Source organism: Podarcis filfolensis (assembly GCF_964270895.1).
Source record: "Podarcis filfolensis genome assembly, chromosome: 14".
Classification (NCBI taxonomy): domain Eukaryota; kingdom Metazoa; phylum Chordata; class Lepidosauria; order Squamata; family Lacertidae; genus Podarcis; species Podarcis filfolensis.
Window position 1 is genome coordinate 43,710,767 of NC_139616.1, and position 285,976 is coordinate 43,996,742.

Below are 285,976 nucleotides of genomic sequence, written 5' to 3' on the forward strand. Positions count from 1 at the left end.
ACCATAGGGCACCAGGACTGTTAAAATTGTATAATTGTGTGTTGTGTTTGTGATCTGCCACCGGGTACCTGAGGGTGTTGCTCAAACCCTATCCTGACCAGAACCTTCAAATGGATTGATTCAAACTAGTGGAATAACCATCCCAGCTCACAGTTTAAAAGGGCATTCAAATTCTGTCCTCTTTTGCAGATCTGCCACACTATTATGGGATGTCCGGCTCTCTGGCAGGGCCGTATCCCGGATCTTAGGCAGCCAGTGGGTGTCCTCACTCTGCTATAAGGCTTTCAGACATGTGTCCTTTGATGAAAGCAGCTCGCCTGACAAATTGCTGCAGATGAATGAGATTTTGTAGCTTTTCATTTCCCAGTTTTGTGGGCTTCATTGCTGTGCAACAACGCAGCTCCCTCTTTCAATTAAGTGATAATTTGGTAAGCGCTCTTCTTTCGGATTTCCAGGCCTTTTCACCTTCTCTGCAACAGAAGAGAGAGTTGTTGTGTTGCGTTTTTAAAGGGAAAATGCAGAACCAAGCTGAGCACACCTCCTTTGGGTCAGCCGGCAAGTCCTCTCCCTTTCCCAGCGGCTGAACAAGTTTAACATCATCGCCGTCGTCACACTGCCAGCCTCCAGTTAGCCTTCTCTGAACAGGCTCCGCTGACTAAGTCGATCAACATGGTTCACTGCCCAAGGAGCCAGAGTCACATCGGCCTTGAACGAGCTTCGGGCAAACTGTGCATAGGACGTGTGTCATTATTGCTCAGCCAGCTTCTGTGTTGCAGACCACCCTCCTCCATATCTCTGTTGTAGCTCCAATAAAAGTAGAGAGAATGAGGCATCATAGAATTTTAAAACCGTAGAGCTCGGTCCCGAGGGTCATCTAGTCCAACCCCCTGGCAATGCTAGAATCTCAGCTAAAGCATCGATGACAGATGGCTAACCTCTGCTTAAAAACCTCCGAGGAAGGAGAGCCTTCCGGGGGAGGCCGTTCCCCTCTCAAACAGCTCTTACTGCCAGAAAGTTCTTCCTGCCATTTTGTTGGAATCTTCTTTATTGTAACTTGAAGCCATGGGTTCGAGTCCCACCCTCCAGGGCAGGAGGAAACAAGCTTGCTCCATCTTCCATGTGACAGCCCTTCAGATATCTGACTATGTCTCTCATATCTCCTGCTTTCCAAGCCAAACTTACCCAGCTCCTTCAACCTTTCCTCATAAGGCTTCATTTCCAGATCAAGGAGATCAAAGAACATGCCTCAGTCCACGTCACGTCATCCTTGAGATGTTTCTCCAGCAGCTGGTTATGCCCTCTGCCTTGTTTATTTTATTTTATTTATGGAATTTATGTACAAATATTTTATTAATTTTTTTATAGGATTTTATTCACTGTAACTTCACTTCTCGCAGTGAGGGAACCGCCAGAAGGCCCTCGGAGCTGGACCTCAGTGTCTGGGCTGAACGATGGGGGTGGAGACGCTCCTTCAGGTATACAGGACCGAGGCTGTTTAGGACTTTATATATTATGTACAAATAAATACCGATAAGGAATGTTAATTTTGCACCTTTAACAAACTACAGTTCCCAGGCTTCTTTGGGGAAAGCAATGGCTGTAATATAATATAATATAATAATAATATAATATAATATAATATAATATAATATAATATAATATAATATAATATAACATAGCATAATATAATATAATAAGCTTGTAATGATAGCATAACATAACATAACATAACATAACATAACATAACATAACATAACATAACATAACATAACATAAAACATAACATAACATAACATAATATAACATAACATAACATCTGTCTAAATACAGCTTTAAATATAAAGTGCCTTAAAGAGAGGGAAATAAATACCCCCCCTTTCTCCTTTCACATCAAAAGGCAACAAGTTAATATATTTTCAGGAAACCAATTATGGGAGACATAGCTCCAAAGATGATCATCATGCAGATCCTTGATTGCTTCTGCATAAAGGAGAGGCCAGCACAATAACAAATCAGGGACAAAATTGTACTTAACAAGGGTAATTAGCAGGCTGGTGCTTGCATTCCCCCCAGGAACAGATGCCAGAGGGAAATAGAGAGGAGTCCGTGCCCACAATCCATAAACAAAGGCAGATTTATTCGCTCTCCCCCAAAACAGCCCATGACCAATAACCACACAGCTGAATGTTTAAGGAGGGTTTGTTTGTTTCTATGCAAATTTGCATTATGAAAAAACAACCTACTCAGGTGGTTAGGGGACGTGGGTGGCACTGTGGTCTAAACCACTAAGCCTCTTGGGCTTGCCAATCAGAAGGTCGGCAGTTCATATCCCCACGACAGAGTGAGCTCCCGTTGCTCGGTCCCTGCTCCTGCCAACCTAGCAGTTCAAAAGCATACCAGTGCAAGTAGATAAAAAGGTACCGCTCCAGCAGGAAGGTAAACGCCGTTTCCATGCGCTGCTCTGGTTTTGGTGTTCCGTTGCGGCAGAAGTGGCTTAGTCATGCTGGCCACATGACCCGGAAAAACTGTCTGCGGAGCGGACAAACGCCGGCTCTGCAACCCCAGAGTCGTTCACGACTGGACTTAACTGCCAGGGGTCCTTTACCTTACTCACATGGTTAACAACAGACCCCGATGCAACAGGCAATGCAAAAAGAGCTAAATCGCAATAGATGTTGACAACCCCCTTCCAACTGGCCTCCTTTTAAGGTACGAAAACCAGGTCCAAATTAAAAAGGGTTGCAATGCATTTTGAAAGAGTGAGGCTGGATTTGAAAGGTGGTGAATAGGAGAAGGGCAGGGGTGGCTGGTCCCGGTAGGGCAGAAGCCAGGGAGCCCGACAGTAGGTGGTGCCAGAGCCCACGGCAGGCAGAATGAACTCATTCTGGCTTTGTCTCCCTGCTGAGTTCTACAAGGGCAACACTGAGATTGAGGAGGAAGCTGGCAGGCGTGTTAAGTACAATTGTTTAATTCACACTGAAATGGAGAATGCCTGTGTGTATTGCTGAAAGGGTTTAAAGGGAGGATTCCACTGCAGCTAAAGAGAATCAGGTAGAGCTCTCTGAGCTGCTTGTTGAGTGGAACCATCAATAATTAGCTGTTATTGTTGTCTGTCAGCTCTGATGTGGTGCTTTAACCTTAGATCACATGAAAGGTATTGGATTGCAAATGCGCCATCTTGGAAGGGTGGTGGCTGCAGTCTTTGTTCCTGGGCACTGTAGAAGTACAGATGTGTAAATGAGTCTCCTGAAGAGAGAGAAAACAGTTTCAGGGAAGAAAAAGGATGCTATAAGGAGAAGGGCCTTTGCTTATAGGTCTGTTTGGAATTATATTTTATTTCGAAGAAGGCAAACCTGTGCTGGACTTGCATGAGATATTCTATGGAATGTATTTTTTATGTTTTTCTTCTGTGTTGAGGAAAGCTCTGCAAATAATCTTTTGAATGATATCCAATGGATCTGGACAATGTTTCATTCCAAAAGGAGTCAGTTTTTCAGCATCCAGTCACTTCAAGCTGTGCAATATTAATATATTCAATAAGGCATGGCAACCCCCTCAACTGGTTGGAAGTAAGGCTGCAGGAAGGTGAGGGCTGACCGAGGTTGGTGGGGCAGTGCCTCATTTGGCCTAATTGACCGGCCTCCACTGGGGAGGGGCCTCTTTATTACAGCTAATGGGGAGAGGGAGGAAGCTCAACAGGTGCAGACATGCCAGGAAAGCCCAATGACAGTGGTACTATTACTTCCTTTGATCTGGACACTATGGTGGGATCTAGACACATATTTTTAAAAATTGTGAAAATGCTTTTTTTGGGGGGAAAAACTTTTTGAAAAATATATTGAATTTGTCATAGCTCACCATCGCCACCCAGTGTCACATTTGTATAATGCACTTTTTGTTGTTGTTTGTTGTTTAGTCGTTTAGTTGTGTCCGACTCTTCATGACCCCAGGGACCAGAGCATGCCAGGCACTCCAGTCTTCCACTGCCTCCTGCAGTTTGGTCAAACTCATGCTGGTAGCCTCAAGAACACTGTCCAACCATCTCGTCCTCTGTCGTCCCCTTCTCCTTGTGCCCTCCATCTTTCCCAACATCAGGGTCTTTTCCAGGGAGTCTTCCCTTCTCATGAGGTGGCCAAAGTATTGGAGTCTCAGCTTCAGGATCTGTCCTTCCAGTGAGCACTCAGGGCTGATTTCCTTCAGAATGGATATGTTTGATCTTCTTGCAGTCCATGGGACTCTCAAGAGTCTCCTCCAGCACCATAATTCCAAAGCATCAATTCTTCGGTGATCAGCCTTCTTTATGGTCCAGCTCTCACTTCCATACATCACTACTGGGAAAACCATAGCTTTTACTATATGGACCTTTGTAAGCACACTTCACAGTACACTTAAAACGTTTTATTTGCAGCTGAGTCCTAAATTTCTTCTACAACCTAGTGTAGCATTCTTTAGTTGCCGCTGTGTCACATTATTGACTCGTTTTAAGCTTTTGGGCCACTAAGAACCTCTAGATTCTGCTGAGACCCTTAGAGTCTCCTGTTCAGATTGTGTAGGAGAAAATTCAAGGCAGAGGCCGCTGCAAAATTTGTCCAGGTTTTTTAAAATTTTATGTTGTTGAGGGCGATTCCGAGATTCAAAGCAGCCCCCCACCGCGGGCAATAATGCAGGTGCTCCCCCCTATCACTCCAGAGAGCTGTGAAGTAGCGAGAGATTTTCTCCCCTTGAGCCTCCGGGCGATAAGCAGGCAAAGTGAACTTTGTGTCACAAAGCAGCATCTCCCCGGTAACAAACTGTGACAGGTTCATAAAGACCTTTTAATATCTCCGGCTTGATGGGAGAAGTGCGCTTGCTCTTCCTGCAACGACAGCGGGGAAGGAAAATAAGCCTCTTTCCACTGCTGACAGAGGCTCCGTCTCTGGAAATCCAGATTTTGCTACGTCTCTTCATCTCCTCTGTGCTAGAAAAAGTGATGTCACTCACAGGGTTTTCAAATTGCCGAGTCTCTCAGGTTTTCCCCGCTCCCATGACACACCTTAACCTTGTGAGGTAAAGCTAGGCAAAGAGAGAGGGATTGGCGGAGAATGAGGCGGCTGAACAACTACAACTCCCATCATCACCCCTGGCCATTGGCCACGCTGGCTGGGACAGACGAGAGTCAGAGCCAATTGGCAATCTCCGTATACCCACCACATCCCTCCCTCCCATAGGAGCCAACTCGTAGGGACCATGGGGTGCTTTGGCCCCCACTATAACATATTTGAGGGGGCCGGGCTCCCACAAAGTTGATGGGCCACTATCTGTGTATTGAGAGCCAGTGTGGTGTAGTGGTTAAGAGCGGTGGACTTGTAATCTGGGGAACCGGGTTCGCTTCCCCGCTCCTCCACATGCAGCTGCTGGGTGACCTTGGGCTAGTCACACTTCTCTGAAGTCTCTCAGCCCCACTCACCTCACAGTGTGTTTGTTGTGGGGGAGGAAGGGAAAGGAGAATGTTAGCCGCTTTGAGACTCCTTCGGGTAGTGATAAAGCGGGATATCAAATCTAAACTCTTCTTCTTCTTCTTGGACGATTCCAGTTTTTTGACATGATTTTTGAGTCAAAAAACCTCGTCTAATACACGGAAGAATAAGGTGTTTTATTCAAGTTGGGACCCCTGCTCCCTCTGCTCAATTCTCATTAAAACACCTCAGTGTCAAGCGTTACCTCCCAGTTAGGTTGGTTTCTGTATGTGGAATGGGGAAGCGGGTGGGCGCCATTTTGTTCTTTGCCTCAGGCGGCAACGTGTCGAGAGACCAGCCTTCCATCCAGCCCTCAACCTTATGCCTTCCCGATGGGGTTGTATTCCCATCATCTCTGACCTTTGACCATGCTGGCTTGGGCTCACGGGAGTTGGGGTCCAACACCAGGAGCGGATCGGGGGATCTAGTCTGGCCTCCTATCACAGCATGGCCTGTCAGACGCCACCAGGAAGACCACAGGCAGAGTCTCCTTCGGACCACAGGCCTCCCTTCCTCTTAGTCCCTTAGCAACACGTATTTGGAGAGAGGCTGCCTTTGAACCTGGAGTTTGACGTCTGTTGCTCATCCGTGGAGTTTTCTAATAATTTTCCTCCCTTCTGAATTGCCATGAGTCATCCTGGGGATTAGTTAACTGAACAGTTGCATATACACAAATAATTTTCTTTTAAAAAGGCAGCCTCCAGGCACCTCCAGCCTGTCGGCATTTTGCAGACGGTTTCAAGCCCATCCTTGGAAATTTAGGTTTCTGCAATTAGAGTGCATTGAATGTTACACCTGTGCAACGAATTCACTTCAAACCAAATCTTTCTTGTTATGGTCCATGATACAATAGGAAGCTCATAAAACACATTACAATAGAGAAAAAGAGAATAAAGTAAGTTAGATACATTGCAGCGTAGAGTAAAATAAGACAGGCACCAGCAAGTCAAAGGATGCAATCCTGTCACAAACTCTGAAGAGGAAAACAGGACCGAGTGTCTGGGATCAGGGCCTGGTGGGTTTTGCTTGCTGCAGGACAGCATTTGGCCACACTGAGCAGACATTTTGCAATTAGGAATGTGATAGAAAAACGCACTGCGGTTTGAAATTCACAAACAATTAACAAGAAGATATGTATTCGCCCTGCAAGCGAGTCAGGATTATTGCTCCTTGTCATAGAACCACCCTGCTAACAAATCAGAATAAATGTCAGTTGTATATGTTGGCATTCGTCTGTCTCGGGAGACAATGGAGGAGTGAGCCTTTGTGGGTAAAGTCGAATCGTTGGAGAGTTGCAGCACTTGCTGTGGCTGTAGAGACCGATACGGGAGAGACATGTTTTGTTGCAGCTGGGGCAGATGAAGGCGTCCAGTTTCACTGTTACAGATGCACCATGACATTTCTTCCCTCTGCTCTCTGCCACCAGATCCTGTTTGATAACATTGTATTTTGCAGCATATTGTATAACCTTTTTTTTTTTGGGAAAATTAATAAAAACGATTAAAAAAAAAAAAAGAAAACAGCAACCAAACAAATGCTTCAAAAAGGCAGGACATTGTTCTAGTTCAGCAGCATCTAGAGGGTCAAAGGTTATGCACTCCTGCCCCAGGGCAACAAATCCACTTTAAAAATTAAAGAAACAACTTGTTGCAGTTTGGAAAGTGATGGGGAAATGCCTTGAAAAGTGCAGGATGAACAAATGACTCCTGGGAAGATGTGGAAACACCCACAAGCCAATCGGGATGAGTGTTCATTGTCACAAAACTGTCCCACTAACAAATCAGAACAAAATCTGGTTATAGTGGAAAATCTCAGGAAAAGCGCAGGAAAATCTGGTTATGGTGTCATCCCTATACTGTATAAGTTTTTTTGTGAGCAAACTGGTAGGAATGTTTTCTACACAGGTCAGCTGGGGAGGCCCTGCCTTAGTATTATGAGGCAGCTTCCTGTTTTCTCAGGACACTGTAAATTCTCCGCCACCTGGAATCCTTTGAAATGGAAATCATTTTAAGAAGAGAATTATGCTTCCAACGCAAGTTTCTGAGTATCTGCTTACAGAGTAGAGATGAGTAATTTCACCCAGAGCCAGAAACAGTGGTGTTAAGTGAGAAGCAGAGGAGGCCCGGCTGAATTTCAACAGCTCGCTCCTGAGCCTATGCAAGGAGTACAATTCTTATTAGTCTTCCTTCTGTATGGATACCTCAGTCTCTGGTTTTGGAGAAGCCCTCCATTCCATAGCTGTCAACTTTTCCCTTTTCTTGTGAGGAATCCTATTCGGAATAAGGGAATTTCCCTTAAAGAAAGGGAAACGTTAACAGCTATGCTCCAGTCCAGAGCTACAGGCAAGCTCAGAAACCCAGGCATGCTTCAAAACCTGTCCGTGCTGGATCCAGATTTAAGTTAAAATTGCACCGTGATCTCACTGAAATCGATGGTACTGAAGCCATTGGTTGAAAACCACTGCCATACGGGGATCGAACCTGCAACCTTGGCATTGTCAGCACAAGGCTCCAACCAATTGAGCTATCCAGCTGGTCCTCACTTGCAAGCAGGTGACGCTGATTTAAGGCTCACCCACGCCACACCTGAAAACCCATGTTCACTGTTTTCCATTTGTCCTCAGCCGACCTCTGCAGGTCCGTACCTGACTGCTTTGTACATGAATTGCAAACTATACGAAACCTGGAGTTAGGGCTTCACGCACCACAGGTGTTGTTCTCTTCACTCACTTTTTTCCTTCCCTCCAACCCTCCATCTGCCCTTGGACCCCATGCTTCTTTCTTCAGCAGTGCATACGACCTGAAGTGGGTTTTTCTTCCCCGCCAAATGTTGCACAAAATGGAAATAAAGAAGATTTCCACCAGGATATAAAAAGACTGCTTTCAGGCACCGGGTTCCGAAACTCCCACTTCTGCTGTAGGGAAAGTGATAAAGAATTTATTTCTGGTGCTTTGCACAGTGAAAATAGATGCTTAGGAACACGGCTGGCTTCCTTTTCTGCCTCGCACAGGTGTGTATATGATGCTTTCTCCCTCTCTTCTTCATCCCTGATGAAGAATCTACTCCTGAGTTTTCTTCCTTTCTCCTGTCCTCACCCCTAGCAATCTTTGAGGAAGGTCAGGGAGAACTCAAGTACTCCCGGGAGAACATTTTTGTACAGTTTTCATCCCGCTGCCAGTGTTGTTGTTGTTTAGTTGTTTAGTCGTGTCTGACTCTTCGTGACCCCATGGACCAGAGCACGCCAGGCACTCCTGTCTTCCACTGCCTCCCGCAGTTTGGTCAAACTCATGCTGGTAGCTTTGAGAACACTGTCCAACCATCTCGTCCTCTGTCATCCCCTTCTCCTTGTGCCCTCCATCTTTCCCAATATCAGGGTCTTTTCCAGGGAGTCTTCTCTTCTCATGAGGTGGCCAAAGTATTGGAGTCTCAGCTTCAGGATCTGTCCTTCCAGTGAGCACTCAGGGCTGATTTCCTTCAGAATGGAGAGGTTTGATCTTCTTGCAGTCCATGGGACTCTCAAGAGTCTCCTCCAGCACCATAATTCAAAAGCATCAATTCTTCGGCGATCAGCCTTCTTTATGGTCCAGCTCTCACTTCCATACATCACTACTGGAAAACCATAGCTTTAACTATACGGACCTTTGTTCTAGAGCTGTATAAAACTGCCTCTTGAATAGATTTTGCATATGGCAAAATTCCTGTTTACCTTACTAGACAATGCTTTCAAGGATGCAAACGATTTCTCTCTTTGCATGTTCCCGGTAAGTGGGCTGCTCCCCCTTTCCCTGCATAACCGCAGAATGGAAGGAGGGCGAAATAAAGAAAAGTCTGGGATAGAGATGGAAATTGCAAAGACTTGCATTTCTCACCAGGTGTAGGCGACTTACGTTTCAAAAACAAATATTTTTGCTTTGTGTGCTGAGATGGCGCTTTCCATCTGGGTGGGGGGAATTAATTGGTTACAGAAATGCAAAGATGTGGCCCGAGAAAGTTAGTATTGCGTGCCTTGCAAGCTGGGATGATGTATGACATCGGTCAGCAAACTTTTTCAGCAGGGGGCCGGTCCACTGTCCCTCAGACCTTGTGGGGGGCCGGACTATATTTTGAGGGGGGGAAATGAATGCATTCCTATACCCCGCAAATAACCCAGGGATGCATTTTAAATAAAAGGACACATTCTACTTGTTAAGTTGTGGGTGAACATATCAGACGACACAGTGATTCTTCAAACAGCTCTTGTTTATTCACAGGCCAGAACAGAACTGAACTGAAGGGTTCAGCCAGCCTGCTTATATAGAGCTGCAGTACAACGTAACTGTAACAAGTTTCTAAAACTATCCAATCACTGAACGTCACTTTCGATCCCTTATTTGCATAACTATCTACAGTATCCCCCTGCTGGTTCAGGGTGAGAACTTCAGTACATAACACCACTCATGTAAAAACACCAGGCAGGCCCCCAAAATAACCCAGAGATGCATTTGAAATAAAAGGACACATTCTACACTGATTCCCAGACCGTCTGCAGGCCAGAATTAGAGGTGATTGGGCCGCATCCGGCCCCTGGGCCTTAGTTTGCCTACCCATGACGTATGAGGTCCCAGACCTGCCTCTTCGCAAGCTGATGCCCCCCATATGCTGGAATTGGAATCCAGCAACATCTGGAGAGAACCAGGTTGCAAAAGGCAGCCTGAAGTTGAAATTGTCTTGAGCTCAGCATCTTAGGGATCTGGCATTAGTTCCTTCAAAGAGATCAGATCCTACAAAAGGACACAGCGGAAGAATCCTTCTCCTTGTAGGGCGCTGGGGAAGGGCGTATTTCATATGATTACCAGCAGTCAAATTCAAAGGAAAATTGAAATTTGCCAACAGCATCAGGGGTGGTAAATGTGCAGCCCAGAAAATGACTGGTCCAAGTTCACCCAGGGACTTTCATCACTGAGCAGAGATTTCATACGTTCATTCATTTAACATCGGCAAAAGAAATACTGTATTTTTTGCTCTATAAGACTCACTTTTTCCCTCCTAAAAAGTAAGGGGAAATGTGTGTGCGTCTTATGGAGCGAATGCAGGCTGCGCAGCTCTCCCAGAAGCCAGAACAGCAAGAGGGATCGCTGCTTTCACTGTGCAGTGATCCCTCTTGCTGTTCTGGCTTCTGGGATTCAGAATATTTTTTTCTTGTTTTCCTCCTCCAAAAACTAGGTGCGTCTTATGGTCTGGTGCATCTTATAGATTGAAAAATACGGTACATCTCAAACTCTGCATTTGAAACCATACCAAAACACGACTACTTCTACTGCTACTAATCCCACATTTTGGGTAATTAAATAAATCTCTCTAAGCCATGGGTAGGCAAACTAAGGCCCAGGGGCTGGATCCGGCCCAATTGCCTTCTAAATCCGGCCCGCAGACGGTCCGGCAATCAGCATGTTTTTACATGAGTAGAATGTGTGCTTTTATTTAAAATGCACCTCTGGGTTATTTGTGGGGCATAGGAATTCATTCATTTTTTTCCTCTTCAAAATATAGCCCGGCCCCCACAAGGTCTGAGGGACAGTGGACTGGCCCCCTGCTGAAAAAGTTTGCTGACTCCTGCTCTAAGCAGTTGACGTTGGCAGAACAACTAAATCAGGAAAACAAATCAGGGGCAAAACATAAAAATATATCAACATACATCAAAAAGCATCGTAATTACAATAGATCAGAACACTTTCATTCATATAATTCTCCACCCAAAAAGACATAATACAATCATAAAAATCAGGTGTGGGGAACATATTGCCCTCCAGATGTGATTGAACTAGAACTCCCATTAACCCCGGTCATCGAGGAAAATGGCATATAAAAAATGTGGCATTTTAGGGAAAGTTGTTTGCAAAAATGTGCTTATGAGGCAAAACTTAATTCGTACATGCATTTATTAGGAAAAGGTGAGGTGTTTTTTTTAATGCACACTGATACAGAAAATGTAGGAAAGCGAACTTAAAGTGGAAACTATGAGAAAATAAAGAAATCAAAGTGCAAATATTGGTGAGTCCCTGGTTGTGACACAACGAATTATTGAATGGGCAAAGAGTTGGATGGAAGAAACCATGGATGAATTTCACCATAGGAAATGGTGTAAATTTTGGGAACTGATGGAAATCCCGATTCCTCTTCCTGTGTGTAACTTCACAAACTTTGTTGTGCCACAACGTACCGTGCCACAAACACACCCACCCTCATCTTATTTCGTTCTGCATTTCCATTATCTCTGGACAGAAGCAAGTCCTTCAGCGAAGAGAAGCTGTATTAATAATCTACCAAGTGTAAAGGCGTTGGGCTGGAAGTAATTATTGGATCTGCAGGGGTATTTATTAACTGTAGGCTTGCTAATAGCAGCAGTAGTTAAGCCACGCTGCTAGAATTACAACTTTTAATAATGTTGACATCCGTCTATTATAGATTGCTTTATTGTCCCTAATTCTGGACATGAACTATATTTCAAACTCTGACTCTCATGGCCGAGGGAAAACTGGCTCCGCCTAAAGCCACTCTGGATTTAGAAAAAGCCCTGTGGGGAACTAGCAGAATGACAAGAGAAGAGAACCGCTGTCCTCTTTAGTAGTTCTCTGTGTCTATTGGTAAATCTCTGAGTGATTTGCAGCAAACTGAGATAGGCTTCTGACCATAGCTGTCAACCGTCCCTTATTTGGTGGGAAAGTCCCTTATCCCAGCGCTGTGTCCCACTGCTGTCCCTTATTGATGATGTCCCTTAAATTTCCCGGGTTTCAAAGGAAGCAGCTCCTTTCCCTCCCTCCCTGCCAGCCAGGGAGGAGGGAGGCTCCAACTGTGCTGCTTGGCTGCATTGCTCACCCAATAAGGAGTCTAAGAATGACTGGGGGGTGGAGCTTGCATGCCTTGTGCCGATCAAATCGGCCGCGTTGCCTGGGGACTTGCTTTTGCTCAGCGCTTCTGAGCAGAGAGGTGACGGTGGTTTTCCTTGCTGCATCCCCTTTGCCGGGTTGCTGCGCTGTGGGAACCACCACTTGAGGCTTCGTTTGGCTGCTGGCTGGGCTTTCTGCCTTTGGCTTGGAGGGGCTCAGAAGTTGAACATACCTGTGCTTGGAAAATCCCTTATTTTGGCTGCTGATCCCTTATTTTCGAGGCTGCTGGTCCCTTATTTTCAAATCTGTAAGTTGACAGCTATGCTTCTGACTCCGAATTATCTACCAATGGCTGTGTATGCACAAGACATTTAAACAGTGCTTCTTTTTCCTTAAAAAAATTTTAGACTCATTTTGACTCAAGAAAATCACCATTTTATAGTTCAAATCAGGGAAAATAAATACATTAAATGGACAAACGTACAAAGATTCACAAAATGTTTAGGAGTATGCATACCCCTGCATCCCCCCAGAAAAAAAGCACTGCATTTAAGGCATCTGGAAACTGCAGTTTCCTCTTCATAGAGCTGTAATTCCCAGCACCCTACAGGTCCCAGGTTTATTGTGGGCAAAGCCATGTGCTTTAAAGATGGTTTTAATAGAATGGATGGGCATCACAGCGTATTTAAAACATCTGACACCCCCTCAAAGAATTCTGGGAACTGTAGTTCCCCCCTCATAGAGCTACAATTCCCAGCACCCTGAGCAAACTATGGATCCCAGAATTATTTGGAAAAAGAACTAAATGTGCAGTGCATATGCAATCAATGACAACAGCTGACAAGCTTTCCCTCTGTGAGTTAGATTGTAGGGGAAATAAAGCTTATGGGGAAAACCAGGAGTGGATTTTTGCAGGAACAGACTTGTGAGGCTGGCTCTGGAACTGAGCATGTGTTCAGAGGCACCCTGGCCCTTAATCACGAGCCATGATTTTGCACCTGGCTCTGGTTGGTGGATCGAAAGGTTCTGCTGTTGATTTGGGCATTTATTTGGCTCGCCAACCTTTTTGGGCCGGAGGGTGCATAAGGTATTTTGAGAAAATGCTAAAATAGCAGGAAAAGGGAGACGTGTTTGCTGTTTGGATGTATGAATACCTTTTCTGTGTAGGGCTCTCTCTGAATGGGAGCCGAGCTGTTCTGAAGTTGTGCCTGTTTTGCTGCCTGCTCTTTGCTTTCTCCTCCGGCAATGGAAGCACCAACACCAGACACGACTGTGCTCTACCAGCAGGGCCGGCCCACCTATGAGGCAAGCATCTCAGGCGGCAGAATAATAATAATAATAATAATAATAATAATAATAATAATAATAATTTATTTATACCCCGCCCATCTGGCTGGGTTTCCCCAGCCACTCTGGGAGGCTTCCAGCAGAATATTAAAATACAATAGTCTATTAAATATTAAAAGCTTCCCTAAACGCTTGTCTCAGCAGGAGGAGGAGACACCCATGCCTTTTCACCAGCCTGACTCATCTCTGCCTCTCCTGCTTCTGTTTCTGGACTTCGTCTCTCTGCCACAGACTCTCCCAGCTCACTAAACCCTGTTACATCTTCAGTTTCCAACACCTCCTCTTCCCAATCTTAGAATAGAATAGAATAGAATTTATTATTTATACCCTGCCCATCTGGCTGGGTCTCCCCAGCCACCCTGGGCGGCTTCCAACAAAGTATTAAAATACAGTGGTCTGTTAAACATTAAAAGCTTCCCTAAAGAGGGCTGCCTTCAGATGTCTTCTAAAAGTCTGGTAGTTCTTCTTCTCATAGAATCATAGAATCATAGAGTTGGAAGAGACCACAAGGGCCATCGAGTCCAACCCCCTGCCAAGCAGGAAACACCATCAGAGCACTCCTGACATATGGTTGTCAAGCCTCTGCTTAAAGACCTCCAAAGAAGGAGACTCCACCACACTCCTTGGCAGCAAATTCCACTGTCGAACAGCTCTTACTGTCAGGAAGTTCTTCCTAATGTTTAGGTGGAATCTTCTTTCTTGTAGTTTGGATCCATTGCTCCGTGTCCGCTTCTCTGGAGCAGCAGAAAACAACCTTTCTCCCTCCTCTATGTGACATCCTTTTATATATTTGAACATGGCTATCATATCACCCCTTAACCTCCTCTTCTCCAGGCTAAACATGCCCAGCTCCCTTAGCCGTTCCTCATAAGGCATCGTTTCCAGGCCTTTGACCATTTTGGTTGCCCTCCTCTGGACACGTTCCAGTTTGTCAGTGTCCTTCTTGAACTGTGGTGCCCAGAACTGGACACAGTACTCCAGGTGAGGTCTGACCAGAGCAGAATACAGTGTCACTATTACTTCCCTTGATCTAGATGCTATACTCCTATTGATGCAGCCCAGAACTGCATTGGCTTTTTTAGCTGCCGCGTCACACTGTTGGCTCATGTCAAGTTTGTGGTCAACCAAGACTCCTAGATCCTTTTCACATGTACTGCCCTCAAGCCAGGTGTCACCCATCTTGTATTTGTGCCTCTCTTTTTTTTTGCCCAAGTGCAATACTTTACACTTCTCCCTGTTAAAATTCATCTTGTTTGTTTTGGCCCAGTTCTCTAATCTGTCTTTGACATCTGGTGGGAGGGCGTTTCACAGGGCAGGTGCCACTACCGAGAAGGCCCTCTGCCTGGTTCCCAGTAACTTGGCTTCTCGCAGCGAGGGAACTGCCAGAAGGCCCTTGGCGCTGGACCTCAGCGTCCGGGTAGAATGATGGGGGTGGAGACGCTCCTTCAGGTATACTGAATCCACAGGGGCAGCAGATCTGGCCTCCAAGGAATGTGTTGCCCACTGCTGCTGCCTCCTCAGCAGCCTCTACAGTCAGGACTCTCAGCGAATAGGAGGCAGTTCCCACCCTTGTTCCTTCTGTAAATCTTAGTGCAGATGTTAATATCGCACAGCCTGAAGCAATAGGATGAATGAAAACTGACTCCTCTTGGAATAAACATTGTCCAGACCAGGTTCCAAAGCTTTACCAACAGACCTTTCTTCAAACAGACTTTAAACAACAAATGCTACACCCAAATAGTGGCTCACGATCGTATGCTTGTCCGAACATAGGTTCAGCTTCTTACAAATATAAATATATAATAATAATAATAATAATAATAATAATAATAATAATAATTTATTATTTATACCCCGCCCACCTGGCCTTGGTTTTCCCAGCCACTCTGCACGGCTTCCACCGAATATTAAAAACAATACAGCATCAGACATTAAAAACTTCCCTAAACCTTCAGTTGTCTTTTAAAAGTAAAATAGTTGTTTATTGCCTTGACATCTGACGGGAGGGCGCTCCACAGGGAGGGTGCCACTACCAAGAAGGCCCTCTGCCTGGTTCCCTGCAACTTGGCTTCTCGCAAAGGCCCTTAGTGCTGGACCTCAGTCTCTGGGCTGAACGATGGGGGTGGAGACGCTCCTTCAGGTATACTGGACCGAGGCTGTTTAGGGCTTTAAAGGTCAGCACCAACACTTTGAATTGTGCTTGGGAACGTAATTCTTGCTGGCTGTGGAAGCATTGAAATGGAAGAATTGGATTGGTGATGGTTTCATTCAAAAGTACAGGAAGGGCTTTGTATGCCAGCTTCCTTCATTTGGTGCGGGGATTTTATTTTCAGGATAAACAGGACTCTGTTTTTGCACCTCTACACACACGCAAACATCACTTTATATATATATATAGATTTTATTGCATTAGCCGTGTGGCCATAGCACAACATACATAGAAATAACAGCATAACATAAAATGGGGGTGGGGAGGCAAAGGCAGACATCGTCCTGGGCAAATACCCAAAGGGGGGGGAAAGGAGATAACAGAAACAACAGGGGATCCAAAACACCGAATGACCGATAGTTCAAGAACAAAAAGACAAAAAACTGCCGAGGCTGGAGGAGGATCATCAAAGGGGTCCTTCAGCTCCCCGGATCCGTCCCAGCTCCACCGTCCTTGCACTACAAAGCTACCTGGAACCTCATCCGACTGTGCAGAGTATCGACTACAGCTGTGGTGCCGAAAAAGAAGCCAGTGCAGCCTTCCTCCTCATCACACTGAGCAGGAAGTTAGCTGTCATCTCGGTGATCCAACAATCAGAATCTTGCAAAAAGAGGGACACTATCCAGGGCTGGATTGGGAGATGAAGCTTGTTCATGAGAGGAGTTAAAAACCGAGATCTTTCATCTGTCCAGTTGGGACAGAAGAGCATTACATGTTCCATAGTCTCCAGGGCCGAGTCATTACAGTTGCATGTTCTGTTTGCGATGGGGACTCTGGAATAACGACCCGACAGAACTGCTGTAGGAAAACAGTTGAGACGGGCACAGGTAAAGGCCCTTCGCTTAGCCTCCGAAGAAATTGTGAAGCAGTATAGAGGGATTCCTTCAGGGGGAGGAATAGCTAGGGCTAGGCCTGAACACGGCCCTCTTGCGTCGGCAGCTGTGTTAGAGAAGTCAAGTAGCTGTAACTTCTTTTTAATTGAAGGTAGGGCCGCCGGACTGATACACTCTAATTTAAGAACAGTTTTGCAATTCAGATTAAAAAGAGAGTGGAGTTTGAGGTTGATTGTAGTTTTCCAAGGGGAATTATGAATATCTCTTAGGATCAGGTTGGAAAAACCACCTCTAATTCGAGCATCCGATGCTAGTAGGTGGGAGCTATAGGAAATGGCTCGACACCATGCTCGTTTTACAATTGAGGGCTGGGCGAACTCAAGTCGTAGGGCTGCACCTGAGACGCATCTCGGGACACCGGAAAGAGATCTCAGAAACATATGAAGTGGGCGATCCAAGTTACCTGATATTGCTGTAGTCCATACTTCACAGCCATATAATAGTTTAGGAACAACTTTGGCATTAAATATTTGAATTGCTGCTGGAAGGTGTTTGCCGCCCTTCTGGTGGTAAAATCGGACAATGGCATTGGAGGTCGTGGTTGCGGCGAAAAAGGCAGATTGTAGATGGGTAGTCCAGGAGAGATTATAAGTGAATATTAAGCCTAGATATTTAAAGGCTTTTACCTTTTCTAAGTAGCCACCTGTGATCTTAAGCGGCTCCAGCTTGAGTTTGCGAGAACGAGTGAAGTGAAGGACTTTTGATTTTTTATAATTAATATTAAGAGCTTCCGCCTTACAATAGGCGATAAATGCATTAACTGCATTTGCTAGGTCCGCAGCTGTTCTGGATAAGATGACAGCATCATCTGCATAGAAAAGGGAAGCAACGGGGTGACCTGCTAAGTGAGGTGGATACTTAGTTGCTAGCTTCAAAGGGGAAATTGCATCATGAAGATAGAGATTAAACAGTAAAGGGGCCAAGAGACAACCTTGTCGGACGCCCTTGGCCGTTGGGAATGGGGTGGTAAGGGAGCCGTTGGGACCACTTCGGACGCAAGCTGTGGTGTTTGAATAAAGGGAAATAATTAGGGAGAGGAGGTGTGGATCAATTCCCAGACGGGCAAGTTTGGACCATAATCTCTGCCTAGGAATGGAATCAAAGGCGGCCTCCAGGTCCATGAAAGCGGCAAATAAGTGGCCTTGCCTTGGTGCAGTGTATTTACTGGCAAGGTGATAAAGAGTTAGACAGTGGTCCATGGTTGATGCTGACTTTCGGAAGCCAATCTGTTCTAGCGGTAGAATATTCCTCTCCTGGACCCATGAAAGAAGTTCTTCCAGTAAAACAGCGGCAAATATTTTTCCCGGAATAGATAATAAACTAATGGGGCGATAGTTCCTAGGGATGTTTGGCTGGCCGCCTTTGAAGATCGGAACTATTATAGCTTCTCTCCAGGAGTCGGGGATGTCTAGGGCGGAGGAGATAGCGGAGAATACAGGAGTCAGCTGTTCGCTCCACCAAATAGGATCAGTCAGGAAAAGGTCCAACGGGACCATGTCTGGGCCGGGGGCCTTATTCCTTCGCATGGACATTATGATGTTGAAGATGCGAGTTGAGGTAAAGTTTATTGAAGAAGTGGGACTAAGAGAACTGGAACAGAAGTCCGACGGGGGGTGAAGGAGATCTACGAGATGATTTGGAGAGGCGAAACTGGTTGAATAATAGGCAATCCATTCGTCAGCGGAAATCTGGGTAGCTGAATTGAGTGGTGCCGAAGGTCTAACTAAGCGCCAAAAGGAGCGGGAGTCATGCCTCTCTACAGCCGAACGAAGAGTGGACCAAGCCTCTAAGATGTGCTGCTGTTTCTTGCAATGAATCATGTTTCTGTATGTCCTTTTAATATCTATGAGCTTTACACGGGTTTGGGGGTCGTTGGAAAATTTGATGATTCTGACCATTTTCCTAATTCGCCTTCTGAGGGCTTTACATTCCTTGTCAAACCAAGGTGATTCAGAGAAGAGGCGTTGGTGGATAGGCGAGGTGGTGGTTGTGAAAGTTGTTGAGAAAGCATCAATTAATTTCCGATATTGGTCAGCGGGCAGAATTGGGTCAGAAAGAACAGCAGACATATCAAATGATTTTTGTATGTCCAGGGCTAGAGAGGAACTGAGGCTTGTCCATTTCTTTGTTTTGTATACTGGGTGACTTTGTGCCGTGGAACTATAGTTTGAGGGGGCTGAAAATGGCTCTATTAGGTTTGACAATAGAGTCAATGGGAGGTGGTCACCACCAAAGTATTCAGCCACTTCCATTTTTGTAGAAATTGAGAATAGCTCCGGCGACAATAAAATATAGTCGACCACACTGGTTCCCCGGGAAGTGATGCACGTTAACTGCTGCGAGGACAAGGGAGTGATGTTACCATTCGCAATGCAAAGATCATTTTCCATGGCCAATTGGGCCATCAGCCTCCCCGACGCATTTGTTACAGGATCAAGAGAGCATCTGTTTCCCCAGGGGGGCTGCAGGGGATTGTCCAAGAGTGCTGCGGGAGATAATATATCATCGTCGTTAGGACCTATTCTTGCATTAAAGTCACCTAAGAGGATTTGGGGAAGTCCTGGGTTAGTTATTTGGAGGTCATGGAGCCAAGACGAAAGTTCAGACCACCTTTCATTGCGGTCGAAATCATTGATTACTGGGGGCAGATATACTGTAGTTATCAACCATGGGCTTTTGGTCTTTGGAAGATGGATCTTTATAGTGAGAAAGTAAGGGGAAGATTTAATTTCCTCGCAAATAGTGAGGGATAAGTTGGTTGAAATAAGACAGGCGAGGCCAACTTGGGGGCGACCCCTGTTGGTTAGTTTACGAGCACAGGAGCTAAAGGAGCAATAATTAGGGAGAGCGATACTTTGTTGGGACCAGGTCTCTTGAAGGCACACAATATCAAAAGAAGAGATGAAGTTTATTGCCTCAGGATCCATTCGCTTTGTCGCCCAGCCGTTAACATTCCAGGAGACAATTTTGAGGCTCTGGGAAGGATTGGATGCATCTTTAAAGGAAGGAACTGCTTTTTCTTGATTTGTGGGTAAGGATTGAGTCTGTTTATACCTAATGATGTCGAATTTCCGCGGAGATAGAGAGCCGGCTGGTGTTTGCCTCTGGTCTGATCTTTGTCAATTATTTCCCAAGGTGCTTTTAGGGATTACTCTTATACGAGCCGGCCCATTACTCTCCATACATGGCAAACTAGCCAAGTGTTCTATAGTTTCGGCTGTTAAGTGTTGAATACTGACATTAGAGGTCACCGGGCCTTTGAAGTGTGTTATCTCTTTCCGTAAGTATTCTTCCGGTACCTGATTATGGCCTAATTCTGCCTCGTCTAGGTACCTCAGCTTGTCCCAAGAGCCTGGTGAGTTCACCTTGGGGATGGTTCTCCTTGTTGGAGGTGGTGTAGTGTTCTCTTCAGTGTGCTGGGCTTCCTTGATTGGAGGTAGGTTAATCTCAGCCATTGTCTGAAGGTAACGTGGCCGACAGGCCGCTGGGTTTTGTTCTTGTATATGGTTCAAATTATAGGAAGTCTGGTCCTTATTGTGGGCGTCCACATTAATTTCCTTATTTATATCTCTCCCAGCCAGCTTAACTCTTAGCAAATCTAGTCTTTCTAATATTTCAGTTTGTATTGGAGATGGAAAATGGCAAAATTGCCTAATTAAGGTATTTTCTTCCACGGAAAAAAAGTCCTCATCTTCATTCTCTTGAAATCGCAGATCTTGCAGGTGAGCATCTTTCCTTTTTAGTTTTTGAGGCTCTTGTTTCTGGAGACCGGGCCAGGTTCTGGGAGGTTGTTTCTCCTTACTATGGTTTGCATGTTTAGTTTCCAGAAGGGGATTCGGTGGAGCCTTGTTTTCAAAAAATCTGAGAATTTTTATCTGGGCCTTTAAGAATATATATCTTGATCTGTAGATAAACCTGGCCAGGTTCTGATCTCTAAATGTAATCATTGCTCTCATTGAGCAACCATCGTGATGCAAATAATCTACAGAAGTAATGTCATAAGGCTTTACTGCTCCTGGCAATATATCATTCAGAATGTTCAAGGAGCTCATTCTTCGATCTTTCCCTGAAAGGAAGCCCTTTGATTTTGGGAAGTTTGTAAATACCAATTTTTGGGGATTTAAAGTCAAGTTCCAACATCTTGCCTGAGTAAAGGCTTGCCCATCTTGTATAATGTTGTCATTGCGATTGGGCATTGCATCGTCCCCATTTCTCTGTTTGCTAAGCGGTTTGCTGCCTTCATTGTTAGGGACCACTTCTCTCCCAGATTCTAGCTCACTGAGTGAACTGTTACCAGAGCTGTGGGACGTTGCTTCCATCCTCCCATTTAGTTCTGAACTATGGCTCGGAGATGCCATCTTGGCCATTAGCTGTGGCGATGACTTCTTTTTCCCCTTCCTGCCTTTCTCTTTTTTATCTCGTGCAGCAGATTTGTTTGAGTCCGATGGGAGTAGATTAAATAATTTCTGCCATTGTTTATGTCGGCTTATCTTTACTTTCCTTGATGCTTTAATATTCTTAGTTTTCTTTTCCCTGGCTTTTGGTCTATTTTTTTGCAATTTCTTGGTTGTTACTGCTTGTCTCATCTTCACAGGTTCATCTGGGTTGTTCACAAGCTCATCTGGTTTATGCACTTGGGGTGCATCAGTTGCTGTTGTCTCTTTTGGTTGGGGAATAAAATTTTCCACAAGGGTCAGCAATAACCCATTTGTTATTGACAAGTAATTTTTTATGTTGAAAAGGTCTATATTTATATCTTGGAGGTGGGCCTGAAAATGGCCATCACTCGGTTCAGTTTGAGTATATTTAGAAGTGGGCGCCTGGTCTTGGTGGCGTGTTGTTAATTCTGCCAGGGGCCGCTGATTACAGGTGACAGAAATATTTTCCTCAAGTTTCTCCGCTAGAGCTAGCTCTTGCGCCAAGCTTCTTGGGGAATTTGTATTTCCAGAGTTTTGTTGAAGCTCTTTGAGGTAATGCGACCGTTCGAGATAAGTAGGGGGGGGAGGAGTGACTTCGTCAATAATTAGTTCAATTTGTTCGCTCAAGCATTCCTCTCTCTTAGGGAAATAGTTTATAATTTTACTTTGTCTCTTTCCGGGTCCCGGGGGGCTAAGTGGCATATCTGGCAAGATACCCAACTCCTTACATATCTTTCTGGTGAGAGCCATGTTGGGTAGTTGTCTTCCAATTAGAAAGCCAGTTGTCCCCAAGTGTTTCTACCTAATTTATAGGACCGATGGATGAATGTGGGAATATCTGCAGCTTTCTCCTGCTTACCTCATCAGCAAGCACTGATTCTCAATATGTTTCTTTGGTGGAGCAGGAAAAGGGAGGAAGGGAGGAAGGTTTGAGAGGTCTTCCGTCAGCTTCCAGTGTCCTTTTGCTGATAGAAGCTGATAGAAGCTGGGGGTTAATTGATATAAGGTGAAGGATGGTAATTATTTTCCAAGCCGAGCCTCTTTATCAGCCTGCTTTGCTGAAGACGGTCTTACTCGCACAGGCGGGACTCGAAGGGGACTTGCTTCAACCCTTTTTCGGTGTTTCAGATCACCCACCTTGAGTTTTCCTTTCCAGTGACGGGGGAATCCCTTCACGGCAGGGGAGTCAGGCCAGACCTCTTCCCTTCCCCACTCATTCGTTTCAGGAGATTACTCAGCTCCACAGCACCAGATGCACAGCGGGGGGTGCGGCAAGGCAGCAAGGCTAAAGCTCGAGTCAGGAGGTAAAACAATAAAGCAATAAAAGCCCAGAGGGGTTTAAAAAACTACTTAAAACTGCTTGAAACCTATTCTAAAACAATAAAACAATAAAAGCCAGAGGGGGTTAAAGAAAAAACTACTTAAAAACTACTTAAAACTACTTAAAACTTAATCTAAAAGCGGACGAAGTTAACTAAGCTACTACCTTCGTCGCCATCACTTTTAATTGTTCTCCGAGACGTGGACAGGAGGAAAAAGGGACATTCTGGGATCAAATCAGAAACTGGGGTGGCTTCTGTAAATCCAGGACTGTCCCTGGGAAATAGGGACACTTGGAAGGTATGGACATATGGCAATGGCCACAAGCTATGAACATAAATGCAAATGCTGAATGGAAAAAATATAGGCACTTGCTGGTGCTTGCTCATGTCCAGAGAATGTGCAGCCTTTGTTGTTGTTGTTGAGTTGTTTACTTGTGTCTGACTCCTCATGACCCCATGGACCAGAGCACACCAGGCACTCCTGTCTTCCACTGCCTCCCGCAGTTTGGTCAAACTCATGTTCGTAGCTTCGAGAACACTATCCAACCATCTCATCCTTTGTTGTCCCCTTCTCCTTGTGCCCTCCATCTTTCCCAACATCAGGGTCTTTTCCGGGGAGTCTTCTCTTCTCATGAGATGGCCAAAGTATTGGAGCCTCAGCTTCACGATCTGTCCTTCCAGTGAGCACTCAGGGCTGATTTCCTTCAGAGTGGATCGGTTGGATCTTCTTGCAGTCCATGGGACTCTCATGAGTCTCCTCCAGCACCATAATTCAAAAGCATCAATTCTTCGACGACCAGCCTTCTTTACAGTCCAGCTCTCACTGGACTCTCTTCCAGCTGCAGGAGGTAGGGGGTGGCAAAAGGCATTGCACGTACCTTGTGCCATCAGGGCTGCCACCTGATAGCTGCAAAAAATGACCTGTTTTTCTTTTTCATTTGCTTGCAGCCTTCAAAAGCTGCCTGCAACGCTTGGCCACCTTTTCCATGAGCTCAGCTGTTAATTACAGCAGTGACCCTAATTCTCAGAGCGCTGGTTCTGTGCTCTGGGAAAGAAAAAGGCTGTGGTTCTGCTTACACAGCAGTTAATTGGGCTCGGAGTGGGAGGAAGGCAGTGGCTGGCAAGTTGCCCTCTTTGGGGAAGATGGAGCGACAGTAACTGAATTGTTTATGGCCTAAGCCTATAATCCCTTAAAAGCAAAGAAGAATTAAATCTCCAGGGCCTGATTCATCTCAATTGTTGCACTAGTGGAAGACTCTTCCTCCCCATGTTATAACCCCCCCCCCAAAAAAAAACCTGTGGTGGAGTTGTCAGAAGAATGCCCTAAGAACACAGTGGAGGGAGAGGAAGATTGTTCCATCTGGCAAGGAGAAATGCTTCCACTGATGGGATAATTGCCTTAACCTAGTGAGAGCTGGACCATAAAGAAGGCTGATCGCCAGAGAATTGATGCTTTTGAATTCTGGTGCTGGAGGAGACTCTTGAGAGTCCCATGGACTGCAAGAAGATCAAACCGATCCATTCTGAAGGAAATCAGCCCTGAGTGCTCACTGGAAGGACAGAGCCTGAAGCTGAGGCTCCAATACTTTGGCCACCTCATGAGAAGAGAAGACTCCCTGGAAAAGACCCTGATGTTAGGAAAGATGGAGGGCACAAGGAGAAGGGGACGACAGAGGACGAGATGGTTGGACAGTGTTCTCAAAGCTACCAGCATGAGTTTGACCAAACTGCGGGAGGCAGTGGAAGACAGGAGTGCCTGGCGTGCTCTGGTCCATGGGGTCACGAAGAGTCGGACACAACTAAACAACAACAAAGAGCTGAATCCACCGCTATTCAACAAAACTAGGTGTGGGGACTTCCTTAAAACAGGGACAGAGGACCCACAGCCCTCTGCATTTGGCTGCTGCCACAGGAGTGATCACACTGTTCAGAGTTGGAGTTAACGCTTTATTAGCAAAAGCACGATCTCCACAGACTTGAAGCAGACTAAGGAGCAAAGCAGGGACGCGGGTGGCGCTGTGGGTTAAACCTCAGCACCTAGGACTTGCCAATCGCATGGTAGGCGGTTCGAATCCCCGCGGCGGGGTGAGCTCCCGTCGTTTGGTCCCAGCGCCTGCCAACCTAGCAGTTCGAAAGCACCTCCGGGTGCAAGTAGATAAATAGGGACCGCTTACCAGCGGGAAGGTAAACGGCGTTCACACTGGCCACGTGACCTGGAAGTGTCTGCGGACAGCGCTGGCTCCCGGCCTATAGAGTGAGATGAGCGCACAACCCTAGAGTCTGGAAAGACTGGCCCGTACGGGCAGGGGTACCTTTACCTTTACCTTTAAGGAGCAAAGCAGCTCATTCCTTGCGGTCTTGCTCCATTAAAAGTCAATTGCCGAGACTGAAAGTCCCCACCTCCTCGCAGCCGCCTCTCCAAGGCTTTCCCCCAAGCAATCTGAGACTGTTTCTGTGTGCAGCCAACTTCTTCTCTGCTCTTTTCACTCCTCTTCTGGTTCTGGGAGACCGGGCAGAGGGGCGCTTGTCTCAGCAGGAGGGGGAGACACCCAGGCCTTTTCACCAGCCTGACTCATCTCTGCCTCTTGGCCTCCCTCTCCTGCTTCTGTTTCTGGACTTCTTCTCTCTGCCACAGACTCTCCCAGCTCACTAAGCCCTGTTACATCTTTAGTTTCCAACACCTCCTCTTCCCAATCTTAGAATAGAATAGAATAGAATTTATTATTTATACCCCACCCATCTGGCTGGGTTTCCTCAGCCACTCTGGGCGGCTTCCAACAAAGTACAGTGGTACCTCGGGTTAAGTACTTAATTCGTTCCAGAGGTCCGTTCTTAACCTGAAACTGTTCTTAACCTGGAGCACCACTTTAGTTAATGGGGCCTCCTGCTGCCGCCGCGCCGCCGGAACCCGATTTCTGTTCTTATCCTGAAGCAAAGTTCTTAACCTGAAGCACTATTTCTGGGTTAGTGGAGTGTGTAACTTGAAGCGTATGTAACCTGAAGCGTATGTAACCTGAGGTACCACTGTATTAAAATTCAGTGGTCTGTTAAACATTAAAAGCTTCCCTAAAGAGGGCTGCCTTCAGATGTCTTCTAAAAGTCTGGTAGTTGTTTATTTCCTTAGCATCTGATGGGAGGGCGTTCCACAGGGCAGGCACCACTACCGAGGAGGCCCTCTGCCTGGTTCCCTGTAACTTTGCTTCTCACAGCGAGGCAACCGCCAGAAAGCCCCTGGAGCTGGACATCAGTGTCCGGGCAGAACAATGGGGGTGGAGACGCTCCTTCAGGTATCTTCTCCCTCTTCTCCCTCTGACCAGTCACCATCATCCCACCACCACACCCAGGGCTCTGAGCCTTCTTCCCTTGTGGATTCCCCAGCCAGTTCCTCTCACTGTTCCTCTGCGTCCAACCAGTTCATGTACTCCAGCGACTACAGATCCCATTATTCCTGATCCTCGGCCATGTTGGATGCAGGTGATGGGAACCGGAATCCAAAGTGTTTACCAAAATTCAATTGGAGAGCCACAGGTTCCCCCAACCCCTGCTTTAAAAGTGTGAGAGAGATGATGATGGACTATATGGAACTTGCCGAACTGACTGGGAGACTCCGGGACCAGAGAGAAGAGACGGTGGAAGAAGATTGGAAGAAGTTTAAAGAATATTTGAAAAAATATGTTAATATTTAAATCTTAGAATAGCTTTGGAAGTGGATATAGGCTGTAAGAAGTAGAAGATAGTGTATTTTAAAATAGTATTATATGTGAGAGATAAAACGTGAAGATTTTTATGGTAAAAGTAAGTGTGTTAAAAAAATGGTTAAAAATTATGATATATGAAAACTGCTAAAGATGAGGTAAAATGAAAATCAGATAGGGGGACTTGGGGAAGCTCACCTAACAACGTTTAGAAAAAATAAGGATAAGACAAGAATTTGTTTGTGTTGTTTGTTTTTTCTGTTTGTGTTGTTTATTTGTGTTATAAAATGAATAAAAAAATGGGGGGAAGTGTGTGAGAGAGGTGGAATCACAGTGAGGTTTTCTTGGCAAACGTTTTCAAAGTGGTATGCTGGTGTCATCATGTTGAAGAACACACACACACACGGCATCTCATCAACCAGCCTTCTCTGGGATCGATAACATCGATGTGTTTATTTTATTTTTCTCTTTATGCCTTCCACTGTTTTGATATGCCTTTTTTTATTAATGTGATGTTTCTAAGGTGACACAATAGCTGTCCTATTAAAAAAAGAAAATCAATTCGCATTCTGAATTTCACCGCCTGAGGAATCAAGGCTATTCAGAAAAGTTCAGGATGTGTTTTTAGTTAGTTTTTTTCTCAGCTGGACAGACCAGAATAAGGCAGCAAATCATGGATGGAGGAGAAATTTGATTCTATTTTCATTTAAAGGCAAACATGTCTACTGGCACTTTCTGAATCATCATGGAAACTAAAACAGAGCTATCCTTTGAAATTCACACTTCTCTGAATTTTGCAATGAATATCTCCAGCCACATAATTTGACACAATGTGCATACACTAGGGTAGTCTGTGCCTAAGAGCACATATAATAGTGAAAAACGATGCACAAAAATACCATTATATTTGGGGGAATGTGTACAATAGGCAAAACTGCATACGAAAATGTGTCTATTGGGAGAAAATTGCACTAAAATGTTGATAAACCTTTGTGAGGACATAAAAAAAAAAGATAAGAATTCACAAACTGTTGCAGAGATGTAGCAGACTGAACTTTATGGTGGGAAAATGAGAAATGAAAAGAAACCAACTGTCCCCCCCCCCCATTCCTAAAAACAGATCTCTTTTATTCTGAGCCTCAAAGCTTTCTTGGAAGAGAACACTCACATCATGCCAAGCAGCATTTTGTAGCTTTAAAAAACCTGTCGTCTGCTTTTGGCCCTTAGAGATGCAACCTCTGGTGGTTTTCTGTGGCTGCTGGAATGGAGATGAAAAATCAAGAATGGGAGCAGGAGGGGGAGGGAGAGAAGATGCTACCACGTTGCCCTCTCACTGGAGCGTTCACAATGTTTACCTTGGGGCTTGAAGACACATTTAGAAGTAGGTCGCACCTCTCCATTCTCATTTGCTAAAGTCATGTGGTCTCCTGCAGGCCAATCAAAGGCCTGGAGCTCACTCATGGAAGAGTATTGCTTACAAACAGAACAGGATTGATGGATTTCTGCTCCTCTGCGAAATGGATGCATGCAGATACGCTTTGGAAAACCTCGGCTGAAGGCAACTGTCCTCACAATCTGATCTGATGGCGCTGGCTTGGGGGCTGGGCCCGGGACGAGAGGCTTTGCCACTGAGCTGGCCCACTTGCACTGCAGGAATCTGGAGGCGCATGCGCTCTCTTGCCTGACCTTCCAACAACCACATGCGCGTGTTTGAATTTGCAGCATGGGATGTAGTGCATGTCATTGTACATCAGTGCGATCACACAGTCGCCTGCAGAGGTCTTCCGTGGGTTGTGTGTGTGTGCTGGCTCAATACATGAGCCAAGCACTGTGTAATTTAACTCATTGTTCACATTACACCAACATGCAGCACATGGAAGTATGGAGCTGCAGAGAGCCTTGAACTCAGTCCTTCTGGAACCTTCCTCTGAGGAAAAGCATCCTTGTGCCTGACTCAGGCTGAATACTAAACGTGAGCAGAGTGTTGACGTTGCTTCAGCAACAGTCTCCTTCCTTCCTTCCTTCCTCTGTCCCAATTGCAAGCTCCTCCTTCACTGAAGGGACGCAGGTCGCACTGTGGGTTAAACCACAGAGCCTAGGACTTGCCGGTCAGAAGGTCTGTGGTTCGAATCCCTGCGATGGGGTGAGCTCCCGTTGCTCGGTCCCTGCTCCTGCCAGCCTAGCAGTTCAAAAGCACATCAAAGTGCAAGTAGATAAATAGGTACCGCTCCGGCAGGAAGGTAAACGGTGTTTCCGTGCGCTGCTCTGGTTCGCCAGAAGCAGCTTAGTCATGCTGGCCACATGACCCGGAAGCTGTACGCCGGCTCCCTCGGCCAATAAAGCAAGATGAGCGCCGCAACCCCAGAGTTGGTCACGACTGGACCTAATGGTCAGGGGTTCCTTTACCTTTACCTTCACTGAAAGGTACCTTTTCAGTCAAAGGGCTCCAGCCATCTTTTACTCCAATGGAGTGTGGGAGAGACTCTGGTTGTTGTGTGGCTTCTGCCATGGAGTCCTTAGAGTCAGAACATGGCAGTTCGGCACCTTCAGGTTGAAGGGGTGCTGCTACCGTGGACTTGGCCTGCGGAAGTGCATCCAGAGCTGGCATTGAGTTCAATTCTCCTTCTGACTCTGAATCCTTGATCTGATCCTATGAAGAAGACTGTGAGGGGAAACCTCACAGAGAAAGGGAATGAATGAAGGTCGAAGACACCATTTAAAACTCCTGCGGGAGGAAAAGGCGTCGCTCTCCCACCAGAAAAAGCGGCGCCACTAAAAAAAGCATGATTGTGTTCTAGAAACTTGGGAGGGCTTTTGTTACGATGAACTCCCTCTGCACTTTATAAATTAACAGGCAAAGACGGCTGGAGAGAGAACAGAAGAGGATGACTGTGGCAGAGAGCAATTTCCAAAAGAATCCGGTTCCTTGCTCAAAGGCTGTTGTTCAGTTGCCCACAGTTGCTCAGAGGAGCTTTTGTTTTGAGAGAGGGGTCACTTCAGGTTCCCGAGCTCGGCTGCTTTGGGTGAGTTAGCAGAAAAAGAGCTGCAGGAGGGACGTCCTCAGAATCCATAATAAGGAACGAAGATGCTGCCTGGGCTCAGGGAAAACTTCCACAGTGGATGAAGTTGAGGGAGAACTTCTGTGAGAAGGTCATGCCAGAGGTTTCAGGCTCCCGGCACAGAACCCAAATGGAACCCACCTGCTCCCATGGGATCATAAGTGGCTCGCCAAATAGGTTGGGGCCCCTAGGCTAGCTTCCCAGCAGGTGGCTGTGCTGGTCCCGGGAGGGGGGAGGTTACCGTGAGGCATGGTCAGAGTCCGGTCCTGGGTCGAGGGTCTGGAGACTGTCCACCAAGGGGGAAGCGGGGTCCAAAGCGAGGAGCCAGGCAAGGTTGGGAACTCTGGAAGAACAGGTCTGGGTGCTGGCAGAAACAGGTTTCCAACGACGCTGCTCCTGCAACCTGGGACCTGGCTGACTGGCCTTTATCTCCTCTGAGGCCAGGGGTGGTCCCGGCCCCCAGGTGACCCGCCTCTCCTGGCTTTAAGGCCAGCACTCCTCCTGAGAGAACCCAGTTCCCTCCGCCTCTCTGCCCTGAGCCTCTGCCACTCAGGAGAGGCTGGAGGGTTACTGGACCCAGGGGGAGGCTCACCTTCCCCTGACAGGGCTGGGAGAGGCGCACCTGTAGGCAATGGGTCCTCAATCACCTCCGGAGCCAGAGTGGATTCATCTGGTGTCTGCTCCTGAGGATCCAGCACAGGTGCAGGCGCTTCAGATTCAAGGCCCTGCCCCGGCTCAGCCGGCCCTGGAGGCGGGGACTCCTGTGCAGGCTGGGATTCCTCCGGTTCAGCCTCTGAATCGGATTCCCAGGCCATCACAGTGGGCTACTGGGAAAGGAGAAGAGGTAAGGCAGAAGGAGGTCAGATGTTTCTACTAATCTGCTCCACAGGGACATGACCTGTTGGAGAGTGTTGCTGAGTTCTACGCTGTTTCCTTTAACAGGGACGCGGGTGGCGCTGTGGTCTAAACCACTAAGCCTCTTGGGCTTGCTGATCGGAAGGTCAGCGGTTCGAATCCCCACCACGGGGTGAGCTCCCGTTGCTCGGTCCTGGCTCCTGCCAACCTAGCAGTTTCAAAGCATACCAGCGCGAGTAGATAAACAGGTACCGCTGCAGCGGGAAGGTAAACAGCGTTTCCGTGCACTCTGGTCTCCGTCATGGTGTCCCGTTGTGCCAGAAACGGTTTAGACAAGCTGGCAACATCGGCCGCGAGAGTCTTAGTAGCACAAAGATGGAAGATTGAGGAAATCCCGACTAAAGAACTATGGCAAGATAAACTGATGGACTATGCAGAACTGGCAAAATTTACACATAAGCTACGGGACAAGGATAACTGTGACTTTAAAGATGAATGGGAACCTTTTACAAAGTATTTAAAGACGCAACAAAGTGAATTGGACAGCATTTTCTTTCTTTTTTTCTTTCTTTTCCTTTTCTTTTTCTTCTTTTTCTCTTTTCATTTCTTCTTACTTTTTATGTTTGGCAAATATCTAAATAATTGTGTTTTTGCAGATATGTCTGGAAATTTGATGGTATTATTCAATAAAGTTATATTTTAAATTTAAAAAGAAAATTTTTTAAAAAAACATAACAAAGTGAATTAGACTCCTTGGCACTCAAAAACTTTTTATTTATAATAACCAGTTAGACAAATTAAGGATTTATACAATTTTGTAACACACAGAAAACAGTATTTATAGAGAAACCAGAGATTGGAACTGAGGGAAGTCGGGGGCGGGGAGGGTGGGTTGTTTTATGGGAGGGAGAAAAATGGGGGGGATTAAGGATGATATGTTTTAAGATAATATGTTTTTTTAAAAAATTTCCTAATAAAAAATTATAAAAAATAAATAAATAGACAAGCTGGCCACATGACCCGGAAAGCTGTCTGCAGACAAATGCCGGCTCCCTTGGCCTGAAAGTGGAGATGAGTGCCGCAACCCCATAGACAACTGGACTTAACCGCCACAGGGTCCTTTACCTTTACTTTTACCTTCCTTGAAGGTAAAAGCACTAACTTCACTGACAACAGAGTCCTGCGTCTTTCGTACTGACCTGCGTCTGACTCCAACCCTGACACCTGCGTTGCATAAAAAGGGACCAAGGGCTGCGTTTTGTTCACAGGACTGAGGATTCTCTCCCCTCTTTTATTGAAATAACTGGGTATGCCCTTTGCCACTCCCACAGCTTGCCACCAACAGCCAGCTCAATTTCGATGTCTCAAGGAGTCCCACCTGCACAGAGCCCTTATCCGCCTGATCCTAGGCACAGGGAAGAGAGCTAATAATTAAACCAATGTCCCTTACAGCGACATGTCCTACATGTCCTCTTTTGAACATGGTAAAAATCCATCGCCTCCTTCCACAAAGGCGTCTGCTGACTTTTGCTTCGCAGTCACATAACAGCCTTCAGTCCCTCCAGGCCTCTAACGTTGCAAAATCAATCGCTTTCCAATACTCTGGCAGATGCGCGACTCGCTGACAGCCAAAAGCAGTGACGTTAATCGGTCCCCATTGAGTTACAGATTTCTGTTGCAGGGTGACTCAGTGAGAAGCATCTTCCATACTTAGGTGTGCAGACGTTTTTATTTTTAAAACTGAGGAATTTTTCTCTCTCTCCCCGAAAGCAAATACAGTGGTACCTCAGGTTAAGTACTTAATTCGTTCCGGAGGTCCGTTCTTAACCTGAAACTGTTCTTAACCTGAAGCACCACTTTAGCTAATGGGGCCTCCCGCTGCTGCCGCGCCGCCAGAGCACGATTTCTGTTCTCACCCTGAAGCAAAGTTCTTAACCCGAGGTAATATTTCTGGGTCAGCGGAGTCTGTAACCTGAAGCATATGTAACCTGAAGTGTATGTAACCTGAGGTACCACTGTAAGTAACTTAGGGAAGTCTGAGGATTCTCCTGCTGTCTGTCCAGCGCTTGCGAGACATAGGAATGCGGGGAGCTGCATTATACAGAGTCAAAGTTTTCAGACACAGGTTTTCCCCATCCTGCCTAGAGACACTGCCACATACGGAACTAGAGACCTTCTGCATTCAAGACAGATGCTCTGCCCTCGGAGCAGCATGGAGTGCGTTTCGATCTCGGAACCAAGTTTCAGGAAGGATGTCGTTGGCAACCTGAGAACACCAAAGACGAAAAAAGGTTTTCATATTTCCCTGTGTCTGGTTCAGAAAGGCAAATTATCGACTGTGGAAACTGAGAGCATTTCAGGTACGTGATTTGCACTCGCAGCACTTTCTGGTGTACACGGTGACCCTAATACACAATAGACAACTTGTCAACATCCATCACACCTGCACCACATGCTGAAAGCACATGGTTTCCCCCAAGGAATTCTGGGAGCTGTAGCTTTCCCCTTATAGACCTACAATTCCCAGCACTCTTAACAAACTGCTGTTCCCAGGATGCTTTGGGGGAAGTCAAGAGTGTGTAGCCTAAGTTAGAGTAGATCCCCTGAAAGCCCTGTTGTTAGGTAAACAGAGACATGTCATGGATCCTTCCAGACATCCTTTTTACGGTGTATTTAGGATAACTTGTGTTCATGATGTTAATGGGGCATTTATATGCTCTTCCGCTTTTAATACTAATCGCACCGGCAAAAATTCTGGGGAGACCATTCTGTTTCATTTCAAGTTAGTACATGCTCTGTACTTTCCTGCTGAAGTACTGTAACTTTTCGTACCACAGATCTTCCAGTATACAGTGGTACCTCTGGTTACGTACTTAATTCGTTCTGGAGGTCCGTTCTTAACCTGAAACTGTTCTTAACCTGAAGCACCACTTTAGCTAATGGGGCCTCCCGCTGCTGCCACACGATTTCTGTTCTCATCCTGAAGCAAAGTTCTTAACCCGAGGTACTATTTCTGGGTTAGCAGAATCTGTAACCTGAAGTGTATGTAACCTGAAGCGTATGTAACCCGAGGTACCACTGTGTGTGTGTGTGTGTGTGTGTGTGTGTGTGTATATACACACACACACATATATCCCTCCTCTTTTGCTGTGCTATAGCGCAAAGGTGCCCCTCCAGGTTACAATAAGATGGTAACCTTGGGGAAGAATGACAGAAAAACTAATAAAGAGGAAGAGTATGCGGATGGACAATACTAATGCATCATTATTGTGTAAGTGACATGTGGCAGAGTACCTGCAAATAAACACCAGCCTGAAGGGACTCAGTAAGACTATACTAGGAGTGGGGGAGAAACTCAAGTAAGTTTGTTCTTGAAGGCAAACCTGCCCTTTCAAAAACAAGGGATGAGCTGAAACGTAGCCATCCTTCAAAACTCACGCTTCTCCAAATGTTGCAATCCAGTTCTCCAGCCGTGTACTGTGCACTAAAGTTCCTTAAGGCGTGCATCTAGGGAACTGCATCTCTTAGCGATGAATCAATTTCAAAATGCACATCAGGGGGAAATGGCGTGCCAAAAACATGTTTCTTAGGAGACATTCGCACCAAAACGGTGGTGGATTTTCACGGGGGGCTTTTTAGCAAAACAAATTTGCAAGTTTGGAGAACCAAACTTAAGATTGGGGAAATGAGCCAGGGAGAGAAAACCGAAATGGACCAATTCTCCCAGGCTTGGTCTACTACGCAAACGCTTGCCCAAGAAACCAAGGCAGCTTCTTTCCAGCTCCCAGACCAGGCCAAGGCATGTAAGAAAGCCACTGCCTCCTTTAGACTTTTTCCACATCAAAAGGAAATGAAAAGCTCTGCTTTGCAGAAGCTCAGACAGGTTGTCTAGGCTGGGAGAGTCATTACATATTAATAGGCTCTAAAAATATTCCGAATCCCCATTTCTGTGCATGAAATCTGCTCTCGGCAGATGGATTTTGCCCTCGCAAGCGAATCTGGGAATCAGCTCCGAAGAAGCTGATTAAGGAGCCGTTCAAACTTCTGTGATCTTTCCCCCCCTGAAACCCCATGAGCTTTCCTGCTTATCGGTTTCCCAGACAAAAGATTCCCCCTGCAACTCTCTCTATACCTTACATCGCCAGCAGCGAGAAGCAGATGGACTCAGAGGGGGAGCAAAACCCAGCCTGGCTTGCCAAGGGAGGGAAAGATAAATAATTTAAACTTCCATTAAAGAAGAATCTCTGGATGCCATGAAAGTTTAACGGCGTGAGTCTACGTGCGCATGAAGGCAGTGCGCACAAATGTTGTTTCTCTGCTGCCGCCGTGTGCAAAGGTGAATTTGTCATGTGTGCAATAGTCGATGGTTGAAACGCAGGGTGCATCTACAACAGGTGTGGTGAACCTGTGGCCCTCCAGTGGTGGCTGAACTACAACTCCCATCATCCCTGGGCGTTGGCCATGCTTGCTGGGGCTGATGGGAGTTGTAGTTTGGTGACATCTGGAGCCCCTCAGGTTCCCCAGCCCTGCTGTAACAGCACCATCCAAACCACGACTGCTGAGAAGTAGGAATGAGGGTGCAGAGAGAAATCCAACCTGTTTGCATTTAAATCTGTACTTTCAGAAACAAGACACAACTGAAATAAAGCCTTCCTTTGAAATTCACACTTCTCTGAATTTTTGGAATACGGTTTCCCAGCCATGTCATTTTTGCCTCTGGATTAATGTTTCCGTTTGAATGGTTTCTGCATGTGCCATAGAGGGGAGTGAGGGGCAGATGGGGCTCATCAACCTGGGAAGGTAGCCCATCTAGGAGAAGGAAAATATTGACCCTAAACCTCTGCTGCCTCCTGGGATATCTTTGGGAGAAGAAAAGGCTCAGGAGTAAACTACCCAATCCAGAACAGAGTCCCTAAGATGGTTGGATGGTGCTTTGTAAGCCTCCTTCCTGCAACCTCTGCAGCCAAGCTCTCAAGAGTCTCCTCCAGCACCATAATTCAAAAGCATCAATTCTTCGGTGATCAGCCTTCTTTATGGTCCAGCTCTCACTTCCATACATCACTACTGGGAAAACCATAGCTTTAACTATACAGACCTTTGTTGGCAAGGTGATGTCTCTGCTTTTTAAGATGCTGTCTAGGTTTGTCATTGCTTTTCTCCCAAGAAGCAGGCGTCTTTTAATTTCGTGACTGCTGTCACCATCTGCAGTGATCATGGAGCCCAAGAAAGTAAAATCTCTCACTGCCTCCATTTCTTCCCTATTTCCATTTCTTCCCTATTTCCATTTCTTCTCTATTTGCCAGGAGGTGATGGGCCCAGTGGCCATGATCTTAGTTTTTTGATGTTGAGCTTCAGACCATATTTTGTGCTCTCCTCTTTCACCCTCATTAAAAGGTTCTTTAATTCCTCCTCATTTTCTGCCATCAAGGTTGTGTCATCTGCATATCTGAGGTTGTTGATATTTCTTCTGGCAATCTTAATTCCAGCTAGCGATTCATCCAGCCCTGGGTGGTAGGGAACCTTTTTCAGCTTGGAGTCCACACTGCCTTCCAGGCCGACTTCCAGAGGGCCGCAGGACCAGCAGTGTACTTTTGCTAGAAGCAAAAGCAGCCAGGAAAACGGGAGCCCAGTCTCCCCATTTGGCACAGTGTGGCCTCTTCTACGCGAAAGCAGTCGGCACCGTGCCAAATCGGATCACGGCAATTCGGAATATCTGGGGACTCTAATAATTGCGGCAAGCGAAAACACGGAAACAGATTGGATGCCTGTCCCCATCTCGTTATTAGCTTTGTTCCCGAAGCATGACAGATGCTAAACTCATCAGCTTTGCCCAGAGGTATTCCTTTGTCATGAGCATCTCAGAGCTTATACCCTCATTAAGTTAAACTTGCATGATGAATATTGAGTGTGGCATTTCGACAGCGCTTATGTGGGAAGCCTGCTCCATTGAATTCCCACATTTGAGGGAGGAAAGCTTTTGCAGGTTGGTTGTTGTTGTTTTTAACATTGCTGAGAGTTCGCTGGGCACTCATACCACACTTACGGGACCACCTCTATGGGAAATTGCAATATATATGCAGCCGCGTGTGGACTAAGGCATCATTCACCATCCTGGAGCCCTCCATCTGTTTCCATCTACAACTCCCCATCAGCCTCAGCCAGCAGGGAGTTGTGAGTCGAGGACCCGCCACCCGCTTGAGGTTAAGAAAGACACAAGGACACAGAATACAGTGGTACCTCGGGTTACAGACGCTTCAGGTTACAGACTCTGCTAACCCAGAAATAGTACCTAAGGCCTGGGGGCCAGACCTAGCCCAATCGCCTTCTAAATCTGGCCTGCGGATGGTCCGGGAATCAGCATGTTTTGACATGAGTAGAATGTGTCCTTTTATTTAAAATGCATCTCTGGGTTATTTGTGGGGCATAGGAATTCGTTTATTTTTATTTCTTTTTTCAAAATATAGTCCAGCCCTCCACAAGGTCTGAGGGACAGTGGACCGGCCCCCTGCTGAAAAAGTTTGCTGACCCCTGGCCTGGGGGGTCGCAATGGTCTGACTCAGGACAAGGTAGAATTCCTCAGGACAAGGCAGTATTTTAATGCTGTATTGTAATCTTGTTTTTAAGTTGTATTTTAATCAATTGTTTTTATACTTAGTGTTAGCCACCCTGAGCCCAGTCTCGGCTGAGGAGGGCGAGTATTAATAAAATTATTATTATTATTATTATTATTATTATTATTATTATTATTATTTATAAGGAATGCCTGGCCAAAGACCTGACTTCCCCAGCATTCAGTCTCCAACGCAGAGCAGCCGGAAGATTCCCATCTCTTTCCACCAAGTAGTCGAAACTGTCCTTGCAGGGCGAGATGAAAAAAGAGAAAAAAATGGGTCAGAAAATGCCGGCTGCCGAGGGAGTGATGCTGGAGCCAAACCAGCAAGCTTTAATTAGAAGGGTGCTCTTTTTTTGGATGCCGCACTCAGCAAACTCAGGCGGCGTGAAAGGAACAGGGGAGGAGAGCCTGGAAGAGCTCAGAATGGCAGCCCTGCGCGAGAAAGGATGGGGGTGCTGATATAACTGGGTGTTCTTGCAAAAAGAGGAGATCTGAGGCAGGGAAAGAGCTTCAGAGCCTCCCGAGGGACACAGGCCAAGCCAGGGGTGGGTGCAGCCGGGGGACGAAACTGAGCGGGGCACCAGGTGTACAATTCACCTCTCCCAGAGCTACAATTCCCAGCATCCTTAAAGGTAAAGGGACCCCTGACCATTAGGTCCAGTCGTGGCCGACTCTGGGGTTGCAGCGCTCATCTCGCTTTATTGGCCAAGGGAGCCGGCGTACAGCTTCCAGGTCATGTGGCCAGCATGACTAAGCCGCTTCTGGCGAACCAGAGCAGCGCACGGAAATGCCGTTTACCTTCCCGCTGGAGCGGTACCTATTTATCTACTTGCACTTGACGTGCTTTTGAACTGCTAGGTTGGCAGGAGCAGGGACCGAGCAACGGGAGCTCACCCCGTCGCGGGGATTCGAACCGCCAACCTTCTGATCGGCAAGTCCTAGGCTCTGTGGTTTAACCCACAGCGCCACTCATGTCCCTCCAGCATCCTTAACAAACTTCATTTCCCAGGATTCTCGGGGGAGGAGAGCCATGTGCTTTCCAAGTGCGTTGGATGTGCTCTGAATGTCTGGTTTGGATCTGCTCCTCTGCTGAGATGGCAAAGCAAGACCAGCCTTCTTCTCCTGCGGGCCTTCTGTCAGGCGACAGATCGGGTCTGATGGCAGGCGCATGGCTTCCAAGCTAATGAGGGGATTAAGGATGGCCTAATCCAGTCCTCAGAGACCAAGCCATGTTTGCCTTCCATTTGCTGCGACATGAGCTGGTGTGCGGCTTCCGAATTCCTCGCTCGCCACCCCTCCGCCGTCTTGCACAGCGAGCCCAATTTTCCTTGTTCATCTCACCACCTGACAAACACACCCACACCACTCACAAAAACCCTGTTGCAGAGACACCAGGACTCCCAGGCAGGGACACAGCACGTAAAAGGCACAGACCTAAGGCACAAAGGCTGTGTACATACCTATAAAGCCCATAACTTCTCCCAGGGCCAGATTAAGACCTTTAGAGCCTCTAAACCCTTAAAAGATTTTGGTGCACCCATATATATCTAATTCAAAATACAGGTGATAAAAAAACTGTGAAATGAAATTTATTCCCTGGTGTGGTTTATGGTCCACCTTAAGGGCCAAAATGTCTTGGGCTGGCCCTGCCCTGTTCCCTGTTCCATGTGCAGAGCGCTTCTCTGGCTACATGTCTGCATAAATCAGTTAAGGACACCGAGCAAGATCAGTTAAAAGAAGCAGCTGCACCTCCAGCATTCAGTATACCACAGGACACAGCTTCCTGCTCTTTATGGGATCAAAAGAGATGCTGCTGCTTTGACCCTGAAGTTTGGAGGCACAGGGAGCTGTTTCTATTATTATTCTTATATTTATTGGCATTTTCATTTTCAAAAAACACCGTGTGATTTTACATAACTTTACATTACCTATACAGTGGTACCTCGGGTTAAGAACTTAATTCATTCTGGAGGTCCGTTCTTAACCTGAAACTGTTCTTAATCTGAGGTACCACTTTAGCTAATGGGGCCTCCTGCTGCCGCCGTGCAATTTCTGTTCTCATCCTGAAGCAAAGGTACTATTTCTGGGTTAGCGGAGTCTGTAACCTGAAGCGTATGTAACCCGAGGTACCACTGTATTCTGACTCTCTCAAGTCAACGACTTCCCCCATCCATCCCAATTGACTTTCCAACTTCCAATTATAATTTCACCCGCATTTCTCATCTAACTTTCCTTTTCCTTTGAAATTCCTTAGCATTGTAAATAAGTTTCTGATTTTAACCGACAAACCTTTAAGCCAGTCCTGTTAGTGTTGTCAAGTGTTTACAATGTTCTTTCAAATAAATAATAAATTTACTCCAGTCTTTGTCAAACGGTTGGTCTCACTGGTCTCAGATTTTTCCCAGACAGTCTTGCCAGCTCTGTATACAGAGGAGGCACAGGGAGCTGTTTCAATGGCTCTGGGGTGATGGCTGGCTGAGAATGGAAGGAATCTTTTCCGGGTCAGCGGCAAACCCTTCACGTCAGGGCATGCATGTGGCCTCATTTTCCCAGAGTGGAGGTTGCAGCTTGAATGTTTTAGCATGTAAGACATCTCAAATCCTAGCCAAATCACGACGCTACCACTGTCATATTAAAGCAGCCAAAAACCTGCGCATGGATGACACTAACATACCTAAGCTGTAAATAGGGTTTTCATTTTTAATTTTAATTGCCTGATGCAGCTGCTGCTGAGGCGTGCCTGGAGGAGAGAAGCAAAACCGGCGTTTCTTAAGGCTGCGACGGAAGAGTTGTAAGTGTGATCCCAACATGACCCTTGCGTGTGCGCATGCTTCCGGGGGATGGGAGCTTTCTCCCAAGCAATTTAGGATGGGATATTTTAATGGATATTTTAGGATGGGATATTTTTAATGTTCTTGAAGCTACCAGCATGCGTTTGATCAAACTGTGGGAGGCAGTGGAAGACAGAAGTGCCTGGCGTGCTCTGGTCCATGGGGTCACAAAGAGTCGGACACGACTAAACGACTAAACAACAAACATTTTAATGGAAAACTACCTAGCTTGTGGGACGCGGGTGGCGCTGTGGGTTAAACCACAGAGCCTAGGACTTGCCGATCAGAAGGTCCGCAGTTCGAATCCCCGCGATGGTGTGAGCTCCCGTTGTTCGGTCCCTGCTCCTGCCAACCTAGCAGTTCAAAAGCACGTCAAAGTGCAAGTAGATAAATAGGTACTGCTCTGGCGGGAAGGTAAATGGCGTTTCCGTGCGCTGCTCTGGTTTGCCAGAAGCGGCTTAGTCATGCTGGCCACATGACTCAGAAGCTGTACGCCGTCTCCATCGGCCACTAAAGCGAGATGAGCGCCACAACCCCAGAGTCGGCCACAACTGGACCTAATGGTCAGGGGTCCGTTTACCTTTACCTTACCTAACTTGTACTTCTTGAACCAATATGTGAATAGAAGCATAACTATGTTTTCAGATTTGCAGTTCTCTGAATTTTGCGATGCAGTTCTCCAACCAAGCGATGCAGAATCAGGGCCATTGTGAACTCTTTTTTATGCAGTCTTATTAGAATAATAGAATTTTGGAGTTGGAAGGGACAAGGAGGATCATCTAGTCCAACCTCCTGCAATGCAGGAATGTGTAGTTGTCCCATCATTCAGCCCAGACACTGAAGTCCAGCTCCGAGGGCCTTCTGGCAGTTCTCTCACTGTGAGAAGTGAGGCTACAGGGAACCAGGCAGAGGGCCTTCTCGGTAGTGGTGCCTGCCCTGTGGAACGCCCTCCCATCAGATGTCAAAGAAATAAACAACTATATGACTTTTAGAAGACATCTGAAGGCAGCCCTATTTAGGGAAGTTTTCAATGTTTGAAGTTTTATTTTGTTTTTAGTGTTCTGTTGGGAGCCGCCCAGAGTGGCTGGAGAAACCCAGCCGGATGGGCGTGGTATAAATATTATTATTATTATTAGGATCGAACCTGCAACCTTGGCTTTATCAGCACCACCCTCTAACCCAGGCATAGGCAAACTCGGCCCTCCAGATGTTTTTGTCCTACAACTCCCATGATCCCTAGCTAGCAGGACCAGTGGTCAGGGATGATGGGAATTGTATTCTCAAAACATCTGCAGGGCCGAGGTTGAGGAAGCCTGAGTTAAATCATGTCACGACAGTTGATATTATTTACCCAACACCCTCCAAACTCACAGATTCCAAGAAATCAGCTACGGCACTTAGATTAATCAAGGTAATTATATTCATAGCAATCATTTGGATTCCACGAGCATCGCAGAGGATAAATCAAATTTCTTCCACAGAATATTTTATGCGACTGAATGCCTGGGGATTACTTCAGCCTCTTCATTCTGTTTGTCCTCCTCTTTGCATGAATCGGAATTGAAAGTCGTGTTGAGGAAGATTAACACTCCTCAAATGCGCACCACTGCTGCGTCACTGACTGTTTCCCTGGGGGAAATTCTGCTCTAGGCCAAGACGAGCCCAGCAATGGCTTTTGCAAAGCATGGCGATTTTGTTACTTGAGGCTGGCTGGCCTCTTGGACGAGTGAGATACTTGTCCACAGCTCTGAATCATTGCTTCTCGGCATCCTTTGCCGTGCAAGATGAATGAATTAGGAAGAGAGTTCAAGGACACATCCCCAGCCAGACAAAAACACCCAAGAAGGGTGTGGATCTGGGCTGCTGACAGGAGTGAGCCAGCAGTAAATCACACCAAGCAAGTTGGAATTAACTCTTTATTAGCAAAAACAGGATCTGCATAGGAGTGCCAGGCCTAATGAGCAGAGCAACTCAACTCTGGCAGTTCTTGCCCCCATGAAGTACCATATTTTTCTGTGTATAAGACTCCCCCATGTATAAGACACCCCCTATTTTGGGGTACTCAAATTTAAGGAAATGGGGGGGGGAGATGGCTCAGAGTTGTTGAGTTTTTTGGGGGGGGATTGCACAGGGCTGTTGAGCTTTTTTACAGGGGATTGTTGAAAATTGCTCGCCCACCCATGGCACAAAATCTGCCTCTCGTCTGTCCTCTCACCTGCAGAAGAAGCCAATCAGCCGCCCAATTCCCACAGCACCAGCCAATCAACAACAGCCCTTGACGCAGCAACCAATAACACGCCCAATCGCTGCTGACAGACACAGCAGCAACCAATCAAACGTCCACCCTATGCACTATCCATGTATAAGACAACCCGCACATTTAAGCATAATTTTTAAAGAAAAAAACCTGGTCTTATACATGGAAAAGTACAGTAGATGCCAAGACTGAAGGTTCCTTGCTACCTACAGCTGCCTAGGTTCCCTCCTCTCTCCCACTTAGCTATGAAGCTCACTGGGTCAAATCTTGGGCCAGTCACTGTCTCTCAGACTAACCTACCTCACAGGGTTGTTGTGGGGACAAAATGAGGGGAGGGAGAACCATGCACAGTGGACGCTCGGGTTGCGAACGTGATCCGTGCGGGAGGCATGTTCACAACCCGCAGTGTAGGGATGATCGCAGAGTGGGGAGTGGGGTCCAGAGGGAACACACTCCCCACCCGCAGGCAGCCACAGTCTGCCTGCACACTTGACTTTGGGGTGCGGGGCACACTCCCCCTCACAGATAAGGCCACAGCTGTCTGAACATCTTGCCCTCTGTCTAACCTTTTGCGGTCTCAGTAGTGCCCTGTCTGTAACCTTTGTCTCTGAGACCTTTTGTCTCCTTCGTCAAGGGGAAAACGACGCGGTGGAAACAGGTGCCAAAATAGCCTTGTACCACCCCACTATCTCGGGACCGGAAGATGTGTAAAGGTCACAGCCCAAAATGTCTCTGCCTGGTTTGCATATTTGTCTCAATAAAAGGAGGCTCCACAGGGCTGGCCGGCAGCTTGCTTGCAGCTCACCTGTGTGCAGCTCACCTGCATTATCAGCTCCTGCTTCAATGTCCATCACTTCAACGCAGCATTCGCAACCCATAGCGCCTCGTCTGTGCACGCGCGGGTCGCGATTCGGTGCTTCTGCGCATGCACAAAGCGCAATTTAGTGTTCCTGCACATGCGCGAGCTCCGAAACCTGGAAGTAATCCATTCTGGTACTTCCGGGTTCGATGCGGTGCGCAACCCAAAAACACACAACCTGAAGCGTCTGTAACCTGAGGTATGACTGTATGCCACTTTGGGCCCCTTAGAGGCAAAAATGGCATATAAATGCAATAAATACCGTATTTTTTGCTCTATAAGACTCACTTTTTCCCTCCCAAAAAGTAAGGGGAAATGCGTGTGCATCTTATGGAGTGAATACAGGCTGCACAGCTATCCCAGAAGCCAGAACAGCAAGAGGGATCGCTGCACAGTGATCCCTCTTGCTGTTCTGGCTTCTGAGATTCAGAATATTATTTTTTCTTGTTTTCCTCCTCCAAAAACTAGGTGCGTCTTATGGTCTGGTGCGTCTTATAGAGCAAAAAATACGGTACATAACAAATAAATAAACTACCGCAAGCAAACAAAAGAGCAAACAAAAAACCCTGTGTCACCTGGGGGGATGGGTCCTGAAGGGATGGCAAAGAGACCTGGACATCTCTGACCCTGTTTTCATTCATAAAAATCCAAGATCCATTGACATACAGACCTCCATTTTTGCTGTAAGTCAGATGTCCATTAAGCCTCACAATGAGATTTTCGGCTGCAACCTCTTCCACTTAGAGGAAAACGTGCCATGTATTGGGCTGGGGGTGGGGGAGGCGTGGAGCACAAACACATCTTCTTTATCCCTCCAACATGCCATTTGCGTCAATCAGCAATAACAAACGAAATTGCTGTTGGCCCCCTGGGCTACTAAGTGAATGAACTGCGAGGGAGGTGGGCGTGGAAGGTTGTTTTAGTGCGCGGTGAAATCTTCTCTCTTTCAAAGACAGGCATCTCCTCTCCACTTAACAGTTTGTGCAGGTAACAGAGGCGCCAGAAAGAGGGGAGAGGGCAGGGTGACTTCATGTTGTCACAGGGCCAAAAAGAGACAAAGAGCTGTGAAACCAGCTCAGGATCAGGGCCGGATTGAGGTTTGATGAGGCCCTAAGCTACTGAAGGTAATGGGGGCCCTTTATATATCCAGCTGTCCTTTGTCAACAACAAATTGTCCCTTTTTTGTGTTGAATATATGCCCTATGGTAATTGATGGACCTAACAGGTATCTAAAGCCATTTGCACATAACAAAATATGTATTTTATCATACAGAAATGAGCAAACCAGTGATATTTGAGGGAGAAGGCTAGCAGGTGGGGCCCATTACTTACATCATAGGAGCCTACACAACACAAAACACTGTTGCTGTATGTAGGTTTTTGTTTTTTAATCTTATATTTTGGAAATGTACATCCAGTTTTTTCCCTTTGATTTTTTGGGGGGCCCCCAAGAAAGTGGGGCCCTAAGCTATAGCTTATTTAGCTTATATGTGAATCTGGCACTGCTCAGGATACTGGCTTTGCTGCACAGGAAAGAAAGACGCACAGGTTTTCCCAAACCTCCCTAGCAACCTACGAAGCTGCGTTATACGCAGCCAATCCTTTGGCCTTTTGAGCTTAGTGTTGTCTACACTGACTGGCAGCTGCTCTCCAGGTTTTAGGCAAGGAGTCTTTCCGACCCCCATTGCGGTTGTTAACGGAGAAATCTGAGGGCTCCCTTGGACAAAAAAAAAACAAGGACACCAGCCAGGAATACCAGAGCAAAATGGCAGCCAGTAGGCTTGGTTTTTATTGAAGACTGTCGCGACAGGACTCCCACCTGCCACAAGGTGGAACAAGATGGAAGCCCTGAACGAAAGAAGACCCCAACTTTTATTAGCTACTAATTCCCCATGCTACACCCCTAAGACTACATCACAACTACATCACTTACACATCACAAAGAGGAGGGGTTCAGGGAGGAGTTGTGGTGGTAACCTGAGTGTCTTGTCACCTGTTCCTCCTTTCCCCCTCCCCATGATTACATTCCTGAGGACAAAGAGGAGTTCACTGTTTCCTGCCCCCAGAGGGAAGGGCTGGTCACTGTCCTTTGTTTCAGTCCATACTGAATCCACTTCCATAGGCAGGTCCTTTGTGAGTGTAATGATCTTTTGTCTAGGACCATCAAGGTTGGCATGCAAACTGGGTAGGGCTGGCTGCGGACGTGTTGGTACGCTTGGGGGATTTGGGCTGTGTTCTGTTAAGTCTTCCCCCTTTGGATAGTCCTTCCTTCATGGTGTAAAATAAAAGAGTGGAACGGTACAGATCCGATGTATGGCTGATTTGTGTGTGTGTGTGTGTGTGTGTGTCATGTTTGTACAAACTGAATTATGATGGGGGGGGTTTCCTGCAACAGGGTTTGAACCTGGGACATTCTGCATGCAGAGCAGATGTTCTGCCACTGATCCTTCCTGTAAAAACAGAAATATAGGAAACTGACTTAGATGGTCACTTTGCTGGTTCATCTTTCTCCCACACTGACTGGCAGCAGTTTCCAGGATTTCAGACTAGTGACGTTCCCAGGCTCACCTGGAAACACCACTGTGGGTTGTTGAACCTAGAACCTTCCACGTACAAAGCATAGATTCCTTTGTTCAGCTAGGCTGATGGCACCTGTCTGTCTTGGGAGACAGAGTGGGCCTTTGGGGATGAAGTCAACTGTTGGAGAGTCACAGCGCCTGCTGTGGCTGTAGAGACCAATACAGGAGAGACATGTTTTGTTGCAGCTGGGGAAGATGAAGGCGTCTGGTGGTTGTGCTGCTGCAGAGGCACCAGGGCGTTTCTTCTCTGTGCGCTCCTCCCAGTGATCATTTGTCCTCTGGTCACTGCTATGGATGCCCAATCTGTCTGTCTCCATGTACTATTGGCATCTTCCATTGGCAAGGGATTCCCACACGACAGGGTTGAGCTTACCTGGAAAAACCATTGTGGGTTGTTGAACCTGGAACCTTGGGTTGAGCCTTCATGTCATGTTTGCAGACATCTTTGTAACACATAGACTTGGTCTGGCAATGGGTCCAAGTTATGAGGACAACCAATTGTTCCATGTGGGACCTCTCCTGCTCTAAGGAACAGGGGAGCACTTGTTCAGCCAGGGAATTTCGTGACCCGTACCATGATAAAAAGCCACTCCTGGCTTCTGTCCCCCGCCAAGTGTTCTTTTTCAGCAACCTAATCTAAGATAAGATGAGGGACGCGGGTGGCGCTGTGAGGATCATAGTGAGGCTCAGAGGAAGAAATGAACATTGCAACAAATAAACAAATAAAAATGCATGTGCAGAGCATTCCTAACCATGTCTCCTCACTGGGATTTACTCCCAGGTAAATAAGGTTACGATTAGAGCTGAAATGAAGCAGGCCTTTTGCTAGATCCACAAAGGATGAGGGCTGGGCTTCAGCCAGCTCACCAAAGCAGGTCCTCCTCTGCCTCATCTCTGGAGCTGAACTGACCTCTACTGGTCTCTGAAAGTATTAAAAGAATCCCAGCCCCACGACCGACACCTATGCAAATCTTCTTTTCAATCCACTTTGCAGCCCAGGTTTTTCTGCAGAGGTTGGGTCATGCATCTGTCTTGAAAGCTTCAGTTGAGATTCCTGCATTTTAGGGGGCTGGACTGGATGACCCTTGGGGTCCCTTTCAAATTCTGTTCCCATAGAAACCTAGGAAGTCAGACCAATGTGGTCCACCCTCCTGAGTGTCATCTATAGTGACCAGCAGTGGTTCTCTGTGGTTTCTGCCAGAGGTCTCTAACCTGGATTTGCCACTGGGGAATGAACCTGGGACCGTCTGCATGCAGAGCAGGTCTCCACTGCTGAGCTATGGCCCATCCCCATTTAAGCCCCACTGGGCTCAACGGGGCTTGGACTACTGCAATGCGCTCTACGTGGGGCTACCTTTGAAGGTGACTCGGAAACTGCAATTAATCCAGAATGCAGCAGCTAGACTGGTGACTGGGAGTGATCGCCGGGACCACATAACACCAGTCTTGAAAGACCTACATTGGCTCCCAGTACGTTTCCAAGCACAATTCAAAGTGTTGGCGCTGACCTTGAAAGCCCTAAATGGCCTCGGCCCAGTAGACCTGAAGGAGCGTCTCCACCCCCATCATCCAGCCTGGACACTGAGGTCCAGCTCTGAGGGCCTTCTGGAGGTTCCCTCACTAATTAACATCTATTTTACTTTTAAAAGACAACTGAAGGCGGCCCTGTTTAGGTAAGTTTTTAATGTCTGATGCTGTATTGTTTTTAATATTTTGTTGGAAGCCTCCCAGAGTGGCTGGGGAAACCCAGCCAGATGGGCGGGGTATAAATAATAAAATATTATTATTATTATTATTATTATTATTATTATTATTATTAAGGCAGGGGTGCCAACTTGAATTAAATATTGGGTGGGGGTAAGCAGTGCCCTGCAAAATCAATAGTAATCACACACACCATTTGAATGGCAATGCCCATCAACTTGGGGGGGTATGTGGCCCCCTCAATATTTTAAGGGGGGGGAGAAGGGACCTTGGCCCCTTGGAGTTGGCTCCTATAAGTGGAAGGGGAGAAGGGGGGGCGGAAATCCCATCCAAAGAGGCTGGAGCAAGACTGAAACCAGGGGGTGGGGAGGACTAGGGGTGTACTGGATTACATATATCCTGGCTCTCCCCTCCCCTAATTTTCAGTCATGCCTTCATTTCAGAGCACCGTGGCTAGAGAATGTTGATCTGTGACTGGGGGAAATCCGAATTACGTGCCTTTCGGGGGTATTCTTTAAGAAATGTATGTGCTCTACTGTAATTTGATGTTGCATTTTGATGTATCTTGATACGTTTTGCAATTTTACCCAGGATCTCTGTTTCCTTGCGGCTCCTACACGTTTTGCTTATGTAGCATTGTTTAGCTATGTGTAATTATGGTACTTAAAATGTGGCAATATGTTGGAACGGTAGTGGCAGTGTTGCTGGATTTTGAATGTGGGATTTTGTATTGGGTTCTTCTTTTTCTTATATTGATTCCTTTTTGTTGCGATTTGCAAACACCTTAGAGATTCCTCTCGAAGTATAAAGTGGCATGTAAAGTAACTGACTAAAATCACACCGTCACACTGGGTGTTCTTGGGTTGAACCACTTATCTCTTTGCCTCTCCTACCTCACAGGGTTGTTGTGAGGTTTAAAAAGTGGGGCGCTTGGACTGTCCTGAGCAACTTGAGAGGAAGGGCAAGAGAAAAATGTAACGATAAGATTATAGAGAGAGAAGCCAGGGCGACCTTGAGCCAGTCACTGCCTCTCAGCCTAAGCTCCTCAAATAATTCTGGACCCTGTAGTTTACTCCTCAGAATTACAAACCCCAGCAGCCTTTAAAGTACCAAAGTGTCTAGGATTCCTTGAGGGAGAAATCATATGCTTTAAAGGTTTGGTGTGTAGGCTCCTTGCAGGCAGAGACCTGTGTTCTCGAAGCACACACTGCATATACACAATGCTGGTGCTTGGCGATTTTGTTTTGTTTCTTATAACGTTTATTAAATTTTCCATTTTACAATTTAAACTATTCATTGAAACAACCTTAAAATATCAGAAACTTCCCTTCTTCTCTTTCCATGATTCATTTTGCATAACATAAATCCCTGCATATTTTATTTAACTTAACCATTCAGTATTCAATTACAGTATTACATCCACCAAAACTTATTTACACTGTTGAATTTATCTTAATGCTGCCAGCATTTTCACGTGTACACAATCCCCCCCATATATCCAATAAACATTTCCCAATCTTCTTTAAACATATGTTCTTGTTCTCTTATTCTGTATGTTAGTTCCAGTTCCACAAGCTGCACATATTCCAACAGTTTAAGTTACCATTCTTCTGTAGTTGGGACCTCGCTCGTTTCTCGTTTTTGGGCTAACAAAACGCGGGCTGCAGTAGTGGCATACATAAATAACCTTTTTGACACCTGTCAATTTGCATTTAAACATTTCCCCCTGCAATTCATTAGTGATTTTGTACCCTAGACAAGGCTAACCACTGACACATCCACACCCAATTGCTAACGAGACTCAATCTCAGGGTCACGGGTTCAAGCAATTGAAGGGGGTTGGACTAGATGCTCTCATGCTCCCTTCCAACTCTACAGTTCTGTGATTATATCTGTCAGGGAATCAGGAGCAGGAGCACTGGGGAGAGAGGATTGGGAGAGCGAAGGGGAAGAATCCGAGGGCAGCGTAGGGGAGTATGACAGTGGCCCGAGAGATTCCATGAGCTTCTCCAGCGAATCAGAAGATTCCCAGAAGGGGGCGCCGATGGTCAGGGCAAGGGGGGTCCCAGGGGGGACGCACCAGAAACAAGGAGCCAGAGGGGAACCCCAAAGCAGCAGTGGAGGATCGGGACCAGTTTCCCCACCAGAGCATAGTGGGGGGGAGGAGTCACATGTGTCAGGGCCAGCGTCTCCTCCAGAGAGGGAGTCAGGGCTGACCACGCCTCCATCGGAGAGTGGGGGAACGGAAGGGAGGTCAGTTGCAGCTAGCCCCCCCGAAGGGGGAAGCAGTGGCAGCAGCAGTGAAACGGTCAGGAGGAAAGCTGCTGGCTGGGCGCGCGCGCCAAGTTCAAATGTGCAGGCGCGCGGAACAGCAGGAGACCCGGATGGGGAACCAGCTCCTAAAGCGCGCCGGAGGGAGGGAGAAGGCTCAGGGGAATCAGCGGGAGAAGAGGCTAGAAAGGGCGGAACCCCGGCGGGCAGGCGGACCCAGAGGAGGAAGGAGCAGCGGAGAAGGTGGAGCAAGGCTAGAATCTTAAATTGGTGTCAAGGGGGAGGAGACTCAGACGGAGCATCAGCGGTCTGACACTTGAGACGTGGAGCTGCGCGCTGCGGCTCTGGAAGTGAAACTGAACTTCAATAAAGACTTTTATACTTAACAACGAAGCAGCGTTGGTCCTTTGTGAGCTGGGACCTCGGGCAGCTCTGACAATATCAGTGCTGGATTCAACCCTGGGGAGGCCCCTAGGCTGTCAAAATCTTGGGGGGTGGGTCTCACAAATTATCTCCTAAGACGTTTTTTATTTTACCAACCAACAATTGCAATAAATCAATTTAGATCCATTGTTGCAGGGCTGCTGAAAGGTGTGGGGCCCATAGGCCAGGGCCTACTTTGCCTACTCAGTAATCCGGCACTGGATTCTATGGAAAACGGCAAGCACAAAAGTAAAAATCTCTTGGCTTATTTTCAATGACCAGCATAAGAAATACAACAAACACATGTGGAATCTAGACACATATTTTTTTTAAAAAGCGCTGTGAAAATGCTTTTTTTAAAAAAGCGTTTTGAAAAATATGTTGAATTTGCCATAAGCTCACCATCGCCATCTAGTGTCACATTTGTATAATGCACTTAAAACGTTATATTCGCTGCAGCTAGAAACAGAAGTGTAGATACCTGTCTCAAAAGCCAATTCAAAGTGTTGGTGCTCACCTTTAAAGCCCTAAACGGCCTCGGTCCAGTATATCTGAAGGAGGGTCTCCACCCCCATCGTTCAGCCCGGACACTGAGGGCCAGCGCCGAGGGCCTTCTGGCGGTTCCCTCCCTGCGAGAAGCCAAGTTACAGGGAACCAGGCAGAGGGCCTTCTCGGTAGTGGCACCCGCCCTGTGGAACGCCTTTCCCATCAGATGTCAAAGAGGAGAACAACTATCTGACTTTTAGAAGACATCTGAAGGCAGCCCTGTTTAGGGAAGCTTTTAATGTTTGATGCATTACCGTATTTTAATATTTTGTTGGAAGCCGCCCAGCCAGATGGGCGGGGTATAAATAATAAATTATTATTATTATTATTATTATTATTATTATTATTATTATTATTATTACAGTGGTACCTTGGGTTACCTACGCTTCAGGTTACAGACTCCGCTAACCTAGAAATAGTACCTTGGGTTAAGAACTTTGCTTCAGGATAAGAACAGAAATCGGGCTCTGGCGGTGTGGCGGCAGCAGGAGGCCCCATTAGCTAAAATGGTGCTTCAGGTTAAGAACAGCTTCAGGTTAAGAATGGACCTCCGGAACGAATTAAGTACCGGTACTTAACCCGAGGTACCACTGTGGTGGTGGTGGTGTTATAGCAAGTTTTCCAGCACACAAATCATCGGGGGCTGATCCCGCGGTTGTGTTCTTAAAATTTAAGTCTCTTAACAGTTCCAGCGGCGCGGGCATCTCACTTTGCGCGCCCTTCCTTTCGCAAGAGCAGATGCTTGGATATATTTTCAGCTAATCCACAGCGGGCACAAGGAGGAGAGGATGACAGAGGACGAGATGGTTGGACAGTGTTCTCGAAGCTACCAGCATGAGTTTGACCAAACTGCGGGAGGCAGTGGAAGACAGGAGTGCCTGGCGTGCTCTGGTCCAGGGGGTCACGAGGAGTCGGACACAACTAAACAACTCAACAACAACAACAATCCAGAATTCCTTTTTTTTAAAATATTTTTATTCGAGAATTTTTCCATATAAACATAACATACATAAACATACAAAGACAAAAACAAAACAAAAAACATGTACCATTTCATATCCTAATTTCTTGTACCTTACTTCCCCGACTTCCTCATGCCTCCCTTTTCTGTATTCCAAATTCTTATCGATTACTCAGCAAATCTTCCCTTATTTTAATTTAGATTTAAACTAATCTTCCTTATTCTCCTTATCTTAACCATTGCTAATAGTAACCGTTTACTTTCCAGTCCAACATCATTCTAACTTTCATTAACTTTGTAATATTTCTTTAAATAGTCCTTAAATTTTTTCCATTCTTCTTGCGCTGCTTCTCTTCCCTGGTTTCGGATTCTGCTCGTCATTTCTGCCAAGCCCATGTAGTCTATCACCTTCATCTGCCATTCTTCCAGTGTGGGTAGCTCTTGCGTCTTCCACAACAATCCAGAATTCCGAGGCAACGCGCCCTGGTCCGAAGCGCGCGCCAGGCTCCAAAGTGAGCCCCGGGGGGACGGCGCCTCCACCGGGCCAACAGACTGCGCGAGGACCCCGCCAGCTCCAATCCGAGAAAGAAGCAAGCTCTCCCCGGGCCTGACTCCCGAGTAGAAAGCTTTGCAGGTGCGCCCGCGCGGAGCCTAGCAAGCGGTAAGCCGTCGGTGGAAAGGCTGCGCTTTTCCTTCTCCACCGACGAAGGGGCGGGCCGGGGCGGGCCGGGGGCGGTCTCAACACCGGGTGTGGCTGGGCGTCGCCCCCCCCCCCCGAAGACTACCAAAACCTTCGGGCGCTTCCTCGACGGCCCAACAAGCCCAGCGGACACAGCAGAGCAGCTCCACCCAACTAGGGCAGGTAAGTTCAGACGTGGCGGCCGCCAACGCAGCTCTGCGTCTCTCTCTCTCCGCTCCCTAACGAAACTGCAGACTCTTCCTGGGCTCGCTTTCTGCCAAGTTCTGTCCCTGGGGGGTCCCGTGGGTTTGGGGCAGGTGGGTCGGAGCAGCCTCAGCGACAAAGCCCCCTAGACGGGAGTGGCTGCAAAAAGCTGCGTCAGGGAGGCTTCTTCGCCGAAGCCTCAAGGCGCGTCGAGGAGTCCCAGGCTTGGGGGTGAGGAGGACGCGGAGGAGAAGAGGCTTGCAGAGATGAAATTGATGGAGGGGGATGTTGGGGGGTGAGGGGGTCTCTAAATGTGGAAAACAAGACAAGTCCACGCACCCGGACCAGGGCGGGGTTGCACTCCGCGTTTGGGTACTTCGAGGCAGCATCCCCCGTCGGGTTTTTCAGAGCTGGGGCAGAGAAACTCGATCCTTTCCTAGCTTTCTGCGGAATGGGACCCACCTGGAAGTTTAAGGGGCCCCTTTGCCAAACTGAGTCCGCTGGGAGTTTTAGCCCAAAAGACATGCAGGGACCCAAACTGGCAAAGGCAGCTCGAGGTGATTGGGGTTTTTTTCTGTTTTGTTTCCCAACTTAGGAGGGCGTTTGGGGGCGACTTTGGGGGCTCCTTCCAAGCCCGGCAGTGGCAGATGGGGTCCTGTGTGTGTGTGTGTGTGTGTGTGTGTGTGTAGGTTGCTAGCCTCTTCTCCAATTTTGCATCTGGTCATAGATGCCAGATGGCTAGGCGGTTTGCGCGTAGCTTCTGGGGGCAGCGAGGAGTTCATTAAGGGGAATAATGAGAGCCTGACCTCAACCTTTCAGTGGCTGTCCTTCGGACAGGCTCTGGGATCCTCAGCAGGGGTTGGAGCGGGGAGTGAAACGAAGATTGGCAGGTGAACTCATCTCTCTCTCTCTCTCTCTTTTGGAAGACGCTCTTCTTGCTCTCCAGCAACAAGGGGGAGATTGTGAAACTAAGCTCTGATACGCAATAGCTCTGGGGCTCTGCTGGATTTGGCAGCCCTTGCCCCATGTGGCATTGCAATATGTGGTGCATAGAGTGCACTTGGCTTCTTCTCAAAGGGTGACTCTCCTCTTGGCTAACGTTCGTCATGTTTCCGAGCAAAGGAAGCTGCCTGTTTAGAAACCAAGGTTGCCCACGCACCGGAAACCAAGGCTGCCCACGCACCAGTGGCGTAGCGTGGGGGGGCAGGGGGGGCAGCCGCACCGGGCGCAACATCTGGGGGCGCGCACGCTCGCACTCGCAGCTCTCTGCCCCCTGCTAAAATCCACGGGTTAGGGGGCGCAAATTACTTGCCTTGCCCCGGGTGCTGACAACCCACGCTACGCCACTGCCACGCACCACGTCTTTAAAGCACACACACACCCAAGAAAAGAACCATGGGAACTGTAGTTTGTTCAGGGTGCTGGGAGTTGTAGTTCTAGGAGGGGTAGGCTACAGTTCCCAGGATTTGGGGGTAGGGAGTTGCTTTAAATGTATGAAATGTACGCGTTGTCCCATCTAATTGGACCGTTGATCCATCTGACTCCATACTGTCAATTGATAGTGGCTCTCTGGTGTTTTCAAGGCAATTCGTGGGCAGAGTTAACCTGTGGAACTCCCTCCCACAGGAGGCAGTGACCTTGATGGCTTTGAAAAGAGACAAATTCATAGAAGAGAGGGCTGTTGGTGGCTACTAGCCAGGATGCCCGACCCGCTGGGAGCCTGAGGGCCCCATTCCTGCCTCTCTCTCCACCTGGTCCAGGGTGGGGCCTGGGAGGCTTCATAAGAACTGCTGCTGCTGCTGCCCAGCAAGGACTGGAGTGTTTTGGGGGAAAGTTTTGCCGGGAGTTTTTGCTGTTATTGATATTAGTTTTTTGTATCTTTATGTGGAAATTGTTCAGATTGGTTATGTAGTTTTTTGACATGTTCCGCCTGGCTTTCAACTTGAACTTAGCCTGACCTTTTATTCCCCTTCCTTCCCTCCCCCTCCCCTTTTTATGAAGATTACCCACTCTGGGATCCCACAGCTAATTCTCCCCTGGTCTCCTCACTGGCCCAAATAGGACTAACATAGCCAGCTAGCCCTGGAGATCATCTAATGTTTATTGGATGGATTTCCCCCCCTAAATTGATTTTTGAATTCTGAGTTTATTGATGTTCAAATTTTATACTGTATTTTATGCTTTTTGTTGTTGCATCAATTAAGTGTTTTGAATTTGTTGTTAGCTGCCCTGAGCCCGGTTTTCTGAACCGGGAAGAGCGGGGTATAAATAAAAATTTATTGTTATTTATTTTTATGACTACTTTGCTATGTTTGTAACTATGAAAATCTTTTTGTATTGTAAGCTGCCTTGGGCACTGGTTTAACTGTGGAAAGGCGGCATACAAATAAAATGATGATGATGATGATGCCTGTGCTTCCTCCCCTGTTGGAGACAGCAATGTTTCTGAATCCCAGCTGCTGGAAACCACAGGAGGGGGGAGAGTTGCTCTTGCGGTCAGATCCTGCCTTGGGTTTCCCACAGGCATCTGGTTGGCCACTGTGAGAACAGGATGCTGGGCTAGATGGGCCATTGGCCTGATCCAGCAGCCTCTTCTTCCATAGGTGTCCAGTGATCACACCTGGGAGCTTCTGTGTGCAAACCTACCTATGTGCTACGCAGTGTTAGAAACTCGGATATATAACCTAGGTGCCAAATGGCTCCTGAAACCAGGGTTACAGTCGCCAAAACTGAATGTCTGGATGCCATTTTGGGGCCAAGGGGACTTTTTGATTCCTGAAATTCATTCTGATTGTGCAGATAAAACAGAACTTACAGAATTCTACAGGATGAGGTATGAAAATGGTCTAGATTCGAGGATCCCCAGGCATGTACCTCCAGATGGTGGAGAGGTCAGGCACTATCCTTGCACTCAGGCATCCCCACTTGGTTGCAAGCGTCTGATAGCCAGGTGCAAAATGTGCCTGGCAAATTTCAAACGCTGCTGCTCTGGCCTTTAGCCAGAGGTTGAGCCTTAGAAATTCACATTGATGAGCAGAAGCTGAGCAACGAAGGAACCCGTTTTCTTGAAGCACAGCCTCCTCCCCATTGTAATTCTTGTCGGTTTCCCCCCGTTTGTGGGCTGAGGGAAAGGACCTGCTGCTTGGAAAACCAACCCCCAAATAAGTATGTGCAGAGGGAAGCTGAGTCATATGTGATTTCCGAAGGAGCCTTGTGCAACAGAAACCTTTTCTCCTGAGCTGCCTTTTGTAATCTCTTCCAAGCATTCGCGGTTGTGCTGCTGTGAATCGTTCCAGTTCCGTCCACCCTGTTTTTGTAACCAAGGTAGGCAGCAGGTGCCTTGTGTTCTGAAAGACAGTTTTGTCCAGCCCTGGCTTGACTTGAGAAATGTCCATATTCCGCAGGTCATCAGTTCAAGGGTGAAACAAAATCTGAATGCCTCTGGTTACCAAACAGGCTGAACAGCTTAGGGCAGCGGCTCCCAAATGTTTTCATGCCGCCACCCCCTTGGTACCGTAAACTCACCCCCAGTGCCCCTTACCCTATAACAAGCAGTATTGAAATTAGCAGTTTGCACGACCCATTAAGGAAGGTGATGTTATGGACTGGTTGGATGCAGGAGAAGGGTGGGAGGCACCAGCTGGGGACCCCCCCCAAGGGAAGAAGGCTCAGAGCCCGGGGAGTGTTGGTGGGACAACAATGTCATAAGAGGAAGAAGAGGAAGCTGACTTGTGGGGGGAGGAAGTGTTGGAAGCTGAAAGGGTAACAGGGCTTAGTGAGCAGGAGGAGGCTGTGACAGAGAGCAGTCAAGGACCAGAGGCAGAAGTCGAAGCTGGAGAGGAGGGAGGCCAAAAGGCTGAGAAGATTCAGGCTGCTGAAGAAGCCATGGGGTCCCACCCACTGCTGTGGCCAGCTCTCCCAGTACCATCAGAGGTATGAAGAGGGAGAAGCAAAGACAGACATGCTAGCATAGTCTCAGATTGCTTGGGGGAAACCCTGGAGAAGGAGGAGCTTTAGGGAGCAATGGAAAGGCAGAGACCTTCAGTGGTCACAACTGTTTCATTAGACTGAGATTTACTGGGAAGAGTTGCTGTGTTTCCTAGGCCTGAGCTGTTTTATTTCCTTGAATAAAGAACGAAGTTCACTGACGCTTTGTGAGTTACCGTTGACCTGCTTCCGACACCCACCCTGACAGATAACAACACGATAAAATTTAAGAAGAAGAAGAAGAAGAGTTTGGATTTGATATCCCGCCTTTCACTCCCTTTAAGGAGTCTCAAAGCGGCTAACATTCTCCTTTCCCTTCCTCTCCCACAACAAACACTCTGTGAGGTGAGTGGGGCTGAGAGACTTCAGAGAAGTGTGACTGGCCAAGGTCACCCAGCAGCTGCATGTGGAGGAGCGGGGAAGCGAACCCGGTTCTCCAGATTACGAGACTACCACTCTTAACCACTACACCACACTGGCTCTTTACTTTTAAAGAAGTAAAAAAAATTGCACGTTTATTCAAAATCCAAACTATTTATTGTAATTAATTCAATGAAATTAATGAACTTGATCCAGTGACACCAGCTATTCAGAGTCTAGTAGTCATTTGCACATCCAGTGCCCCCCCTTGCCTCTTAGTCTGCCCCCCCAAGTATTCCCGCTGCCCCCCAAGGGGTGGTACTACCCAGTTTGGAAACCACTGGCTTAGAAGAAGGAAGGAAGGAATTGATGGGGTCTCCATGCAAAATTGGGATGCCTCCACCAAAATTAGCAGCTTGGAAGTCGTTCCATGGAGGGTTTTTGAAAAATGAATTGGTTGCTAGTGAGTAGCGGTCATGAAAGTTGTTTGTTCTCAATAGCTTTTTTATTTTTAAAGGACATTCAAATCTTCCTGTTGCATATTCAAGGATGTGGCAATTTTTTGTGTCGCAAATCACAGAACAGTTTGAGAAAGTTTAGACGTCAGTACCCAGATTGTATTTGTTAGCAAAGGATTCCTTCTCTGAACTTTATTTTTGGGTGGAACTTTTCCAGTACAGTGGTACCTCGGGTTACATACGCTTCATGTTACATACGCTTCAGGTTACAGACTCCGCTAACCCAGAAATAGTACCTTGGGTTAAGAACTTTGCTTCAGGATGAGAACAGAAATCGTGCTCCAGCAGCACGGCAGCAGCAGGAGGTGGTGCTTCAGGTTAAGAACAGTTTCAGGTTAAGAACGGACCTCTGGAATGAATTAAGTACCTAACCAGAGGTACCACTTTACAGTAAGTGTGGACTGAACACAGCCTATGAAAAGCTACAACAATTAAAAATGCAGCCAATTTAGCTTGGATACGGTAGAGCACTGAACTGCAAAACCTTCAAGCTGTAATTATTTTTGTTAGCCATAATTCTGTAATGCTCTTGGTGAAAGCGGGGGGGGGGGGGCAGGAGCTTGGGACTGAGAGAGAGAGAGATAAAACTTTATTTGCATTAGCCAATGGCCACAGCAACAGTAAAACATTACAGTATATGCGGGAAAGGAAATTTGATATAAGAGCACAAATTAAAGTCCCGAATCAGCAGTCAGTTAGTGGCCCTTATTCTGATTGCCCCTGCTATGCACCTAGCAACCTTTGCTGTTATCTGCTCATTTTGATCTGATAGAAGAAAGGACATTGTGGCAGTGGTTGAGCGCCCTGGGATGGCTAGTACGAGTGGGGTGAAGATCTCATTCCACAGGTCTTTGTAGAGCGTACAGGACAGGAGGGCGTGTGCCGCTGTTTCGGTGCTACCGTCTCCACAAGGGCAAAGACGTTTCTCAGGCGGGATCTTTTGGAACCGACCCTCAAGTACCGCAGATGGCAAAGCATCCAGCCTTGCAAGTGCAAAAGCACGTCTGTATTTTGGGATAATACGTTTGTGCAGATATGGGGTTGGGACTGAGATGTAAGGTTGGCATACCTCATCTGTGGGTAGGAACACAGAGGGTGCTGCTTGAAATTGAGTCATGCCGTTGGCCCATCTGTCTTAGTATTACCCACACCGACTGGCAGCAGCTGTGCAGAGATTTTGGCTGGGGCCTCTTCCAAGCCCTTCCCAGAGATGTCAGGGATTAAACCCAGGACTTTCTGCCATGGGTGCTTGAGTTGAGATTCCTGCATTGCAGCGGGTTGGACTAGATGACCCTCGGGTACCCCTTCCAACTCTACAGTTCTATGCTTCTTCATCGGAAACAGATGCTCTGCAGACCCAAAGCTGGACACAACCAGCACTGGAGTCCTGTTCCTTTTCCTCCTTGGGCTTGTCTTTTTGCTGCTGAGCTGTGATTGGCATAGCTAGTTGAAGGCAAGCTCTGTCTGTGCCCAGCTTGGCCCCGAGTGGATCTGCTGTCATCTGAGACTCGGAGGCTATCCTGGCACATGTGCCAGTTCTGCTTTCGCTGATAGGCCTGCATTCATGCTGCTCTGAAAGCTCCTTTTGTGTCTTGGGTGCCTGGGATATGAATGCTGTGTTTTAAAAACAAGAATGATTCCCAACCCCCGCTGCCGCCGCTCATCCCGAAAATGAGCTTTCCCAGAAATGCGGGTGATGGGGAGCATGTTTGTGAGGGACGCAGTTAGGAGGGCATTGCCACTAATCAGTAGGGGCTGCGGTCCACATCCACAGCCGTGATCCCTTTTGGGGCATCTCAGGCAGTGTTAGAAATTAGCCAGGCGCCAGGTGCATTTTGAGACTGGCAGGGGTCCAATTGCGACCGTGCGGAGATCTCCGAATGCCAAGTTGGCAGTGGACATCTCCATTTGGCTGGCTCCTCCAGCTTTCTTTCTTTTTTTTATAAAATATTTTTTATTGATCAATTTCCACATAACAAATTATCAAACCATACATTGTTTCCCCCCCTCTTCCCTCCCCCCCCAAGGACTTCCCTCAGCTCCTCTCCCTGATTTCTTTTCACATATTTCCTCTGCATCTTATAAAATTGTACATATCCTTACCTATCTATTCATCATGTTATCAACCAATAAATTTATGGATTTATTTAACCAGTGTGGTGTAGTGGTTAAGAGCGGTGGACTTGTAATCTGGTGAACTGGGTTCGCTTCCCCACTCCTCCACCTGCAGCTGCTGGGTGACCTTGGGCTAGTCACACTTCTTTAAGTCTCTCAGCCCCACTCCCCTCACAGAGTGTTTGTTGTGGGGGAGGAAGGGAAAGGAGATTGTTAGCCGCTTTGAGACTCCTTAGGGTAGTGATAAAGCGGGATATCAAATCCAAATCCAAAACTCTGGATGCTTATTCAAAACCTGCCAAGGAGTCCAATTCATTTTGTTGTCTTTTTAGATAGTTTGTAAAAAGCTCCCATTCCTCCTTAAAGTCACAGTTGTCCTTGTCTCGCAACTTCTAAGTCAGCTTGACCAGTTCTGCATAATTCATCCATTTCTCTTGCCACTGATCTTTCGTAGGGGTTTCCTCATTCTTCCATCCTTGTGCTATCAAGACTCTTGCCACTGTTGTAGCATACATAAATAAATTCTTTGTTTGTTTAAAGAAGTCCTCCAGCTTTCTTAAGCAGGTCACCACAGTGGCGTAGCGTGGGTTGTCAGCACCCGGGGCAAGGCAAGTAATTTGCGCCCCCTAACCTGTGGATTTGCGCCCCCTAACCCATGGATTTGCGCCCCCTAACCCGTGGATTTGCCCTAACCCCAGATGTTGCGCCCGGTGCGGCCGGCCCCCCCTGCACCCCCCACGCTACGCCACTGGGTCACCAGAAGAGCTTACAGCTTCCTTGACTGTCGGACCCGCTATGGGTCTTGCCTGCTCAATCTGCTGGAGCCTGTCTTCACATACAGAGGAGTCCCTAACTCAGTTAGGGTTTGAGACCCATCAGCTCCCCTCACCAGGTTTAGCCAGCTAGTTGAAGAAATGTGCAGTGGGGGGGAGGGGGGCAAGGGTAGACAAACTACCCCAGAAGGAGCACAATGTGTCCCCTGCCAGAGGTACTACCTCTCCCTTAACACCCCATAAGAGCTTTAGTAAAGGTAAAGGGACCCCTGACCATTAGGTCCAGTCATGGCCGACTCTGGGGTTGCGGCGCTCATCTCGCTTTATTGGCCGAGGGAGCCGGCGTACAGCTTCTGGGTCATGTGGCCAGCATGACTAAGCCGCTTCTGGCGAACCAGAGCAGCGCACGGAAACGCCGTTTACCTTCCTGCCGGAGCGGTACCTATTTATCTACTTGCACTTTGACATTCTTTCGAACTGCTAGGTTGGCAGGAGCAGGGACCGAGCAATGGGAGCTCACCCTGTCGTGGGGATTCGAACCGCCAACCTTCTGATCGGCAAGCCATAGGCTCTGTGGTTTAACCCACAGTGCCACCTGCGTCCCTTCCATAAGAGCTTTACACTGATTTAAATGTAAAAAAAGCAGCCTTTGCCAATGTGCTGGCTGGGGCTGATGAGAACTTTAGTCGTATTATTATTATTATTATTATTATTATTAGGGTTTTTCGAAACCTGGAACTCACCAGAACTCAGTTCCGGCACTTCTGAGGTGGGTACCATTGCCATTAAAAGAGAACAAGGGAAGTGTTCATGGTGAGTTCTGGCACCTCTTTTTCTAGAAAAATAGCTATTATTGTTAAATTTGTATACCGCCCTTCATCTAAAGATCACAGGGCGGTTCACAACATAAAAAAAACAAAATGAGAACACGAAATACATAATAAAACACAAGCAAACCAATAACCCCCATTCCCACAAACACATTTAAAAGGGCGGAGGATGTTAGTCATCTCAAGCTTGGATTATAAAGAAACATTTTTGCCTGGCCCTTAAAGATAAAGGTATCTAAGCAGCTCTGGGAGATGAACCTTTGCTCTCCTTTAACTGCCTCTTTCGCAGCTGTGAAGGCTGGGGCAAGGCTGCATGGGTTAATGATCAATCACGTTATCAGTGGGGCAGATCCTGCATCTTGCTACTGGCCTGGGTGTGGCTCACCTTGGCCAAAGTTATCATATGACGTCCTCATGACTTTTGCTCATGACGAGGGCGAAGGAACAGCTCTGCGTCAAAAGAGTTTCCCCGTATCTCAGGGGTGGGGAATATTTTTGGCCCACCGGGGCAGATCTTTAGCTTTCCCCCACCCACAGGCCAACTTTGACAGGTGGGATGAGTCACCTACCGGCCAGTCACTGGTTGTCATGACGATGTCAGGTGACTGATAGGTGAGCGATCCCGCCCACCTGTTAGAAGTTGATCCATGGGGGGTAGCACTCTGCTCACAACCTGAGGAAGGGGAGCTTCAGCCCTGATCCCTGAAGTGATTTGCGTTGCTAGCAGATTCCACACACGGAACATGCTGGCAGAACAGTACCCAGCAGGATTAAACCTTCTCCATTGGCTGATGGGCAGGTGGGTGTGTTATCACTTCCCCCAAACGTTCAGCTGCTTCTTTCCAAGTCTTCCTCTGAGCGAGTCTTTCAGAGATGAGTTGCGTGTTGAGCACAGGGGCTTTTTAGTGGTGGCCCCTCAATTCTCACTTGGTCTCGAATTCTCTTTCAAAGTCCCTCTCCCCATATCCTCTGATACTTAAGGTGTTTATATACTCAGTGTTTCTAAGTGGCCTATATGCCAATAAACCATGCTGGGAACAAAGCAATTAAAAAAACCTCCATAAAACCCAACGGAAGCCTGAACGCTGCCTTTAAAACACCTGGAGGAAAGTCCATCCGGGAGGGGGTTTATCTAATCTCAGTTGGGAAGAAATTATTTTACTTACAAACTGCACCTTTTGCCTTATTCTTCTAGGCCTGTTGGCACTTGGGCTGCTTCAGTCTGGTTCTGTAATTTTATTTTAACCCCCCCTCCATATAACTGTACAATAAACTAGACATTGTAACATTTCCAGTTACAAGGAAGGGCAGGATATCTTAATATGATTATTCTGGAAGCTGCCTTCGCTACGTCAGGCACTCTATCCATTTATCTCAGCTCCTTCTATGCCGACTTGCTGGCGGCTTTCCAGGGGTTTAGATAAGGGCATCTCTGAGCCCCACCTCGTGGCTGCTGTGGGCCTTGAACCCGGGACCTTCTGGGCGCAGGGCGGTTGCTCTGCCCGTGAGCTACAGGCTATTCCCTTGTGTTTTCACTCCTGCGTTTGCTAGGGTTTGAAGGATTGGATTTTAAAATCGATTACATTTCCCCCCCAAAATAATTTTTATTAAGTTTTCCATCTTTGTCATATTCACATTTTGTACATAAATCTATAACTTAATACATTGCTCTAACAGAGCATCGACCTCCTTCCCTCCCTCTTTCTGACTTCCAAACATCATTCTGAGTTCTTAGAATTTCTATAATTACTTTTCTACCATCAGCGCGACGAACTGTTTCAAAAGGACTGGAACAGGTTTCTATTTTATATGAAAGAAAACTGCAAACATCTGCAAACATTTGTAGGTTTGAAATGAAATGTTTTGTAATGTAAATATAAGGAATCTGATTTACCAATAATAAAATCTATTACATTTTAACAGATTTGTGAGATCCCAGAGAGGACTTGCTTAATTAAGAGGTACCTAATCGATACAGCAAATAAATGATAAGTAACTTGGTTTGGAACCATGGTTTTTTTAAAAAGGATGGTTGTCTCTTCCATGTGAGGGGCTTTCCTGTTGAGGTCTTTGGTCAAGTTTGTTCGGCAGGATGGAGAAGAGGCACGTCTGCTTTGCATACCCGTCTAGCCCCCAGAGTACCATTTTCCTATGTTATTGTTTGCTTATGAACCACAGAATCATCCAGTTGGAAGGGACCCTAAGGGTCATCTAGCCCAACCCCCCCTGCGACGCAGGAATATTTTGGCCCAAGGCTCAAACCCAGGACTCTGCGATTTAGTCTCATGCTCTCTCTCAGCTGAGCTATTCCAGCTGGCTCTCCTTTATATCCCACCTTTCCGCCTCTCTCCAATAAGAAATGGTGGTGGTCACCAACTTGGGTGGCTTCAAAAGAGGATTGGGCAGTTTCATGGAGGAGAAAACTATTGATGGCTACTACCCAGGATGTCTGGGATGCGGGTGGCGCTGTGGGTTAAACCACAGAGCCTAGGACTTGCCGATCAGAAGGTCGGCGGTTCGAATCCCCGCGACAGGGTGAGCTCCCGTTGCTCAGTCCCTTCTCCTGCTAACATAGCAGTTCGAAAGCACATTGAAGTGCAAGTAGATAAATAGGTACCACTCCGGCGGGAAGGTAAACGGCATTTCCGTGCCCTGCTCTGGTTCGCCAGAAGCGGCTTAGTCATGCTGGCCACATGACCCGGAAGCTGTACGCCGTCTCCCTCAGCCAGTAAAGTGAGATGAGCACTGCAACCCCAGAGTCGGTCACGACTGGACCTAATGGTCAGGGGTCCCTTTACCTTTACCTATACCCAGGATGTCTAAGCTCTGCCTCCATAGCTGGAGGAAGCGATACTTCTGAATAACAATTGCAGGAAACCACAGGAGGCGAGAGAACTCTTGTGCTTTGGGTTCTGCTTCTGGGCTTCCCATTGAGGCATCTGATTGGCCGCATCAAGAGGATGCTGAGCTAAAGTAGCCATTGGGTGGATCCAACAGGCTCTTCTTATGTTCTTAAGTTAGTGAGGACAGGTATAGAGACTTTCCACTGTAAGCAGGCAGATGGAGCAGCAGAAACTGCAAGTAGCAATGTGTGAACTGTACGAATATTTTTTTGAAGCGTTCAGGCTTCCGTTGGGTTTTATGGTGATTTTTTTAATTGCTTTGTTCCCAGCATGGTTTATTGTCATGTAGGCCACTTAGAAACACTGAGTATATAAACGCCTTAAGTATCGGAGGTTATGGGGAGAGGGACTTTGTACAGCATTGAAAGAGAATTCGACACCAAGCAAGAATTGAGGAGCCACCACTAAAAAGCCCCCGTGCTCAACACGCAACGCATCTCTGAAAATAGTTTTCGCCCTTGCAGTTACTGTGGGGGGTGACCGGCCCCTGCCTGAATGAAATGATTGTCTTGGTGAGAGCCCGATTTGGAGGAAACATATGTCCAACAGCAAAAACGAAACCCACGATTTTCACTTTGAGGAACAGGCGGCGAGGAGAGGCTGGGGCAGTTTTTTTATTTCTGGGGTGGCTTGCTCATTTGGACATTGGTTTGTTTCTTTGGCCCATTCTTTAAAACTTCGCTTCGGGGAATTCCAGCTTCCTTTTCGAATCTTCTGCCTTGTAACTTACTGGGAGAAGTGATTCTTTTATAGCTGCTCGATAAATTGCTTCAGAGAGGCAAGAGCGTGTGATGTCTGAGCATTTGGGTTCCTGTCAATCATGGCTGGATTTGCATGCCAAATGGATGGCATCCTTGAGGCATCCGCCAATATCTAGTTGCCAATTCCCTCTCTGTTTTCCTTGTTGGGACACACTGCCTCTGGGAGGCTCCTTTAGCTACCTGGGAACCTGGAAACAATTGTGCCTGACTCTGGATTGATCTCCGGCAGAAATGTTTCTCCTTTTAAGATAACCATGCAAATGCCCACCACTTTATGAATGACGCTTTTCTCTTCGGCTTCCTTCTTGTTCTGTAACAATTGATAACCAAACTGCATTCCATGCATCCAGGTGTGGCCTGTGATACCTTTCCACCCGAGCCACACCTGCTTGCCAAACACCTGATGTCACAGTCGATGCCAGGCTGAAAACCTGGCTCAGACAAAGAAAGGTGTGTAGGCATTTTGGATCGGCCAAGACAGCGAAATCCTACGCCAAGTGCTTTCTTGAGGGCTTAACACGGCACTTTAACCACAAAGGTCTTGCAAAGAAATTTCGCCTGATGTCAGGTGACTGACAGCTCTCTTTGCCTGTCAGATTCGATTCACAAGCTGAGGGGAGGGCAGTAACCAATTTGGCTCAATCCTGTTCCCCACCCCTGCATGAGAATTTTCACAAGGCTGTCCTGGTGTGAGCTCTGTTCTCATGCTTTGCAAAGTTTGGCGAAGGTGCAATGAACCATGCATTTCTGCTACTTCCTCTTCAGGTCTGAGTCATGGCGGCTATTGCGGATACCTGCAGTTAGCACTTCCTGATTCAGGGACTTGTGATGAGATAGGACTGCTTTTTGTTGGGGACTGCGGGAGGGAGAGAAGGAGAGAGTCAAAAACAGATGCTTTTGACATTACAAAAAAAAACCAGGAACTAATTGAAGTGTAGGTGGGTTCCTACTAGGCAAGACACAGCGATAACAGCAAGAACCTTTATTGAACTACATAACTGGGAAACGGGCAAAGCAACTGCTTATACACATTCCTGAAAGCCTTGGCCACTCTCACTCCCCCCGTGATTGACTGTCTAAACTTCCAAGCTGCGAATCACAACTCCGAGTTCAAGGGCCAATGGCAGAGGCCCAAATCTGAAATATTCTGTGATTGGACACCACGTATCGAATCAGAACACATGAGCTCAGAATTCTTAGTCCAGACTCAAGCTCAGGCAGACACACTGAATACATAACACCTAGGTAAAGGTAAAGGTAAAGGTAAAGGGGCCCCTGACCATTAGGTCCAGTCGTGGCCGACTCTGGGGTTGCAGCGCTGATCTCGCTTTATTGGCCGAGGGAGCCGGCGTCCAGCTTCCGGGTCATGTGGCCAGCATGACTAAGCCGCTTCTGGTGAACCAGAGCAGCGCACGGAAATGCCGTTTACCTTCCCGCTGGAGTGTTACCTATTTATCTACTTGCACTTTGACGTGCTTTCGAACTGCTAGGTTGACAGGAGCAGGGAGCGAGCAACGGGAGCTCACCCCGTCGCGGGGATTTGAACCGCCGACCTTCTGATCGGCAAGTCCTAGGCTCTGTGGTTTAACCCACAGCACCACCCGCGTCCCATACATAACACCTAGTTTTTACTAAAGATTTTCTTGTGTTGCTTGCAATTGCTCCTGGGTGTTATTTGGCCTGTGCATGCTTGAGAATCCTCCAGCAGCCTTTGCAGATGTTTTGGACTACAACTCCCATCAGGCTGGTGGGATTTGTCGTCTGAAATGTCTAGTGTGCACCACGTTGGCATAGGCTATTCTACAGGCTATTGGTCATCCGTTGCAAGTCGAGCAAAAATGTGTTTCATTCCAGTTCAGCTGGAACATGGAATTCCCTCTCCTCTCGATTGCCGGAAATGTTGTCCAGCCACTATGCTGGGCTTCTGACACTTCCATGACAGCTAGCAACTTAATGAAAGGTGAGGTTTTCAGGAATCCGGGTGCTCCAGGATTGCATCATACACTACCAACCTCGTCTAAGAGTTCTGCCCTTATTTCCTTGAAAGGACAGTTTCCTAGGCGGAGGCTGGTTTCATGCTAATAAAAGCCTCAGAAACATGACTGTAGGAAACTTGCCTTCTCAAATGTTCCATGAGGTCTGGCTGGTGTAGGTATGACCGACTTGACTTTTAATTCCAGAATGTGACATCACCAGAAAGCTGTAAAGGTAGGTCAAGTTGTACAAAAATGCCCTGGGCTAAGCTAGCTTTTCATTTACTTCTCTCTCTCTCTCTCTCTCTCTCTCTCTCTCTCTCTCTCTGCAAATTTGAGGAAAGAAAGAAAGAAAGAAAGAAAGAAAGAAAGACAAAACATCAGAGTACAATAAATCTGCATCCATCTTAATTTACACATACAGATTAATCTGCGCATTCCAAATCAGTATCCAAACAAAGTTGGTGTTTATAGAAAATGTGTTCAAATATAACAAGGGCATTATTGTACAGTGGTACCTCGGGTTACATATGCTTCAGGTTACATACGCTTCAGGTTACAGACTCCGCTAACCCAGAAATAGTAACTCAGGTTAAGAACTTTGCTTCAGGATGAGAACAGAAATCGTGCTCCGGCGGCGCAGCGGCAGCAGGAGGGCCCATTAGCTAAAGTGGTGCTTCCGGTTAAGAACAGTTTCAGGTTAAGAATGGACCTCCAGAACGAATTAAGTACTTAACCTGAGGCACCACTGTATTTTCAGCTGATGAAGACTATCACGAAACAGTAGTATCATTTCGGAAACACTGTCCTTGAGACTTTTGGGGCGTTTTCCGTTGGAACTTTTGAAAAACATTTGAGAAAACCTTACTTTTTAGAATTTTGAGACATCTCTTGTTGAAACCTTTGAATAACCATTGTGAGACTGACCTTTGACGCCTATTTTCAGCGCACGTCTTGACGTTCTGCGCCACTAGTCTGTTACTTTATATATATGAACTCCAGTAGATTTATTTCTACCTTTTGAATGATATCATTATTCTATTACATATGATTTAACAGTTATTAGCCTACGTGTTGTGTCTATATTTCTGTGATCGGCCGTGGACTCAGCAGGATTGTGAATGGCTGCCTGTCCCCAAAGAGGAACCGCTAGCCAGAAACTGATGGAGAGGAACTTGAAAACGTGATGCTTCAGCTTTCTCCTTCTTCCCATGTTCACTTTCTAGTCCAATGACATTGTCAAAGTGGAAGGAACTCTTTTCAGTTCCTCTCTTGCACCTTCCTTGTGTTATAAGAAAGAACTGCCCCCTTTCCCTTATGGGGTATCTAAGAGCCCTTATAGAGTCCTTAAGTGGGTTCCCTATTGGTAGGAGAAAATAACAGAGGCCAACCAGAGAATATTGAGAAGCAAAGCAGCTAGTAAGCCTGATCTTTATTAAACTTTTGCAACAGGGTCCTCACTCACCACATGCAGGAGGTAGGAGCGAACCCAGAACAATGGTGCGCAAGCCTTTATATAGACTTTGGAAACAAAATAATAAAAAATCCTTCCAGTAGCACCTTAGAGACCAAGTAAGTTTGTTATTGGTATGAGCTTTCGTGTGCATGCACACTTCTTCAGATACCACAAAATACCACCAATAATTATTTCCTAATAGAGTCGTAGCTTGGTTTTCGAACAGCTTAGTTCTCAAACATTTTGGCTCCCGAACGCCACAAACCCAGAAGTGAATGTTCCAGTTTGTGAACTATTTTTGGAAGCCGAACGTCCGACGGGGCTTCCGTGGCTTTTGATTGGCTGGAGGAGCTTCCGGCAGCCAATCAAAAGCTGCACTTTGGTTTCCGAACGTTTTGGAAGTCGAATGGACTTCCGGAACAGATTCCATTCGACTTCCAAGGTACAACTGTACTGAAGATATTGCTTGGTCACAGTTATAGCTAACACTTTTCTTTTTATTGAGCTATACATCTTACTACTTTTTGCACCTGCATTTTCAAAAAAATCTGTAAACATATCCTTAAAAAATAATTGAGCATCAGATCGCATGTGAGGATGTCAAGTTGCTTAACACTGGGGGGGGGGGGGTTGGTTTGTGGCCTTGTTTCTTCTTGCCTAATTTTTGGCACATGAAGTCCCAGAACCACTGAGAAAGATCCCAAGTGTGTTTGTGTTAATATTTCCAGTAACACTTCCAAGAATTATGGGAAACAAAGAAAGAGAGGGGGGAAGGAAGCAGCGTAGATAACCGTAAAATCTGACACAGGCGGAGTCATTAGAGTGGAGAGTTCTCTGGCTTCCATCAGTTCTAAGAATAAAACCGCAAGTAAATCATTGCATGCACATCTGCCACGGCTGGCTAGATGCTAATCACTTATCTGGCCTCTCCTGGCAAAACATCTCTATTCAGTGGTTGCATTTGAGGGCTGCCCTATGAAATTCTACGGGCTCGTTTTAGAGCTTTGGGTTCAGAATCCCTGACAAGTGAGGCTGACAAAAAACATTTCAGTTTGCACTGCTCCTGGTCAGCGCTAGAAACTCAGATCCAGTGGTACCTTGGTTTTTGAACATCTCGGAAGTCAAACGTTTCGGTTTTCGAAGGCCGAAAACCCAGAAGTAACTGTTTCCGTTTCTGAACGCTTATTGGAAGTCGAACATACCATGCGGCTTCCGTATTGAGTTTTCCGGAAGTAAATGCTCTGGTTTTCAAATGTTTCAGAAGTTGAACGGTCTTCCGGAGCAGATTACTTTTGAAAACCGAGGTACCACTGTATAGGCCAGGCACCAAATGGCTTTTTAAACCAGGGTTGCAGTCGCCAAAATGCAGGGGCGACTTGCCCATAGAGGCAAGTGGTGTGGGGCGCCGGGGTGCCAAGTTCTGGAGGGCGCCAGGGAAGAGGCGGAGGCTGGGCCTCCTGGTATCAACTCGCCACCCTCACCCACCTCTGCCATGCTGTGCCGAAGCAGTGCCGCGCCTGAGGCCTCTGCCTGCCATGGCCATCACGGCACAGGCGCCAGGGAAGAGGCAGACACTGGGCGCAGCACCTCCCAGCACCAGCTCACCGCCCTTGCCCACCTCGCTGAAGCAGCACCGCGCCCAGAGCCTTCACATTTTCCCCACCGGAGCAGCCACCCTCCAGCTGCTTCCCGCATCCTCCAGCCCCGCAAAGCTGCCGGCAGTGCCGTAAAAAGGTCAGCAACTCTGGGAAATGGGGCAGGGGCACGCCAGAGGGATCTTTGCACCACGGCACCGGATATACGTAATACGGCCCTGCCAAAATGGAATGTCTAGTTGCCGTTTTTGGGCAGGACGGCTCTCAAGTCTTATTGTCCAGATGATGGACTGGCTGTGATGGATGATCAGTTAAATATCTGGCTGGTTCATATGACAACCTCGGGCTTGGTTAAGAACTCTGAGAACTTAAAGAACCAAAGTCACTTGGTCCAGGGGTAGTCCACATATACATGGGCCTGTCCCTAACGCTTTTTCTTAATGGCGACATGGCCTTTTTACTGGAGGTGTTGCCAAGGTTGAACTGGGACCCACTGCATGCAAAAGAGGATGATTTATGACTTACAGAGCGCGCTATAGATCTGCATTCATAAACACTTGAGTTAGCTATTCTTTCCTCCGTGTGGGAAAAAAGCTGTTTATTTTCTGCTCATGCTTTGAGGTTAAGGAATTTTCTGTGACTGTAAAGGTCCGAATAATAACACTACTAATAATTTTATTATTTATACCCCACCCATGTGCTCTGAAGTTTTGCACTCTTGCCAGGTTGGAAAGCTACACCAGGTCCTTGGTGACAGGTTCTGAGGGTTTCTCTTTTTCTCTCCCTTCTGTTACTTTACAATATTACAAGGCGGGGCCTGGACCAGGTAAATTCAGCCCGGTTAGTCTGGGTGAGAGCAAGTTCCGATTGGCTGGGGGTTCCGCTCAGTTAGGAGTTAACTGTCATTGTGGCAGGAAGTTATGTTTTGGCTGTAGGCTCTTACTCAGAAGACCTTTAGGCAGACTGGGCAGCAGCATAGCAGGGCCCAGGAGTCACGACTCAGGAATTAGGAGCAGAATAAGGAGTTCTGCAGTGGCGAGGATGTCCCAACGAGTCCCCCTGCTTGTCCCGCCAAGCTTTTTAAGACAAGAGCTCGCTTGCAAAACACTCTTGCCTTGCAGGAATGTCGAGACAGCAGGGTTGGTCGCGGTGAGTTCTGTGCTCCTATCTGCAAAGGCAGTGCCTTTGGCTGGATGGAAAGGTTACAGCTTTCTGTTCAGGGTGCTGCTCAGTCGCTGCTGCCTCTTATATCTTTCCGCAGGGCCGGCAAGACAGAGTTGTTCCGCCTGGCCTTTGGTTTGGACTCATTCTGACCCTTATGTTTCCCTCCCCTTACGGTTTTGACCTATGGGCTAATTTTAAAACGAGGCTGCATTATACCCTGTATTTTAAATTGCTTTATTTTTTTTTCTATTATGTTTTTATTGTAATTTTATTGGTGTTAGCTGCCCTGAGCCCGGCTTTGGCCGGGGAGCGCGGGGTATAAATAAAATTTATTATTATTATTTTTTATTATTATTAGCCTTCTCCCCACACAAGCTGATTAAAGCCCTCCCCAGCCCACATCAAGGTTCTCCGCTGCATAGGAAGGTTAGAGAGGAGACTTGGTATCCCACTTCCCTTTCCACAGTGGCTGAAATTTGGGATGGAAAGGTGAGGCCGAGCTCCCAGGTCCCTATTCCAGTGGTTCTCAAAGGGTGAGGCAGGAGAGGATGGCAAGTGTGGCAGGAAGATTCAAGGACAGCCAAAGAAACATTTAAACATTTCAGTGTATATTGTAGTATAGTATCAATCTTTTTTATTTTATTTGCAGAATGGGGGTAGACATATTTTCAAGATAAGAGCAAAAGCATCAGAAAAAAAAGGACTGGTGATATCCTTTTGATAAACCAATAAGCTATTTTGAAGTTCATCCTGCGTCTCTTAACATTGGTGTCCATTTCACTCCAGGGCCCTCCTAACGGTGCTAGTTTTGAAAGTATTCTGAGTGAATTGGTGACGGGAGAAAAATAAAGAATATAAAGAAATATAAAGAAATAAAGAAAATAAAGAAGAGTTACCTTTTAACATCTGCCAAATCAAACTCAGTATCAAAGGTCACCTTTTCTGATATCCCTGACATGAAAGGTGTAAAACAAGGGTGCATTCTTGCCCCTTTTCTCTTTTATTTCCCCCCCCCATCAGATCTTCCAGAGCACATCCACAAAATAGAACCACATGCCCCCAAAATCAACCAAAACCCGGTCCCCCTTTAACTGTATGATTTAGCCTGTCCTTGGGCTCCCAAATTCAATCAAGTATGAGACAATGTGTACAGAATGAGGTATACACATGATGAGCGTGGACTAGCACTATAAAATACTGACTTCATTGCCATTTCCGTTCCCAACCGTCGAGTCTGCTTTCTGACTTACTTAGGGCCTCCTATAAATCCAGATGGCTCCAACTCATACACAGCAAAATTCAATTTATTGGTGTTGACTTGGAATTATTGTGTAATTCTAGTGAGCAGTACATTTATTGCAATATCCAAATTAGATAAGGGATATTGAAAAACAGAACATTGAGTCAGCTGTAAATCAAATCTGCTCCCCCAAGTTCTATGGTTTTAATACAACCAATAACAGGATGACTCAAAGTTAATAACGTATTTTTCCATGTACAAGACGCCCCCACGTATAAGATGCCCCCTATTTTGGGGGGACTCCAAATTGAGAAAATGGGGGGAGATTGTATCCGTGTATAAGATGACCCACAATTTTGAACATAATTTTTAAATAAAAAAAAACCTAGTCTTATACACGGAAAAGTATGGAAATTCCAGTCCAACGCAGGGCATTTATGTTAGCTGAACGTTTCTCCCTCAGCTTTTGTTAAGGGCAGATATTGAAACATCCCTAGAAATGATAGACATTGTGGAAGTTATTTGAATGTGCTGGACACTGTGGAACATATTCTTTTCTACTGTCCATTGTACAACCAGCTACGTAAACACGTGTTATCCCCCTTTTTGGGTAGTTTAACATCATGGCACAATGAAGATATCAAATTCTACCTATCTGATATTAAACTGGAGGTGGCTGAGTTTCTGTCAATATTGGCACCATTTAGCCGGGAAGACACTCCCATGACAATTTCTGTTACTATATGTCTTATATGGCTGCTTCTTTGTATATATATATATATATTTTAAAATGTTGCATATGGATGTTTTAAGATGGTCTACATCTGTAGTGCCTAATAAAGGTTTGGAGGAAGAAAAGAAAATTTAAAAAAACATAGAGAAGTGAGGCTGGTATCTCTGACATATGCTTTTTAATAAGATGCATTTGTGCCATCAAAGCAGCTTGAATATACTGGCAATTTCTTAGAGAGATGCTAAATGCGTACTGTAAAAAAAAAGGGGGGGGAGCCTTTTCAGCCTGCATGTATAAATTATATATATGCAATGTCTACAACACGGAAGTTTATGCTTCACTGCAGGCCAGGTAGGTGGAAGAGTATCTTTGGAAAGATAATAGAGCTGTTCCCTGAGCAAACACACCAGCTTGGACAGGAAGCCTGCATCCTCTTATCATACTGTGTACTTTGGGCTGCTGAAAGCATCTGGGTGCCATCTGCATTATTTATTCCTCGCTCCGCCTGGCTGTGCTCTGCAAACCCCCTTTTCACATTTGGAAGCCGGAACGGCCGAGGACTTAAACCACCTGCAGGCGCCTTGCCAGGCCAAGCGGTGAGACTTGTTCTTTTCGTTCCACCTCCCGGAAACGGCTGAGCCTACTTCCCAGATAAAGAAACACCGGGTGTTTATTTGGTTACATGTGGTTCTGAAGGGAATGGCGCCCTTTACATTTAAGTACAGTGGTACCTTGGGTTAAGTACCTAATTCGTTCCGGAGGTCTGTTCTTAACCTGAAACTGTTCTTAACCTGAAGCCCCCCTTTAGCTAATGGGGCCTCCCACTGCCACCGCGCCGCCGTGTTCTCATCCTGAAGCAAAGTTCTTAACCTGAAGCACTATTTCTGGGTTAGTGGAGTCTGTAACCTGAAGCGTATGTAACCTGAGGTACCATTGTATTTTAAAGATTCAATGGTTAAAAATAAACCTGCCGCTTCATTTGATTGTGGGGTCCTTCGGTTGGTGGGAAGAAATCCATTTGGTTTACTAATACAGCCGGTTAAACATTACAGCTTTTAAGATCATTTGTTTGTATGTAGATTTACAGTGGACGCTCGAGTTGCGAACGTGATCCATGCAGGAGACACGTTCGCAACCTACAGTGTTCGCAACCCGCAGGGTAGCATCTGCGCATGCGCGGGTTGTGATTTGGCGCATCTGCGCATGCGCAAAGCACTGAAACCCAGAAGTGACCCATTCCGGTACTTCCAGGTTCGGCACGGTGTGCAACCCAAAAACGCACAACCTGAAGCATCTGTAACCCGAGGTATGACTGTATTATATCAGAGATGGCCAACTCCCAAGAGACTGTGTGATCTACTCAGAGTTAAAAACTGACAGTGATCAACCCGCTTTTTGGGGGTTCAGGTCAAAGTTGTTTTTTAGGAACAAAGGCGGCCTGTTTTTTAGGGGAGCCAAAGTTGTTGAGCCAGTGAGCTACCAGTGTTCAACCACAGATGTTCAGTGATCTACTGGTAGGCCACAATCTACCTGTTGGACATGCCTGTACAGTGGTACCTCGGGTTACATACACTTCAGGTTACATACACTTCAGGTTACAGACTCCGCTAACCCAGAAATAGTACCTCGGGTTAAGAACTTTGCTTCAGGATGAGAACAGAAATCGTGCTCCAGCGGCGCAGTGGCAGCAGGAGGCCCCATTAACTAAAGTGGTACCTCAGGTTAAGAACAGTTTCAGGTAAAGAACGGACCTCCGGAACGAATTAAGCACTTAACCCGAGGTACCACTGTATTATATAATCAGCGAGGCGGGGGGAGGGTGTCTTGTCATCAGGGTAGCCCAGGACCTCCATACGCATTGCCCAGGTTTGTGCCCCATGAAAGTCACTCTGGTGCTGCTGACACAAGGTTTTCCCATAAAGAGATCCATATTCTCTCTCCCAGTTCTTCCCACAACACATTTTCACTCTGCTTATGGCACCATGGGGTCTTCTGGCCTGCATGTGTGATCTGATCTCTTGAAGGCTTGTGGCTCCAACCTGCTCCATCTTGCAGCTTGTGGTTTCTTTTCTACGTGGGTTTTGTGGGTAGTATTGCACATGTAGCTGTTGGGTAGTGATGGTAAGATATACTTGCAGATAAAATACCAGTGAACCGATGAGCAGTAAAAGAACCCGCTGATCCCAAAGACAGCTCTATGCTTTGCGCAACTGGATGGGGAAATCTGTTGCCGCAAGTTTGCTTACGCAGCCATTTGGTCTTTCTGGAGAAAGATTGGCTTAATGCAGGATGCGGCCATGCAAAGGTTGTGGTTGGCTATTAGCTGGAAGTGGAAAGTCATATTTTTCTCTGGGTTAACCACTGGATGTTGAAGTTCTGAATCTCCCATAGACAGCTAGACAGCTGTTCAACATCTCAAGAGCGAGTGTCTGTTGTTAATTGCATTTCGACCCCACCTTTCCCTCCAAGCAGTACAGGGCTTTCCCCCCTCCTACAACAACCCTGTGAGGTAGGTTAAGAGGCTGTGACTGGCCCAAGGTCACCCAGTCAGCTTCAGGACTGAGTTGGGATTTGAACCCTGATCTCCCAAGTCCTGGTCCGACACTCTAACCACTAAACCACACTGGCTCCCTAGAGTCCTTCTACTGTGGGGCTGCTCTATAAATTAAGGAGGCAAATAGGGAAAGCCAAATGTCACTCAGAGAAGGATCTGAAACATTTTCCTGAAAGCTTGAATTTGTTTTATTTTGGATGGTTTCCTTTGATGTTTAAATGTGTTGTAAAGTGCTCTGAGATTTTTTCTTTAAAATATAAAATGGTATAGAAATGAAATCAACAGCAACAAAACCACTGGAGGAAAACATGGCGCCTTCCGTTGTGGTGACCACAACCTAGGTTTAAGATGGCATCTAGCGATTAGCTTATACAAACGACCAGGCGCCCCCAAACTCAGCCCTCCAGCTGTTTTGGGACTACAATTCCCATCATCCCTGACCACTGGTCCTGTTGGCTAGGGATGATGGGAGTTGTAGTCCCAGAACATCTGGAGGGCCGAGTTTGGGGATGCCTGCGTATGACTTTCTAGCCCTGGTTGTGTCCCTCCAGATGTTGTTGGACTCCCATCAGCCCCAGTCAGCATGGCCAGTGGCCAGAGATGATGGGGCAACATCTGGAGAGCCACAGGTTCCCTTTCCTGGGTCTAATAGGCCAGGAATGCATTCACTTTTAGAGTCTTGTCAGAACAGGAGAAATCTCTTCTATTCCTTTTGGGATACTTGTCACTATGATTAGTAGTACATTCACACATTGCCTCTCCAGCAGGCAGATCAAAGTGGTTCTCTGCCCCTCCCTTCCCCCCCTTTTATCCTCAAAACAACCCTGTGCATAGATTAGGCTAGGAGACTGTGTCACCCAGGAGTCCGTCTCCTTCCTTTAAATTGGCACCCACAGTTTCTAGGCTTTTTGAAAGTGGTTAAAAAAAATTAACCTTTTGTTTATGGCTTTTTCTGCAGAGCTACTGTACAAAGTACCACTCTGTTTAGTTTATCAGAATTAACAAAGGCAGCAGCATTAACAATGATGTCAAAAGCCAGTTAAGAACATGACTATTTTTAGCTGGCCTTAAAATTAATGCTGCTGCCTTTGTTCCTTTGGATTATTCAGAGCCTTGCTGGAGGCCTCTGAACAGCTTCTGGGACTCGCTATTGGGGAGACTGTGGTTGTGCTAAGCTCCTGCTTGCAGGTTTCCCATCTTTTTGGTCATTCTGACAGCAGGTAGGCCTTTGGCCTGGTCCAGCATGGCTTGTCTGATTTTATTTTTATTTATTTTATTTCTATACCGCCCTATACCTGAAGGTCTCACGGCGGTTCACATGTTCTTCAGACCACCTTCTTCCTCTATCCGTATCTCCCTTTAATTCTGAAGCTCCTTCTTTCAATTAAGACAACCAGTGGAGGATAAGACAAATGGCTACTAAGCACGACACCTACATTCTATGCCCACCTCGCTGGTGGTGTCACCACTAAGGGCTGCCTAGTTGGTGCTGATGCACAACAGGGCCTTTTGGGTGGTGGCTCCCCCTTTGTGGAGCATATCTGTGATTGTATCTGAATGGATTGAGGAAATGTGGTCCATGGTAACTATGACTGAGCTAAAAGAATACATATAAACCAGCCCAAGATTTATGGAAAAATGGACATTTTTTGTAATGTTTTGGAACAAGAAGATCAGTGATAACTTTACCAATGTCCAACAATTTTGGAGCGATTGTGGTTTTTAAGCAATCCTTGGTTTTATCTGCATGCTGCCTTGAATCCCATCAGGGGAAAAGGTGGAGAATGGATGAACGAATAAATGAACGAATACTTTCTGCTGCTTTCAACCTGCTGTAAAAACAATTCTTTATGCTCTTCATTTAATAATATATCTAAATATGAAAGATAAGCTTTTAACACTAGCTTACGTTTAGAATACTTTTTTTAAAAAAATGTGTGTTTTTGATGCATTTGCATCCTTTGGGACGAAGGGCGAGATATTGAGGAAATAATAACATGCATGCCTTTTCATTTTCTGTCTCCCAGAAAAATGGATCCATCCGCTCCTGGCTTTCAGGGGGCCCAGCCTCCTCCTTACACTGAGACAACTGGCATCCATTCTGCTCCGTACCCCCAGCCCTATCCCGTCCCGGGGCCTGGGCCTGCACCAAATATGAAAGGCCAACAGGCACCGCCATATGGCATGCAACCTGGAGCCATAGGAGGTCCCCAACCAGGTAAGCCTTCAATTGCACCATTTTGGCCCACTTACACTCCACTTTCCTTCCGTCTGGAAGATTGAAGGCTATAAATATAAGGTCCCCTGGTACCCTCTGAGCAGAACTGGAGCCCCCTCTAAATCTACAGCACTACGATACCTCTTTAAACAGCCACGACTCCCCCCAAGGAATCCTGGGAAGTGTAGTTTGTTGAGGGTGCTGGGAGTTGCTCAGAGGCCCTTGTTCCCCTCACAGAGCTAAGCTTCCCTGGGAATTGGGATTGGTGTTTAAAGCACTCTGGGAACTGTAGCTCCGTGAGAGGAGCAAGGGCCTCCGAACAACTCCCAGCACCCTCAACAAACTACACTTCCCAGGATTCCTTGGGGGGAGTCGTGGCTGTTCAAAGAAGTAGCTGGACTGAGGAGGAATGGTGGAGACCGCCCTCCACTCCTGAACCTTCCCAAGAAGAGGACAGTATAGATTCAGAACAGTGGTTTGCAGAAGGGCATCGTTCAGAGGCTACGGAGGGGAGAAGCTGGGAAATATTGGGAGAGGGGCAGGAGGAAGAAGAAGCACAAGGGGAGAGGCAGCTGACAGACTCAGTGTCTTTGGAGAGCACTCCTGACCCCTCACTCTCCCAGGACCCGGCGGGCATTGAGAGTAGGAAAACAGAAAACTCAGAGGCAGAAAGCACAGATCAGCCAGCACAGGGGTGATGTAGAATAGGAGAGATGGAGGGGGTGGGACTTTACTTGGAGCAACGCCATTGTCTAAGGGAGATGACATTTCTATGCCTCTCTCTGTGAATATTGAATACAGTGGTACCTTGGTTCTCTAACTTAATCCATTCGACTCCCGAAACCATCCGAAAACCATGGTGCGGCTTCCGATTGGCTGCAGGAGCTTCCTGCACTCAAGCAGAAGCCGCGTCAGATGTTTGGCTTCCGAAAAACGTTCGAAAATCAGAACACACACTTCCGAGTTTGCGGCGTTCGGGACCCAATTTGTTTGGGAGCCAAGCCGTTTTGAGTACCAAGGTACCACTGTAAAAGACTCGGTAAGAACTCTTCTCGTTTCTCTACTTGGCTGCCACCGTGGGAGGGACAGGATTCCTTGAAGCGACAGTAGCGTAGTGCTTTAAATGCACAGTGCAAACCGGACCCCAGGCCTTTATAGCATCAGTATGTGCCCCTCACTGAGCCCCATAACCCTCCAGACACGGTTGGGCTGCAGCTCCCATCATGGTCTCTGACCCTCGCCCAGGCTGAGCTGCAGCTCAGCAACATCCCCTGTTCCCTTCTCGGGGATTCAGCCGTGTCGGCATCTGAAAGCCAGCAGCCGAGACAGAAGAGGAAGCCTCTTGCATCTTCCTTGAGATGGTTCGTTTTGATTTCCCATTGGGGTGGCTTTTCTCCCGGCGGATCTGAGCTTCTGGCGAGCCAGACAGCAATTTGTAAGGCACTTTCGCCCGGGTGTTGAGGAGGAAGAGGGAGTCCGAGGTTGAGCAGGCAAGGAGTGCGACCCTCTCACCCTTGTCTCTTTGCCTCCTCTGCAGCCCCAGTTACTGTTCAGGCGGTTTACGTCCAGGCACCGCTGGTCTTCCACGACCGTCCCGTCCAGATGAACTGCCCTGCGTGTCAAAAAACCATTTTGACGCGCCTCTCGCACACCTCTGGGGCGCTGACCTGGCTGGCTTGTGGCGGCCTCTTCCTGGTGGGGTAAGTAGGTCCTTGTCAGCTGCCTTTCTTTGCTGATCTATTGTATGCATTAAGCCGGGGGCTGCTGAGCTGTGACCATTGGGCATGCTGGCTGCAGCAGATGGGAGATAGGAGCCTCACAGTTTCTTGGAGGGCCGCAGGTTGGCTGCTCCCACATTACATCGGGGGAACGTTCACAACCAACATTATTATTATTATGCATATATCAACCACCTTCTCCAAGGAGCTCCAAGTGGCGTATGTGGGCTCTCCCACTCCTCATGTAACGTCCACAACAACCCTGTAAAGTAGGTTAGGCCCAGAGGGAGTTACTCGCTCAGGGTCACCCAGTGAGCTTCACAGAATCTTGGGAGTTGTTGGGGTAGAAGGGGTCCCATTTGAGGGGATGCCAGGAAACAGGGAATTAAGTTCACATGTGGTGGGGGTGTAAATATGTACAATTTTTTTGGCAAAGGGTGTTTAAGGAGAATACAGAAATCACTGGGTTAAAGCTGACCAAAAGTCCAGAGGTAGTACTATTATCAATTTACAATGGGGTGTAAGGTTCGCAGGCTATGAAGGCCTCGCTCACAGATTCATTGACAGCTGCACGAATTATAATAGCTAGGAAGTGGAAGGGGAAAGCAGAATATAAAATGGAAGAATGGTATAAAGAGGTGTGGGATATACAGTGGTACCTCGGGCTACAGACACTTCAGGTTACAGACGCTTCAGGTTACAGACTCCGCTAACCCAGAAATAGTACCTCGGGTTAAGAACTTTGCTTCAGGATGAGAACAGAAATCGTGCTCCGGCGGCGCGGCAGCAGCAGGAGGTCCCATTAGCTAAAGACCAGGGATGCTTGTACGCACAGAAGTTTGCATAGATGCTCCATCCACAGAACAGGAGTAAGATGTGATGGTGCTGTATTGCACTAGGAAACTGCCTTGAGCTGAGCCGGAAGGTCCTTTCCCCCTTGCTCAGTATTGGTAACACCTGTAGCCGTGTTACTGATCTTATCCGGAAACGGCAGTCACGGAGTACCTGGGGCAAGAGTCTGTGTTCTGAAGGCTGCCTGCTTTCTCTCGACAGGTGTGTCTTCGGCTGCTGCCTCATCCCCTTCTGCGTGGATTCGCTTCAAGATGTTGACCACTACTGTCCCAGCTGCAACGCTCTTGTTGGCACCTACAGGCGTCTCTGAGCAACATTAGGCACATGCTTTTTTAAATATATGCTTTTTTTCCTTTTCTGGAGTTCATGGAAATAATTTTTTCCGCTGTGCCTTTTTTTGCCTCTGAAGATTTGGGTGCAAGAAGAACCTCTGGCCAAGAAGTGGGATGTTTATCCAGCCTCACGTCCAACAAGTGCATGTTCTTTCCTGCAAAAAGCATGCCTGCACCGTCCACGGAAAAGTGTTGAACTGGTGCAGCGTCTTAATTCATCTTTGTGCTTTGGCACTGTCCCACATTCTCCTCCTTTTTTGGCACTGAGAGGAAGCGTTGCAATTGGAAACCTCAATGATATTTCTCTCTCTGTGTGTGTAAATTGCTAAGGCCTTTTATGCAGCCTCAAGAGACACTTGGTTCCAAAATTCTCTCTCCCTGGGGAATGTTGATGAGATCCCTGTGAAAAAATAAATCCCGTTTTTTTAAAGGTAGCTTCTAACAAAATGAGGCACTTCAGGGCTTCTGTAGCAACTGATTTCAAGTTGGTGGCCAGGTTTTTTAAATTTTATTTTGCAGGGGCCCTCAGAAACTCAGGTTGCCTCTTCAACTTCAGAGACCGCCTGGTAGGTCCCTTGTTTGCTACCCGAACTTGGGTGCTCCAAAATCTGTTTTTGTATTCATTTGGAGCTTTCCGAAGCATTTTAAAATTACTGCTGAGAAGTAAATGTGAGGAAATAGGTTCCAGGCCTAGAATTTTGTCTTTCTGACCCAAATGATCATCTTTCTGCTAAGAGTCAAAGATCTCAGTGCCTCAGTCCAGTGCCTCAGATCCTTCCCTCCTCTTTACATGTTTGGCTAGAGCAGGACCAGCTTCTGATGTGTCCATAGAGTGCAGAGCAAATCCTAGGGAAAATAATGTCCAGATAGGTGATCTAGATAAACCAATGCTGTGAATGTTGAGGCTAGATTCTCTGTTGGGGCGGCTATTGGAAATTTCCTGCCCCAGTGACCCGATAGGAGAAAACCTCTGCTTTTCTTTCGTCCCCACGGGCAAGTTGCAGGCCAGGCGAGCAGCTGCCAAACGAGTTCATCGCAAGCAGATGCAACAATGATGGAGATACTTGAAACCTACTTCTATTCTGAACTAAAAGTACAACGCAGTAGAGAGCTGAAGACTTGCCAGCAGGAATTGTGGGTAGTAGCATTGGATATGTGCTTTTATTTCTCTTTTAACAAGCAGGATGCAGCTTGCAAAAGACTCTTAGCTCTGCCGCTGCAAATACACCAGATTTGCCCCACCTAAGCCTGGAAGGAAAGCAGACCGCTGGAGATTTTTAAATACATTGTTTTTTGGTGTGTGTTTTATTTTGCATAGGCTATACACACGTGATCTAGTTTGAATTAAACAACCGTTTCGTCCTCTAAATAAAAAGGTGCATCTTGTAAATTGGCTGTTAATGCTGGTTCTGTGCAGGATGAAGCCATCAGTGGCTTCTAACTCGGATGGCTGTGTTGCAGGGGCGGCATGCTTTGGAGGATGAGCTGCTGCAACTTGCAGAAAGGGAGAGAGCGCTGTTGCACTGCAGTCCTCTTTGCAGGCTCCCACTTGGCTGCTGGGAAAACAGGATGCTGCAGGAGATGGGCATTGGCCTGATCCAGCAGCCTTCTGTTATTGTGTTCTGGCATTATTGCAGCTCTAGAGAGGAGGGTTCGTGGCCTTCCAGAGCCTCAAGACCTCAATAAATCAGCCTGGAAAGCTACTCCTGACCTGAGGTCTCCCATCCACCCACCCTGAAGTGGAAACATTTCACAGATGCCTGACTGATTTCCTCATCCAGCACGCTCTTCCTACTTTAGATTTCGCTTTCTGAATTGGGGGAATGGTGTGCTTTTGAGATCTGCAGGTGGCAAACTTTTTCTCCCATCTCCTTTTAAGTAAGGCAAGCTCTACAGCAATATCTCTCACAGCCGTAGCCAAGCAGCTCTGTTTTTGGGGGGCAGATATCTGCTATGAGATGGACTTTGCCCTCAAGCAGCTGGTGCTTGCAAAATGCAGGCTCCCCCCCCCCCACCATCGCACTGGGGGGGGGGAGGGATTTTGGCAGGCAGGACAACCCACCTGCCAGACATGTGGTTTTATTGTGATGTCATGTGACTGGCAGGTGTGCTGCCCCACCCACCTGTCGAAGCTGGACCTGGGCTGGGACCAGGATAAAGATATGATCGCCGGAGCCAAAAAGGTTCCCCACCCCTGTCCTAGAGGAACTGGCATGGAAAGGATGGGTGTGTGTGTGTGTGATGCTGGAACAGATGGTCCTTTGGTCTGATGCAACAAGGCAGGTCTCCTGTGCTGCTGCTGAAAATAAGCTATTTTGTCACATTCGTAGAGAGGATGGGGAAGGCTCTCCTCTCCATCTGCCCACCTCCCCTCCCCCTTTATCATCTCTTAATGCAGTAATAATAATTTATTATTTACACCCCGCCCATCTGGCTGGGTTTCCCCAGCCACTCTGGGCGGCTTCCAACAAAATATTAAAAATACAGTAAAACATCGAACATTAAAAACTTCCCTAAACATGGTTGCCTTCAGATGTCTTCTAAAAGTCAGATAGTTGTTTATTTCCTTGACATCTGATAGGAGGGTGCCACCACCGAGAAGGCCCTCTGCCTGGTTCCCTGTAACCTCGCTTCTCACAGGGAGGGAACCACCAGAAGGCCCTCTGGGCTGGACCTCCGTGTCCAACGATGGGGGTGGAGACGCTCCTTCAGGTATACTGGCCCGAGGCCGTTTAGGGCTTCAAAGGTCAGCACCAACACTTTGAATTGTGCTCGGAAAGGTACTGGCAGCCTTCAACCTGGAACAATGGAGGTAACAGAGGAGCATTCTCCTTGCCACACCACCTGAAACCAGTCACTCATGCGCCCTTTCACTTGGGATGCTGCAATTTGCATCCCTGTGTCTCCAGGCTTGGCCTTAAGTTTCACACAGGCCCAAATGGGAAAAAACAGGTTTGGATGACCAGCTGAGTTAGGGCCCCTTCCAACAGCTTCCCTTTTAAGAATGGGTTTCCCCTTTGATTAGAATCTCCCATGCTGATCACATGCTCTTGAAATCATGTGACTTTGACCTCAGGGTTGCCACAGAAGGGGATTTCCTAGCTTGCTTTCTTTGTTTGTTCCAGCTATCATAGGACTGTTCCTCGCATGACACTAAAAAGTTCAGAGCTTTGGTTCAAAACAAATTATCTTTGCTACCTTTGTCAGAAGACCATAGAAAAAGCTATCTAATCTACAGCCCCATGTCCACTTACCATTATTAAAGCACAGAGTTACCTAAGCCTATTCATAAACACAGAAGTGCAACTTACAATTGTCCACAAAACCCACATATTTCACCTTGCAAAACCCAAATTAAACCACACACCCAAGGAGTTACAACAAGTCCAGTATTCCCATGTTGGGGAGACAAAACCTTCCACCTCTGTATACAGCAACCCTACTGTTATTTTCTGCAGGTTTACAAAGAACGAGGACAGTTCTCCAAACAAAAGGGTTTTTACTGAAAGCTCTTTCCATGAGTCATTACAAAAATACCAAAGTAAATTTCGATCTATTTAACTTTAGAGAATTGTATTTACAAAAAAAATAAATAACTTTATTCTAAGAAAAGACGTGTCTTTTAAAAAAAAAAAAAAAAGTCAGCAACATAATTCAAAGTCTGCTGTTCCAAGCTCCTGGAGTGAGCATTTAGATGCACTGATAAGTTTGATTTTCCTTCCAGCTTCGCTTTGGTAAAATGACTGTGGAGAACACAAGAATTGTGGGTTTTTGTTGCAGATCCTTTCCAATTAAAAGAACACAACGGCTGGGGGCGGGGGGGAGAGGAGAAAGGACCTTAGACAGAAACGATTAGGCTGAATTTTCCTTTTTGGAACCACAACAAAAAAGCATTTCGCCTACAACTGGGAGTGATTCTTTCATCCACAGGGTTAAATATATATGTATCTTATGGTATAGGGTAAAGGTCTTGGGAATAATAAAACAAATCCCCATCTTCAAAGAACAAAAATCACCTGGTCTTCCATTTTCATTTTTTCCCTCCATCCTCAAAACAAGCCAGAATTGCTCTAGATAAATGTTTGCAATAAGCATGTTTTATCAGAATAGAAGGGAAATCCCTCGCTCCTCCCCACCCCGTGCCAGCATGTGGCAATTCTGCTCATCTGTCAAAGTTTCGGATTGTGCTATTCCTATCCTCTCTAAAGGTTTCTCCCATTGAGATGCTGGGTTTTCAAAGGGAAATTATCCCGTCTCTCCAAGAGCTCCTTGCCACAAAAACCAGGATGGCTGAGCAATGTTTTAGGCACAAATTCAACCAAGCCTCCTCCAAGGACTCAATTTGGTCGTGGCCAACGGGGTCAGAGGGGACTCAGACCAGCAGCATTCGAAGGGCCAAAATATAGCCACCCCTGCTCTAGGTAAATAGATGGGATTGGGGCTCAAAGAAACAACCTGTCCATTGCTATGCTTGAAAACTAACCCTTTAAAAGGTCAGGAAAGTGTAGAGGAGAGAAGTAGATTTTGTGCCTGTTGTGTCTCCATTACGTTGCAAGGAGTGGAATTGTTTGGCTGGAGTTTCTTGGGCAATGGATTTTGGCAGATGCTGCCGTCTTCGTCCGTGTTTGGTTCGCCAGTCCTCTTCTGAGCTGCACCCCCAGCGAGAGACGCCGCGAACCAGGCATTAAACCAAGCCAGAGTCTTTGGCCATGCTGTAGAAAATGCCTCTCTTCTGGATTAGGCTGGAAGGGGAGCCATATTCCGCAATTTCACCCTTGTCAAGGACAATCACCCTAAAACAAAACAGAAATGTAGTCAGCACACTTGCGGTTCCAGGGGGGCGGGTCAGAATTCAGAGGTGCAGGGTCTGTTTTGATTCTCTGCTGGAAGTCAGTGGGAGCCAAGGGCAAAATAGGGGGCAGAGAAGAAGAGGAGGAGGAGTTTGGATTTGATATCCCACTTTATCACTACCCTAAGGAGTCTCAAAGCGGCTAACATTCTCCTTTCCCTTCCTCCCCCACAACAAACACTCTGTGAGGTGAGTGGGGCTGAGAGACTTCGAGAAGTGTGACTGGCCCAAGGTCACCCAGCAGCTGCAGGTGGAGGAGCGGGGAAGCGAACCCGGTTCCCCAGATTATGAGACTACCGCTCTTAACCACTACACCACACTGGCTAATCCCTGACTCAACACCGCTGGCCATGCACAGGGATAACCTGCAAATACAAGTACAAATCACAGAGGGTAAGGCTATCCATGGCTGTGTTCTCCCTTCACTGTCAGAGGCAGTATGTTGGGAATCACAACTGGGGAGCCCTCTGGTCCCTCTTGCAGGGCTTCCCACAGGCATTTGGTTGGCCGCTGCAAGGGCACCATGCCGGACTAGATGGGCCACAGGCTCCATTCTGCAGAGCTGTGCCCCTGATCACTCCACACACCGACTTCCCTGCTGTTTCCCCTCCTCACATTAACCCTGCAGAGCTTTTGCTGCCCGCCCTATGCAACTATGGAGCTCACTTTTCACCTTCCCCAGGCCGTTTCTTAAGCCGCCACTTCTGTTCTGCAGCCCCGTTTGCCTCAGTTTTCACCTCCACCCCATCCACTGTGAGAAGTGAGGTTACAGGGAACCAGGCAGAGGGCCTTCTCGGTGGTGGCACCCACCCTGTGGAACGCCCTCCCATCAGATGTCAAGAAAATAAACAACTACAGTGGTACCTCGGGTTACAGACGCTTCAAGTTACATACCCTTCAAGTTACAGACTCCGCTAACCCAGAAATAACCTCGGGTTAAGAACTTTGCTTCAGGATGAGAACAGAATCGTGCTCCGGCGGCATGGCGGCAGCGGGAGGCCCCATTAGCTAAAGTGGTGCTTCAGGTTAAGAACAGTTTCAGGTTAAGTACAGACCTCCGGAATGAATTAAGTACTTAACCCGAGGTACCACTGTACTTTTTTTTGTGTTTGTGTCTGACTTTTAGAAGACATCTGAAGGCAGCCCTGTTTAGGGAAGTTTTTAATGTTTGATGGTTTATTGTGCTTTTAATATTCTGTTGGAAGCTGCCCAGAGTAGCTGGGGAAACTTAGCCAGAGGGATGGAGTATAAATAAATAAATATAATAATAATAATAATAATAATAATAATAATAATAATAATAATAATAATAATTTCATCTATATCCTCTCACACGAGGCAGCTGAGGTATGAAAAAGGGAGAAGTTTGAGTACAGCTGGAAGGGAAGAACACTGAGAGGAAAATGGTGACTGTTTAAAACAACATAAATAGTTTGAGTAAAGCAAGCCTGGAGGTACACTGGGAGCAAAATGGCAGTTTTAAACAACAGCAGAGGTTTCAGTAAAGCAGGGATGAAAGAACACAAATGGGTTGCTTTTTTGTTTTGTTTTTTTAAAAAGGAGAAAGAGAGATGTATACAACACAGAAGCTAACACAAAAGAGCCTTTCCAAACTCCCTTCTCCTCAGATACTCGCATGGTTCATCCACTTTTACCGTGTATAGTCCATAATTGTGTTCAACCGGTGTGCTATCGTTAGGACTGTGCAGCCCTCAAACTGCGTCCGGATTGTTGACTGTATGAGGTCATCTGTTTCAAGATCCACGGCTGCTGTAGCTTCATCTAAAACCAGGATTTTGGATTTCCGAAGCAAGGCTCGAGCAAGGCACACCAGCTGTCGCTGCCCAACACTGGAGAAAGAAAGTAAAACACAAAAACACAAAAAATTTAAAAATTGAATCTCTAACAACAGTCCGTTTAAGGGCCAAATAGCTAATTAATCATGTTTTTAAAGATCATACTTGAATTAGCCACTTTCACTTTTATTTTGCAAAGAAAAAGCAAATGTGCACCCATGATCTGGGACCCAGAAAAGGCCAACCTTGTAAAAAAACAAAATCTAAACAGCTTATTTAAAAGCTACTGCACAACTCAATTCAACAGTCTCTTTCGAAAAATATCTAACATTCCTTACTATTCTATGTCCAACAGGAGGCAGAAACCTGCATTCTATGATCATAAGGAAAACTACCAAATAGATCCTCTGTTAAAAAGCCAAGCAAAACCCTAAGAACCAGATTTCGCAAGATTTCGGTTTGATTTGGATTCCAGTACAGTCGTACCTTGAAAGTTGAACAGAATCTGTTCCGTAAGTCAATTTGACTTCTGAAACGTTCGGAAACCAAAGCACGGCTTATGATTGGCTGTAAGAAGCTCCTGCAGCCAATTGGAAGCTGCGGATGCTCCGTCGGACGTTCAGCTTCCTAAAGAATGTTTGAAAACCAGAACACTCACTTCCAGTTTTCTATCGCTCGGGAGCTGGAACATTCTACTCCTAAGGCGTTCGGGAGCCGAGGTACGACTGTATTAGACTTAAGCACAGACACACAAAATGAGGAGTCAGCTCTCACAGGGTTCCATGTGACTCGCTAAGGCAGCTTGAGTTTCCGTTTCTAATATTGCTTTTTGTGCAATTACATGTCCTCACCCAATGCTCCTAAAGTGAGGACTCTTTTACAGCCCAAGGGAGTGTGCCCCTACAACATATTATGTGGACAAAATGTGGGTTTTGCACTGAGAGGTTAGGGTTTTTTTTTTTACAGTGTGGGACTTGGTTTTAAAAGAAGTGAGAGTGAGAAGGGTATCCAAACGTTGCTACCCTCAGCCAGACTTGCACACATGGATGCTCAGGGTTCCAGAACGGCACAAAGAGGTTAATGCTGTAGCTCAGTGTTTCTCAATCTTGGGTCCCCAGCTGTTGTTGGACTACAACTCCCATCATCCCTGACCACTGGTCCTGCTAGTTAGGGATGATGGGAGTTGTAGTCCAACGAACAGCTGGGGAAACCTAAGATAACAGGATTTGAAAGGAAAATAAAAAGGGGCAGAAACTGTACAATACCTGAGGTTCTCTCCTCCTTCGGAACACTCGTGGTTGAGTTTATCAGGGAGTGCCGAGACAAAGTTTTTCAAGTGAGCGAGTTCCAAAGACGTCCAGACGTCTTCATCGGAGTATTGGTCGAAAGGGTCCAGATTCATGCGCAGGGAGCCAGAAAACAAGATGGGGTCCTGTTTGGAGAACAGAAAGCCATCAATCAGGTCTGCACTGCACATTTCAGAAATTTCCACTAAGGTAGGTGTGCGGAATAGTCTACAACAGAGGTAGACAACATGGTGCCCTCAAAACGCTGCTGGCCTACAACTCCCATGCTCCCTGACCGCTGGTCGTTCAGAGAGGGGCTGATGGGAGTCAGAACCCCATTTCCTCTCTCTACCTACACGCAATGCAGGAAACATGAAACGCTTGAGCCACAAGCGAAGTGCCCTCCAAGAGGCCTCCTTCCTGCCTGGGTATCTAGAAATCAGTCTCGGCAGCAAGACTGGGCAGATCTCAGCAAAGGTCATGTCCATGGGACCAGTGGGTTACACACTAACAAGAATGCAACATGGGTGTACTGTAGGAACGAGAGGCCACCGGTTGTGCGTCCAAATCCTTTCAGAAATTAATGTGCACATTTGCACTTTAAGAAAAAACAAAGTGAGCAAACAGATACTAGAGCATTCCTTTGTAGGCACAAGTTTAATCTCCTCTTAGGTTCATCCTGTTGGCACCCGTCTGTCTCGATAAGACAGTGGAGTGCGCCTCTGGGAGTGAAGTCAAACTGCTGCGCTTGCAGCACCGAAGAGACCTCCCCATGATGCAAGCCGGGGCAGTGTGAATGGGGGTCCTGGGCTGCCCAGACGACAAGACTCCCCTCTCAGCCCAAAGGAAAGCAGAGCAAGATGTTTGGCAACAGCATGGATGCAGGAGTTGCGGGAAGGAAGCGTACAAGGCGCCGTCCAACCAACTCCAGGCTTGTGTAGGGTATACGCCTTAGCCTTCTTCTCTTCCCCAAAGATATCCTGCAAGGCAGCAGAGGTTAGGACCAGAGTTTTCTTTCTCCTGATGGGCTTCCTTCCCAGGTTGATGAGGCTCACCTGCCCCTTAAAAAGGTAAAGGTACAGGGACCCCTGACCATTAGGTCCAGTCATGGCCGACTCTGGGGTTGTGGCGCTCATCTCGCTTTACTGGCCGAGGGAGCCGGCGTACAGCTTCCGGGTCATGTGGCCAGCATGACTAAGCCGCTTCTGGCGAACCAGAGCAGTGCACGGAAACGCCGTTTACCTTCCCGCCAGAGTGGTACCTATTTATCTACTTGCACTTTGATGTGCTTTCGAACTGCTAGGTTGGCAGGGGCAGGGACCGAGCAACGGGAGCTCACTCTGTCATGGGGATTCGAACTGCTGACCTTCTGATCGGCAAGTCCTAGGCTCTATGGTTTAACCCACAGCGCCACCTGCGTCCCTACCTGCCCCTTACATGTGTGCAAAAAAATGGGGCTCCACCCTCCATCTACAGAGCAACTTCAGAGACACTTTGAAAGTAAATTCATCAAGAACGTATCTGAGCCAACACAAAAGCTGGGCTTGCCCTTTGCTCATGCCAGCAAAGACCAACTCCCTCCCGAAACCGCCTTGATCAGCCATCTGACATGGCCTTGCAAATATTTGCTTCCCCTCTACGTTTGCGTTCTCTCTCTTGGCACCACCTGAAGTGCTTTGGCAGAGAAGCTGCATATGCATGTAGAAAGCAAATAAAACCAGGCACCCATTAAGATCCGTGGACTCAAGCCTGTAACGAGGTGGTATCAGCAGTGAACATGGCCAAAGGAGTTAGAAAGCATGGCTCCTAACGAAATAGTCAAATTGTGGGCATGAGCAGAGATTCCCGCTTACCTGGGGGATAATCGTGACCTTGAAGCGAAGGTCATGGAGCCCAATCTTTGCAATGTTAATCCCATCAATGAGAATCTCCCCTTCAGCTGCCTCGTTGATGCGGAACAAGCCGAGAGTGAGGGACGACTTTCCAGCTCCCGTTCTTCCAACGATGCCCACCTATTGAGAAGGGCAGAAGGGGGTGGGGGGGGAAAGGAACCACGATGCTCTTAGTTCTCGAAAGCAAGGCTGGAGCCAAGAGGATGAAGGATGCAGGCAGTATCTGAAGGGGATCTTCCTGCCCATCCCCTCCAGACTGAGGAAGGAAGAGACTTCTTTTAAGAAACCTGGACTAGCAAGCTCTGCTTGGGAAGCTCTGCAGCTCTGCAAAGCGGAAAAGACACTGCCTTTGTTATGGCATGGCCAGGGAACACCTGCGGCCGAGCCGGATGCTGAAATGCAGTTTGCATCATCCTTGCTGATGGGAGAAGAGTACCACACAACAGCTGAAAGACCACAGGTTCCCCAGCCCTGCTTTGTGGACTCCTTGGCACACAGGAGTCTTGGAAAACAGAACATCCAGCCTTGAAACTGCTGTTTTAAGTTTCAAGTTGCCTGAAACACGGAAAGGCAATGGGCGAGTGTGTGTGTGTGTGTGTCCTTCACATCTTCAGAAAGTAACATGCCAGGCAGCCCTAAAAAAACCCCTCTCTCTTGGATACTCTTCTTGATCAAGGCTCCTTTATTGTCTCCTCTCACCTCCCACAAATTCTGCCTTTCCAGCTTTCCCTTCCACACAGCTTCTTTTCAGCCTCAGCTCTTCCTTTATTTATTAAATTTATATACGTTGCCCGGAGATCACAGGGCGGTTTACCACATTAAATGCAGAATGAAAACACAAAAATATTTACAGTAAAACAAAACCCTCCCGCAAACACCTTTGAAAGGCCATAGATTTTTAAATCAGACCAAGGTCTGGTTGAAGAGGAACTGTTTTTGCCTGGCACCTAAAGATACACAACGAAGGCGCCAGGTGAACTTCCCTGGGGAGAGCATTCCACAGATGGAGAGCCACTACAGAGAAGGCCCTGTTCTTGTGTTGCCACCCTCCAGACGTCACATGGAGGAGGTGCAGGAAGAAGGGCCTTAGATGATGAATGCAGTGTCAGGCACTGTTCATATGCGGAGAGGTGGTCCTTGAGATACTGCGGCCCTGAGCCATTAAAGGCTTTGTAGAGGTTCCACTTCCCTCCCTCCTCCCCTTTCCTACAAGAGCACCTTCTCTACCTTCTTAACTCCCCCCCCCCCCCGGCTTCAGTGTCCATTAATGGGTCCCGGCACTCACTTTTTCTCCTCCATCTATGGTGATGTTGATGTCCCTCAGGACCAAATCCATGTTGTCCCTGTAGCGAAGGCCATAGCCTTTGAACTCCACCTTGCCTTCGTGGGGCCAGTTGCTTGGTGGGGCCGTTTGCTTAATGGTCCACTCTGCCTGAGAGGAAGAAAAAAAGCCAGAAGCTTCCATTATTAGCCTCTGATGTGCCACCTAGTAGACCCCAATAGCATGGGGGAGAACCACCTCCCATCATCCATGACCGTAGAATGCAGTTGGAAGGGACCACAATAAACATCTAGTCCAAACCCCTCCAATGCAGGAATCTTTTGCCCAATGTGGGGCTCAAACCTGTGACCCAGAGATTAAGAGTCTCACGCTTCCTGCCCTGCTTGTGAGCTTCCCAGAGCCACAGCAGAAAACCAGGATGCTACTCAAGATGCACCTCTGGTCTGACTTAGCAGGGCAGCTATTCCACTATTCAGTGACTTCCCTTCTTCTCCTTTCATGGTTCATTTTGCATATCATAAATCCCTGCATACTTTACATAAACCAAACCATTCAGTATTCCATTATTACATCCATCAAAACTTATTTACACTGTTGAATTGATCTTAATGCTGCCAGCGTTTTTAAGTGTACACAAATCCCTCCCATATATTCAATAAACATTTTCCAATCTTCTCTAAATGTATTTTCTTCTTGTTTTCTTATTCTATATATTGTCTGCAAGCTGCACATATTCCATCAGTTGCCGTTCTTCTTTAGTTAGGACCTCAGTAGTGGCCGCAGTAGTGGCATACATAAATAGTCGTCTTCTTTTTTTGGACACCTGGGAATTTCCATTTGAATTATCCCCAACCAGTTTACCAGTATTTTATATCACCATATCATCCCCAGTCCTCTGGCATAGCAACCTGGAGCCAAATCTGACTGGGTTGCCCCAGCCACTAAAAAACACAATAAAGCATCAACCATTAATATCTTCCCTGTGCAGGGCTGCCTTCAGGTGGTTTCTAAATGTCACCCCTGTGCAGATCCTGTTTTTCCAATAAAGTTAACTACACTTTGTCCATGTGACTTACTGCTGGCTCCTGACACCCATCATCTGAAGACCATTGCCCGGTCCCCACTTGATGCGCCAAATAAAGCAGAGTTCACGCCACTGTAAATCCCGTGGCCTCTTTAAAGCATAAGGACGAATATGGCTGCATCTGCAGAACGATCAATTCTAAAGAGCATCAATTCAGCCCTCATTTGCTGGGTGACCATCAGGAAATGCAGATCCCTGTACCTGGGTAACCTACAGACTTACAATGCGCCCTCAAAACTGCAGCCAGAGGAGCAGTCTTAAACTTACCTCTTTCTCCTTCTCAGAGTATTCTTTGACTCTTTCCACAGCAACAATGTTTGTTTCCATCTCGGAGGACATGCGAACCAACCAATTCAAGTAAGTGGTAATCTAACAAAAACAAACAGAGGCCCCAAATATGTGTTTTGCATACATCCCAGCAAACTACCCATTCAAGTTCTGCCTGCTGAACACGCTTGAGGACTCGTGTATTGTTTCAGATGTTATCGCCTCCTCTATCTCCGGGTGAAAATTTTGAAGCCGAGGAGGTTTTGGCAAACCATTAAAAAGCCTACATCTTCATGAAGCACTGCCTTGTTTAACAAGCAGGGCTGAGGTGGTCTCAGGCATGCTGTCTTTGTTTATAGAGTTAAGAGCCAATCTGCACATGCAGAAAAAGCAAGAGAGAGAGGCTCAGATCAAGCAGAATTTCAGAATTGCAAGAGGAAGGACCTCATGTCTGAATGTTAATTCTCAGACTCAGAGCATAGACAGAACAGCTCCTCGTTTGGGGGCTGGAATTGTTTTATTGCAGGTACTATCTTTTTAACACAAGTATCTTACCTGGGCGGCCGGGGATGAAGAAGAGAAATTCCACAGTGGAGCTACTGTTGAATCCAAAGCCCCCTGCCAGGTCAGGTGGTGGTGGGGAAGGGGGTCTGGGGGCTTATTTTTCCTCACCCCTGCCCACAGATTAACCATGCCAGCTCAATGAGTGCCATGGTTTTAGGGCAGCAATGAAGAACCTTCAGATGTTATGGACTACAGCATCCATCATCCCTAACCATGTTGGTGGGGGGTGATGGGAGTTGTAGTCCTAGCAACATCTGGAGGGCCAATTCCTGTACTAGGGCCAAGGGAACGAGACTGCATAGATTCTATGGATCCACTGCCTCCTTGTATACAGCCTGCCTCCGCCACACTGAGACTGCCTCCAGCGATTGACCTCACTTTCTTGCAGAAGAGGGGGCCTACAGCACCCTCAGTTGCCTCCCCAGAAAGTAACAGGATTGCTCCCTTAACATCTCCTAACCTTTCGCTAAATGCTACCTAAAAAGCACAATTCTCTCCTTGCTGAATTATCTATATAGCTTTACAAAACGCTTACCCACCAAGTATGAAGAAGTGCACCCCTCAAAAAGGTTTTCTTAAAAAGATTATTAGGCTCCTGCTCCAAAAGCAAGCCCAGCCTGTTTTCTGTGAGCTACCTGCAGCGAATAGGAGATGGAGAGCCCAACCAGTCCAGGGCTCAGGCTATTGCGGGCAATGACGGCGAAGAGAGAGGCGAAAAGGACGATGAAGTTCCCAACGTACTCCAGCCGGACTGCAAGCCACCTGGAAGGAAAGAGGGGGCTTCTTTTAATACCCACCAGGCCCTTGCAGGCCACCTGCATGAGGACAGGGGGGAGAGAGAGAGAGATCCCTGCAGGGCAGGGGGAAGAGAGAAACAGGGGGAGCAGTATACACTGGTGGTCAAAATTGTGGAAACCTTTTGGAAAAAGATTTGATGGCTCATAACAACACTTTTTTTTTTTGGAGTAATGCCATAAAATTATATATCAATGGAAAGATAATTTAATGAAGAATGCAATGCAGGCTTGGATCAAGCATTTCCTGGTGATCATCCAGCAGATGAGGGCAGAATTTTAAAGCCCATCGACGCCCTTTGGAATTGATCATTCTGCAAATGCAGCCATATTAATCTTTCTGGTTTAAAGAGACCAGGGGGTTTACAGTGCCATGAGCTCCTGTGGGCAAAAACCTGCTTTATTTGGTGCATCAAGTGAGGACAGGGCAGTGGTCTTCAGATGATGGGTGTCAGGAGCCAACCAGCAGTAAACCACATGGGCAAAGTGAAGTTTAAAAAAGTGGTGTTATGAGCCATCATTGCCAAAACAAGATGACACCTGATTGGCTCTCTCGTTATTTGGCTATAACATTTATAGAATACAGATAATTAAACAAACATTCTTGCATTACATTCTTCATTAAATTATCTTTCCACTGATACATAATTTTATGGTATTACTCCAAAAAAAGTGTTACGAGCCATCAAACCTTGAAAATACACTTTTCCCGAAAGGTTTCCACAATTTTGGCCACTAGTGTACATGGGCAGGTAGTTGGTTGTGAAAAGTTTGCACAGGGAATTAAAAGCTGGTCAAAACTTAAGAAACAGGTCCTCAGGACCAGCTGACAGGCTCAAGGTGCCCCAATTTTAACTAGGGATTGGAGTTTGGGACTCAGGAACGATTCTGCTCGCCTCCACAAACGTCCAGCAGAGGGCCTCAAATTCTGAACCAACTCCAACGGAGTGTTGTTGGAGCTGAAGGACCAATGTGTATGAAATCCCCCAGGTACAGTGGTACCTCGGGATACAGAAGCTTCAGGTTACAGACGCTTCAGGTTACAGACTCCGCTAACCCACAAATAGTACCTCAGGTTAAGAACTTTGCTTCAGGATGAGAACAGAAATCGTGCAGCGGCAGCACAGCAGCAGAAGGAGGCCCCATTAGCTAAAGTGGTACCTCAGGTTAAGAACAGTTTCAGGTTAAGAACGGACCTCCAGAATGAATTAGGTTCTTAACCCGAGGTACCACTGTACTCATACAGACTGGTAGCAGGGGAAAGATTTCTTTAACTCAAACCCAACCCTCCTTGGGTCGTCCACCTACCTGTTGGCGACGATGCTTGGGTAGTAAGCTTTTTGGTTTTCGTCCACCTTCACGTCGCTCTGCTTTATGAAGCGCTTCTGCTCTTCGAAGGCTCGGATGACGCTGACCCCCAGCAGCGTCTCGTTGAAGTGGGAGTAGACCGGGGAACGGCTGACCGACTCCAGGCGCTTCAGCTGGCGGGAAGTGGCTACGTAGAAGCGCTGGAAAGGGGCAGGTCAGAGAAATCAAGGTGATGGGTAAGAGGCCGCTCGCACCCACTTTGCTCCCGATAGCCAATGCGAACTACAACTCCCACCAGCCCCTCCCAGTGTGGCCAATACTCATGGATGATTGGGAGCTGTAGCTGGAGATGTCAGGGAATCCTGACGGAAACAGGAGTGGAAACTGTCCTGTGTCTGGAATGCAAATCAATCCAGGGAATATGATCCCTCTTAGCTGCTGCAGCTGCTGCTTTTCAGCCCATAAACTATATATAAACGCTGACTTTCCCGACCTCACCCATTTGCACTGTGTTCCCCCTGCACTGACATGAATGACCCATGCACTGAAATGACTGGGTGTGGAATAATGTAATGCTGCAATGAAATGTGTAATATATGACATAGTCAATGATGTGACGTTTTGCTGCAGCAGACACAAAGATGCATAATGTTGTCAGAAGCTGAACTGCAGCAGACTGGAAACTGCGCTGCATGCAACAAACACGCACTGCTTCACTACCACAACAGGAAACCCGCTTCAATTCTGCACCCGTTCATCCTGCCGTTTAAGCGAGGATTAAATTTCCTGCTGTCTCTGTGCATGGGGATGGGGAAGCAGAATGGTGAATTTGTATCTCTGGCATCGATAAATACGAAGGATGCTAGCTGCCTTTTGGGAAAGGACCTCTACATAAACTATTTTAACCCTAGAAGCCAGACGGTGTGCTTCCAAGATGGAGCTGGAACTCCTCCATGATGGAGAAGCAGCTGCAGGCACAATGAACTGGCCAAGCGAGGAAACAGAAATATGGAGGCCTCTAGCAAATGAACTAAGAGTAGGAGTTATCTTCTGCCCATCTGAATGGGTCGCCCCAGCTGCAATGGGTGGCTTCCAACAAATGTAAGAACATAATAAAACATGAAACATGTTCCTACACAGAGCTGCCTTCAGATGTCTTCTAAAAGTCAGATAGTTGTTTATTTGCTTGACATATGACGAGAGGGCGTTCCACAGGGCAGGCATGACTACTGAGAAGGCCCTCTGCCTGGTTATATGATTACGGAAGAAAATCACCACCATAACTAAACTGACTCTGGGAACTATTAATTTTAATTATACAGTGGTACCTCAGTTTTCGAACGCCTCCGTTGACGATCATTTCGGTTTTTGAACGCCGTAAACCCGGAAGTAAATGCTTTGGTTTTTGAAGACACCTCGGAAGTCAAAGATGCCACACAGCTTCCGCCAAGTGCAAGGTCAAGAGGCCCAGCTGTCGGCTATTGAGTTTTCGGTTTTCAAATGTTTCAGAACTTGAACGGTCTTCCAGAACGGATTACATTCGGAAACCAAGGTACCACTGTAGTTAGATTTTGTTTATTTGCTTGCAGCACTTTGACATCTGTCCATCTATTTTTGATATCCTGCTTTGTATATTTAAGTTGAGCAGTCACTGATCCAAGACTGGTTCTGCCAAGAAGTACCTTGTGCCTGCCCAGCAGACTCTTATTTGGTTCCTTCACCAAATAAGCAATCTGAGAAGCTTTGGTCACTTGGTTAATGAACAGCAAACCTCCTAAAAGGGGTGATGGAGAAACACATACAGCGAATGTCTGGAGTAAGTGTTGCCAGCTTATTCTTTGATGGAAGAGCGCACCAAGAGGGGTTGTGATTATATTAGAAGGAGTGGCACCCACTGCTATGCCACACCAACCTGGTGTCTTCATGATGCTCTGGACTACAACTCCCATCATCCCTAGCTAGCAGGACCGGTGGTCAGGGATGCTGGGGGTTGTAGTTCAACAACGACTGGTGGGGACCAACATTTGAGAAACACTGGCTTAAAGGACTGAATGAAGATTCCTGCTTGAAGCAGCAGCCAATTGCGGAGTTTTCTAACACGGTCTCACCAAGAACCAGCTTGGCTAAGGGAGAGTCTGAGGCAGAGCTGGAACCAGGGACAAGAGCTTTGCGTACCTGTACAAAGAAGTAGATGAATCCCAGGGGAGGAATGACCACAGCAGCCACTGGCGTGGCCAGGAGGATAATGATGCAGGCCCCAATGACGTTAAACATGGAGCCCATGAACATCTTGATGATCTGGGGGATGATGGAGTCAATGGTGTCGATTTCTTTGGAAAACCGGTTCACCAAATTCCCGCTGGGCGTCCGCTCAAAGAAGCTCATGGGGCACCGCAGAATGTTGTGGAGCAAGTTGACGTGGAGACGGCGGGAAGCAAATATCCCTCCAATCGAAACAGCCATGGAGTAGCCAAACACGGCAATACCTTTAGGGAGACAGGCACAAAAAACATCCCTAAGTGACAGTGTCTTTCCCTTCAACTTTGCTTATGAATGAACGGACTGAAGACCTTATTAACACAGCGGGCTCGCGAACGGAGCCTACCACTGTCGAAAACTACCCCCCAGTTCCGCTGAAGGATTTTCTTCTGATGGGTTCCACATTTTGTGTTTGCCTTGAATTTCTTTTCTGCAAGGAGCTGAATAAAGACGGGCATGTCCTGAGAGACTGTGGGACGGTCTAAGGTTTAAGGGGTGCATGTGTGAGGGGGGTGGGGAGAGGAGAGAGGCACAGGCAGTAAATGGGGGGCATCCATCTTTTGCCTTCCATTCTGTTATTGTTGTGGTGCCCCTCGGCTCAGCACCCAGTGCCAGCAAACTGGTTGTGCCCCGAGGAGGAGCTAGAACTTGGGCTAAGCCCTTCCGCCTCCCAGACCACTGGAATCCCCAACTCAGAATGTACTTCTTTCAAAAGGGTTTACCATTCTCTGCAGAAGAAAGCCAGGAAGCAGCCCGACCCCAGCTTCCCTCCTGTCTGTGATCTTTCGGAGCCACGACCTGGACTGAACCCTTGCCAGCCACTGAGCTCTTGGAAAAGCTTGGAGAAACGTTGCCAAACAGAATCAAGTGTCGCCGTGTCCTCAAGCAAAGGGTGCTCCTGCCAGGAGGCCCAGGGCAACTCCCTTGACGCCTATTCGAGGTTGCTGACTTACGTACAAAGGCACCCTATTCTAGGCCCCACAAACAAGGGGAGGAGGAAACCAGCAGGATTGCTACTGCAGGCAGTGAACACGAGCACGTGACAGGAGCCCTTCTGGATCAGGCCAAAGGACCATCCATCCCTGCCTCCTGACCTCACCGTGGCCAGCCAGACAAGGGAACAGCTGTAGTTCAGGGGCAGAGCATCCGATTGTTAGCAGGAGGTCCCTAGAATGCAGCTGCCAGGCAGTATTGAACTGAGCTTGATGGACCAATGGTCTGCTTGTCTTAAGGCAGCTTCCTGCATCCCTACCACCTATGAGAATCCCCAAATCAGGACTGCAAGCCAGGCCCAAACTGGAGGTGGAGGAACTCCTTCAAGAGGAGTTGGATAAACTGAGCAAGGCGACGAAAACCAAGACAGATTGCATGCAGACCTTGAGACGTTCCCAGCGCTCCGTACACTCCCAGCCGGAGGTCTGTGTGCTGCTGCGTCCCATTGATAACAGGGTCGTCCGTCCACAGGCTTAGCCAGTAGTTGGAAGCAAGCGAGGCTATGTGGTTGCAGAGAAAGAGGAAGATGCTCATGAAGGTGATGCAGAGTCCAATGGCTTTCATGTACTCCCAGTAGACAGCCGGCTTCACCTAAACACAGAAGGAATCGGACTTAGCACACCACTCTTGGGACGCAACTCTCCACTTAAGACTCTTAATTCGCTCCCACCCTGCCAAAATCCTTCGCCCCCTTGCTCTGCATAGGCTTCTTAGTCGTCTAAACCCGCCACGCCCCCCCTCACTTGGTTTCTTTATCCCGACACGACCCCTCTGGGTGCTGTCGAGCCGTCAGCTGCCCAGACAGGTGCTGTGGGAAGCCCGCAGGCGGGACCCGAGTGCAAATCCCTGACGGGCTCAAAGTTCGAGGGGGAAACCGAGTCAGCACTTGTGCTAGCCCATGAAGAGCTGCCGGGAAGGTCCTGGAGCTACAATTTCTAACACCCGGAAAAGGAGGAAGAGCACACTCCAAGTGTCACTAAGACCTGTTTCCAGAGAGCAGAGTGCTTTTTTGGGGGGGGGGAGTTATTAATGTGCTCAACAACAACAAAAAGCACATAACATCATATATATATAGTGGGACGGGCGGTGGCAAAACATATACTAACCAACCACTTATTTTGTAGTTCTTGGGCTTGGTATGAAACCATATAAGCTTCAAATTACCGTAATTAATCTTATTTACAAAGTTAATAACTAAAGTGTGTTTGTGTGCCATTTCTTCTTACCCTGGTGTCTAAAAACCATGTAAAAATCAAACTTGACAATCATAATGAAATTGCAGGGACAAATCACAGCAAATGGCCCTTTTTTGCTTCCACCACCAGCTAAGAACTCCTCAGAAGCAACTTTAAAAGACTAGTAGGACAAGTGCAATGGCCACACGCCTTTGCCTTGAAAGTATCACACTGGGGGTGGTTCAGTCATAAAGCTGTGAGAGGTGTTGTTAAAGGTGGTAAGACTCGCCTAACGGATGGGAAATAGTTGGTTGGGGGAGAATATTGTGAACTGCCCTGAGATCTAAGGATAAAGGGCAGTATACAAACTAATAATAAAAATAAATATTCCAGTGCTATCCCCGTTTACTTAAACAGAAGCTGTGCAAGCAGATAGCGCCTGTTTATTCCAACGGGGCTTGAACTGGAAAGCTTTCCCTCCAGCACCAGATTATATCCCATATTACCATGCAGCATTTTCCTAACTCCAGGACCCAAACGCACAAGGAGAGCAAGGATGGGCAACCTCCAGATGTTGCCCTCCAGATGTTGCTGGACTACAACTCCCATCAGCCCTGGCTAGCATGGCCAAAGGAGCAGAGATGGTGGGATATGTGGTCCAGCAACATCTGTGGACCCACGATTAAAGAAGGCTACTTTGGAGGGCAACAGGCTGTCTGCCCCTGTTCTATAACAGACTCTGAAGGCAGCCCTGTTTAGGGAAGCTTTTAATGTTTGACGGACTACTGTATTTTAATACAGTGGTACCTCGGGTTACATACACTTCAGGTTACAGATGCTTCAGGTTACTGATTCCACTAACCCAGAAATAGTTCCTTGGGTTAAGAACTTTGCTTCAGGATGAGAACAGAAATTGTGCTCCGGTGGCACAGCGACAGTGGGAGGCCCCATTAGCTAAAGCGGTGCTTCAGGTTAAGAACAGTTTCAGGTTAAGAACGGACCTTCGGTATGAATTAAGTACTTAACCCGAGGTACCACTGTATTTTGTTGGAAGCCGCCCAGAGTGTCTGGGGAAACCCAGCCAGATGGGCAGGGTAAATATAATAAAAATTATTATTATTATTATTATTATTATTATTATTATTATTATTATCATCATCATCATCATCTGCAGTTGATCCAACAAGGTGAGACTGCACCATGTTTCAGAACTGGGCTGCAGCTCCAGAGGTGAGGTGCAATTAAATGTACAGTCGTACCTTGGAAGCCGAATGCCTTGGGCTCCTGAACAAATTGGCTCCCGAACAATCGAAACCCGGAAGTGAGCATTCCAGTTTTCAAACGATTTTTGGAAGGCAAATGTCCGGCACAGCTTCTGATTGACTGCAGGACTCTCCTGTAGCCAATCGGAAGCCGCACTTTGGTTTTTGAATGGTTCTGGGAGTCAAATGGACTCCTGGAACGCATTCTGTTTGAAAACCAAGGTACCACTGTAAAAATTTAGGCTGCTGAAGAAAAAGTGTTTCTTTAGAAGCAGCAGCAGCTGCAGCCTGGTTCACAGGCCTCCCATCAGGGAAAGACAAACATACACATGCCCTTGGCCCGCAGGAATTAAGGACCTGCGCTTGACAGTGGAAACTTGGAGTGGGGCCAGATGTCTGGACTCCAGGTCTTCCAGACTCCAGGAGCCGAGCTAGAAGCTCGTGGCATCTTTTAAAGAAAGGGGAAAAAAACACAAAAACAACCCGGAGAGTTAAAACATTTCTGGGGTCGGACAACTCTCGAAACGGCTTCATTTTTTTTTTTTTTTATAATATATTTATTAAAGTTTTCAAATAAAGCATATATTAAATAAGCACTTATCATTGTCCATTTAACATCTCTCAATTGTTACATGGGACTCCCCCACACCTCCCGCATACACTTACATCATTATTAAATTAATTTCAAACAAATTATCATTTAACTCATCTTAATTAATAATCTTAATTTGGTTTGACATATAATTCAGCCTTAAATCTAATTTAATGGTAGACAATTGTCTGCACTGGCATCCAATTCAGCACTCAGCCAAATTACAATATTTTTGTAAATAAATCTTAAATTTCCTCCAGTCTTCTTCCATCCTTTCTTCTCCCTGGTCTCGAATTCTGCCGGTCATCTCGGCTAATTGCATATAGTCCATCAGTTGCATCTGCCATTCTTCCACAGTAGGTAGCTCCTGAGTTTTCCAATTCTTGGCAATTAATATTCTTGCTGCTGTTGTTGCGTACAAAAAGAATGTTCTGTCCTCTTTTAACACACTCTGGCCGACAATACCCAGGAGAAAGGCCTCTGATTTCTTAGTAAAGGTGTATTTAAACACCTTTTTTAATTCATTATATATCTTCTCCCAAAAGGCCTTCACTCTAGGGCAGGTCCACCAGAGGTGAAAAAATGTTCCTTCATTTTCCTTACATTTCCAACATTTGCTATCAGACGAATGGTATATTTTAGCCAGTTTAACAGGGGTCATGTACCATCTATACATCATTTTCATCACATTTTCCTTCAACGCATTACATGCAGTGAAGTTCAGCCCAGAGGTCCACAACCTTTCCCAATCTTCAAACATAATATTATACCCAATATCCTGCGCCCATTTTATCATTGTTGATTTTACCATTTCGTCATGTGTGTTCCATTTCAGCAGCAAGTTATACATTCTTGAAAGTACCTTAGTCTTAGGTTCTAACAGTTCAGTTTCTAACTTTGACTTTTCCACTTGGAATCCTAGCTTTTTGTCATTTTTAAACACTTCTTTAATCTGAGCATAGTGTAACCAGTCTCGCACTTTGTCTCTCATCTTTTCTAAACTCTGCAATTTCCAGTTGTCACCATCCTTTCCTATTATCTCCCAATATTTTGGCCAGTTGGCCTCCATATTGGCTCTTTTCCGAGCCTTAGCCTCCAGGGGTGACAGCCACCTCGGAGTTTTATTCTCCAGTAAGTCTTTATATTTTGTCCAGACATTAAAAACTGATTTTCTGACAATATGGTTCTTGAAGGCCTTATTTATCTTAGCTTTATCATACCATAAATATGCATGCCATCCAAACGCATTATTAAAACCTTCCAAATCCAAGACATCCGTATCTTCAAGAAGTAACCAATCTTTTAACCAGCAGAAAGCTGCAGCTTCATAATACAACTTTAAATCTGGCAGGGCAAAGCCCCCTCTTTCTTTCGCATCTGTTAATATTTTAAATTTGATTCTGGGCTTTTTGCCCTGCCAGACAAATTTAGAAATATCTTTCTGCCACTTCCGGAAGCACTCTGTCTTGTCTACAATCTGCAGTGTCTGAAACAAAAATAACATTTTTGGCAATACATTCATCTTGATGGCAGCTATTCGGCCTAACAAAGAAAGTTTTAGTCTTGACCAACTATCCAAGTCTCTCTTAATCTCTGACCAACATTTTTCATAATTATCTTTAAATAAACTCAGATTTTTTGCTGTTATGTTTACCCCTAGGTATTTAACTTTTTTAACCACATTTAGTTCTGTCTCTTTCTGAAGCTGTTCCAACTCAATATCTGTCATATTTTTCCCCAAAACTTTAGTTTTTTGCTTATTTAACTTAAATCCTGCCACTCGACCAAAGTTTTGAATCAGTTGTAGTACTCTTTTCAAACTAGACTCCGGCTCCTGTAATGTCAGAACTAGGTCATCTGCAAAAGCTTTAAGTTTATATTGTTTCGCTCCGACCTGAATCCCTTCCACCAACCGGTCCCCCCTAATCATATTCAGGAGCACTTCCAGAACCGAAATAAACAATAATGGGGAGATCGGGCAGCCTTGTCGTGTACCTTTTTCAATTTTAAACTCTTCTGTAACCACATTGTTAACTATCAGTTTAGCCTTTTGTTCTGAATATATTGCCTCAATCCCGTTCTCAAACCCCCGTCCCACTCCCATTTCTTTTAAATTCCCCTTCATAAATTTCCAAGAAATGTTGTCAAAGGCTTTCTCCGCGTCTATAAAAATTAAAACTGCTTTAGTGTTTATGTTTGTTTGTAAAAGTTCCAATATGTCTATGATGTTCCTTGTGTTAGTAAACATATGTCTGCCCGGGAGAAAGCCTGCCTGGTCTTTATGGATTATCTCACTTAAAACTTTCTTAAATCTTCGTGCCAAAACATCTGCAAATATTTTGTAATCCACATTTAAAAGGGAGATGGGACGGTAATTCTTGAGTTGTGTCTTTTCAGTTTCTGACTTTGGAATCAATGTGATAAATGCTTCTTTCCACGATTCAGGCGCCTTCTTCCCCTCCATTATTTCATTACTGACCTCCAACAAAGGTTGTATCAAATAATCCTTCAATGTCTTATAGTAGTTAGAGGTCAGTCCATCTGGCCCTGGTGATTTGCCCTGTTTCAGACTCAAGATGGCCTGTTCAATCTCTTGTCGTGTTATTTTGCCATTTAAAATTGTTCTATTTTCTTCTGACAGCTTTGCTAATCCATTTCTCTCCAAAAATTGTGTAATCTCTATTTCATCTTGTGGCCCTTGAGTATATAACTTTTTAAAATACCTCTGGAAGCACTTTCTAATCTCTCCCGGGTTCTGAATGTTCCTTCCTTCAACCTCTAAGTTTGTTACTGTATTTAATCTTTGTCTCCTTTTCAACTGCCAAGCTAGCAGTTTCCCACATTTATTTGCCGATTCAAAAGTTTTTTGTTTCATTGTTTTAATCTTCCATTCTATTTCCTGATTTATCAGCTTGGAATATTGCGCCTGATAAAGTTTGATTTCTCTCAGAATCGGTTGGGACTTCGGGTTAGATCTTAACTTCTTCTCCAACTCTTTGATACTTTCCAGAATTTTGTCTTTCTTTTCATTTTGCAGTCTTTTCTTTAAGGAATTCTGTTGAATCAAGAACCCTCTCATCACAGCTTTACTTGCATCCCAGATAGTTCTTTTTTCCACCGTAGTGTTCAAATTAATCTCAAAATAGTCCTTTAAGGTTTTTTGGGCCTTCTTTACAATTCTTTGATCTCTAAACAGGCCATCATTCATCTTCCATCTAAAGGAGCCGATTGGGATCAATGTCATATCCATTCTCAAGGCGTTATGGTCGGAGCATGTTTTGGGGCAGATTTCCACCTTCCTCACCTTAGGTGCCAGACTTCTAGTTATCCATATTTGGTCGATTCGTGTCCAAGTCAGTTGAGCTTCAGAAAAGAATGTTCCTTCTCTTCCCAGGGGGTTTCTAACTCTCCAGATGTCAACCCAGTCCATATTGTCAGTCATTTCAAAAAAGGTCTTAGGTAGTCTTCCCTCTTTAGTAATGTTCTGGTTCTGTGACTTATCCATATTTGTTGATACGACCCCGTTCATGTCCCCCATCATGATGACGTTGTTGTAATCCAGATAATCCAGCATGATCTCGTGCAACTTCTTATAAAAATCCGATTTTCCTTCATTTGGAGCATAAATTCCTAATATCAAAATTTTTTCTCCTTGATACTGTACTTCTATTGCGAGGATTCTTCCACTTTCATCTTTAAAGAGAAATTTTGGTGAAAGGCTCTCTTTTGCATAGATCACTACACCTCTCTTTTTAACTGTATCCGATGATATGAATTCTTGACCAAGCCTTTTATTTATTAACACCTTTCTATGGAGCCTAATCACATGTGTTTCTTGTAAGCATATAATGTCCAATTGTTCCTTTTTTAAAATATGAAAAATTTTAGACCTTTTTTCGGGACTGTTACAGCCATTTATGTTCCAACTCAAAAGCTGCAGAGACATCCTGGATAGGTCTGGTTATTCTTTCTGGGGTGGTACCTTGTTCTCCGGTCCTTGAGGATCCGAGGGGGCGGGCTCCCCTGGAAGTTCTGGCGCTGGCAATCCAAGTCCTTTGTGGAGGTCTTCTCCGTGTGCTCCCAAAAACTTGTCTCTATCTTCCACTGTTTTGATTTTGATCTTTCTCCCTCTGTAGGTAAAGGATAATCCTTGTGGAAACTCCCACCTGAAGATAATTGCGTTGCTTCTCAACAGTCTTGCCAATTCCGTGTAGTTAGATCTAAGGTCCAGCAACTGCTTAGGAATGTCCTTGTAGATTTCAATTCTCTTGCCCAAAATGTCTAGTGACTTTTCGTAGTGCAGGCCCAAAATCTTGTCCCTTTCCTCCTTTGATCTCAGTGTTATCAAACAATCTCTGGGCTTCTCTGTCCTTCTGACTCTGCCAAGCCTGAAAGCAGATACAATTTTAAAGTCTTTTTCCTCTAACTTCCAAAACTTGGCAAATTCCTTAGTTAGAAATTCAATAAAATTATCTTCTTCCACCTCTGGTATTGACCGTATCCTCAAGTTGGTCTCCCTGTTTCGCAGTTCTGTCATCAAAAAGTAAATCTGATGTTCTCCAACTTGTTTGCTTAGTGGTCTTACTTCTTTCTCAAGTTCTTCCAATCTTTGACTAGTATCTTCAGCCAGTTTACGATTTTCACCTACAGCCTCCTTTAATTCTCCAATAGACTGGGCATTCTGTGCAACTTGTCCAGTCAGCTTATTCAAGCTTTCTGTGTTCTGTTCAATTTTAGCTGTATGCAAATCAGCCTTCTTGTCCAGAGCCTCCAGTTTCTCCAAAATTTTCTCCAAGACAGAGCTACTTGTCCCTGAAGCCATATCTCCCAGGTGCAGCTCCTCTGTCTCACCCTCCCCTGCCTGTATTAGGGAGGCCGCCTCTATGTCTGGAGGCAGAGTGGAAGGCAAGGCCGGCACAGAAGATCTACGCTGTGAGGCTGCAGATAAAGTTAGAGTTGTTTGTTTAGTCCTTCCTCTTCTCCTTGCGCCACTCATTCCAAAGTTATCTGTAATCCAAGGTCAATCCAAGTTGTTCCCATGAGAAAGCAGAGTCCCAGATGCAATAGTCAAACAGAGGCCGGGAAAGGGAAAGTAAAACAAAGTCACTGCTGTAAGTCCAAAATCCTCTAGAGGGAGCTTAATACGTCTTCAGGGAAAAGATCAAATCCAAGTTAAACTTATAAATTTAAATCCATGTCTATCGCCTCCACAATGTATTATTTTTAGCAGAGTAAAACTTAAAGCAAAACAGTGTTTCTTACAGTGCCTTGACTGCAACAGTTTCAAAGTATCCAGTTCCAACTCAGAATGTTTCAAAACCTGAATTCAATGTATCCAAAGTTGCAAACTGGTGCTCATCCAGGCAGCTCCAGCACCAGAGATTCTTATTTATTTTGTAATCCACTGGTGCCACAGAAGAAGGATATCAGTGCACCCCGAATATGACCAGCAAAAGTCAATAGCTCAAAGTCTTTCACTCAGAAAACTGCTTTAACAGGGTGCCAGCATTTAGTTAACGCATAACTTTTTGTCTCCACTCCTCCTGCTCTTTGCTTAAAGTTCAGTATAGCGGGAGATGGGCTTCCTGCTTATCCTCACTCCGTTTTCAGCCAGATTTCAACTTTTTAAAAAAGTTTTAAAAGTTTCATAAAGTTCTCAAAAAGTTTCAGAAAGTTGACAAAAGTTTCAGAAAGTTTTCAATGTCCAAATTTACTCACGGGTTGTAGTTTCCAAAGTTCAGAAAAGTTGCAGGAAGAAAGGACAGCGCTGACCGGCAACAGCAATGCGGCTTCACTTCGCTGTTTGCGCAACGACCCACAGCGCCGCTACCCCCTCCGCGATCCGGAGCCCCTTACGGGGTCCCTTCAACGTTTTGGGGGCTGCTTCTGGCGCCCGCCGGGTCCCGAGACCACAGGCTTCTGCCACCTGTGGTTTTCCTGAATGGGTCTCCGCTTCGCCGTAGCGGACGACCCGTTTACAGCGGAGCTCCCTTCTCCTTACTCGGAGAAGGCAGCCATTACCGGTCGCGCCGCCTCCGGAAGTCCTCTCGAAACGGCTTCAAAGTAGTTGCACTCGTATAATGAAGGCTGTGCTGTTCAACTGATTAATTGGTTGGCTGAAAAGTCTCTCTAATTAAAAGGGTGCCACAGATGAGCTGGGCAGCAGTTCTTTTCCTCCCACCCACCCCTTCCAGTGGTGTCCAATGCTAGCCCTACTCAAGAGTAGACCCACAGAAATCATTGGGCACGACAAATTTAGGTTCATTAATACCAGTGGGTCTACTCTCAGTATAACTTAGCTAGGCACACTCAAAGGCTTGAAAACAGGATGAGCAGATGCTAAGAGCTTTAAAAACGGTCCCCCAAACAGAGACTCTAAACTCCAATGCTTGTCTTCAGAACCGGGTGTCTCCAACAGCAAAACAATGGAGGAAGGCTTTTAATTTACAGTGGTACCTCTGGATACGAACGGGATCTGTTCTGGAGCCCTGTTTGCATCCTGAAGTAAAGGCAACCCACGTCTGCGCATGTGTAGGTCGCGATTCGCTGCTTCCGCGCATGATGTCATTTTGAGCGCCTGCGCATGCAGCAAACCCCGGAAGTAACGCATTCCATTACTTCCGGGTCACCGCGGAGCGCAACCCGAAAGCGCTCAACCTGAAGCAACTTCAACCTGAGGTATGACTGTATTTATTTTTTGAACTGAAGCTACTCTCATCATCAGTTTGTGTGTGTGTGTGTGTGTGTGTGTGTGTGTGTGTGTGAACCAACTTGCTCGATTGAAATGTTGCTGTTGCTGTTCCCTTTGGCGGAAGAGCTGGACACGTAACGGCAGAAAACATGCTCTGCATTCCAAGTGTCCCAGGCTCAACCCCTAGCTGAAACCCTCAAGAGCAGGAGTTGGCAACCTGTGGCCCTCGTGCCAAAAGCGGCCCACGGGGTCATTTAAATGGCCCATGAGCCGCCCCCAAACTAAGCCGTCTGCCCGGTGAGTCCCCACATGCTGCGCTAAACCGGCGCAGCGCAGAACAGAGACTTTCTTCCACGGCGCCGGAAATCGCAACTGCGCATGTGCCAATGCCGGAAATCATATCTGCACACATGCCAGAAATCCATCCGACCCATGGAGCAATCTCCGCAGCAGTGAACCGGCCCACGCAAGGTAACCCTTGCTGACCGCTGCTTCAAGAGCCTCTACAGAGCAGTGTAGGCCAAGGGCAGCCAGTTTGGTGTCATCCAGCGCACATTATTCCTGGGCCACCACTGGCCATGCTGGCTTGGGCTGAAGGGAGCTGGGTGTTTGGAGGGAGCAGCACCATGTTAGCTACTCTTGGTGTAGACAATACGCAGGCAAGGTGTGGTTCGGTGACAAGCCGGCATCGTATGCTGCTGGAAACCAAGAGATTTTCACAAATGAAGGAAATAATCAATTCACCTCTCACCTTCCCAGTCTTGGCAGTGTCCGCTTCTGTTAATTTCCAGGCACCTTTTTCTTCTGGCGTCTTCTGAAGCTCAGCTGTGCTGTTCTGTTTCAAGGGCTTCCCAGTTTCCCCACTGTGCATGGAAGAGTTACTGAGCTGCCTGTTAGAAAATGTGTGACGGCTTAGAAATCAAGGCACGCCAGTTACTTTTATGCACAAGCTGAAGATTCTGCCCCGTGAGCATGAGACCCTTAATCTTAGGGTTGCAGGTTTGAGCCCGACGTTGGGCAAAATATTCCTGCATTGCAAGGGGTTGGACTAGATGACTCTCACGTCCCTTCCAACTCTACAATTCTATGACTTTTTAAAACAACCACAACCACACCAGCGTTTAAGATTTGGGTGTACTGTGCTGATATACCATATTTTTATTTTTCGCTCTTTAAGACGCACCTGACCATAAGACGCACCTAGTTTTAGAGAAGGAGAACAAGAAAAAAAATATTCTCTCCCTCTCTGCCCAGTGCCTCTCCAGCAAAGCAAAGTCAAAACAGCAAGAGGGATCGGTGCGTAGCGAAAGCAGCGATCCCTCTCGTTCTCCCGGCTTCAGGGATAGCTGTGCAGCCTGCGTTCACTCCATAAGACTCACACACATTTCCCCTTACTTTTTAGGAGGGGAAAAGTGTGTCTTATAGAGCGAAAAATACGGTATTTCTGGACAATTAACCGTAGTAAACTGATGGTGGTTTCATTCATTTCATTGTATTAAGATGCCTGTTTATGGTCTCGAGGTCCCCTTTGAGGGCTGAAACGAATTATATAAATATTTCTAATAAAATCAACGTCAAGGCTGGGAAAATCCACAGCACTCCCTGCAAAATCTGGGAGTCAAGAATTTGAACTTTTAGAAACAGCCACTTTCACCTCTCCAGTGTCCTGCAAGGAACAAAAGCCTGCTCTGGGTCCGAGTATATTTGAAGCCTTTCACAAAGTTTCTCCAGAGCTTAACCGAGGTCTTGAAGACCCCGTGTTTCTTCTTAGGCCTAAACCATGAGTGCGGTTCTAACACACATCATGCATGTCATTTGGAGGCGGGTGAACATAAAGAAGAAGAAGAAGAAGAAGAAGTGTTTGGATTTGATATCCCGCCTTTCACTCCCCTTAAGGAGTCTCAAAGCGGCTAACATTCTCCTTTCCCTTCCTCTCCTACAACAAACACTCTGTGAGGTGAGTGAGGCTGAGAGACTTCAAAGAAGTGTGACTGGCCAAGGTCACCCAGCAGCTGCATGTGGAGGAGCGGAGAAGCAAACCTGGTTCCCCAGATTACGAGACTACCGCTCTTAACCACTACACCACACTGGAAACTTACACAGGGAAGACAACTCTACTTTCTCAAGTGTACTCCTCTGTTCAGGCTATGCAAAATGCATGCCATATTGCTACTTAAGCCGGTAAAGAAATAGTTCTCCCTGGGGTAGGGAGGAGACTTTGCAACAGAAAGTAAGAACAGAGCACCATTCTTCCCCACCTGCCATGCAGAGAAACCTTAGCAGCGTTGCTCAGAATGGAGGATTACAGAGGGATTAAGGAGAGGGAGAACCTTGACCTGCTTGTTTAGTGTTTTCAGTTTTAGACTGGGGGTGTTCAACTGGCCACCCTGGCAATTTCATCTGGCCTTCTGATAGCCATAGCTCCATTGATTTTAAAACAGTTTGCCCACCATTCCACTAGTAAGGAATAAAACCTCCAAGTTGTTTTCAAGTTATAAGGAATTGCAGTGCCACATGTGGAGCCTGAGAGCATGTGCTCCATTGACGCAAAGCCTCTTTCTGCCAGGCAATGCCAACTTTAGCAAGGAGACTTATGGGCTCATGAAGTGTCAGTCGGCAGAGGCCACACACTTCTGGTCCTCCGGTCACTGTCAGAGCAGCTCCCAAGAAGACAGATGTTGGGCCATTCCTGTTTCAGATCGGAAACATTATCGGAGCGTATTATTCATTTAAAGCGGTGTTTCCCAGACTTGGGTCTCCAGCTGTTTTTGGACTACAGCTCCCATCACCCCCAGTTAGCAGGACCAGTGGTCAAGGATGATGGGATTTGTAGTCCAAAAAACAGCTGGAGACCCGAGTCTGAGGAACACTGAGCTACGACATTAACCTCTTTGTGCCGTTCTGGAACCCTGAGTGAATGGATGTGTTTTTACTAGCTGACGAAACATCAGTACTGTTGGCGCCTGCTAAATATTCAGGTGAGGTGGGTGCAATCACAGAGAAAGCCCATCTTCAAGGTGGTCATGAGATGGATACCTGTAGGTCACATCACAGCCAAGAGGGCTTTTTTTGACTACAGTAGTGGACTGGGAAGAGTGCTTTTTTCAGCAGAGGTTTCTTTCCCCACAAAGCCACTAGGAAGATCATGTCAAAGCAACTTCAATGCAGATCCAAGAAGCTTCCATACCTCATGACTTCTTTTCCCGAGGCTTCATTCACAAGAACCCCATTTTCCATGTGCTTCCCTTCCTTTGTGGTTGGACTGTTTGCATCTGTAGAAGCGAGATGAATAATAGCATGAAAAGGGTGAGAGCAAATTCCTAGTTCCCAGTGCCAGAAGGCTACCCCCAAATTAAACCTGCTGCCCCCAACCAGGATTAGCATCTAAACTAAACACATGCGTTTGGTTTAAGTATCACACGTAGGTCCATCAACTACCTGCCCCCGATACGAGATGCATGGAACAGAGAACTTTTGCTCCGCAGCCAACCAAAGTCCAGGTTAGATCTCACGGCTAACATTTTTATTCATCAGGAAAATGCCTGTTTTCGTTAGAAGCGAGTGAGGAAATCCACGAGACCACCCAGTCTACCAAGTGTTTTAATTCAACTGCAGAAAGCTGATGGAGAGGAATGTCAAATGAAATTGTTTTCTCCTTAAAAGCATGCTGGGCACAGCAGACGCTTTTCAAACATTATTAAAGCCAATTGGGGGGAGGCTTATCCCTTTCTTGAGTGCTTATTTCTGATCTTAGGCAGTTCGAGAAACTGCCAGCGGCCCACCCCCCTCCATCTCTGACACCTTTAACAACCTCATTTTAAAAACTTGAGGCGGGGGCCAGGAGACTGGGACAGAAGTCCAAGATCTCAGCCCCAAAGAAGAGGATTATTACAGCGCTTCTTCTGGCCCTACTAATTTCAGGAGAGGAACGAAAGTACAGGAAAGGGATGTGGAACAGTTGGGGCTGCACTCTGCAGCGTTCCTGCACAGCACCCATGCATTTCAACACACAGAGCCTTCTCCTCTCATAAGCTCTCCCCAGATTCTTCACATAGCCTTGTCAGGCATGGTGTGTCTCTCTGTGCATAAATTCTTCTAACACCAAGTTTGGGATTCGAAGGAATGTTCATGCAGACGAAAGAAAACCTTTGCATGGGAAAGCAGGACCCTCGGAACCACCGCCCAAGTGGTTAATGGCAAATGTGCATTTTGGTGGCATAATTCCAGCTTATAACTCACATCTTGGTGTTCTTGCTGAAAAATACTGTTTAAGGAGGTGTTTCCGAGCACAATTCAAAGTGTTGGTGCTGACCTTTAAAGCCCTAAATGGCCTCGGTCCAGTATACCTGAAGGAGCATCTCCACCCCCAACATTCAGCCCAGACACTGAGGTCCAGCTCTGAGGGCCTTCTGGTGGTTCCCTCACTGTGAGAAGCCAAGTTACAGGGAACCAGGCAGGGCCTTCTCGGTAGTGGCACCCACCCTTGGAATGCCCTCCCAGCAGATGTCAAAGAGAAAAACAACTACCAGACTTTTAGAAGACATCTGAAGGCAGCCTTGTTTAGGGACGCTTTCAATGTTTGATGTATTATGGTATTTTAATATTTTGTTAGAAGCCGCCAAGAGTGGCTGGGGAGGCCCAGCCAGATGGGTGGGGTATAAATAATAAATTATTATTATTATTCAAGCAACTCATAGAATTGAAGAGTTCGAAGGGACCCCAAGGGTCATCTGTTTCAACCTCCTGCAATGCAGGATTCTCAGCTAAAGCATCCAAGACCATCAAACCTCTGCTTAAAAACTTCCAAGGAAGGAGAATCCACAACCTCCCAAGGGAGTCTATTCCACTGTCGAACAACTCTTACTGTCAGAAAGCGTTTAGTTGGAATCTTTTAACTTGAATCCACTGTATCAAGTCCTACTCCCCAGAGCAGCAGAAAAAAAGCTTGCTCCATCTTCCATGTGACAACCCTTTAGATATTTGAAGATGGCGCTCATATCTCCTTCCAGTCTCTTCTTATCCAGGCTAAACATACCCAATGCCCTCAGCTGTTCCTCATAAGGCTTGGTTTCTAGACCCTTGAACATCTTGTTTACCCTCCTCTGCATACGTTCCAGCTTGTCAACATCCTTCTTAAAACTATGGCCCCCAGACTGGACACAGTGCTCCAGGTGGGGTCTGACCAACGCAGAATCGAACAGTACTATGACTTCCCTTGATCTGGACGCTGGACTTCTGTTGATGCAGCCCAGAATCAAACCACCATTTTTTGCTGCTGCATCACACAGGTGATTTGTGTTAACCTTGTGGTCCTTTAAGACCCCTAGAACCTTTTCATACGTACAAATAACTATGCTGTAGAGTCCATGTGGGAATAAATGGTGGTATCATGCCCCAACCCAGCAGACACTTGTGCAACAACCTCTACACATATAAATGCCTGTTATTTAAGACTGCACCTGCAGAAGATAATGGCTATCCTCCAGGCACTCCCATCTTACCTGGCCATTATTTGCCACACTGTATGGGGCTGATGGGAGTTTGAGCCCAAACAACATTTGAAGTGCCACAGGTTCCCCACTATAGATGCCAATCTCAGCCTAATCAATGAACACCCATTTAGACTTCTGTACAGTTGAGTACCATCCCTGCGAAGGAATGCAAGTGACAGAATCTGGGGTAGTTTTCTCAACAAGCAAACAAACACAAAAAAGTAGGGGTTCTGCTTAGGAATTCCTAACGACCGTTTCCCCCACCTCTATAAAAACTCAGAACCTACAAAACGGACACTGGATTCATCTCAAACTCCAGGTCTCTCTAACGCCTCAAGAATCAAGATGGCAACAGAGGTAGTGGAAAAATTAAACAGAGAATTTCAGGAAAGGAGGATGAACGTTGCCTAAGTCAGATCCAGTCGCACTGCAAACAAGAGCCTTCCAGAGTTACACGCGAAGGAAGTACGTCTTAAAAAGCAAGCCTCTATAAATATTCTACAAAACTTAAACTTGTCAACTGACTACATTTCATCTGAGTGGTTAGACACTGACTCACAAGATGAAGCCTATAACTGTTCCATGAATGTGAGATCTAAAACTGAACCTTTTGTGATTAAGACAAGAGTCCGAGGTCTAATTACAGAGCCCACTTAAGTCAGATTTGAACCATTCACACTGCCAGGAATCTCCCATGTAGGATTTTTTTTTTGGGGGGGGGGGAACGGAGGTTCAGAGTGCAGAGATTTCTCTCTTACAAACCTCACCAACACAGTCCCAAACCCTGTGGGGATAGGAAACAGCTTAAAACTGCTGAGGTCATCCTGTCATTTTTCATGCGTCTTTTTTGCCAATTTTTTTAAAATAAAAAAATTAGCTTCACAAACGGCCAGTTCATAGATGTCAGACCAGCAAGAAGCAAACTCACGGCCTACTTCTACTAAGCAAGCAAGCAGGGGAGCCATTCTTCCAAGCGTGCAAGGTTTCTGTTAATAGCATTCGAGTCCCTTGCAGAATTCACAGCTGAGAGAAAATGGCCGGGATCCAAAGGAGCACACAACGTTGCTCCATGTTCCCAAGGAGACTTTGGGATTGAGTTTCTCAAACAGCAACATCCCCATGTCACGTGGCAAGCCGTGGTCAGGGCTGAGAGGACTTTCTAAAAGCAAACTGTGATCTGACCTGGGAGTGCCGATCTCCAAATGCAAAAAACTCAAAAGTCTCAGAGGGCGCGCCCAAATTCTTAAGTGACCCTAAGTGGTTGAAACTTGACAACAACAACAACAATACAGAATTAGGTAATAGGAGTTGGCAAAGGAAGAATAGCCAGTTCCAAAAAAGAACCACTTCATCATTCACACATATTGGATTTGCCAAACCATGCTTGCTTTCATCTCAGACGAAGCGGGGTTTTTTAGAACTACAGCTTCTAACAACATGCACGGAAACCTTTCCAGTACCACAAACCTTCGTCCTCATCTGACCTGGTACCTGCAGATTCATGTCAGAAGGAGAAATTAGCAAAAAGAAAAACGAACGCAAAGTGAATTCAAGAGAAAACTGTTCTGTTATGGTAAAGAGAGACAAACCTTCTCCTCTCCCTGAGGCTGTGTGGTTTTGCAACAGTGAGCACAAAGAAGAAAGAGAGAGAGATTGGGAAAGCAAATTATAGATTTTGGATGGCAAGTACTTGTTATGGAAGTGTACCAATGCATCAGGTAGCCCTGCTGCACAAGCTGAAATGAATGAGGGCTAAGCTTTGCTGTACGAAAGAATGCCGCACCAAAATCACCGCAGAAACACGGCACAGCACACCGAGCTGGGCCACTGGTCCACCCACCTAGCTCAGCGATGGAGAACCATTTTCTGCCTGAGGGCCACATCAACCACTGGGCAATCATCCGAGGCCACATGCCAGTGGAGGGCTGGGCCAGGGGCAATAGGGGGCAGAGCAATTCATGCAGATTTTGCAGTTGTAAACTAGCTTCTACATATGTTCCCACACATGGACCTCTCTTCTCCATCTGGAGACGGAAGAGGCATTGCCACAGTTCAAGGACACATTCCAGCCGGGCAAAGACATTTCGTATGGAGCAGTGCCAGGAAGAGGTGTGGCCTGGGGAGAGTTTTGAGGGCCGGACAGAGAAGCCTGGAGGCTGCATTCAGTCCCCAGATTTGAGGTTCCCACCCTTGATCTAGATTCGCATTTCCAACACTGAGCGGCAGTGGCTCTCCAGGATTTCAGAGAGAGATCTCTCTCTCTCTCTCTGCCCAACCTGGAGTTGCTGGGATTGAACCTGGGACCTTCTACATCAGCGTTTCTCAACACTGGGTTGTTGGACTGCAACTCCCATCATCCCTAGCTAGCAGGGCCAGTGGTCAGGGATGATGGGAGTTGTAGTCCCAACGACAGCTGGGGACCCAACGTTGAGAAGAGCTGCACATGCAAAGCAGATGCTCTACCACTGAGCTATGCCCCCCTCCCCAAATGGAAGAAAAAAGCGAATCCTGGTGGTTTTATTAAGAGCTGAAGGCCTGGAGTGATAACAATGGGTTCTAAACTTATCTAGAATGTTACGAGGTTTACCCTGTCACCCAAAACCATCCCACAGAGCTTAACGCTCAGAACGGCGGCCACGACAAACCCTGTTTCGGTCAAAGCTGAGGCAGAAACAATGCTGCGCTACACAGGGGTGGGTGATGATTACATGGGAGGAAGTTATGAAACTGAACAAGTCCTCTTCCTAACCAGGGCAAATTACTCCACACGGTCACGTCAGTCTGAAAGTTAATCTGCTCCAAGATTAACGTTTTCACCAACCTATGAGCAGATTTGCCATTGAGCCTTTAAATGCTTTTTACCTTAGGGTAGCAAGCAAGTAACAAGTCGTCAACAACAACAACAGCCTCCTCCTCCTCTGGGGATGGAAGAGGTTAACCTTGTTGCTGTTTTTCGTATCATCATTCCCATCATGCATCACAAGCCCCTAGGGTCACTCCCAACCCTACAATTCTACCATTCTTTGATCAGAATCCTCTAGGGAGCAAGGTATGCTGGGTAAGTTCTCACGGTCTCCCCATGCAGCCCATTTAGCTTTAAGCACACAAACGGAGGGAGAGACCCTTACCTTCCTTGTCCACATTCTGTTCCGCACTGGCATACGTGCGCAGGAACTCTGCAAAGGCCCTGTCTTGCTTTAGCAGCTCTTGGTAGGACCCCATCTCGGAGATTTTTCCTTCTGTCATTACTACGATTGTATCCATAAAGGGCAGATAACCAACGCCGTGGGTTACCAACACTCGAGTCTAGGTGCCCAAAGAAAAGGAAAAGCAGTTAAGAGAGCCATGGTGGGGACCTGGAAACTTGCACGTTTGTTGAACATGCTACACTCCAGCTGCTCCTCCGTTTATGGCTTAGATTGTCTAACTCAAGATTTCCCAAACTTGGGTCTCCAGTTCTCGTTGGACTACAACTCCCATCATCCCTAGCTAGAAGAACCAGTGGACAGGGATGGTGGGAATTGTAGTCCAAAAACAGCTTGGGAAAGCCTGGTCTAACTATATGTTCAGAGTGGCTCAGTCAGTAGAGAGCATGAGACACTTAATCTCAGGGCTGTGGGTTCAAGCTCCAAGTTGGGCAGAAGATTCATTCATTGCAGGAGGTTGGACTAGAAGATCCTTGCGATCCCTTCCAACTCTACAATTCTATGACTGGCATGGAAACATTTCCAACCAGCTTTCCTGAACTTTGCAAAGCATCTCCCCTCACTGAACAGAACGAAGCCACCTGCATTCCAAGCATACTTTGTTTTTGAGGATTCCCTTTGGTCCAATGACTTTCTCAAAGATGTGCTTCCCAACATGAGCATCGACAGCTGACAAGGGGTCGTCCAGCAAGTAGACATCAGCGTTACAGTAGACGGCTCGGGCCAGGCTGACCCTTTGTTTCTGGCCACCAGACAGGTTTACACCCTGGGGAAGAGAAGAGGGGTTGAAAATGAGACCCTGCAACTGTCCAGCGGAAAGGGCTTCTGCTTTGTGAAAGGCCTGATTTCCATTTCCACAAGGACTCTTTTAAAAAGCAGCAGTTTCACGGGGGAAGGAAAGAAATGGCACACACAGGTCTCGGTCCATGCAGCAGTCACCTAAGAGGCAGCCACAAAGATCCATCTTTGCTTGAGCAGAAAACGGGACAGGTGAGCTCTGGGAGTTATACTTGCGGTGCTACACATATTCAGGATCTGTTCTCACACCCCAGAAGCAAATGTGAGAAAACAAATTTTGGATCTCATGACCACTATAACACGTTAAATACCTTTTCTCCAATTTCGGTCTGGTCTCCTGATGGGAAGATCTCCAGATCTGGCAAAAGGGCACACGCCTCAATCACACGCTTGTAGTAGTTCTCCTTCACTTCTCTTCCAAATATAATGTTTTCCTTCAGAGTCGCGTTTTGGATCCAAGCTTGCTGAGGGACGTAGGCGATGGAGCCCTGCAGAGAAGAGAGGTTGAGTGGTGCAAGATTCTGGTGCACGTTGAGAGGTGTTTTAAAAAAAACAAACCTGTAGGATGCATCAACCCCTAGAACTGTCTCTCAATGATGTTCTCTGTTCCCCATCACTCTCCCAAGTCAATTCTGACATCTCACAATGCTAGCTAATTCGGTTAGCTGGCCGGCTCATCCCAAACTACCCCAATCTTCTTTGGGACAACACCACGTTCACCTGACACATTAAGCCCCTAACAGACAACCCCACGCCGCAAGGAGCGGACAGGAGCCAGTAAAGTGCCCCACCCTGGATGCAGTGATATTGTATACAGAACAGATTAGTATGACCATCCAGAGAGCTCAGGCAGTATCACATGCTCACAGGAGAAGCAGGAAACCTGTGGGGTCACTAGTCAACCAAGAGAAAATTCCTTCCCAATTCCAGCCAGGGTGACCCCTGAGCGAGCAGCAGTACTCAGCCGCCAGCTGTCTCGAAGATATGTGCTGCTGAACTTTAAAAAAAGAGAGTCTATTTCTTGGCCGTACCACCAAACTGCCTGCACATGTCCTTTACAGATTTCATCGAGCACCGGCATATTCTCTTCTTATAATTTTACATCTCGTATGTTTTGCAGGGGAGCTGTCGTACCTTGAGAGAGACGAGCCCTTCTCTCTTTTCCATTTCCCCCAGCAGAGCAGACAACAGCGAGGATTTGCCGCAACCGACCTGACCGACGACGGCGACCAAGCGGTGTTCTGGGATCGCAAGACTGATGCTGGAACAAGGGGCAGGGGAGGGTGAGAAGAGCACACAACTTCAGCTCTGCTGGACTGAGATGTGACACGGAGTGGCACTGATAGAGAATGCATTTGGATCGAGCAAAGGGCATTGGAAAAGCAACTGAAAGGGAAGACACTCCCTGAAAAAAGTCTGTATCTGTGAGCGGCCAATGGGAGGGGTGCCACTGCAGACCTGTCATCCCATCAGCCCCAGTCAGCACGCACAGTGGCCAGGAAATAATGTGAGTTGTAGTCCAACAGAAGCTGGAGGGTCACAGGCTCCCTGTCCTGGCATTAGTACAATTAAAACTATTTAATGGGAGAGGAGAGGGAAGAAAGCTGCAACTCTTACTTGTTCAAAGATGGAGGATCACTTCTTGACCAGCTGAAGGTGGCGCTCTTCACAATAATGCTGTTTCCATCAGCTAGCAAATAATGAAAGAGGTTTTTTTCATGCAGGTCAAAACACCAACACAACCGAAAATAGGTTACATGCATACAAAAACAATTGAGGCAGATTTGAACCCTGGAATCTCCATGGAGGGCTTGGAGAGACTCCTGCCTGAAGCTCCAGAGAGCTCCAACCTGGACAATACTGAGTCTGACTGCATGTAAGGCAGGTTCCTGTGTTCTTAGGAGTCTTCCAGTGAACTTCTTGGCTGTATTGGGGACCAGGTCATGGTCCAAGGCTTAAAAGTACTACTCTGCATAGGGCAGGGAAAGGAAGACTTGGAGAACTTTGTGGTCCATCTGTACCTGGATGCAAACTAGACATTGTCACATGCTCCATTCAGCATCAAAGAGCTGGGCAAGGGAGGCTAAACACTTAAACGGGGCTTTTCTCCTCCCTAAAAAAGAGCTCAACAACTGCTGGTTTTTAATTTTGTGAGTAGTCTTTAATTCTGTGAGTAGATTGCAGTCTCTTGGGAGTTGGCCACCCCTGCCTTAGAAGAAGCCACCTTGAAGCCTGAGCAATGCTGACTGGATAATCTGGTGGTGGGAAGTGGCAGAGGCAAATGAACTGGGAAACTCCACCCCACCCACCTAATAAACCTTGAACTTACAGTCTTTGATGGAACCTCTGACGATGCTGTCTGGATCCAACTCCTCATGAGACAGGAAGACTCGGAGGCGCTTCAGAGACACACTGGCCTAGGCAACAAAGGCGAGAGGTTGCTCGAATGAAGCATACCTCTTGCATTTCGTTTTCGGGCGTCCGCCAATTTTGCTCTCACAAAATTTTGGCCAGACGATGCAAAACAAACACATGGAATCTGATGGAACAGGGTGTGCTTGCTGCCACTAGTTTAGGTGGCTTTAAGAAGCAGATTAGGTGTATTCCGTAGGAATTCCCCCCTTCTTTTGTGGAATTGCTCTTCCTACAAGGACCCAGCTGGCAACAATCTCATTCGTCATTTTGGCACGGGGCAATGAGATTATTAAGTTTCTCATTTGCACTTACGTGATGCCTTATAAAATACCGTATTTTTTTCTCTATAAGACTCACCTTTTTCCCTCCTAAAAAGTAAGGGGAAATGTGTGTGCGACTTATGGAGCAAATGCAGGCTGCGCAGCTATCCCAGAAGCCAGAACAGCAAGAGGGATCGCTGCTTTCACTGCACAGTGATCCCTCTTGCTGTTCTGGCTTCTGAGATTCAGAATATTTTTTTTCTTGTTTTCCTCCTCCAAAAACTAGGTGCGTCTTGTGGTCTGGTGCGTCTTATAGAGCGAAAAATACGGTAAATTCTCCAGGCATTGTACAAACCCCGTCTCTCAATACATTAATCCTAAAGCAATAGTACAATACACTAGGCACCGGGCCCACCAAAGCAAACAGGACATGAAGGTTGGCAACATCAACCCTGCCCTGTGGGGAATCCCTTGCAGATGACTGCAGCGCTTGGAGACAGACAGGTCTGCATCCACAGCAGCAACCAGAGGAGGAATGACCACTGGGCGGAGCACAGAAAGAAGAAACGCCATGGTGCATCTGCAGCAGCACAACCACCAGACGCCTTCATCTGCCCCAGCTGGAACACAATATAGTCCTCCTGTATCAGTCTCTACAGCCACAGCAGGCGCTGTGACTCTCCAACAGTTTGACTTCACCCCCAAAGGCGCACTCTGTCTCCTGAGACAGACAGATGCCAAGCTATACAATTCAAATCTATGGTGTGATCTATCAAACACCAATAACAGTGATAACCAAGTGCAACCTCCAGGAAGGAGGCCACCGAATCCCAGCTGCTCTGGGTCAGCCATGGGAGGGAGCTGTTGCCTTCGTGCCCCAATTAAGGGCTGCCCAGAAGCAACTGGTGGGCCAATGTGGAAACCACAGGAGGCCCCTCTAGCCTTCTTATTTGGCCTTTAGGAATCCCCGCAAGGCTACAACGCTCGCTGGCTTGTTCTGCACCCTGAGTGCTTTCGCTTGTTTTCCAGTCCAAGAGTTGCGTTTCCTTGTGGCCAGTCTACCCGGGGCCACATTCCAGTAGTGAGCAAGGACAGGAGCAAAAGAATATGCATGAGACTCTTAACTGTGTACAGCTGGGTGCAGTCCCCTGCCTCCCGACCGCCCCCGGCCAAAGGCAACTGCCTGCAAAGAAACCCTTACTTGCACGATGCTGCTGATGACCATCGGAAGGATGTTCAGGGGGAACCGGAGGATGTTAAACAACGCCAGCGACACAAAGGCCTTCTGAGCATCCAGAACATTCTGGTCGGCAGTTTTGACAAAAACAGCAAATGTTGACAGAGCAACCTGGAAAAAAGAGAAATCAATGACGTGTTGTGAAGTTGTGACAGACTCTGGGGTTGCGGCACTCATCTCGCTTTATTGGCCGAGGGAGCCGGTGTACAGCTTCCGGGTCATGTGGCCAGCATGACTAAGCCACTTCTGGCAAACCAGAGCAGCGCACGGAAACGCCGTTTACCTTCCCGCTGGAGTGGTACCTATTTATCTACTTGCACTTTGACGTGCTTTCGAACTGCTAGGTGGGCAGGAGCAGGGACCGAGCAACGGGAGCTCACCCCTTCACGGGGATTCGAACCGCAGACCTTCGTCCAACTTGATATCCTTTATGTTTTGGACTACAACTCCCATTAGACCCGTGGCTTATGGGAGTTGTAGTCCAAAGCATCTTGGAGGGCGCCATGTTTGGGAAGACTGTATTTTTTCAGTAAAAAGAAATGTGTGGGGTTTTTGGGGGGGTGGAGAGAGATGACACTTTGGTACCAAAGAACCAGCGTCTTCAGAAAAATGTTGAGACTATCCATGAGACACGTTTCTTCTGCCATATCTCCATGAGGCCAGACCCCTTGCATAGGCAAGAGAAAATGTGGGTAAGCCCTCAGTTGGGGCATGACAGCCCCGTGGCGTAGACAATGCAGATGGATAAGCAGGTATAAATATTTGGAATAAAGTCTTTCGAAAAGCTACAGGATGGAGACACTTGCAATGGGCTCTTTGGTGCTCTCGAGAAGATGCTTTGGGCCTACATCTTAAGAGGACCTTTCAGCAACAAAGCACTTAAATCAAAGGGTTCCTTTTCAAAACAGCTCTTGATTATTTTGCTGTTCTTAAGAACACCCGTGGTGGACTTAACAGGCTTCCTGTACATGGCCGTGGCTCGGGCACTCATTGTCCGCGGGACTGTGCAAATATTAGCGTTGTGTAGAGAACGTGCAGATGGGCATTTCACATTGCAAACAGTGAACCATGAACCAACGACGAGGACTAGAAAAAATAATTTCTTCCAAACGGAAGATAATTTGAGCATCAAGAACTGTGAAAGCTTTTGTGAACCACGCAGGCTTGGCCACTCCTGGTTATGATTACTCTTATCCAGTGAGGATAGCTCAGTTGGTAGAGAATGAGACTTAATCTCAGGGTCATGGGTTCGAGCCTCACATTGGGCAAAAGATTCCTGCATTGCAGGGGGTTGCACTAGATGACCTTCGTGGTCCCTTCCAACTCTATGAGTCTCTGATTCTAAGGCAATTTTAGGTTCTTCTTAACCCTAAGCACAAAACACAAACACACACTGGCCATGCTCCTACTGGACTGCCAAAATGACATTTATTTATTTTTAATATTTTGAATTGAATTGAACAACAAATCTTCCACAAATCTTCATTCAACAATTTATATATCCATATTTCTCCCCTCTCCCCTCTTTGGCTTCCCCCGTATTTCCGTATTGATTTATTAAACAAATTCTATACCCTGCTGGTTTTAGCCCTTATATAGTTGTGAAAGTTTAGTCAACAGCAGCAAGAATTTTATTAGCACAAGTATGGAAAACCGAAAAAACGCCAACAAAGGAAGAATGGCGAGCTAAGCTTATGGACTATGAGGAAGTGGCTAAGCTGACAAGAGAGGATACATGAGAGAGACAACATCGATTTCAAAAAGGAGTGGGAACCATTTATAAACTATATAAAAAGACGGTATAAAGATTTGGGCCCAATGGCAGGTTTTGACTAAACTTTGGCCAAAATGACATTTGAGCAGTCTGACTCCCTATCTGGATGCTCGACGGACAACTCAATGAACCGCAGCCATCAAAGAACAAAATCAGGTGTAAGAAAACGCCAATTCGTGCAGCGCTTTTAAATTACCAGTTGCTTTCAAGCCCCATGGGGAAATTCAGCAACCTCCCAGAGACTTTCATGAGACGGGACAGGCCCAAGTTCGGCTCCAACTATTTTAATGTTGCTTTTCTTGTAAAAATATTTCTGGACACGCCTTTGAAGTCTCCTAAGACTGAGCAATGTGCTTCTGCTGGTCCTCATAGCTTTGCTGCAATGTAAACATTAAGCAGCAACTCAAGGAAAGGAATCCTTGAGTGGAGAGAACACTTGACACCTTGGAAAAACACACATTTTAACCTAATAGGTAGCTGCGGCTTATTTGCCACCTCCAGGCAGGCAAGTGGCACCCTTTGTTTGGGCCCAGCGCAGCAAACCATTTTCATGCAATCAGAACCCAATCCAGCTGGTGAAAAGTAAGCCTTACAGAACATGGCTTCATATAAGAGGTTCCTGTGCTGCCCTGACTAGTTGGAAAGATAGTAAAGGTAAAGGGACCCCTGACCATTAGGTCCAATCGCGGACGACTCTGGGGTTGCAGCGCTCATCTCGCTTTACTGGCCGAGGGAGCCGGCGTACAGCTTCCAGGTCATGTGGCCATATGACTAAGCCGCTTCTGGTGAACCAGAGCAGCGCACGGAAACGCCATTTACCTTCCCACTGGAGCGGTACCTATTTATCTACTTGCACTTTGATGTGCTTTCAAACTGCTAGGTTGGCAGGAGCTGGGACCAAGCAATGAGAGCTCACACCGTCACGGGGATTCGAACCGCCGACCTTCTGATCGGCAAGTCCTAGGCTCTGTGGTTTAACCCACAGCGCCACCCAGACTCAAATCGGCTCTAAGCAACAGATTAAGGCTGGAAAAGACCATAAAGTGTTTTTTGCCAACACCCTGCCCCAAGGACGGATGCTGTCAAGAAGGTAGATGGGTGATAACCAGGGAGGGGGATTTTTTTCTTGGTGGTGGCCTATGGAATGTCCTCCCCAGGGAGGCTTGCCTGGCACTAAACCTAAAACACTTCCTTTTCAATGCAAGACCTTCTGAAACTGCTCAAGCCTATCAGACAAGAGCAGTTTTATTAAATTCTGTTCGTTTTATTGCTCCAACTGTGTTTGTTTGTTTGTTTGTTTGTTTGATCGATTGAGTGATTGTTTTTGCTGCTCCTGCAGCATTAATGCTTTCTTCTTCTTCTTGCTTCTGGGTTATTTTACATTCTTTCTTTCTTTTTTAGTAGCAGTCGCTCCAGGATTTGTTTAAGCTGAAGGACGGCATAAAAATGTACTATGGCTGCAATCCTAAGGCTGGTGGTGGCAGGGCTGGGAAAGCTGGTGTTCTGTTCTGAACACCCATCCAACGCCCTTGCTGGGCCCTTATTTATTTCACAAGACTTATATACCGCTTGGTTGTGATACAACCTCAAAGCAGTTTACAAAAAGAAGGGGGCAAAGAGGAAGTAAGGTCAAGAGGGCAGCACTTGTGCTCCTTGTATGCTCTGCTTTCCCCTTTTCTTTTTTTTTGACAGCAGGAAAAGGGGAAGGAAAATCCCTGGGAAAGATTTGGGCCAGCTTCTAAGCTGGTCTAAATCTCTCTCTCTGGTTTGGTGATGTTCTGGGGGACCAGGAGAACTTTGGATCTTTTGGACCCAAACCATGTCCCAACCCCCTCCCCCAGCATGCAACCTTTTTTTGGTCCTACTGACATCAGTTGGGCAAAGGTGTCTGAAGTTTCCCACAACAGATAGGGATTCCCCAGGCCACAGGATTGCATGCTGCATAAAATGAAATAAACAATGGGCAACAAGGATCTCCTAGCTTGAATGATGACAGCTTGACAAAAAGACAATGTACCATATTTTTCGCTCTATAAGATGCACCAGGCCACAAGAGGAGGAAAGGAAGGAAAACAAGAAAAAAAATATTCTGAATCTCAGAAGCCAGAACAGCAAGAGGGATCGTTGCGCAGTGAAAGCAGCAATCCCTCTTGCTGTTCTGGCTTCTGGGATAGCTGCACAGCCTGGATTCACTCCATAAGACGCACACACATTTCCCATTACTTTTTAGGAGGGAAAAAGTGAGTCTTATAGAGCAAAAAATACAATATGTTAATATTCTTGTAGCATCCCCTCTTTGAATGAGCGCCCAGATGTGTGTCAAGCAACAAGCAGAGTTCTATGCACAGAAAACAGCAGTGTGTAAGAATACCATCTACCAGCAGCTTTTTGAAAGCACTGCTTTACTCACCAGGAACGGGGCACACACCCACGTGAACGTCCCCACAGCAGAGAGGTAAGCGGACTTTTTGAGCACCTTCAGCTCTTCCCGTCTGATCCCCAGGACTTTCTCTTTGAAGGCTAATTCCCAGGCATAAAGTTTTAGCACTTTGATCCCATTGAGAATTTCATTCATCAGCTTAATCCGGTTGTCCTTGCAATTCATGTGAGCAACCTGAAACGAACCCAATCGAAACAAAAGCAAGTTGAGGCAGCTCTCTCTCTCTCCCAAGTCGGCCTGCGATAAAACTTTTGAACAGTAGCCGTCATTTTAAAATGTTGTTGTTGGGTTTCTTTGTAGCTCTGAGCTATAAAATGAGGCGGCTTTAAGAAATGGAAACTGTGTTTTGTAAAACTTACAACTGACACGTGCTGGCAAGCCATCAATAGGAAAGGAACAAAGAGATGGTTGCAGGTGAAAGCATTAGACTGGCTTGAGTAGCTCCTTCACAAGACAGTAAGGCTGAAAACACCACTGATAGATGTAGATGTTTTAGCAACATCTTAGTTTTGCAGCAGCATCTTAGTTAACGATGTGATTTGCCTAACCTTGCAAAACAAGTCCAGAGGAGTCATTAGCCCTTGAGTACACTAAACATACGTGTTTAGTTATCTGGGGTCTAAGCAGAAAGAACCATCTTTTGCAAGATCACTTAGAGAAGGTTCTTTCCCACCAGAGGTGCATAGTAATTTACAAGCAGGGTTGACCGTCACATCAGACCACAAGATACTGATCTTGCTATTACTGGCTGGTATGGTAATTTGCAACATTCTTCCGGGAGGCACAATAGACAGGAAGTCTCAACACGTGCCTTAAGAGACGGACTCAATCGTTCTTGTGCAGAAAGGAAGTCTCTTACCTGATAGGTCTTTGTTTTCATTGCTATCACAGCATTGACTGGAACCAGGAGCAGCATGACAGCCACACCGGCCAACACAGAGGCACCTAAATTCTAAAGAGAGCATGTTTAGAATGCGGCATAACGGAAGCACAAAAAACCCGCGGCCCAAATAGTAACCTTGAAGGTGAACCGTTGCAGGAATGAGCAGGTACTTTCCTGCCTTCTAGCGAGAGGAAACGGGGGAAGAGTGCTGAGTGGGAGAGCACCTGCCTTAAAGGCACAGAGTCCCCCGATTCAACCCCTGCCATTTCTAGTTAAGAGTTTCAAGTAACAGAGTGTGGGAGAAACTGACGAGCCACTGCCAGTCAGAGGAGACAGGAGTCTGATTCGCAGCTTTGCATATTCAGATTCCAGTCATTAGTTGAGGGTTACAGCATGAGAATGTCAAAGAGCGAGCTGGCAGTAAATCACACCATTCAAAGTTGGAGCTAGCTCTTTATTAAGGCCTAATGAGCACAGCAGCTCGTCCTCAGCAGGTCTGACCCCATGAATCAGTTGCGAAGACTGAAAGTCCGTGCCTCCCCAGGGCTTTCCCCAAACAATTAGAGACTGTGCCTGCGTGCAGCCTGCCGCTGCTCTGCCCATTTCAGCTCTCTTCTGGTTCTGGGAGACCAGCGGGGAGGGGAGCTTAACACAGGAGGAGGGGGAGACATCCGTGACTCTGCATCAAGCCTGACTCATCTCTGCTTCTTGGCCTCCCTCCTCTCCTGCTTCAGTTTCTGCCTCTGATTCTGGACTTCTCTCTGCCACAGATTCTTCCTGCTCACTAAACCCTTCGGCTTCTGACGCCTCCTCCCCCCAGTCTTCTCCCTGTAACCACTCATCATTGTCCCACTGCCACTCCCTGGGCTCTGAGCCTTCTTCCCTTGATGGTTCCCCAGCTGGTTCCGTCCACCATTCCTCTGCATCTTACCAGTCCAAGACAGAGAGCTGTCTGCACTTCTTTCCCTTCCCTGCTATCCCATCCTGGATTCTGAAGCCCTAATCCTTTAATGACAGGATTCTGGCTTTCCCTTGAGTAAAATAAGAACCATTGTTTAGCTACGGTAAAGGAAACAATGAACGCACAGTACTTATACCTGCCACAGCAAACAGAGAGCCAGTATGACTTGCAAAGGTGCAGACCAGACCATGTTGATGTAGGTAGCCAAGTCCATGAACCTCTGGGCATCCACCGACATCAGGTTGACAATTTCTCCAACTGTAGAAGTCTTCCTTGCTGAATTTGTGATGACCAAGGCCTTGGCAGGGTAGAGGAGAGGAAGACAAAATGAAAAGTCCAGAGGCTGGAAGGTTTGCTGGGGCATAAAGAACTTTGATTGGCAAAATCCTACTTCCTTAGATGCAGGAGTTTGGCAGCAAATATATATAAACACATGAACTAAAGGGAAGCCAAGCATGGGCTTAAAGTTTGGGACAGAATGCTCTCAGATGGAAAAAACTGTCATGCCTAGAGCTTTAGAAATCAAAAGAATTCTTCTTTCTCTCTTAAAAAAATAACCTCCAAAGGTTTTGGATAGGTCATACCTATAAGCCAGAAACATCAATTAAATAGTGAGAGGTTAACTAAATAAGCATATATCATCAAACAAGTTGAGTTTATGAACTTGCTAGATGGTATGCACACAGTGTTTGGTGGTAGAGCACATTCTTTTGAAAGGAGGAGCTCCCACTACCAACCCCTGGCATCTTCCACTAATAAGAATCAGGGAGAAGGTGACTGGAAAGATCTCTTTTAGCCATGGACCCTGAGGAGCTACTACTAATCAGGACAGGCGATACTGGGTGAGATGAACAGCCGGTGTGAACTGGTTTAAGACTGTCCTGTCATCGTTTCTGATAGAAGCAGGCAGTGTCTCTAAGGTGAATTTGGATCCCATTCAAAACAAACATCACCAAGGAGAAAGGAATGAAAATGCCACTGGGAGCATAGGAAGCTGGCTTAATATGTAGCCGGACTCTCTATCCTTTGAGCTCAGTATTGTCCGCACTAATGACTGGCAGCTGCTCTCCAGGGATTCAGACAGGGAACGTTCTCAGCCCTAACTGGTAGGGACGCAAAGTGTGCAGAATGCTGCAGCGAGGCTCCTCATGGGGTCTCTGCCATGGCAGCATATTCACCCAGTGCTTTTCAAACTGCACTGGTTCCCAGTAGAGTACAGGGTCATATTTAAGGTGCTGCTTTTGACCTTTAAAGCCCTTCACGGCCTAGGACCCTCGTACCTAGGGGACCGCCTCTCCCGGTATGCCCCATGGAGAGCCTCAAGGTCCATAAATAGCAACACCCTAGTGGTCCCGGGCCCTAAGGAAGTTAGGTTGGCTTCAACCAGAGCCAGGGCCTTTTCAACTCTGGCTCCGGCCTGGTGGAACGCTCTGCCTCATGAGACCAGGGCCCTGCAGGATCTGATTTCTTTCCGCAGGGCCTGTAAGACAGAGTTGTTCCGCCTGGCCTTTGGCTTGGAGCCAATTTGATTCCCTCCCTCTCTTTCTTTTTTCCTTTCCTTCTCTTCCTGCGATGAGGCTACATTTTTATATTTTAATGTTTCAATATTTTAATATTGTATTTTAATTTTGTTTTTAAGTTGTAAGCATTCAACTTGTTTTTATTATTGCTTGTAAGCCGCTCTGAGCCCGGCCTTGGCTGGGGAGGGCGGGGTATAAATAAAAATTATTATTATTAAAGAAGCCACAGCCCTTCTTCCAGTTGAGTAATTAGAGCACATCGGCTGCATTTGCCATCTGGAGTAAGCCATTACCCAAAGGATAAGGGGCAGCGTTGCTAAGCGACGCTTCTAGGGTGGAAGTCATTTGTAAGCAGCTGCAGCCAGGGCAGCGTCTCGAGATGTGGGCGAGGGTCGTCACAGCTCCCTATGCAGCTGGGGACAAATGCAGCAATGCTATCCCAGCCTAAAGTTAAAGCCAACCGTGGGGGTTTAGGATGAAAGCTCATTGAGAGAGACATTTAGTCTAGTTCACTGCGGGCGCCAATCCCTGTGGATAAAGTGATGTCAGGTGGGGTTAGGGTATACATCTGCAGGTCTCTACCTTCCGATAGACTGCACCAATCACAGCTGTTTTAAGCCTCATCCCCGTCACGAAGCAGATGTGGAAGTACTGGTGGAGGACCAGAGTCTGCAGGCCGGTGGAGACGAAGAGGAGCGCCGTGTACAGGTAGCCTTGCCAATTGGGGGCGTTCTCGTCATTCACAAAGTTGATGAGCAACCTGCAAACGAAGCAGGCCGGGGGACATTTGAAAGGAAGCCAGCGAAAAGCCCTGGTTAGCCAGTGAGCAAGGGAAGTTCACCATCTCCAGTTCCCTACAGGTCCAAAGGTGGCGTGGGCGTGCAGGGAAACGGGACTGAAAACACTCTGGCCATTAAATAGGTCAATTAAAGGGGGGGGGGGATTCCAACCAGCTCTTAAATGCAAACATTTTTGAAGTGGCTAACGGAAGAAGCAGACGACAATACAATTTTACAGCAGTAAGGTCTCCTAAAATCCAATTAAATAGCTGCTAAAAAATATACTTGAACGCATGGGCAAATTAAAAAAATAATAATAAAAAAATCCTTGCCTGACACTTAATGGTATGGACCAGGCAAACAGCCTGGGGAAAACGTTCTGCAGAGCCACCACTAAAGAGGCCATTGGCGACGCTTGATTATTTCATAGTGCTGCCTTTGCTATGCAATAACCCAGCCAGGGAGATTTAAAGTGGGGAAAATACATAACTTACGAGACCGGACAGACTTCCAAGCATGTCATGCATAAGGGAGGTTTTTGTGGGTTTGTTTATTTGGCTTTCTTACCCCTCCCTCCACCACTGTAAGATTCCAGGGGTTACAATTCTATAAAAATTAGAATTGGTTAAAACAATGTTCGTTCCAAAGTAAGTACAGTGTGGGCTTGCCACTGCGATTTCAGCACCTCCTTCCCAAATATTTCCTTAAAAATCACATTGCCCGTGTTCTCTATCTAAAACTCCAGGGTGCAATGTTAAGAGAGAAGCACTCAAGTTTGACGGAAGAGCAAAATTTTTGCATTTATAAGGGTCGATCCCAGACAGCTCTGGCTAAAAGCAGAAGGCGGCAGGCAATACAAAAGGCATCTCTCTGCTGAAGATCCTGGAGTGATATTATACACCAGAGAAGTTCATTTTGAACGAGATGAACAAATCGCTTGACTTTCATATGAGGCACAGCCCGTTTACATGGATCGCTGAGCAAACTTACTAGAGTTCAATCGCCGTTTTATGTGAACAAAGTGTTCCTGCTCAAACACAGCCACATTGCCCTGCAGTGAAGGGGAAGGTCAGGAGATGGTTAGCATGCCATCTTCAGGGAAGATGCTCTGTACCTTCTCACCAAGGAATGTTTGAAAATCTTCCAAGGGGATTGCTAAGAGTGCCTCCAAATGCTGTGAAAACCGCTGTCGTAAGTGGAGGAACAGAAACATCATGTAAACTCCTAGACAGCAGTTTTCCTAAGCGTGCCAGACTGTATGAAATCTGGGGACATCTATTTCTGGTTCTGATGAGTGTGAAAGTGGGAAATGGCTAGCTCAGGCATCCCCAAACTCGGCTCTCCAGATGTTTCGGGACTACAATTCCCATCATCCCTGACCACTGGTCCTGTTAGCTAGGGATGATGGGAGTTGTAGTCCCAAAACATCTGGAGGGCCGAGTTTGGAGGTGCCTGGGCTGGGAGACCCAAGTAAACCAACTCTCTGCTTTATAAAGGAAAGAGGAGTATCAAAAGCAATCAGCAACCACCCATGGAAAAGTTTGATACCAGCAGCGACTATCCATGCACTCTACAGTGATGGGAGCAAGACAGCGCTCTGCTTACCTTAAGAGTTCAGGCCCTGTAAACATCATAAGGTCATGGAAGGCCTTGAAGAGGAAGCTCATGAGGAAGTATGGCCCAAACGACTTGTATAACACCTTAGCAAGAGACGGCTCCTTGTCCCTTTGAGAAGGTTTAATGATCAGAGCTTCAGCTTCTTCCGTCACATCCCCGTTCGAGCCACTGGATTTTGTAGGTTTCTTGGGCGAGTACAGCATTGGCGTCGAGAGCCTATCGAAACAGAAGCGTCCAGAGATTCTGTATTCACTGGCATACTTCATTTGCACACAACGTGTACTTATGGTATTTTCATATTTCTTTATTACAACTGTGGGGGGGGAAATAGTGTAGAACTCATTGCTGCCACCGCCCACTGCAGATATTGCTGGACTACAGCTCCTAACATCCCTTGAACGCTGGCCAGGAATTGCCAAGCCAACATCACCTGGTGAGCAAGTTTCTAACCCCAGGTGCAGGTGGCAGGTCAGACACAGTTCTCCACCTGGCCATTAGCTGCTGCTTTTTGTGAGGGGCAGAGGGAGAGATGAGGGCGGTGGCCACATGCAAAAGGAGTCAAGTTGCCTGCATGTTTAGTAGCCGTATAGAAGAGAGAATTGCAGCAGCTTTACCTTGCGTGACAGGCTAGGCTTGCAGAAATACTCTCTGAGACCCCCCAGGTATAGGGCGGTATATAAATTCAATAAATAATTATAATAATCTGTTAAAGGTCCACACACAATGGCTTCTTTTGCATCAGGCTGCTTTAAATGAGAGGCAAATGGGTTTCGAAGTTATGCAAAGTCTTGCATCTGCAAGGAGGTCAAAGAAGAGGCGGAAAATGCCTTGGCAGAGAAGCAGGCCTGCGTTCCTTGCAAATATGCTGTAAATCAGGGATCGGCAACCTAAGGCCCATGGGGGTCGTTTAACCGGCCCATGGACCCCCACCACCCGCTCAGGGACCCCCTCTGGCCACTCAGTCGGCTCCCATACGCCGCACTAAACCGGCACGGGGCAGAGCAGGGACCGCCTTCCACGACGCTGGCCGGCTTCCCATTGGCTGCAGGAAGCTCCGGCCCACCGCGGCGTCTGCAGGACCGTGAACCAGCCCAAGCCACGAAAACTCTTCCGACCCCTTCTGTAAATCATCCGTTAATTTTGGAACTGCCTGCGTGTTTTGGAGTCTGAGGCTCTGAATAGCTGCAAGGCAGGGCTTGCAATTCAGCTACTCATTGACTTTTTTGCCTTCTCCCCTCTCCTGGACTCACCAAGCGTTTCTCGCCTTTTGCAGAGCCAGGACAGAAACGGTTGAGGAGCTCCCCGCCCCCCCCACTTCATTCTTTCTGTTTTACAGACTTTGTTTTAGAAAGGAAGTTTACAGAGAAAATGAAAGGTGAAACCTCAGTGGAGTTATACCGAGAATGATCTGCATTACCCCCTACAAGCCCTAGCCAGCACAAGGAAGGATAGTCCAGCAACATCTGGCAGCCACAGGCTCCCGTTCGGATTCTTAGTAGTTTAACACTGACGGTAAACTTAAAACACTTACGTTTTTGCCTTCGCATACTCCTTCGCCCAGTTCTGAACCATGCCAGGCACCACTTCTTCAGATGTATCCTCCTTGTTTAACGACCACAGGTCTTTCGCTTCCAACGGCTGCCGATATCCTTGAATCATCAACCTACGTTAGAAAATGTGCAGCAGTTAGTCAAAGAGTGCATAGAAAATCAGAAAACCGAGGCCTTCCCCCCTGCAAGCCAAAAGTTATAGAAACAGCTGCAATTTCTCCTCTACTGAATAGCACACCAATTGGCATCATGGTTTTATAGTGTGATATAATCCCTCTCCCTAGAACAATATGGCCTCCCTCAAAAGCTCTCCATTCTTCTCCAGTCATGGGTAGCTTGTGGCTCAGGGTCCCTTCTATCCTTGAAACTAGATCAGCTTGGCCTTAGAGTGGAACTTTTTTGCTGCTTGCGTCTATTTTACAAAAATAAAAATAAGCTTTCTTTGATGTATTCAGTTGAATTCTTTTTACCTGGTTACTGCTGTTTTACACAACCGTATTTATATCAAATTCTATTCTATTTATGCTGCTGCTGCTGTTTTTTAAGTACAGTGGTACTTCCGGTTGCGCGCGTGATCCGTTCCAGAGGTCTGGTCGGATCCTGAGGAATTCGCAACCGGAGGTGCCGCTTCTGCACATGGCGCTGTTCAGCACCTCTGTGCATGCGCGCGCAACGAAACTCGTAAAAATACTTCCGGGTTTGCCACATACGTATCCTGAAGAATACGTAACCGGAGGTGAACGCAACTAGAGTTACCCTGTATTTGTTTTAATGCTGCTTTTTAATAATAATATATTGCATATTGCTTTGGGCAACGTCCAGTGGCAAAACCACTTACAGAGAACTGCAAGTATATATAATCAGTATTTCTGTAGCAGAAACATGGGACTAATAAGCCACAAGGTGCACAAGCGCAGCTCATATGAAATGCAAACATAGGTGAACGCCTTAGACCACCAGTAGATGGGTGCTGGACTACAATTCCCATCACCCCAGATCATTGGCCCTCGTGGCTGAAGCTGATGGGAGTGGTCAAGGACATCCCCATCCCTGCCTTAGATAAGAAAAGAGGAAGGAAGGAAGGAAAACAGAGAGAGAATGAAATAGAAAGAGAGAAAGAAAACAGCCAGCCCACTGTGTTTGAGAATTTCAATGCTTCACCCCTCAAATATGCTGTTATTCATATGGTCATTGGTTTATTTCACTTGGAATTCTTGATACACAACCGTTTTTGTTTCTCACTTCTTTCTAAGGAGGAGCCAGCACCCAATATGACTTATATGTCAAACTGCCAAGGATAACAGAGCCTCGAGCAAACCTTAAACAGGCATAGGGAAAGTAGGTTGATGGAGCTCAAATGTGAACCATTTGTCCTCTTACCCAGTGATCCACCAGAATGTGATCCTGGACAGAAAAGAAGCGCTGGATTCCGGGCAGGGATTCTAAGGAGTGAAAAATATTCAACCTGTTACAAATCTGATTTAATATTTCTGCTTTTCTGCAGAATGTAACATCCAAGTGCTTTTTTAAAATCCCAACAAAGCTTGCCACACCTAGTTTCTCATTTCCATCCCGAATTTTAGTCGTATTATACATGCTAACTTGCACACAAACACTAAGGGTTCCCATTTAACATTATGAATTCAGTTCAATAATGCGTGCCAAATTAAAACCAAGCACGTAGATGGCACGTCTCACAAAACCCCAGCGTGTGTATGTATATAACACATGAGAAACATTTTCAAATGGAGCTCTCTAACAGCGATAGGGAGAAGTACCAGATTTGGGAGGGGGAGGGGAGGTTTTATCATGCTGAAACCCCAAATTGGAGCCACTAGCTAATTCTCAGCTGCAAGGCCCCACTCCCTGCCTCTGCAATTAGACTCTAGTTTTAAACAACATGTTCGAGAACACAGAAAGCTACCTCAGAGCACCTCCTTTGCCTGTACCATGTCCCAAGGCTGACCCTGGCATCTCCAGCTAAAGGCCCCCAATCGAAATCCTGGATGATGCTAGTATTATTTATGCCGACAGGTAAGACTCCTGCAGGATTTCAGGCAGGGGCCTTTAGCTGGAGAGGCCAGAGGCCGAACTTGAGATCTTCTGCATGCAATGCAGCTGGCTCTGTCTCTGAGCTATACTGCCCTTCACTCAAATCCTCCTGCCACAAACCGAAAAATATTCTGGTCAATTGGAATCAGTGCTGCTTGGCTCCGAAAGCACCTAAGCACACATATGGCAAGGACGTCAGCGGTTTTATTAGAGCTATCAGGAAAAACTTTCCCTTCCCCAGCCAAACCCGCAGCCAAACTAGAAAATATTCGGCGTCTCAGTCCCTCCCAACAGATTAAAGGCCCAGCCAATTATACAACATTAAGTCAGGGTTACAAAAAGGGCAGTCTCCCTGGTGGTGAGACATCGCTCAGTCCCTCACTTCCAGTCTAGCTCAACGCCCAACCGCAGAGCTGAAAAGCAGCCGCCAACTTCAACAAAGAGCACATTGCCAAGTAGGAGAGCCCCTTGCACCAACCCTGGCTGGCGCTCCCTTCCTGGAGTGGGGAGCACAAAAGCCCACGGTGGCACTGCTCAAGTTCCTTTCCCTGGGAATGAGAAAGCTTATACTTTCTGTTCTGCAAAAGCTGTCTATTTATATGCCCCAAACAAATGAAACACCATGAATATTCCTGAAACGAGAAGTAATCGACTAGAAATATCATCTTACGGAAATGGACTAAATAATAAAAATCAAAAAGTTTAAGGAAAAAATTAGAAAAACCTAAAATTGAACAAAGCCTTTATGGGATGCCGGCTACAAACCTCGTTTCACTGAACTATTCAGTTTCCTCAGAAGGAAATAGAAAAATCATAAACCTTAAATGACCAAAATTCAAAGAAAGGGGGTAGAATTCCCCAAAATTCTGAAGTACTATAATCCTAGCTCGACCTAGGTGAAGCAAAGGTCATTTAAGGTTTATGATTTTTCTATTTCCTTCTGAGGAAACTGAATAATTCAGTGAAACGAGGTTTGCAGCCGGCATCCCGTTAAGGCTTTGTTCAATTTTAGGTTTTTCTCATTTTTTCCCTTAAACTTTTTGATTTTTATTATTTAGCCCATTTCCATAAAATAATATTTCTAATCGATTACTTCTTGTTTCAGGGATTTTCACAGTATTTCATTTCTTTTGTGCAATTTCTCGGCTCCGTGGCTGTCTTTTTTCTACTGCTGTCTACAGTCATACCTCGGGTTGAATATGCTTCATGTTGAGCACGTTCGAGTTGCGCTCCGCGGCAACCCGGAAGTAACGGAGCGCGTTACTTTCGGGTTTTGCCTCTCACGCATGCACAGAAGCTCAAAATGACATCAGGCGCATGCGCAGAAGCGGCGAGAAGCGGTGCGCGTGCGCACAGACGTGCCGTCGCTAGCTACGTTTGCTTCTGGATGCGAACGGGGCTCCGGAACAGATCCCATTCGCATCCCGAGGTACCGCTGTACTTATAAGCCAGCTTTTGCCAACGTGCTGCTCTCTAGCCCTGGCTGGCTTTTGCTGCCAGGCAGCTTCCACCAACACCCCAATCCCAGCAGCCATGAACCTGTCTTGGCGTCTTGGCTTCACGACTACCTCTCTTGGCCTGTTCTTATCACCACCTGCAGGAATTCGGCTGGGTCCGGGAAAGGGAAGAGGGCTGCTTTGGCCACACAGAGCCAAGCCGAGCGAGAACTCGCTGCTCCTGGCCCAGCGACACAACACATTATAAAGTTATTTCTCCGGGCCAGAGACAAGGCACCCTCTGTCCTTGCTTTCCGCTGAACAGTCCAGAGTGTCCCTAACTTATCAAACAGCCGCTGGAGCCCCAACTGCCCTATTAATCATCTGCGTCTGGAAGCCTGTTTACATATGGCAGGGCTTGCGAGGTCAAAAACAACACATTGCGGCATGGTGGTCCGCACCCTCTGGTGAAGGCGGAAAGCAGCAGCTAAAAAAACAAAAGCCAATATTCTCTTACGTATCATCTCAGACGGATGAAACCAGGCACAAGTTATGCTTTGATTTAAAAGCAAAGGGAAACAGCAGCCGCTACCACCCACCCAACCATGATTATTATTTCCAAAGGAATGCCAAGGGGGCGGCGTAAGGATCTCCCCGATTCCTCTCCTAACTTTGGCACAGCCGGCACAACCACCTCTTGGTTACCGAGAGCCTTGTTGTGAAGTATAGAAGCCAAGCACTTCCCGCATTATCGCATTCCTTCGTGTGCTCAAGTTTTCCATGGAAGCACACCATACGGACAACTCCCAAAGATAATAGAAAGCAGATCTGCGTGGAAACCCTTCTGAACTACCAGAACAGCCAGTGGCCATTGATGAATATTGCTTAAAGGCAGTGAGATTCTCAGTTCTGGATCTGGGGAAAGGATGAACAGGCACAACGGAAGGGGAGCCTGGGCTGCCTGCTCGCCAGCCCCACCGGCATTTTGCTATCTATCAAAACTAAGCTACTTGCAAGAGCCAGAGAGCAAGATTTTATCTGCCCCAGAGATCAAAAGAGGCAGAGAATAGGCTGAAGACAAATATTTATGTTGGCAGAAGTCAGTGGCAACAGGTCAAACACGATGAAGGGCTTTGGCTGCTCTTTCTGACTGATTGCATTCCTGTTAGGAAGAAATGCACCCCCTTTGAAATGAATCAATTCACGGCAAAACAGTCTCTGTAACCAAAAAGACCCGAGTTCAGGTTCCAAGCAAATTCTGCCTTTGGATTATGTTACCATTCATTAGAGTCTTCATTAAGATATATTACTCAAACAATATAACTCTATATGGGCAGCAGCAGCAGGTACCATAATCTCTTCAGGTTTGCAACCACTCGGGTGAGGTAACTCTCTACTCACAAACAGGGAACTGAAAGCAAGTCCCTAGAGTGGGTAAGATTTGAATACAGGCCTCTCCTTCTGGAGAACATTTCTAACTTAGAAGTGATATCCAGTTTTTAACCGGAATAACTGCTAACTTGTTCTGTTTACCTGTTAAGAGTATCGTTTGCCATAGTTTCCATTTAGGAAGTGTGTTCTACCGCAGTGTGCAATCAGCCAGCAGCGCTACAGGGACAAGACTACCGTAAGAATTTGCACCCATTACAGGGATTCTTCAAGCACTACTACATCAAGTGGTGGTTGGGCGTAACAAAAACAAGACCAAAGGAATCTTGGGCTCACATATTCTGTTCTTCCTTGGCACCCCGAGATTAGCAACTTCTCAAACCTGGTTTCATAGTTTACTAATTGAAAGAACTGGGAAAGTATAAATTGCTACCGAACCAGGAAGTCATCGATCAATGGCTGGGTTGGGCAATCATTCCAGGGTATCCTGGCTTATTTCTCCTAATTCGTTAACCTGCTGACATTAATCCACAGTTCCCCTTTTGCAAATATAACAGGGATCTCTGGCTTAATAAAAGCCAGGATCATAGAACCATAGAATTGTAGAGTTGGAAGGGATCTCAAAGATCCTCTAATCCAGCCTTTCTCAACCTGTGGGTCCCCAGATGTTGTTGAACTACAACTCCCATCACCCGTAGCTAGCAAGGCCAGAGCTGAGGGATGATGGGAGTTGTAGTCCAACAACATCTGGGGACCCACAGGTTGAGAACCACTGCGTCTAGTCCAACCCCCTACAATGAAGGAATATGCAGCTGTCCCGTATGGAGATTGAACCTCCAACCTTGACGTTATGAGCACCACGCTCTAACCAACTGAGCTACCCAGTGACAGTGTGCTGAAACCAGCATGCAGCGGGAAGGAGAATCATCATCTGAAGTGAGCCACTGTGTGCAAGGAAGGAGGAGTGTATGCAAGCCAAAGGTTTGTTTTCGTGTGTGTCTGAATGCCCCTGCTGGCTGCAGCTCAGAGCATCTGTTTTGCATGCTGAAAGTGCCAGCTTCAACCCTCAATGGCATCTCCTGTTGGGCTGGTAAATAATTCCTTCCTGAAATCCTGTAGAGCTGCGGCTGCTGCTGCCAGTCAGTGTACAGAATTCTGAGCTAGATGGACCAATGGGCCTGACTTGGTATAAATTTGATTCTTATGGGTGGTCTGCAATTAACTTTTATTCAAAGTACAGTCGTACCTTGGAAGTCAAACAGGATCCGTTCCGGAAGTCCGTTCAACTTCCAAAATGTCCGCAAACCAAAGCGCAGCTTCTGATAGGCTGCAGGAAGCTCCTGCAGCCAATCAGAAGCAGTGGAAGCCCCGTCGGACGTTTGGCTTCCAAAAATAGTTTGCAAACTGCAACAGTCACTTCCAGGTTTGTGGCGTTCAGGAGCCAATACGTTTGGGAACTAAGCTGTTCAAAAACCAAGGTACGACTGTATACCTGCTGAAATTAATGATTGTGATTAAGTTAGTAGATATTTCAGCTAGTCTACTATTGGGAAAAGTAAGCTGAATAGCTCTGACTGCTCCTCTTTTTCCAGTTTTATCCCGCCGCTCGGTCCCAGCTCAAACTCCCAAACCAGCTCACCTGTTCACTAAAATCAGTATCATGGTCTGGCTGAGCAAATACATAAACCACCAGAGGCCATTTAAGTCCACAAGGTACATCACCGTCTAAAAATAAGAACTTGCAACTATGGACCTAATTAAGAGCTAAATCACAACCGTCAAGCCGGGGAAATGGTGCTAATCCCACAAAACAGAGAGAAGGCCTGTGCACAAACGAGATAGCAGAAATGACCGCTTCCTGGTTCGTGAGCCTCTTTGCAGAGATTTTTGAACAACAGCTTAGGATACACAGACACACAAGTTTCCACACTGCAGTATTTATAGGACCAGAAAAATAGGAAGAAAATGACCTTTAAGAAACAAAACCACCACCAACAATTCGGCCAATAAACTTGCTTCTTTCTGGAAACTCTAAGAAGAGAGTTCCAGAATTCTTATTTTAAGAATTTGTTTGCATATAACATGGTCAAACAAAATTATTAGAAGAAAGCTGGTAAGAACATTGGCAGGGTTACTGTAATAACCTGCAGTTTTAGAGGAGTATATATTTAAAGTGGATGAATAAATGAGCAAATTAAGTTAATTTGGATATGCAGAATGTATTAAAAAATACATTTAAGGAACCGCAGAAAAAAGGGGAAGGAAGACAAGTTTTCAAATGTTAAAATGAGTATAAAATTACTGAAATGTATAAAACTGAAAATCAATCAATCACAAAATTATTAGAAGCAACCTACTTAAGCAAATTCCCAGGCATCCCTCAGAGAGGCACCTCCCAAGGCAAATTACTTACAGGGTCATGAACTGTTTCCGAAAACAAAGGCGGCCTCTCAGGAAAACAGGATAATATCAGCTGGATTAGCACCAAAGTGAAATAGATGTAGAATGTAATATAACGAAAAACATCGACTTCAGAACCCTAGAAGAAGACATTGAATGCTGTGGTTAGTGGACTGACAGAAACCAGCAAAATAACGTGCGTCGTAGAGAAAGGAGATGGAGAAAACTCTCTCATCAATACTTGGGCGCATCAGACAAAATTGATCAGCAGGAGATTCAGGGCAGAGATAAAGAAGGGCGTCTCCACACAGGGTGTAACTAATTTATGGAATATGGTACGCCGTAAAACGTGCTGACTGCCACAGTTTTAGAAGGTTTTGAAGGGGGTTAGAGAAGTCCAATGAGGAGGAAGAGAAGGGGATTCCAATGGCTATTATTCCATGACAATCTATAGCATGGGTAGGCAAACTGAGGCCCAGGGGCCGGATCTGGACCAATTGCCTTCTAAATCCGGCCCGCGGACGGTCTGGGAATCAGCGTGTTTTGACATGAGTAGAATGTGTCCTTTTATTTAAAATGCATCTCTGGGTTATTTGTGGGACACAAGAATTCATTCTTCCCCCCACAAAATATAGTCCGGCCCCCAACAAGGCCTGAGGGACAGTGGACCGGCCCCCTGCTGAAAAAGTTTGCTGACCCCTGATCTATAGACTCGCCATGTTCGGAGGCAGCTCTGCACACACCTGAGAACGAACCATTTCCTCAAGGGTTGTTTTGTTTTTCATTATTTACTTGTTTTTATCCTGCGCTTTATTCTGTGAACCACCCTGAGAGCTTATGATGAGAGGTGGTATAGAAATCATAATAATAATCATATTAATAATAATAATAATAATAATAATAATAATAATGTAAAAAAGCTGTAGCAAATGGAAGGGTTTGCGTTTTACAGCATGCTAGAATGCGCATGCACGCACTAGTTAACACATCTTTAAAAAATAAAAACGCAGAAAATTATCTGCATAATGATCAGGAGAAAGAACAAAACATTTCCCCAGCTCTTTCAACAGCCGCCGTCCACAGCTTTGTTCTGGGGGGTATCTCTAAACTGCACTTCCAAGGAGGCTGCAGGGCCGTTTTGATAGTCCCTTGACAAGCTCTTCCAGGCTTTGATTGGAATTTCAAACAAACAGGGAAAAAGGAAAGCGAGCACACTTTAGTGGCCTTTAACGCTTCGGAATGAGGTTTAATGGGTCATTAACTCACTTGTGTGGCTGCACAGAGATTGCCAAGAATCCCGAGTTAAATCATTAAACAAGCAACTGATTCCCTTCACGATTCCAAAGAGTCATCTGTGCTTAGCGGAGGCTGCTTACCGTACTCAAGGCGTGCATAATTTTGGATCTAAAAGTTACGGTGGCGCACAGGAGCGCAATAAGCCAGAAGAGCAACATGACTCCTGAAGACTGGGCTCCTTTCATCCTCTCGTACTGTATCAAAAATGTGGCAAGCAGCTGTGGAGATATCAAAGAGCAGGAGATTACTGTTGATGATTACGATGATGGCAAAGCAAAACAACAAGGCCACAAATCCTCCCCTTGGACACAGCTCAGTTGGTTAGAGCATGGGGCTGATAATGTCAAGGTTGCAGGTTCGATCCCCATATGGGACAGTCATATATTCTTGCATTGCAAGGGATTGGACTAGATGATTCTCAGGGTACCTTCCAACTTTATATTTATTGATCCACAGTTGTACCTTGGTTTTCAAACAGCTTAGTTCCTGAATGTTTCGGCTCTCGAATGCTGCAAACCTGGAAGTGACTGTTCTGGTTTGCAAACTGTTTTTGGAAGCCGAATGTCCGACGTGGCTTCCACGTCTTCCGATTGGCTACAGGAGCTTCCTGCAGCCAACCAGAAGCCCGCTTTGGTTTCCGAATGTTTTGGAAGTCAAATGGACTTCCGGAACAGATTCCGTTTGACTTCCAAGGTACGACTGTATTTTTTTTTAGACATAGTTTTTATTGATTTTCACAGGTTTTAAAAATTTACTTATATTTCAACATATGTTTTTCTTAAAACTTTGACTTCCTGCTCTTACTTCCGTGATGTTCTTATTTCCACCTTATACCTACTGCTTTATATGACAAACTTTAATCTAATACAATTATCCTCTATTTCACTTATCATTGTTTTCATTCTGCGCATGCGATTCGAACCCTGCCGGTGTTTTCATTTGACTATAACAGTATTTCAAAGAGTCCGAAAAGGGTCTCCACACTTCCATAAATAGTTGGTCACTTTTATCACTGTAGATTTCGCCATTTCCACTGTAGTCCATTAGATTTCGCCATTTCCGCATAGTCCATTAATTTTGAAGCCATTCCTCCTTGGTTCTCTGATCAGGCGTTGTGCAGGAATCCGATCTGGTGAGGCTGCACCAAGGCAGCAACAAGCTACTGCCGGGATTTACAATCAGGACACAAGCATAACGAGGTTTCCTATAGGTGGAAACGGCTCGTTTTAGCTGTCCCCATTGTCCTTGGTTACAAACAGAACAAGTTCTGCTGCTAAAATGAAGCTGCAGAAGAATAAAACATCATTTTCACTCACCATTGTTATGCCCAAAATCGTAGGGCTGACTAAAAAAACAGGAGCTCGGAAAATGTTGTGACTTCTTTCCCAGAAAGAGTAGAAAAGGTCTGCCCAGCAGACTATCCACAATAAGAGGCCCAAGGCCTGAAACAGGAAGGGGGAAAAAGATCGTTTTCAGATAAATAGTTCTCATGAAACATAGAATTAGGAGGAGAGGGTCTCTTAGCAGCATTTTGTATGGAGCTACTTTGTGCATGCGCACGAATGGACTGGGCTGGTGGAACAATTGATTCTGAAGACTTTAGCTTTCATATATATCATGCAGACCCTCCAAGTGTCCCTATTTTCCAGGGGCTTAAGAGAAGCCATCCCAGTTTCTGATTTTAATATTTAACGCTGTATTGTTTTTAATACTTGATTAGGAGCCGCCCAGAGTGGCTGGGGAAACTCAGCCAGATGGGCGGGGTATAAATAAATTATTATTATTATTATTATTATTATTATTATTATTATTAGATCCTGGAATGTCCTGCTTTTCCTTAGGATGTCCCTATTTTCATTGGAGAGATGTTGGAGGGTATGAAGTTATCCAACACCTGCCCCCCCAAGCCGTCTGAAAGCATTCCTGTATAGGGAAGTAATAATAATAATAATAATAATAATAATAATAATAATAATAATAATAATAATTTATTATTAATACCTCGCCCATCTGGCTGAGTTTCCCCAGCCACTCTGGGCGCCTTCCAATCGAGTGTTAAAACAATACAGCATTAAATTTTTAAAATGTTTAATGTTTTATTATGTTTTTATATATGTTGGAAGCTGCCCAGAGTGGCTGGGGCAACCCAGTAAGATGTGTGGGGTATAAATAGCAAAATTATCATTATGGAATGGGACGTCCCTATTTTCATCGGAGCATGCATGCGCCACTTACTGTTTTGGCTTTGTTGAGATGCGACATTTGGATGTATCCCCTGTCATGGCGCTGGAGGTACACAAAGTAGATTGGGAAGCAAGCCCAGAGGTAAATGCACGGGATCCAGGTGAGGACGGTTTTCTGAAAGCACTTGGTGAAGTCTGGGTTCTCGGTGTACCATGTTAAATTCCAGTCCTGAGAAAAGAAGGGAACGGGTTAGCACGCTGTAGAGTTTGCAGGAGGCCCTGGGTTTAATCCTCAGCATCTCCAGGTGGGGCTGTGAATGTTCCCCGCCTGAAACCCTGGAGAGCTGCTGCCAGTCGGTGCAGACAATACTAAGCTCCATGGGCCTGTGGTTTGCCTCTGCATAAGACAGTTTCCTCTGTTCCCGCTTCTTGCAGGCCACCTGGAGGGCCTTCAAATCAAAAGGCAGGACAGAATCATAGACCTGGAAGGGAGCGTGACGGTCATCTGGTCCAACCCCCTTCAATGCAGGAATCTTTTGCCCAGTGTGGGATTTGAACTCACAACCATGAGATTAAGAGTCTCATGCTCTACCGACTGAGCTATCTCAGGAATGCCATTTGGACAAAAGTTTTACGAATCGATCGATCAATCGCCGCCAAATGAACAACAACAGTGATACAAATCAGTAGCATTATTCTCTTGTGGTGACGCTGAAAGGTCAATGAAAGTAAATACATTGAGGATTGGGTCCTGCTGATAGGCGATGCTACTTGGTGGGGTACGTATGCCTTTAACGGCTGAAGGGCAAAGAGGAAGCCCAAAAAGCAGTGAAGATTTTCTTTCCAGCATGGAAATGCAAGGAAGTGAGAGAGCTGCGCCCACTGAATACCTTCCTTGTAGGTGATAAAGGTAAAAAAAGATGCTGTGAGGAGAAGGTGAATCTCCTTGTTAGCAGAGATACTTATGTAATTAAGTTAGCACTGGCATGCTTCCTCCCTGTTTCAGAGAGCCACTAAAGTGGTGCCCCGCAAGACGAACGCCTCGCAAGACGAAAAACCCGCCAGACGAAAGGGTTTTTCCGTTTTGGAGGCGCTTCGCAAAACGAATTTCCCTATGGGCTTCCTTCGCAAGACGAAAGCCCATAGGGAAATCTCCAGGACAGCGGGGAAGCGCAGCGCGTCTTCCCCACTGCCCTCGGACCTCCTCCGAAGGCTGGCAGCGGGAGGAGGTCTCTCCGCCCCACCGCCAGCCTTCGGATGGCTGTCCTGAAGACTTGCGGTGGGAGGAGGGTTTTCCTTCCCACCGCCAACATTCAGAATGCTGTTCTGAATGTTGGCGGTGGGGAGGAAAAACCCTCCTCCCACCGCAAGCCCCGGGAACAGAGGAGAAGCGCTGCGCGCCTTCCCCTCTGTTCCCGTACCTGTCCTGAAGGCTTGCGGTGGGGAGAAAAGCCCTTCTCCGCACCGCCAGCCTGGCAAGCGGTCTCCATAGGAACGCATTAATTGATTTTCAATGCATTCCTATGGGAAACCGTGCTTCGCAAGACGAAAAACTCGCAAGAAGAAAAAACTTGCGGAACAAATTAATTTCGTCTTGCGAGGCACCACTGTACCTGTCAGTGTAGAGAGAAATTAAATGCACCAATGAGCTCTTACAAGCCAGCTTCCTACGTTTCTTTTCAATCGTCTTTCTATTTCAATTGGAGGGGGTTCTTACTTCCTTGCCTGGGCCTTTGCAGGAGACATGGGACTACATTTCCTTGCAAGTGGGTGGCTGTGTGTTTCTGGGGAGGTGTCTACTGCTCTTCTGTTGTTCTATTTAAGCTTGCTCTGGCTCTATTTATACTTGAAACTATATCTGCATTTCATGTGCTGCTTATACCTTCACTGTTACTGTCACACATTGCTCCGGCTTTTGCTTCTATCGATTGACAAATTTATATTGATTACTCTATACTGATACGGCTGTACCAATGCTTATCTATTTACGCTGTTTGATGCTTTGTATTGCCTGCAATACTCTTGTCAACAAATAACAAGGGATAATCTAGAGATGAGATTTTACTGAGATGCTGCAACTTTACTCAGGACTGATGCTATCACTGCTGCTCGGGGAAACAGAGGAAGAATTTGGAAGCGAGATTTGTTTTCCGTTTCTGAAAGCCACTTTTTAACTCTCGTGTTTCTGGCGTAACAGGCAAGGAGCATCAAGGCAAGTTACTGAGACCAGACACAGTCTTTGGGCAAGAAAACTTTTAAGGGAGCGTCCTCTGCTCGCTTCCTGTTCCTCTGTCTCATTAGCCTGAGGCCAGACAAACTGGGTGCAACAGGGTCACCTGCTGTATTGTTGTGCCAAGCCATTTGCTTGGTGGTTTTCCTGTCTGTCTGGTTCATGCCAACTCAGAAACATTATGCTCCTCCGGTCATGTGCAAGTCAAGTCTCCAAACACTGACCTAAAAGTTCACTGCTCCACTCATAAAGTGAGTTATTTTGTCGCTTAAAAACAGCAACAACAATCATCAACACAAGTGGGCTTAAAGGCCCATCTAGCTCAGTACAGTCAACACTGACTGGCAGCATCTCACCAGGGTTTCAGGCAGCAATCTCTCCCAGCCCTACATTGGGTTGCCAGGAAACAAACCTGTGTCGTTCTGCATACAAAGCAGGTGCTCTGTTGTTGATCTACAGCCGTTCTCCAAAAAAGAAAAAAACCGAAACACCGAGTTTTGCAAAGCTTTCCTACTAGGTAATCTACAGAGCGATTCTGACTTATTGCAGCCACTCGGGCAAATGGCAATTCACACCATTTCCCGGGTTGCCTCGCCTCAAAAGAGATATTTTAAAGAGTTGGGAAAGGTTCGGAGAAGGGCAACCAAAGTGATCAAGGGGATGGAGCGGCTCCCCTACGAGGAATGGTTGCAGATGTGAATGAGAGGAGATGCAATAGAGGTGGATTAAATTGTATGTGGCATAGAACAGTAGCAGACAGAAAGGAAGTTTCCCTCCTCCTCTCTCATAGCGCTAGAACTCGTGGACATGCAATGAAGCTGAACGCTGGGTGTTTTGAGACGGATAAAATACTTCTTTAGGCAGTGCATAAACTATAGAGCTCTCACAAGCAGGGGGCAGTGATGGCCCCCAATTTGGATGACTTTAAAAGAGCACTGGACAAACATGAGGAGGAGCTATGATGGAGATGCTCTGCCCCCAAAGCTGGAAACAATATACTTCTGAATACCCCTTGCTGGAAACCACAGGAGGTCCATAAGCATCTGTGTAGCCACGATGACTACCCAGATGTGGGAACAGATGGGCCATTGGCCTGATTCAGCAGACACTTACTATGTTCTTATGGATGTGTGTACCTGGATGCCAAAGCTTAGACCAGCTTTCCCTAACCTGTTCCCTTCAGATGTTTGGGCCCAACACCCATTTTCCCTAGCCAATAAATGGTCAGGGTTGCAGGGAATTGTAATCTCAACACATCCTGAGGTCACCAAGTTGGGGAAGGGTGGTGTTGGTGTTTGTGCATTCCATGGGGAAAACCAACCTGTATCTTCAAAAGTAAAAGGTAAAAAAAAAGGTAAAGGACCCCTGGACGGCTAAGTCTAGTCAAAGGTGAATATGGGGTTGTGGCGCTCATCTCGCTTTCACACTGAGGGAGCTGGCGTTTGTCCACAGACAGCTTTCTGGGTCATGTGGCCAGAATGACTAAACCGCTTCTGGCGCAACGGGACACCGTGACAGAAGCCAGAGCACACGAAAACGCCGTTTACCTTCCCACCACAGCGGTACCTATTCATCTACTTGCAGTGGCTTTCGAACTGCTAGGTTGGCAGGAGCTGGGACAGAGGAAAGGGAGCTCACCCCACCACGGCGATTCAAACCACCAACCTTCTGATCGGCAAGCCCAAGAGGCTCTGTGGGTTAGACCACAGCGCCACCCGCGTCCAATCTTCAAACGTACACTGGCGTCTTCAAAAGCACACCCAGAACCGCGCCAGAGTGCTAATCAAATTGGCAGTAACGGATATTATCAAGATTCCAGCCAACTCAGTTCAGCAATCCTGTAATAATACAATTGGTTCCTACCCTGCAAGATTTCACCTGTAAGCAGCTCTGCTCTCTATGAAGCCTATCAAATTCTATGCTGTAGGTCCTTCCAGCATTGCAAGAGGCTACAAGGAATTTCACAGCACCAGCCTGATTTCAGCGAGGGGAGGACACCCAGCAAATAAAGCGCCTTCCAGATCGCACCCACTGAGTTTTTGGCGCTTGTCATGACACAGCATCCGATTACTTCACAGCAATGCCAGAAATGCCCTAACGAGATTAGCTTAGCTCTCCCGGTAGACCCTCCAAAACCCTGTGAGAGAGATTTGCTGGCTATTTTAAATTATGAGCAGAGCGTGGGCAAAGGGAAAGCTATTTTAATGGAAAAAAACAAAAGATTAAAAAGCTCCCACCCAATTGAGCAGCAAGCCAACCGTAACTGAAGGAGGGACGGTGAGAATAGAGAAAGTACCTTCCAAAGGAAATGGGAAGTTGGATCAAAATTCAACAGAGATTTATTCATTTATTTATTAAATTTGTACACCACCCTTCATCCGAAGATCAAAGGGCAGTTCACGACACACACTCTTGTTTTTCATGGAGACACCTTCCGAGGCTTCTATAAGCCAGGGTAAAGAAGGTACACGAAACCTTCCCAAATGAAAAAAGACAAGGGTTCTGGACACGATGTCTGCGTCTGCAGTGTAGAATGGTCTCCTGTCCCGTCCCATGCATGGAATTTCGTGCCCAAAGATGGGGACTGAGATGTACTGGCACAAGGCAAGGGATTCAGTGCCCGGTGCAACTCCTTGTCCTTTACTCATGGCTGTCCATATCTATTTGATTTTTTTTATCGTGCAATCCCAGGGTTGAACACAAAGAAAACAATGTCTGAAAAGTTAAAAACAGGCCAAAGGACAGCACAGGTTGTGGCAATTCATCAATTCCAGGTGGTCAAAACAAAATCAGCCACCCTGAAAAGCCTGGGTGAAGAGGCACATATTCTGCAAGTTCCCATCACTTCAGCCCACCTAGCTCCCCCATTCTCCTGTTCTCTGTTTAGAAATTCCAAATTCTTGGGGAACCTGAGGAGAAGAGTATATAAATGACGCAAAATAACAGTGTGCTATTTCAGCACCGTTACAAAACACACACAACAACTCTAAAACAATTTCATAGTTTCGTAGCACATCTAGCAAAAGGCATTTAAGGATCACCTCTCTGCAATGAGGACAGAGTTTATTCTTCTCAGAAATCAGGGCTGATATCTCCACCTTTTCAGAGACTCATACAGCCTGGTATCTTTCATAATCTCTATACAAACACACAGGTTTTGGGTGACAGCTTTGCTTTTGGTTTAAGTGGAGAGTTGTAGTTCAGTCATCGGACGAGGAGTACAAAGTACCTTGCGGCTTTTGTTAAGTCTGCACTCCATGGTGGGTGCTGCACTCACAAGCCTTCCAGCCTGATCCCAAGAACGCATACACTGAAATAAATCCCATCGTGTTCAACAGGACTTAAAAGCGTGTATAGAATTTCACTCCCTTAGCCGCATGTCTTTTGCAGCGAAGGCTTCTTGGCCATTGCTATCCCACGCCTACAGCATTCCTTGCAGGATTTGTGATGCAACACACAGCTTACGTTACAGAGCATATCAACACTTAGCTTTGAGACAGTTGGTTCTGTTGTGTACCAATTTCACCCTCTTGCCATCAAGCTCCCCGCCCCTTGCCCTGTTGGGAAAAGGAAATCCTGGTCTGAACACAAACTCCAGAGATCAAGTAGAGAATAAAACAAGTTTATCCAGCCAAGTTCAACTCAGATTCACTGAAGTCAACAGATCTAAGTTAGCCATGTTCATCGGGTCCACTGAGTAGGACTAAGATAGGATACAAGCCATTAAAAATAATAAGTTTATACCCCACCCTGTCACCCAGCAACCTGCTTAGAATTCATCCACGGGGAGATTAAGCCCAGAATGTGAGCTCCCTTCTCACAGAATAAGCACGCCCCAGCTTACGTGATTGCAGCAATTATATAAAAGGGGAGGGGGAAACCAAAGACTTTGTTAAATGAGGAAGCGGGGGAAGATTTTTAAAGACAGGAATGCTCAGAGCTAAAAGAAGGAAAATGCAGGACAAACGCAAGGGACTATATTTGCACAATGGGGCAACGGAAAGATAAGAGACGGGAAGCCGTTTTTGCATGACCTGAATCTGCACTCCTTTGTTGACAGCTCTGCAGATGTTAAGAGGAGCCTCTGGAAAGTAGAGGAGGGGTGAAGGCATGACAGCTCACATTTTTTTAGTGGTGGGTGACCCTGGGTGAACCCGGCGCCGAGTAAAGCTTCACATAACCTTCCCAGGGGCTGAATATAGCAAGGCATCTTTCAACCCCAGCCTATGCCTGACGTTTGAGCACCTGCCTTTTCAATCTGGGAAGCTTATTGAGCGTGCAAAAGGATGCACATACAGCCCCCCCCCACACCAGATCTTACTTTAAAAGTTAACGTAACGAAGACGAGGCAGGTGCCCTTCCTGCCTTTTCCTGTCCCCTCCAGAGATACTGAAGCTTTTGCACCACTTCCGCTGGCATTATCAGTGCTTCAGCCTTTCAGGGCAGTTGCACGCACCGTCAATCCCGCAATAATCCGGTAACTCACACCACATTTAAAGGATGAGCTTAGGGTCAACACCTGTTTCTTCATCCCTTGGAAAGGCACCCAAAAACAGCAGCAGTCTGGTTGCAACAGACTCATTATGGCAGAAGCTTTCAAGGGCTAGTACAAGGTGTTGCTGGACCGCAGCTCCCATAATCACTGGCCATTGGCTAAGCTGGCTGGGGCTGATGGGAGCTGAAGTTCAGCAACATCTAGAGAGCACATTGGCTACCCCTGGTCCATGACTACTGGCCATGTTGGCTGGGTTGATGAGAGTTGGAGCAGACTAGAGCCGCAGTCCATGAACATTTTGTGTATGGGGTGTTAGGGGAGGGGTAGTACCTCTGTTGGTGGGGGGGAACATGTTGTGCTCCTTCTGGAGTAGTCTGTCCATCTTTTTGTCCCCACCCTGCACTCGGCTCTCACCTGTGGCTCCTAGAAGCTGTCAGCAGGTAACAGCAGCCACGTTCTGGGAAATGGCTGTGACTGGCCGGCTAAACCAGGGGAGGGGTCCCAAACCCTCAGTGAGTTAGGGAATTCCCCTGCGTGCAAAGACAGGCTCCAGTGGATTGAGCAGACAAGACCAACGGTCAAGAAGGTAGTTTCTGCACATGATCTAGCGCAGTGGTTCTCAACCTTGGGTCCCCAGATGTTTCGGGCCTACAACTCCCATGATCCCTAGCTCACAGGACCAGTGGTCAGGGATGATGGGAGTTGTAGGCCAAAAAAATCTGGGGACCCAAGATTGAGAAAGGCAGATCTAGCGGGAAGTGAGGGGCACATGGAGCTTGTCAACCTGGGAAGCTCATTTCTCTGCTCTGCTGCTTCAGACTGAGGTTCATGGCAGGGGAAATCACACAACAATGTTCCTTCATCCAAAATCTGAGCGGAAGGGATATATATATATATATATATATATATATATATATATATATATTTAAAAAGAAGAAAGAAAAATCCCAGAGAGAGAAAATAAGATTATCATGGAGAGGACAGTTCTAGACTAGCTTTCTCAACAAGCTGATTATCTACATAAAGGGAATTTTCTTCGCAGGGAAACATCCAGCCACACAAACTCCCACTTGCAGCCTGAAGCGATAACTGCCCAGAAACAGACTTGCCACCTTATCTGCTGCTTGTGCAAGCGTGGCCTTAATTAGCTGGTGCCGGTGCTTTGCTAGGCACTAATGTTTTTATTTGGCATACAAAGCAGATTATTCAAGTGGGATGAGCCTGGTATATTTCTCTCCACCTCTGACGTTGTGAACTATTAAAATACCACAACCTGGGATGGATCCCGGGAGCGAAACAAACACCGGCTCTTAAAGCAGGTCCCTTCTGACCCCCGTTATATTTGGGGGGAGCAGAAGCAACAAGTAACAGGTGGGTGACTTGTGGAAAGGTTCCCCAAGGAAGAATCCTCAGCTGAACAGAGTCATCTTAAAGGTCATCTGAGGGCACATCCAAAAAAATTTGACCACCTTGAGAAAACCATACACACCTCCCCACCAACTTCTTCCACAGGTATTTTCTATGACTTAACTGTGCAACGAGATGCAATGCATCGAAAATGAAATTACTGCAATATGCTGCTACTTCATGGCAGGGTGTGCCATCCCTATGGCAAACACTGCTGCCCCCTCCCTGAAAAAATCCTGCAGGTAATTACAGCCACCGGCAAGTCAACCAGATCTCCTGTGAAGAAAATGCCTGGAAAATCTATCTCTGCAAATCAAGGAACATCTGCTGCATGCATTTTACCTCAAACAGCACCTCGAAACAACCTTTGCCACTGCTTTTTTGCTTTTACTACAATTTAACTGCACTCAGAAATTTGCTGTGTTCCTAGCACCAAATTGAAAGATCCTGGCAATCTGCAGTTTTAACTAAAGGAAATAGAAAAGAGCAAGCAAGTTGCTACAAAGAGGCTCAAAAAGATAAGCAATGTCGGGTGAAAACTCCAAGCCAAAAAAGGAGGACAAAGCAAAGCAGCCTGTTCCGAGTTCAAAACACTTAACAGCCAATTAATATTACTGTGCACCAATGGAGACTGCAACAGGTATTTCTAGAATTTTAATCCTTTGAAGACAAATATAACCTGAATTAGTAAGCTACATTTTTTTGCACATCAGACACTGGACACAGAAAAGTCACTATCAGAAAGCCTGCATGTATGTACTTTGCAGCAACCATCAACTACGTAGGCAAACATTATTATCTGATCTGATCCGGCCAGATCTGTTTCTGCAAGGTTATTAGGACATATTAACAGAGCAACTCACTTATCTCAGAATAAGAGCAATCACACTGTTATCCGCATCGTGCATCATTAAGCCCTGCAGTTACATTATAAAATAGATTTGAAATCAGCCTGCCCAATTCAGAAGGACAAGGGAATTCGCTTCCTGGAGAAAACAAGTAAAAGAAATTGTGAAAAACAGTCTGAAGGCACATGATCCAGCCACTACGCTGAAGCTAAGCAACTGAGATTGGCTCAGTATCTCAACAGACCCCTTGGAGCCCCTTGTAAATTCTGCACTGAGTTCCACAGGCGGAAATAATACCGGCACTAAAATAAAAACCAACAGGCACAAGATTCAGAGGAAATCTATGGATGTGTCAGTAATAAAGATACTGACACATTGGCTGTACAGGTAAGTAGAAAACCGTTCATTAAGTGAGCACAGTTCCTCTCTTCTGAGCAGAATGGAAATTCCACAAAGTGTCCTGATTTATGGCACCTCTTGGGAAAGGAAAAATGGGAAATACCTAGAGAAAGGGTCATGGTGTACTGGAGTTGTGAACCCAAGAGTGAGCTAGTTGTAAAAGCCAAGCAACTGATGAAACAACAGCTTGTTTTAAGGGCAAGATTTACTGGGTGTATGAAAGGAATGTGGGGGGGGGGCACAAAACAAAAACTGTAAGTTGCAAGGAGAATGTGGACAATAAGCTTGCCTCAAATGTAACTTACAGCAGAGTTGCCTCTACTGCATGTAAAGGTAAAGGGACCCCTGACCATTAGGTCCAGTCGTGGACAACTCTGGGGTTGCGGTGCTCATCTCGCTTTACTGGCCAAGGGAGCCAGCGTGCAGCTTCCGGGTCATGTGGCCAGCATGACTAAGCCGCTTCTGGCGAACCAGAGCAGCGCACAGAAACGCCGTTTACCTTTCCACCGGAGCTGTACCTATTTATCTACTTGCACTTTGACGTGCTTTCAAACTGCTAGGTTGGCAGGAGCAGGGACCGAGCAACGGGAGCTCACCCCATCGCAGGGATTCGAACTGCCGATCTTCTGATCGGCAAGCCCTAGGCTCAGTGGTTTAACCCCGTGTGTCCCCCACGCCACACTACTGTGTGTAGTGCCACATATTTAAAACACTGGCCTTTTCAAACAATGCCTTTTTCTCCACCCCTCTCGTTTCCCCTCCTGCAAACGGCATTCACGGGGAGAGCACCAGATCAGCTGTCCAAAAACACACGAGAAATGTCCAGATCAGCTTTGACAGCGGTGCTATTGATTAACCAGAGTCAGAAGGCTACAGGGCCCACCAGCGGGCAGCGAAGGGACCCTCTCAGCATTTAAAGCCCAAAGAGAAGCGGCAGTCCTCAAACAGATTGCTCCAGCGTGGGTCACACAAATGCAGAGTAAACAGATTTTCTTTCCCATTCTATTTCAGCGGGTTACTAGAACAAACTGCAGCCCTTTAAACAGCGGTCTCTTTTCAGGGATGTCAAGCAAGGCAGGAGGGCCATGTTTTCCTTCCAACAGCGGTGCAAAAGGTAGAATTTTGCTATGCGCAGTTTCTCGTGGCAGGAAGAGACGTTTCCTGCATGACTTCAAAAAGCAGAACAGCGTTGTCCTAAACAGAGTTCGCCCAAGCATTTTTATGTGACAGTAAAAAATAGTATTTTTTAAGTACTGTGCAGTATCATTTCCAAACTTCAGTTCTCCTTGCACAGCATTCATCATAATCATGAGTCATGAATATCTGCAGAAAAAAGCACTAAGCCATGGAAACAAACAAAAAGATGAGTTGGGTAGAAAGTCTGTTGCTGCATGGAAGAAGGAGTCATGGGAAGAACAGGGAAAAAACTCGCTTCTATCTTTAAATTAACTGAAGTTTACCACTGTATCCAAACCCAGACAAATGTGGCAATTCTTTAGTATGCTTGACTGAAACTAGCTAACAACAAACCATAGTTAAGATTAACCACAGTTTAGGGTTCAGACAAAACACTAAACTGCTGCTTACTGAAAATGGAAGCAAAAGCTTCCGATCTCTCCTTGTGAGGCGGAGGGAGAAAAGCACACAAAAGTTCAGCACCTTATCTGAATATAAGGTAAAATGCAGGAGAATGGCGGCACAGGTTGTAAAGAGGGTGCTAAATCCACAAAAAAGCAGAGACATCACCTTGCCAACAAAGGTCCGTATAGTTAAAGCCATGGTTTTCCCCGTAGTGATGTATGGAAGTGAGAGCTGGACCATAAAGAAGGCTGATCACCGGAGAATTGATGCTTTTGAATTATGGTGCTGGAGGAGACTGTTGAGAGTCCCATGGACTGCAAGAAGATCAAACCTCTCCATTCTTAAGGGAATCAGCCCTGAGTGCTTACTGGAAGGACAGATCCTGAAGCTGAGGCTCCAATACTTTGGCCACTTCATGAGAAGAGAAGACTCCCTGGAAAAGACCCTGATGTTGAGAAAGATGGAGGGCACAAGGAGAAGGGGACGACAGAGAACGAGATGGCTGGACAGTGTTTTCGAAGCTACCAGCATGAGTGAGTTTGACCAAACTGCGGGAGTGCCTGGTGTGCTCTGGTCCATGGGGTCACGAAGAGTCGGACACGACTAAATGACTAAACAACAACAAACCAATCCACAAAAAGAGCTGTTCTGGGTTGAACCAAGGCCTACATCCCAGTCCTAAAGTGGCCGATCAGATGCCTCACAAGCAATATGTGCCTCGTGCTCACACTTTGAGGAAAAGGAGGTTCAAATGCAACCATGGCTCTCTGCCTATATGAGAAACCTGCTCAACTACTGAAGCTTGCAAGGCTTACCAGAGAAGGGGTAGTGGTTAGGGTATTAAGAGAACCACCAGGGAGAACCCGGTTCAAATCTCCACTCAGCCATGAAACACACCAGGTGACCTGGGACCAATCTCTTGGCTCTTAGTCCTACCTGAGCAGGGTACAAATAAGAAAAAATGTAGAGGAGTTTTCTTATGCATCCCCATGAGCTCCTCGAAGGAAGGGCAGCATAAATATAACTAACAATACCAGGGAGAAGCGAAGAGGGTATCCTTGAGGAATAAAAATATTCTCTAGCAGAGACACATAGGAGCCGATCCGTTAAATGTTTTCTCCAGGAATTTGGCAGTTTCAACAAAAGCAAAAGCTCTAGAGATGGGTGGTCCAGCCCACAAGGCCTGTTTGGGCAGCCCTTGGCAACATCCAAGGGAAAACATCTTAAAGCCTTAAAATTATATTTTGTGTGTGTGCGTCATTGATTGATTGATTGATTGATTTTATTTCCATGTCACTTTTCATTCACGTGAACCACAAACTGGCTTACAAACAATAAACGATAACCTAATATAACATCACAAATACAACATAAACCATATAGAATCATTAAGAAATCACCAGTAAAACGATTACAATCTATAAGACACTATTTACAAAACAGCTCGAAAAAAAGCTGATTGGCATAATTACAATAAAAAATTACAATAAAAGTCATATTATAGGATTCACAGCATTCATAATCTATAAAGCAGCATTAAAAGCTTTAACAAACAGCAACCAAAAGTTAACTAAGCACTGTTGAATTCATACAAGCATGTTCCCCATCCTGATGACTCACTGTTCAGTTCTTCAAAAAATCAGCAACATATATACCTAATGCCTGCAGCAGCAGTTCCCTTCTCCAGGCTCCTAGGGCTAGAGGGTGGGGCAAGGCATTGCCTGAATCACAGAATTGTAGAACTGGAAGGGACCCTGAGGAGCATCTAGTCCAACCCCATGCAATGCAGGAATATGTAGCTGTCCCATTCGGGGATCGAACCTGCAACCCCAGTGTTATCAGCACCACGCTCTAATAAACTGAGCTATCCCAGCTATGTGGCCAGCATAACGTCTCTCTCCCCTTACCATCTGTTTGTGTATTAATTCTGTTTAATATTTTTTAAAAATCATATATTTAAATATATTGTGTATATTAAATATATTGCAAACCCTTTTAATTTACGATGGGGAAATTAAATTAAGCGTGTGGCCCGAGAGTTCTGTGTTGAATAACTCTTGTGGCCCATTTGGTATGAAAAGTTGGACTGTCCTGTTCTAGAGAAATGGCACATTCGCTCCAATTAATCATCTTTCTCGCCAGAAATAAATCGCAGTCATAACTACTGTTCAGCCTCCAACATACTTGCATAACTTATAATAATCCTACATGCCTGGCACATATCCCCATATGCATATTAACTTTCAGTATTATTAAAGAAGAGGTGTTTATTGATTTAACCATTGGCCCTATTCCCAATCCCTGCAGTTCAGCTATAATTTCCAAAACTGTGATGGCAACCCATGATATGTGGGGAGATAATCTGGTAGGAAGGGAAGAGCACTAAGAGGCTTGAGTTTTTTGCAACTCAAATTTGTTTCAATTGAGCCTGTTTAGGTGAATTATCCGTTTGCACTGGAAACTCAGGCTGTTACAATCAGCCACACAGCTCCATTCCTACAGAGAAACATTCTCTTTTCAACCATTACTAGAACGACTACAAGTTAGCAGGCAAAACAGCAGAATCAGAAAACAGTAATTGCTCTTTTAATTAAGGCCACCAAGGCAGGACTTAAATGGAACTGGGTAAAGGTTTTGGCTTTCTGGTCAAACTCTGGAAAAAAGCCAAAAACAGAAGCGAGACAGAGAGTGCATGATGTTCAGTCAGTTATTACAGTATAAGGAAAGGGACATCCACACATATTGAAAACTAGACACGCTGGACTTTGCATACTGCACCAATGGAAACTTTTGCTAAAAACTTTAAGAAAGGAAACTTAGCAGGGAGTTAGCATGACCTTCAACAAACAATAAACTCCCTTTCTTTCTGCCCACAGCCAACTCAGCGTTGAAAGGCTTCTTCCAATGACTGCATTCTTGAAACTTCTAGGCCTTCGTGTGTTTTGAGAATCAATGTTAGAGACATGCTCTTACACCTGAAACAATTATCGTATTTTTCGCTCTATAAGACGCACCAGACCATAAGACGCACCTAGTTTTTGGAGGAGGAAAACAAGAAAAAAAATATTCTGAATCTCAGAAGCCAGAACAGCAAGAGGGACCACTGCGCAGCGATCCCTCTTGCTGTTCTGGCTTCCGGGATAGCTGCACAGCCTGCATTCGCTTCATAAGACGCACACATATTTCCCCTTACTTTTTAGGAGGAAAAAAGTGAGTCTTATAGAGCAAAAAAATACAGTAACTTGTGTGGAAGACTAAGAATTCTCCATCTGCAGATAGGCCCACCTTCCCCGTCTCTGCAAGAGTTACCCGTCTGAAGGATGCCTTCTAACCAGATGGAGGCAATCTGAAATCAGCAATTGCTACAGAGAGGCAACAGGTAGCCTCCACGGAGAACAGATCGTTTCATTGTCTGCATCAGCAGTGACTCAATTATTCAAACACACGGGATGTAGGCTGGAGGCAGAACTACCTGCCCCAAATGGAGGCACACAGAAAGGAAGAGCAGAGCAGTGAGTCACACAGAGGCACACCAGGCAGCCCCTCTGTCTATGAATACTTTGGGCTCTTGGCACACTAATAGTTACCCTGAGCAGTGTTTTCTTCTGGGGGGATGCAGGGGTACACATACCCCTAAACATTTTGTGAATCTAAGTCTGGCCTCGTTGAGGGGCAGTATTTCCATATGAGTAGGAAAATGAGATCACCCCTAAACATTTTTTTAGAAAAAAAGCACTGACCGTGAGGCTGAGGAGAATAACACAACTTGTGCCACACCATGCCCATCTAACTGGCTTAAGTAGGCCCAAATTTTCTAGTCTAGAGTGCATAATACTGCAGCTCTACAGTGGAACTAGGAACCCACAAATTTGCACCAAAATCAAAGCAGGTACAGAAATGTAAACAGCAAATTTCTAGTGGGGAGCAGTGTTAGAAATTCCCCAAGCTCCAGGCCAATTTAAAACATGGGTTACTGGTGCCGCAGTAGAAAGTATAGGCAATGTTTCCCACTCAATGAAATTTCTTTTTCTTATTTTTTTCTTTTCTATTCCGCTTTATATTTTAAGGAAAAAAATTCCGAAGCGGTTTACAACACGTTAAAACATCAAAGGAAACAATCCAGAATACAGTCATACCTTGGTTCTCGAACAATTTCCGTTCCGGGAGTCGACTCCCGGAACCATTTGAAAACCAAGGCAGTTAATCGGAAGCAGCGCAGGATGCTTGGCTTCCGAAAATTGCTCAGAAACCAGAACGCTCACTTCCGGTTTTCGATCGCCCGGGAGCCGAAACATACAAGTTCCAAGGCGTTTGGCAACCAAGGTACGACTGTAAAACAAATTCAAGCTTCCAGGAAAATATTTCAGATCCTTCTCCAAGTGACATTTTGTTTTCCCCATATCTATTTACCTGCTTAATTTACAGAGCTAAAAAGGATATACCAAGAGCTCAGGCCACAAGTTTCAATATAAGGAATAATTCCTACTCGAGAGTTAAAAAGAAAAACATGTATATTCTACTAAGAATAACAGTTTGAAGCTGATAGTAGATTTAAACACAACGTGTAAGTACGATAGTTTTAAGGTAAAACGTTTAAATACAGGAATAATGTAGTTTCAAATATGTAGTGATATAATATACAGGTACATGAAATACCAGTGCACAACAATTATTTTGTACAAGTCTCAATGGCAGTCAAAATAAGTCCATATTATATAGAATCAGAATAAGGAATAAAGAATCAAATAGGGCCGAAAAGGAGTATCCGGAGTGTGAATCAGATGTACGACTCAGTAGTGGTGACCAGGACAGGGCCCTGTTTCGGAGTAAACGCCTTCTTCAGCTCGGTTTTTTGAGGACTATAAATCTGTTGGAAGTCTGTATCATTTAATTCTTTTATGTTTCTTTTTCGACATGCGTCTTAGATAATGGAATGCTCCCAAGTTTTCTTGCGTTTCTCTGAGCGTTTTGACTGCCATTGAGACTTGTACAAAATAATTGTTGTGCACTGGTATTTCATGTACCTCTATATTATATCACTACATATTTGAAACTACATTATTCCTGTATTTAAACGTTTTACCTTAAAACTATCGTACTTACACGTTGTGTTTAAATCTACTATCAGCTTCAAACTGTTATTCTTAGTAGAATATACATGTTTTCTTTTCAACTCTCGAGTAGGAATTATTCCTTATATTGAAACTTGTGGCCTGAGCTCTTGGTATATCCTTTTTAGTGTATTTCCGACAAGAACTCTAATTTACAGAGCTGCCTCATAGCAGAAGTATTCTAGAAAGCATTGCACAAACACCCCTTACCAATTTTGTTTAGCTGCACACAACTGGAGTCCAATTTAAGGCACGTTTCCTTACAGTAATACCAACACTGCCATCGCAAGCAAGGCAGAACACACAAGAAGTGCCTTCTAGGAAAATCTGAGTCTCCACAGGGAACCTCCCTTTCAACAAGTCTCCGCTGCAACTTTGGCTTGTGTAATAATTATTTCCCAGCCGGTGGGTCCAGTTATCAAAGCGTTCCAACCTTCAGAAGTCCTTCATTAGTCACAAACCTTTGGCCAAGTAGCAAGCTACAACTTATCCTGACTTTACAAGGGCAGCTAAGTGAGACTTCAAAGCTGCTGGTTCTTTACCCAGTCAGGAGAGCAAGAACCTATTTATTGGCTTAGCAATTGCAAGCACCACAGGGGCAGGGACGCACCCCCATGAACACCCACACACCCACGGGGCACTGTGATCCCAGTAAGTCAGATCCCTCTCTCCTTTCTTGTTGCAAATAGTGCTCTGAACGCTCATTCAGTCAACAGCAACAGATCACTTATATATAGAGTCTTCTGTGCAATTTTCAGGTGCAGGTAGACAGCAAGTGGTAAATCATAATATCTGCATGAGGGAGAGGAACCATATTGTATACACCCGTGCACAACTCTGAGGACGGACAAACCAGTTACCTAAGCAGTAACCCACAGTATTGCACATATTCTTAAATTCCCTTATGACCAGGGTGGATTTGATTTAAATCAAATTGATTTAAATCACTAGTCAATAAGACTTGATTTAAATCTTTTTTTTTTTTACAGAAAGACATTCCTGTTGGTATAATCTTAATATTTACATCCAGATGAAGGTTTCATTTTTGGAATAATAAATTTTCAGAGTAGTTTTTACAGTTATATCAAAAATTACTGATTTGGTTATACTATTAGAAATGCATAGACAGATCATTATGAAATTATTGTTATTGTATACACCCTTGCACAAGTCTGAGGACGGACAAACCAGTTACCTAAGCAGTAACCCACAGTATTGCACATATTCTTAAATTCCCTTATGACCAGGGTGGATTTGATTTAAATCAAATTGATTTAAATCACTAGTCAATAAGACTTGATTTAAATCTTTTTTTTTTTTTACAGAAAGACATTCCTGTTGGTATAATCTTAATATTTACATCCAGATGAAGGTTTCATTTTTGGAATAATAAATTTTCAGAGTAGTTTTTACAGTTATATCAAAAATTACTGATTTGGTTATACTATTAGAAATGCATAGACAGATCATTATGAAATTATTGTGAGGTTTAATAAGTTAACTGTTTATATTTGGACAACTTTTGTGCTGTACTTTATTGGAAGGAGAAAAATAATCATTTCCTTAATAACAATTTAAACCAGGCTGAGTTTCAACACACATGAAAAACTTAAAACAAATTCTTATTTCCTGATAAATAGCCTTTGGACTATAATGTAACTTAAATAGAAAACTATCTTTAGAAAGATTTTTTCCTCCAAAAACATTTTATTTTAAAAATCCAATTTAAATTTAAAAAATTTATATAAAAAAAATCCATTTTTTATTTTTAAAAAATCATTGATTTTTATCCACCCTGCTTATGACCATTATTAAAATTTCAGCATGGAGGGTTAAAAAAAAAAAAGGAAAGTGGCTGACAGAAATGCCCATTTTGATCACTCTCACAAATTTCCCACCAATATCTTACTAACAGCGGAATACTTTTTTTGTTCTTGCTTAAGCAAAAAAAATTGTAGCCCCCAATGGTAAGCTATAAAATGTTGTATTTAACTCCTTTATATCCCAAATTTCCCATAAAAACATATTCCATCAAAGTAATTTAAATCTCATGCAGAATATCAGATTATAAAACACCCACAAAAGTCTGACGCAAGAACAGTACAAACAGCAAAGGGAGGAAAAACAGACATCGAGCCAACCTCTGGAGGCGTGAAAAAGCAGGAATCTTTGCCAACAGATGCTTTAATGGATCCATAAAACATCAGGCAATCAATTTACTGCCATGTCCCAGGGGGGAGTTTCATAAACAGGGTCCTGCCACACAGGACAAGGCTCCACTCTGGTAACTTAACCCAGCCTTCCCCAATGATTTGAACTTTTAAGTCTAACACATCTGGAAGGAACCAGGTTGATGAAAGCTAACTTGATCTCTTTCAAAGAATGGATGTGTGCACTCGGGGAAAGGCATCAGAAGCTGATCTAAAAGAGCAGGCAGGTTGACACACCCAGCTTTACATCAGATCAAATGGGTGCATGCAAATTAGTGCCAGGCTTCCTGGTGGTGCAAGGCTGCTTTTTTACACAGTGCAATTAATGTATGGCAGTTACAGAGCCACACAAGTGTGTGCGAAAGGTGCCTCTGCCCCAATTCCAAAGTTAGACCAAGTCTTCTCCAACATGGCGCCCGCCAGTGGTTTTGGCCTACAACTCCCATCAGCCCCAGACAACATGGCCAATGGGAAGGGATGAGAGCGGTAGTTGAACCACACCTGGAGGGCATTAGGTTGATGCATGCAGCTGATACTGGTGACTGGGGACAATGGGGATTGTAGGCCAAAATTATCCAGAGTTTGGGAACAGCTGCTTTAGACAGTGGAGGGAAACGGTCAGTGCTAAGGGAGGGGGCTCTGCATATATGAGGTGCCAGATTGAACACCTGGATTTTCCAGTTTTGTTTTTTAAAGAAGGATCAAATGGCACATTATGGGATATTTCTTTTCAGGTTTTCCCTGGCCCATAAGATAGGGCTCTGTTTCACGTGTCTGAATCTTCTTAATTTCTGTTTTATTTTATTTTAATACTGCTGCTTACTGATTTTAGGCTGCATTTTTAAAAAAATTACAGAGTTTTGTTATTTTAGACTGTACATTGCTTAGAGGTTCAGAAAAAAAATATTGCTCATTTTTTCATGCAATTTATATACTGCTTGCTTGTTTAAAAAAAATAACCCTCAAACAGCTTACAAAAATTATGCAGCATGAATGCTTTTAAGCAAATAAGGCCCCTTTTATTTAATAAGAAAGCCACTTTATTAATGCACAATACACGAATGACAAGAACCAGGTAAAACCAACTACCTCCAGCTTTCACTGGTTACGAAATTCTAAAGAGAAAGTCATGATGAGACATAATTTCTCCATGCAAACTTTCGCCGAACTGGAGTCATGCCACTTCACTTCACATACCTGCATCACTCAAGAGCATTAATGCTCATTATTGCAGTACAAAGCAGAAAAGTAAAAGTATTTGCCCCCAAGTGTCAGATTCTCTCTAAAACACGTGTGCCAACAAATATACCGTATGTCAGAAATAAAGAAACTTCCACTAACAATGCAAACCTACACGTCTACTCGGACGAAAGTCTGAGTTCATAGAGTTCAATGTAGTTTATTTCTTAACAAGATTGCAGCCTAAGCAGTTTCTGCACACAGAAATTAAATCCAAATGAACAGAATGAACAAAAACACGTTTTTGTTTTTTAGAAAAGCAACAGGAGTTAAGACAGCAGCATTTACCACTTCCTTGCCCTGTACTCCAATATTACAATCTCTTAGGTGTGGGCCTGTTATATAAGCTGTTGGTGCACACAGTTGTGTGTGTGTAACATATTACATCGCTTCGTAACAAAGACAGCCCTAACCACATTAAGGATAGAAGCCACTTCAGAACAAGAACAAGAAAAAGGAATTGGAATGCAAAACAAGTTCAGGGCGTCTTCTCAAGTTTTGCAAGAGGGTAAAACATGCCGTCTGAAACACACAGCTTCCATGTGACGTGTTAAACATGACACCAGCACAAAAGCAACACTTCTACAAAAGATGAACCAGAGATTAGCTACAATAGCAACTGCCAGGCGGCCAGTCCCAGGAAAGCAGATCCAACAGATATTTTTTTAAAAGCAGACACGTTGCAAAGGCTTCTCCCTTTTCCTGCTTTATGAAAACTGTTCCACGTTTAGAAGCAGGCCAGGCGAACACCTGAGGATCCTGAATGAGAGCAGGCAAAAGCAGAGCAGGTGCAAACCTGATTCCTTTGCTCCAGGTTGCATTCAGTGGGCAGTTGGCAACATCATAGAATTGTAGAGTTGGAAGGGACCATGAGGGTCATGTAGTCCAACCCCTGCAATGCAGGGATCTTGGAATGAGTTTAACACAGTCTATTCATGGCAATGAAGGAAGATGGGGGACTGCTGACTGTTCTAATGCAATTTTAAACATAATTTGTTAAGCCCACGTATATGAAAGACTATGATCCCATGCACACTCACCTGGGAGTAAGCCTCACTGAGCTCCATGGGACTTGCTTCCAAGTAAACATGCTTAGCATTACAGTGTGTGTAAATTACAGACTAAAGCAGGCAGCAGAAAAACAGTAACGGAGCCCAAAATGCACACACATGACTCAGAAGCATATGCAACTGTGCTTACTCCCAGGTTAATGAGAGTGAAGGGTGGCTGCCTAGCAGTGCAAATCCTAAATATGCTTACTCATGAGCAGGCCCTGTTGTGTGCTCAATGGGGAGCTACTCCCCTAGTCAGGGAAGAACATCCCAAGTCCAGCATCCCATTTACCATAGGAATCAACCAGAAACCCCAACAGCCCATAAGCAGGACATAATTGCAGCTGGCCTTCTGTAACCCAAGAGACTAAAATTCAGATGCATGGCGCCTCCTTTGAGCCTTGAAGCAGCACAAGCCACCATTATGGCTAGCAGCCATTGGCAGCTTTACCCCCCTGCGATTTTTTCCAATCCCCATTTGCCACAGCTTGTGGCAGCGAGTTCCATAGTTGAACTGTGCAGCCAGGCAAAAGAGGCGGATCATCTCCCAATTCTTTATTGGCCTGTTCAATCTGCATACCGCCTTTCCTCTGTAGGTCTTGGGGGCAGTTCACAGCTGCCAGGATAAAGACCTCCTTTTCCCCAGAGCATGCACAGAGTTCACACAAAATAAAATCACCTCTCCCCAAAATACCACCTTTCCTTTGTAGGTCTTGGGAGCAGTTCACAGCTGCCAGGATCATAGAATCACAGAACTGTAGAGTTGGAAGGGACCCTCAGGATCATCTAGTCCAACCCCCTGCAATGCAGGAATATGCAGCTGGTCCATACAGGGATTGAACCTGCAACCTTGGTGTTATCAGCACCATGGTCTAACCAACTGAGCTATCAAAGACCTCCTTTTCCCCAGAGCATGCACAGAGTTCACACACAAAAAATCACCTCTCCCCAAACATTGCAGCTTTTCCTCCTCGCTGCTGCTTGCCATTAAACACACACCCCCCCCGCCACCAATAAAATAAAAATTTATCAGGGAAAAAAGAAACACCCCCCACAAAAAAACCCTGCACCTTTTCCAAGCTCTGTAATAAACAAATGAAAAATAAAACCGGGGGAGGGAGAGATGCAAACAGAAAGGGGAAGATATGGGGGGTCGGTGTCTTTGTCCTCACCCTCCCAGTTTCCCCACTGAATCCCAGTTGCTGAGGGTGGAGGCGGCGCACACAAAGGGGCTTTGCCTCGCCGCTGCCAGGCAAGGCGGGACCCCCCTCCCGCCCCACAAAGCCCGGCCTCTGGGTCCGGGGATGCTGCCCCATCTCTCACCCATAAGGGCTCGGAGCCGGCCGGGCCCCTGCAAAGCCGCTGGACGTCCATGGCGGGCGTCGGCGTCGGCGCTCGCCCAGGCTGGCCGGAGAAAGCTCTGCCTCGCTCGGCGGCGGCGGCGGCGGCTTCGAGGGAAAGGAAGCCTCTGCCGGGGAGGAGGAGCCGCCGGCAGAGCCGGGCCGGAGCTGATTGGGCGGCGCGGTCGGGGGCGGCGAGGGAGAGGCCCCCCTCCGGCGCGGGATGAGCCTCCTCACAGCCGCGGCCTAGGCGCGCCCTGCTCTTCCCCGGCCCTCGCCCGCCTCTCTGCCCGCGAGGCGAGACCGGGAGGGCCGGGGGAGGAGGCCACGTAGCGGGCCACGGGCGCCTTGCTCAGAGTAGGCCCCCTGGGCTGCAGCAGGGCCCGTTGCTTTCGGCCGGGGTCTGCTCTTGGATAGGGGCCCGTCTGCACAGTGCGGTCGAAGCGCGACGGTGCCGCTTTAAACAGTCATGGCTTCTATATATAGATATAAAATATTATTCTGTCTCTCGATATCCTGTAGGCGCTATCTAATTATTTGCTTTACTGAAAATATAAATGTGTGTGTATATATGTGTGTATATGTATGTGTAATAATTCAATAATAATAGGCGTCTAATGGAATTATTTGCTTTATTGAATATATAAATGTGTGTGTATAGACTGTATATGTGTGTATAATAATTTAATAATAATAATAATAATACAATTAGACAGCGCCTATATGATATCGAGCGACAGACTAATTTGGCCACGATAATAAGGACATTTTGCCCATGGTGTAATTATTTCCCATCTAGTCATTTTGACACGTCGGCCCCCTGGTTGCAAAATTGTAACAATTCCAAAATACAGACGCGCTTGGCTAGACTGGATTGGATAGACTGCCTTCAGCTGTGCTTGAAGGTCAGTTTCAAAAAATCCCACTACGAAAACGCTTCTGTCCATGTGGAGATGGCAGTATTGAATCAGTAGCTCGTGAGCTTCTAGCTTGCACTCTTTATAAAGATTTGAGGTTCTTGCCCCTCTACTACTATCCATACCAGGTCGCTCAACCATTGCTACTGTGTCCTTTCTTCCAGCAGATCAAGATAAGCAGGTGACAGCAAAAAAACTGCAAACATTTTAGCAGGGGCAATTAGAATAAGATCTATTATTTGGTTATTGATGTAAACGTCCAGAATGTATTTTGTATAGTTAAGTTTTTACCTCTATCTTCAGTACATTTTATTTTATTGACTAATGCAAATAAAAATTATTCAGATGATGTGTATGCATACATATGCATGTGATATATACATTTATCAGCCACATATTTCAGTCTCTACAGGTTGTCCCCCAAAAATGCTCAACAACTTTGCGGGTGTCAGAAATGTAACTTTTTGAAATAATGGCAACCCTACACAAACATATATATGCACATGATATATACATTTATCAGCCACATATATCAGTGTCTACAGCCTCAGCAGGCACTGCAACCTTCCAAAAGTTTGACTTCGCCCCCAGGGTCACACTCCTCCAATGTCTCCTGAGACAGATGGATGTAGACCGTGTATACATGCATATACATATGTATATGCATACAGTCACGGTAAAGAGAAAGTACTCCCTCTTTGAATTCTGTGGTTTTACATATCGAGGACGTCATAACAACCATCTGTTGCTTAGCAGGTCTTAGAATTAGGTAAATACAACCTCAGACGAACAGCATCTGTAGTGGGAAACAACCCCAAATGCACAGTAGGGTGGAAAGAAGAAATTAAGTCACTGCACCAAAAGCCTGTCTAAATAAGGTTAATACAGTGGTACCTCGGGTTAAGTACTTAATTTGTTCCAGAGGTCCATACTTAACCTGAAGCACCACTTTAGCTAATGGGGCCTCTCGCTGCTGCCGTGCCGCCGGAGCACGATTTCTGTTCTCATCCTGAAGCAAAGTTCTTAACCCGAGGTAATATTTCTGGGTTAGCGGAGTCTGTAACCTGAAGCGTATGTAACCTGAAGCGTATGTAACCCTAGGTACCACTGTACTGGCCAAACCACACCATCATTATGATCATCACTTCCCTATCTCCACCCCTTTTGTAATCTTTTAAGATTGCAACTCAATAAACACAGTAATAAGAGGTTGGTAAACTGTTCTGAAAAGAGATATGCTTTGGATAAATGCTTTGGAAATTAATGTAATATTAAAACAGTTTCAGGCTGCAACCCAAAATACATTTTTCTGCAGGCAGCCCCAATGAATGCAGAGCTAGACTTCTAAGGAACGGTGCTGAGAAATTTGCATTTTAAAGCAGCAATTCCACCCACACTAGCTTGGAACAAGTAACTTCCACTGACACCATTGGGCTTTCTGAGTTAACAGGCACAGAGTAATAAAGAAATTATTTTATTGGTTTATGGCACCATTACATTGCTCACACGCCCCCACATGTCAATTGCAAATAATGGTTGCACTTCCTTTCCTTATCGTTGTTCTGCTTTCTACAGTAGCATTAATTTCCAACCCCTCTTATATACATGTTTTGATCCATTATTTGCATTTATCCTCAGATATGTCTGTTTATATTGAAGTAGAATAGTTTTAAAAAATCTTGTTCAACAGGGCTTATTCCCAAGTATGCATACAATGACTTGTGTTGTGTGAGCTGTTTCAGATGCATCTGGGAAAGTAGAATGAAAATGCTACTATCACTACCACTATTACTACAACAACTACTACTAATAATAATAATAATATTTGAAAGCAGGGCTTTTTTTCAGCTGGAACTCACCAGAACTCAGTTCCAGCACCTCTCAGGTGGATCCCACTGCTATTATAAGAGAACAAGGGGGTGTTTTTGGTGAGTTCCAACACCCCTTTTTCTAGAAAAATAGCACTGATTGAAAGTGTCATTGAAATTATTGGGTCTTGCTTGAATAAGAGTGCTTAGAAGATCAAGTTTCAACCAAACATCCCCTGCATCTTGTGGCACTGAATGTTATTCTTGGGGTGTGGAGGATTAAATAAAAAGAGATTACATCAGCAAGATCCTTGGTACCCTTGGGGGTAGCTCACCAGGCCCTGGAGATCTAAATTAATTAAAAGTAGCTAGGTGTTCCCTTACCTCCTCTTTTCCTATCTTGAGCTGCAGCTCCCTCATTGCATGGTTTATTTTGTTATCACCAAGTTCAGCACTGCTTTCTTTTTGGATAAAGGCAGGCAAAGCAGGTGTTGAGTAGTTCTGCCTTCTCTCTGTCACTCAATAGCATTTCTCCATGCAGAGGACCTACTACTTGCTTGTTCTTCTCTTGCTTCGAACATAGCCAAATAAATATTTCTATTTTTATTTTTAACCTCTCTTGCAAACCCGAGCCCTTTCGGAGCTTTAGCTCTCCTGACCTTCTCCCCGCAACTTGTGTATACTCCTTTGTGATTTCTCCTTTCTTCCATTTCTTATACATTCCCTTCTTAAATCTCAGCTCATCTGTAAGCTCCTTATGCAGCCACACTGCTTTCTTTAGATGCCACTCCCTTCTTGTTGGAAATGCCTTCAATATTTCACTTTAAGGAACTCTTATCCATTTTGCACTCCCTTCTCTCTGGGTATTTCTGACCATGGGATCTCTCCCAGTAGCTGCTTAAGCTTTTTGAAATTGCCCTTCTTAAAGTCCAGAGTGCATGTCCGACTACACTCAGCTTTCCCTTGCCTCTGTATCATGAAACTCAGCAGGACACAATCACTTCTCCCAAGTTTCCAAGTACTTCCACTTTGTCAATCAGTTCCTTCCTGTTGGTGAGGACCAAGTCTAAGATGGATGATCCATCCCCTTGTTGCTTCTTCCACCTTCTGGGAAAATGAAATGGTCAGCAAGGCAACTGAGGAATTTGTTGGACCTTACATCCTTGGCGGAGTTTGAGTTCCAGCAGATATTGGGGAGGTTGAAGTCTCCCATGACTACTATAGCTCTCCTTTTTGAATGTTTGGTAATTTGCTCTAGGAAGGCATCACCCAAGCCTTCAGTATGGCTGGTGAACAATATGAACATCGTAATAAACCTCAGGGAACCATTAAAGCCAGTGACGTGGGAGAAGGATACACAGAGCAGAATCCTCCTAGTTTCAGTGGGGATTGTGCCCCATAATATGCCAATTTCTAAAGCCCTAAACAGGCTTGGTAAGAATTTAACTGCAGCCAGGAGTGTTGTCAGGCTCCAGTGTAGCTATGTTGAATATAGCCCAGTGTTATGTACTGAGTTGAATAGGATCCAAACTGCAGCAGTCTGATTGGTCCTAGAACAATAGGATCCAAAAGGCAGCAGTCTGATTGGTCCTAGAACAATAGGATCCAAAAGGCAGCAGTCTGATTGGTCCTAGAACAATAGGATTCAGAATGCAGCAGTCTGATTGGTCCTAGAACAAGGCAGCAGTATGATTGGTTGGCAGGAACCACCCAATCATGCTCCAGATAGAAGTGAATCCACAACCTGATTGGCTTACAGTAGAATTCCAGAATTAGCCAATCATGTGCAGCCCATTGTGTAAATAATGTATATAAAGCAGATACTTTGAGGGGACTTTCATTCATTCCTCCTCACCACTATGAGCTGAATAAAGAGCATGAAATCACTTTGCGACTCTGAGTATATTTCACCCAGTTTTCCTTTTGCACATCTCTCATCCATATCTGTGGGGTTACAGAGGAGAACCGCCACCTGCATTCGCAGTCCAGTTCTATCCACCCAGTTCTTTCCCCCAAATCGTCCGCCTGAGGCACACCTCTGCCTCACCTTACCAACTCTGCCCATACAATAAGTTATACAAGCTAAATTCAATCCGAGGATGAACTCGGTGCTCACAGAAAACAAGTTTTACAAGGAAAACATTACGCCAAAGAGGCCAGCTGCCAATTCAACAATAAACTTGATGAACAATAACGGCTTTTCCAAGGGAAAGCTGAGGAACAGAGTCAGAGCGGCGGGAATGGATCAAGTGCGATTAACATCAAACGGATCAAGACTCCTAAACAAAGCCATCCATTCTTTGACATTTTCCAACAAACATAGCTCACAGAGTTTCCACAGGGCACCATTTACGGGAAAATGAATTTTCCACAGGCTGGTGTTCACACGCTGCTTTGGGTTCCTGAGGTGGACACAAAACAGCTTTTTAGGTGTCACCTCAATCCTCAACACGTTTCCTAAGTGTCACCCCTTAGCAGCAAGTTATCAGAAAAGAGTTCTTGAGATTTGAGTGGCTTGTTTTATTTTTCTGACAGCTTTTCATCACAAAGCAATTTCCAGCATACCAGTAAAATAACACAGACTTGGAATTCATGACAAGCCATTAAAATATGCCACCCCCCTGAGTTTCTTTTCCTCGATGGTACTCAGCAGTACAAAGTACTGTCCTCTCTTTTTTTGTTGCCCATGGCAGCCATTTTGGCAATATCTTTTATCAAGATATGAGTACCAGCACCACATTTTTTACCAAAAAAGGCACTAGCCAGCCCTATTATTAGGCAACATATGCTGATGAGATCAGTGTAGACACAAATGTGTGTGAAAAGCATTCTGCCCTATGCTAACTTAGGATCCTTTAGTGAAATTATTTGGCAGCAGATTCAGGGCAGACAGCATTTGACATGGCATAGGTTTACTCTATGGAACATGTTATGTGTTGATGGCCACCAGCTTCAATCGCTTTAAAAAGAGATTAAGCAAATTAAAATGGATAGTAATAGTAATGGGGAATGGTTGTGGCTCATCAGGAATACTGTGGGGATGTGGTGTCCAGTTCTGGGCACCACAATTTATGAAGGATATTGACATGTCGAAACATGTGCAGAGGAGGACGGCTAAGATGATCAAGGGCCTTTTAAACCAAGCCTTATGAAGAACGCTTGAGGGAGTTGGGTATGTTTAGCCTGGAAAAGAGGAAACAGAGAGGAGAAATGATAGCCATCTACCAGATATCTCGAGGGCTGTCACATGGAAGAGGGAGCAAGCTTACCGGTATTTCCTCCTGCTCTGGCAATCTTCTGGGGCTCAAGGGCCAGAGGCAAAAGTGGGCAATACAATGAGTGCAGATGTTATCTTTGTACAGTAGGCTTGTTTCTACACTCCAATACCCCTCTCTTTCCAGGCAAGCAAGAGGCATTGGCAGAGTTCAAAGACACATTTCAGCCAAGAAAAAAACAACAGGGTTAGCAGGTATATGTGGCTTAGAGAGATTTCTGAGGGAGGGAGACACCTGGATTTGGCTGCTGGTCCACCATTAATTTACAAGGCATGCTCATTTTTCCTACCATGTTTCCATGCTCACTAAGTATTGTTACAGAGGTTGCATGACACCCCAATCTCTGCCTAGGAGTAGCAAGATTCCAGGGGGTTCCAGGTGCTCACCAAGGGTTGAGTTTCCATTGGGAAATCAAGGCACTGTGGAGACTAGTGTCTTTAAGAAATATGGTTTCTTGTACCTGTGTTTACACCTGGGTCTAACTTTGGAGAGAGTTCATTCAGAGCATGAAATCTTAAGAGGCTTAGGAGCTTATGGAGGGAGTTTCAGTCCCCCATAAAATATTTGAGGAGGCTGCCCCCCAAAGTTAATGAGCATCGTCTTTCAAATCGTGTCTGTGTGCCATTTGATCGATTATATAGAGCTTACTTGGGTCCCCCCAATATTGTATTGAAGTTGGCACCCCTGTTAAGAGGGGCTTGTTCCCCACAGCAGGGGAGCACTGGAATCCAGGGCAAAGTGCACACCATTTCCATGCCAATGTCCTAGTCTGTCAAGATGGTTCTGGGCTTCACAGCAGCTCATCCAGTCATCCTCATTCTTCCTCAGTCTCTAAATTTCCTAAGGGCACATTTTTCCCTGTGTTTCATCATGCCCCTCCATTACCCTAGCAATCCCACCCCCTCTCAATTCTACTGTTGTCTTCTGCTAACCACTGTGCTGCTTGGGCTTGCCGAACGAAAGGTTGGTGGTTCGAATCCCCGCGACGGGGTGAGCTCCCGTTGCTCGGTCCCAGCTCCTGCCCACCTAGCAGTTTGAAAGCACGTCAAAGTGTAAGTAGATAAATTGGTACCACTCCGGCGGGAAAGTAAACGGTGTTTTCGTGCGCTGCTCTGGTTCTCCAGAAGCGGCTTAGTCATGCTGGCCACATGACCTGGAAAAACTGTCTGTGGAAGCAGATGAACGCTGGCTCCCTCGGCCTGTAAAGCGAGATGAGCGCAGCAACCCCAGAGTTGTTTGCGACTGGACTTAATTGTCAGGGGTCCCTTTACCTTTACCTTTAACTAACACTGAGCTGGTCGGAGGGAAGGGCAGCATTTGCATGGTCAATTGTTCTCCTTGTGCTTTTAATTGCCTCATGATCAGCGATCTCCCAAACAGGAGAACTGGTTCATCCTGTATTTTTCACTGGCCTGGCATCTTCCCTTCATTACCCCCAAATATTATCTAAACTCTACCATGCATTAATGTATAACTTTCACTAACTCTTGCAGTGATGGGTGCCCTTGCACCCTGCAAACTCTACTACCCCAGATTTGGAACAGTATCATATATTAATGTCCCCCTCCCCACCTTAGTAACAGATGTTACATATCTGAACCCGGATGTTAAGGCAGCTTCTGACAAACCAGAATTGCATTTGTGGTTAATCAGCAACTTTCACTCTCTTCAACATATGCAAGATGATCACTTCCTTCTTTTTCATTTAAAGATACCCTCGCTGCAAATTTGGACTTGGCGAGTCTGGATTTGCTGGAATACTGTGTCCAATCCTGGGCGCCACAATTTAAGAAGGATGTTGACAAGCTGGAATGTGTGCAGAGGAGGGAAACCAAATTGATCAAGGATCTGGAAGAAGAAGAAGAGGAGGAGGAGGAGTTTGGATTTGATATCCCACTTTATCACTACCCTAAGGAGTCTCAAAGTGGCTCAGAGAAGAAGAAGAAGAGGAGGAGTAGGAGTTTGGATTTGATATCCCACTTTATCACTACCCTAAGGAGTCTCAAAGTGGCTCACAATCTCCTTTCCCTTCCTCCCCCACAACAAACACTCTGTGAGGTGAGTGAGGCTGAGAGACTTCAGAGAAGTGTGACTAGCCCAAGGTCACCCAGCAGCTACATGTGGAGGAGTGGGGAAGCGAACCCGGTTCACCAGATTACGAGTCCACCGCTCTTAACCACTACATCAACACTGGCTGGTTGTGGACTCTCCTTCCTTGGAGGATTTTAAGCAGAGGTTGGCTGGCCACCTGTCATGGATGCTGTACTTTCCTGCATTGGACTAGATGACCCTTGGGGTCCCTTCCAACTCTTCAATTCTATGATTCTATGAGTTGAGGAAAACAACTGAAGCTCTCCTGCTTAAACTAAGACAATTTGCTAGGTTCCTTGGTATAAGGGCAGAGACGGGCAACCCATGGCCCTCCAGAGCTCCAACTCCCATCAAACCCAACCAGCATCACCAATGAGCAGGGATGATGGGAACTGGAGTCAACAATCTCTGGAGGACCATAGGCTTCCCAGATGTTTCTTGAACTGTCCTCATGCAAGCATTCTTAATGCAGGGATGCCTGCAGGAAAAAGTAGGAAAAGCTGCCCCTGCTAAATTGGCATAATAAAGAAAAAATGTAGCACCTCCATAAGCTTTTAAAAGGGATTTTTTTTTTTAATTGGCACACCTTTAAGATTACACTCAAAGTGACCTTTTGCATCCCTTCAGCAGGGCTGTCAGGTCCTGACTCAGAGATCATACTCCCCATTTGTGGAATGCTTTTCCCAGGGAAACACACCTTCACCATCATAGTCAGCTTTTAGGCATGAGACTAAGACTTTGTTGTTTGTCCAATCCTGGGCGCCACAATTTAAGAAGGATGTTGACAAGGCTTTTGGTCATTACCTAGGATCACACTGTAGTGCATACCCGCCAACATCCTGCTGATCTAAATTAGGATGCTCGTTTTTTGGTCCTGAGCTCTTGTAATTGTAATTCCCCTGCCTGACATAAAATAAATGGAGTATCTTCCATTTCTATTAGTTCATTCAGTCGCTCTTTCTTTTCTGTCAGAATTTGTTGCACTCCTTTTTGCTTCAAAAATTCCTCTATTCTGTCTATATTTTCCTTTCCAGCTTTTTGGTATAACTGTTTATAAACGTTTACAAAGCCTTTTCTAATTTCTTTTGGATTCTCTACTTCTTTTCCTTCCAATATTATTTTATTGATTGTATTTCGGGATTTTCTTCTTTTTTATTTGCCAAGCCAGCCGAAGAAGAAGAAGAAGAAGAAGAAGAAGAAGAAGAAGAAGAAGAAGAAGAAGATATAGTTACAGGTAGAAGATGGGATGTTCAGGACTATGGCTAACAAAAAAAAAACACATGCCAATAATAAACACATGCATGTACCATTGCCCTCTAGTGTACAACATAGAAAACAGCTGCCTAGGGCAGAGGTTTTCAACCTCTTTGAGTGCACGGCTCCCTTGACCAACTACATTCTTTCTGTGGCTCCCCTGTGGGGAAACGTGCTCCAAGCCTCAGAATCCCAGTTATGTCACCCCTTGCCTGCAAAACACCCTCCCTTGTGGAGTGTTCCCTCAGCCTCCTCTCCTCTTCCCCCTCTCCTTGGGAGCTCTCCAGGCAGCAGCTGCTGACAACACAGTCTCTGATCCACTGCCCAACACCCCAAAGAGAACTGCCTCCTCACGGCACCCCACAGGGACCTGGAAAAAGGATGCCCCCAGACTTAGTGGCCCGCCTGCCCAAATGTGAACGTGAAGCAAGCAGCCGCACAAAGCTTTGGGAGGCAGAGATGCGAGAGGGCATCAGATGAGGAAGGGAAAGAGGGACCGAGGGCAGTGTTGCCTGCAGCACCCCTGACTATCATGTAAGGCACCCCAGGGTGCCACAGTGCACTGGTTGAAAACCACTGGCCTATGGCTATCTAACGTAGATGTGACCTGGGAACTGTCAAAAGTTAATAATTAAACTCATCAGCATTCAGCTGGTGGGTCTTGACCCACTACAGTGGGACCTTGGTTTACAACCTGAAATATACTCAGAGTCGCAAAGTGATTTCATGCTCTTTATTCAGCTCATAGTGGTGAGGAGGAATGAATGAAAGTCCCCTCAAGGTATCTGCTTTATATACATTATTTACACAATGGGCTGCACATGATTGGCTAATTCCGGAATTCTACTGTAAGCCAATCAGGTTGTGGATTCACTTCTATCTGGAGCATGATTGGGTGGTTCCTGCCAACCAATCATATTGCTGCATTGTTCTAGGACCAATCTGACTGCTGCATTCTGAATCCTATTGTTCTAGGACCAATCAGACTGCTGCAGTTTGGATCCTATTCAACTCAGTACATAACACCCCTCCCCTCTAAGTTCCAGTCCTGCCCGGGAGGTCGCATTCATAGTCCTCGAGGTACGCCGGTGGCCTACGTGTGCGTTGCGGCCTGGGGTGTTCCCTGGTCCGGGGTTCAGGTTCTGGCTCATGTTCCAAGGATGCTGGCTGTGATGGGCCTGTCTGGTCTGGTGCAACCGGCTCGCTCAGTCGTGGTTCTGGTTCCGGTGTCCTTTTGGCTTCGCGGGTCCTCTCTGTATTTACTGATTCTGCCTCTCCTGCTGGCCCCTCCTGCTCTATGGGCCTCACTGCCCCTCTGTTCCCTTGGGACTCCTCTGACCTTTCCTCCTCCTGGTTTTCTCCCGGGAATCGTCGCCGTATCTGGTCGCAGTGGCGGCGCCAGCATTGCCCCCCATCCGTTAGCACCTCGTACGACACGGGACCAGTGACCCTGGTGACTGTGGCGGGTACCCATGCTGGGCCTGCCCCAAAATTCTTTGCGTACACTGGGTCCTGGGCCTCGAAGGTCCGGGGGTTCCTGCCTTCCCCCACCACTACCTCATCCTGAGCTCTATCGGGGTGAAGGCGGTCCAATCTGATTGCAAGGCGCCGACCCATTAGTAGTTCAGCGGGGCTCCGGCCAGTCGTTGAGCTGGGGGTGCTGTGTTGTGCTAGGAGGAATGTGGCAAGGCGGTACTCCCAATCCCCTTGCGTCATGCGGCGAAGGGTGTCCTTGGTGGTCCGCACCATGCGTTCTGCTTGGCCATTGGTGGCAGGGTGGAATGGCGCCGAACGGATGTGGCGGATGGCGTTCTGCGCTGTGAAGGTTTGGAATTCTCCTGACGTAAATGCAGTCCCGTTGTCTGAGACGAGAGTGTCAGGGAGCCCGTGGGTTGCAAACAGCCTGCGTAGTACCCGGATGGCTGCGGACGTAGAAGTGGACGGTACCAGTGCGACTTCCAGCCATTTGGTGTAGGAGTCCACCACTATGAAGAATGTTTTCCCCTGAAAGGGGCCAGCGAAGTCCACATGCAGGCGTGACCATGGTGCTCGGGCGGACTCCCAGGACTGGACTGGGGCCCTTGGGGGATCTGGGCGGGATTCTTGGCAGGCCTGGCAGTGTTTGACCCAGGCCTCTATCTCTCCGTCGATCCCCGGCCACCACACATAACTCCTGGCAAGGGCCTTCATTCTTACTACCCCTGGGTGTGTCTCGTGTAGGGCTGTGAGGACCCTTTTGCGGAGGGGCTGGGGAACAACGACCCTGCTTCCCCATAACAGGCACCCCTTGTGGGCCGACAGTTCATGTTTGCGGGTTGTGTAGCCGGCGAATTCTGGCCCGGGGCTGCTGCTGGGCCATCCCCTCCACACCCAGTCCAGGACGCGGGAGATGACCCTATCTTTCTTGGAATGGTGTGCAACTTCTTGTGCCTGAATGGGGCGGTCGGGAAGCAGCTCCAGGCTCATAACCTCTTGTGCAGGTGCTGGGTCGGGGCCTGTTTCCGGTAGTGGTAGCCTGCTGAGGGCGTCCGCATGGCCCATCGCCTTCCCAGGGCGGTGAATCAGTGCATACTGGTAGCTGGCAAGGAAAATTGACCACCTGAGGACACGAGGAGACAGCACTTGGGGGGTCTGCTTTTCGGAGGCAAACAAGCCAAGCAAGGGCTTGTGGTCAGTCACCACGGTGAAGGGCCGCCCGTACAAGAAATCATGGAATTTTTTTACTCCCTTCACGATTGCCAGACCCTCCTTGTCGATTTGCGAGTAGTTCCGCTCGGTTGCGTTGAGTGTCTGGGAAAAGTATGCCACCGGTACCTCTCTTCCATCCGGGAGTTGGTGTCCCAGGACAGCGCCAATGCCATAGGGTGAGGCGTCGCATGCTAGCACCACCGGCAGCCTCTCGTCGAAGTGTGCCAAGACCGAGTTTGAGACAAGCAAGTCCTTGACTGCCTGGAATGCGGCCTCCTGGCGCTGGCCCCACACCCAAGGGGCCCGCTTGTCCAGGAGTCTGTGTAGGGGCTCCGCTACCGCCGCCTTGTGGGGAAGGAAGGAATGGTAAAAGTTCAATAGTCCCAAGAAGGCCTGAAGTTCAGTCTTGTTCTTGGGCGCTGGGACATCACAAATGGCCCGTACCTTGTCCCCAGTCGGGTGGACCCCTTCTGCGTCCACCATAAATCCCAGAAAGTCCACCTGAGGCACTCCTAGTAGACATTTTTCCCGCTTCACCTTGAGACCCGCCGTCTGGAAACGGTGCAGAACGGTGCGGAGGCGGTCCTCAAACTCCTCTGGTGTGGGCCCGGCAATCAACACATCATCGAAGAAGGGGGTGACGCCAGGAATCCCTTTAAGGAGAGAGTCCATTAGATTCTGGAATATGCCTGGTGCCACGCTGACACCGAATTGCAGCCGCTTTACCCTGAACGCTCCTCTGTGCGTCACAATCGTCTGTGCCTCTGCTGTGGCCTCATCTACTGGCAGTTGTTGATATGCTTGGGCCAAGTCCAGCTTGCCAAAAATTTTCGACCCAGCCAGGGTGGCAAGGACATGGCTGACCACTGGCACTGGGTATGCATGGGCCGTGAGGGCCTTGTTTATGGTACATTTGTAGTCTGCGCAGATGCGGACCGAACCATTCGGCTTGATGGGTGTGACGATTGGGGTTTCCCAGGGGGCATTAGGCACCGGCTCCAGCACGCCTTGCTCCACGAGTCGGTCCAATTCCTCGTCTATACGGGGTTTCAGGGCGAACGGGACCCGGCGGGCCTTGAGCCTGACTGGTCGTACTGCGGGGTCAAGCTGTAGAGCAATGGGGGGGCCCGTATACTGTCCCAATTTCCCATCAAAAACCCCCGGAAATTCCTTGCATATGGCGTCCACGTCCACTTGTAAGCTCGTGTGGTTCACCCCGGTGACGGCTAGCCCCAGTGGTCCAAACCATGCCAATCCCAGTAAGCTAATGTAGGGGCCCTTGACCACAAGCAAGTCCAGTTGCCGCGTCCGCCCTCGGTATTGCACCCTGAAGGTCCCCACCCCCATTGTGGGGACCTTACGTTTCTGGAAGTCCCGGAGGGTGAATGGGGCCGGCCTGAGTTTGGGACCCCCAGTAGGACACAGTTTCCTTAAGGTCCTTGCCGAGATTATGGATAGAGTTGAACCCGTGTCAAGCTCCATGCGGCATGGGGCCCCCTCTATCTGTACCTCTACATAAATTTTCTCTACGTTGGGGTGGGGCAACTGGTATACCTGGAAGTCCGTGAGCTCCGTCGAGTTGCCTTGGTGTGTTGGGCCCCGGGACCTGGGGCTCTTGGATTGGTCATCTGATGCCTGGCGTCGGGTGGGCCGAGCTCGACACACCCGGGCGATGTGTCCCAATTTTCTGCACTGCCTGCACTCTGCGTTGCGGAAACGGCAGGTCCTCCTCTCGTGACTGTCTCCACAGCTTGCGCAGTTCCCTGCTTCTCGTCGAGGCAGCTGTGGTATGTGGGCTGCTTGAGTGCGCTGCTGTACTCGGTGCACCTCCTCCCTGTTGGATCCTGCAGTTTGGATCCTATTCAACTCAGTACATAACACAACCATAATCTGTTCCGGAGGTCCGTTTGTAAACCAAAACAGTTTGTAACCCAAGGCGCGCTTTCGCCAATGGGGCCTCCAAAAAAAAATTGTTCGTAATCCCCCCCCCAAATGGCTTGTAATCCAAAAAAAGGTTGCAAACCGGGACACGCATTAAGGCATCTAAGTCTTAATGGCTGCAGGACAAGTAAGAAGTCCAACAGGTAGAGAATTTATTTCCAGCGTGGAACTGCAAAGAAGGTGGGCACAGCATCACCTGTTGAGCATCTGTCTTCCATGCAGCAACGGATGCTGTTGGGCAAGGAGGGAAGATTTTATTCGTGTATAAATAACCCCACATAAATAAATCTCAATTAGCATTCATACTAGTAAACCAGCAATTTTTTTTCCACGCCAAGGAAAAAGTCCAAGCCCGAGGAAAGGAAAGGGTTAACGGTTCCCGATGAGCTTATTGGCTGAGCGCGCAGCCAGTGGGGAGCAGATAACGCCGCCGGGTGGAGGGAGGCGAGCGCTCCTCCGTCCCTAATGCGCACGCGTGCTTTGCGCCTGAGGTTGCCTTAGAGACCGAGAAGCCGGTTTGTTTATATCCGGGAACTTTCGGTTATTTCTCCCTTCCCACTTCCGCCTCCGGTTGCCCCTTCCAAGATGGCGACCATAACAGAGTTGAAAGCAGGTAAAGGGAAGCGGGAATATTCTTTTTCATTTGTCTTGGTGCGCGGAGGAGGGGGGGAGCACTTGCTTTAAACTTATTTTTCACTGGGGGGGTGTCTGCCCTCCCCCAGCTCTGCTCCTAAGCCTTTAAGAGCTGCATGGCAGGTGGAAGTTCACCTGGTGCAGCTGCTATTCTGCTGTGGGGTGCTGCACCTGTTGCCTGGCTGCCCGTCATGGACTTGATGGGGAGACGTTTTATCATGCCAACAAGGAAGCATATTTAATTCTGTCTGCTTTACAAAAAGACGAAAATCTCATTCTTCTTTGTTAATTTGCAATTTTTTAAATGTCCAGCATTTCTAATGAAACTTAGCTTCTGTCCAATGCAGCTTATGAGAACTAAAGGCTTAGCTATTGTTGGTTGTTCTTTCTTTGGGGGGTGGGTGGGTGTTTGTTTGTTTTCACACTTGGAAGAGCTACAGCTGGATTTCTAGTTAATAGAAAAACTGCATGGTTTTGTACTCCCTAGTTTTAACAGACACGCTGGAGAAGAGAGGTACGCTGGGACAGATCAAAGCAAGGATCAGAGCTGAAGTTTTCAACGCGCTGGATGACCAAAGCGAACCACGGCCATCGTTGTCCCATGAGAACCTTTTAATCAACGAACTGATCCGTGAATACTTGGAGTTCAACAAATACAAATACGCTTCATCTGTTCTAACAGCAGGTGAGCCTTTTTCCTATTTCCTTTTCTCTGTTGCATGGATACTGTCCAATAAATGAATATGGAAATGGAAATCACAGAAGTTACAGTCCTACAGAAATGTGTCTCTGGGTGGATGGAGATTTGTGGCTGGTGAATAGTGATTTGCGAGCTATGCGTGATGGGGGTTACTAAAATAGCTAGGTACATACAATTCCTGCATTGCAGGGGGTTGGACTAGGTGACCCTTGGGGTCCCTTTTAACTTTTACAATTCTATGATTCTATGAATCTGAGTTCAGAAAGGATTGGGAAGACTTAATGTTCACGTGTCCTGTTTTTCAGAATCTGGCCAGCCTGAAGTTCCGTTGGACAGAGAATTCCTTGTTAATGAATTAAATATAGTTGAAGATCCAAACAGCAGATCAGTGTAAGATGACATAGTCCATATCTTCTCGTTCTATAAACTCCTTCTGGATTTTGAATGCCTTAAGTGTTGATATATGATGAATACATTCTGAATCATATATGTGCAGGACAACACATATAATGTTTTCCCTACACTTCAGGGGCTCTATGGTAAATTGCTAAAGCTATAATCTTATGCATACTTACCTACGAATAAAGTCCTGTGGAGTTCAATAAGCCTACTTCTGAGTAGATAAGATTATGCTGTAAGTGTGCCTCCAAAGAGTGCTTACAAAGAAGTCAGTTTCCTTGGATCCAGAGGGTCTTGCTTCTGAGTTACAGTGGTACCTCTGGTTATGTACTTAATTCGTTCCGGAGGTCTGTTCTTAACCTGAAACTGTTCTTTTTTTTTTTTTTTAATAATTTTTATTAACTGGCCAATCACATCAAATTAAATCACATCACATAAATTCCAAATTACAAAGCCAAATTTTTAAATTTTGTTGGGGGAACCCATACTTCAAGATCCAAAGGGGGATTCAGATCATCTTCTTATTACTGCGTTAATGTCCAAATCAGTCCTAATCAGTCCAAACAAAATTCATAATTCTATTCAGTCTTATCTTGGTGTTTCCACATCATATCTTGTTCATATAATTTCTATTTTTCCTTTACGATCTCTTCTGTTAGTCTCCTTAAGCCGATAAGCAAAATAATAATCCTGTGTGGATTTCCCGTTCCTCCACTAAGTCCAGATGGTTTCCATATATCTCCTTCGTAGATAACATCGCTCTTTCCATCATAAATTTGGCATTTGTCGCTCTTAAGTCCCACCGAGACGTATGTAAACAACTCTATTTCTCTCTTTCTCCTCCCAGACCCAAGAGCTCCAACAATGCCTCCCAAAATGGCGACGGCATTTTTAACTGCGTCATTCCAAAACTCTTAGCTTTCCAGCTTCATCTTGAAACATTGCTTTGGTTCGAAAGTTTATCTCCACACAGCCTTAATTAACCTGAAACTGTTCTTAACCTGAAGCACCACTTTAGCTAATTGGGCCTCCCGCTGCTGCTGCACAGCTGCCTTGCAATTTCTGTTCACATCCTGAAGCAAAGTTCTTAACCTGAGGTACTATTTCTGGGTTAGCGGAGTCTGTAACCTGAAGCTTATGTAACCCGAGGTACCACTGTACGATCATATGCAATTGTTTGTTCTTTGCTGAAAATCTGCAAGCATAGTCCAGCAAAGATTCCCCCTGTGCAAGTTCCACTGAAGTAAATGGGAGAGGCTAAAGTTCCTTTGCCCCTTGTTTCTTCAGCTCTCCCTACTCAACATTTCCCTCCCATTTTTTAACAGGCCACTTCTGTATGGAATTATAAACCAGCTGTTACATGGTAATGAAGAAAAGGTCTGCAATACATTCCCTAGAGCACCTTCGTTACAAGTTTCGAACCAACCAACGAAAGGAGTCAAATGGGTATGGTTTGGTTAGGGTGTGTGGGAGTATATATAATGCAGGAGTGTTTAACCTATAGTCCTCCAAATGTTGTTGGACTACAACTCCCATAATCCCTGGGCTGTGCCAGCAAAGTCTGATTGGAGTTGGAAGACCAAAAAAATTCTGAACCACAGGTTTGCCACCCCGAGAAGGGCTTGCAAATAAACTTTACTTTCAAGGAAAAGAGAAGTTCCTGTTCTGACACTGGCACACATTGTCATTGGTACTGAGACATAACCAAACATAAAACCTGGCCACCTTGGGGTCTACTTCCTCCTGCATTAAGATGGAGAATCTGATGCTCTCCAGATGTTGTTGGATTTTAACTCCTATCGGCCCCAGCCAGCAAAGGACAATGGGAGTTGTAGTCCAGCAATGTATGGAGGGACATAAACGCCCCAGTCCTACATGAATTGGCCATGTTGTTAAGATTTGCTTTGGAGGTTCAAAACTCCATCATTGTTGGAGTCAATGTCGATGGCAACTGGAGAGAGAGCTTTCATTGCGGTGCCTTCTGGGCTTTGCAACTTCCTCCCTCGAGTGGTTTGCCTGGTGCTGAGTTTATTATCTTTTAATTGCATTCTGGATTTCTTCTCTTACTTTGGCTTTTAAAATGTGCAAGTTGCTTGCTTCTGTAGTTTTGTTTATATTGGAAACTGTTCTGAGAATCTGTATTGAAGAATGGCATATTATTGATTGGGATGTTTGGGTAACATTGGTCACAGAGGAGATCTGCTACACGGTTCACCCAAATTAGTATTGCAAGAGCTGCTGGCAGCGTGATTCTATACTCAAAGTGAGTCCTCCTGAATTCAGTGGGACTTGTTTTCAATTAAGTGTGCACAGGACTGCAGAAGCAAAGGCACAAGACTTGCCTTTATCCTGTCTGGAAACAGTGAATGAGAGGTGCCATTCACTGGAAAGATAACTTGCATAAACCTAGCTTAAATGAGCAAGAGTTGTGCAACAGCATAGTATGACTCTTCTGCAACTTGAAAGCAATTTTCCAAGCAGGTTTTTGGCCTCCACGAAGGAAAACTAGTTAGCCAGTGATGTGATCTGTAGGTTCAGCTCATCCCAAGTAGCTCTCATAAGAAAATATGATTACTGTGAACAATCCACTCAAGAGCTGGCATTACTTACCTTTCTCCCTGCCACATGGCCGTCCATGTTGAAATGCAACACAACGTCTTTGTTTTAATTCTCAGGCGCTGCTGCGGAGCCAGGATGCATAGCCGGCCCAAAGCTTGAAGATATGTTGAGTTCATGGGGCCTAAACAGATGAAATAAACCATCACGTGTCTTTAATGCAGAGCAGGTGTTTATTTGTTACTGTGCAAAGTTCTCAAGATTGATTGGTAAAATGGGTAAGGACTATTTTGTAGATGTGACATTTCTAATCATCTTTGTGCTGTGCTTTACAGTTCTAGTCCAAGGTATATTGTTGGTAAAAGGAGGGATATGTTAGTGTGGAAATGTAAGAAACTGTGACAGTTTTACAGCATCAATCTTCTCTTGGTGGGTCAGAATTCATTTATTTTCATTTTATGATAAATGGTAAATAAAGGGGGGGGAGCAGATTTGGGCTATAGGTGGGTCCGGGATCTAAAAATTAAAAGCATCCAGCTTTTCAGCTCAGTGTCATACTGAATTCTATTTTTGGTTCTTTGTACATAAATAAAAGATAGTTTGCCTTAAACTTTGACTTGCGAGGGTGTCCGATAATTGAATCCTTATGTGGTGGAAATAGGGACTTTTCACAACAACGATAGGGACTTTCCACAATAATTGATGTTAACAATTACAGAAATGGGATCATGTTATTTTAGGAAATGTTTCGGCCTTCCTTGCAAGCCTGAAGTGTTTTCCAGTGTTCAGCAAAGAACAGTGTTAAGCCTCAGCTAAGGATATTATATAGATTTAGGACCAAGTTATGGGTATGGTGCAGATGTAATGCTGTTGAGCTTATGTGCTCTGCCTTTCCTTCCTCTTCTCACATGCCCTGATTGAGTAGAGACTTCCTGATTTCCTAACCACAGTTTCCTGTGACATCCAAACAAGGAAACTCTGGTTTAAGCACTGCCTACAAGCCAAGATTGAAATTTTGGGTGAAGTAGGATAAAAGACTTGAGCCCCTAGCTGCTTCTCCTCACTGGAACAGCACTGCAGTGTTATGATTGAGGGCAGGTTGCTCTCCCTGGTCTCTCATTTGACAAAATTTGCAATCAGAAACGAGGATAAAAATTAATATCTGTATGTAAAATAGGAAGAATACAGTGTTCAGCTAACAGCTCTCCCAAACCACCCTTGGCTGAGCAAATGCTGCAATGTCATGGAATGCTCACAAACATTCAGGCTTCTTTGGGGGGATTTGTCACTTTACAGGGGAGTAAAATGTAAGGTTGGGTTAGGAAACGCCCTCAGACAGGGTGTAGATTAATGATGGCTAACCAGATCAAATCTAACCCATATATAACATTTCTTCTGTTCTGTTGTGAGTTACAGTAGCTGCAGCTGCCTGTGCTTTAGTGAAGTACTTAGCTTAGCTATCTGATCTGGCATTCTCACAGGAATAATTTTAAGAGACACACACAAAGGAAACCTGTATCAGAGTAGTTCTGGACAAGGGGAAGTTTTCTGTACACAATGGAAGGGGCATTTCATGGGTTTTTACTGAAGCTGGAGTGGCTGGAGCAACCCAGTCAGATGGGCAGGGTACAGATTAATAATAATAATAATAATAATAATAATAATAATAATAATAATTTTAATCATCATCATCAAGCTGACATGCTTCAAAATGGAACAGCAGCTTGCCATTCCCATGAAGCTGGAACTTTCAAAAAACTTCCGCCCGCATACATGCTTTTCCTCACCCAGGCTATGGCTGTCTAGGATTGAGGCCTAAAACTATGTTGTCACTTACTTTCTAGGAAAGTGTGCCCCCTCCCTGGCCCCACAAGCATCTGTGCAGTTTTAGGCACAATAGTTTCTTTTTCTTACACATACACTTTTTCTCCCTTAGAGGCTAGAAAGTTGGCATACTGCATTTCATATTGCATCAGTCTGCTTTTAAGCAATAACACTGAACATGTAGTAATCTTTCTTCCTTCTTCTTTTTTTCTGCTTGCTTGGCTGAAGGATGATTGTCCCCCGATATCATTTATTGCTTTACAAAAGCCCCTTTCACGAGATGTGCTTTTGGGTCTGAATGGCTGGGAAAACTGACCTTCAGTGCTCAGATGGTTGGAGTTCAGTGGCTAGATAGAAACTTGAGCCTGCAACAAAGTTTATGATGTCTGTTTTGCAGAACAAGTGAAGCGGGCATTCCACTTGACACTGCTGTATTTTCTGGGAGGCGGGGGCACAGAAACTCTGGTTAGATTCTACACTTTGAGCCTGGAAAGTACTATTTCTTGTGTAAGCTTATCTGCAAGTCTCAGCTAGCAATGGTATTGTTTCTCTATGTTGTGGGTAACACCAGCCCCCCTTGTGTTACCAAGAATCTCTGTTTCAGCTGGCACTCTGCATATGTTTTTTTTTTTTAAAGTAAATTTTTATTAAGGTTTTACAAAAAGGAAAGATAGAAATTCTCAAAATAAAAAGCCATACATTACAGAAAAAACAACACACACAGAGATACAAAAAGAGAATCACAATTAATTAAAAAAAGTTAAATTAAACAAAAAACCAAAAAAATAAAAACAAATCCATTATTCCCAATAACCTCAAATTCATATACTTATGTTCTTGACCTCCTCACACCTCCCCACTTTTGTATTCCCGTATAAATATTTAATTCAGCAAATTCTTACCCTTTTTCAAGTATTTTAACTTTATACCATAACATATTATACATCAATATTTTTAACCATTTATCAATACCTTTTTTACATAATCTTATTGACTTTTGTCACTAATTACCACTTATTACCAATCCAAGCATAATTTTAACATTCATTAATTTTGTAGTATTTCTGAAGATAGTCTTTAAATTTCTTCCAGTCCTCTTCCACCAACTCTTCTCCCAGGTCTCGGATTCTGCCAGTCATTTCCGCTAATTCCATATAGTCCATGGCACTCTGCATATGCCCCAAGATATTTTGCTTTTGCTTTTCTTCAACCAATGAGGGCAGCACCATTGCAAGGAATTGGAGAAAGCAACAGTAGTTCAACCTAAGTGTCAGAGGAAACCTCACTGGTTCGTGCCAAATATCCTCTCCCATAGTTCAGGGGAATGTCCTCACAGTAATATGACCCTATTATGCAGATCGATAGGTGCAAGCCTAATTGGTCTCCAGAACTCCCAACCGTATCGAATGCAAGCAGACAACCTTATTTAACATTAATGAACTTGATACAGGAGTGGAGGCAGCCTCCAGCAAGCATCTCCCCTGAGGAATTCGATTAACATTCATTTGCTGAGAAACCTCTCCCTCTTTCCCTAGGAGGAACACCTTAGTCACCTGATGGCAAGTCCTGATTTTCCAGAAACGGCTCGTGACCTCCCTGCCACTCTCTGGCAGGAAACTTGCATTGATCGTGTGTGTAACAACTTGCTACTTGAAGTCATGTTCTACTGTTCCTTCTGCCCAGCCCTTTCTTTAAAGAGAGCACCCTTTGGTGTCAGAGCTAATACAGTCACACCTCGGGTTACAGACGCTTCAGGTTGCGTTTTTTCACGTTGCGGACCGCCAAAACCTGGAAGTACCGGAACGGGTTACTTCCAGGTTTTGGCGGTTGCACATGCGCAGAAGCGCCGAATTGCAACCCGCGTGTGTGCAGATGCACTGTTGCGGACATGCATCCCGCACGGATCATGTTCGCAACCCAAGCGTCCACTGTACTCATCAGGAATATTCTTTCCTATAACTGGACACCCCTGCCGCCCCATTCCTTCCCTGGATCGGTCTTCTGCCAAGGTGTTTTACTAGCTGCAACAAGACTGCTCTGGGATTGTCTCCAGTTCAGCTATCTGCTCAGGATGCTGTTCCATTTCGTTAGGAATCCTCCTTTGAGACTGCTCCCCTTTGCTCTTCTTCGAGCCTGCTCTGATCCCATGGATGCCAGCGGCATACAGGCTTCCAATCTAAAAAAACAAAACAACCCATGGCACACAAGGGAAAAGGGACGGGGAGGGAAGAGGAGGGGGGAAATGCAAACTCGGACACCAATTCTTAAGTTGTGGTTCCTTGCATAGTGCAGGGGTAAGGAGATGCCTGGGGGAGACTTCTGCTTCCCATCTCTCTTCCCCCTGCCCCCGGCAGTCTGATGTAATGGCTGTTGATGGAAAGGAGGCCTGGTAGAGCCTGTCTGCCAAAGGGAAACTGCGTCTTGCAGTGCTTGCCCCTTGCCCCCTAAGCTAGCCTGCTGCCTTCAGATGCAGTGTAGGACACTGTCCTATTGCCAGTGTTAAAAGTTAAGTTTCAGCTGCCAGTCAGGCTGGCTTCTGTACATTGAATTAGGAAGGAGGGCCACTTTGTCTTTCGCTTCACGTTGCAAACTAGGAGATCTGGATTCAAATCCTCACTCGGCCCTGAATCTCCCCAGGAGGCTCCCCTGTATCTTGACCTCCCTGGTTTGTTGCAAGATAAAATCAGACGGGAGCACAAGGACGATGTGTGCCAGCCTTGGAGGAAGGATGTGATATAAATGTCATAATTGCCAGGAGGGGATTGTTCAGGAGGAGCCACCCCATGCTACAGTAGCTGATGTCATGAGTAGTTGGGGTTTTAAGTTTTAGAGTTCCCCAACCTTGGGTCTGCAGTCAGATGCTGTTGGACTACAACTCCCATCATCCCTCATCAATGGCCAAGCTGGCTGGGGCTGATGGGAATTGCTGTTGGCATCTGTCTGTCTTGAGAGACAGCGGAGTGCACCTCCAGGGGTGAAGTCAAACTGCTGTGTTAGCAGCACCAAAGTGACCTCCCCAGGGCGCAAGCCTGGGCAGTGTGTCTGGAGGTCCTGGGCTGCCCAGATGACAAGACTGATGTGGCCCAAAGGGAAGCAGAACAATACTTTTGGTTTAGTCCAGGCATAGGCAAACTCCAGCCCTCCAGATGTTTGGGACGACAATTCCCACCATCCCTGACCACTGGTCCTGTTAGCTAGGGATGATGGGAATTGTAGTCCCAAACATCTGGAGGGCCAGAGTTTGCCTATGCCTGGTTTAGTCCAACAGCATCTGTTGAAGAACACTGGTCTACAGAAGCCCCTTGTACTTGCCCACCCACCATCTAGGGTCTGTGCAGACCTGGTGAGGAGGAACACCACCAGCCTGTTCTCTGCACCATCTTGTCTGTAGAACTGGGCAAGGGGTTTCCCCTCTGATGCCAGCAGCGAGAGGCCCTCTTCTGAGAGATTTCGGCAAGCCTCAGTAAAGCATTGACACGTGATGCTTTCAAATCGCCCAGCCGCACTTTTCAGCTGCCCATCTGAACAGAGCTGGCATCTGAGGGCGGAATCGCTTGACCTTGGCAATTGCTACTCGGTTCTGCTTGGTGTTCTGCTCTGATGGCACAGCTCGCCATCTCCCTAAGCTGCCCGACTTAAACTTGAAGCCTTCCTAGTCCCGTAGACTCCAGCATCAACTAGACGGTCCACACGCAGGTAAGTGAGCTCAGCTTCCAGGCCACGGCTGGACGCCTTGTTTTTTATTTAGCGCACTTGCGTTCCGCTTCTCTTTCATTGTGGACCTGCATGCCCTCAGCCCCTGCCCTGCAATGAATAGTCCTCAAGCTTTCCAGCTCAGCTCCGTATCGCCCTATAAATCATCTGCCACTCTTTGTTCTGTTAGGCGCACTTGTCTGCCAGCAGCCTCTGGATGTACGTGAATGCAAAGAATGGGAAAGAATTTCCACTCCTTTTTAAGCTACGACCATTGAGAGGTGCAGATAGTTATGAAACAAGCTTTATAACTCTTCCAGGGAGAGCACCACACAGCCTTTTTTTTTTTAGGTGGTTGCTACAGTCGGGTTGCGTGCTTTTTCGAAGGGGGCATTCAGCTTTACAAAGCAATAACTTGAAAACTTGGCCAGAAGGTGCTTTCTCCTAGTTTGCATAAATGAAAGGTTGTTGTTGTTTTTTGAGTCCCTCGTTTCTCTTTGCAGTTCTGGGCTTTTGCGACATCCAAAACTGTTTCAGAAGATGCATTGTGGAGCCTGTTAGCTCAGTTGGTGAAAGCGTGGTGCTGATAACCCCAAGGTCATGGGTTTGATTCCCATATGAGCCACCTGGATATTCCTGTATGATTCCACCTAGCCCAGTTTTGTACATCCTTCCTGGCGGTGTGTCTCAGCAGTGATGTCCATCACCTCCAAACACCTGGCATCTTTTAGGAAGAGAAGACTAGGACAGCAGAGCTCTCTGGCCTTGGGAAGGACCTTCCATTAGCCATCGTTGAGGGTAGCACCACGGAACGGAATGGCCCATAGCTCAGTAGCAGAGAACATCGGCTCCAGAGCCCTGGCATCTCCAGGGAAAAACCTCAGTCTGAAAACCCAGAGACTTGAAGTGGGTCAGTGTGGACTAGGGGTCTTCAACCTTTTGCGGGGCCCGTGAACACACCTGAAAACAAAAGGGGAGTGTTATGGGCATCGTTCATGTGCAGCAACCCTGCATGTACATGCTCACACTCCATCCCTGGCCAGCTATTGAGTTTGGAAAAAGTGTGGTTTTCAAAACCCTAAGGTTGGGAGGGGGAATGAGCTACTTGGAAAGCATAGGCGAAATGCGAGAATTGCAGGAAGGCCAGTCTCACCTCTCCGCATCTGTTAGGCTTGAGAAAAGCCTTGAGTTGGAGACAATGGAAGGCTTTTATCCCATGCCTAATTTCAGCATGTGTATGTGTAGAGGGGAAGGGGCCCTGAGAACACTTGGCGGTGTCTCTAGGCACCATACTGCCAATCCAGGTCTACGTAACCCTGGTCTCTCTGGACCAGGGTAGGACCGAAAAACAATGGATTCAAGTTGCAAGAAAGGAGGTTCCGACTAAACATCTTTCTGACAGTAAGAGCCGTTTGACAGTGGAACAGAGTCCCTCAGGAGGTGGTGGACTCTCCTCCCTTGGTGGTTTTTAAGCAGAGGTTGGATGGCTATCTGTCATGGATTCTTTAGTCGTGATTCCTGCATTGCAGGGGGTTGGACGACATGACCCTCAGGGTTCCCTTCCAACTCTACAACTCTCTGATTCTATGTTCCAACTTGGTGAAAGATCGCTCCCCCTATATTCCTATTTAACTCTGCTCTATTTAAGTCTGCACAAGGAAGACTAGAATCTTCCTTTATTTTGGGAGGGAGTGTCAGAGCCCCTGCTTTGCATGTCGAAGGTTCCAACTTCATTCCCTGATCTCTCCAGCTGAGACTCAGATTCTCTGCCTGGAGAGCTGCTGCCAGTCCGTGTGGACAGTACTGAGCTAGATGGACTCTTTCAAAAATACTTTTTGTGCAGAGTTTCAAAACAAGCATTTTGCAAAGGCATTAACAGAAAAGCAAAGACACAGGACCGTGCCGGTTATCAATAACATTGCTGTGCTATTAAATAAAGGATTGCTGTGGTGACGTTGAGACGAAGTTCAGGGTCAAATGGGGAAGAGAAGGGTGATGGTTGTGTTTCTTTGGGCCCAGGTGAGTATAGATCAAGTGACTTGTCCCAGATGGACCAAGGGATTACGTACAGGTAGGACTTGGGAAAGATCCTTTGCTGTGAAAACTCAGGAACCGTTTCTGCTCAGTGCAGACGCAGTCCTGGCCTGGTGGTCCACGGCACCTTCCTGCAGAAGTTAGCAAGCCTTGCTGCGTCTCAAGAACTCCTCCACCTTTGGTTCCTGCAAAACTCTTTGCGTCTCCTTGCCCGCCCACCCTGGTCCATCGGTCCTCTGCTTTTGACATGGGGCTCCATATTTAGGCTGCTGCTGCATGTGGGGCATTTTGTATCCGGTATGTTGATGGGAATTCCTGGAGGATCCTTGCGTTCCCTTTTTGGGATGTCTGAGAAGCCCAGGCCCAGGCAAGGGAGATGCAGAGAGAGAGAGAGAGAGAGAGAGAGTTTGGAAGTCCAAATGCATAGAATTTTGTTTTGTTTTTGAAACTTCTGCCGGCCTTGATGAGGACCAGATTCCTCCCTCCCCAAAGCTGGCTGCAGGCACCTCTGTCCTTCATTCCTCCTCTGCCAGCTGGTCCTGCCTGCCTCTTCTTCTTTCCACAACACCGGAGGCACCCATTCCATCCTCCCTCCATCCCTCCCTCTTTCCCCCCTGCTCCCCCCACGCTCCAATGCCACAAGCCATTTAACAGTTATCTTTTCCCATTTAAGGACAGAGGGAGGTATTTATATATATAAATTATGTGCAGTACTTTCTCAGGAGGCTGGGATTCCCTGCAAAACAGCCGCTTCGGCAGAGAGCTGGTTGGGGCAGGAGCTGGGAAAAAAACGACCCTTTCGCTCCCCAGAGACAGGCCGGGCTTAAAACGGCCCAAGGTTCCCAAATGTTACATAAACACGTGGGAGATGTGGGGAGACCTCTCCTTCCAGGGCTTGGCTTGGCTTGGGAAGAGGGACCTTTCGTCTCCCCCTCCCACTTCCATGGACGAGACCCTTCTCATGGAAATGAGCATACTTTGATCTTATGTTTAGAGCCGGGCATCAAAAGGCCGATGAGAGATAACACTGTTTTTATGGCAAGGGGGGGGGGAAATTTGGGAGTCTCCACTCTTAATCCTTCCTAACTGATGCTTCTCTTTCTGTCTCCCTCTCTCCCGCTTTTGCTGTAAACCCAGAGACATGGGAAATCAAGAAGGGGTTAAGAAGGGTCATATTGCTGCTTTGCAGACCAAATAACACCCCCTCCATTATTTCTGGGAAATGGCTTATTAAGAAGTGAGCGTGAGAGAGGAGTCTGATAATTTCTGAGACATCACACAAACCTCTCCCGCAAGCCATGACGAACAAAAGACAGAAACCCCAATTTATTGGGAGGTGGTAGTGAGATCTGTTTTAGCCACAGCTGAAAACTGAACCTGAGAATGTACAGACAGTTTCTTTATTTGTTAGGGGCCCCCCCAGGTAGTGCCAGGGTTTTCCAGCAGGGGGCGGTCTCTGGGGACCCTCCCCATGGGAGTCAGTCTGCCTCTATATAGGGAGGTTGCAAAGGGAGAGCAGCCTTGGTCTGCCCCAGCTGTTAGCAGTATCAGTTCCGGACTCTCCCAAGACATTTTCTGCTTTCCCAATTGGACCCCTGTAAGTACTCTTTTTGACAGCAAATGAATTCTCCTGCTTAAGCCAGGGCTGCTGTGAGTTCAAAGCGAGCCCTATCAGCCTGAAATTAATTGCTCCTCTTTGTAAGATGCAGTTAGGGAGGTTCATTTGGGGCGGATGTAGAAACCGCCATGGCTTGGCATATAGAACTTTCTTTAGCAGGTGGGTTCCCAGTGTGCTGAGCTTCCTGGAGATTTGCTACTGCTTTTTTTAGGGTGGGTTTTGTTTTGTTTTTAAAATGCAATTTGTAAGGAGGAAGGGTGTAATATTCTTAAATGGCTAAGTAATTGTTCTTACCAAAACCACTCAGAGGCAAGGTGTGTAAAGTGTGCCTTTCATGTACAGGGACAAGGTTAAGAATGAAAATCTTTGCAGAGTTAATTATGTTATACGAGGCTTTAAGAAGCAGAGATTCTGCTGCAGCTTTGTTAAAAAGAAAATATATGCTGAGAAATCATTCATGGCAAGTAACTGAATTTTGACATTTTTCATCTTGGCAAATTGCCTTTTAACAAGCTACTGACATGAGAAAGGATTTGTTGCCAGTTATTACAGTGATGAATGAGTCCCACAGATGGTTCAAATTCCCCTAATGAATCGGCGATCTTGGTGCAAATGTATTCAAGCCATCTACTCGTTTGATCTTGGATTGCAGCATAAATCCCAGGTTTTCCTTGACCTGTCGCTCTTCAGAGGTTGTTGGACTACAACTCCCAGCCTCCTTAACCATCGGACATGAAGGCTGGGACCGGTGGGAGTTGGAGTCCAATAAAATCTGGCAGGCAACAAGTTGGGGAAGGCTGTCAGCAGGCATGAGAGTATCTGTCAATTTTCAGTTTTCTTAGTTTCTCATTTCCCCCCTAAATTCAGTTTTCTGTGCCTCTGCAACAATTTGCTGCCTAAAAAAATAAAAAACCTCAGCGTTTTAGTGCTGATTTTTCAGAATAAACACATTTCTTGCATGCAGCGTTGACAAATATACGCATAATATTTACTAATATGTGCATACTTTATCCTAACACTGCTTGGTTGGAAGACTGCACTGCAAAACTCAGAAGGGTGAGGGTTTTGATTGGTGGCTGTCCCTCGGTTTGCATTTGGTTTAGGAAAATGTGCATTTGTTAAGGTCGCCTTTCAATGTAAACTGAATTGGCTTTCTCTCCCCCCACCCCATCCCATCCCTTCGTTATCATGCATGATAAGGCCCTACCTTACAGGAGAGATGGTCATAGTCAAGCAAAAACCTGTTTTTTTTTCTTTTTTCTTTTGGTTTTTAAAAGGTTAAAAAGTCAGATCTGTCCAGAAGGAGCTGAGGCAGCTCCAAGGGCGTCCTTTTTTTCTGGTGACATTTGGTTACTGGTTTGTTTTGTTTCATCCTCAGAAGGACAAATAAGGCAAAGGAAAGTATTAAGGCTTCAAATCAAAGGAAGGGGAAAGTCAGTAGATGGCAGTAAAGGAAAGCAACAGCATTGGGGGTCGTAGCAGATGATGCTCACAAGCTTCCTATGCGCTCCACACAAGAGCAGTGGCGTAGCATGGGTTGTCAGCACCCGGGGCAAGGCAAGTTATTTGCGCCCCCTAACCCGTGGATTTGCGCCCCCTAACCGTGGATTTGCGCCCCCTAACCCTAACCCCCAGATGTTGCGCCCGGTGCGGCCGGCCCCCCCTGCACCCCCCACGCTACGCCACTGCACAAGAGCGATTCCACATGCTGTTACATGGCCACAGCGGGGCTTGCAGACGAGGTCCCCATTGACAAGAAGCTGCAGCCACTCTTTGTTATATATTTACTGCATTGATGGCTCTCCTTTTGCTCAAGGGGCGCTCAAGATGGCCTATGTGGTTCTCCCCCTCCTCATATAACCCCCACAACAACCCTGAGAGGCAGGGCAGGCTGAGAGGCACAGTGTCTGGTCACCCAGGGCGCTTTATAGCTGAGTGGGGATTTGAACTCGGGTCTCCCAGGTCTCCCTCTTAGCTCTGTGGCTATATTCTTATTCTTGTCACCATCATCATCATTGTCCTCCTCCACAGTCAGGTTACAGCAATGTAAAAATGCGAGATTGAAATCAGATAAAGTCATTTACAATCGGACTAGGGTGGGTCTTAAAAATATACATTTCAGGTGTCTGTAAGGAAGGAGGTGGTCTTTCAGGCAGACCCTCCAAGTATCCCTATTTTCCAGGGACATCCCTGATTTAGAGAAGCCGTCCCGGTTTCTGATTTGATCCCAAAATGTCCCGCTTTTCCTTAGGACGTCCCAATTTTCATTGGAGCAATGTTGGAGGGTGTGGAGTTATCCAACCCCCGAGTGGTCTGAAGGCAATCCTGTATAGGGACGTTGTTGCTGCTGTTATTTATGCTTTATGCTTTTATATATGTTGGAAGCTGCCCAGAGTAGCTTGGGGCAACCCATTAAGATGTGCAGAGTATAAATGATCGTTAGGGAATGGGACGTTCCTATTTTCATCAGAGAAATGTTGGAGGGTATGTCTTTCAGGTATTCAGGCCCTGAGCTGCTTGGGGCTTTAAACACTAACATGAGCACCTTGGATTGGCCCAGAAACAAACTGGTGTGTGTTTTTCTCCTTCGTTCATTAAATTCTTTTTAGGTTGAACACCTGGAAAGTGTAGCACCTGAAGCACACCTAAAAGATTCATTTTGTATAATCCTCCGCCACATCCACATTTGAAGCTCTGTGATGCCCCTTTAACTGTCATGGCTTCCCACAAAGAAACCTGGGAGCTGTAGTTTGTTAAGGGCGCTGAGAATTGTCGGGAGATTCCTATTCTTCCCACAGTGCTACATTTCCCCGGGTTCCCCTCGAAGAGGGATTAACTGTGAAAACACTGTGGATTTTGTAGCTGGGATGTGTGTGGAATAGGGGCCTCCGAATAACACTTAGCACCCACAACAAACTACAGTTCCCAGGATCCTATGCAATTAAATACATTGCATAATGGCCGATGTGCCTGTTATTAAACAGTGCCTCAGAGCAGGAGCATTGTCAAGGAGTACCTCAGAGGGCTGAGGCATATTCTCCTTTTCTTTCCTAAAAACTCTCTCTCTTTTTTTATTACTTTGTTTACAGGGCGGCCGGGCGCACTTGCAAAGCTGGCAAGACCTCAGCTGCCTGCCATCTTAATTTGCCCAGAGGCAAATTAGCATACCTTAGCATATGCAAATTTGCCTCTGGAGCGCCCCCCACCTGTGGGTGCTTGCTTGAAGCGGCTGGCAACACCCACCCTGCAAGGGAGGACAGATCTGTGAGAGAAAAGAACCTCAAAAAACTCTGAGGGCAAAAACCATCTGTCCGAAAAACGCCTCTTTTTCACTAACTCGGCACCAAACAAGTCGAGGTTTTGAGAGACGCGTTAATTCCCAGTGTCTTCTTGACGGTGGCCCCCTCAGGTCCTGTCCTCCTCAAAATATCGACTTGTCTGATTAGGCTCATCAGCCACGCTGTCTCAGACACGAACGGTACCATTTTTTTAATTGTCCGACATGGCAAAGGACTTCGTTATTCCCTAAAAGGTCTTTGTTTTGAACTTGTTATCGCTGGATTTCCTTTTTTTCTTTTTTTGGCCGATCGGCTAGTAATGAGCAGAACATGCCCATATATGGTAGCCTACGTGGACCTCTTGCAAACAGATCCAGGGAGCTTTGCAAACGACTTGGACTCTTTAGTTACGGGGATCTGGGTTCGCCTTTAAAGCTCCGTCAGCTTAAAAGGAAGGCGGCCGGGCGATCTCTTTCGGCCACCCCCCTCCCACTCCGTTCGGCGACAGTTTGTGTGGCGTAGGTCCTACTTTCAAAAGAGAAAACCCCAAGCGCAGGCTGCAGATTTAATTAATAAAGCAAATAAATTTCAAAATATGCTGAAGCGGTGCTCGTGGCTGTGAAGGCCACATCGCACAAGACACCCTCCCTCTCAACAATGTGTTGCTATCTCAAAAAGAAGCGGGTATCTCATAAAGACTTAAGATGGGCCTGCCGGTGTTTGAACTGTTGGACTAGCAGAAAAACAGACGTCTCATTTACGTGCCGCCAAAGAGAAATTCGACCCATTATCCTTCTGTTGCCTCTTGGCAACTTTTTCCTCTTGTACAGGGAGGACCAAACTCACAAATACACAGAAACCTTTGGAGAGATGGAATGGTTTGAAATGGGTAGGCTATTCCATATAAAATATCTTAATGCTCCTCCATAGTTCATTGTGATTGTTTGCAGTCCCAATGGACTTGAAACGTTTATCAGGTTTTCCCCAAAACACTTAATAAACATAAAAGAAGTATATCATAGCATTGGAAGGGACCACCAGAGTCATCTAGACCAACCCCCCCGTAATGCAGGAATCTTTTGCCCAACAGAGGGTTCAAACCCACAACCCTGAGATTAAGAGACTCATGCTCTGCCAACTGAGCCATCCCAGCTACAGTATAGGAGTTGTAGTCATAAGCACTTGGAGGGTGCACTAGGTTGGTGAACTAAGTTGTGCAAAATTATTTTTTGTTGCCGGAGCAAGACGGTTTGAGCATATTACACCGATCCTGGTCCGACTGCACTGGCTACCAATTAGTTTCTGGGCCCAATTCAAAGTACTGGTTTTGACCTATAAAGCCTTAAACGGCTCAGGACCGCCATACCTCAAGGACGCCTCTTCCCATATTAACCTACCCAGCCCTTGAGATCATCTTCTGAGGTCCTCCTTCGTGTGCCTCCTCCTCGAGAGGTCTGGAGGGTGGCAACATGAGAACGGGGCCTTCTCTGCAGTGGCTCCCTGTCTGTGGAATGCTCTCCCCAGGGAAGTTTGCCTGGTGCCTTCAATAAATACCTTTAGGCCCCAGGCAAAAACATTCCTTTTTAACCAGGCCTTTGGTTGATCCGATTTACATCCTATGCCCTTTTAAAAATATTTTATTCGGGGGGGGGGGCTATTGGGTTGTCGTTTTTATTTTCATTATGTATTTTGTGGTTTTATATGTTGATTTTATTCTGTGAACTGCCCTGAGACCCCCGGGTATAGGGCAGTACAGTGGTACTTCGGGTTACAGACGCTTCAGGTTACATACGCTTCAGGTTACACACTCAGCTAACCCAGAAATAGTGCTTCAGGTTAAGAACTTTGCTTCAGGATGAGAACAGAAATTGGGCTCCGGCAGCACGGCGGCAGAGGGAGGCCCCATTAGCTAAAGTGGTGCTTCAGGTTAAGAACAGTTTCAGGTTAAGAACGGACCTTAGGGAACGAATTAAGTACTTAACCTGAGGTACCACTGTATATAAATTCAATTAATAATAATAATAATAATAATAATAACAATAATTTAAAAACTTTTTTTTTAACTATTTCTCTCAGGTGCCCATTAAGTCAAAATGGCACAGAAAGGCCAGCTGAGCGATGACGAGAAGTTCCTCTTTGTGGACAAGAACATCCTCAACAGCACGGTGGCCCAGGCGGACTGGTCGGCCAAAAAGCTTGTGTGGATCCCATCCGAGAAGCATGGGTTCGAGGCAGCCAGCATCAAGGAGGAGAAAGGGGACGAGGTGCTGGTGGAGCTAGCGGAGAATGGGAAGAAGGTGACTTGCAGCAAGGACGACATTCAGAAGATGAACCCCCCCAAGTTCTCCAAGGTGGAAGACATGGCCGAGCTGACCTGCCTCAACGAAGCCTCCGTCCTGCACAACCTCAGAGAGAGATACTTCTCTGGCCTCATTTACGTAAGTCTGTGTTTGATCCGTGGGCTGCATGCGCCACCTATTGCGGTGGCGATTTGTGACTCGCCCTGAGGCAGGTCACAACATCACAACACGGTATCTGAAACAGTTTAAAACAGCTTTAAATCATAACAGTGAGGTGGGTCCTGAAAATACAGATCTCGAGTGTCAAAAAGAGGTGTGTCTTCACCCAGAAGATGTGTAGTGAAGGTGCCAGGAGGACCTCTCTGGGGAGGGAACCCACAGCTTACAATAATAGAATCCTAGAATCATCATCATCATAATAATTTATTATTTATACCCTGCCCATCTGGCTGGGCCTCCCCAGCCACTCTGGGCAGCTTCCAACCAAATATTAAAATACAGTAATACATCAAACATTAAAAGCTTCCCTAAACAGGGCTGCCTTCAGATGTCTTCTAAAAGTTTGGTAGTTGTTGTTCTCTTTGACATCTGGTGGGAGGGCGTTCCACAGGACGGGTGCCACCACCGAGAAGGCCTTAGGGTTCGTAGGGTTTGAAGGGATCCCAAGGGTCATCCAGTCCAACCCCCTGCAATGCAGGAATTTAAACCAAAGCATCCATGACAGATGGCCCTCCAACCTCTGCTTGAATTCCTCCAAGGAAGGAGAGCCCACAACCTCCTGAGGGAGATAGTTCCACTGTCAGAAAGTTCTTCCTGATGTTGAGTCGGAATCTCCTTCCTTATAATTTGAAGTCATTGGTTCGAGTCCTGCCCTTCAGAGAAGGAGAAAACAAAACTTTCCCCCTCTTCCATGTGACGGCTCTTGAGGTATTTGAAGATGGCTGTCATATCTTAGAGGCTGCCACAGAGAATTAACTGTACCCAGGCCACCCCACTCTGAGCTTCGGAGGCCAGTGGAAGTACCACTTGACCAGTACTAGCACCCAAGAGGGTCTGTAGAGAAGGGAGTGCTGTTTCACATATTTGGTGCCTGAGCCGTATAGGGCTCTAAATACTAAAGTGAGCACCTTGAATTGGATCCAAAGGCTTTTGCCTTTCAGTTGGTGACTGGGAGCTGTTGGGTTTTGATTTATTTATTAATTAAACACCTATCCGGGCGGCAAACAGCAAAGCAGTTAAATTACACACACACACACACACACACACACACACACACACACACACACAGCACTCAAAACCTGCAATGTTCAATGGTGTCAACAGCCACTGTGCAACCCTGTCTCTCTCCCTGTTAAGGTCACCAGGCAGGGCAAACAAGTATGTTTCAGTGCTAAAACTGTGCCTGAGGACAGGCTGAGGCTGTGCAATAATAATAACAATTTGTTGTTGTTGAGTCGTTTAGTCGTGTCCGACTCTTCGTGACCCCATGGACCAGAGCACGCCAGGCACTCCAGTCTTCCACTGCCTCCTGCAGTTTGGACAAACTCATGTTGGTAGCTTCGAGAACACTGTCCAACCATCTGACCCTCTGTTGTCCCCTTCTCCTTGGGCCCTCCATCTTTCCCAACATCAGGGTCTTTTCCAGGGAGTCTTCTCTTCTCATTAGGTGGCCAAAGTATTGGAGCCTCAGCTTCAGGATCTGTCCTTCCAGTGAGCACTCAGGGCTGATTTCCTTCAGAATGGAGAGGTTTGATCTTCTTGCAGTCCGTGGGACTCTTAAGAGTCTCCTCCAGCACCATAATTCAAAAGCATCAATTCTTCGGCGATCAGCCTTCTTTATGGTCCAGCTCTCACTTCCATACATCACCACTGGGAAAACCATAGCTTTAACTATATGGACCTTTGTTGGCATGGTGATGTCTCTGCTTTTTAAGATGATGTCTAATAATTTATTATTATATGCATAGAATGTACACATAGAATGGGAGTATCCAACCATCACAGAATTGTAGAGTTGGAAGGGACCTGAGGATCATCTAGTCCAACCCCCTGTGGTTTGGACCAAGAGGCCTGTCTAGTGTAGTCGGAACAGCCAGCAAGATATTTCTGGGATGCTTGCAAGTAAGGCGAGCTAAAGCCCTCATCACCTGCCATTGTGGATTTAGCTGTGACAATTGCCCAGGCTGGATTGATTCTGTAAACAGGCGTAGGCTGACAGCCCTTGAAGGTAGGATGTACTCTGCTCTTCTGGAGGAAAAAAAAAAAGCAAACCCCCCTTCAGAGCCAAAACAGAGCACTGAAGAATGAGTTGCTACGGACTTACTGAACCTATGCAGTTCAGCCCAGGGCATCTGAGCTGTTCTGGTCCTCAGCACTGCCAACAGATATTTCTGCATTTGCTTTCATGCCATATAAAGTGTTTAGTTTGTGTGAAAAGTTTGGGCCGTCTCCTAATATGGTCAAGAAAGGGAAACCCCAGGCTTCAAATCTGTGCTCAAGGACATAGTGAGTTGATTTAAAAGGTCAGCCTCGGATGGTTTTTGTATAATTACATACTTGGGAGCTTTAATAAGAGATTAGAAAACTGGGGGTGGCGGTGGAGAGAATTGGAGTTGTTGCAGAAATGCCCTCAGTGGGTGCATGAACCAGGTGCCTTGATCCCAAATTTTGCACAGATGCTTGGGGAAGAAGAGAGAGAGAAGGGAGGAAGATGGGGGCGGAGGGAAGAAGAGGTCACCCCTGAAAAAAATGTGTGAAGTAGTGCATAATAAAAAACCTGCATGGTTATCCTAGAATAGTATCCGTGCTCTTACTGTTGACAATGATCTTAAGCGTCCCACGTTGAGACACAGACCTGTGTTGTTCCTGACATGTGTGATGGTAAAATTCTACTGTGGGAGAAAGACGTGATAGAACTCCCTCTCTGGAACCCACTGGGCTCCTCCAACGAAGCTGCACGATAGGAAATTCAGGACAGACACCGCTTCATGTAGTTGAACTGTGGAACTCACTGCCACAAGAAATAGTGATGGCGGCAGCCTGTTTTAGTAGGGGGATCAGACAAATTCCCAGAGGGCAAGGTGTCTAAATGGAGCCATGGGAAAAGAGAACTGTAGCCCTCACATTCTGCTTGAATCGTTGGCCGTTGAGGGGAACGGGACAGGCCTTTGTTATGTTCTTCAGCATTGTTGGCTAACCTGTGCACTCTAGATATTGTTAGGCTACGGTTCCCATTATCCCTGACCATTGACACTGCTGGCTGGAGCTGCTGGGAGTTTGAGCCCAAGAACCTTTGGAGGGGCCACTGCTTGGCTACCCCTATTTCTTGTAGGTGCAGGTGTCAAGTTGTTTGCCGCTGTGCATAATTGCTGCGATACGGAAAAAATGAAAGAGGTTTATTTAGCTTCAAGAGTCCTTTGCTGACTGAAATGCAGTAAGTGGGCGACAGTGAGACTGTCAACTCAGTCAAATACACACACATGGAGAGGTCTCCTAGATCAGGCCAATGGTCCATCTGTTCCAGCATCCTCTTCCCACACTGGCCAAGCAGATGCCCGTGGGAAACCCACATGCAGGATTCGAACACAAGATGAAGTCTCCCCTCCTGTGGTTTCCAACAACTGCTATTCAGAAGCACCACACCTCTGTTGGCAGAGGCAAAGTTTAGCCAAACTGGCTACCAGCCACCGATTGCTTATTCTCTGCAAATTTGTCCAATCCTTTTTAAAAGTCAGCCAGGTTCGTGGCCCTTGTTGCCTGCTGCAGGTGAGAGTTCCATAAATAGGGTTGCCCTATCTTGAAGAGCAAAAAATAGGACAGCCCCAGCTGCTGCTAGCTTGAGCTGTGTGGAAAAAGGCGTGTGGACGTAGGTGCGGCTGCGCAGGCCGAGCCTGAGCCCCCCAAAACGGACATTTCCTTTCAAATGTAAAAATCCGTCTGGATGGGCATGTTGCCTCCCCAAAAGAGGACATGATCAGGTTTTCCCAGGCATATGGCAACCCCACCATCATTTAACTATGAAGTGTGTGAAAAAGTACTTTTTGTCTGTCCCAAAACTTCCAAGTTTATGCATTATTGGATGCCCCTGAGTCCTAGTGTTATGAGAGAGAAAACTTTCTTTTCTTTGCATCATGCGTAATTTTATAAATTTCTATAACGTTCCTTCCAATGTTTCTCTGACGAAAATAGGGACTTCTTCTTCTTCTTCTTTTTCTTTCTTCTTCTTCCCCTCCCATCTGACTGGATTGCCGCAGCCACACTGGGCGGCTTCCAACATATATAAAAACACAGTAAGATCTTAAACATTAAGAAACTTCCCTAAACAGGGTTGCCTTCGGATGTCTCCTAAAAGTTGTAGAGTTACTTATCTCCTTGGCTCGGGGGTTGCATAACTCCATACCCTCCATCATTTCTCCAATGAAAATAGGGACGTCCCAAGTAAAAACGAACATTCTGAGGTAAAATCAGAAACTGGGACAGCTTCTATAAATCCAGGAATGTCCCTGGAAAATAGGGACACTTCGAGGGTCTGCTGTCATGTTACATCTTATACACCTTTCCTCTAAACTAAAACATCCCCCAACACTGCAACCTTCGTTGTTCCATCCTCTTGATCATTTTGGTTGACCCCACACGCTCTTAACTTAGACCAGTTTCATATCCCTTGAACTGTCATGGCTTCCCCCAAAGGATTCTGGGTACTGTAATTTGGTTGAGAATGTTGCTAGCGATTCTTTACCTCCCCTCACAAAACTGCAGCTCTGTTGTGGGGGAAAGGAAAGGACTGTTAAGAGTAAAGATAAAGGACCCTTGACAGTTAAGTCCAGTCATGAACGACTCTGGGGTTGCGGCGCTCATCTCGCTTTAGTGGCCGAGGGAGCTGGTGTTTGTCCGGAGACAGTTTTTCTGGGTCATGTGGCCAGCATGACTAAGCTGCTTCTGGAGAAACCAGAGCAGCACATGGAAACGTCATTTACCTTCCCACCGGAGCGGTACCTGTTTATCTACTTGCACTGGTGTGCTTTCGAACTGCTAGGTTGGCAGGAGCTGGGACCGAGCAACGGGAGCTCACTCCGTCGCGGGGATTCAAACCGCCGACCTTCAAATCAGCAAGCGCTAGGCTCAGTGGTTTAGGTCATAGGACCACCCGCGTCCCAGTAAGGGAATGTAGGGAGCTTCTAAAAAAACAAAACCCATGTCACATTGTTGGTACGTTTACTCCCTTTACAGACTTACTCAGGTCTCTTTTGCGTGGTGGTAAACCCATACAAGCAACTGCCGATCTATTCAGAGAAGATTATCGACATGTACAAAGGGAAGAAACGTCACGAGATGCCCCCACATATTTATGCCATTGCCGACACAGCCTACAGGAGTATGATGCAAGGTAAGACTGGGTAACTTGCTTCTAAGAGTCACAAAAATAAATACCACGTGGAAAATGTTGTGCCAACTTTCTCTGGCCAAAAGTAGGCCAAAGAAAATGATGGGCGATATAGCACTTTGGAGGAGCCCCTGCGGAGAGGGTCTTGGGTTCGGTTTTTGGCATCGCTAGAGGTCCTTCTGTCTAGGGGAGACGCTGCCAGTCAGAGCAGACAGCGCTGGGCTACATGGAGCAGTGGTCTGGCTGTGGTATAAGGTCTCTGACACCAGTGGACCCATAGCATAGTCATAGAGAACATACCTTACATTGAGAAAGTTCCAGGTTCCATGATTATTTGCATTTATTGCTCGCTTTCTGCAAGATGATGGCTCAAAGGGACTTACGAGCCCACGGAATACGAAACAGCTTGCCAATCATTAATAAAAAAAGAACCTCGAAATACATCAGGAAAATATAGCACAGCAAATTTCCTAAAAAGTGCTCATCCAACCATAACAAGGACAAATCCTGCGCTCAGGTAAAGATAACTGCCACAAAACAGGCAAGAAATCACACCTGTTTTCCTCCAAGTTAAGGAGGAAAAGCCTGGACAGACAAGAATGTCTTAGTTTCATCCCTAAAAGCTGACTATGATGGTGGCAGGTATGCTTCCCTGGAAAGAGCAATCCACAAATGGGGAGCCACCACTAAAAAGCCCATGCACAAATTGCCACCCTCCAGACCTCCCTTGGAGGTAGCACATGGGGAAGGGCCTCTGCCGATGATCACATTGAAAGGGATCTCAGGAGGTGGCAAAGTTGGAAAGGATCTCTCTCAGCCTGTTGCCAATTGGAGCAAACAATACAGTCATAGCTTGGATCCTGAACGCCCTTGAACTTGGATGTTTTGGCTCCCGAATGCTGCAAATCCGGAAGTGATTGTTCCGGTTTGCGAACGTTCTTTTGGAACCCGAACGTCCAACAGGGCTTCCGTTGCTTCTGATTGGTTGCAGGAGCTTCCTGCAGCCAACCAGACGCCGCCATTTGGTTTTCAAACGTTTTAAAGTCGAATGGACTTCCGGAACGGATTCCGTTCAACTTCCAAGGTCTGACTGTACTGGTAAAGTGAGCAAAATGTGTATATTCTTGGAAAGTGCATGTATCATTGATAGTAACCCAGGAAATGCACTATATTAGCAGAAATTGCTTGCAAAAATCTGAATATTAGAGAAAACGTGAATGCTGAAAATTTTTCCTGAGGTGTTTTTTTTTTAAAAAAAGAAACTGGAAGCAGGTGTAGCAATGTGGAGAACTGAATTTAGGACTGGAAAACGGAGAAACTGAAATTACCAGATCCGTCTATCCCTAGTCCTTGCGCCAGTTCCTGAGGTTTGCCTTTTCCACCCAGAGCACCGTAAGGGGCCAGCCCTAGCTCCTGTCTTTGCTTCATGACTTGGGGGCAAGGCGGGCTTGCAAAAACATTCCTAGGAATCCTTTGGCACTGTCTGCCATCCACAATCTGACTCAAAAAGGGAACGCTCCTCTCCCTTTGCCCGTTTGGGCCAGGCATGTGGGCAGGGTCGAATGCTTTGCAAATACTTTTGGCAAATAGGGGCATGGAGAGGTGCTCCCCGTGGACTGGTGGGGGCAGCCGCTCTGCCATCTGGGAACATGGGAGTATCAGACGCTGCCTTATATTGAGTCAAGACCATTGGCCCATCAAGCTCCATATAGTCCACCCTGACTGGCAGCAATTATCCGGGGTTTCAGACCAAAGGTGTCGGGGACTGAACCTGGAATCTTCTGCATGCAAACCAGATGCTCTGCCACTGAACTGGCCTTTCCCAGTAGCTAGAAGTCTGCAGAATCCTCACGTTTGTCGGCCTCGCCTCTGGTGCATTTGTGAATTTCATCTTTCTAGACTCCTGCCCAACATATTAGGCAGCTGCTGCCAGTCAGAACTGCCAGTGCTGGGCTGCAGGGATGACAAAGTCCAGAACTTGAGCCATCAGGACTGTAGCATCTGGCGCCCGGGTTGCTGCTGAGGTTCCCAAGAGAGTGTTTCCTCCTTATGTGACTCCCTGATGAATTGCAAAAGACTTGCCGATCAGAAGGTTGGCGGTTCGAATCCCCGCGACGGGGTGAGCTCCCGTTGCTCAGTCCCTGCTCCTGCCAACTTAGCAGTTCCAAAGCACCTCAAAGTGCAAGTAGATAAATAGGTACTGCTCTGGTGGGAAGGTAAACGGCGTTTCCATGCGCTGCTCTGGTTCTCCAGAAGCGGCTTAGTCATGCTGGGCACATGACCCGGAAGCTATACGCTGGCTCCCTCGGCCAATAAAGCGAGATGAGCGCCGCAACCCCAGAGTTGGTTATGACTGGACCTAATGGTCAGGGGTCCCTTTACCTTTACCTTTTACTCAAACTGCACCTAAGTATATATAGTTGAACGTTGCCATCCCCGTATACAAATCTATCGCATGGCCACGTTTAGAGTGCTGTGTACGGCCTCATCTCAGAAGGGATGCTGCAGAGCTGGAATAATGTTTGGAAAAGGGCAGCCCAAACGATCGGTGGGGTGGGGGTGGAGCCACTTCCCATTGAGAAAATGCTACGCACAGGAGTCAGCAACCTTTTTCAGCCATGGGCCAGTCCACTGTCCCTCAGACCTTGTGGGGGCCGGACTATATTTTGAAGAGAAAAAAAATGAACAAATTCCTTTGCCCCACAAATAACCCAGAGATGCATTTTAAATAAAAGCACACATTCTACTCATGTAAAAACACGCTGATTCCCGGACCATCCGCGGACTGGATTTAGAAGGCAATTGGGCCTCATCTGGCCCACGGGCCTTAGGTTGCCTTCCCTGTGCTACAGCATATGGGGCTTTTTCAATTTAGAAAAATGGCAAATTTCTCCTATGCCGTTTTGACTAATGTACATATTTCTGCAAGTAATTCTCCCTCCGACTGGGGAAGGATGAAGATGTCCATTTCAGTTTGTCTCATTTCCACCACCCGCACCTTAAATCCAGTTCTCCACATTTCTGCAGCAGTGTGCAATTGGTTTTTAAAAATCAAAAATGTCTTCATGAAAAATTGTCAGAGTTTTCTCACGAGTTTCTCCCGATAAAGACATTGCATGCAATTTTAACTGAGAAACATGGGGCGTTTTTTGCAGCGAATTTCCCCTAATGCATCTCTGTGTCACCTTCAGTAACCCATGCATTTTTATACATACTTCCCCCCCCCCCCCATATAATGCACGTTGTTTGGCTGGAGAATTGTGAATGTCAAAGGAGAGCTGTGTTTCGGTTCATGCATTGGTTCAAGAAGTGCAAATTAGGCCGTTTCTCATTAAAATGCAATTGAAACCGTATTTCTCCCCCAATCCTACCTCCGAGTGCAGGCAGCTTTCACAATAGCAAATGCGTTTCATCTTTGGGATGTTTGGGAAACTTGGTCCTCTAGAATGGGTCTTGATTTGGCCAAGAGGAAATAAGCTTGCCAAAAAATGGGCAGTCTCTGTTTTGCTTCTGCCTGTCCATCTCCATCTTCCACTCCCCCCTTCCTCTCTGCTTTGTCCCTTCTTTCCCTGTCTACATCTGGATTGTTTCATCGTTTGTCAGCATTTGGGCACTTCAAAATGGACAAACAGGTTGAGCACATTTGAGCTTCCGAACTGGGGCTGTTTTGCTTCCTCTGCCTCGCTCCCACCCATGAGTGTCTGAATTACGGTTGTAATTTTCACTCGGTTTAATTTTTTGTTTTGTTTCGGCTGCTATCCTTCACATAGATTGACTGCCAAGATATACTAACAACTGCTATATACAACTGGAAGGTTTTAAAGGATCCGAATGCGTATAAAACAGAGAAGTCTAATTAAGCAGCTAAAAATATACAGCTGTGTGAGTCTCCAGCATGATGCTCAGAAGCATTGCTTAAAGTTACGTCCTTTTGTTCAGACGCGGCAAATGTAGCTGCTCCGTGAGTAAACATATAACTTCCTACTAGTTAAAGTGGTCTCTGGAGTTTGTGGGTTGAATGCAGCCTCTTTGCCTCCAGAGAGCAGTTGGGGAAGGAGTGTAGCTTAACAATAGATCATCCTCCTTGCATGTTCCAGGTTCAGTCCCCAACATCTCCAGATAGGATTGGGAACGTCCCCTGCCTGAAACCCTGGGCAGCCATTGCTGCCAGTCAGTGTAAACAGTACTAAGTTAAATTGACCAATGGCCTGGCCAAGCATAAGGCAGCTTTCTATATCTGCATGTTCTTAATATGGAAGTGCAGGAAGGGAGGGATCCAGGCAAATGGGGACTATTGCCCTGGATGTAATATATGATGGGATGCGAGTGGCCCTGTGGTCTAAACCACTGAGCCTCTTGGACTTGTTGATCGGAAGGTTGGCAACTTGAATCCCCATGACGGGGTGAGCTCCCGTTGCTCTGTCCCAGCTCCTACCAACCTAGCAGTTCAAAAGCACACCAGTGCAAGTAGATAAGTAGGTACCGCTGTGGCGGGAAGGTAAACGGCGTTTCTGTGTGCTCTGGTTTGTGTCACGGTGTTCTGTTGCGCCAGAAGTGGTTTAGTCCTGCTGGCCACATGGACAAACGCCGGCTCCCTCAACCTGAAAGCAAATTGAGCGCCATAACCTCATAGTTGCCTTTGACTGGACTTAACCGTCCAGGGGTCCTCTACCTTTTTACCTATATGATGTGACCACATTTGGAATACTGGGTACAGTTCTGCTAAGAAAAGGATGCTGTAGAATGCAGGAAATGCTTAGATCAGGGTCTGGAGAAGTGGCGTAGCGGGGCCTGTGACCCACCCACCCCATGCTATGCCACAGGTCTAGAACAGCTGCCTTATGAGGAAATCACTTGGGGTTTTTTAAAGGTTTTTTTGGGGGGGGGAAGTGAGCAATGGACATGGACATGGTAGAGGTGTCTAAAATTATCTTAGGTGTGGAGAAAGGGCACAAGGAAAGGGGAATGATGATGATGGTGGTGGTGATAATTATATTCTGCCCATCTGGTTGGGTTTCCCCAGCCACTCTGGGCAGCTCACTTCATATCTAAAAACATAATAAAAACATCAAGTGTTGAAAACCTCCTGATACAGGGCTGCCTTCAGATGTCTTCTAAAAGTTGCATAGTTCTTTATCTCCTTGACATCTGAAGGGAGGGCGTTCCACAGGGAGGGTGCCACTACCAAGAAGGCCCTCTGCCTGGTTCCCTGTAACCTCATTTCTCGCAGTGAGGGAACTGCCAGAAGGCCCGCAGAGCTGGACCTCAGTGTCCAGGCTGAGCGATGGGGGTGGAGATGCTCCTTCAGGTATACAGGACCGAGGCTGTTTAGGGTTTTAAAGGTCAGCACCAACACTTAGAATTGTGCTCAGAAACGTACTGGGAGCCAGTAAAAATATATCTGAAGAAGTGTGCATACACACGAAAGTTCATATGAAGAACAAACTTAGTTGGTCACTAAGGTGCTAGTGGAAATTTTTTTATTTTTATATATATATTTCTACTGCGTCAGACCAACGTGAATCTAGTACTGGGAGCCAGTGAAGATCCTTTAGGATCAGTGTTATATGGTCTCGGCAGCTACTCCTAGTCTCCTGTCTAGCTGCCGCATTCTGGATTAGTTGTAGTTTCCAGGTCACCTTCAATGGTAACCCCACACAGAGCGCATTGCAGTAGTCCAAGCGAGAGATAACCAGAGCATGCACCACTCTGGCAAGACAGTCTGCAGGTAGGTAGGGTCTCAGCCAGCATACCAAATGGAGCTGGTAAACAGCTGCCCTGGACACAGAATTGACCTACGCCTCCATGGACAGCTGTGAGTCCAAAATGACTCCCAGGCTGCACACCTGGTCCTTCAGGGGCATAGTTACCCTATTCAGGACCAGGGAGTCCTCCACACCTGCCTGCCTCCTGTCCCCCAAGAGCAGTACTTCTCTCTTATCAGGATTCAACCTCAATCTGTTAGCCGACATCCATCCTCCAACCACCTTCAGAAATTCCTTCTCTCATAATCCCAGTACCCAGTGGGACCATCCAATGAGAGCAGAATGATGGGAGACTTGGGACAGACATCTTCACCCAGTATGTAGTTAAACTATGGGATTTGCTCTCACAAAATGTTTTGAATGCCAACAATTCAAACGGCTTTAAGAGGGGATTAGATGAATTTATAGAGGCTGTCTTTCTTCCAGGCAGATTGTTTATTCAGGGTTCATCCTGATTCGCCGGCACAAAGCTTGTGCAGAAGTTAGGCTATGGCCTTTATTCATTCAGATTTCTTTCTGGGGAGGTCATGCAACAACAAACATTCGTCCCAATTTGCTTGCGCAGAGTTTATACGTCTTTCTGTTAATCTTCCATACCATGCTTTGCAACGCCTATACCTGTCACTTTCCAAACCACAACAAGGTGGATTTGTCATACAGGCTCAAAAGAGCACAGATTTTAATTGCCCAACCAAAATTTATGGTATACCCTTGAACCCTGCCCCCAGCCACTGCACAATGCTTTTAGGACTATTTCAGATGGCCTTCCAGATTTATTTATTTATAGATGTATTTCCCTCCCATAAAAATATCAGACTGGTGTGCTCATATAGTGATGGCCTTCTCATCCTGATTCATTTGCCCAGAGTTTGTTGGGAGATTAGACAATTTTGGCTATCTATGGAGCATTCATTCTGATTTTTTGCAGGATAAATTATATGACATTGTTCCACGCAGTTGTGACCACCCGTTTCCTAGTGTATTTTCCCATCACTTTCTTTATTGTGCTCCTGTCCCTTTCCTTCTTCCCTCTCCATCCCACTGTTGACATGGTAAGTTGGGATGCGGCAGAAATTCAATTTAAAGGGGAACCTGACCTAATTGCACTTCACAAAACAATATGTGGACTCAAGAAACAGCCATCCTTCGAAATGGACAATTTTCTGTACGTTCTAATGTGACTCTGCGGCCAAGTAAGGGGTGTAAAAGTACACATCCCTCAGTGAAGTGTGCCTAAAAATGCATATATTAGGAAAGGTAACGTACTAAAAAAAATGCATTGGGGTGGTAAAATGGCTTTGCATGCATTTGTATATGAGACAAAGTTGTTTACAAATGTCTGTACGTTTGGATAAATTTGACTAAATGCTCATGAATTTTTCGTAACGACTTTTCACAAAATGCAAAAGCTGCTAACTGGGGAAGCGTGGAGAACCAAACTTAAGATCGGAGAGGCTGATAGGGCCTGAAATTGACGGGTCCATCTATCCCTGGTTGGTAGTCAAATGGTAGCAGCCGTAAGCGGTCTTCTTCCTGCCGTCCTCTCTCTCTCTCTCCCCCTGTCTGCTCTGGAAACATGCAGAAACCCTTCAGGGAGACCAGCCCATAATAAAATGTCAAGAAGCTGCAGGCCAGGATGCCCGATTCTGTTGGTTTCTCCTTTTATGGTCAAGCTGCCAGCTCAGAGTCGCTTCCTTGTGATAAACCATCCGATTCAAGGCTGCGATTAAGCAGAGCAAGCTGGTCCTCCGGGAGGGAAGCGGGGGCGCAAACAGAGGCTAGAGGAGGAGGAGGAAGGGGGGGTCCAAAAGAATGATGTTTTCGAAGAAGGAAGCGTGGGATGCTGGGGGAAAGCTTGTGCTTTCAAAGTGGTACCATTTAACCCAGTCATCACCTGGGGAGGAAAAAGAGGCTGCGCTGGATGTCTCCTCTGCTGTGTAGATTGTCATTTGGGGCTGAGGTCCAGCCCAGGACCCCCCCCCTAAAATGTCCACCCAAGAATGTCACATGATGGAGCAAGCAGCAAGCAGATCCGGGATCATGGGGTGCATAAAACGCTTGTGGGGCACCCGGGAAGGAGACCGTGGAGAAGAAGGGACTGCCATGCCTTTTTTCTTGTCCCCCAACCGTGTTGTCAGAACTTTTGACATGCCCCTGTTTAATTTCCTGGGCCGTTTTCCTTTCTAGCGTTGACTGTTGGCATAGCTCAGGCCGAGTGGAATTTGTTCTTTGCTAAGTGCACCCAATTAAATTTGTCAGCAGGGGTGATTAGCAGGATTAAAAGGAGAGAGCAGAACTCTGAGCCTGGAACTGAGGAAAAGCTTAATGAGGACTCTCTCCGAGGCTGCCAGCTGGGGTAAATTCAAGTGTGTGTGAAAACTTATACAGTGGTACCTCGGGTTACATACGCTTCAGGTTACAGACTCCGCTAACCCAGAAATATTACCTTGGGTTAAGAACTTTGCCTCAGGATGAGAACAGAAATCGCGCAGCAGCAGCGGGCAGTGGCGTAGCGTGGGTTGTCAGCACCCGGGGCAAGGCAAGTAATTTGCGCCCCCTAACCCGTGGATTTGCGCCCCCTAACCCGTGGATTTGCCCTAACCCCAGATGTTGCGCCCGGTGCGGCCCGCCCCTCTGCACCCCCCACGCTACGCCACTGGCAGCGGGAGGCCCCATTAGCTAAAGTGGTGCTTCAGGTTAAGTACAGTTTCAGGTTAAGAACGGACCTCCGGAACGAATTAAGTACTTAACCTGAGGTACCACTGTACAATCATACCTCATGTTGTGTTTGCTTCAGGTTGAGCTTTTTCAGGTTGCGTCCCGTGGCAACCTGGAAGTAACGGAACAGGTTATTTCCAGGTTTCGCCGCTCCCGCATGCGCTCAAAATGATGTCATGCGCAGAAGTGGCGAATTACAACCCGCGCATGCGCAGACGCGGGTTGCGTTCTGCTCAGGTTGCGAACGAGGCTCCGGAATGGATCCTGTTCATAACCAGAGGTACCACTGTACAGTCATACCCTGGAAGTCAAACGGAATCTGTTCTGGAAGTCCGTTCGACTTCCAAAACATTCGGAAACCAAAGCGCGGCTTCGGATTGGCTGCAGGAAACTCCTGCAGCCAATCAGAAGCTGCGGAAGCCCCATCAGATGTTTGGCTTCCAAAAATAGTTCACAAACAGTCATTTCCAGGTTTGCTGCATTCGGGAGCCAAAACGTTCGAGAACTAAGCTGTTCGAAAACCAAGGTACGACTGTTGTTTGATCACAGAGATTTCCTTCCAGAAGCATACAGAGCTTCGGATGTGTCCTGAAGATATATAACCAGATCTGTGTGTGCTCCATGCTCTTATGAGGTTTGTCAGTTGATAGATGCAGTAAACACCTTTCTGCTACAAAACGACGCTTCCCCTTTTGCTCTCTGTTCCGTGCTTGGCCATTCCGACTGCATACTTTTAGAACACACCCGCTCACCTGCAAAGAATCCTGGGAACTGTAGGTTTTTTAAAATGAAGATGCTGTGGATTGTGTGAGAGGTAAACTACAGTTCCCAGGATCCTTGAGGGCAGGGGAGAATGTGCTTTAAACGTATGGTGTATATGCAGCCCCAGAGTATAGGAGAGAGGGATTGCAGTCTGGCCTACATCGCTGTTACGTCAGTTTCTTCTCTCTTGCTTTTTGTGGCAGCCCTGGGAACTGTCCAAAAACATCACATCCATTGTGGACCCCAGTTTAAAGAACCACCGTTCTATTGGGAACTTGACCGTTTCTATTTTTGAAATAGAAACAACTTGAATCTTTAACCTTTTTGTCTTCAGTGTCGTCCCAGAGGACAAAAACCAAGATGTCCATTGTTGCTAACCTAGGGAGTGTGATAAAAATAAAAGTATTGTGCGTGCATTGTGGCGCCTCTGGTTTTCTGCTGATCCCCCGATGCATAAGATTGCCAAGTGATACAGAGACTTGTCCGGATGCTCAGAAGTCATGAGAAGCAGAAACTCAGTGCTAGGTCACTGGCTTTGCCCGTGATGGCTGGTCCATTAGGACAAATGTGTCACCCACCAAAAGCTCCCTCTTGCCTGCCACCTGACTTCCAACTGATCCAGGGAGTGCCCCTGCTTCTCAGCTTCCTCCTCTTCCTCTTTAGTCTTAGTGTTGCCACTTGTAGAACTTACCAGAGAGGATGGGAACAGAACTAGAATCAGACAGCTCTACTTGTCATGGGCTCTCTGGTGCCACCTACTGTTGACCTCCCTGCTTTTTGCCCTAACAGTCCCAATGGGTGCTAGAAGGTCTTCAGTTCCGCTCTTGGCATCTCTACTTAGCACAGGGGTGGGGGATTGGATCGGAATCCTTATCTCTCCCATCCGTCCCCCCTGGGCCAAGTTTGACAGGTGGGCGTGGCTGCCCACATGCCAATCACCAGATGCCACAATGACATCATGGGCACTCAGTTGATTGTGGCTTACAAAGCGCAGTGCAGGGAGGTTTTTTAAAGTGCCAGAAACCAGCTGATCAGTGTGCCTGTAAATCTCTTTAGCCCAGCTGTCTCTTTACCTACACCACACATCATATGTGATGTTGCATATAGGGCATGTGGGCATGGTTTGGCCAGAATGGCTTTCTTTCTGCTTCTGTGTAATAAATAACCAGCGGTATATTTTGGAAAAGTGTTTGCTTGCTACGCATTTTGGCACATTGCCGTCAAGTTTGGTGTGGTGGCTCTTGAGATCAAGGAGCAGGATTTGGCCCGTGCTTGGATACAGTGGGGTGTCATTTTGAATGAAGATGGTGGGCTGGACCTTTCAAAAATGCACTTTTTAAAAAAGTTCCTTTGAATTCCTAAGCAATGCCCAGTATGAAGTTGCTAGTAGATGTCTAATAAACTCTTTTGAAGATTCCAGCCTTACTGTTATTCAGATCTCGTTTCTATATGAAATGGTAAGGTACTGTATACACCAAGCCCAAATAACTCACCATACTCTTGAATATCCCAGACTTAATACCTGTTTTCTCTTTATCTACAGATCGAGAAGACCAGTCCATTCTTTGCACGTAAGTAGAACCAGTTTAATCATGCACACCTTTCTATTTCTGCTCACATTTTCACTTGCAAAAAGCACAACCGATATTCTCAGTTGGCATATGTGTAGCTCTTAGACTGAATAGCATGTTCTGGACCAAAACCTGTAGGTTCGGAATTGTTTTTAAAGGCAGCTCTGGACTGTCTGTCTACCCAACCCACCTCCCTTTATTGTCTTTCCCATTTTAAGCTTGTAGGCTCCATTTTGTGGAAGCTTGTTAATCCCCACCCTCTATGCTTTGGAAAAATTGCTTCCTTTTTTGGCGTAGCTGCTAAGTGTGTGGCACTGTGCACTCTGATGGCACTAAAACAGGGGTGGGGAACTGCAGGTCAGTTACCAAATGCTGTTCTTCCATCTTCTCTGACTCGTCATCAAGATGCTCCCCAGGCTACAACTGCTCCCAGGCACTTCTCGCCATCCTTGAATACTTTTGCCTGGCTGGAATTTGTCATCGAACTGTGATATTGCCCCCTGCTTGCCTGGATGGATGATAATGATAATAATTTATTTATACCCCACCCATCTGGCTGGGTTTCCCCAGCCACTCTGGGGGGCTTCCAATAAAACACTAACATACAATAACCTATTAAACATGAAAAGCTTCCCTAAAGAGGGCTGCCTTCAGATGTCTTCTAAAAGTTTGGTAGTTATTTTTCTCTTTGACATCTGGTGGGAGGGCGTTCCATAGGGCGGGTGCCACCACCGAGAAGGCCCTCTGCAAAATATGTGTGCCGTGTGTGTATTTGCACTATACGTTCAAAGTATCAGGCCACTTTAGACTAAGGTTACCAGATTTTTTTTCAATGAATCTGGGGACACGTTTCAACTTTCTACTAAATAGATGGATTTTGTCAGGGGACTGATTTGTAAATCCGGGGACTGTCCCTGGGAAATGGGAATGTCTGGTAACCTTACTTTGGACAGCTATGGCTTCTCCCAAAGGGTACTGGGAGCTGTAGTTTGTTCAGGGTGCGATGACTTGTCAGGTGACCCCTATTCCCCATCATTGAGCTACAATTCCCAGAGTTCTGTGGGGAGAGGGATTGACTGTTAAAAAACTCTGGGAACTACATTACAAATCCTCCAACGGGGGCTATGCTCTGACTTCAAGACTGATGCAGCACTACACATCCGGGCAGGCTGCCTGATGACAGCATTACGTTTTTATGTCTATAGGAAGATATTAGGAGAAAATCACACTAAGACTCTGATGAATTTTCATGGTGACTTTCTTTATTTTAAAAATGCAAGCTGATGTGGAAATGTGGAGAATTGAATTTAAGACTGAAAAATTGAGACGCCAGTATTGACAGATTCATCCATGCCCTGTGTTTACCTTCCGTTTTAATGGACTGTGAACGGGAGGCATGCAGGGTGACGCTGCGGTCTGGGGCAGTATCAGTGAGCGAGGAAAGATTTTATTACATGTTGGATAGCAAACCCTTTGCTGCCAAGCAGTTGACCACAAGCTCCAGGTATAGTTTGCCAGAAATGCTCAGCGCCAGCCGCTCCAAACTCCAAGGCGCTTTGATGTTTGGGAACTAAAATGGGAGACACCACCACCTCCTCACTCTTGCAGCTAAAAGTAGATTCAGTAGTAGTAGCAGGTTGGGTTTTCTTTTGTTTTGGTTTTAAAGGAAACATCCGCTTTCAAAGGAGTGTTTTCTCTGTGAGTCTGCAGTCTGGGCAGTGCTTTTTTTCTAGAAAAAATGTTTAGAGGTACAGTGGTACCTCAGGTTAAGTACTTAATTTGTTCCGGAGGTTCGTACTTAACCTGAAACTGTTCTTAATCTGAAGCACCACTTTAGCTAATGGGGCTCCTGCTGCCGCCAGGCCGCCGGAGCACGATTTCTGTTCTCATCCTGAAGCAAAGTTCTTAACCTGAAGCACTATTTCTGGATTAGCGGAGTCTGTAACCTGAAGCGTATGTAACCTGAAGCGTATGTAACCTGAGGTACCACTGTACTGAAGAAAATCCCTGTTTTATAGTTCAAATTGGGAAAAATAAATACAGTAAATGGACAAAGATTCACAAAATGTTTAGGGGTATGCGTACCCCCAGAAAAGAAGCACTGAGTCTGGGTGTGCTTTTGGGTAGGCCAGAGTACTGACTCACTCAGAGGGGCAGTGGCCAACCTCTCTAGCAAGTGGCTACTTTGGGCTCACAGAACACTTCAGTTAATTTACTTAGGAATGGAGGAAGTTGCTTTGGAGCAGGTTAGTTGTCTGTTGAGTCCTATACTGCCGACTGATGGGCAGCAGGTCTTCCCAGCTCTCCGGTAGCATCAACTTCTACCTGCCCCTTTCAATGCAGATGCCGAGTATCAGACTGGAAATATTTTTCATGCAAAGTCTGGGCGATGGCACAGAACTGTAACATTAACGATGCAATATTTAAATATTATTGGCAGACCGGGGTGGGGGGGTGGGGGCTAACCGCATGGAGATTTTAAGATACCAGCCTCTTCCAGGTTACCTGTTTGCTAAGCATTCACCTTGATTTGTTTGCTGGGAGGCTGGAGGGCACTGTGCAAAGTAAGCCCCATTCCATACATTCTAGTGCATTTTCTGCATCACTTTCCTTACTGCAAAAAGTCTAGGTTATGGGGGGAGTGGGAATGTTGGCTTGTCAGCCATGATTATTCAATTTGAATAGGCCATTATGCGACTGACGGTCACTCGGATATAGCAGCGGTCTGTAAGCGCCCATATTTGACGCCCTTCCAAACTGCGTAGTCTGCGAGGTCAGGCAGCCAAGACACCCCCCCCCCCCATGACACAGCAGAAAGGATTGGCTGTGGAGCCTCCATGTTTAAAGGCAGTGTATATCTGAGCAGCAGTTGCTTGGCTGGCAATAATAATAATAATAATAATAATAATAATAATAATAATATAATTTTTATTTACACCCCACCCATCTGGCTCGGTTTCCCCAGCCACTCTGGACGGCTTCCAGGAGAATATTAAAATACATGCTCTCATGCCATGCTTGTTGGCTTTGCTAGAGGTATCTAGTTGTTGTCCACCCCCCCTTAAGAAACAGGATACTGGATTAGATGTGTCCTTGCTGTGATGCCACAGGGTAGGCAGTTTTTCTGATTTCAAAACTGGGGAGGGGGGGAAATAGGGTCTCCGGCAAACTGTTCCTGCCCTCGGGCAAAGGAAATTCAGTGGAAGAGGAAGGATGGCTAAAGTATAATAAGTGAAGTTAATGTATTTTTTTTTTAAGCATGTTTTTGGTCTTCTCAAAAGCAAGGATGTAAAGTAGATTTATGTGAAAGCCTTTTACGCAAATGTCTTCAAACTGGCATGTTTAGTCTGGAGCCGTTCCCAGAACACTTAATTTTTATCAATAAAACATGCACATATTTCAGCTTCGGGCCCCATGTGAAGCTGCAGGCAGACTTGAAACTGTGCGAGATCAGGGTTCATCATCCCCCCCCCCAAGAAACCATTTGAAGAAAGAGGCTGGGTCCTTAGGCAGAGTTTATCCTGCTGCAGAGCTGTTCACTTCAGAGGGGCTTGGACAGAGAGCTCACACGTCCTCCCTTAAGAACACAGGAGCATTGCCTTGCTGGATCTGACTGATGGTCCTTCTGGCCTCAGCGACATTTGGGTGCCCCCTAGTTTGTCTTGTATCTATTTGTGTTGATGTTGTTGATGTTGTTCTTTAGTTGTTTAGTCGTGACCGACTCTTCATGACCCCTGGACCAGAGCACACCAGGCACTCCTGTCTTCCCCTGCCTCCCGCAGTTTGGTCAAACTCATGCTGGTAGCTTTGAGAACACTGTCCAACCATCTCGTCCTCTGTCGTCCCCTTCTCCTTGTGCCCTCCATCTTTCCCAGCATCAGGGTCTTTTCCAGGGAGTCTTCACTTCTCATGAGGTGGCCAAAGTATTGGAGCCTCAGCTTCAGGATCTGTCCTTCCAGTGAGCACTCGGGGCTGATTTCCTTCAGAATGGATAGGCTTGTTCTTCTTGCAGTCCGTGGGACTCTCAAGAGTCTCCTCCAGCACCATAATTCAAAAGCATCAGTTCTTCGGTGTTGTGTTGATATGGCTTTGTTATTTTTGTAGAAGTCTGCTAGGCTTCTAGCAGTGGTACCTCAGGTTACATACGCTTCAGGTTACATACGCTTCAGGTTACAGACTCTGCTAACCCAGAAATATTACCTCGGGTTAAGTACTTTGCTTCAGGATGAGAACAGAAATTGTGCTCCGGCGGCGCGGCAGCAGCAGGAGGCCCCATTAGCTAAAGTTAAGAACAGTTTCAGGTTAAGTATGGACCTCCGGAACGAATTAAGTACTTAACCCAAGGTACCACTGTACAGTCATACCTCGGGTTACAGAAGCTTCAGGTTGCGCGTCTTCGGGTTGAGCACCGTGCTGAACCCGGAAGTACTGGAAGGGGTTTCTTCCCAGGTCTTCCAGGTTTCGGCGCTCACGCATGCGCAGAAGCGCTAAATCATACTTGCGCATGCGCAGAAGTGCTGAATCACAACTTGCGTGTGCGCGGACGCGCGCTGCAGGTTGCGAACACTGCAGGTTGCAAACGCGCCTCCCACACGGATCACGTTTGCAACCCGAGCGTCCGCTGTATAAGCCTTTGGCTTGCCAGGTTTTTATTGGGAGGTTTTGTGCTGCGTGGTGGAATAGTGGGTGGTGTGCCAGGGGAATTAGTGGGGATGGGGTTGGGGACAGTTTACCTACTTCTCCTTTCCATGCTTTAAGCATGGTCTGTGTGAACCTGTTTAGTGTTGTGGGGGTTTTCCGTAGTTTGTTTGGGAGGAATGGGTATGCTGTAGCCAGGCACCAGTTAAGCAACATAAAGGTAAAGGGACCCCTGACCATTAGGTCCAGTCGTGGCCGACTCTGGGGTTGCGGCGCTCATCTCACTTTATTGGCCGAGGGAGCCGGCATACAACTTCCAGGTCATGTGGCCAGCATGACTAAGCCACTTCTGGCAAACCAGAGCAACGCATGGAAACGCCGTTTACCTTCCCACCAGAGCGGTACCTATTTATCTACTTGCACTTTGACGTGCTTTCGAACTGCTAGGTTGGCAGGAGCAGGGACCGAGCAACGGGAGCTCACCCCGTCACGGGGATTCAAACCGCCAACCTTCTGATTGGCAAGTCCTAGGCTCTGTGGTTTAACCCACAGCGCCACCCGCGTCCCAGTTAAGCAAGATACTCACAATATAGTAAACCATTGTGGTTAAACCACTGTGGGAATTGAACCTCTGTAGCAAACTACAGTCCCTAGTAGGAAAGCTGTGACTTCTAAATATATACAATATACTCACCATATATTTAGAAGTCACAGCTTTCCTACTAGGGACTGTAGTTTTCTACAGAGCTACAATTCCCACAGTGGTGTAACAGTCAGCCCTCTTTCCCTGGGAACTCTGGGAATTGTAGCTCTATGAAGGGTTTCCTGAAAACTTCCAGCACCCTTAACAAACTGCTCTTAAAGTAGTCTTGTAGCACTTTAAACAGTCGTGGCTTCCCCCACGGAACAGCACCCTAGGAAGAAACAGCATCTAGCCTTCTTAAGGCTTGGTGCCAACACAAAGCACCCTCCTACCTTCCTCCTCTCGGGTGCGCATGTGGGGCTGTCGCATGGACATTTATCTGTGGGCCGGCATTTGAGAAGAGGCACCTCCTAATTAGGAAAAGGAATTGAGCAGAGCGGAGTTGGTGGAACAGCTCCAAGATCAAAGGAACCTCAGGCAGATCCACTCTTCACTCCTCTGCAAATGTCCTTCCTTTTTTTAAAAAAAGAAAATGCATCAATTCCCTTAGCAGTACTTGCTTCCTTGATGTGTTTGTGTCTTCACTTCAGGAATGTTGGGGAGGCAAATGAATTGGGGGCCGTTATCCCGGATGCAACCATCTTGTCCCTGCTTTGAGTTACTGTTATGACAGGAACAGAGAACTTTTTTCCGGCCTGAGGGCCACAAAGCTTTTGGGGGGCCACATGGCAATGGTGGGCGGGGGTCCAAGGCAGGAGCAAGGAGACTCAGGGGTCGGCAAGGTTTACCTCGCCTGGGCCAGTTCACTCCAGTGGAGATCCCTGCGATTTCCGGTGTCTGCGCAGATGTGATTTCCGGTGCCACGGAAGCGAGTCCCCGCGCTGTGCTGCGCCACTTTTGCACAGCGCACGGGGACTCACCAAGCAGGTAGCTTGGTTCGGGGGTGGCTTGTGGGCCGGTTAAATGACCCCCATGGGCTGCTTGTGGCCCGTGGGCCCTAGGTTGCCTACCCCTGAAGGAGAGCAGCAGATGTAAATGTTGCCTTCGTACAGTTGGCTACTTTCTGTACACCCTGTCCCCTCAGTCCTCCGTCCAGGCAAGCAAGAGACATTTTCAGAGTTGAAGGGCACATTCCAGTCAGGCAAAAACATTCAAGGAAGGTGCAAAGCAGGGCCGGTGACGGGTATGTAGCCCAAGGGAGAGAATCAAGGGCCAGGCGGGGACTGAGGGCCAGGTTGGAGATAATGCGAAAGAACATTTGTAAGTTTAAAGCCCAAACGCCCAGCTGTGGATATTTCCAAACCCCTGGACGACGTCCCAGACAAATGAGTAAGCTTTAAGGCTTGGTTATGCACTCCTGCGATAGCTATCTATCTCTTCGTGTTGTTTCCACATCCTTCCCCCAATATTTTAAAAGATGTGCGTTCAAGACTGAAGGAACTTGGAATCAAGGCAAAAAGCTCTCCGGCCCTTTAGGACTCCTGACTCCTCTTAGTTTCATATTGGATAAGTGGCAAGGAGTATGAAAGCTCGTGTGGAATAGTGGTTAGAGTGCCAAACTAGGTCCTGGGAGACCAGGGTTCAAATCCCTGCTTAGCCACAAAGTCCACTGGGCGACTCTGGGGCAGCTGCTGTTTCTCAGTCTAACCTACCTCACAGGGTTGCTGAGAGGATAAAATGGAGAGCAGCAGAAGTGTTAATTAATTAATAAATAATAATAATAATAATAATGATTTATTATTTATACCCCGCCCATCTGGCTGGGTTTCCTCAGCCACTCTGGGCGGCTTCCAACAAAATATTAAAATACAATAGTCTGTTAAACATTAAAAGCTTCCCTAAACAGGGCTGCCCTAAACAGCCCTTCTCATCTTGCAAACTCATAAATATGAACAACCTAAAGTAATGGTTGACTCCACTGAGTACAGTAAATATAATAAAAATAAGCATGTGCGTTTGATAACTGCTGAAGGAGAGCAAAAGTGTGTTCTCTTTTTTAACAGCCCTCACCCCATTTCCTTTTCTAATGAATAAAAGTATATTCCAGTTTAGTTAAATAAAACCTTCAGTCAGCACAACCAATGCAATTGACATTTATAAATCACACGGGGCATTTCCTCACAAATGTACGTGAAAGTGCCTTGGGGAGAGGGAAGGGGAAACAATTTTAGAGGATATTGGAGGAAGGAACTGTTTCTAGATAAACAGAACAAAGGAATACACAAGTAATACATTAGGTTTTAATCATAGATCCATGGGTGCTCACAGCTTGAGCTCCTTGGACAAAAGGTGGAGTAGAACACAACACCTCAGCTCTCACCTGTGGCTCCTAGAAGCTGTCAGCAGGTGACAGCAGCCACAATCCCAGGAAACGGCTTCAACTGGCCGGCTGCACCAGGTGAGGGTAGCCAATGGGTCTCAAACCCTCAATGAGTTAGGGACTTCCGCTGCAAGCGAAGACAGGTTCTGGCAGAGTAAGCGGACGAGACCAAGAGTGGGTACAACTGTCAAGAAGGCAGTTTCTGCACATGGGCCTGAGCTCCCACACACATGTTGCAAGGGACCTAGAACGGTTTGTTGCTAGATCTCACAGTTTGGTGTGCATGGTGTCGCATGAATTCTCAGAGGCAGAGCGGAAAGGCAGTAGGTCCATTGCTGTTGGAGTATGTTGTAGGAAGTTTAAGCTAGTATTTGCGTGGTCAGGCGGAGTCCCCAAAAACCCTGGGTGGCCCCCGTGTGGAATAACGACTCAAGACAACGTGCTATGCAGTGGTTCTCAACCTGTGGGTCCCCAGATGGTGTTGGACTACAACTCCCATCATCCCTGACCACTGATCATGCTGGCTAGGAATGATGGGAGTTGTAGTCCAACAACATCTGGGGACCCACAGGTTGAGAAACACTGTGCTATGGGATTAAAATTGGCCACAACTTTATTATGTTTCAGATGTGGGTAGATCTTGGCTCAGGCATTGGGCGTTTATCCCTCCCAGTCCCCCGCCGGGGATCTGGGGAACACCAGGGTTATCCAGTGGGGGGGGGGATAGGCTGGCTCTGGAGAACATATGTTCAAGCAGAGAGAGTCCGCTCCCGTTATGCCGCCATCGCAGGGGAGAGCAATGACAACCTCTAGGCATACGGCCAAAGCCTCCCCTCTAAACAACCCCTTTAATAAGGAACCCTGGTATTGCCACCACAAAGAGGAGGGGGGCATGGGTCACCGCTACACGCCCCCCCCCCCATTTACAGAAGATAGACTAAGGATTCCGCCCAAGGCCTGATACCACCAAAGTTGTGACGTCTTGCAACGGGAAAGGCAAACCTGCCAGTGCAGGTTCCAGCCCTTCAACAGCGACCTTGACGTAGCAGCGCCCGCGTCCCTGTGGAGAAAAGGTTAACCTGCAAAAGAAGTCTTAACTGAGGGTAGGTAGGGTGGGAGAAGCTCTGGAGCCAACTGAGGATGCCCAGGTAAGATCCTCCCCCTATTGTGTGGGCAGGTGGTCCCTCCCCCTACCTGGCCTGATCACCTTGGCAACGCCTCCCCAGGCGGGATTGGGCAACTGGCTGAGGTAGGTGGAGACCTCCAGTGGAAGGCAAAGCCAAGCCTGTGCTAATGGTCCTGCATAGAGTCCAGGGGGCTGCGCGACCACGCAAAGGGCGCCCCCCATTTAATGTGGGCAGCGGTCATTCTCTGGGGGCCAGCAGAGGCCAGAATGAATGGGCTTCGTCTTGGCTGGATCTGTCTCTCCCTCCCTCCCTCCCTCCTTCCCTCTCCCCTAGTGGAAGCAGAATAGCACTCAGCTTGTGGCATTGTGGTCTAAACCACTGAGCCTCTTGGGCTTGCCGATCAGAAGGTCGGCAGTTCGAATCCCCGTGACTGGGTGAGCTCCCGTTGCTCGGTCCCTGCTGCAGCCAACCTAGCAGTTCAAAAGCACACCTGTGCAAGTAGATAAATAGGTACCGCCATGGCGGGAAGGTAAATGGTGTTTCTGTGCACTCTGGCTTCCATCACAGTGTTCCGTTACACCATAATTGGTTTAGCCTTGCTGGCCGCATGACCAGGAAAGCTGTCTGTGGACAAACGCCAGCTCCCTTGGCCTGAAAGCGAGATGAGCGCCGCAATCCCATAGTCGCCTTTGACTGGACTTAACCGTCCAGGGGTCCTTTACCTTTTCCCTTTCCCTGATTGCTGAGTGGTGGGAGAGAAATGCAATGCTACCTTCCCTCTCTCCTCTCCTTTCCTCCTTAGAGGGGAATCTGGTGCCGGCAAAACGGAAAATACCAAGAAAGTCATTCAGTATCTGGCTGTCGTGGCCTCCTCTCACAAGGGCAAGAAGGACACCAGCATCACGGTAAGGATTTTCTGGAGCAGCCTCTTCTGTCTCGACAAACAAAAACAAAGCGAATGTCTCCTAGGGGAGCACTGGGATAGTCTTTAGTGAAAGATGGTACCTGAACCAGGCCGGCCGCTTTGCAGCTCAGGCCGTTTTCAGCATCCCTTTTGTTGCCAAATTGCTGACATATTACTGAGAGGACGCAGTTATGTCACAACCCCTGTGTGTTTATGGAAAAAGGGCTCTTTGTTTGACATCCCCTCCTTAAGCGCAGGCAGGCAGGAGAAGAGCGCATAGCTTTCCATATGCGGTTCCTCCTCTGGGGAGTTGCTGATGCTGGGGAAATGTGGAAGTCCCTCCCCATCTTTAAAGCTTATGGGTGAGACAGAGCCGGATCCTTTCCTTCCATCAGGCCTGCGGGGGGACCTGTGGCTCTCAGGATCATGTGGGATCTCCCATCAGCTCCCCAGCCAATATGGCCAATGGTCAGGGGAGATGGGAGTTAAGAGTTAGGGACAGGGTAGAAATTCAATTCAGCTGGCGTATTTTAACATGGACCTGCCCAATCTTCCCTTTCCGAAACAAGATGCGAACCAGACGCCCTCCGAAATCCGCACTTCCCCAAATTTTTGCAGTGTGGCTCTCTAGCCAGCTCCTGTGTGCAGCAATGCATTCCATAAACGTAAAACATGCAATATATGCCAATATTGGTGAAAGTAAGATCCCAGCATATGTTGTATTTGGCAGAAGTGTATTTTTTTTTTTAAATGCACCTGTTAGAAGAAATCCGCACTCAGAATCTGATGAATTTTCATGAGGACTTAAAAGAAAAATGGCAGGTTGATGTGAAAAAGTGGAGAGCTCAATTTAAGACTAATCTACCACCTATATTTCCTCCCCGCCCCCCCCCCCTGCCCCTGAGCAAAACATTTATTTGTTTGGATCTAGGTCATATCTAAACGTACCAGTGCAGATCCACAGGTTGGTCCTTCTGCCTTTATTTTCCTTGAGGAGGTGTGTTGTGTGTCTGTTTGCATATATAATATACATGCATACATACATATAAACACCTGGCACTGTGGATTGTGAATTCAGGTGGAAACACCTTTTTTAAAAAAAAGTATTTCGGGATGTGACGGGAATGATACTGACAACTGTTTTATGCCGTGTTATCTGACTGCAGCAAGGTCCATCTTTTGCTTACGTGAGTAACCTGGATTATTTGGTGTGTGTGTGTGTATATATATACAAAGGCACGGAGTGTAGATCTGCATGGTGTTGTTGCACTCCACCTTCTAGAAGAAATCACCCAATGGTTCAATGTGACAAGATCCCTCGTGGCTCAGGGCAACAATAGTGTTCACGTGTGTGTTTTCCCAATGCCCTGATCTCAAACACACCATCATCAGAGTTAGCGGTCTGGGTTTCAGCTGGTCTTGCTCCCAGAATCACAGTCTTCATGAGAACTGAGGCCACGAGAGTTGCTTTTCCCAGTAGCACTGCTCGGTTTTGCGCACTGGAATCGTTTCCTCTTTGCAACACATCTCGGAAGAGCAAACTTGTGGCCAGAAGTGTCGTTTCGAGAGGAAGTAGCCCCGAGCGGTGATGCACTTCAAACTGGACCGCTTTTCAAAGAGTGCCTTACTCTCCTCAAGGATCACAGTGTGGTAGTTGATTGACATCATCCCGGTCTGCTTGCACGCTGTTCGTTTTTTTGACATTGCTTGCTGCCTGCCCTGTGCTACACCTGCAACAAACCTCCTTCCGCATGCCTTCAAAGTGGCCAGGTTATAACAATCGCCATGCAAAAGAATTAAGCTTTAAACTTTGGGAATTTATTTAATACAGACTTGGCAGTTTTGCAGCAGCGATAGGCGCCAGTTATGCGGGAAAGAGCAGCTGAGTGAGACATGGCAGAGACCTCTAGCTTGTGTACAAACCATACATTTAGGGCACATTTGAAGTGCATTCCCTGCCCTGCAAAAGAACCCTGAGAATGGTAGTCTGTTAAGGGTTCTGGCAATGGTAGTTCTTTGCATCCTCAACAAACTACAGTTCCCTGAATTCTTTTTTGGGGGCATGTGTGTGCTTTAAATGTATGGTGTGGACACAGCCCTAGTTCTGATCTCCAAGGAGGCCTTTTCTCCTTTTTGATTGATGCTTCCACAAAGCACCCCCCCCCCAAGGACAATGGAAACCTCACATGTGGGGCTCCTTGTCCATCAGTAATTTTGAAAGTTCAGTTCTGGTTTCAGGAATGATCCAGTATTCCTTCAGCTCTTGGCAGAGAATGACTTGACTAAAACTCCAGAAGCGAAGTTCCAATTGAACAGCTGTTCTGCACAGCATAGCTTGGCAGCTAAGTCTACAGATATTACTTGTCCCTCTTTCCACTCCTCCCCAAACAACTGGCCTAGTGGCGAAGAAATGGAACGTAGTTATTTGCCCATATTGACAGCTTGAAAGGAAAAAAGGAAACCGTTCTCTTCCAGTTCACGGGAGTTTTGCTATCTAGTCACCTGGAGCTGATTCATAATCACCACAGGTGATGAGTGGAGGAGACCGTTTAGAAGTCCAAAGCAAAGTATGCCTCTTGTGGATTCGCCTCCGATATTCCGCCTTCCTCTTTCTTTGACCTAAATCTGTTAACTGGCCTGTTGTCATTGCTTTCAGAATTTGCTTAATTAGCATTTGCCTGGATACATTGCATGGCTTGTGTGTGTGTGTGTGTGTTCATCATCATCATCATCCGTGTGTAACTGCATGCATGCATTTGCACAGGGGTTGGGGAATCTGGATATTTAAAAAAACCCAAAATAATGCCTTGTCATATTCAACCTTCTCAAAAGCCCTGCATTTAACATGATTAATAGATGCGGCGTAATCTGCTTTGTGCTGCATTACCTTACAGGTTTTTATTTTTTGGCCATTTCTTTCCCTTGCCTAATTTACAGCATTGTCCCCTTGCTAAGTAAACGCTTCAACACTCCAGGTCCGGGGTTTGAGGGGGAGGGAGGAGTTCGTAGCAGGCCGTTCCAGAAATACCACGGCCAGCCTTTGATGGAGCATTGGACACACAGTGAAAAGAGTTGTGTTGCCCTCCATTGTGGCCATCTGAAGAAAGGATTTCATCTGCAGCAACCAGCTGCCTTGTCCATCCAGAGGAGGCTCAATGGACAGCGCTGGGCTAAACAAGGAGCAGGAAGAAACAGAGAGCTCAACCTTTTACTGCAGGCTGCTTCAGGCTTCTCATTCCCATCCCTTGCAGAGATCATCTCCAAAATGCTTGTAGGCTGGAATGTGCAAAGCACGGGTGATGGGACACCCATGGCCTCCCCAGATGTTCTTGGACTCCAACTCCCATCAGCCCCAATAGCCAGGGATGATGGGAGTTGGAGTCCAGCAATGTATGGAGGGCTAGACTGGTATAAAATACCCAGTGCTGTGGTTCCCACCCCCTTACGCTGTGTGTGTTGTAGTAGAATCCTGACTGGGGTGCCCATAGCAAAAGAAAGCCCTGCCCGGCGTGCATTACAATATACATGCATTTTTTAAAAAATAAGAGATTATCTGCAGGGGAGGGAATCAAGGCTAGACCTGCCTTGGCCGAAGCCTCTGTATGCATCTTGTGTGTGTCTGTTTACAGCGGAGAGACTTGTCCTCTTTCTGATGATAATGGTGTTTGAATCCGTTTTAGGGTGAGCTGGAGAAACAGCTGCTGCAGGCGAACCCCATCCTCGAAGCTTTTGGGAATGCCAAAACCGTGAAGAACGACAACTCTTCCCGATTCGTAAGTTGGAAGTGATATAATACTGCTTTAAATGTATAGACCAAGTGGGACTTGACTGTGAGCTATGGGGTGCCAACAAGAATGCACTGGGCCCAGTGCATTCATTTGCCTCCGGGAAACTAAGCTACAAGGTGTATGGATCTCAATGACACAGTGCTTTAAAGCATATCCATTGTCCCATACCCTCCGGCATTTATCCAATGAAAATAGGGATGTCCTAAGTAAAAGCTGGACGTTCCTGTCTCAAATCAGAAATCGGGATGGCTTCTGTAAATCTGACACCACCTCTGGAAAATAGGCACAATTGGAGCAGGAGATCTCTGCTTGAATCCAGAAAACAACTTCAATCACAATTCTCATCAGCCACGTGAGGGGTTACCAGTGTGCCCCCCACCTCAGTGCAATGGCCCCCTTAAGGTCTTCCTCTGGTACCCACGAAACCAAGGGGCCCCCTTCACTGCCCTCTTGGTCATGGGGTGGTGAGAGTTACCCATTTCTCGCTCGGAAAGTACATAGAGCTGAAGGAGGAAATCGGAAGAAGGATTATTTTTCCCACTTCCTCTTTCAGCTCTATGGTCTTTTCGAGGCTCAGTTCCACTGGACCCAACTTTTATGCAGATCCCTCGGGGAAAACCGAACTCTGCATGCGCACGTGTTCTCTCTATCTGGGCAGCTGGGGGAGCTGATCTAGGAGAGCCCAAGTGGGGTGACCAGAAGGGGTGGCCCTCAAAAAATCAGATCCGCCCGTGTCCAAAAATAGTTTTTGAACTATAGTCATACCTCATGTTACGTTTGCTTCATGTTACGTTTTTTCAGGTTGCGTCCTGCGGCGACCTGGAAGTACTGGAAAGGGTTACTTCTGGGTTTTGCCGCTCGCGCATGCGCACACGCGCAAAATGACATCACGCACATGCGCAGAAGTAGCGAATCTCAACCCGCATGTGCGCAGACACGCTGCTGTGGGTTGCGTTCTTTTCATGTTGCGAACGGGCCTCCAGAACGGATCCCGTTTGCAACCAAAGGTACTGCTGTATATCTCTGTGCAGAATCCCTTCAATCCCCATCCCAATTCCATTCTGGTTAAGTTAGACAGGGGAAGCCTATAATTCTCATGTTGTGCTAGCAGGTATCAAAAGCCGTCTTCTCTTATCACCAACAGGGCAAATTCATCCGCATCAACTTTGACGTAACCGGCTACATCGTGGGAGCAAACATAGAAACCTGTATCCTTTTTTTGGCATGTGGGATGGAACTTGGAGGAGTGCGAGAAAGTTGTACTCAGAGCGCAGAGTTGTGCCTGAGAAAGGCAAACATTGCCAAGGCCGGGTGGGGAGAGGAGGTAGGAGGCTGATGTGGGTGACTCTGTTTGGGGCTGATCCTGACAGCTTTGCTGCCTTCATTCGTGGTGCAGATCTCGAATGGCTGCTGCTTGAGTTTGTGCGTCGCTTTGGGGAGGGCAAGAATGAGCTAGGTTCTCATTAAAGGGTGAATCAATCAAAACGCCTAATTTCTTCCTCATCCCCAGATCAGGAAGAAGAGGCATTCCAGAAGCAGCAGATTTATAGGCCCAGGTGTTGGACCCAGCGTGGTTCCTCGGGTCAGCTGACTCCAGAGGAGCAGCAATAGCTCCTTCTGGCCACCCAGAAGGAGAGAATAGGCTAGGACAGGGGTTAGCAAACTTTTTCAGCAGGGGGCCGGTCCACTGTCCCTCAGACCTTGTGGGGGGGCAGACTATATTTTGGGGGGGAAATGATGCAAGAGCCCCGGGAGCCCCGGTGGCTGCTTACCTGTGTCTTGCGAGCAGCAGGGACTGGCGGCGGCAGCAGTAGAAGGACGATGAGCAGTGCACAAAAGGGCTCCAGAGAGGGCCTGCTTAAAATGGCGGTCGCTTGAGCGCTGCTGCTGCTGGCACTAACAAAGCCCAGCCCCCTTGCTCCTCTAGGCAGGGCAGGGAGAAACCAGGAGGAGGGAGGGAGGAGGCGCTGCCACCGTTGCCAAGGGAGGGAGAGGGAAAGAACGTGCGCGCACTGGCGGTCCACGTGGTGATTCCTGGACCGTCCATGGGCTGGATCCAGAAGGCAATTGGGCCTGATCCAGAAGGCAGTCCCCGCTCTGTTCCATGCCAGTTTAGTGTGGCGTACGGGAGCTGAGTGGGCAGCGGGGGTCCATGGGCTGGTTAAACAACCCCCCATGGACCACTTGTGGCCCATGGACCTTAGGTTCCAACCCCTGGTTTAGAGCTTTCAAGGTCAGCACCAACACTTTGAATTGTGCTCGGAAATGTACTGGGAGCCAATGTAGGTCTTTCAACACCGGTGTTATGTGTTCTTGGTTCCCAGTAACCAAGCTGAAATGTCAACATTTCCAGCAAAAATCTGCTTTTCGTGCAGTAGTGGCTGCCAGCAGCTTTTTTTCCTTGGGGTGGTGTTTGTGCAAAAGCGCTTTGTTTAAACAGAGAAACAAACAAATGAGCAGATTCATCCCCATAGTCATCCTCTGCATAAATATCAAAAGCAAATGAGTGAAGTCATTGGCAAAGCCGAAACTTCTGTAGAGCTGGAGGAGACACAGGAAAGGAGCATCTCCCTTATACAGGAAGGCTTAAATATCTGCAGTGGGGAGACAGAAGAAAAGGAGGAACACCAGGGAGAAACTCATTAACTTCATCACAGCTGAAGCAAAGCAGAAAGCCAGAAGCGGGGCCAACATCTCAGCTGTGGAACTCATTGCTACAAGATGTTGCCATAGATCAGGGAACCTGAGGGCTGCATTCTGTCATGGGGAAACTTATGGGTGCTGGGCATGGCCAGAGACAAATGGAGGTCAGTAGATGAGACTCCAGCCATGTAAAAACCAGATAAGCTCACCCCCACCCTCTCCATCCGCTATCTTGGCAAGAAAGAGGCACATCCCAGCAAGGCAAAAGTGCTTAAGGAGAGCGTGGAGCAGAGTTGATGAGGGATATGGCTTTGGGAAAGTCCCAAGGGCCATATATCGAGGTTCTCCACTCCTGCCAATGACATCCCCAGAAAGGACTTTTAAGTGGTCTTGCTAAATCCATGCAGGGTATGTGTTCGGAAAAGGAGGGGGAATGTCACAGGGGAAATGGCTCCCTCTTCCCATACGGATGGTCCTGTCTTCAGCCCCAGGGACATTCAATTAAAATAAATTCAGGTTGGCACGAATGGGAAATCTCTCTCTCTGGCTTAGATTCTGAAAGATGCTGCTATAATATATATATATTAGAGAGCATTTATACCTTGCTCTTGAGTCAGAAGGAGCTCCCAGATGATGTTGTTGTTGTTTAGTCGTTTAGCCGTGTCCGACTCTTCATGACCCCATGGACCAGAGCACACCAGGCTCTTCCACTGCCTCCCGCAGTTTGGTCAAACTCATGTTGGTAGCTTCAAGAACACTGTCCAGCCATCTCGTCCTCTGTCATCCCCTTCTACTTGTGCCCTCCATCTTTCTCAGCATCAGGGTCTTTTCCAGGGAGCCTTCTGTTCTCTTGAGGTGGCCAAAGTATTGGAGCCTCAGCTTCAGGATCTGTCCTTCCAGTAAGCACTCAGGGCTGATTTCCTTCAGAATGGATAGTTTGATCTTCTTGTAGTCCATGGGACTCTCAAGAGTCTCCTCCAGCACCATAATTCGATGCTGCTATTATATATATATAGTCTAGACCAGGGTTTCCCAAACTTGGGTCTCCAACTGTTTTTTGGACTACACTTCCCATCATCCTTGACCGCAGGTCCTGCTACCTAGGGATGATGGGAGTTGTAGTCCCCAAACAGCTGGAGACCCAAGTTTGGGAAAACCCTGGTCTAAACAAACATGGCGCACAAGGAAAGGGGTCAAGGAGGAAAGAAGAGGTGGAGAAATCAAACTCAGGCAGCAATTATTAAAGCAGTTCTTATAATGACACAGCTGTCACAGTTCAGGGACCGGGAGGTGCCAGATGGAGATGGGCTTTTTGGGGGAAAGTGATGGAGTGAGTCTTCTGCTTCCCATTTCTCCCACTGAGATGGTCTGATGTAATGGCTGCCCCCAGTTGACAGCTGAGGGGAGAGGAGGCCAGATGCGGCTGGCCTGCCATGGGGCTCTTTATTAAAACAACTTTATTAGTTTACATATCCCAGCTTTCCACTACAGTGGTACCTTGGCTCCCAAACGCCTTGGTACTCAAACAACTTGGAACCCAAACACTGCAAACCCAGAAGTAAGTGTTTCAGTTGCAAACTTTTTTCAGAAGCTGAATGTGCTCCATTTTGAGTGTTACAATTTCGTTTTGAGTGTTACGCTGAGGTCTGTCTGTTTTTGTTATTTATTTTGCGTTTTTGTTTTTGTGGCTCTTTTTGTTTTGTTTTTGTGACTGTGCAGTTCAGCTACTGATTGATTGGTTGTGTGACTGCAGTACATTGTTTATTGCTTTCATTTTATGGATCAATGGTCTTGTTAGATAGTAAAAATCAGGTTAAATTGCTGTTTCAGGGGTTGTTTTCAAAAGTCTGGAACGGATTAATCCATTTTGCATTACTTTCTATGGGAAAGTGCGCCTTGGTTTTGGAATGCTTTGGTTTTGGAACAGACTTCCAGAACGGATTAAGTTTGAGAACCAAGGTACCACTGTATTAAATTAGCACTTAAGGTGGAGATCTGATGATGACGACGACAACAACAACAAAGCAATCCAATTGCTTTGCACAATTGAAACCATTTAGAACCTATGCAAGAGATACTATGGCAAGTAGTGAAAACTCCAGAGCCAATATTTAAAAGCACCCAAAGTTTCGCTTTTTTGCTTGCTTGCTTAACATTTGCCGACAGATTTGCTGGAAAAGTCCCGGGCCATCCGGCAAGCCCGAGATGAAAGGACCTTCCACATATTTTATTACCTGCTCGCTGGAGCCACGGAACAAATGAAGAGTAAGGCACTGGCAGTGACAGCTTCTGTTTCAAACCATCGGGGAGGGGCTGTATCTCAGTGGTAGAACTTCTCCTTTGCATGCAGAAGTTCCCAGCGGCATCCGTAAGCAAGACTGGGAAAAACTCCCTGCCTGGACCCCTGGAAAGCCTCTGCCAGTCAGTGCAGAAAATACTAAGCTGGGTGGAAGATTGGTTCTGACTTGGTGCAGGCAACAACTGATTAACGCACATCCAACTGATGTGAAACCGCACATTGCAGCAACCCAGAAGTGGCAGAGAAAGGGGGCAGGGTGAGGGCATAATGGGGCAGGGTGGGCTTTGGGGTGGGGCTACCTGGTTGGGAAAGGTTGGGCTAGAGGGCAGTGGCGTAGCGTGGGGGGTGCAGGGGGGGCTGGCCGCACCGGGCGCAACATCTGGGGGTTAGGGTTAGGGGGCGCAAATCCACGGGTTAGGGGGCGCAAATCCACAGGTTAGGGGGCGCAAATTACTTGCCTTGCCCCGGGTGCTGACAACCCACGCTACGCCACTGCTAGAGGGTGAATGTTACAGGAGCATATACCGTATTCTTCGCTCTATAAGACGCACCAGACCACAAGACGCACCTAGTTTGGGGGGGAGGAAACAAGAAAAAAAAATTCTGAATCCCAGAAGCCAGAACAGCAAGAGGGATCTGGCTTCTGGGATAGCCTCTTGCTGTTCTGGCTTCTGGGATAGCGGCTGGGATAGCTGGTCTAGCTTTGCGCAAAGCCTCCGCAGGGCACGGGGAGCCTTCATCCCTGTGCTCTGCGGAGGCTTCTGGGACAGCCCGCAAAGCCTCCGGAGGGCAGTGGGATGAAGGCACCCCGCTGCCCTGCGGAGGCTTTGCGCAGCTAACCCCGAAGCTAGAACAACGAGACGGAGCGCTGCGCAGTGCTCTGTCTCACTGTTCTGGCTTCTGGGACAGCCTGTGAAGCCTTCGCAGGGCAGCGGAGTGCCTTCATCCCCCTGCCCTGTGGAGGCTTTGCACAGCTAATCCAGAAGCTAGAACAGCGAGACGGAGCGCTGCACAGCCTTCCCTCTTGCTGTTCTGGCTTCTGGCTTAGCCGCGCAGCCTGCATTCGCTCCATAAGATGCACACACATCTCCCCTTACTTTTTAGAAGGGAAAAAGTGCGTCTTATAGAGCAAAAATATGGTATATGGCCAAAGGGACCGTGTTAGGTTCATTCATTTCAATGGCTCTACTCTGAGCAGGACCGAGTTGGCTGCAACCCTTCATCTCTGCATGTACTTCATGGGCTGCCTTTTGAGGTTATAACCCACACAAAGCCGCTTGCAGTATGACGGGGAGGGCATAAATTACATTAAAACGTGCAGAATTTGTTATAAGAGGCATAAAAGCCTGCAGTTTTCTTTTATAGCACTGGCTCGTCTCAATTCTGCTACTGTTCACTCTCTAGATGACCTGCTGCTCGAAGGTTTCAACAACTACACTTTCCTGTCTAATGGCTACGTGCCCATTCCCTCTCAGCAAGACGATGAGATGTTCCAGGAGACCCTGGAAGCGATGGGTATTATGGGCTTCAATGAGGAAGAGCAAGTTGGTAAGGAAGAAAGCAAAACGCAAATGTGCTCTATCCATTTCTTTTCTTTCTGTATCCCGAAAACAACAACAACCTGTCACCCAGTGCAGGATGGATATTTAAGTGAGTGGTGATGGATGTTTAAAACTATCCTGATTTAGTCTGGTGAACTGCATCTCTCTCTTTTTTTGATCTTGTATTTCATAGGAATAGTGGCATTTGGATCCAGGTTTTGCATGAAGGTATTTGAAAAGAGCCTCTCAGCAAAGCTGATATTGAGAGCGGTCCAGTTATACGCATTGAGCTTCCAGGCTTAAATTAGCTTTGCTGTAGGATTAGTTTCAGATACCTTGAAGCAAAATTGAAGAGAAAGGATTGTGATTTCCAACGTTAGGTTTGTAGTATTTATTTTTTACCTTCTCAAGCTTCCTCTGCACTTCTTCAATGGCTGAGAGCGTTTATTTTAGCAACTATTCTAGTAACTGTTGGGGGGATTTTTGTTCACCAGAATTATGCTTGCAATTTACTGCCTTCTCTATTATAACCACGTCCCTGTTTTCACCTGTGAAATGTTGGATGGTTTGTGGGTAGCGTGGAATTGGATGGTGTGTGCAATATGGGAGATTATTTTGTTAATGGAGGCCTAGATTAGGGAGGGGAAGAACCACCAACCCACAAATGGGTGGGGTCTGCAACTAGATTCCACAGAGCCTCTGGGTTTCTTCTTCCTGATTATCCGCTATTTAGAACAAAGGGGAAAGGGCACTGATGATGTATGAAGTGTGCAATGGCAGAGCCTTCTGCAGAAAGGCCTGTTGCAAGAAGCTGAAAGGAGAGGGGGAATTGCCTTGGCAGACATATGCTCCTTGCAAAAGCTGAAAACGTTTTAAGTAGTGATTTTAAAGATTTCTCCTGAAGAGGTGCTACTAGTCAGCCTAGACCTCGTCCTTTTTAGATATGGGACCCAGCTTTAACCCAGATCTGGAAACCGGCTTCTCTATATTTTACCATCTATTCGCTTGGTGATAGTCACAACCTAGCTCATATCAATGGGTTTCGACCCAAGGGAAGAGGACCAAAGACATACAGTGGTACCTCGGGTTACATATGCTTCAGGTTAAGAACTTTGCTTCAGGATGAGAACAGAAATCGTGCTCCGGTGGCGCGGCAGCAGCGGGAGGCCCCGTTAGCTAAAGTGGTGCTTCAGGTTAAGAACAGTTTCAGGTTAAGTACGGACCTCCGGAATGAATTAAGTACTTAACCCGAGGTACCACTGTAGTACCTTTTAGACATTGTTGAACTACAGTTCCTGCGAGCATGGCCAAAGGCCGGGGGGCAGGGATAGGATTTGTGGTCCAGTAACATCGGGAGGGCACCAGGTTGGCTATATCTGGCACAGAAAATACTGGGTTAGATCAGGGATGGGAAGTACGTGGCTTTCCAGATGTTGTCAGACACAACTCCCATCATCCCCATCTATCCACGATGCAGGCTGGGGTTGATGGTAGCTGAAGGTCAACAATATCTGGAGCAGTGTCATAGCAGGGGTTACCAGCACCCAGGGCCGTGTGGGAGGGAAACGGACAGAGTACACATGTGCATTAAACTGCCTAATGGCGTCTGCATCACCCAAGAGATCACAGCCACAGAGGTAAGAAAATAAGAGTTGTTCCATTGTCTGGAGAGGTCATTTCCTGGTTCGCATGGGGAAGCCATTTTCAATGGAGCCCAGAGACATAAGCACACAGCTGTATTGAGGCATCACTAGGCATTGAAAGTTTGTGCCTCGGGCAACCGCCCCTTCTCCCCCATGCTATGCCACTGGTCTAGATGACTACCCCATTCCCCATCCCTGTGCTAGATGGCCTGACCTGGTCGAGCTAAGGTAAAAGATAGAGGACCCCTGGACAGTTAAGTCCAGTCAAAGGCGACTATGGAGTTGCCGCGCTCATCTCACTTTTGGGCCGAGGGAGCCGCTGTTTGTCCACAGACAGTTTTCTGGGTCATGTGGCCAGCATGACTAAATCGCTACCGGCGCATGAAGGACTGTGACAAGTGCCAGAGCACACGAAACACCGTTTACCTTCGTGTCGCAGTGGTACTTATTTATCTACTTGCACTGGCGTGCTTTCGAACTGCTAGGTTGGCAGGAGCTGGGACAGAGCAACAGGAGCTCACCCCATCATGGGGATTCGAACCTCCGACCTTCCGATCAGCAAGCCCAAGAGGCTCAGTGGTTTAGACCACAGCGCCAAGCTTCAAATGCCTAGAACTCAGAAACTGTTTCCGTTACCACTCAGTCACATCAGAAACTTATGATCTGCATCTGTGCATTAGATTACATTACAGACTATTACTATTACAGACTATTGTATTTTAATATTTTGTTGGAAGCCACCCAGAGTGGCTGAGGAAACCCAGCCAGATGGGCGGGGTATAAATAATAAATTATTATTATTATTATTATTAGATTGCAAATGAGAAACTAATTCAATTGTCATTGATTTCTCATCTACCACTGATCATTTGCGCAGCTCTGATCAGTAACTTGTGCCGAATGAATGAGTATAGGACGCTGCCACAGAACATGTTGGACTGTTGACCCATCTAACTTGGTATTGTCTACACAGACTGGTAAGGGACGCGGGTGGCACTGTGGGTTAAACCACAGAGCCTAGGACTTGCCGATCAGAAGATCGGCAGTTCGAATCCCCGCGACGGGGTGAGCTCCCGTTGCTCTGTCCCTGCTCCTGCCAACCTAGCAGTTCGAAAGCACGTCAAAGTGCAAGTAGATAAATAGGTACTGCTCCGGCGGGAAGGTAAACGGCATTTCCATGCGCTGCTCTGGTTCACCAGAAGCGGCTTAGTCATGCTGGCCACATGACCCGGAAGCTGTACACCAGCTCCCTCGGCCAATAAAGAGAGATGAGTGCCGCAACCCCAGAGTTGGTCACGCCTGGACCTAATGGTCAGGGGTCCCTTTACCTTTACCTTTACACAGACTGGCAGATGATCTGCAGGGTTTGGGCCTCTCCCAGCCCTACCTGGATCATGTACGATCACCATCAATAATGAATTAGAATTGTTGTTGTTTTTTCAAAGGCAGTGTTTCTGCAGATTCAACACCGTTGATAAATTTTTCAGCACAGAGCAGTAGCTGGAAACCTGGGCTCTGAATGTTTGAGATGCAGCGAGGGAAAGATAAACTTTTTAAGCATTCCTGGACTTAAAACAGGACTCTGCACAAACTCAGCAGAAGGGATTTGAACTTCAGCCAGGAAGTACCAGACAGATGACCATTTAAAGCTAGGATTTAGGGGGCCTCCAAGCACTGACGTCCAAGCAGAGAGCTGCAAGGAGACTGGAACACTGGAGTTCGGATTGGGATTTATTTTTTTATTTTTGTAAATAAAGAGAGGTGGCAGCTGTGTTGAAAATGTTTTATGACTGGAAGGACACATCAGTCAGATGAATTGTTTGCAGTGGTTGTTTTCCAAATGCTCTTCCTCTTTTCTTTAAGGCTCTCTAACTGCATTTGGTGCCTAAGGGAACACAGTGTCTGTAGTTTTTCAGTCTGGTGACACCTACTGGCCCAGAAATTTTACTGCTGTCTGCAGTATCCTCCAGACAGATTTTAAAGTGTGTGTAACTGATCTTGAGATAAAAGATGCGAGAGTAAACAACTCAGAAATAAATTGTGGGCAGGGCGAACTCTGGGCTTAAGCTCAACAAATTTGGGGGTTGTCTAAAGAAAGTTCAACAACTTTTGGGGTGTCCTGGTTTTTACTTTCTGAAATAGAGGAACCCGAACATAAACTAATTTTACGTGTAAACATAGTATTATTAGTATTATTCTTAAGTATTTCTTCAGTTATATATCACCCTTTATCCAAAGATTCCAGGGTGGTGTGCAACATTATGAACATAATTTAGGCAGTATAATAATAAAAACATAATGCCCAGCATTTAACAGGCCATAGGGCTGTAACCTGGAATTCTGAGTATGAGAGAGATGCACCCAATTGTTTCTCGCTCATCTTTGGGACTTGGAAGCTTAGGGGTTCATCCTGGGTACGAAATGTAAAACAGACCTTTCCATCAGACTGTGGTGGGGCTAAAACTCTTTTCTGAGCCCCCTTGTTGATTGAGTGGAGTACGAATCTGTATATTATTATTCTTAAAGATGTCTCCTTTACATCCACGCAGCGATGCTGAGAGTCGTCTCATCCGTTCTCCAGCTTGGTAACATCGTCTTCAAGAAAGAGAGGAACACAGACCAAGCTTCAATGCCAGACAACACAGGTATGACAGAGGACTGTGCAGGATTCAGATTTCTGCCCTTGTTGTGAGTCCTGCCCCCCCCCCGCAAAAATGGACCATGTATACCTTACAAGCAGTCATGCACACCTGGCCAGTATCCAACAGCAGAAACGAAACTCTTCCTTTCTGACATCTCTTACTTGCGACTCAAATGGGGGGAAGACGCTGTATGAAATAGTGGGTGCACAAATCAGTCAGTTTTGGTTTCTCCATGTTTCCCACCTCCCCCCAGTCTTAAATTCCTTTCTCCACATTTCTGCAGCGGTTTTGGTGTTTGGTGTTTGTTTTTGGTGTTTTGGTGTTTGTTTTTAAAGAACCCTCCTGAAAATTCACCAGCATTTGGGTGAGTAGTTTCCCTAACAAACACATTTTTGTATGGAGTTTTGACTGACCTATACATTTTCACAAACAGGTTTTCCGAATATAATGCATTTTGGTATGTTGTTTTCACCAATATGTGCATTTTTTTTGTACACGTTTGTTGGAGGGGACTGCTTTGCAAAATTCAGGGCACGGCGGATTTTGAAGGATAGTGGTGTTTCTGTCCCCACGTTGGTTCGAAAAGTGCAACTTAGGTTGCTTCTTGTTCAAATGCAACCAAAATTGAATTTCTCCATGCAACCCTAGTATAAAACAACATTTCAATTCTCTTCTGAGAGCCAGTGTGGTGTAGTGGTTAAGAGCGGGAGACTTGTAATCTGGTGAACCAGGTTCGCTTCCCCGCTCCTCCACATGCAGCTGCTGGGTGACCTTGGGCAAGTCACACTTCTTTGAAGTCTCTCAGCCTCACTCACCTCACAGAGTGTTTGTTGTGGGGGAGGAAGGGAAAGGAGAATGTTAGCCGCTTTGAGACTCCTTCGGGTAGTGATAAAGTGGGATATCAAATCCAAACTCTTCTTCTTCTTCTGTTCCAGCTGCACAAAAAGTGTGCCACCTTATGGGTATCAATGTGACAGATTTCACCCGGTCAATACTCACCCCAAGAATCAAGGTTGGCCGAGATGTTGTTCAGAAAGCTCAGACCAAGGAACAGGTAATGATGGCATTCTTTCCCTTGTTTCCTCAGTTCTGGTCCTGGTCTTCAAAAGATCCATCACCCAGACAATGGGAATTTCCCCAAGCCCAGACACCAATGATTGCCACGCAGTAAAAGCTGGCTGTGGCTCCTTCATTGATTTCGGTCTTGCTTCCGTTTAACTTTTTCTACAGGCTGATTTTGCAATAGAGGCCTTAGCCAAAGCAACGTATGAACGCCTCTTCCTTTGGATTCTGAGCCGGGTGAACAAAGCCCTGGACAAGACCAAGAGACAAGGAGCATCCTTCCTGGGAATCCTCGACATTGCTGGGTTTGAGATTTTTGAGGTATGCCCCCTTTATTCAGCCCAAGGTAACTGGAGCAGCTGACCTCAGTCAAGGCCAGCTCATCTTCTTGTGTTCCGTGGTCAGTGCCGGATTTACATATAAGCTAAACAAGCTATAGCTTAGGGCCCCACTCTCTTGGGCCCCCCCAAAAAATGTAAAGGAAAAAAAACCTGGATGTACATTTCCAAAATATAACATAAAAAACAAATAAAATAAAACCTACATACAGCAACAGTGATTTGTGTTGTGTAGGCTCCTGTGATGTAAGTAATGGTCCCTGCCTGCTAGCCTGCTCCCTAAATTATCACTGGTTTGCTCATTTCTGTATATAGGGTGCCTACATTCTGCATGCACTGGTTGCATGGCCACATGTGCAAATGGCTTTAGATACCTATTAGGGCCACAAATTACCATATAGCATTGTTGTTGTTTAGTCGTGTCCGACTCTTCGTGACCCCCTGGACCAGAGCACGCCAGGCACTCCTGTCTTCCACTGCCTCCCACAGTTTGGTCAAACTCATGCTGGTGTCCAACCATCTCGTCCTCTGTCGTCCCCTTCTCCTTGTGCCCTCAATCTTTCCCATCATCAGGGTCTTTTCCAGGGAGTCTTCTCTTCTCATGAGGTGGCCAAAGTATTGGAGCCTCAGCTTCAGGATCTGTCCTTCCAGTGAGCACTCAGGGCTGATTTCCTTCAGAATGGATAGGTTTGATCTTCTTGCAGTCCATGGGACTCTCAAGAGTCTCCTCCAGCACCAGAATTCAAAAGCATATATAGCATATATTCAATACAAAAAACAGCAACAGTTTGTTGTTGACAAAGGATAGCTGGACATATAAAGGGCCCCATTACCTTCAGTTGCTTAGGGCCTCATCAAACCTAAATCAGGCCCTGTCCATGGTCCAAGGCATTTTGCTGCCTGAGGTGAAGGGCATGGTGCATTGTCCCTAGTTCCCTGTACAGAAGCCAACTGGACTGGAGCTGAATCTTGTTTGATGCTGGTCCAATGGGGCAGCATCCTCTGGAGCAGATGATGATGGTGGGCTTCACTCAGAGGGGGCAGGCAGACCGGTCGGCACACGCTGCTCTGCCCTCCAACACGTCACTGCCATCCTCCAGCAACTCTGAGGCACCGGCCTCACTCTGCTTAATGATAGGGCTGGTCCTGTCCATACTGTTTGTAGGTTTATAAGCTTGTCGGTTTTATAAACTTTATGAACTTGTAGGTTTATAAAGAGACAAGTAGTCCTCGTTTATTGGGGTTTAATTGCCCCAATTGTTTTGGTCTTACCTTGATTTAAGAAGATTAACCCTGTACATGGCTGCTGCTTCACCCCTGCTTTCTTTCTCCCACCCCTGCCCCCTGCAGGTCAATTCCTTTGAGCAGCTGTGCATCAATTACACCAATGAGAAGCTCCAGCAGCTCTTCAACCACACAATGTTCATCCTTGAGCAAGAAGAGTACCAGAGGGAAGGCATCGAGTGGAACTTCATTGATTTTGGACTGGACCTGCAGCCCTGCATTGAGCTGATCGAAAGACCAGTAAGATTGCTTTGTCTAGAACATCTGGTTGACCATTCACCCATTCCAACCATCTTCACAGAGCCAGTGTGGTGTAGTGGTTAAGAGTGGTGGACTCGTAATCTGGTGAACCGGGTTCACTTCCCCGCTCCTCCACACGCATCTGCTGGGTGACCTTGGGCGAGTCACACTTCTCTGAAGTCTCTCAGCCTCACTCACCTCACAGAGTGTTTGTTGTGGGGGAGGAAGGGAAAGGAGGTTGTGAGCCACTTTGAGACTCCTTAGGGTAGCGATAAAGCGGGATATCAAATCCAAACTCTTCAGAATTTCTTACAATCTGGTCAGGCTTCTGGTCAGATCTAAATTAAATTAAATTAAATTAAATTAAGCAATTCATTAAATTTAAACTATTGCATCAAGTGTGACTTGCTAAATTTCTCAGTATTAAATTCTGACTTCTTATTTTTAACACACACACATACAAAATGTATATCCCACCTTTCCCTCAAGGTGCTTAAGGTGGGATACAAGGTTCTTCCCCTCTCCCCATTTTGTCCTCACAACAGCCCTTTGAGGTAGGTTGGGCTAAGGAACAGTGCTGCTCTCCAGGCACTATTCCACCCCTCTAACCACTACACCACACTGACACCTTAGCATTGTATCACAGAGGATTGGCTTCCTTGGGTATAATCCATCAATTGATCAATGGAAGCGTTTGGCAACCAGAGGCTAATTTTAATCAGTTATGGCAAATTTTCCAGAGTCATCTGTTTGGCAGTGGTGAGAACAGAATGCTGGACTAGATGGGCCTTTCACCTGACTCAGGAGGGCTGCTCTTAATTTCCTACGTTAATTTTTATCTCTGTGGCTGTGGTTTAACAGAACACGAGTTTAAAGAGCAGCGCAGGGCTGTTTGCAAAAGGACTTTGTAACAGCCCTATGCTGCTCTTTGAACCTCTAAAACTGGAGTTTCTAGGCCCAGTGTGGGCCTGTTTGAAAGCTCTTTTGCAAACAACCCTACCTGCTCTTTAACCATCCTAAAACCAGCTGGTTTAGGAGGTTCAAAGAGCAGTGCAGGACTGTTTGCAAAAGGGCTTTCAAACAGCCCTGCGTTGCACTTTGAGGTCTCAACAATCGGGGCTTCAAAGCGCAGCATCACCTGATATCAATGATAGATGGTAACCCTGCCCACCTGTCAAATTTGACCTGCTAGGGCTTAAGGAAACAGTGATCTGTCGTCCCACCCCCCCAAGACTCCCCACTATTCCTCTAAACAAATGAACACCATTTTCTTTCCAGCTATTTACCAAATGGACACAGGCACGACAGTAAATTTCAGCAGTCAACGCCCCGTATGTTGGAAAGGTCTCTTCCGAGAGGTGATCTGATGACGTTCTGTTCTCTTCCATTTCAGAATAACCCCCCTGGTGTCCTGGCCTTGCTGGATGAGGAGTGCTGGTTCCCCAAGGCCACGGACACCTCCTTTGTGGAGAAGCTGGGTAACGAACAAGGCAACCACCCCAAGTTCCAAAAGCAGAAGCAACTCAAGGATAAAACAGAGTTCTCTATCATTCATTACGCAGGAAAGGTAAGGAGCAGGACAGGGGCATCCGAATAGACGGAAATTGCGTCTGCACATGTCCACGGCGCCAGAAATCACTTCTGCACATGCTCAGATGCCAAAAATCGTGCCTGCGCAGAAGCGATTTCTGGTGTCTGAGCATGTGCAGAAGCGATTTCCAGAGAGTCCCTGCACCACGCTGTGCTGGTTTAGCACAGCGCGTGGGACTCGATGAGTGGGTGGCTCGGTTCGGGGGTGGCTCATGGGCCGGTTAAGCGACCCTCATGGGCCGCTTCTGGCCCATGGGCCTTAGGTGGCTGACCTCTGAGGTAGACTCACAAAGGGAGGACTGGGGGAAGCATCAAATTTTACGCCTTTATTTATATTACCCACATCTGCCCCTGCTGGAAGTTGCCAAGTGACAACTTGCAGTGACTCACACATGCTGGGTTTTTGTTTTTCCTGGAAGGTTAACTACAACGCCACCGCCTGGCTGACCAAGAACATGGATCCCTTGAACGACAACGTGACGTCCTTACTGAACCAGTCTTCCGAGAAGTTTGTGGCAGATCTCTGGAAAGATGGTAAGGACATGAAGCATGCAACAACGTCCATTGAGCATAGCCCCTTCTTCACGCCAAGCAGCTCCTCTGCCCCTGAGGCTTCCTCTAAAGGCTGAATGTATAGTCTCGGCTTTTTTTCAGTGGACCGCATCGTGGGGCTGGACCAGATGGCCAAGATGACGGAGAGTTCCCTCCCGAGCGCTTCCAAGACGAAGAAGGGCATGTTCCGGACGGTTGGGCAGCTGTACAAGGAGCAGCTGACGAAGCTCATGACCACCTTGAGGAACACCAGCCCCAACTTTGTCCGCTGCATCATCCCGAATCACGAAAAAAGGGTCAGTATTCTGCTGGCACCGAGAGTGAGCACATCCACTCCTTTTCCAAGTACAGTGGTACCTCGGTTTTCGAACGTACAGTGGTACCTTGGTACTCAAATGGCTTGGCTCCTGAACAAATCAGCTCCCGAACACCACAAACCCAGGAGTGTTCTGGTTTGCAACATTTTTTGGAAGCTGAACATCTGACATGGCTTCCATTTGAGTGCAGAAAGCTCCTGCAGCCAATCAGAAGCCGTGCCTTGGTTTTCGAGCGGTTTCAGGTGTCCTGGAACGGATTGAGTTCGAGAACCAAGACACCACTGTAATCCGTTCCGGAAGACCATTGGAGTTCTGAAATGTTCGAGAACTGAAAACTCAATTGCCAACAGCTGGGCCTCAGGATCTTGCACTCAGCAGAAGCCGCATGGCATGTTCGACTACTGAGGTGTGTACGAAAACCAAAGCATTTACTTATGGCGTTCAAAAACCGAAATGTTCGTCAACGGAGATTCGAAAATAGAGGTTATCACTATATTTGTTTATGCTTCAGAAAAGCCCCCAGAGCAATTTGAGAACAAGAAACTGAAAACACAATGATAATATTAAACCAAACTGTTTTCAAATGGAAAAGACAGCAACTCGAAAGCAGCCATGTGATTTGCCAAAATAAAAATGAAACCTGAAGCCAAAGAAGAAGAAGAAGAAGAAGAAGAAGAAGACCCTGTCTATCTGGCTGGGTTTCCCCACTTGAGGGGAGGGTACAGATTAGGATCGGTGAGAGGTTGTAGCCTTTGGAGTTGGGAAACTTGTCTGGGGAGAGCCCTGGGGAGTAACTCTTCACTTTAGCAGCAGTTTCAGTTGGAAACCAATTGTTGCTATTGGAATAAAGCAATGTTTGCCCATCAGCAAGCATGTCTTACTCTAGGAAAGGAACAGTCAGGAGCTCATGCACTCGATGCCACATATGATGCCAGGTGTGGAACAAGTGTGTGGTTTAGGGAGAACAGCCTCATGGCCAGACATTCCCCACCCCTGCCCTAATGGACTAGTTTCCACTGTGCATGTGAAGCTGAGAATCTTTAATGGAGGAATCCCATCATTTTACCAAACTATGGTTCACATAATTGCTCCTTCAGAGCCACTAGTTTTTAGTGTAGAAAAGCCTCTAGACAGAATTCTCTGCTCTGGTTTTGAAGCTTATTCACTTATATATTCCAGAAGTGTAAAAATGGGCATTTTGCAAAGCCCTCCTTCCCCCTTTCCTATGCTGGGTGATGGAATTATAAAAGAACGTCTCCCTGTTTTACAGGCCGGGAAGCTAGATGCTCACTTGGTCTTGGAGCAACTGAGGTGCAACGGTGTTTTGGAAGGGATCCGAATCTGTCGCCAAGGTTTCCCTAACAGAATCGTCTTCCAGGAATTCCGCCAGCGGTAAGAGGCTTGCAAGGAGTGATAAGGATTTTTTTGGGGGGGGAGATTGTGCAAGAGTTCCCCAAATCAGACCTGGGTCTAGGCATCTCAGTGACTGGGCTGCATGACTTGAACATGACCAGGAGCAAATTGCTTGGCTTCCTGTAGCATCACAAAGCTACAGGAGTATGGATCGTCCCAAAATGAAACTGTAGGCTCCAATTCACCAAGATCATCTCTTTTGAAAGGAATGGAAATTGTGCAAGATCACTGTTGCTATCAGTTTGTTCCATGCATCGGAGCTCAGGATTGTTATCGAAGGATTTAATTAGGAACAGGCAAATCTGTCAGTTTTTGTTTCCCTCAATTTCTCCTTTTCCCAATCTTCAGTTCTCCACATTTTTACTTTTTTATTTTATTAAGAATTCATCAGCATTTTAGTGTGCTTTTCTCCCAGTTTTACCCATTTTTGTCTAATATACTTTGATTAACTTTTTACCTAATCTGTATTTCTCTTACATCGGCTGGATATATAAATGGAATTGCAAAACCCAAATTAGATAAATCACAAACTAATGGAAGAAGTAAATTAGCAGGGATTCTCCCCCAAAATGTGCTAATCAATCAATCAATCAATCAATCAATATCAAATTATGGACATTAATAGGTTCACGGATAAATTGTAATTCAGAAGCGAGAGAGACTATACATTTTATGCCATGCCACATGTTTCATAGCCAAGGATTTACATGATTTTGATCATGCCTATATTCAGATGTTGCAGAATTCAATGCTATTTTCAATATGCTTTGCCCATAGCTATGAAATTCTTGCTGCAAATGCCATTCCGAAAGGATTTATGGATGGAAAGCAAGCATGTATACTTATGGTGAGCAAAGCCTTTTCACCCTTTGCTATATGTCCCTGTTTGCATGACTCTTGTTTTCTGTTACTTTCCTGCTCCACGTTCCAACATGACCGGACTTCCTTTCACCTCTTCTCCTTTGTTTTCTTCCTCCTTTTTCTCTGCATTCCAGGGTTTCCCTTAAGATGTTTTATTTTCTCCATTCCGGACCAACTCTGTGTTTTGGGACGTATCTTTTAAATACACCCCGTATTCCAGAATTCATTTATACAGCAGTGCTCTAATGCTGTATAAATAAATACATGCCGTTTAAAAAACACACACACTGAGTTGCTCTGCAGCCTCTCCCAGATGATCCGTTTATTGAGCATTCGTCCCTATTCGCTTGCACAAAGCTTATGTGGAGGGTTAGCTTATATCTGGTTTTTAATCGAACACTACAAATTGGTGTCTCCTCCCACCCCTATAGATCAAAGCCTTGGAACTTGACCCCAACCTGTACAGGATCGGGCAGAGCAAGATCTTCTTCAGAACCGGCGTCTTGGCTCATTTGGAAGAGGAGAGGGATCTGAAGATCACAGACGTCATCATTACTTTCCAGGCTCAATCCCGAGGCTACCTGGCAAGAAAGTACGGTTGTTTCTCAAGGAGCAACCAAAACAAACAAACAAACAAAAACTTAGGATGGGTGGGAGGTGCAGAATCACAAGCATCAAGCATGGTCACTCCCACAAGTGGTGTGACTTTGCTGGACCAGGTGCCCTGTGTAATGGGCCCACCGAAAGGACAGAGAGCTTTTGTTTGTTTTTTTAAGAAATATTTATTAAAGTTTTACAAAAACATAAATACAAAAACATATAATAAAAGAAAAAAGAAAAATAAATATAAAAGCACAGAAGAAATAAGAAAAATTAAAAACAATTCCATTTTTCATAGCTTAAAACTCATTTGCTTGTTTCTTTGACCTCCTCACACCTCCCCTTCTTGTATTCCCATTTGAATAATCAAATCAGCAAATCCTTACCCTCTTTCATTTATCTTAGCTCTATATCTTAACATTTTATAACTCTGTATTTTCATCCATTATCAATTCATTTTTGCATATTCTTATTAACTTTGTTGCTAATACCACTTATTTCCAATCCAACATCATTTTAACATTCATTAATTTTACAGTGTTTCTGCAAATAATCTTTAAATTTCTTCCACCAACTCTTCTCCCAGGTCGAGCTTTTGAACAGCTCATGCAAGCAAGCCAGTCTGCATGGAGCAGGGCATTGTCAGAAGGGAGAGTCTGCAAAACTACCAGGCTCCTCCCACTTCAGCTCCTGCTCCAGGGCAGACTATTTGCAGAATGCATTTGCAGACCTCTGGTGGGTGTGTTCCCGTAACCAGAAGCCCCAAGTAAAGTCCCCTTTGCTGGACATTTTGCTGATCAAAATTGCTCTTCCCTATACGCAGCTGGGTGGGGTATTTTACACGGATGGTGAAGGGTTGTATTCAAGGCTAGTCATCTTCAGAGCAGACCCACTGAAATGAATGGACATTGGTCATTAATTTGGGGAGTTTCCTTTGAGCAAGACTGCATTGGACACAAGACTAAGACCGTCCCATGCCAACATGCTTTTGTGAGGGTATAACAGATATCTGGCATGCACATGTTGTACCAGTTGCTGAGGCGCGATTTCCCATAGAAAGTGATGCAAAATGGATTACAGTGGTGCCCCGCAAGACGAACGCCTCGCAAGACGAAAAACCCGCTAGACGAAAGGGTTTTCCGTTTTGGAGGCGCTTCGCAAAACGAATTTCCCTATGGGCTTCCTTCGCAAGACGAAAGCCCATAGGGAAATCTCCAGGACAGCGGGGAAGCGCAGCGCGTCTTCCCCACTGTCCTCAGACCTCCTCCGAAGGCTGGCGGTGGGGCGGAGAGACCTTCTCCCCGCGCCAGCCTTCGGATGGCTGTCCTGAAGACTTGCGGTGGGAGGAGGGTTTTCCTTCCCACCGCCAACATTCAGAATGCTGTTCTGAATGTTGGCGGTGGGGAGGAAAAACCCTCCTCCCACCGCAAGCCCCGGGAACAGAGGAGAAGTGCTGCGCGCCTTCCCCTCTGTTCCCGTACCTGTCCTGAAGGCTTGCGGTGGGGAGAAAAGCCCTTCTCTGCACCGCCAGCCTGGCAAGCGGTCTCCATAGGAACGCATTAATTGATTTTCAATGCATTCCTATGGGAAACCGTGCTTCGCAAGACGAAAAACTCGCAAGAAGAAAAAACTTGTGGAACGAATTAATTTCGTCTTGCGAGGCACCACTGTAATCAGTTCCAGGCCTTTAAAACCAACCCCTAAAACAGCAATTTTTACTATCTAATGATACTATCTAATGTTCTGGGAGCAGCCGCCGAGACCACATAACACCGGTCTTGAAAGATCTACATTGGCTCCCAGTATGTTTCCGAGCACAATTCAAAGTGTTGGTACGGACCTTGAAAGCCCTAAACGGCCTCGGTCCAGTATACCTGAAGGAGCGTCTCCACTCCCATCGTTCTGCCTGGACACTGAGGTCCAGCTCCGAGGGCCTTCTGGCGGTTCCCTCACTGCGATAAGTGAACTTACAGGGAACCAGGCAGAGGGCCTTCTCCGTAGTGGGACCCGCCCTGTGTAACGCTCTCCCACTAGATGTCAAAGAGAAGAACAACTGCCAGACTTTTAGAAGACATCTGAAGGCACCCCTGTTTAGGGAAGCTTTTAATGTTTAACAGACCACTGTATTTTAATATTTTGTTGGAAGCCTCCCAGAGTGTCTGGGGAAGCTCAGCCATATGGGCAGGGTATAAATATATTATTATTATTATTATTATTATTATTATTATTATTATTATTATGTTAACCATTCTCTTGGCTTTGCAGCTTTTATCCATTTCACTCAGCGCTGGCTTCCGCACAGTCACAAAATCAAATTGGTTGCAAGAGAACTCCAAATAAACCAAAATAAAACCAAAAAAGCTAGCCCAAATAAGCCTAAATATCACCCCTGTGGCGCGCAGGTGCCTAGCTAGGCCTTGGGATCTTGCCCTCAGCAGAAGCTCCTGAGATCAGCGGAAGCTGCATTGCACGTTCGGGTTCCGAAAAATGTTTGAAAACTGAAGCATTTACTTCCGGGTTTGCGGTGTTCGAAAATCGGAATGGTTGTCAATGGATCCGTTCCAAAACTGAGGTTTGACTGTATATTTCTCTCTTTCTGGTCAGGGCTTTTGCCAAGAGGCAGCAGCAGTTAACCGCCATGAAGGTCATCCAAAGGAACTGTGCTGCTTACCTGAAGCTGAGGAACTGGCAGTGGTGGAGACTCTTCACCAAAGTAGGTGCCTTCCTTGGCTGCCCCTACCTAGGGCTGCCCTGGCCAGGTGCTCTAGAAAGCTACTTCCACCCTTTGGAGGAGGCGAAATTGCAGGCTTCACGGCCCCACCATGTGCGAAAGGGCTGGAACCCAGGCCACGTGCAATTGGGGGGATTCCCGGCCGCGCCACCTCCTGGCCAGCCAATCAGCTGGCTCTGGGGGTGTGGCCTGCCCTATTTAAACCAGGACACGGGCGGGGATCTCCCTCTTTCCCCACCTGCCATCTGTTCCTGTTTTTCCCACCCTCCCACCCTTTAAGGTTTGCGCTCCTTGACCTTGCTATGGACCTTGGTTGGTTGCCGTCGAGGGGCCTGGTAGGGATTTCCCCACTTGGCAAATTGGCACTAGCCACTTGGTTTTCGCCTACCTCGTAGCAAATCGCCCCAACTTTCTGGGTATTGGCGATTAGGCATTGGTATTGTTCTGTAGATGGAAGAGGGGAGGTAGCGTCGTCACCTGCCCCGTATATTGAAAGGTGGTCTGATAAAGGATTCTGGGGGCCCCAGGGGAGTTCCTAGTTGATGTGATTCAGCAGGACTCCCCCTACTGGTGCTTAACCCTTCCGGGACTTCAAGCGGACGGGCTGAAGTCGGATATAGTTGGTTAGGACCAATGCCTAAGCCAATACCGCTCATCACCTGTAACCAATAAAGTTTTGGCCTTATTTAGCCCATTAACCTTAATAATTGTGTCATGTGCAATTATTTCCACTGGGGGGGGGGCGGGAACTCGCCACGCAACAGCCTTCCTCCAAAAGGCTGCTCTCTGACGACTATATCTCCCAGCTTGCTCCCATTCAAAGGTACCCTGGGGGAAAGACTAGGGAAGGCAAGCTATGTTCTTTTTCAGGTGTGTGTGTGTGTGGAGGGGTCAGGCAGCGTGTTTCCCGAAGTGACCATAGAAATTCTGTTCTTTCAGGTGAAGCCGCTGCTACAGGTCACCCGCCAAGAGGAAGAGATGCAGGCGAAAGATGAAGAGCTCAAGGCGGTGAAGGAAAGGCAGATCAAGGCCGAGAGCGAGTTGAAAGAACTGGAACAAAAGCACAGCCAGGTGAGCTTGCAGGGAGCCTTGACCTTCCAACCCAAAGGGCCCGGATCCTTCCTTGCCAGGTTAGGTGGTCACATAATCATAGTGTTGGAAGGGACCTTGAGTGTCATCTAGTCCAAACCCCTGCAATGCAGGAATCTCAGCCGAAGCATCCATGACAGATGGCCATCCAACTTCTGCTTAAAGACCTCCAAGGATCTCCTGAGGGAGATCATTCCCCTGTCAAACAGCTCCTACTGTCACAAAGTTCTTCCAGGTGTTGAGTTGGAATCTCCTTCCTTGTAACGTGAAGCCATTGGTTCTGATCCTACCCTCCAGGGCAGGAGAAAACAAGCTTGCTCCATCTTCCTTGTGACAGCCCTTTAGATATTTGAAGATGGCTAACACACCTGCTCTCAGTCTCCTCTTATCTAGGCTAAACAAACCCGACTCCCTAGGCTGTCCATCATAAGGCTTGGTTTGCAGACCTTTGATTTTCTTGGCCGCCCTCCTCTGCTCCCATTCTAGCTTATCAATATCCTTCTTAAATTGTGGTGCCCAGAACTGGTGTTGCTCCCTACGACAGGCAAATGCAAGCAGAGGTTTGAATCAAGACGAGCGATTGAACCTTTCACACCTGCCCTGATTTCAGCCCAATGGTGTGTGATGGTTTCTGAGATCAAGGAGCCATTTTTGGCTATTCCTGGATAGCCATTTTGAAGCAAGATAGTGCACTGAGGCTTTCAAAATTTAACCACTTATTTTCAAACTCTGCTAATTTTTTCCTCCCCTTCAAATTCCTGAGCAACGCTGGGTGCATGACGCCTAGTTTGGGATAAAAACGAGTTTGCTTTCGGGTAAAGAAACCACTTTGCCCGAATTTTAACATTTGCTGTTGTCCTTTGCCAGCTGTCTGAAGAAAAGAACCAACTTCAGGAGCAGCTCCAGGCCGAGACGGAGCTCTACGCAGAAGCCGAGGAGATGCGTATCCGACTGGCCGCCAAGAAGCAGGAGCTGGAGGAGATTCTCCATGAGATGGAGGCCAGAATCGAGGAGGAGGAAGAACGCGGGCAGCAGCTGCAGGCCGAGAAGAAGAAGATGCAGCAGCAAATGCTGGTACCTGAGCTTTAAATTTATTATCATCAACATTTATATATATATTTATATCACACCTTTCCCCCTTTCCAAGGAGCTCAAGGGTGGTATGCATGGACCTCCCCTCCTCATTTAATCCCCCACAACAACCCTGTGAGGTAGGTTGGCCCCCAAGGTCATCTGGTGAGCTTCATGGCCAAGTGAAGGGATTAAAACTGTCCCATTAATCGGTTGCCGAGACTGAAGGTCCCCACCTCCCCACAGCTGCCTAAGTCCCCTCCTCTCCACACCCCCCCCCAGCAATTGAAGACTTGGCCTGCTCACTGCCAACCTCCGCCCTTTTCATGCCTCTTCTGGCTCTGGGAGACATGTTGCGAGGAGTGAGTTTGTAGTGACTGAATTGAGCAGGGATTTGAACCCTGGTCTCTCCCAGGTCCTAGTCTGGTACTCTAACCATTACACCATCACTGGGTTCTCATGCTGGGAGATCAGAGGGAGACCTAAAAGCATTGCTGCAAGGAAATGGGCTTGGCTGGAGAACGGAGAGGAAGAGCGGGCTGCTGAGGGGCAGGGAAGGGAGAGATGTAGAAACGTAGAATCATAGAATTGTAGCGTTGGAGGGGAACACCAGGGTCACCTAGTCCAACCCCCTCTGATGCAGGAGTCCAGCGTGGGGCTGAAACCCACCACCTTGAGATTAAGAGTCTCATGCTCTCTACCCACTGAGTGGGAGGTTGTCCTGGAGAGAGTCCCTTCCGCATACAGTGAAGGCACACTTGCAAATTTATTTTCACACCAATGAGGGCTAGAAGTTTGCTTTCGCCTCAACACTGTGCCAAGTCCTTGATTGGACAACTACTTACTGGGCTTGATTCTAATTCAGTTTGTATATTGTGTGCGTGCGTGCTGGATTTTATGGTAGTATTTTCAGGGCTGCATGACCCAATAGGCAGACTAAGCTCTAGTAAAGCAGGAACACACGCAAAAAAAATTATAGAAAGATTTTGATATTTCAAATAAAAACCCAACCCATTGAAGTAGTCATCTAGGAAATCTAGAAAGAAGCTACTTTTAATTTCAGCCTACACGTAGGTTTTGTGTCATTTTAAACACACACACACACACAAACATAGTGAGTCCTTTAAAAGAGGCCCTGTGGATACAGACTACACATGTTCTACGGGGCCTCTTTTAAAAGACTCACCATATATGTGTGTGTGTGTGTGTGTGTGTGTGTGTGTGTGTGTAGAATTACATATTGAGGGGGGCACCGTAATATTTTCAATACAAGGATCTTAATCCAGCCGCAGTTGCCATACGGTTCACATGCTTGCCTAACAGGTGGTGCTTAAAATACAGTGGTACCTCAGGTTACAGACACTTCAGGTTACAGACGCTTCAGGTTACAGACTCCGCTAACCCAGAAATAGTACCTCAGGTTAAGAACTTTACCTCATGATGAGAACAGAAATTGCACTGCGGCAGCAGGAGGCCCCATTAGCTAAAGTGGTACCTCAGGTTAAGAACGGTTTCAGGTTAAGAACGGACCTCCAGAACGAATTAAGTTCTTAACCTGAGGTACCACTGCATCTGAAGAAGCAAATGAATACATAAACTTCACATCCCCCCCTTTTTTTACCTTCCACCTCCCATGAACCCCCAAACAGGAACTTGAGGATCAGCTGGAAGAAGAGGAAGCTGCCAGACAGAAGCTGCAGCTGGAGAAAGTAACTGCGGAGGCCAAGATCAAAAAGATGGAAGATGACATCCTGGTGATGGATGACCAGAACAACAAACTCACAAAGGTCCGTGCTGCTGAGCAAACCACACCCTGCTCTTCGGAGCCAGTGCAGAGGTGGCGGTGAGGGAAAGACCTGCTGAAATCCTAAGAAACTGAGAGGGGCAGAGGGTTCCCTCTGGGTGGTTCTGCCAGTCACAGAAACACGGGGGCTGGCAGACTGGGAGAGGGCATTCACTGTGCCAGCTCCCAAAATGTGGAACTCCCTCCCTGCAGAGGCTCGCCTGGTACCTTCATTACAAAGAGCTGTATTCAGCTAAAAGGTTCTGCAAGTGCAAGCACTCTGGGCTCCCAGCAGTACTTCCCATCACTGTGCACTTCCTAAATTTTTAGAGGGTTCCCCCCTCCCAATCTTTGAGAGAAGATTTAGGGAGGGAGGGAGAAGGCGGTGATGTTCTGTCGCACAGCCAGAAGTACAGATTTGTTGAATACCACCCATAGTTCCCGTCCTTTTGCTGAAGAAGCTCCTCTTTGGCCTTCGACAATGAAGATTTGCGTGTCGTTTTTGCGAGATCACCTCTGCTGTCTGACACAATGTTGTTTGGTTTGATTGAAATGGCGGTTTTCATATTGTGCGATATGCCTGGTTGCAACCCACCCTGGGATTTTGTGGTGAAGGCGAGTGAGACAATGGCTTAAATAAATAAATAAAAGTATAATAATTTATTATTTGTACCCCACCCATCTGGCTGGGTTTCCCCAGCCACTCTGGGCAGCTTCCAACAAAGATTAAAAATACATCAAAATGTCACACATTAAAAACTTCCCTGAATAGGGCTGCCTTCAAATGTCTTCTAAATGTCAGGCAGTTGTTTATCTCTTGGACATCCAATGGGAGGGTATTCCACAGGGCGGGCGCCACTACCGAGAAGGCCCTCTGCCTGGTGCCCTGTAGCTTTGCTTCTCGCAATGAGGGAACCACCAGGAGGCCCTCAGCGCTGGACCTCAGTGTCCGGGCAGAACGATGGGGGTGGAGACGCTCCTTCAGGTATACTGGGCCCAGGCCGTTTAGGGCTTTCAAGGTCAACACCAACACTTTGAATTGTGCTCGGAAACGTACTGGGAGGTCTAATGGATGGATAGAGGCATCCATGTCTGGATAGACTTGCCTAAACAAAATGGTTTTAAGGTAGTGCTGAGAAGAGTACAGCAGTAGTGGCTGTCTGAGGTTAATAGGCAGTGAATTCTCACAAATGCAGAATGAGTATTATGTGGCACATTTAGCAATGCCAGTTTTTTCCTTAGTAAGTTCATGCAAACTAAATGCAATTTCTGATTGTTGGTTTTTTGTGTGTGCGTCCCTCTCTTCTTCTCCATAGGAAAGGAAACTTCTCGAGGAGAGGATAAGTGACTTGACCACCAACCTTGCAGAAGAGGAAGAGAAAGCCAAGAACCTGACCAAGCTGAAGAACAAGCATGAGTCCATGATCTCGGAACTGGAAGTCCGCCTGAAGAAAGAAGAGAAGTGCCGGCAGGAACTGGAGAAGATGAAGAGGAAGCTGGAGGGCGACTCGAGTGACCTCCACGAGCAGATCGCAGATCTCCAAGCCCAGATTGCGGAGCTGAAGATGCAGCTGGCCAAAAAGGAAGAGGAGCTCCAGGCGGCCCTGGCCAGGTGGGGACAAGTCCTTGAGGGACCCCAGATGATGGCTGGTAATTTAGGACTATGGTTGCATGACAAAGGATTTTTTTTTTTAATTAAATGAATTTTATTAGTATTTTCCACACAACAACACGAAAGATATCAAAAAATAACAATACACAACACACAAAAACCAACATTCGAAAACTAAAAAAAACAACAACAACAAATAATCCATATCTTACAAGTTAATAATATAAACACTAAAACAACAAGACATTGACTTCCACCAATCCCACAGCACCTCCTTTATCTCTCATTGTGTCTTCCTGTTTTCCTGTTTTCTTTATCATCTCTATCCTAACATCTAGATATAAATCCTTCTTTCATATCCTTTCACTTCACAAGGTTATTCCAGACCCAGCCAAATTTCTGCCCTCGAACCTTGACTTTTGAGGTATTCATTTAGGCACTCCCATTCTTTTTTTACTTCACTTTTTGGTTTTTGTCTTATTATGTCTGTCAATTTGGCTAATTCTAAGTATTCAGAGAGCTTACATAGCCACTCTCCCCTAGCGGGTAACTGATTCCCTTTCCAGTACTTAGCCACCAGGATTCTTGCTGCAGACGTTGCGTATAAGAAAAAATTAGTTTTGTCTTTTGGAATATGGTCATTTAAAATTCCTAAAAGGAATGCCTCTGGCCTTTCACTATACGATATTCTTAATATTTTCTTTATTTCTTCGTGGATCATGTTTGCATGACCAGTGGCGTAGCGTGGGGGGTGCAGGGGGGGGGCCGGCCGCACCGGGCGCAACATCTGGGGGTTAGGGTTAGAGGGCGCAAATCCACGGGTTAGGGGTCGCAAATTACTTGCCTTGCCCCGGGTGCTGACAACCCACGCTACGCCACTGTGCATGACGAAGGATTTGCTGTTGCTGGTGGGACACACTATCCTCTCTGCTGAAACCACTGGATGCTTTTGTTGCCCTCCTGGGGAAAACCAAAACGAGCCCCCAGGAGCGTGATTCACACTCCTGCAATAGCTCAGGGGTAGCGGAGCATCTCCTTTGTATCTATAAAGTCCCAGGTTAGACCGCTGGTGTCTGTAGTTAAACCTGGGGTGGGAAATCTATTCATCCCGAAGGCCACATTGTCAGGAGCAAGCCAGCAGTAAATCACACCGTGCAAGTTGGAGTTAACTCTTTACAGTGGTACCTTGGTTCTCAAGCCCGTTCCAAAACCAAAGCCTTCCAAAACCAAGGTGCGCTTTCCCATAGAAAGTAATGCAAAATGGATCAATCCGGTCCAGACTTTGGAAAACAACCCCCCCCAAAACAGGAATTCAACATGAATTTTACTCTCGAATGAGACCATGGATCCATAAAATGAAAGCAATAAACAGTGTACTGCAGTCACACATTCAATCAATCAGCAGCTGAACTGGGTTCCGCACAGTCACAAAAACAAAACAAAAAGAGCCGCAAGTACAAAAACACAAAATAAATAAAAACAGACAGACCTCAACGTAACACTCAAATCGGAAGCATAGTGCTGAAAAGAGAGCATGTTCAGCTTCCGAAAAAAGTTAGCAAACTGCAGCACTTCCGGGTTTGCAGTACTGTATTTGGGTTCCAAATTGTTTGAGTACCAAGGCATTTGAGAACCAAGGTACCACTGTATTGGCAAAAACATGTTCTGTACATGAGTGTCAGGCCTAATGAGCACAGCAACTCATCTCTGGTAGGTCTTGCCTCATTAATCAGTTGCTGAGACTGAAGGTTCCTGCCTCCCCACAGCTGCCTAAGTCCCTTCCTCTCCACGTCCCTCCCCCCCGGCAATTGGAGACTGGGCCTGCACATTGCCAACCTCTTCTCTGCCCTTTTCATGCCTCTTCTGGTTCTGGGAGATATGTGGGGATGGGGGAGTTTGTAGTGACTGTATTGAGCAATCTGTGCCTTTAATGACAAAATATCTACCGCTATGTAAGTTGGTTCCTTTAATTTTTTTGTTTTAAAAAAAGTCTTCTAAAAATCCCATCCTCCCAGGCTTGAAGACGAAACGGGCCAGAAAAACAACGCCCTGAAGAAAATCCGCGAGCTGGAAGCGCACATCTCTGACCTCCAGGAGGACCTGGATTCCGAACGCGCTGCAAGGAACAAAGCCGAGAAGCAGAAGCGGGACTTGGGCGAGGAGCTGGAGGCTCTCAAGACAGAGCTGGAAGACACCCTGGACAGCACTGCCACCCAGCAGGAGCTCAGGTGAGGACGGGAGAGGAGTGGAAAGTGGACACCATCCCTGCGGTGGAGGCTGGTGCACGGCAGGGTAACTGGGGTGCTGTCCCAGCCTGCCTTCTGCCAGCTAATAATAATCAAAATAATCATAATAATATATTAGTTATACCCCGCCCATCTGGCTGGGTTTCCCCAGCCACTCTGGGCGGCTCCCAACAGAATATTAAAAACACAACAAAACATCAAACATTAAAAACTTCCCTAATCAGGGCTGCCTTCAGATGTCAGATAGTTGTTTATTTCCTTGACATCTGATGGGAGGGCACCACCACCGAGAAGGCCCTCTGCCTGGTTCCCTGGAACCTCACTTCTTGCAGGGAGGGAACCGCTAGAAGGCCCTCTGAGTTGGACCTCAGGACCTCGGGGCTGAATGATGGGGGTGGAGATGCTCCTTCAGATATACTGGGCCGAGGCCGTTTAGGGCTTTAAAGGTCAGCACCAACACTTTGAATTGTCCTCGGAAACGTACTGGGAGCCAATGTAGGTCTTTCAGGACTGGGTGTTATATGGTGTTATATGGTCTCGGTGGCTGCTCCCAGTCACCAGTCTAGCTGCCGCTTTCTCGATTAATTGCAGTTTCCGGGTCACCTTCAAAGGTAGCCCCACATAGAGTGCATTGCAGTAGTCCAAGCGGGAGATAACCAGAGCATGCACCACTCTGGCGAGACAGGTAGGCTCTCAGCCTGCGTACCAGGTGGACTTGATAGACAGCTGCCCTGGACACAGAATTGACCTGCACCTCCATGGACACCTGTGAGTCCAAAATGACTCACCATTCTAGGTGCAAAGTGAGGCCAGCGACGTGTGTAGCCAGGGGGAGGTTCCGAGGGCCACATAGAAAGGACTTGAGGGCCGCGTGTGGTTCTTCTTGCAATAGGGCGCAAGAGCACTTCAAATCCTCTTTAAATTTCCTGGAATGCATTTGCAACACTCCCAGCCCGGAGGCGACGGCAGAGCCGGCTGTATCCCCAAATAATGTGCTTTGGGATGGCAAAAAAAAAAATAAATCATGCCTCTGCTGTTGTTTTCAGAGCGAAGCGGGAGCAGGAGGTCACCATCTTGAAGAGAGCCTTGGATGAGGAGACGCGCACCCACGAGGCTCAGGTCCAGGAGATGAGGCAGAAGCACACGCAGGCTGTGGAGGAGCTGACGGAGCAGCTGGAACAATTCAAACGGGTAACAAGCAAGCGAGCGAATATATAAACAAACTCAGGGCATTGCTTTGGGGGTGGCTGTGCCCTTTCAGAGCCAGAATTTGCAAACTGCTGGGACTTCTGCAAGGAGACTAGAACTCAGGGCCACCCAATGCAATGGAGCTCACACTCGCGCTGTGCATTTTAATGCGCCCTTTTATACCAGAGTGGTTGAGCAATCACCCCTTCTTCCCATGGAACTCTGGGAATTGTAGTTCTGTGAGGGGTGTGGGTGTGTGTCTCTTAACAGCTCCCAGTGCCTGCTGCAATCTAGGCATTCTGGGCATAGTTTTCTAAATGCAGAAGTGGCCTGAACGTTACAAAATTCAGGACAGACAGAATGAATAGGCAGACATAATTCCTAAACGTTTCTGGTCACGGGTTTGATAACAACATAATCTGCGCATGTTTTAGTTTACTTTACACTGCACGATTTTGTCTCAGGTGTGAGCGTTAATGACGTCAAATAGTAAAAAATAATGAAAAGCTGCTGCTGATATATTATTCCATGCCCTTTTTTTGCCATATAATCCCCAGGAAGGTTTGAACAATTTAAAACACAATACAGTCGTACCTTGGTTCTTGAACGGTATCCGTTCCAGAAGTCTGTTTGACTTCTGAAAATGTTCGAAAACCAAGGCGTGGCTTCCAATTGGCTGCAGGAGCTTCCTGCACTCAAGCAGAAGCTGCGGAAGTCGCGTCGGACATTCGGCTTCCAGAAAACGTTCACAAACCGGAACACTCATTTCTGGGTTTGCGGTGTTCAGAAGCCAAAATGTTTGAGTCACAAGACATTCCAGAAACAAGATACGACTGTATTTAAACAGTCTAAAACAAACCCCGGTCACAAGAATAGGACGGGTCTCCAAAACATTCATAAAATCATAGAATCATAGAATTGTAGCGTTTGAAGGGACCCCTGCAAGAATCCTGCCCATAGGATGGACTTGAACCAGCAACCTTCTGTTTTATAGCTAGACGCACTGACCCAGTGTGTCAAAGGTCAGATTAAAGAAGTGTGATCGAATGGTGGTGAAATTGATGTATCCAAGAGATCAATGGCTGCCACATTGCTGGAAGACTTGCCAACCCTGGGTCCCTTCTTGCTTACGTAAACGCCGAATGTCCTCTGTGCTTTCAGGCCAAAGCCAACCTGGACAAGACCAAGCAAACTCTGGAGAAAGACAATGCCGACCTGAGCAGCGAAGTCCGGTCGCTCAACCAGGCCAAGCAGGAGGTGGAGAATAAGAAGAAGAAGCTGGAAGTGCAGCTGCAGGAGCTGCAGTCCAAGTTTTCAGACGGGGAGCGCGTCCGGACAGAGCTGAACGAAAAAGTCCACAAGCTGCAGGTAACAATGCAGTGTCCCTTTTTCATTTCTGTAGGTTTTTTTAAAAATAAAAAAGGATGCAGGAGCCTCGCAAAATATTATTATTATTATTATTTTCTGTGAGAAGAGTGCGGGTCAGGCTAATCCAAACACTGCTTTGTTTTGCTCTTCATCTCCCTTCCAGGTAAGGGACGCGGGTGGCGCTGTGGGTTAAACCACAGAGCCTAGGACTTGCCGATCAGAAGGTCGGCAGTTCGAATCCCCGTGACGGGGTCAGCTCCCATTGCTCGGTCCCTGCTCCTGCCAACCTAGCAGTTTGAAAGCACGTCAAAGTGCAAGTAGATAAATAGGTACTGCTCCGGCGGGAAGGTAAACGGTGTTTCAGTGCGCTGCTCTGATTTGCCAGAAGCGGCTTATAATAATAATAATGTAATAATTTATTATTTATACCCCGCCCATCTGGCTGAGTTTCCCCAGCCATTCTGGGCGGCTCCCAATCAAGTGTTAAAAACAATACAGCATTAAATATTAAAAACTTCCCTGAACAGGGCTGCCTTCAGATGTCTTTTGAAGATAGGATAACTGCTTATTTCCTTCACATCTGAAGGGAGGGTGTTCCACAGGGTGGGCGCCACTACCGAGAAGGCCCTCTGACTGGTTCCCTGTAACCTCACTTCTCGCAATGAGGGAACTGCCAGAACGCCCTCAGCACTGGACCTCAGTGTCTGGGCTGAATGATGGGGGTGGAGACGCTCCTTCAGGTATACTGGGCCGAGGCCGTTTAGGGCTTTAAAGGTCAACACCAACACTTTGAATTGTGCTCGGAACCGCTCGGCTTAGTCATGCTGGCCACATGACCCGCAAGCTGTACACCGGCTCCCGTCGGCCAGTAAAGCGAGATGAGCGCCGCAACCCCAGAGTCAGCCACAACTGGACCTAATAGTCAGGGGTCCCTTCACCTTTTCCTTTACCTTTACCTCCCTTCCAGGTGGAGGTTGAGAATGTGACGGGGCTGCTGAACGAAGCAGAGGGCAAGACCATCAAGCTGACGAAGGACGTGGCGACTCTGGGGTCTCAGCTGCAGGACACTCAGGTAAGTACCACCACAAGCCAAACAGAGGTTTTCAGATTGGTTCTTGGGGAAGACTCACCAGCAAAGGCTTCTGCTTTCTTGCTGCCCCCAGGAGCTGCTCCAGGAGGAAACCCGCCAGAAGCTCAACTTGTCCACAAAGCTTCGCCAGATGGAGGACGAGAAGAACAGCATTCAGGACCAGCTGGAGGAAGAGATGGAAGCGAAGCAGAACCTGGAGAGGCACATTTCAACGTTGACTGTGCAGGTTCTGACCATTACTTTATAATAATAATAATTTATTATTTATACCCCGCCCATCTGGCTGGGCTTCCCCAGCCACTCTGGGGGCTTTCAACAAAATATTAAAATACAGTAATGCATCAAACATTAAAAGCTTCCCTAAACAGGGCTGCCTTCAGATGTCTTCTAAAAGTCTGGTAGTTGTTGTTCTCTTTGACATCTGATGGGAGGGGGTTCCACAGGGCGGGTGCCACTACCAAGAAGGCCCTCTGCCTGGTTCCCTGTAACTTGGCTTTTTGCAGTGAGGGAACCACCAGAAGGCCCTCGGCGCTGGACCTCAGTGTCCGGGCTGAACGATGGGGGTGGAGACACTCCTTCAGGTATTCTGGACCAAGGCCGTTTAGGGCTTTAAAGGTCAGCAACATTTTGAATTGTGCTCGGAAACGTACTGGGAGCCAATGTAGGTCTTTCAAGACCGGTGTTATGTGGTCTCAGCGGCCGCTCCCAGTCACCGGTCTAGCTGCCGCATTTTGGATTAGATGTAGTTTCTGGGTCACCTTCAGAGGTAGCCCCATGTAGAGCGCATTGCAGGAGTTACGTTGAATTTATCCACTTTGGGTGTTAAAAACGAAAACAGAACCCCTTTGGGTTCTTACTGTGCAAACCCGCTGTGAGGCAGGCTGTTTTAAATTCCCATTTTCCAGGTTGGAAGATCACGGCTCACTGCCCAGAAAACCCAAGGCAAGGTTGGGCTCACATTCACGTTGCCCATTGCCAAACCCCTAGGTATGCCCCTGGCGACGACAACTAGGATCCATGCTCTCAGGGATAATGGGAGCCCAGTGATCAGGGATGATGGGAATTGTAGTCCAACAACTTCTGGAGATCCACAGCTTCCCCATCTTTGTTAGAAACCCCAAACAGAGGGCCAGTAGGAGGGAGCTGGAAGGGTACATGGACCCATCTCTACATTCCCACAATGCTGTTGGATCAGCTGATTCTACACATTCACAGGGAAGTTGCTTGCACCTGCGTTGGTTGGGGCGCTGGGTGTCAGGAGGGCTTACCTTTCTCTGAACCCCAAACTGCAGCTCTCCGACTCCAAGCGGAAGCTCCAGGAGTACGTCAGCACCATCGAGGGCATGGAGGAAGGGAAGAAGAAGCTCCAGAAGGAAATCGAAGGCCTGACGCAGCAGTTCGAGGAGAAAGCAGCTTCGTACGACAAACTGGAAAAAACAAAGAACCGGCTTCAGCAGGAGCTGGACGACCTGGTGGTCGACTTGGACAACCAGCGCCAGATGGTCTCCAACTTGGAGAAGAAGCAGAAGAAGTTCGACCAGGCAAGAGCCCATGTGCTGGTCCCGGGGAGGGGGGGGTACCGTGAGGCGGATCAAAGTCCGGTCCTGGGCCGAGGGTCTGGAGACTGTCCACCAAGGGGGAAGCGGGGTCCAAAGTAAGAAGCCGGTCGTGGTCGGGAACTCTGGAAGAACAGGTCTGGGTGCTGTCAGAAACAGGTTTCCAATGTCGTCGCTCCCGCAACCTGGGACTGGGCTGACTGGCCTTTATCTCCTCTGAGGCCAGGGGTGGTCCCGGCCCACAGGTGACCCACCTCTCCTGGCCTTAAGGCGAGCACTCCTCCTGAGAGAACCCAGTTCCCTCCGCCTCTCTGCCCTGAGCCTCTGCAGCTCAGGAAAGGCTGGAGGGTTACTGGACCCAGGGGCAGCTTCACCTTCCCCTGACAGGGCTGGGAGGGGAGCACCTGCAGGCAATGGGTCCTCAATCACCTCCAGAGCCAGAGTGGATACATCTGGTGTCTGCTCCTGAGGACCCGGCACAGGTGCAGGCCCTTCAGATCCAAGCCCCTGCTTGGCGGGGACTCCTGTGCAGGCTGGGACTCCTCAGGTTCAGCTTCTGAATCAGATTCCCAGGCCATCACAGCCCAGCTCCCTGCATGCTCTCTTTCTGTGCTGTCCACTGTGCCCAGAGTGACCAAAACGTTAATAGGATTGGGTTGCCATTGATGTGCCCCTTATCCAGCAATAACCTTTCCCACGGCAAAATCCCTCCCATATTGTTCACTCACAAGCAGGTCCTGTTTAGGAAAGGGGCCCCTGCAATGTTAATTAAATGCTTCCTCCTTGCAGCTTTTGTTTCCTTTATTGCTTACTGAAGTTTTGCACAGCATTTAATATAGCGCTATCTTAGCCAGCAGTGCCTGTTCCCAAGACAACAAACCCTTCCATGTTATTCACTTAACATATAGGTCCTGTTTAGGAAATCCCCCCTGCAATGTTAATTAAATGCTTCCTCCTTGCAGATTTCCTTTATTGCTTCCTGTCCAGTGCATCTTGGGCTTTGATGATGATTTCCTTCTTTATATTACCCCTTAAGCAGTCAACTTCTCTGAGCCGTTTTGCTGTTGGAAAGCCCTCTTGCCCCTGAATCAAAACGATGGCCTCTTTGCTGGGACCAGAAGCTCACCAGCATCTTGTTCCTTGGCAGATGCTAGCAGAGGAGAAGAACATCTCTTCCAAATACGCCGAAGAAAGAGACCGCGCAGAGGCTGAAGCTCGGGAGAAGGAGACGAAGGCCCTGTCTCTCTCCCGGGCTCTGGAGGAGGCCCTGGAAGCAAAGGAAGAACTTGAGCGAACCAACAAGCTGTTGAAAGCGGAGATGGAAGATCTCGTGAGCTCCAAAGATGACGTCGGCAAGAACGTAAGTTCCCTCGAAGGGTCTGCTGACCTGCCTGAAACAATTCACTTACCATATTTTTCGCTCCATAAGACGCACCTGACCATAAGATGCACCTAGTTTTTAGAGGAGGAAAGGGGGAAAGCCCCATTTTTGCGGGGATCAGCTCACAGTTGTGCAGCTTCTTTTGCAAAGGGGAAAAGCTCATTTTTTTTGAGCATCAGCTCAAAGTTGTTGAGCTTATTTTGCAAAGGGGGAAAGTCCTGTTATTATGGGGTTCAACTCACAGTTCTGCAGCTTCTTTAGGAAAGGGAGCCATTTCTACAGTTTCCAGACAGATAATCTAATCAGCCAGTCACATGTTGCTGGAGAAACAAACAGCCTCCACCTGCAGAACATTCAACAATGAAGGCCTGGGCAAGGGGCCAGGGCCGGAAAGGGAGCCAGCGATCGACCACACATTCGCTCCATAAGACGCACAGACATCTCCCCTTACTTTTTAGGAGGAAAAAAGTGTGTCTTATGGAGCGAAAAATACAGTACATGCATCTTGTAAAAACACACGTGCATATATTTGCCAGTGGATTATCAGTTTGCAGTGACTTTTCTTTCCAAGTGAGCCCAGTAATCACATATCCAGGTTTTGCTTTTGTCTTATTTATTCATTCACCGCTGGTGAGTTTTCCCCCTCGATCCTCTCTCGTCACTCGGCCTGCCTTTTTGCCTCCTGCTCCGAACAGGTCCATGACCTGGAGAAATCCAAACGGGCCTTAGAGCAGCAGGTGGAAGAGATGAAGACCCAGTTGGAGGAGCTGGAGGATGAGCTCCAGGCAACGGAGGATGCAAAGCTGAGGCTGGAGGTGAACATGCAAGCACTGAAAGGACAGTTCGAAAGAGACCTGCAAGCCAGGGATGAGCAGAACGAAGAGAAGAGGAGGCAGCTGCAGAAGCAGGTATGTGCTTCCATTTCACCACCTATCTTCTCATAGCCTCAGAGAGTAAGGAGACCTTTCCCCAGAGGGCCAGGGGTATTCTAGAGTTTTGGACCACAGCTGGAGAGCACCAGCTTGAGGAAGACCAGCATAGAATCTAGGCGCTGGGCTGTCCAATACCTAAACATGCCTCCTCCAGTTGATGGCTGGAAGATATCTGAACGTGAATGGCTTCTGATAGTGTTATGTACTGAAGTTCTCACCCTGGGCCAGCAGGGGGATACTGTAGATAGTTATGCAAATAAGGGATCGAAAGTGATGTTCAGTGATTGGATAGTTTTAGAAAATTGTTACAGTTACATTGTACTGGAGCTCTATATAAGCAGCTGACTGAACCCTTCAGTTCAGTTCTGTCCTGGCCTGTGAATAAACAAGAGCTGTTTGAAGAATCACTGTGTCGTCTGATATGTTCACCCACAACTTAACAGATAGCTACTACCTACTGAGCAGAACTCAATATGGAAGTGTGTGTGTGGACAGGGGAGGACAACATAGTTTTGCAGCATGGACTTAACCAGCAAAACAAACAGGCGGCTGCAGTTTTGCAGCTCCTGTGAACTGCTTTTTAAAAAACTGTTTCCATCCAAGCTCAGCATTATAAAAGCCGCTTAAATTAAGGTTAGCAGACGTCCCTGTTTCCTGGGGACAGTCCCCGGATTTACAAATCAGTCCCCTGACAAAATCCTATCATTCCTATTGAAGTTGAAAAGTGTCCCCAGATTCATTGAAAATAATCAGGTAACCTTAGCTTAAATATTAAGATATTTGGGGCCTGTCTGTGCTCGTTTCCTCTTCTCTCCCCATCCTGGTTTCCTTTTGTGCCATCTCCTTTTTCAGATGTAGACCTGAGGGTAAGGACCATGTTATTTTCTCTTGATCTGTAAACCGCTTGTGAGCTTTTCTGGCTAAAGAGCATGTTATAAATGCTTTGAAAGATCGAACGAATGAATGGACAGCAACTACAAACCAAAGGCCTTTTGGGGAAACCTAATTACTCGCAAAGGATGCGGGTGGCACTGTGGGTTAAATCACAGAGCCTAGGACTTGCCAATCAGAAGGTCGGTGGTTCGAATCCCCACCACGGGGTGAGCTCCCATTGCTCAGTCCCAGCTCCTGCCAACCTAGCAGTTCGAAAGCACGTCCAAGTGCAAGTAGATAAATAGGTACCGCTCTGGCGGGAAGGTAAACAGCATTTCTTTGTGCTGCTCTGGTTCGCCAGAAGCAGCTTAGTCATGCTGACCACATGACCCAGAAGCTTTACGCCGGCTCCCTCGGCCAATAAAACGAGAAGAGCGCCGCAACCCCAGAGTCGGTCATGACTGGACCTAATGGTCAGGGGTCCCTTTACCTTTTTACTAATCGCTCGCAACCACCTCTCCATTGTACAGCTCTTAAATAGATAGATATTCCCAAAAAGTAGTTGAAGAATAGGACTTTGTCAAAGACTGCCCTGCTTTCTCCCCCTAGCGTGTTTACTGTTTGAGGAAGCGCTATGAGTCTTCCACACATTTAGCCGCGAGTCCCTGAGCAATGCCTTTCACAGAATCGTAGAACTGCAGAGTTGGAAGGGACCCTGAGGGTCATCTAGCTCAACCCACGGCGCACGTCTAAACCTTTTCCAATTGCTTCCCTGCTGCTACTTAGCTCCACGAGATGGAAGTGGAACTGGAAGACGAGCGCAAGCAACGGGGCTTGGCCGCCGCCGCCAAGAAGAAACTGGAGGTGGACATCAAGGACATAGAGGGCCAGCTGGACTTCGCCAACAAGTCCCGGGATGAAGCCATCAAGCAGCTGCGGAAGCTCCAGGTCAGGGCAACCCACTTGCTTTCACCCAGGAGGGTTAGGCGTCTGCCGGGGGGCTGATAATAATAATAATAATTTATTATTTGTACCCCGCCCATCTGGCTGGGTTTCTCCAGCCACTCTGGGCGGCTTCCAACAAAGATTAAAAATACAGTAAAATGTCACACATTAAAAACTTCCCTGAACAGGGCTGCCTTCAGATGTCTTCTAAATGTCAGGTAGTTGTTTATCTCTTTGACATCTGATGGGAGTGCGTTCCACAGGGAGGGCGCCACTACCGAGAAGGCCCTCCGCCTGGTTCCCTGTAGCTTTGCTTCTCGCAGTGAGGGAACCACCAGAAGGCCCTTGGCGCTGGACCTCAGTGTCCGGCAGAATGATGGGGGTGGAGACACTTGCCCAAAGGACAAGAGCCTCCTAGATCCACTGCAGTTAGGAGGGAGAGACTCTCTGAGGCAGAGGGGTGGGCTGGAGGGTTTCTTGCCCAAGGGCCCTCCAAACCTAGTGAGATGGGGGAGAAATTCAGTTTGGTTTGCCTTCAAAATCGAGCCTGTCTAATTCTTGCTTTCCAGAATGATGCATGGACCGAAACACAGCCACCCTTTGAAATTTTCATTTCTCCAAATTTTTGCAATGCAGTTCTTCGGCCAAGTAATGTGTGCCACAAATGCATGTGCTAGGATTAAGTGTGCATCAAAATGCACATATTAGTAGAAATAATGTATGGTCGTAACTTGGAAGTTGAACGGAATCCGTTCCGGAAGTCCGTTTGACTTCCAAAACGTTTGGAAACCAAAGTGTGCCTTCTGGTAGCAATCGGAAGCTGTGCCGGATGTTCAGCTTCCGAAAATCGTTCAAAAACCGGAACACTTGCTTCTGGGTTTCAACCGTTCGGGAGCCGATTTGTTCAAGAGTCGAGGCGTTCAGGATACAAGGTACGACTGTACTAAAAAAGTGTTATATTAGATCTCTTTGCGACAAATGTGTAGATCTGGAGGGGAAATAGCACACAAATGCATATTTTAAAAGAAATCGTATCCAAAATGCTGAATTTTCATGAGGACTTTTTTAAATAAATTGCATATTTCTGCAGAAATTGAGAGAACTGCATAGATTGGTGTGATCCCTACTCAACACTGCACATCCTTTTATAAACCATTATCGTGCCTCTCCCCCGCGCCCTAATCACCTATTTCTTAAACTTCAGACTCTCTTCTTTGATCCTTGAAACATCCCATCAGGTGGAGGGCGATGCTGAGAAAGATTTGAACCTGAATGCGGGTGAGGCTCCATCCTAAACCAGTGTCTCTTTTCACCCAGGCTCAGATGAAGGACTTCCAGCGTGAACTGGACGATGCCCGGGCTGCCCGGGAAGAAGTCTTTGCAACAGCCCGAGAAAACGAGAAAAAAGCCAAAAATCTGGAGGCTGAGCTGATGCAGGTTCAAGAGGTAAACTGGAGAATCTGGGTCCTGGCTAGAACTTGAGGGATGGCGTAGCTCAGCGTCTGCCCAAGGGCTACAGTTAAGGGTATACTCTCAAAACATGGCATGTATCTAATGTAGCTCTGTGTGGCGATCACACAGGGCCCCGTACGTTTAATGGTTCTATTGATCCCTGTGCCACCACTGTGATTGCTTCCCTGCTGCCACCAGCCAGTTACTCTCTGGTAAAACACTGAGTCCAGTCAGTTGTTAAAAGTGAACCAAAAAACCCCATTTTTCACCTTCTCACCCCTTGCTTTTTCCTGTAAGACCTATTGCAGTCGTTAAGAGTCGTCAACAGGCTCATCACAGCTATCTGCCAATCACCCATTCCCACCACCCTTCTGAGTAATACCCCTCCCCACCTTCTCACTATATAGAAGGATCTGGCAACTTCTGTTTCAGTGTATCTGAAGAAGTGTGCCTGCACACGAAAGCTCATACCAAGAACTAACTTAGTTGGTCTTTAAGGTGCTACTGGAAGGAATTTTTTTTGTTTGTTTTGACTATGGCAGACCAACACGGCTACCTATCTGTAACAAAAAACCCCAAGTTTATTTTACAAACATTAACAAGTTTATGGCTTCTCAGATAATTTATTATTATTATTATTCCTGTCAATATCTTAACTTTATTATCTTTACTGGCCTATACCTTCCTAATACCTTCTCAGTGGCGTAGCGTGGGGGGTGCAGGGGGGGCGGCCGCACCGGGCGCAACATCTGGGGGTTAGGGGCGCAAATCCATGGGTTAGGGGGCGCAAATCCACGGGTTAGAAGGCGCAAATTACTTGCCTTGCCCCGGGTGCTGACAACCCACGCTACGCCACTGTACCTTCTGACTGATTATCTCAACTGTTTGACTGGCTTCTCTTAACAAATTCTCTCACTCTCTCCCCCCAGACTAGCCCAACCCACAGACTTTTCTTATCTGTCTCTTCTAACTCCAGACAACTCTTCTCAACAACTCTAACTCGTCTAAAAAAACCTCTGTGCTTCAACCTTATACACAGTTAACTCTGCTCCCTGGGTTCCCATTGGTTAGTAATTTTACAATGACTTTCCCTATGAACCCAGTATGATGTCACACACATATGAGGGCAACCGCCACATTCTGCTAAGTTAAAGGCCCTTTAAACTTGCACTTGCAGAAGGTTGTTGCACAAGGGAAAACACAAGTGCCTTACTGAAGGTTGTGCAACAGATTGCACAACGGGAACCAGCCGACTTCTACTAACACAACTGTTGCACTGGGTTTCTTTGTTGCAAACGTTTAAGCACTAACATCCGCTAGCAGACAGGCCCTTGCGCTAGTGGACAGAGAACATTCGATACGGCCCAAGGAACTGTGTTTCATGCGTTCAGCCAGAGTTCACCACATGTAAAAAAACAACAACCAAGTTATGAGGACAACCAATTGTTACATGTGTGACCTCTCCTGCTTTAAGGAACAGGGGAGCACTTGTTCAGGCAGGGAATTTGTGACCTGTACCACAATAAAAAGCCACTCCTGGTTTCTGTCCCCCCGCCAAGTGTTCTAAACCACTGAGCCTCTTGTGCTTGCTGATCAGAAGGTCGGTGGTTCAAATCCCCGTGACGGGGTGAGCTTCAGTTGCCCAGTCCCTGCTCCTGCCAACCTAGCAGTTCGAAAGCACATCAAAGTGCAAGTAGATAAATAGGTACCACTCCAGCGGGAAGGTAAACGGCGTTTCCATGAGCTGCTCTGGTTCACCAGAAGCAGCTTAGTCATTCCGGCCACATGACCCGAAAGCTGTCTGTGGAGAAACGCCGGCTCCCTCGGTCAGTAAAGCGAGATGAGCGCCGCAAGCCCAGAGTCGTCCGCGACTGGACTTAATGGTCAGGGGTCCCTTTACCATTAATCTAAGATGGGTAGAACTTATTTTAGTTTTTGCTATTTGCAAGTTGGAAACTCTTGCTGATCTACTGCAGATCTCCCAGAGGTATATGAGTAGATCTAACTTCCGCCCAGCCTTGGATCTAGAGTAGCCATGTTTGCTTTGTCGAGTGAGGGGCTCAATTTTGCCTCCTTTGGCAGGATTTGGCAGCTGCGGAACGGGCACGGAAACAAGCTGAGCAGGAGAAGGATGATCTGGCTGAAGAGCTGGCAAGTTCTGCTTCTGGGAGGTAAGTTCCCGGCCGGGATTTGGAGGCTATTAGAACCATGCGCCCAGTTCCACTCACTGCTGCTATTTTGTCCAAACAAGAAGTATAAAAGGTACCTTACACAGTACCCTCCCCAAATATGACAATGGTGATGATGATGATGATGATGATGATGATGATGATGATTATACCCTGCTCATTTGACTGGGTCTTTGGGGATGAAAAGTTGGTGTCAAAATTTCAAAGAAATGAAAATTAAATAGAGGACTTGGTGCATCTTTTGGCAGGCATGGGAGTTCCCCCTTCTCTCTGTGAGCTTCCGATAAGAATTAATGAGCTTCTGACAGGTTTATAGTCTGTTTTATTTACAACGATATACAGAGAGCAGCATTGGGCCCACCCTCCATCAGGATATCAGTTGTTCACTCTGAATCCCCTCCCCTTCCGCAGCAAGAAGCGCGCCAACAGTCAGCTCTCCCTCCCCTGTGCTTCCATTGTTCCTTAACCCTTTCAGACTTCTGAGTTCGAGGGGAGGGAGGGAATTACCCACCGCTCTTGAATGAAGAGTCTCCCAAACGCTCCCTCCCTCCTGGTTGCCTAGCTACTATCTCAGAGCTGTCCAACTCTTCCCCTGAATGTGCAGTCTGACTTTGAATTGGCTGCTGGAAACGTTGAAGGAAGAGGGGGGCAAATTCTCCATTCTCTGTTAGAGACTGCTCTGTCTTTGTCTGCATTCCCCCATCTTCGGAGTCAGAGCAGTCTCTGGCGTCCGATTCTGACCAGCCCCTGACACCGTATGATTGTAGGACCAGCCTCCAGGATGAGAAGCGGCGCCTTGAAGCAAGGATCTCCCAGCTAGAGGAGGAGCTGGAAGAGGAGCAGAGCAACATGGAAGCTATGAGCGACCGCTTCCGCAAGGCTGTCCAGCAGGTATGTTGCAGACACTTTGATTTCTGCAAGGAGGATGGGAGTTGCAAGAAAAGTAAAGCAAAAAATAATTTTGCTTGCTATTCACAGCTCCTTCAAATGAGAAGTAGAACAGATTCCCCACTCAGCAACTTCCCAAACCAAAATGCAGCTGTCCTTCAAAATCCATGCTTCTCTGCACATTTTGCAGTGCATTTCTCCATCTAAAAGAATGCATACTTTAATAAAGCACATAGGAGAAGAAAGCATACCCTGTTTTATTGCACTTTGCTTTATTGCACCCCACAGATATTGCTCCTTGTGAGGATGCGGGTTAACAGGCTATAGTATAGCACAAACATAACTTTGATTATGCACTGGGAAACCCAAAGAATTATGTGACTCGGTTTGTTGCATTGTTTGCTTTATTGCAGCGGGCTGGAACTGAACAGGCAATGATCTCCCAGGGTATGCCTGTACATGCACCAACTGGGGTTAATGATATAAGGGAGGCGCTGTGAGTTAAACCACAGAGCCTAGGACTTGCCGATCAGAAGGTTGGCGATTCGTATCCCCGCCACGGGGTGAGCTCCCATTGCTCGGTCCCAGCTCCTGCCAACCTAGCAGTTCGAAAGCACATCAAAGTGCAAGTACATAAATAGGTACTGCTCCGGCGGGAAGGTAAACGGTGTTTCTGTGCGCTGCTCTGGTTCGCCAGAAGCGGCTTAGTCATGCTGGCCACATGACCCGGAAGCTGTACGCCGGCTCCCTCGGCCAATAAAGCGAGATGAGCGCCGCAACCCCAGAGTCGGTCATGACTGGACCTAATGGTCAGGGGTCCCTTTACCTTTACCATACCACTTTAAGCAGCCATGGTTTCCCCTCTAAGAATCCTGGGAGATGTAGTTTTTTGAAGGGTGCTGAGAGTAGTTATTCCCCACACAGTTACAGTTCTCAGACAATCCCTTTTCCCTGGGAAGTTTGGGAACTGTAGTTCTGGGAGCACCTCCTAATGGCTCTCTGCACCTTTAACAAACTACAGTTCCCAGGGTTCTTTGATGGCTACTTGAAGTGCTGTGAGCCTGCTTTAAATGTTTGGCGCAGACGGGGCCAGAGAGCAACTGACAGAGAGCTTGGCCACCCCTAATCAGACTTGTTTTCCCCGCCCCGCTTTGATTGATCTTTCCCATCTGTCGGTTCCAGTCCGAGCAGCTGAACAACGAGCTGGCCTCCGAGCGCACCGCGGCGCAGAAGAACGAAAGCGCCCGGCAGCAGCTGGAGAGGCAGAACAAGGAGCTGAAATCCAAACTGCAGGAGATGGAAGGAGCCGTCAAATCCAAGTTCAAGGCCACCATCACAGCCCTGGAAGCCAAGATTGCGCAGCTGGAGGAACAGCTGGAACAGGAATCCAGGTACTGGCAGCTGGGGGTGCCCACGTGCTGAAAGGAGGGGTGCGTGCTGGAATTGGACATAAATATGTCATAATCTGTCATTGCTCAGGAGGTGTGCTTGTGAACGTCTGCATGAAACTTAAAAGAAACAGTTCTATGCAAATATAAGCAGAGTGCTTTTAAACAACACAAACTACCTTAACTTCTGGAAAATACTTTTGAATGATTTTATAAATATATCCAAAATGGTTAAAAAAGAAATTCTTTGTGCATTACCATATATGTGTGTGCACACATACATAAACATACTTTCTGGGTTTTTTTCACCATTTATTATTATTACTAAAAAAATATTCCTTCAGGAGTGCAAATTGTGGTGTGCCCGGCTCATTTGCAGAATCAGTTACTGATATTCCAGTGTCCAAGCTGAAATCCAAAGCAATTTCATCTCTTAGGGAAGCTGGAAAGATTTTAACAGAACTGCATTTTTCTGCCCTTGAATCCTGCTCAGTTTCCCTCTGACTCCCTTCACCACATGAGCATCTTCCCAGCCACAACTTTCCTCCATGGGGACTAGTACCTTTAACCTTCCCGTTCAATTCCGTTGCTCCACAGAGAAAAGCAAACAGCAGCAAAGACCCTGCGCCAGAAAGACAAGAAGCTCAAGGAAGTCCTGCTGCAGGTTGAGGATGAAAGGAAGCAAGCAGAACAGTACAAAGACCAGGTGTGTTGTTGTGTCACGTGGCGTGGGTTAGCCGAGAAGTCAAACCAGAAGGCAGTGTGGGAAGAGGGCTTGATTTGAAGGATTTGCTGGGAGGTTGAAAGGGAACGAATTGTTTTTATATGCAACAACAGCAGCGAGGTTACTGCCAGCCCAGGTCTGGAAACAACAGCAAATACCAACAGTAGAAGAATGGCGACAGAAGGTAATGGAATATGCAGAAATTGCCAAATTAACAGGGAAAATTAGACAACAGGGCGAGGAAACATTTCAAAAAGAATGGGGAAAATTTATGTCGTATATAGGAGAGATAAGATGAAATAGTGAAACCAGTAGAATTGGAAATAAACCTCATAACGGGAAAGTGATGGATAGTGAAAATAATAAGAAGCAAAATGTATAAGGAGATTAATATAAGTAACAGTAGTTGTAAATGAATACAAACAACAAGAATTGTATAAACAGGAGGATTTATTTGTTTATGGATATACTATGGACAAATATGGAAAATGAATAATAGTATACAAAATGGATGAAAATAATGTGATAAAATTATATGTGATATAAAAAACCAGAAGAAGGAAGGAGGAATTCGGCACTTAGGAGAAAGTATACTGTAAATGTAAAATGCAACACATTATGTGTATGTGGAGTATGCAACCGGAAAACTAATAAAGATTATTGGGGGGGGGGGGAGAGAAAAAAAGAAAGAAAGAAATAAATAAAGAAAGAAAGAGAGTGAACAATACCATATTTTTGCGGATCTAATGCACCATCAAATCTCATGCACATCTCAATTTTCTTTCTTTCTTCTTTTTGAAAATTTAGTTTTTCAGGCTTTAAAAATTTACTATCAATTATCCAACAACCACCATAAAAACAAGATTTCAAAGAACCTCCTGAACTGCCCTCGTCCCCTTTGACGGTCCTTATAAATTAAGCTTTCCCTCCTGCATCTTTTATATTAATCCAAGTGCATCTCAATTTTCAAAACCCTGAAACCAAAAAAAGTATGTTCTGGCAAGTGTAAATGCACCCTAATTTTCATGACGTAATTTGGCCCAAAAAGGTGCACATTACATTAGAGTAAATATGATGGTGATGATGATAAATGTTATTATTTGTACCCTAGCCATCTGACTGTGTGGCCCCAGGCACCCTGGGCAGCTTCCAGCAGAATATAAAAACACGGTAAAAGACCAACCCTTAAAAACTTCCTGATACAGGGCTGCTTTCAGATGTCTTCTGAAAGTCAGATAGTTGTTTATCTGTTTGACATCTGATGAGAGGGTGCCACTACTGAGAAGGCCCTCTGCCTGGTTCCCTGTAACCTCACTTCTCCCAGTGAGAGAACCACCAGAAGGCCCTCGGAGCTGGACCTCAGCATCAGGGCTGAATGATGGGGGTGGAGATGCTCCTTCAGATATATAAATAATAATAATAATAATAATACATTTTTATTTATACCCCGCCCTCCCCGGCCAGAGCCGGGCTCAGGGCGACTGACACCAGTAAAATTACAATAAAAACATAATGGGGGGGGATTTAAAATACAGGTTAAAATGCAATTTAAAATGCAGCCTCATTTTAAAAGTAGCCCATGGATCAAAACTGTCAGGGGAGGGAAACATAAGGGTCAGACTGAGTCCAAACCAAAGGCCAGGCGGAACAGCTCTGTCTTGCAGGCCCTGTGGAAAGATGTCAAGTCCCGCAGGGCCCTGGTCTCTTGTGACAGTGTTCCACCATGTCGGGGCCAGTACTGAAAAGGCCCTGGCCCTAGCTGAGACCAATCCAACCACCTTGCGGCTCGGGACCTCCAAAGTGTTGTCATTTGTGGACCTTAAGGTCCTCCGCGGGGCATACCAGGAGAGGCAGTCCCATAGGTACGTGGGTCCTAGGGCTTCAGGTATCCAGGAAAGCTTGAGCAGCCAAAAGGCTGGCTGAGGGCGCCAACTCTGGGCTCCCATCCTGACACCCTGCTTGCCTTGCTGTCTTCCTTTAGGCTGACAAGGCCAGCACTCGCGTCAAGCAGCTGAAAAGGCAGCTGGAGGAGGCCGAGGAGGAGTCCCAGCGCATCAACGCAAACCGCAGGAAGCTGCAGCGGGAGCTGGACGAAGCCACCGAGAGCAACGAGGCCATGGGACGGGAGGTGACCGCCTTGAAGAACAAACTCAGGTGAGTGCTCTCTGCCACAACCTCCTCCTGTTTGTGGTAGTGCCATAAAGCAGAGGGGAGAATGCACCATTGACATACACCCCCCCCGAAGGTTGCGCATGTGAGAACGCAGCCCTCTGCCTGAATAAGGTCCTGCCTCTCTGATGGGTGTCGACTCTGGTGTATGGAATCGCCCACTTAGGAGTGTCAACGCTCCTCTGTATGTTCTGTTCCCTGCCCACAGATGGAACTTAGAACATATGAGAGAGCTGGTCCGTAAGGCTCAGTTAGGATGCCATCGCTGCCATAGCTTGCGGCTCCTCTCTGCCCCGGCTGTGGGAGCAGTTGGGGATCATTTATGAAGGGCCATAGCTGCCATAGCTTGCGACTCCTCTCTGCCCTGGCTGTGGGAGCAGTTGGGGGTCATTTATGAAGGGCCATAGCTGCCATAGCTTGCGGCTCCTCTCTGCCCCAGCTGTGGGAGCAGTTGGGGGTCATTTATGAAGGGCCATAGCTGCCATAGCTTGCGACTCCTCTCTGCCCTGGCTGTGGGAGCAGTTGGGGGTCATTTATGAAGGGCCATAGCTGCCATCGCTGCCATAGCTTGCGGCTCCTCTCTGCCCCGGCTGTGGGAGCAGTTGGGGATCATTTATGAAGGGCCATAGCTGCCATAGCTTGCGACTCCTCTCTGCCCTGGCTGTGGGAGCAGTTGGGGGTCATTTATGAAGGGCCATAGCTGCCATAGCTGCCATAGCTTGCGGCTCCTCTCTGCCCCGGCTGTGGGAGCAGTTGGGGGTCATTTATGAAGGGCCATAGCTGCCATAGCTTGCGACTCCTCTCTGCCCTGGCTGTGGGAGCAGTTGGGGGTCATTTATGAAGGGCCATAGCTGCCATAGCTGCCATAGCTTGCGGCTCCTCTCTGCCCTGGCTGTGGGAGCAGTTGGGGGTCATTTATGAAGGGCCATAGCTGCCATAGCTGCCATAGCTTGCGGCTCCTCTCTGCCCTGGCTGTGGGAGCAGTTGGGGGTCATTTATGAAGGGCCATAGCTCAGGGGTCAGGCTCCCGTTTTGCATGCAAAAAGTCATAGGTTCAGTCCCGAGCATTTTCAGGCAAGGCTGTGAAAGACATCAACCTGTGAGCTCAGCAAGCCTCTGCAAACCGGTTGTCTGATTCGGTGGAAGGCAGCATCCTAGGGCCCCAGCTGCCTTTTTCCTCTCCGCTGCCCATTTTTTCTTGCATTTAGCAAGGAGAAATCCAATTCTAGGGACCTTCAGAGCTGAATCTACCCAGTCTGCACTTTCTGAAGCAACATGCAAACCGGAACACAGCTAGCCTTCAAAATTTGCACGTATCCGAATTTTGCAATGCAACATTTACCCAAAATGCATCTATTAGAGGGAAGCATGCGTAAAAACGAAGATAGCAGGGAAAATTGATTATATTAAGGGAGACAGCTTGTCAAAATTTCATATTTAAAATGTGTTTATTAGGAGAAATTTGTGCTTGAACGCTGATGAGTTTTCACGAGGTTGTTTTTTTTTTTTTTAATAAAATGGAAATTGCTGCAAAATGTGCAGCACCAAGTTTAAGATTGGAGAAAAATGAGAAAGTGGGAGAACCAAAATGGGCAGATCCTTCCACCCCCTCCTGCAATTAAGAGAGTAGCACACAAAACACACAGAAAGGTTTACCATCTAGCATTGGGATGGAGAAACCTTTTGCAGGCAGCAGGCTAGATTCCTAAGCTCTCCATTAAGTCACTTTAATGTGGCTGTGTGGCCCCTGCCAATCACCTTGATGCCAGGTGAACTTCTTCTGCATAGTAGCATTGCTTGAGCTTAAGCCTTGGTGCAAAGGAAGATCTCAGCTGCTCTGAGTGCAGCTCGAGGTTAGCACTGATCGGCTGGGCTCCATATCAGCAGGGATCAGCTCCACACAGGAGCAAATTCCTATTTAAATGGCCCTGTATAGAAACTCCGCTTCCCAGGACAAATTGGGAGTGCATTTTAAGACCCCTGCTTGCTCCTTTGCACCTGTCTCTTCACGTGACCCTCACATGACTTCATATGACGTGGGATGGGTAGGGGTGGCCAGGAGAGGTCCAAACTAGGATTCCTAATAAGGCTAATTAGGCCTGTGGACCAGAGGCTCCCGACTGCTGTTCTGGCAGAGCATGAACAGAGTGTTTTTTTAAAAAAACCAAAAACCAATAAATGACTTGGAAATAACCCTTCCTGCAAACAGATGTTGAGTGTCTCCTTCAGCTAACTGCTTGGGATACCTTCTCTCTTTCAGAGGGAACCCAGAACCTTCGCAGTGACTGAGCAGGTACCATGCCTTCATCTTTGCAGTCCCCTTGTGTTTTGTAAAAAAAATCAAATCAAATCCCAGTCCCCCACCCTCTTTTTCTTTTTGTCCCGAATAAAACCCATGTGAGATTTCTGCAAACTCTGAAGGCTTGGATATCTAGATGTCAATGTCTTGTAGCAAAAGAGACAAATATTACAGATTTTTGCTTCGTTGCCTCCCTCCCTTGTTTCGTGAACATCTGCAAATCTCTGCTCCGTTGCACAAAACGCTAAGAGTTTGGCATAGCCTTCCCTCCCTACTTTCTCCTCTCTCGGACGATCATGTTTAATGCTCGCTGCCTGTGCAAAACCACAAGCACCAGCCATCTGCCAGGTGTGAGCAGAATGGCGCACTGCATTCCAGGCAAAGTCATGTATCACCATGCCTGTGCATCCTGCCTCTGGGCTGCTTTTCTGTAGGAATTGCCTGAGAATTTGGGGTTGCAGTACTGTTAACTGACCGCTGTGTGCATTCACTTGGCACCAAAACAAAATGCACTGTCTTGCCTTAAAGGCTAGAAACTTGCCGCTGAGTTGTGTGTCACCTGCACCCTTTCTGCACGGAAAATGGAGAAGCACTGAGCTAGGGATATGCACACCCCCAACCACAGCTAGGGACTGCCTTAGCAGTATTGATCCACTCAATGCTGTAACTTGCTCAGGTGTGCTGAGCTCCTTCCGCTGCCAATCATTGATGGACAGCCCGGGAAAACCACTTGCATTCTGTAATATTTGTAGGTTCTCTTTTTGCAAGGAAACAAACCGTGCTTTGCTTAGCTGTTGCTACACAGATTCTGGTCCCTGTCCTCTTCCTCATTCTGATAGGCATAGGGGTTTGGACATAACCATTCATTCACACCCATACCACCCTCCCTGTATATATTGCAAGGCTGGGACAAAATGTAACTGAAATGCTCATGGCATTTGAAAACTTGCCCCAACCTAAGAACAGGCTATGTAACATTTGGGGTTCTGTAGGGGTTTTTTTTTTGCAGTGGGGGGAGGTTGACAAAGGGGTGACTCAGTGGAGGTTTTAAAGAATGAGGAATATCTGGGAGAAGGCAGATAAAAGAGCAGTGCTAGAACAGCATGGGTCATCGAAATTAAACTGGCTTGCGGTAGATTCACATAACGCATAATGGATTTATGGAACTGTCTGCTGCAAGATGGCAGAATTGGCTGCAATGCAGGAATCTTAACTAAAGCATCCATGGCAAATGGCCGTCCAACCACTGCTTAAAAACCCCCAAGAGATGTTGGGGGGCAGTTTTGTTTCGAAGCTGAGAAAGGTTAGATAAAATTTCTGGAGTCAGAGGTGGTCTGCCATCAGAAAGCGAAGGTATAGTCTTTCCGTCAGGCTCCCCACCCATTCTCAGCTTTGCCTAGTCCTCTGGCATCGTCACTCCAAGCAGAAAGTTGATTGTCCTCATGGTCTTTTATAACAACCTGAATCACTTGTACCTGCACCCCACCCCTCTATGTCAGAATAAAAGCTGAGCACGTAGCCCCACACCTGATCCAAGAACGATGCTTTTTAATCCTGTTTGCAGCCAACCAACTAACCCTCCACGCCCCCACCAGGGAGCAGACTGACCTAGTGGGTAGAGCTGCTTTGCAAACTACAGCCTGCTAAAAGCAGGGGTTGCCAACCTTTGGGGCTGCATTTGCAAACCGGGGGGGGGGGCACACCATCACAGACTGCCGCTTTCAAGCATCGTTACGGGGGGCGGGGAGAGGGAGAGGAACCTTGCAGACATTTTGTTTGCGCACGGGCACCAGGTTGGCAACCCCTGGCTTATACCTTCAACCTTTCCCTGCTTCTAAGGGCCAGGGGTGGTGGAAAAGTTCAAGGAGCTGCTCGATTGCCATTTCTTCCTCCCTTCTTTTTCGCATTCCTTTAACCGCAGGCGTGGAAACGAGCCGTCCTCCTTCGCCCCCTCGCGCCGATCTGGGGGTGGCGGCGGCGGCCGTCGTGTGATCGAAAACGCCGAAGGGTCGGAAGATGAAGCGGACGCCCGGGATGGGGATTTCAACGGAACAAAAGCCAGTGAATAATAATGATTTTTTTTTAAAAAAAAAAGTTTTAAAAGACACGCTTGCTGATTTTAACTCTGCACCAAAACAAAACAAAACAGGGGGGGTATAAAAGAGGGGTAATTGTAGCACTGTATGCTGCTTTATTGATCCCAAAGACATACTGACACCTCCCACGAGGCCTTGATGAGAGCACAGCTGCCTTTTACTCCAATGTACACACCAACCCTCCTAGCTGTTGCAGAATTGCTGTTCTTTTTGCCCGCTGCCGGGCATCATTCCAGAGCGAATGTACTTCACCGAGGGACTAACGCAACAGGGTGGGGTGACCAAAAACACCCCCCTTTTATTATAGAACAACAGCAAGGTAAAAATGTATTGGGCCTTTGGCCTCTTCCCTAATTTCGCTACCTGTCCCTTTCTTCTCCTTGGTAAAGTTTCAGGTACTGTTCCCCCCCACCCAGATTGTGCACCCCCCCTCTTCCAACTCCCTCCAGCCAGTTCACGAGATCAAAGTGCCTTTCTTCATCACTTTTTTTTTGGGGGGGGGAATGAAGAGTACTAAATCAACTGTTATTGTTCTAGATGGATTTTGTGCTTAAATACACACTAATAAAGGTTTATAAAATCACTGGGGCTGCTCTCGAGTTTTGTCGGCCTGATATGAGCAGAGGGAAAGGTACTAGGTTTAAGGAGAGTTCCCCAGCTTTAGGCAGGAAACAGCCTGCAAAGAGGACGAGAGATTTGCTCTGTTTTAAAACAGTCACAGGAAACCTCATGGGGCAAGCGGGCTCCCAATTCTGACTGGTGTTTTTCGGGTGAGCTTCTGGCAGCGCAGTGTTGCCTCCTGAACACTAAACTGTAAAATGTGTACTCCATCTCCTTCAAAAGAACAAAAATAACAGTTTCTCAAATTAAGTTTCTATAGCTGTCAACTTACAGATTTGAAAATAAGGGACCAGCAGCCTTGAAAATAAGGGACCAGCAGCCAAAATAAGGGACCTGCAGCCTCACCTGTTCCAGGCACTCCAGTCTTCCTGTCCTCCTGCAGTCTGGTCAAACTCATGCTGGTAGCTTCGAGAACACTGTCCAACCAACTTTGTAACCAGAGGTTCAACTGAATAGAATCTGAATCACATGCACCACAAGGCCTATGCAGCCTCAACTTAAGATGGCTCCCCGGCCTGGCTTTGCACTGCAAAGTTTGCAGCAGCACGTGCAACAAAATGGCGTCCAGCATTCAAAAACCCCCTCAGCTTGCATTAACTAGCCACACACAAGGCACGCAAGCTCCACCCCCCAGTCGTTCTTAGACTTCTTACTGGGTGAGCAACACAGCCAAGCAACACAGTTGGAGCCTCCCTCCTCCCTGGCTGGCAGGGAGGGAGGGAGAGGAGCTGCTTCCTTTGAAATTTAAGGGACATCATTTAAGGTACATCCATCAATAAGGGACAGGAGCGGGACATGGTGCTGGAATAAGGGACTGTCCCTTCAAATAAGGGACACTTGACAGCTATGAGATTCCAGAAGACTAAAGAGGCTCTAACTGGTGGTGGAATGCCATAGCAGGGGAGGGCTGGGAACACAAGGGGCAAAATGAAAAGGAACAATAAGTTGTTAAATTTTTATCCCTCCAATGTCATACAACACCATCCTCCTCATGCAGCCAGTCCCCATCACCCAAAGGACTTTCTGACATGTTTAAATTCTGCAGTCAACAATACTGCATATTTCAAGGGTAGAATCTGAGATTTCTCTCCACTGCCCCAAATCCCAAGGCTCCTGAAAAGATGTGGGTTGCACATCTGTCGACGAGTTCAGTTAGTGGACCAAAGACTAATGGGAAATTTCAACCCAACAATGTTGCTCCCCCCCAGATTCCATGCAATGCAAACACTGCTGCTTTACAAACAGAATCGAGACATTGAATTCCAAAACTTTATAAACAACGATGCAACATCAATCTATGAGATTTCGAATTCTTAAGCACGTTTCCCTCCTAAAAATGCAAGACCTCTTATTTCCTCTTCCAAACGTGCAGCTGGCTTTAAGGGCTCTGTGCGGGTGTGTTTTTTAAAAATACCACCATCCCCAACCACCGCTGGCAAAGTAAGAGGTGGTATGACTTTGCTCCAATTGCAGGAAGCACTTAACAAAAGGCGTTTGACGAGCTGAGATGGTTCGGCTGTCAAACCAAGCTTAAAATCCTCTAGTCAAGGAAAATGGTTCCTGGTGGGCCTCTCCCAGCTAAGCACAGCCTCACATTGCTTCAGGACCAAGTATGGGCAGACAAAAAGGAAGGGAAACATCTTGCCCCCTTCAGAAATCTTCTCCTAAGCAGCCGTTTTCCTTCACCAGCTGGATTTGTTATTAAGATTTATGGCCCAGCAACACTGTGTTCCACTGGAAGATTGGCTCTGATGCGACACGGATGCCATCCATCATCTTCTAGCAGAAAACACAACATTATGTGCTAGCTTGAAGGAGTTCAGTTCATCTTTCCATCGGTGCAATGGGACGTGGCTCCATCCAACGTTCTGGGACTTACAGTTCCTGGTGTCATTCATCCCAGCCAGGGCCTCAACACAGGTCTTTGTGGTGGATCTTCCAAGCAAGTCTTCTGTGTGTGGATCTATGGCTCTCCTGCATCACAGAAACCGCCAGGCTTGTGGGGTGGGGACGAGCCCCAGTCTGGTGGAACAAGATGCAGTTAATGGTCTCTGGGTACAACTGCATTTCTACAAGTCTCCTATCTCAAGTGAGTGGCCAAAAGCGAGTGTTAGTATTCACATTAAACGCAGGAAAAGAACCCAAAGTTTCCGCCACACAGGAGGAGGGCACTCTGGGCTGGCGGTTCCTCAGAGAAGCATCTGAACTACTCCTTGCGGAGGAAGGCCCATTGATGGCCGCGTCCCTAAATCCAGCCTCTTAACCATTCTGTTGAAACGGGTGGGGTGGAGGGAAGGAAAAGGCATGAAGCATACAAATGCAAGAGGGGTTATGACCAGAATTTGTGAAGGGTAGGAGGAAATATTAACAGGGACGTGGGTGGTGCTGTGGGTAAAACCTCAGTGCCTAGGCCTTGCCGATCGCATGGTCGGCGGTTCGAATCCCCGCGGCGGGGTGAGCTCACGTCTTTTGGTCCCAGCTCCTGCCCACCTAGCAGTTCGAAAGCACCCCTAAGTGCAAGTAGATAAATAGGTACCGCTTTATAGCGGGAAGGTAAACGGCGTTTCCGTGTGCTGCGCTGGTGCTGGCTCGCCAGAGCAGCTTCGTCACGCTGGCCACATGACCCGGAGGTGTCTCCGGACAGCGCTGGCCCCCAGCCTCTTAAGCGAGATGGGCGCGCAACCCCAGAGTCGGTCACGACTGGCCTGTACGGACAGGGTACCTTTACGTTTATATAGAGACAAAGGAACGTGGGTGGCACTGTGGCTTAAACCACAGAGCCTAGGACTTGCCGATCAGAAGGTCGGTGGTTCGAATCCCCGTGACGGGGTGAGCTCCCGTTGCTCAGTCCCTGCTCCTGCCAACCTAGCAGTTTGAAAGCACCCCCGGGTGCAAGTAGATAAATAGGTACCGCTTTATAGCGGGAAGGTAAACGGCATTTCCGTGTGCTGTGCTGGTGCAGGCTCGCCAGAGCAGCTTCGTCACGCTGGCCACGTGACCCGGAAGTGTCTGCGGACAGTGCTGGCCCCCGGCCTCTTAAGCGAGATGAGCGCACAACCCTAGAGTCGGACACGACTGGCCCGTACGGGCAGGGGTACCTTTACCTTTTAGGAGGAAATATTAGGTTCCAACAGCCAAGCTGCTAGTCCTCATTGTTTTGATGGCAATAGCGACTGATCAAGCAGGAATGGGTTTTAGCCTTGCTTCACAAACACACACAATACTAAAGCAGCCCAGCGACTCTTCCCAACCTGTGGACCGCCAGATATTTTGCACTTCCAACTCCCAGAAACGGCAGCCCGCGTGGCCAGTGGTCAGCGATGATGGGAAGTGTCGTCCACCAAATATCTGGAGGGGGACAGAGCCTGGGAAAGGCTCAGCTTCATTCGAGGTCCCATCTAATCTAGCATCCCTTTTCCAACCGCCACCAGAAGAACCTGAAGAAAAGAGCCCCCACCTCTTGTTACGAAAAAGGAGCAATGCTGCTGAGTGCTCCAGATGGCTGGAAAGCCAAACAGGATGTTGATGTTATGGGACTGTACCGTGGGAACAAAGGGACAGTCTATTCTGTGCACTGAGCACCGGATGTTAGCTCAGAGTGTCACATGACCCTGTACTGGAAGTACATGGGAGGAGTTATTCCCTCTCTGCTGCTGATGTGAGAGAGTGCAGACACGTTTCTCTGCACTGCTGGAAAGACAGAAATAAAGGCATGTAAAGAAATTTCTGTCTGTCTCTTTCCCCTCCCTGGGGATGGCAGGGAAGAGGGAAGGAGTGGTTGTGTTCTTCTCACGTTCGTGAGGAGGATCGGCCGATAGAGATCTGGCCTTGTCTTGCCGGGAGTCGCTGACGGGGGAGATCAACAAGGAACTCAAGCCGGGCACCTGGAGAGTGGCCAATTCCTCTGATAAGGCTTGTAGATTCCAACACCTCTGCTGTGTGTGCCAACAGGTTTGCTCTTTTGCAGGTAGACTGTACCCCAACATGGAGGCTTTAATTAGCTAATATTAAATGCCCAATGTTAAATGTTGGAATTGGCCAGGTCAGGGGTCACCACCAACCCTTTTAGGTCTATGGGCACATTTGGATTTTTGAGTGAGTGCTGTGGGCTGTCTCGGATCACTTTCCTCTCTCTTTCCCCCAAGAATCAGAAAGAGAAAAAACACACTCGGCTTCCCCAAGGAATCTGGGGGAAAGTTGAATCTGGGAGAAGCAAACTGAACTTCGACAAGGGCATAGAGCTGAAAAAGGAAGTGGGAAAGAGCGTCTCTCTTCAAACTCCCTCCTTCGGCTCTATGTCCTTTCCAAGGGAGAAAAGGGGGCCTCCCAAGCTTGCCACCACGTGCCAAAGGGGCAGGGCCCCCAAATGTGTTAGGGGTACCAGCAGAAGACCTCAAAGGCGTCGTTGCATCCACAGGTGCCATCCAAACCCCTTGCCTAGGTAAAGGGACCCCTGACCATTAGGTCCAGGCGTGACTGACTCTGGGGTTGCGGCGCTCATCTCGCTTTATTGGCAGAGGGAGCCAGCATACAGCTTCCGGGTCATGTGGCCAGCATGACTAAGCTGCTTCTGGTGAACCAGAGCAGCGCACGGAAACACCATTTACCTTCCCGCCGGAGTGGTACCTATTTATCTACTTGCACTTTGACGTGCTTTCAAACTGCTAGGTTGGCAGGAGCTGGGACCGAGCAACGGGAGCTCACCCCGTCGCGGGGATTCAAACCGCCAACCTTCTGATCGGCAAGTCCTAGGTTCTGTGGTTTAACCCA

At 46.8% G+C, this 285,976-nt stretch overlaps 5 protein-coding genes across 20 annotated transcripts in view; 3 read left to right on the plus strand and 2 right to left on the minus strand.

Annotated features, from left to right (window-relative positions):
• The first annotated feature begins 51,669 nt into the window (after positions 1 to 51,669).
• On the plus strand, positions 51,670 to 81,558 carry LITAF (lipopolysaccharide induced TNF factor). 3 transcript variants are annotated; one of them, XM_083585955.1, is made up of 4 exons: positions 51,670 to 52,065; positions 77,076 to 77,266; positions 78,810 to 78,966; positions 80,038 to 81,558. In XM_083585955.1, the coding sequence occupies exons 2-4, from the start codon at positions 77,080 to 77,082 to the stop codon at positions 80,144 to 80,146; spliced, it is 453 nt and encodes a 150-aa protein (XP_083442081.1). In that variant the 5' UTR covers positions 51,670 to 52,065; positions 77,076 to 77,079; the 3' UTR covers positions 80,147 to 81,558. The 3 variants fall into 3 exon arrangements, with proteins under 3 accessions (XP_083442081.1, XP_083442082.1, XP_083442083.1); XM_083585956.1 differs by lacking the exon at positions 51,670 to 52,065 and adding an exon at positions 72,916 to 73,090; XM_083585957.1 differs by lacking the exon at positions 51,670 to 52,065 and adding an exon at positions 76,519 to 76,630.
• A 2,092-nt stretch (positions 81,559 to 83,650) lies between these two features.
• Positions 83,651 to 166,409, minus strand: LOC310749107 (multidrug resistance-associated protein 1-like). 5 transcript variants are annotated; one of them, XM_083585566.1, is made up of 33 exons: positions 165,846 to 166,409; positions 144,003 to 144,179; positions 143,084 to 143,209; positions 141,848 to 141,985; positions 140,485 to 140,610; positions 134,575 to 134,636; positions 133,176 to 133,307; positions 131,633 to 131,860; positions 129,831 to 130,008; positions 127,865 to 128,026; positions 126,744 to 126,836; positions 125,855 to 126,058; positions 121,635 to 121,781; positions 120,088 to 120,175; positions 119,376 to 119,448; positions 118,893 to 119,019; positions 118,070 to 118,246; positions 117,559 to 117,726; positions 116,883 to 117,060; positions 115,344 to 115,361; positions 115,222 to 115,245; positions 111,450 to 111,534; positions 109,014 to 109,152; positions 98,926 to 99,133; positions 97,466 to 97,776; positions 95,291 to 95,490; positions 93,824 to 93,950; positions 92,625 to 92,726; positions 91,277 to 91,423; positions 89,953 to 90,111; positions 88,079 to 88,245; positions 86,673 to 86,867; positions 83,651 to 84,961 (listed from the first exon to the last, which is right to left on the minus strand). In XM_083585566.1, the coding sequence occupies exons 1-33, from the start codon at positions 165,894 to 165,896 to the stop codon at positions 84,853 to 84,855; spliced, it is 4,626 nt and encodes a 1,541-aa protein (XP_083441692.1). In that variant the 5' UTR covers positions 165,897 to 166,409; the 3' UTR covers positions 83,651 to 84,852. The 5 variants fall into 5 exon arrangements, with proteins under 5 accessions (XP_083441692.1, XP_083441695.1, XP_083441693.1 ...); XM_083585569.1 differs by lacking the exon at positions 165,846 to 166,409 and adding an exon at positions 160,232 to 160,377; XM_083585567.1 differs by lacking the exon at positions 115,344 to 115,361.
• A 13,914-nt stretch (positions 166,410 to 180,323) lies between these two features.
• On the plus strand, positions 180,324 to 184,343 carry CEP20 (centrosomal protein 20). The gene is made up of 5 exons (XM_083585954.1): positions 180,324 to 180,449; positions 180,957 to 181,154; positions 181,475 to 181,559; positions 182,894 to 183,014; positions 184,244 to 184,343. Exons 1-5 carry the CDS (start codon positions 180,422 to 180,424, stop codon positions 184,268 to 184,270), a joined length of 459 nt encoding a protein of 152 aa, XP_083442080.1. The 5' UTR covers positions 180,324 to 180,421; the 3' UTR covers positions 184,271 to 184,343.
• Positions 184,344 to 189,380: 5,037 nt separating this feature from the next.
• The window catches only part of LOC310749103 (myosin-11), a 1,537,435-nt gene continuing 1,440,839 nt past the window's right edge, over positions 189,381 to 285,976 (plus strand). Inside the window, exons 1-42 of one of the 8 annotated variants that reach the window (XR_014541488.1) lie at positions 193,012 to 193,272; positions 198,648 to 199,009; positions 204,101 to 204,257; positions 215,043 to 215,070; positions 224,601 to 224,703; positions 225,869 to 225,889; positions 228,383 to 228,475; positions 229,635 to 229,698; positions 233,300 to 233,398; positions 234,837 to 234,980; positions 239,166 to 239,261; positions 240,194 to 240,312; positions 240,489 to 240,641; positions 242,009 to 242,182; positions 243,576 to 243,749; positions 244,192 to 244,306; positions 244,427 to 244,620; positions 245,912 to 246,033; positions 246,832 to 246,901; positions 247,347 to 247,507; positions 250,120 to 250,228; positions 251,186 to 251,317; positions 252,203 to 252,409; positions 254,056 to 254,193; positions 255,506 to 255,801; positions 257,817 to 258,029; positions 259,094 to 259,238; positions 260,397 to 260,603; positions 261,571 to 261,675; positions 261,767 to 261,919; positions 262,986 to 263,234; positions 264,397 to 264,609; positions 265,326 to 265,538; positions 267,222 to 267,383; positions 268,698 to 268,826; positions 270,915 to 271,003; positions 271,789 to 271,912; positions 273,092 to 273,300; positions 273,895 to 274,003; positions 276,003 to 276,175; positions 278,451 to 280,127; positions 280,283 to 281,168. Coding sequence is in view for 6 of the 8 variants with exons in the window: in XM_083585553.1 (XP_083441679.1) it covers positions 198,665 to 199,009; positions 204,101 to 204,257; positions 215,043 to 215,070; positions 224,601 to 224,703; positions 225,869 to 225,889; positions 228,383 to 228,475; positions 229,635 to 229,698; positions 233,300 to 233,398; positions 234,837 to 234,980; positions 239,166 to 239,261; positions 240,194 to 240,312; positions 240,489 to 240,641; positions 242,009 to 242,182; positions 243,576 to 243,749; positions 244,192 to 244,306; positions 244,427 to 244,620; positions 245,912 to 246,033; positions 246,832 to 246,901; positions 247,347 to 247,507; positions 250,120 to 250,228; positions 251,186 to 251,317; positions 252,203 to 252,409; positions 254,056 to 254,193; positions 255,506 to 255,801; positions 257,817 to 258,029; positions 259,094 to 259,238; positions 260,397 to 260,603; positions 261,571 to 261,675; positions 261,767 to 261,919; positions 262,986 to 263,234; positions 264,397 to 264,609; positions 265,326 to 265,538; positions 267,222 to 267,383; positions 268,698 to 268,826; positions 270,915 to 271,003; positions 271,789 to 271,912; positions 273,092 to 273,300; positions 273,895 to 274,003; positions 276,003 to 276,175; positions 280,411 to 280,558 (5,955 nt within the window). In the remaining 2 variants the exon portion in view is untranslated. Of the gene's footprint in view, positions 189,645 to 192,554; positions 193,273 to 198,647; positions 199,010 to 204,100; positions 204,258 to 215,042; positions 215,071 to 224,600; positions 224,704 to 225,868; positions 225,890 to 228,382; positions 228,476 to 229,634; positions 229,699 to 233,299; positions 233,399 to 234,836; positions 234,981 to 239,165; positions 239,262 to 240,193; positions 240,313 to 240,488; positions 240,642 to 242,008; positions 242,183 to 243,575; positions 243,750 to 244,191; positions 244,307 to 244,426; positions 244,621 to 245,911; positions 246,034 to 246,831; positions 246,902 to 247,346; positions 247,508 to 250,119; positions 250,229 to 251,185; positions 251,318 to 252,202; positions 252,410 to 254,055; positions 254,194 to 255,505; positions 255,802 to 257,816; positions 258,030 to 259,093; positions 259,239 to 260,396; positions 260,604 to 261,570; positions 261,676 to 261,766; positions 261,920 to 262,985; positions 263,235 to 264,396; positions 264,610 to 265,325; positions 265,539 to 267,221; positions 267,384 to 268,697; positions 268,906 to 270,914; positions 271,004 to 271,788; positions 271,913 to 273,091; positions 273,301 to 273,894; positions 274,004 to 276,002; positions 276,176 to 278,450; positions 280,128 to 280,282; positions 281,169 to 285,976 lie in introns of those variants that run through there. The other 7 variants (XM_083585556.1, XM_083585558.1, XM_083585553.1 and 4 more) reach the window with 7 other exon arrangements.
• The window catches only part of NDE1 (nudE neurodevelopment protein 1), a 22,472-nt gene continuing 18,957 nt past the window's right edge, over positions 282,462 to 285,976 (minus strand). For 2 of the 3 annotated variants that reach the window (XM_083585864.1, XM_083585865.1), the window contains exon 9: positions 282,462 to 283,228. In XM_083585864.1, coding sequence (XP_083441990.1) covers positions 283,186 to 283,228 — 43 coding nt within the window. In that variant the 3' untranslated portion in view covers positions 282,462 to 283,185. The other variant, XM_083585866.1, reaches the window with a different exon arrangement.

Excerpts from the sequence above, each read along its gene's own strand:
- LITAF (XM_083585955.1), top strand. The coding sequence starts at position 77,080 with ATGGATCCATCCGCTCCTGGCTTTCAGGGGGCCCAGCCTCCTCCTTAC. Across the intron at positions 77,267-78,809 it reads CATAGGAGGTCCCCAACCAG|TTACTGTTCAGGCGGTTTAC; the intron begins GTAAGCCTTCAA and ends CTGCAGCCCCAG. Across the intron at positions 78,967-80,037 it reads GGCGGCCTCTTCCTGGTGGG|GTGTGTCTTCGGCTGCTGCC; the intron begins GTAAGTAGGTCC and ends TTCTCTCGACAG.
- LOC310749107 (XM_083585566.1), bottom strand. The coding sequence starts at position 165,896 with ATGGACGTCCAGCGGCTTTGCAGGGGCCCGGCCGGCTCCGAGCCCTTA. Across the intron at positions 119,020-119,375 it reads GATCCTCCATCTTTGAACAA|CATCAGTCTTGCGATCCCAG; the intron begins GTAAGAGTTGCA and ends CCCTTGTTCCAG. Across the intron at positions 117,727-118,069 it reads AGACCGAAATTGGAGAAAAG|GGTGTAAACCTGTCTGGTGG; the intron begins GTATTTAACGTG and ends TCTCTTCCCCAG.
- CEP20 (XM_083585954.1), top strand. The coding sequence starts at position 180,422 with ATGGCGACCATAACAGAGTTGAAAGCAG. Across the intron at positions 181,560-182,893 it reads GATCCAAACAGCAGATCAGT|GCCACTTCTGTATGGAATTA; the intron begins GTAAGATGACAT and ends ATTTTTTAACAG. Across the intron at positions 183,015-184,243 it reads CAACGAAAGGAGTCAAATGG|GCGCTGCTGCGGAGCCAGGA; the intron begins GTATGGTTTGGT and ends TTTAATTCTCAG.